At 43.0% G+C, this 282,488-nt stretch overlaps 12 protein-coding genes, 1 long non-coding RNA gene and 1 pseudogene across 22 annotated transcripts; 8 read left to right on the top strand and 6 right to left on the bottom strand.

Moving 5' to 3' along the window:
* Positions 1–20,325: 20,325 nt before the first annotated feature.
* On the top strand, positions 20,326–28,444 carry eef1e1 (eukaryotic translation elongation factor 1 epsilon 1). The gene is made up of 4 exons (XM_038997650.1): positions 20,326–20,431; positions 21,120–21,317; positions 25,850–25,945; positions 26,703–28,444. Exons 1-4 carry the CDS (start codon positions 20,348–20,350, stop codon positions 26,844–26,846), a joined length of 522 nt encoding a protein of 173 aa, XP_038853578.1. The 5' UTR covers positions 20,326–20,347; the 3' UTR covers positions 26,847–28,444.
* Positions 28,445–41,494: 13,050 nt separating this feature from the next.
* On the top strand, positions 41,495–44,816 carry bloc1s5 (biogenesis of lysosomal organelles complex-1, subunit 5, muted). Its single transcript, XM_038996949.1, has 5 exons — positions 41,495–41,747; positions 42,328–42,410; positions 42,520–42,649; positions 43,177–43,235; positions 43,478–44,816. Exons 1-5 carry the CDS (start codon positions 41,729–41,731, stop codon positions 43,649–43,651), a joined length of 465 nt encoding a protein of 154 aa, XP_038852877.1. The 5' UTR covers positions 41,495–41,728; the 3' UTR covers positions 43,652–44,816.
* A 14,035-nt stretch (positions 44,817–58,851) lies between these two features.
* txndc5 (thioredoxin domain containing 5) lies at positions 58,852–75,320 on the top strand. Of its 2 annotated transcripts, none has more exons than XM_038997652.1 (10): positions 58,852–59,110; positions 60,260–60,412; positions 64,798–64,903; positions 65,218–65,314; positions 66,963–67,078; positions 67,395–67,481; positions 67,631–67,801; positions 71,745–71,827; positions 72,198–72,327; positions 73,547–75,320. In XM_038997652.1, the coding sequence occupies exons 1-10, from the start codon at positions 58,923–58,925 to the stop codon at positions 73,667–73,669; spliced, it is 1,254 nt and encodes a 417-aa protein (XP_038853580.1). In that variant the 5' UTR covers positions 58,852–58,922; the 3' UTR covers positions 73,670–75,320. The 2 variants fall into 2 exon arrangements, with proteins under 2 accessions (XP_038853580.1, XP_038853581.1); XM_038997653.1 differs by having other exon boundaries at positions 58,853–59,110; positions 67,631–67,774.
* An 811-nt stretch (positions 75,321–76,131) lies between these two features.
* Positions 76,132–116,680, bottom strand: bmp6 (bone morphogenetic protein 6). Its single transcript, XM_038997651.1, has 7 exons — positions 115,801–116,680; positions 96,632–96,824; positions 93,391–93,539; positions 92,807–93,004; positions 78,476–78,552; positions 77,050–77,160; positions 76,132–76,809 (listed from the first exon to the last, which is right to left on the bottom strand). The coding sequence occupies exons 1-7, from the start codon at positions 116,204–116,206 to the stop codon at positions 76,660–76,662; spliced, it is 1,284 nt and encodes a 427-aa protein (XP_038853579.1). The 5' UTR covers positions 116,207–116,680; the 3' UTR covers positions 76,132–76,659.
* Positions 116,681–118,008: 1,328 nt separating this feature from the next.
* On the bottom strand, positions 118,009–140,674 carry zgc:101569 (uncharacterized protein LOC449822 homolog). The gene is made up of 7 exons (XM_038997654.1): positions 140,350–140,674; positions 139,545–139,715; positions 134,636–134,733; positions 132,712–132,856; positions 125,963–126,112; positions 121,753–122,000; positions 118,009–118,437 (listed from the first exon to the last, which is right to left on the bottom strand). Exons 1-6 carry the CDS (start codon positions 140,501–140,503, stop codon positions 121,768–121,770), a joined length of 951 nt encoding a protein of 316 aa, XP_038853582.1. The 5' UTR covers positions 140,504–140,674; the 3' UTR covers positions 118,009–118,437; positions 121,753–121,767.
* A 385-nt stretch (positions 140,675–141,059) lies between these two features.
* On the bottom strand, positions 141,060–149,629 carry LOC120051047 (programmed cell death protein 6-like). Of its 2 annotated transcripts, none has more exons than XM_038997656.1 (6): positions 149,275–149,629; positions 146,378–146,439; positions 143,591–143,635; positions 142,522–142,689; positions 142,054–142,163; positions 141,060–141,711 (listed from the first exon to the last, which is right to left on the bottom strand). In XM_038997656.1, the coding sequence occupies exons 1-6, from the start codon at positions 149,481–149,483 to the stop codon at positions 141,613–141,615; spliced, it is 693 nt and encodes a 230-aa protein (XP_038853584.1). In that variant the 5' UTR covers positions 149,484–149,629; the 3' UTR covers positions 141,060–141,612. The 2 variants fall into 2 exon arrangements, with proteins under 2 accessions (XP_038853584.1, XP_038853585.1); XM_038997657.1 differs by having other exon boundaries at positions 142,531–142,689; positions 149,275–149,571.
* A 475-nt stretch (positions 149,630–150,104) lies between these two features.
* rec8b (REC8 meiotic recombination protein b) lies at positions 150,105–162,702 on the top strand. The gene is given in 17 exon segments (XM_038997224.1): positions 150,105–150,301; positions 150,473–150,541; positions 150,979–151,121; positions 151,742–151,817; positions 153,116–153,306; positions 153,668–153,735; positions 153,944–154,022; positions 155,513–155,588; positions 155,736–155,949; positions 156,168–156,305; positions 156,572–156,644; positions 156,903–157,075; positions 158,588–158,639; positions 160,007–160,073; positions 161,591–161,707; positions 162,081–162,187; positions 162,318–162,702. Coding segments are annotated over 17 exon segments (1,794 nt in total). The 5' UTR covers positions 150,105–150,245; the 3' UTR covers positions 162,413–162,702.
* A 3,382-nt stretch (positions 162,703–166,084) lies between these two features.
* On the bottom strand, positions 166,085–178,042 carry LOC120051048 (importin-4-like). The gene is made up of 30 exons (XM_038997658.1): positions 177,930–178,042; positions 177,669–177,760; positions 177,280–177,366; positions 175,839–175,918; positions 175,657–175,698; positions 175,329–175,458; positions 174,941–175,120; positions 174,769–174,834; positions 174,532–174,633; positions 174,338–174,421; positions 174,046–174,201; positions 173,898–173,951; positions 173,564–173,673; positions 173,115–173,353; positions 172,297–172,410; positions 171,878–171,991; positions 171,590–171,713; positions 171,311–171,422; positions 171,079–171,197; positions 170,777–170,854; positions 170,458–170,515; positions 170,242–170,347; positions 169,860–170,053; positions 168,492–168,542; positions 168,264–168,389; positions 167,800–168,026; positions 167,371–167,503; positions 166,983–167,087; positions 166,720–166,789; positions 166,085–166,621 (listed from the first exon to the last, which is right to left on the bottom strand). Exons 2-30 carry the CDS (start codon positions 177,732–177,734, stop codon positions 166,491–166,493), a joined length of 3,258 nt encoding a protein of 1,085 aa, XP_038853586.1. The 5' UTR covers positions 177,735–177,760; positions 177,930–178,042; the 3' UTR covers positions 166,085–166,490.
* A 2,703-nt stretch (positions 178,043–180,745) lies between these two features.
* On the top strand, positions 180,746–182,855 carry nanog (nanog homeobox). Its single transcript, XM_038997225.1, has 4 exons — positions 180,746–181,130; positions 181,561–181,919; positions 182,020–182,136; positions 182,562–182,855. The coding sequence occupies exons 1-4, from the start codon at positions 180,746–180,748 to the stop codon at positions 182,853–182,855; spliced, it is 1,155 nt and encodes a 384-aa protein (XP_038853153.1).
* Positions 182,856–184,194: 1,339 nt separating this feature from the next.
* LOC120051049 (transmembrane 9 superfamily member 1-like) lies at positions 184,195–189,944 on the bottom strand. Of its 8 annotated transcripts, none has more exons than XM_038997666.1 (10): positions 189,707–189,944; positions 189,545–189,606; positions 188,952–189,172; positions 188,496–188,627; positions 188,264–188,386; positions 187,807–188,159; positions 186,931–187,085; positions 186,094–186,279; positions 185,459–185,732; positions 184,195–185,018 (listed from the first exon to the last, which is right to left on the bottom strand). In XM_038997666.1, exons 3-10 carry the CDS (start codon positions 189,162–189,164, stop codon positions 184,625–184,627), a joined length of 1,830 nt encoding a protein of 609 aa, XP_038853594.1. In that variant the 5' UTR covers positions 189,165–189,172; positions 189,545–189,606; positions 189,707–189,944; the 3' UTR covers positions 184,195–184,624. The 8 variants fall into 8 exon arrangements, with proteins under 8 accessions (XP_038853594.1, XP_038853591.1, XP_038853593.1 ...); XM_038997663.1 differs by having other exon boundaries at positions 189,540–189,606; XM_038997665.1 differs by having other exon boundaries at positions 189,545–189,609.
* A 1,619-nt stretch (positions 189,945–191,563) lies between these two features.
* Positions 191,564–193,549, top strand: LOC120050643 (annotated as a pseudogene).
* Positions 193,550–199,852: 6,303 nt separating this feature from the next.
* LOC120050644 (vascular cell adhesion protein 1-like) lies at positions 199,853–210,493 on the top strand. The gene is made up of 4 exons (XM_038997226.1): positions 199,853–199,985; positions 200,545–200,850; positions 200,981–201,228; positions 210,221–210,493. The coding sequence occupies exons 1-4, from the start codon at positions 199,853–199,855 to the stop codon at positions 210,491–210,493; spliced, it is 960 nt and encodes a 319-aa protein (XP_038853154.1).
* A 40,108-nt stretch (positions 210,494–250,601) lies between these two features.
* LOC120051051 lies at positions 250,602–252,507 on the top strand. Its single transcript, XR_005477222.1, has 3 exons — positions 250,602–250,867; positions 251,138–251,197; positions 251,425–252,507. It is a non-coding gene; the product is annotated as an uncharacterized LOC120051051 (long non-coding RNA).
* On the bottom strand, positions 252,443–272,239 carry LOC120051050 (phosphoenolpyruvate carboxykinase, cytosolic [GTP]-like). The gene is made up of 10 exons (XM_038997667.1): positions 271,697–272,239; positions 259,505–259,717; positions 258,951–259,135; positions 258,303–258,509; positions 256,367–256,554; positions 255,836–255,998; positions 255,324–255,539; positions 254,441–254,578; positions 254,031–254,126; positions 252,443–253,613 (listed from the first exon to the last, which is right to left on the bottom strand). The coding sequence occupies exons 1-10, from the start codon at positions 271,726–271,728 to the stop codon at positions 253,135–253,137; spliced, it is 1,917 nt and encodes a 638-aa protein (XP_038853595.1). The 5' UTR covers positions 271,729–272,239; the 3' UTR covers positions 252,443–253,134.
* Positions 272,240–282,488: the final 10,249 nt, after the last annotated feature.

Genomic DNA, 282,488 nt, shown 5'->3' on the forward strand with positions numbered 1-282,488 from the left:
TGGAGGTATGAGGATGGGGGTTTGTGGGCTAGTGTTCACGCATTGCCTCTCGGACGGTGCGTGTGTGAGTGTGGTAGACGAGGGGCGAGGGGCTGGGCAGAGAGTTCATCGAGCGAGGTGAATTAATTGCTGTGATGTGTTTGGAATGCGGGGGCAGGCATGGATGGGGAGAATGGGGGTAATGATGCATTGTCCAGGTCAAGGATGAAATCATGAGGCTCTCCCTTATGAGGTCACAATACAGCATTTTTTTGTGACCACGTTTTTATTTGTTTTGTCTTTTTTGGAGTGGGCGGGGGGGGTCACAGGTACAATATTCATAGCAATTCATAAACTCAGTTGATATCATATTCTCTATTCAATATTTTCCATATATATTATATACAGTATAATATATATACAGTCCTGTTGTACCTGTGGGCTGCCACTCAAAAGAAAAATGTAAGTAAGAAATACATACAGAAGAATGATCATATTGATCACATTACAGGATTGAATAACAATACAATTGGTATGTAAAGATAAAGAAACAAAAACTGCGTCACTCAATTACATCTCAATTTATCTTTAGAGACAAGGATTGTGTAGAAATGTCCCCCCATTTCCCAGGTGTGACTTTTAGAGCCTTTTCACCAATAACAGCAGACGCGAAGCTGATGTGATTCTTATTTGATCATGTTTAAACAATTATGTCAGGTACAGACAAGCTCCTGACGGCCCATGTCAACAACATATAAATACAATTACATTTATCATTTAAACAAGGTTGAAAAATGTTTTACATGTAATTCTATGGTGCAACAACGTTTCGAGGAGGCTGGTGGGAGGAGCTATGGGAGGATGGGTTCATTGTAATGGCTAGAATGGAATAGATAGAACTGTTTCCATATGTCTGATGTGTTTGATACCGTTCTATTAATTCCAGTCCAGCCATTACACTGAGCCTTTTCTTCTATAGCTCCTCCCACCAGCTTCCACTGGTTTCCATATTTTTATGCCTTGTCTTTTTATTGCAACCTAAAAATGCTAATTTTTTCGTATCATTACAACTTTTTCTCGCCAGGAAGCCAGCTGCACCAATGTATGCATTGGTGCAGCTTTTCTCCCCCCCCCCCCGAGATCGAACCTCAGGCTGTAGTGACGCCGGAACACTGCAACACAGTGCCTTAGACCGCTGCGCCCCTCAGGAGGCCCTCATTACAACTCTTTATTCTAGATAGAGCTGATCTCATCATATCCTTAAGCACATTGTGCCTCCCTGTGTAATAGGAGCATCAAAGTGGCGCTCAATGTATTTGTCATACATGTGTATGCCTTTGAGGCTCAACAGGCATTCAGTCACATGTGAGGCCTGACTAAGGAGGAGCAGGTAAACACTTCTTGCACCGCTCTCCCGGAACAATGTTTGGCTTCGACAGTACAGGGCCCTGGGTAAAATACAACCCTAGTGAGGTAAATTAAAGAGATGAATGTGTAGGGGCTCTGCTACAGGAGCAACTTGTCTGGCTGGCTAGCGTTCATGTGGGGTAAGGTATGCTTGTTCATGTAACAAGGTCGTCCAATTACTCCACTCTACCTCCCTATCTGAGAGAAGGACACAGACGTGGGCCCCTGGGCAGGTGATTATCAGGGCCCAGATTCCCCCAGATTTCAAACATTTATGAGAGATAACTGTGGCTATTGTTATAAGTGACTCCTTCATCTAGGGGACAAGCTAAGTGTCTGTTGGCAGGTCCTTTGCCTTTTCAAATTTGTTTGGCTAGTGACTGAATTATGTCATCTGCATTGCTGGAGGCAAGGAGAGGCGCTATTAGTCCAAGTCATACTCGGCAGACCAAGAAACAATGAGTTGTTTGTTTTTGGGAGCCATTTTCCATCCATTGTTGACCGGTTATGAAGATTCACCTGCTCAAGGCTTTTTTTCTAGACTTTGCTGTGCCTCTATAAACTCTTCTCTCTGCTTCTTTTTCTTTGTGCAGAAAAGTTAGGTGCTTTTGATGTGGAGAGATAAAAGAATCCCAACGGCAGGCTTTAAAGAGACTTGGTGGATGTTACCTGAGGAAAAAGAGGCTTGGTTCTCACACCCCAGCACAGCTTTAGCAGATACTCTGATAAGGACACCCATACACCCTGCTGGTGAGGTGGGATTGATTTGAAGAAGCCAACCCTTTCATGCTTGAACACACACACACACACACACACATACACACACACACACACACACACACACACACACACACACACACACACACACACACACACACACACACACACACACACACACACACACAGAATCATGTACACGCACACATAATCCAGTACACTCACACACACACACACACACACACACACACACACACACACACACACACACACACACACACACACACACACACACACACACACACACACACACACACACACACTCACACACACACACACACACACACACACACACACACACACACTCACTCACTCACTCACTCACTCACTCATATGCAGGTGGCTCACCAGGCAGCCAGCGAGAGTCAAAAACATCACTTAAATGAGGGAGAATGACCCCTGGCGTTGATATGACTGTGAGATTTGACAGCCGCCTCGCGTGCAGGCCACTCTGACTAATTGGGCTAATTTAGCAGCGAGGGAAGTAAGGAGTCTCAAAGGACCAAGTGGCTTCTCGTTTCATCTCTCCTCTTCATCTTAACCGTCTCTCTCTCTTTCCCTCTCCCTAACAACACCCATCTTTCAATTAAGGCAAGAGATGAGCGGTCTGAAGTTACCTGAAAGTTACCTGAAAGTCCAGCTCCGTCCTTAATGATCCTTATCTATTTGAGAGATAGAGTAGTTGCACATTTATTGGACTGTCAATAGTAAGGATACTTTGCTCCCGGTACCAGGTCTTTGTGTCTTATTTACATTTACAGTGTCTGGAAAACAAAGCCACCGTATGTCCCGCGAGCTTAGAGTTGAGTGAAAGATTAGCATGCCCAACCAACCAGCATCCTCCAAGTTTGCCCCCGCTTGGAAAGCAACACAACTCAGAGAATATGCCAAGGGAAAGATAATCTGCTTTGAGAATGGTCCGAGGCAACTGCAAAGTCGACTCTCCTCGAATACCAATAAAATATATGAGCAATACATTACGGCCGTGTTGCGTTGCACTCCGAATCTAATGCATTACTGTTCCTCTGATGGGCTTTGATAGGATGGATTTATTATTGTTCCCGTCTAGATTAATGATAGTCTATGTGACATGCATACTACTGCACAGAGCTCTCCCTCTCAGTCTCTCCAGCCTTTGGCACTCACTACTTCGCTGGTCATCTGCACTTGTGGGATAAAGCAAAAGGGATGGGTTTGAGACACAACATATGTTATTCGCTTTTCCAATAGCGCCATGCCTCCCAGGGAAATTGTGCTATCGCATTATGACATAGAAAATGAAAGAGGCTCCATTGTGCCCCCAAGATGGACTACAGCCGGCCAGAAATAATATTGAGAATGCAGACATCTCGGACTGGTGACAGCTAGACTGGGTCTGGGGACATCACAAACAATATATCTGAGTTTAACTTATAAGACGACAATGGAAGAAAATGCTCTAAGATATGGTCTTATAAAAATGAACAAAAAAGCCCCTTTGTTGATCTACGCTGTTATGCATCTGTCATTTAGAATTTTTAAATTAATAAAAAATGACATATCAATATGAGGATTGAGGTAAACAATTTTGGATGATGTAAGGTTTGGAGATAGGACTGGAAAATGCCTAGAGCAACTTGCCAGAGCTCCAGTCGCAGTTTCTGGCAGATTGTCACTGTTCACTATTTTTAGGGGTCGCCATCCAAAGGAAGGAAGATTAGCCCACTTAACAAACAGGCTTGGCCTTGTAGAACAACAAATCACTAAATCATTTAGCAAAAGGAAAAACAATGGCTATATTTTTTGTATTTTTTTATGCACTGGACCAAGTAAATATTGTCAAATGCTATTTTGTCTTCTGTCCTAGACTGACCTCAAATACTAAATAAATGTCCATCACTTAGAAGAGTCATGAAATGGCTTAAACTGTATTTCCCAAATTCTAGCATATAACAAACGTGTGAAATAGTAATGTACTGTACCTAGTGGTGTACCTAGGGGTGTACCTAGTGGTGTACCTAGCGGTGTACCTAGCGGTGTACCTAGCGGGGTACCTAGCGGTGTACCTAGCGGTGTACCTAGTGGTGTACCTAGCGGTGTACCTAGCGGTGTACCTAGGGGTGTACCTAGTGGTGTACCTAGTGGTGTACCTAGCGGTGTACCTAGCGGGGTACCTAGCGGTGTACCTAGGGGTGTACCTAGTGGTGTACCTAGTGGTGTACCTAGCGGTGTACCTAGTGGTGTACCTAGCGGGGTACCTACTGGTGTACCTAGTGGTGTACCTACTGGTGTACCTACTGGTGTACTTAGTGGTGTACCTAGCGGTGTACCTAGCGGTGTACCTAGCGGTGTACCTAGCGGGGTACCTAGTGGTGTACCTAGTGGTGTACCTAGGGGTGTACCTAGTGGTGTACCTAGCGGGGTACCTAGTGGTGTACCTAGCGGTGTACCTAGCGGTGTACCTAGCGGTGTACCTAGTGGTGTACCTAGCGGTGTACCTAGCGGGGTACCTAGCGGTGTACCTAGGGGTGTACCTAGTGGTGTACCTAGTGGTGTACCTAGTGGTGTACCTAGCAGTGTACCTAGCGGGGTACCTACTGGTGTACCTAGTGGTGTACCTAGTGGTGTACCTAGTGGTGTACCTAGGGGTGTACCTAGTGGTGTACCTAGTGGTGTACCTAGCGGTGTACCTAGTGGTGTACCTAGCGGGGTACCTACTGGTGTACCTAGTGGTGTACCTACTGGTGTACCTACTGGTGTACTTAGTGGTGTACCTAGCGGTGTACCTAGCGGTGTACCTAGCGGTGTACCTAGCGGGGTACCTAGCGGGGTACCTACTGGTGTACCTAGTGGTGTACCTAGTGGTGTACCTAGGGGTGTACCTAGTGGTGTACCTAGTGGTGTACCTAGCGGTGTACCTAGTGGTGTACCTAGCGGGGTACCTACTGGTGTACCTAGTGGTGTACCTACTGGTGTACCTACTGGTGTACTTAGTGGTGTACCTAGCGGTGTACCTAGCGGTGTACCTAGTGGTGTACCTAGCGGTGTACCTAGCGGGGTACCTAGCGGTGTACCTAGCGGTGTACCTAGTGGTGTACCTAGGGGTGTACCTAGGGGTGTACCTAGTGGTGTACCTAGCGGTGTACCTAGTGGTGTACCTAGCGGGGTACCTACTGGTGTACCTAGTGGTGTACCTACTGGTGTACTTAGTGGTGTACCTAGCGGTGTACCTAGCGGTGTACCTAGCGGTGTACCTAGCGGTGTACCTAGCGGGGTACCTAGCGGTGTACCTAGTGGTGTACCTAGTGGTGTACCTAGGGGTGTACCTAGGGGTGTACCTAGTGGTGTACCTAGCGGTGTACCTAGTGGTGTACCTAGCGGTGTACCTAGTGGTGTACCTAGTGGTGTACCTAGTGGTGTACCTAGTGGTGTACCTAGCGGTGTACCTAGTGGTGTACCTAGCGGGGTACCTAGCGGTGTACCTAGCGGTGTACCTAGCGGGGTACCTAGTGGTGTACCTAGTGGTGTACCTAGCGGTGTACCTAGCGGTGTACCTAGTGGTGTACCTAGTGGTGTACCTAGCGGTGTACCTAGTGGTGTACCTACTGGTGTACCTACTGGTGTACCTACTGGTGTACTTAGTGGTGTACCTAGTGGTGTACCTAGTGGTGTACCTAGTGGTGTACCTAGCGGTGTACCTACTGGTGTACCTAGCGGGGTACCTACTGGTGTACCTAGTGGTGTACCTACTGGTGTACCTAGTGGTGTACCTACTGGTGTACCTAGTGGTGTACCTAGTGGTGTACCTACTGGTGTACCTAGTGGTGTACCTACTGGTGTACCTAGTGGTGTACCTACTGGTGTACTTAGTGGTGTACCTAGCGGTGTACCTAGCGGTGTACCTAGTGGTGTACCTAGCGGTGTACCTAGCGGGGTACCTAGCGGTGTACCTAGGGGTGTACCTAGGGGTGTACCTAGTGGTGTACCTAGCGGTGTACCTAGTGGTGTACCTAGCGGTGTACCTAGCGGTGTACCTAGTGGTGTACCTAGTGGTGTACCTAGTGGTGTACCTAGCGGTGTACCTAGTGGTGTACCTAGCGGGGTACCTAGCGGTGTACCTAGCGGTGTACCTAGCGGGGTACCTAGCAGGGTACCTAGCGGTGTACCTAGTGGTGTACCTAGCGGTGTACCTAGCGGTGTACCTAGGGGTGTACCTAGTGGTGTACCTAGTGGTGTACCTAGCGGTGTACCTAGTGGTGTACCTAGCGGTGTACCTAGTGGTGTACCTAGTGGTGTACCTACTGGTGTACCTACTGGTGTACTTAGTGGTGTACCTAGTGGTGTACCTAGTGGTGTACCTAGTGGTGTACCTAGCGGTGTACCTACTGGTGTACCTAGCGGGGTACCTACTGGTGTACCTAGTGGTGTACCTACTGGTGTACCTAGTGGTGTACCTACTGGTGTACCTAGTGGTGTACCTAGTGGTGTACCTACTGGTGTACCTAGTGGTGTACCTACTGGTGTACCTAGTGGTGTACCTAGCAGTGTACCTACTGGTGTACCTATTGGTGTACCTAGTGGTTTACCTAGTGGTGTACCTAGTGGTTTACCTAGTGGTGTACCTAGTGGTTTACCTACTGGCGTACCTAGTGGCGTACCTAGTGGCGTACCTACTGGCGTACCTACTGGTGAACCTAGCAGTGTACCTACTGGTGTACCTAGTGGTGTACCTACTGGTTTACCTACTGGCGTACCTAGTGGCGTACCTAGTGGTGTACCTACTGGTGTACCTACTGGTGAACCTAGTGGTGTACCTAGTGGTTTACCTACTGGCGTACCTAGTGGCGTACCTAGTGGTGTACCTACTGGTGTACCTACTGGTGAACCTAGCAGTGTACCTACCGGTGTACCTAGTGGTGTACCTAGTGTTTTACCTACTGGCGTACCTACTGGCGGACCTACTGGCGTACCTACTGGTGTACCTAGTGGTGTACCTACTGGTGTACATACTATGTACCCACTGGTGTACCTACTGGTGTACCTACTGGTGTACCAAGTGGTTTACCTACTGGTGTACCTAGTGGTGTACCAAGTGGTTTACCTACTGGTGTACCTAGCAGTGTACCTACTGGTGTACCTACTGGTGTACCTATTGGTGTACCTAGTGGTTTACCTAGTGGTGTACCTAGCAGTGTACCTACTGGTGTACCTATTGGTGTACCTAGTGGTTTACCTAGTGGTGTACCTAGCAGTGTACCTACTGGTGTACCTAGTGGTGTACCAAGTGGTTTACCTACTGGTGTACCTACTGGTGTACCTAGCAGTGTACCTAGCAGTGTACCTACTGGTGTACCTACTGGTGTACCTATTGGTGTACCTAGTGGTTTACCTAGTGGTGTACCTAGCAGTGTACCTACTGGTGTACCTATTGGTGTACCTAGTGGTTTACCTAGCGGTGTACCTACTGGTGTACCTACTGGTGTACCTACCGGTGTACCTATTGGTGTACCTAGTGGTTTACCTAGTGGTGTACCTAGCAGTGTACCTACCGGTGTACCTAGTGGTGTACCTAGCAGTGTACCTACCGGTGTACCTAGTGGTGTACCTAGTGGTGTGTGGCCAAAGAGCTCTATTTTCATTGTATCCTACAAATGAAAACACCAGGAGTTTGCTGTACGGCATTAGCAATTGGATTGGAACCGGTGCTATGGCCAGATGACATGAAAATAGAGCTCTTTAGCCACACACATCAGTGAAGGTTTTGGCATCGAAATGAGAATGCATTATACAGAAAATAACACCATACCTACTGTAAAATATGGTGGTGGATCTTTGATGTTATGGGGCTATTTTGCTTCCTCTGGTCCTGGGGCCCTTGTTAAGGTCAATGGCTGCAAGTTGATGAACTTTACACAGTACCAGGACATTTTAGCCAAAAACCTGGTTACCTCTACCAGGAGGCTAAGAATTGGCTGCAAGTTGGTTTTCCATCAAGTCAATAACCCCAAGCACACATCACAATCCACAAAGAAATAGTTAATTGACCACAAAATTAACATTTTGCAATGGCCATCTCTGTCTCCGGACCTGAACCCATTAAAAACCTATGGTTTGAATTGAAAAGGGTGCGTGCAGACAAAGGATATCAAGGTTCTGGAAAGATTCTGTTTCGAGAAATGGTCTAAAATATTTTCTAATGTGTTTTCCAATCTCATACAACATTTAGCAAAAGGCTTAGTGCTGTTATCCTCGCAAGGTGAGGTATTGAAAGGTACTGAAAACAGGGGCGTCAATAATTTTGACCCCTATCTTTTTGAAAACATGTTTTATTACGTGTTCAACAAAATCTCTTTCTCTAAGCAATTGTATTAGTATAGAATAATATAATTTCCCCATTTGTTTTTAGCATACAGACATTTTTGCTCATCTTTATCAAGGGTGTCAATAATTTTGGACCCCACTTTATATAAAACACAAGAAAACCAAGTTTTTGACTGCACTGGCCCTTTAAAATAAAACATACACGCTCAAAAACACACACACACACACACACACACACACACACACACACACACACACACACACACACACACACACACACACACACACACACACACACACACACACACACACACACACACACACACACACACACACAGGAGAGGCGGATCATGGCATTTCCACTAATGTTCTGGCTGCAGCTGTAGAGAGACCCAGGATTCTCTCAGCTAGGGGTCCACTGAGCAACCTATTCCTTCAAATAATCACAGGTTGCCAAAAGCCATTACCCAGTGTCACAGCTGCATTTGGTGGTGTCAAACAGGAAAGAGGAAGACAGACAGGGAGAGAAAGAGAGAGAGCTGAGGAGAGTGTGCTCTCACCCTTGTCACTGCCATACCTCGCATCGTGGAAAATAACAACTCAACTCGAATCGCAACAAATGAGGTGGGGGAGTCGCAGGACGAAAGGAGAAAAAAGGAGAGGAAAAGAGAAAGAGAGAGAAAACGGCAGGCAGCCTGGAATCGCAGGGCAATCACTGTGATGGATATGAGGAGGCCACACACACAAACAATGGCAGGCCGTCTCCCCCAGTTCAAGGGGTCCATTCCACTGGGTTCCCCATGAACGGTGGTGGGTCTCAGTCAGATCATTAGGAGGCCTGTGAGAAACAGAGCCCAGGCTGCAGCCCAGTCTACACCCGCGTCTCAGAGAGAACAGCGTCAGGCAGGCAGCCCGGACTGGCAGGAGAAGTGAGTGTAACTTCCTCTAATGTTCCCGGCCGAGGCAGGTCTGGGTCACCCCCTCGCCTGTCGACGGGCGGGAGGAGGGACAGATTTGATTGGCCCTGACAGACCTTTGACGAGTAATTGCTCTAATCACTCAGCCGACTCTGCTTGGCAGGCAGCTAGGGCCCGGGTCGGTCGACGCGGCAACGCGAGAGGGGTGGGGCGTGAGGCCCTCAGAGATCCTACCTCCCCCTCGACATGACATCTCATGGCGGAGGAGGTATAACCCTGCTCTAATGGAGGTTCCTACTATCAGCTCCTTCTCCTTGCCCTCTTCTCCAAAACCCTCCTCCCTTCCCCCTTTCTCATGATGGCTGCAACTATGTGGTCAGGGGACCAGTGATCTGTGTTCAAAGAGGGCCAGAGAACTGTGACGCGGAGCACAGAGAGGAGAGAAGTCCTCATTACAGCAACAAGAGGCTTTGATATGCAGGTCCACTCTCAGCAAACAAAGTCCCTCAGTGACGGTGAAAGACTCGCTGGACAGAGACAGAGAGCGAGGGAGAGAGAGAGCAAGAGAAATGAATGGATGAATAACCAACCTCCGCTCCCTCTCTCCCACCCTCTCCAAAATAAGAGGGCATCAATTAGGGCCAGTAGGTCTGGAGCAGCCCATCGCTCCAGTGAGCCCCTGAACCGGTGCACCGAGTAGGGGAGAGGAAAGGAGAGGGGGGCCAAAGGTATGTATGGCTTTCTGTCAGCTCCACTCATAGGTAGCGCCGCATTCATGCCCATTAATTATGTGGGTTGTCAGCACTGGTACAGCCAGTGAGGTTTACCACTGGGAGACGCTGGGTAGAATAGTTAGCAAGATTGCAGCAGGGACGAGACAAACCTGACAGGCCGGCTCCCCACTCACTCTATTTCTGGGTTGGATTAGCTTGACGGGAAGGTGAGGGTCTGGAAATGTGGCACTGGATCGAGGGAGATCCACTGGTTCAGAGCTCGCTCAGTGGCTGTGTGAGCAATCAAAACAAAGCCCCAAAAAATGTATTGATATTATGAGATGGACATACAGTATCTCTGTTTTATGAAATTATTAATCCAGTCACTGAGAGCTAAATATTGTCAGGTTGGATAAATTATTTTAGGTACAGTATGTATGTGACTATTATGGTGTGTGTGTGTGAATATTTCTCATATGAAATAAAAAAAATAAAAAAAATAAGACACAATTTAGCGTTTCCATTTAGACTAGACTTACCCACAAGAAAACAGCTAAATGACATTAAGACCATTGCAGGAAGTATAAACTACAGTATGCAGGACAATAATTAGAACTAATACATACAATATTTTCAATGATGACTGACAACCATAATGTCCGGACCGAACAGGATGTCCTGATTCAATGTTTCCAGGAAGTGGAGTATCCGTCCGTGCGATGCACATCGCTGCAGTTCCTCAGACTAATTGGATAATGCAGATAGGAAATTAATAGAGGGAGAAAACCTAAATGCATATGGGTTTGTTTTTTAAACTCACTCGCTCTGTGCCCCCCGGGCTTAAATTGAGATAATCGTAGAGCCCCGAAGTTATTCAAAATCCATGTTGTATCTCTCTCTATGGCTTGACATGTTTACATTTTTATATAGGAGGAGATGACTTGGTATTGCATAGAGATATAGTATTTACTGTAATTGAGTTAACTGCTAAGTTGGGCCCCAGTGTGCCTGACAATAATGTACAGAACAGCTGAATGAGAGGACCAGATGCTGAACTGAGAAGAGGAACATTATCCTCATGTATTTCACCTATACCAGAATTTCAGCACACACTGTAGACACTCCACCAACAACATTTACCATCAGGATAATGTATGGATCATCCATATTCAAATTCCCAGCCGTTTCCATCACCACCCTCCATATCCACTTCAAGTGAATTGTTCCAAAACTATTGCTATGGTGTCTGAGGTTTTGTCCGAAACAAATGGCACCCTATACCTTATATCCAGAGCCTGTGCTCTAGTTAAAAGTAGGGCACTATATAGGGAACATGGTGCCATTTGGAACACAGCATGGGTTCCAGTAAACTAGCAAACAAGCCAGACTTATTTCCCCCCCAGTTCCCCAGGTAAACACGACCTGATCCTATTCAGAGTGACGACCAATTCCCCCTCAGAATAATGTGAATGTTCAGCCCCCAGCCCAAACAACTGGCCCTCATGTCCTGCAGGTGTATTGGACCTAAAACAACAACTGAGCACCAGAGACTAGACTCTATCCCCCAACAGCACAACAGTAACCCTGATAGGGAGTGATGGTGAGGGTGTAGCCAACCCAGGCCACCTTTCCACCTTTGTCAAAATGGCTGTTTATCACCATTTATTTCTTACAGTATAGGCCAAGGATAGATAACACACACAAAAACAATTACAGATGCCATATCTTCATGTGAACATCCTGTGCACAGCAGGAGTGAATTTGAGCTTTAAAAAGGCTTCTAAAGTTTGTAATTTACACTTTAAAATGTCAGACTTGATTTGCCCTAACAAAAAAATATATCAACACCTAAATTATATATATTATAATCTACATAACAATTCACATTTCCTGTTGCTGCAGGATTATCTTCCTGCTGTGTGAAACTGGCTCAAATTACGATATGGCATCTGTAGGGGTATGTATATGTGTACATGGTCGTTTGGTCACTGCAGATGACATTGAACTTGATAGAGGCAAATGAAGAGGGTATCGTTAGTGACGGGTCATTACCCTGCTCAACTGGGGTGTCACAGAGAATGGTAGGAAAAGATGACATGGCCGAGCAGCCATCTTGGAGATTGTGATGGGTCTTATGGCATTCTCTATGATTACCTGCCTGCCACTCTCCTTCATAGGGTGGTTGACATGCCATCAATACATGAGGAGACCTGGTTCGATTACTTAATTCATAATCATGTTCAACAGTGTTGTAATTGTGACAATGTATTGAATCGTCATGCTAATGTACATCAACCAGAACTCAGTAAATCTGCATGTCTAACTTGAACGAACATGGTTCTCATTATTGCTGTTGTTAGTCTCTGCTGTTTCGTAGCCTCTCCGTAAAGCCCTCAGCATATTGGACTTCAAAGGCGGCCCAGAATAAATCAAGACCACTCAAGATTAACAGTGGCAAATTATTCATGAACCCTAGGTCTCAGGCCTGGAATAGCACCGCAGCACGGCTCGGCATAGGCAGCGTGTCACAAAGCATCGCAACTAGTAAACTCACACACACACATACACGTGATAGTCGCTGCTGCTGCTGCTGATGCTGCTAAATTAACACCACCGCTCCCTGATTAAAAATGAATCTCTTTCTCCCATCCCATCCTGGTGCAGACAGAGCAGAGGGCTGGGAGGAGGAAAGGAGGGATGGAGTGATGGAGAGAGGGGGACAGCACCCAATACAATTACACATGCATTTTACAAGTGTTACATCTGGTCACGGAAAATCAATCCCCTTTATATAATCAATGAAACAAGTCTGTTTGGAGGGGAGAGGGAGGGGAAACGTGATTACCGGGTAGGCTGGCTGTGGCTGCAGAAACAGGAGCCCCAGTAATGCAGTCACGGGGATGCTCGGAGGGAGTATCGGTGAGTGGTGGCCAGCTCAGCCGGCGTTTATTCATTTTTAATAGGCGATGGGCCCAGATCCCATTGGAGAGTTTGCTTGACAATCTGACAAAGTTATCTCAAGATAATGGATTATGGGTTGGTGGAGGGAAAAAACTAGTGACTTGACTTCCCATGTCTTTGGTTTGACGGAGGACGTGCCCGGGAGCAGCGAGTGCTGATGACGCCCGGGGGTCCCTACAGGTAGATGGGTATAGCCGTATCTGCACACAGACCCACTACCAGCACATCAGATAGCTTCATGTTAGCTTGATTAAAAGGAAGGCTCCAATGACAGACACACCGCAGCCTGGCCACCTAGCCTACACCTCGATCACCGGTCCAAAATGTTGACCACACCCCCCGATAAATAACACCCACCCGCCGTGACCATTTCCCTAAGAACCGGCCCAGTCAGTCATGGGAACAGGAGAGAACCTATATCATAGGGTCTGTTTCTATCATTTAATTATTCTCCTGATAAACTCACTTTTTGTATATCTCTGTCAGTTTACGTTATCTCCACAGCCGATGCTCGCTTTTTTTTTTGTTTTTTTGCCGCTGAGCAAATTAGGCGCCTAAATGTCAAAATTGCTCTTCTTGATTACGTAAGTTAATAAGGACCTATGTGAGGAAACTGGGAGAGGATGAGTGAAGCCGGCCGCATAACAAACATTGAGGAGCGTTGTTGAGAGGCACAGACGTTTGGCACACATACTGCACACACACACACACACACACACACACACAACCACACACACAACCATATCACTACTGCACGTTGACTCACTAAGCCTAGACACCTGAGTACAGTGGTCATGATGCAGGAATATATGTTTTATCATACACTGTCTTCATCCATCAATTCCAATGTAGGCCTACAGCATTTGAAAGTTTTCACTTCAAACAGGAGGGAATTACAAGGAGTCAAGTGTATGTGTGGATAATGATATGCTCAGCTTTGTGCACATTGAAATAGGATCAAAACAGTTCCTGATCAATAGCTAGCTACACGTGTGATCTGTCCAAATCAATTTAAAGACTACATATCGGGATTGGGCTTATGGTGGTGGCCTGTCTGAACTGTAACTTACATGAAACTGATTGTTCATTACAGGGCTATTTCATGGTATTCGTCACTTTGCAAGCTTCTGTCTTTCATTCAACGAGTGTTGGAATGGCCTGAGGATATAGTTTACTTAGAGCTAGAGTGTTGTCATGCCAATTCCCAATGATTTGCCTTGTGTGTTTTAAGACTTTGAAAAATGGGAAAATATTCTGCAGATGTAACAGGGTACATTTGATATGCCACACAGTATGCAGGAAAATATATTACAGAAAAATTACAATTCTTACATTTGTGTGTGATAATACAATTAAAATAATGATTCTTATGATCAAGTAATATTTTTTATTCAAATGTGTTCTATATTAATAATTGTTACAATTATTGTATTTTATAATAAAGGTATCATATTGGTGTTGATTGTATACAATACAGAAAGTATATCGGAAGTAAATAATACACAATCCGATGTAAATGTCAGACAAATGTATAATACCACCTTGTGGGCCCAGAGAACACTGCTGTGTCTGTGGATTAGAGGGAAGAGACCGTATCCACAGATGCTACCTGTTCATTCAAACAAGCTCAATTTACATCTCTGCAATGCAATCACAGGATGTGAATAGTATTGGACTTGCACATGTTTGCAAAGGACAATAAAAGCTAATAATGAACTATTCTAGCCAAAAAGAAAATCCAAAGCACAGTATATCTGTATAGAGATTTGTCAGACAGGATCCTCCAACTCAGAATGATATTGCATCTGAATCCTTACTAAATATGCCACAAAACATATCTTTGTGTCTCTCCATACTAGAGGTAAGCAGCTGGTCATGCTGGCCTTAAATATCCACTATACACCCCACATTACTCCACTATAACCACTATGATGGAGGATGCATTATTTCTTTTTCCTTCAGTTTGTGTCACAGGTGAGGCCTGGTGGATTTTATCATGGCTGCAGCCCCATCTGTCCCTGGGCTGAAATTGCCAATAAAGATGGCCTCATATAGATCATGGTGGCTGGTGGGGGCTGGAGGCATGTCAGCCAGAGTCAGACCATCGCCTGAGAGTAGGGGACGGCCGAATAGGAATAACCCTGCTCTCTCTCTCTCTCACTCTCTCTCGCTCTCTTTCTCTCTCTCTCTCTCGCGGTGTGCTATAATGATCTCTCCTCAGTAGGGATATAGTGGACACAGCGATAGGAGAGACAGGCCATGTGTCTGTGCTTTCCCTTCTGACCTCCAGAGGTAGTGAATCAAAGTAATGGGCTAAAGACATAAAGATAGATGGAGATGATGGAGGGAGAAAGAAAGGCAGCATGCCTGGCTTCACCTCCAACACCTATGTAAGAGAGGGGGTCTGGACACTGACCGCAATAATATGTACAGTAATCTACTAAAACATAGTCATGTATAGAGTACTGTCAAGACAATGTGAATCCATTGCCAACATCAGGAAGAGAGTGATATTGAGATCAGTCACACTTGTAGAAGATCAGTACAACAATGTCTGTCCAGAAAAACACACTAACGTGAGACAAAGCTTTTCTGAACAATCCATATTTAGTCAATATAACTGAATACTAAATCAACCTATAAGAAGTTGAAATAGTGAAATATGACACTTAATGTCAAATAACCACTCATAGAATAGGAGTTGTATGGGAAAAAATAAATGATTTGCATTTACAATGATTGGTTTCTGTCAGATAACTGTGTCAGCCATATGATTAGAATGTTCCGGTGTGTTGATGCCCCATTAACAGTCACACAACAGCTTCTTCTTTGATCTGCTTGATAAAGTTTTGGCCTCTTAAAACGGCCATGTTCTGTGTTTAATCATAGAGGACCTCTCAGATGGAGATTTTTTTGAAAGAACCACAGTGCTCCCTGCTGGCTGAAAGAAACATTGCATACAACAGCAAGTGAGCCACGCCTAAGCTATACTCAACACAGGTCAGATGTGTGTGTGTGTGTGTGTGTGTGTGTGTGTGTGTGTGTGTGTGTGTGTGTGTGTGTGTGTGTGTGTGTGTGTGTGTGTGTGTGTGTGTGTGTGTGTGTGTGTGTGTGTGTGTGTGTGTGTGTGAATATGTGTGAATATGTGTGAATATGTGTGAATATGTGTGTCTTAGACGTGTAATAACCCAAGTCCATGTTGCTCACATGTCAGGTGTACACACATGTGCGTGTGTGCGTACATATGTGTCTGTATTTCAAACCCATGTTTATTGCGTGTACTTCACAACTCTACATGGGAGTCTCTATTACCATCCTCAGGGGCATAGTGAAAGCACAGCCACAATAGTTTTCACCAAGAATTTGTCTAAATCACGGAGGGAGAACCTGCATGGCCAATGGGCAACTTCAATAAAGGCAATCAGAAGCTATATGATCAAAATCCTCCACCAAGGTTAATTTTTCTGAGGGGAAATGGCTGAGGGTTAGGGAATTCAGAGCTTAATGAATAGTCTTAAGTGACTGTTGTTGGATGAGAGATGCACTCTGGAATGGTACTGTGAGCTGGTACTGTGTCCCCCAGCGCGTCCCACAGCGTCTGGCTGGCATGCAGCGAGGAAACGGAGAAACTGTATTACTGCTCTCTCCTTTCTCCAGGCTCACACTCCTCCCTGCATGTACCAATGCTAATCTCCTGTCACAAATGTTAAGGGAAAGACTTGAAATGCCACAAAAATGTCATCTTTCCACCATGTCGGCCTCTCATCTAGCCCCCCACCCCCAAACTCACATATGCAAATGTGTGTGTGTGTGTGTGTGTGTGTGTGTGTGTGTGTGTGTGTGTGTGTGTGTGTGTGTGTGTGTGTGTGTGTGTGTGTGTGTGTGTGTGTGTGTGTGTGTGTGTGTGTGTGTGTGTGTGACGAGAAGGGACCAGCTTCTTCTTGCCGTGGGTTGTTCTTGCTGCGCGAGGGAAGGTTGGTACGTCAGTCCCTTATTGGGACACCAAGGCAGGCCTGGAGCTCTGGGGTTGATACTCTCTTCAGTCCTTCCAGTGCTAGAGCCAGCAGGAGAAACAAGAAGACAGCAGTCAGCGCCGACTACCGACATTTGAACACTGAAAGAAATATTTTCTTAGAAGTTGTAAAAGGTGTTACATTTGTCACAGTCTAAGCTTATGGCCATTACGGAGGAATGAACCTACAAAGCCCAGGAAATAGAACCTCAAAATCTTTATGTTATATTACAACAAGCTTACACTGATACACAGAAAGGTTACATCCCAGGTTTGTTCATCCACAATCATTTGTGAAAGCTTGCCGTATTCTCTCTGGTGTTGGGGTAAATGTGAGACAGATAGGAAAAATAAAAACTGGATGCTGGGGTAGGATTTCAGTCTCTGTCTCTTTCCATCACAGCCTTTTCTCTAATTGTCACACAGCCGCCCTATGTCTGTGCCCATGTTCGTTCCAGCTTGGCAATCCAAGGTAGCACCAATACACAATTTCAACAATGCGTGCTGACAGTAAGCATGTCTCTTCTCACGACCGATCCTCCTCCATCTCGTGCAGCTCTAGATTTAAATATCCAGACGATAACCTTACAGGTTATGAATGGTAGCAGGGGAGACAGCTCTGCATAGGCCCTACATCCAAGCCAGACAAATCAGTGTAACGGGGGAAGAGATATCAAAATTGGGGTATGCGGATGCCCCTGGAAGCCCCACGGCAGTATGGGTGACCCCGCAATATATTCTCTTACTAATGTGACCCTGGATTATGTATCACAATCGGCATGAGAAATACTCCCATGGGCTGTAGATCGTCCTCCGCAACTGGAGATTGTTGTCCTCAGCACATCTGTGTACATACAGGATGTGGCAGCTCCAAGGCATTTGGTAGAGGAGGCATACTTTAACGCTGCAGGCATGCCTTTATGAAATCCCTACTAGGCTAAACGTGTATGACGTGCCGAAACACACAAACAAACACACAAAAAAAGGAAAAGGGGAAAAACAGTAATTATCCTTACCTTGTTCTGTGGCATCTAATCATTTGTGATAGTCTGTGTACTCATTCTTATAATTAATTTGCATTCTGGGACAGCTTTTTTCTCCAAATGAGTTCTAAAAATAACGTTTGCAATTGCAGATAAAGTGCACATGTAGTGATGAGGTCAGGATGTGTGCATGGATGTGTGTAAAGTAATAAACATCAACAAGAATGTTCCATCCAAGGCCCTATTCGTACTAGAATGATAAAGAGGTCTTATAATCATATTGCTACAACTTGGCTAGATGAGGTTTTAGGTTCAAGTCAAATAGGGGGTGCTGATATTTGTCCTGTTTCACTTGCGTACAACTGTATAACCTGTACAAGTGCGTGGCGTGGAAATTTGTTTTTAACATATCCCACTCCCCCTGAGACACTGGAGTCACAGCTATTATTGACAGCAACCATGGCGCAATGAGGGTTAAATGCCTTGCTTAAGAGCAGCGCAACATATTTTTCACCAAGTCGGCCCGGGGATTCAAACTAGCAACCTTTCAGTTACTGACCCAACGCTGTAACCGCTAGGCTACCTGCCTTCCATCTCATGTGCTCACTGCATATTGGGCTTTTGGAAAACTGTATTTATTCATTCCTTATTTTACTGTAACCTCATAAATTGACTGAGAACACATTCTAATTTACAGCAACAACCTGGCGAAGAGTTGCAGGGGTTCACCAGTGTAGGAAACTCTCGGATCAATTCTACTTCATGTTATGGTAATGCATGTAACGTGCCAAGCCGGACCATGGTAGAGTTTTTACCACAGGCAGTAGCTTTTTTTATCCTGTTTAGAGTAACTGCCCTCCACGTCACCTCAACCTGGATATTCAAATATATGTGACAACCAGGATGATGACTGACGGGAGGTAGTAGCACGCAACACCTCATCGCAGCAGTCACTTCCTATGATGTCATACACACACCTGGCCCTCATAGAGTTAATAAGCAGAGTTTGACTGACATCTGACATTTCATTATGGACGAGTCATAAGGAGACTGTACAAATCGAAACAGACATGACATACAACAGCAGAGCAAGGAGACACTGCGAGACAGACATACCAGGAGACACGGAGGCAAACTTGCTGCCGGACTTGGGGAAACTCTAGACCTTCACTGTCATTTTGATTTAAATTTCCACAAATCTCATACAACGCAGTGAGGAAACAAGCATGTTACTATGAATTGTAGGTCCCTGTATGCTTCCCATTGTTTGATAGATTGAGCTGTAGGAAGGGTTTGAATTACTGGAGTGTTCTACAGTGCCGAGCACTCCCATAAGAAATTAGGGCACCCCTATACTATTAACATGTGTATTCCCATAAGAATATTGATACATTGATTGTATTACATCACACATCTTCACCCGCTTATAAACTGGAGCTTATAAACTGGAGCCAAGCCAAAAATAACATATCTAAGCCAGTCTCCTTATGACTCGCCCATAATGAAATGTCAGATGTCAGTCAAACTCTACTTATTAACTCTATGAGGGCCAGGTGTGTGTATGACATCATAGGAAGTGACTCAGTTAGTAGAGCATGGCACTTGCAACGCCAGGGTTGTGGGTTCAATTCTCACGGGAGAAAAATGTATGCATTCACTACTGTAAGTCGCTCTGGATAAAAGCGTCTGCTAAATTACTAAAATGTACTGCTAGGGTTGGTGTGAAAAGGTTAATTGATCAGACTGAATTAAAATGAGACTAGTATTTTATGTAGGCGTACATTTACATACAAAACAAGAATTTAATTGATTAAAACCTCTCAGTTAACACTATGCCTTATATTAACCAAATACCAATATTTGTATACATGAGCTATTTATCCACCAATTGAAAACCTCTCTTTAATGTGCCTCAGTTGGTTTTTTGTGTGTGCAATTTTTACTCTGCTGAAATATTTTTGGATTAATCAAGAAAGATAGAATTTAAGATATATATGACAATGTTTAATTGTTTAATTTATACATATAAATTAAACAAATAAACATTCTTAATTTGATCATTCATGTGTAAGCACGTTTTAACTACATAATAAAAACATTATTCTGTAACGAAATATTCATGGAGATAGTATTCCTATACTATAAAGTACTTTGATCTGATGCAATGTAATGAAACGAAATAATAGCCACTTTTCATGTCACCATTGGCTGAATTTGTTGTCGATTTAAATCTAGTGGGCAGGAGTGAGTAATTTCGACCAGTCCTGTGCCATCCCCCTTGTCCCATCGTTCGCAAAGATGTCGTTGAAAGAGCTATCCTCGCTGGAAAAGGCTTTAGGATTGAAAAAGCCTAACAAATACAGTACTCAGGGCGATAGGAAGGTGAATTTGCCATCTAATGGTTTCGGTTACAGTTATCGATATGTACTAAATAAAATAGAGCTTACCACATGAACAGTAGGTTAAAAAGAGTCGTGAGCACATGCTAGCTACGAAGGTTGCTAATGTTAGCATGCCACTACTTTCCATAGAAAAGCAAGCTAACGTAACTAGTTAGCTAGCTAACAAGATAATGACAGTAGCATGTTAGCTAGCTAACAAGATAATGACAGTAGCATGTTAGCTAGCTAACAAGATAATGCCAGTAGCTTTAGCTAGTTCTATTTTAGCGAATGCAGGTCACTTAGGAACAACGAAGCTATAACTTTACCCCATATAAATTGTAGGGTAAATGTATAATCATGTTTGAGCTAAGCTGTGTTATTAGCCAGCTAGCTAAGCTAACATTGAATGAGTCTGCTGCCTGTTTATGCCATGTGATAGCAATCTTAGGTTGCCAACGATTTCTGGCTCTAACTCATTTCAGTGGAGTGCTATACTGACTCAACTGCCTTCATTACAATGTTAGAAACACATACAAGTCACAGGGTGTAGTCAACGTGACTGCATGTGTAAGCACTGAAATACTGTGTCTTGTTGACAAGTCACTACAATACAGACACTGGCATTGTGTCCATAATTCATATCAGGCTAATACTAAATGTACACATTGACATTCTCTCCCATCCAGGTCCCTGTCCTCCAGAGTATTAATGGACCAGCTCTGGTCGGCTTGGTGACCATCGCCACTCACCTGGTCCTGGAGGCCAAGCGGCCCGAGTTGCTGGGTGGGTCAGCAGAACACAAGGCTGTAGTGCAGCAGTGGCTGGAGTACAGAGTCACCAAAGTGGACGGATGCCACAAAGAAGATATCAAGACCATACTAAAGGTAGAGACCCAGAAACAATAGTAAAGATTATTCTCCAATGTTTTAGAAATTCAAATCATCCAAAATTAGAAAATCAATTTAAAATTTTAAAATACAGTACCAGTCAAACGTTTGGACACACCTACTCATTCAAGGGTTTTTGTTTATTTTTTACAATTTTCTACATTGTAGAATAATTGTGAAGACATCAAAACTATGAAATAACACATGGAATCACGTAGTAACCAAATAAGGGTTAAACAAATCAGAATATATTTTATATTTTAGATTCTGCAAAGTAGCCACACTTTGCCTTGATGACACCTTTGCACACTCTTGGAATTCTCTCAATCAGCTTCACCTGGAATGCTTTTTCAACAGTCTTGAAGGAGTTCCCACATATGCTGAGCACTTGCTGGCTGTTTTTCCTTCATTTTGCGGTCTAACTCATCCCAAACCATCTTAATTGGGTTGAGGTCAGGTGATTGTGGAGGCCAAGTAATCTGATGCAAAACTCCATCACTCTCCTTCTTGGTCAAATAGCCCTTACACAGCCTGGAGGTGTGTTGGGTCATTTTCCAAATGATCCAACAATGATAAATGATAGTCCTACTAAGCGCAAACCACATGGGATGGCGTATCGCTGCAGAATGCTGTGGAAGCCATGCTGGTAAAAGTGTGTCTTGGATTCTAAATAAATCACAAAGGCTATTTGACCAAGATGGAGAGTGATGGAGTGCTGCATCAGATGACCTGGCCTCCACAATCACCTGACCTCAACCCAACTAAGATGGTTTGAGATGAGTTGGACCGCAGAGTTAAGGAAAAGCAGCCAACAAGTGCTCAGCATATGTGGGAACTCCTTCAAGACTGTTGGAAAAGCATTCCAGGCGAAGCTGTTTGAGTGAATTCCAAGAGTGTGCAAAGCTGTCATCAAAGCAAGGGGTGGCTACTTTGAATAATCTAAAATATATTTTTATTTGTTAACAATTTTTGGGGGGTTACTACATGATTCCATATGTGTTATTTCAAAGTTTTGATGACTTCACTATTATTCTACAATGTAGAAAATAGTACAAATAAAGAAAAACCCTTGAATGAGTTGGTGTGTCCAAACTTTTCACTGGTACTGTTTATCTTAGTCAGTTTTATTGTCCAATGTAAATGTGGACCCACTGTTTTTCTACCATTGCTGTCATATGGGATAGACAGGCTTGGCGAGCTGTGTACGGAGAGGGTCTAGAATAGCAGGGCCTGGGAGAAGCCCCTGAGCCAAACTCGCCAACCCATGCTCCACCAGCCGTGGCCAGACAGTGTGTGTGACTCATTAAGGCGCGGGGACATGAATCTAGTCTGATATATGGCCCTTCAGTGACATGGCCGAGATGGACAAAGCAGTAGACGAGAGCCCAGGATGGGCACACACTTTACAGTGTAAGTCTTTAATGGGGGGGCCGCTGTGGCTGTCGACAGCGTGAAAGTGATATGAAGCCACTGGTTGGCTGGACAGGTGCCTCTCGGCACTGACTGTCAGGGTGACATGCCGCCATGATATTACTGAAAAGTTCTACTGATCCAGGATGTGAATGTGGACAGGCCTTTTAATAAATGTAATGGTGCCACTTAGAGAAGTTAGCCCTGAGCCCGGCTCTGTGCCCCCACTGGCTGCTACAGCTGTCCTGCTGATTCACCAGAACTCTAACAGCATACCAATAATCCCAGAAATGAAAGGGGTCAATGTGGGCCACAATAGTGTCCGTTTTTTTGCACTTGTAAATTCTACCATGTGAACAGTTTTCGTTGATTATGCAGAAAAACAGCCAAAATGTTCGATTTGATTTTAGTAGTTACACTTTGGAATCAATTTCATGGGCTGGCCTGAGTCATACCGTTGATATAGAAAACCTCACGCCTTGGAAAATAACAACTTTTTCCTCGGGGGCTAATGTTCTACCTTGTGCAATAACTTATTCTTCACTTGGACCAGAAAGTGCCCTTCCTTCACTATGGTAGAATTGTCATGGTGCTATAACTCACAACCTTGGTGTTCTAGTGAGGTCTAGTAGCCCCAGTGAGTGCAGGGTCCAAGAAGGCTTGGACAGACTGGTTGTGGGGGGTGGAGGCGCAGAACCCAGGTTCTGAACTCCATGTGGGGGTGGAGGGGGAGCCGTCTCCTGTCCGGCTGGGCTTCCATAGCTGTAGGGAAGGTAGGGATCTGATTGTGGCGGAGGAGTCTGCTGCCTTCATGCCTTGCTTGGCAGCACACTCCGGCTGCACAATAACTCCATTAGCCCTCAAGACGCTGTATGTGCAGTACAAGTGCTAAAGATGGTTCCGTCCCTTGGGACCTGCACAACCACGCGCGCCCCCCCGCACACACACACACACACACACAGCCCCCGTGTGCTTAGTCCATCCAGTTTGTGGAAGGTTCATTAGATTTGCAGGCGCCCAAGTCAGTCGGGAGAGGAGTGGGCCACTTGTAAGGCATCTGCACTAGCCGGAGTGGCCAGAGTTGTGGGGATGCCATGCCACGACAGGTAAAGACATATTCCCCCTCAGGTCGTGCATTATTCACTTACAGATACAGTGCTCTCCACTCATACTGCGCATCACGCACTCCCAGATAAATAGGTTAAATCGATTTCAGGCCTGTGTTGGCTCAACCAGCCACCATCTTGTTTTTCAACTCTTTTGACTGTTAAAGACTTTATTTGGATATTTGGTCTCTTTAACTGTGGATATGTCATTATCACCCCATCACTGAACGTTTGGTTATTAAAGGGATTTCAGGAAAATGTCCCGCATCTTTTTTCTCTAATAATAAATCTTCTATAGTTGATGAACTTCCTTGGTCAACTTTTATGAGACATTTCTCTGATTCAAATGTCTAATCTGGTTGTTATGATATAAACAAAAAATGCTTAGATAAAGTCAAGAATCACATTGGCGTGATTCTGTGACCCTCAAGACAATTGTTTGTGGCGTATGTCTCCACAGTGCCTCCGGAAAGTATTCAGACCCCTTGACTTTCTCCACGTTTTGTTACGTTACAGCCTTATTCTAACATTAAATCGTTTTTTCCCCTCATCCATCTACACACATACACAATGATGACAAAGCAACAACTGTTTTTTAGAGATTTTTGTACATTTATAAAAAATAAAATAAAAAGTGAAATCATAAGTATTCAGACCCTTTACTCAGTACTTTGTTGAAGCACCTTACAGCCTCGAGTCTTCTAGGGTATGACACTAGAAGCTTGGCACACCTATATTTGGGGAGTTTCACCCATTCTTCGCTGCAGATCCTCTCAAGCTCTGCCAGGTTGGATGGGGAGAGTTCGATCGGGTTCAAGTCCGGACACTGGCTGGGCCACTCAAGGACATTCAAAGACTTATCCTGAAGCCACTCCTGCGTTGTCTTGGCTGTGTGCTTAGGGTTATTGTCCTGTTGGAAGGTGAACATTCACCCCAGTCTGAGGTCATGAGCTCTCTGGAGCAGGTTTTCATCAAGGATCTCTCTGTACTTTGCTCTGTTCATCTTTCCCTCGATCCTGACTAGTCTCCCAGTCCCTGCCGCTGAAAAACATCCCCACAGCATGACGCTTCACTGTAGGGATGTTGCCAGGTTTCCTCCAGATGTGACGCCTGGCATTCAGGCCAAAGAGTTCAATCTTGTTTTCATCAGATCAGAGAATCTTGTTTCTCATGGTCTGAGAGTCCTTCAGGTGCGTTTTGGCAAACTCCAAGCAGGCTTTCATGTGCCTTTTACTGAGGAGTGGCTTCAGTCAGACCACTCTACCATAAAGGCCTGATTAGTGGAGTGCTGCGGAGATGGTTGTCCTTCTGGAAGGTTCTCCCATCTCCACAGAGGAACTCTGGAGCTCTGTCAGAGTGACCATCAGGCTCTTGGTCACCTCCCTGACCAAGGCCCATCTCCCCTGATTGCTCAGTTTGGCCGGGCAGCCAGCTCTAAGAAGAGTCTTGGTGTTTCAAAACTGCTTGTATATTAAGAATGATGGAGGCCACTGTGTTCTTGGGGACCTTCAATGCTGCAGAAATGTTTTTGTACCCTTCCCCAGATCTGTGCCTCGACACAATCCTGTCTCGGAGCTCTACGGACAATTCCTTCGACTTCATGGCTTGGTTTTTGCTCTGACATGCACTGTCAACTGTGGGACCTTATATAGACAGGTGTGTGCCTTTCCAAATCATGTCCAATCAATTGAATTTACCACAGGTGGACTCCAATCAAGTTGTAGAAACATCTCAAGGATGATCAATGGAAACAGGATGCACCTGAGGTCAATTTCAAATAGTTTTATGAATAAGGTATTTGTTTTTTAAATATTTTATACATTTGCAAAAATGTCTAAAAACCTGTTTTCACTTTGTCATTGTGTGTAGATTGATGAGGGAAAAAATTTGGAAAGAGGGAAGGGGTCTAAATATTTTCCAAATGACCTGTGAAAATCTGTAAAATATCATGCAATTCTAATTAACTTAATGATCCACCAAAAGTAATTTACTTCAATTCTTTCCCTCATGCAGGACCTCAACAGTTATCTAGAAGACAAGGTTTACCTGGCAGGAAATCAGTTCACCCTCGCCGACACACTCATGTACTACGGAATTCATCACGTCATCGTAAGTCTAGCGTCCAATAACCAAACAGAGCCGACTTCAATCAGAGATGAATTTAAAAGGCGGTTTCTCAAACGGAGCTCACAATTAAAAGAGTCATATGGTTAAAGGGCATGAGAGAGGAAACTTGTCACAAGCAGAAAAGATGAGGCGCAAATTGATGTCTTTAGCCCAGGCCAAGGAAGAAGTTTGTTGGCCCCTGGAGGCTGACAGAGAGAAACAGGGGATCATATGTTGAGAAATGTCAGCGGTTGTGGCGGAGATGGATCGTTGCCACCAGCCACAAGGGAGTCAGTTTAGTTTTTTATCACAGCGGTTAGCCTCTGTCCTGAGGTCAGTCAGCAGCCCAGTTCAGGGGGAGGACTATCATAGCTACCAAACACAACTGGTATGATTTTAGACTCTGTTTCAGGTGCAGTATAGCTATCTTAGACCAGGCTTTGGCAGCCTCACAAAGAACCTAAAACAGGATTGTCTAATATGTTCACATTATTTTGGTGTTATTCTCTTCATCTAGCAATTACACTTGTTTTGTGGGGAAAGAAATGTGAATTAAGTTACAAGCAGAGTTGCTTCATTAGTTTGGGTACTAGCTAATTATAGCCAGAAAGATGCATTTGCTAAATATAAATGGAGATTCATAACATTGCTAGACATTTCTAATGTGACGGTAGTGTCATTCTCAACTTTTAAACAATGTCAGATTTGTAACGTATGGATCATCAGTGGTAAAAATGAATGTCCCACCTCTCTGTCCCAGGTGGACCTGGCCGTCCAGGAGAAGGAGAAGTACATGAACATGACGAGGTGGTTCGATCACGTCCAGCACTACCCCGGCGTCCGGCACCACCTGCCCCCCGTGGTGGTCCTGAGGAACAGAGTCTACACCAGCGGCCACCACTGAGGTTTCCTGTCCCGTCAGGGTGCACTGCTGGCTGCCAGGATGGCCCAGGGCGGACTTGAGGGCTAAACAGGGGGGTGCTGACATCTCATCCTCCCCACCTACCCAACAGTACGGCCCCTCCCTAGCCTTCGAGACGTTCTGTGTCTTTTTATTGTTGTTGTTGTTGGGAGTCTGTCTGTTTTTTTTATGACTGCAGATGCTGTCAGTGTCAAGGTGTAGGGATATTCTAGTGATGCTATCTGAAACTGGCTCCCTGAAAGCATTCTGACTGGTGAATGGCAGTAGGGTTTGCTGATACCTGTCAGCAATTCTTGTCTTTTCACTTAAAGGGATAGTTCACCCAAATGACAAAATTACATTGGTTTCCTTACCCTGTAAGCAGTGTATGGACAAGGTATTACAGCAATCAATAGTTTAGTTTCCCATGCACTGTTAACACGTGCTAATGTTTTAGCGTTTGTGGCACAAATCCCATTCAAGTCATGGGACCGATATTAGCATTTGTTGTTCAAATCATCTATGATTTTGTTGAGCTGCACAAACAATTTGAGATACTTTGGATGATTTGGACATGATGCGCTAAATAGGCTAATATCAGTCCCTTGACTTGATTGAGATTTGTGCCCAAATGCTGAAATGTTAGCCTGTGGAAACAGTGCCAGGGAAACTAAAACAAAGCATGGATTGCTGTAATACCTTGTCCATAGTCTGCTTACAGGTTAAGGAAACCAATGTAATTTTGGTGAACTATCCCTTTAACCTAAGCCTTGATTGTGAAAAATTATTATTAAAAAGTACAAGTGAGTTAATAGTTTGCAATGTCGCTTTAAAGAAGTCCCTCTTTTGCAATTTCAATGTCTCAACATGTTACTTAAACAAAATAGTTCCAGTCTGCCCAACTGTGTTCAACTATGTAATCATCATCCACCACAGATCCCAGGTCCATTATCAACTTTCCGTCCTCATGAATTTATTCTTCAGTCTTAGTTTCTCAATCTGCTGTTCCACCAGCAGCGTGGGCAGCAGCCTCTAGTTCAGATCAGAGTCACTCGAATCAATCTGTGTGTTGATGCTGAAGGGCAGAGGGCAGACTACCAGCTGCCATAGAGGCCACAGCGTGCCTCTGTCCAATGCCAGAGCCCTGGGTGACAGCCGCGCATTGTGTGTCATTTCACCCTCTTACCCGTGGGGAGAGGGGCCCAGGGGGTGGGAAATCATTTTACGAAAACATCCGAGCGATAATACACTCGCACCACTCACACAGCAGACTGGATTTAGCCATTAGCTCTGTCAGTGGTAGGAATCACAGCTAATATATATATATTGAAATCGCTGTGTTTGCACAACAAAATAGTTGGGTAATCTTTGTCTTAATTGTGAAAACTTTATCCGGTGTGTCAAACTGTTAACTGGTTTACATTGTTACACTTTCATCCAGCCTGTGTTTTGTCAGATAAACCCTTCTTGGCCCTCCTAGTTTTTTGGGATGTTCTTCCTTATGACGGCTGCTGCTTTAATGCTATGTTTTTGTGTTATTTAAGTCTACAGAAGGTTGTCCTGTGCCAATAAAAATCAAAGGGAAACAAAGATAATCTTCATCTCATGAGTCTCATCTTGTTTAGTTTTTTATCAATCGCTTATGTAGAATTCAAGGAATTTGTTTTTAAAATTTGGTGGGTCCATCGATTAAACAACAGCAAACAAAGTGCTGTGTGTTCCAGAAAGTGTAAACTTCTGAAAGCAAACATCCTGCAGTCATTTGAGCAGGCCTTGTGACTAGATAAGAAAGAACATTGCACTACTGGACCATAATAGAACCACTGTCCTGTTGTTTATTTCAGTTCCATTTAGATATCATTGCTGCTGCTGCTGCTGAAGAGAAGCTTAACACAGCATGTCACGCTTTATCTTTGAGGTGTCCGCTAGATTGAGACTGAACTTAAGAGAGCTTTTGTTTTATGCATCTATACTGCGTAGACAAACTTGGAAGTTATACAAAGCTTTCTGAAGACGCAACTTAACTCGATGTGTATCAACGAACTTGAAACTAGTTTTTCAGATGTTTTGTGTGCTGCCGTGACTATTGCCGTAATGTCAAAATGGCAGTGTCATTAGGTCTTCCAGCTTTGCAGCTGATGATCAAACCAAAGCCAAGACAAACCCATAGATGAAGCCACAGCGGGTAACTCAAGACAGCCCAATTAGTATCAACCTCTCCCTGGTCATCTGAAGACAGAGGTTGCCTCCTCTACAGGGGTGGACTGCCACAATGAGCTCACATTGAGATCTTCCCCCACATGGCAGACGAGGCAGCCTTTATTTCCCCCACCCCCTGGTCAGCGATAGTTCAGAGGTCAATTGGCTCGGTGGATCAGCAGGGTTCACTGATGACTTCAACTCTCACCAGGAGTCATCTCTAAGTGTGTGGACCTGACCAGACGCCACCTATTGCTCACTCCTCTTCATGGCCACAAGGGGTTTCACTGTGGGAAGGGCATGGGGGCAGAGTCCAGGGCCAGGTGAGGTGAAGTCGCCCTACGGACAACTATCTGATGATTGACTGCTCTACAGGGTCTTACTGTTTAAAATGCAGTGAGGAGAGCCACAGGTTCCACAAGCAAGATCATGTGGCATGAAAGCAGTTTTGTTAATAAGTCCTGTCATGAAGTAAATGGTGCCAATCTGAACTTGTAAAAAAGGAAGTGTGTTCCCACAGATTCAGGCAGTTTCAATAACTGGTGCCTTAGTACCATCTTCATAATGAGAGGAAAATGTTGTTGGGTATTCCCGTCACGTAACACCCCACGGTGTTAGTCCGAGTCTGCAATGTCGGCAACAAAAAATAGTTTGTTATGTCTTGTTAATGAGATCGAGAGAGCGGCGCATCTGACGGGACGTTTGCCCCTGATTGATTAAATGAAACAATCAACACTGCGTGGGGGCGTGTTAACGTGTCGTAAGCGCTTGTGACAGGCATTGCCTTATCCTCCCCTTACAGATAGTGACAGTTCTACCATGTGCCCATAAAGATGGCATCTGATTGTCAATTGCAATTACGCAAGTGCAGTGGCAATGATCAGGCAGGTGGGGGTAGTTTTCTTTGCACACTTTTAAGTTCAGTCATTGGTTCAGACTTTCAGGGCTTGAGGGCAAGTTGGGAAAGTTATTTTGCTGCAGTTTCCTCTCCTCTCTAAAGGTGCAGAGGATCGTGTGAGACTGAGGTGAGCAGGGGATACATTCCAAGGTTGGGTGTATTTCTCTCTTTGTCTGTAGTGTTTCTGTTGAGTTTCTATATTAGAAGCGTGGAGTCTTAATGCAGCTTCAGTATTATAAGCAAGCTTCAGGGAGGTAAACACTGAATGGGGGGGCAAACACTAATCTTGTCACAAGTTATATATATATTTTTTGTCTTTCTTTTCTCTGGGGTGCAAGTACAGCCATGCCGTGGAGCGCAGAAGGAGCCCAGGTGTGTGGCGAGGAGTTTACGAGACGCACTCACTCACTTCATCAGTCAGAGAGGGGCGGCTGATTCAGCCTAGGTGCTGAAGTACATGTGTGCATCCCGGGGCAATGGGATCACACCTAAACTCAGGCACGGATGGCAGACTGCTCTAGAATTAGCCTGCCTCGCTCGCCCTCTCTCTCCCCCAACCTGCCTCAGCTGCACACACACTTCCTGGCTGCCGCATTCTGATTTCCTGGGTGTGTGTGTGTGTTTTCATGCGCTCGTTCAGGGGGTTGTGGATTTGGCTTGGGGGCAAGGGGTGAGAGGGACGTGGTGAGTTCGAGGGGGATGGGAGGAGTGCATACCATGCAAGAAGCAAGGAAGACAGCAAACTTCCCTGTCTGGATAAGTTCAAATAATGGGCCTCTCAGTTCTCTAGTGTGGATTTGTCCTGCGCTATGTTCTAAAGCTGCGAAAGTCTTGATCTTTTTTATATAGACCCCTGCTTTAAGGAGTCACTGGGGTAGAGGTGCAATAACATACACATTATTAGAGATTTCTTGTTTATATATTACCAATATGGAAGTGGTTCTCCATACATTTTGTCGGGGAATTGTCTCCTCCAGGACATTTTATCGGCTGCACTCTGGCCTTGTGGCATAGTCACTGGTGACAGAGAGGCCATTCTGTGCCCTCATATTCTATTCTGAAGAATGTGTCGCAAATTAGGTATACATTTTCTCTCCTACTCAATACACCCTTGCCTCTCTACCCCACAGGTCTATGCCACTTAACTTTAGAATGCCCTCCTGCCTTAATGGTTTTTGATAGGATGTCTTCGGGGGGGGAGGGGGCTCACTTCTCTGCGAGAAGTGATACCAAAAGTAATTGCGTCTGAAGCCCCCTTGACAAGGGCTGTACTTTTGAAATGGCACTGCCCAGGGAAGCGAGGGAAATAAGCGGAGAGAATGGCGATGGTAGTGAGCCTCAGATGCATTCCTGGGTGGAGAGAGGGCATGAGGGGGTCAATGCCATCAGCAATACCCTATAATGACCACCCTTGGAACAAAAACAACACCTTCATTACCATTTCTCCTCGGCTCATCTGCATATGCATCAACTGGCTGTGCATTTATAATTTCCGCCTTATTACAATGCAGGTTTTAATTCGGGGTGACTAATTTATTTAAACCTGGAGTGAAATTATCCCCCTCTTCCAGCACTGTTTCCCTCCTTATCTTGTCACATTTCCCTAATGCAAAAAAACACTCCTGATTCATATTTAGAAGAACAACTCAAGCAAGGTTTGATATGATTAACTGTAATTATGTGTTACCTAACTGACCTGCTTACCTTTGGTGCAGTAGTATAAATACATATGAATGAAGGAGGGGTTTACAGGAATAGTATGTGTTTATCTTCCATTTTATATCAAAGTTTTTATTTCCACTTTTTCCCGAAAGACACATGATACAATGACAGTACTTTGGCATATTTTAACTCTGGGTTGACTGTATCATTTAAGCCAAACCAATAGACAGTTCCCAATGTCCACCTCACTGAGCATGGCGATAATGCATAGCCTGGGCACAAAGGGAGCCAGCCGTAATGGCGCTAATGGATTAACCTTGACAGGACATGATTATGAACCAGAAGTGCACCTTTTACTCATGCCTGGTTGTTTCCCGTGTCTGTGTATATGTATGAGAGAGTGTGTGTGTGTGTGTGTGTGTGTGTGTGTGTGTATATGAGAGAGTGTGTGTGGGCTTCACCGCTCACTGGTTTGATTCTGTACTGGGGGCATGAAGCTGCAGTCTGGCATAGGGTACGCCCGCTCGCTCACCCGACCGCTCCACTCACTGCTCACTTCTCTCTCTCTCTCTCTCTCTTTCTCTCTCTCTCTCTCCTCCCCCTTCTCACACCACATGACCTTCCACAGCAGGACTGGGGGGGTGGGGGTGGGGGGGGGGGGGGGTGATGATGGGGGGGGGGTCATGGAGAGAGTGGCAGCTGGGGTCTCAGTCTTACTCCTCAGTGAGCCTGCTCTGAGTATTAGTTAAAGTACAGCTATGCAAGTCACTGATATGAAGGGTTAGTTAAAGTACAGCGATTCAAGTCACTAATATGAAAGGTTAGACCACATTTTGGGCATCCTCTCTTATAAAAATGTGTCAATGTGATATTTTGTGGATTATTGGAAAACGGTGATGTTTTGTTGGTCCAGTAAAATACTGTAGTTCCTGGGTGTACTAGTTAGTGTTAGTGGTTAGTGTGAGGGGCCGTTACATTGCATGGATATATTCTGCTGAACATGCTTAGACCATGTGGTCCCGTGTGGCTCAGTTGGTAGAGCATGGCGCTTGCAACGCCAGGGTTGTGGGTTCATTCCCCACGGGGGGACCAGGATGAATATGTATGAACTTTCCAATTTGTAAGTTGCTCTGGATAAGAGCGTCTGCTAAATGACTTAAATGTAAATGTAAATAAACAAGCATAATCTGGGTCCATACAGCCGCCCCTCAGTGTGTTAGCTAGCGTGTAGTCAACATGCAAAATGTTCTGTGTGTCAAACAGCCATGGATAAAGGAAAGACAAATGATTGCTCAAAGGTTGCAACTGACAAATTTGCCAAATTACACAGAGTGAGTCTATTTAAGTGAGCATGTGCTGTGAAATTGATTATGCTCCTCTGTGGAATAGCCTCCAGTATGGTGCATTCCTCACTTAGGACTGTCTTGAACTCTTAGCATGGAAGGGTACTGTCCCTGAGTCTCAATCATGGATTAGTTCATGTTGTCACCCCCGGCAACAACCCCAGGGGACATACAGAACAGGACCGGGGGACACCAAGAGGTACGATGTCCTGCAGATGTGTCTGTCTTGGAAAAATGACAGGACATGTTACAGCCATCCACCATCCTGGCTCAAATGGCCTGCAGTCAACCACTCATTGCCCAGCTCAGACACTGCTGAAGGAGTCACTGCTAGGGATGTTGGGGGGTAGGTTGCTGAGAAAGCTATATTTAACTGCACATGACACACAGCTGATCGCTGGCTCCTTTGAAAAACATACATGGTCGAGGCCTGCGTGAAATTGACATTTGCAACCCGGGGACGGCGCGCATGAGACAGGACAAAGCCAGAGTTTTGTTCCTCGTCCGAGGAGGGGGGGGGGGGGGGGGGGTCGAGCGTCAACAAAGCCCACGTCTTATCTCGTGTTTCCCCCACACTTACGTTAATGCTCGTTACACGCTGGCTTTTCACCACACCGACTCGTCGACACTAACCGCCCGCTTTGAACTGGGCGCCAGAGGCCCCAGAAGCCCAAAGGGCAGCAGCAGACTGGTGCGCTATCAAAGATGCTGTTGATGGGCTGAATGCATGATGGCGTTATAGGTTATACAGGCGTACAACGCTATGGAAATGATAGTATCATAATGGGCCCAATGTGCTCCTCCAGCCCCCCCCATCCACTGCCGCTCACCACCCTCCCCAGTCGTCCCTGCAGGCACGAAGACTTTGCCTTCCTTACGGCCCTTGCGGACTTCCCTTGTGACTTTCACAGCTGTCATGCTGTGCTCTGCGACTATTCATTCAAGCTTAAGATCCGTGGTGGGTGCTTTTTCTGTGAGCATGTGATGGCCCGGCTATGCACACACAAGTGAATGATTCCTGTGCCTCCCGTGTTAATGGGGTGTGTTATTTGCCATAATGTCATTTCACAGGGGGTTACGGCAGTGCAAAGGCAATTATATGGATCTTTAGCAAGGCAGGTGTACTAGGCGCCTAGTCTTGAATGGATTTGGTATCATGTGGAGAAGACTATAGACGGGTTGGTTGTTTTGCACAGAGGTATTCAACCAGGGCTCTGCAGCCCTATACTGCAGGGGGTCCGCAAAAATATATGAAAAAAAAAATGAAAAAAAGATTTTCTTTTAAATATCGCTAGCCTCGATAGAATAAACAGATGTTGGATTACATAACCTACAGTAGAAAAGAGAATAATATATTATTTCTAATGATGTCAACTTTATTTCACAACTCTTAATATTGAGCAAATTACACTCACTGGAGTGTCTGGCATAGGCTTTGAAAAAGCAACAGCGGATAGGCTATCAGTACGGCAAATGCTAATGGCTGATGGTAAGTTTTCTTGGCTTGGCCAACACATGGCTAACCAGTTAAACAACTGCACTTAGCGAAAATGTGTTTGGAATTACCTTTCTAGCTAATAGGCTATGTTAGAGTTTACACTTCCTCTTCCAATTATAATGTGGGCATGTCAAAATAATGAAAAAACGATCTACCAAATCTATTCGTTTTAAAATGTTGATTACTTCTCATTGCCATTATCATTCACCTGATTTTTTGCTAATGCATGATGGGGGTCCCTGAGTCACCGGTTTGCCTGGGTGGGGGGGCCCTGGGCAAGAAAAAGTTGAACACCCTTGGTTTTTGAACAAAACAGAAACGTGCGCAACTATGCAGCAAAACAGACAGGGTTTGCTTAGATTGTTGACAACATGTAAAACCTATTTTGTCTCAATTAGCACTTGTTGTCTCTCAAATACATTGTTTAAGTTGTAGCTAGCAATTTTTTTGCCGTATTAGCATTGACATAAATTCAGTCAAAACACCTCAAAACAAGACATGGTATCAAAAACAAGATAAAACTAGCTGAAACGAGCCACCTAGGATTCCCCACATGGCAGTTTCTTGTCATTGTTGCTAGCTATCTGACCGCTCAGAATCATTGGGCTTCCGGCCCCATCGATGCGCATGCATAATTTTCGTGATGTTGTCAGAAAAGCCACCATCAATTTCATGGTGCACAGTTGTTGCTATATACTATGTATTGTTATACTTGACAGTATAGTTAATGTGGATAATTCCAAAGCCTCATGCCGAGTGACTCATAAAAACACCCTGGGACTATGTGGGAACCCAAATGCATTCTTCCCAGTTGAAAAGTGTGGATTTGCCATCAGTTTGTTGTTGTACTTTTTTTGGTGACACAGTGTGATAGGCCCTCGAACCCTCCGTAACCCTAGTAATATCTCCCTTTCACTCCCTTCAATAAAAATTGTCAGCTGAGGATGGCTGAAGTTTAGTCAAAGACAGTTGGAGATCACCTCCAGGGACACACAGAGAGGGATGAGGGAGAGATGTTAGCGAAGCGCCTCGTGGCTCGTAGCCCCCCGATCTGCTCAGTGACACCTCTCCCCCAGCCAGCAGGATGAATGACTGGAGCTGCTACTCCCATGCCTCCCTCGGGAGAAACCTGGCCTGCGTCCATCCTCACACACATACACACCCGCATTCAAATTGATATCCACACACACATTTGTTTGCACCACATGCATAAGGATACACTCCCACCGGGGCACAAACACAAACACATACACATACATACACAAACACACACGCGTCAAAGGAGGCCTGAGCGCTATCACTGCTCTTTGTCTCCCACTGTCATTGCTGAAGGGCTACTACATGTAAGCTACAAGACAACATGTTGTAGCAGCGTAGAACTGGACAACCACAGAGCTTCTCCTGACCTGAGGGCTCCCGTCCTTCCTTCCTACCACACAGACCTCCGAATCTGAGGGAGAGAGAGGGAAGAGGGCAGGCAAGAAAGTGAAAGAGAGCAACAACTCTCGGAGATGTGGGACGCACGGACGACAGCCTTTCCCTCAAGGAGGCCGCCGTCATCTGCCTTGGCGGACACCAGCGCTAAACTCCTGTCAGGTCCCATCTTACGTCCCCCTGTCCCCCGTCTCTCTCTCTGGCAGGACGCGCCTCTCCGAAGGGGGTCACATCACACACAGGGACGGCAGTCACTTGTCCCCCTCTCAGGGGTGTACTGTACTGCCCTGTCCAAAGACGACCCGCTGCGGCCATTAGGGTGGCAATGTGCCCGCTAGGATTTGGACACAGTAGTGGAGAGCTCGCTTTCAAGCGCTGAAACTTCCATTAATAGATTTAGAGCTGGTAGAGACATTTTGCTGCCAGGTTTTGTCTTGTGCCTCCATCTATTTAAATTTTGGGTAATGTGTACCACACATTATTTATGGTCTTCTTTATTTAATGTAAAGTACATGAGTACTGTAATTTAACATTACCATTATTGTAATATTTTTTCTCATACAGTTGAAATCTGAAATGTTTCATGAAATATTCTGTACTTTAACTTGTAATTTGTTTGCTTCTGTAAAACTATCATCTCACTTCTGTTGTTAATCGAATGTAACTCATTTCAAGATGTACATTTGATTCAAATAAAATATCAAATGATCAATCCTTTGTCAAAACAAAAAATATTTTTAGATGTAAAAAATTATAAAAAAATAAACATTTTGATGAGATCTTTTTAAATGTCTGTTTTTCTGCCACTCTCTTAGAACGAGGACATGGGGGAAAAGCTTGTTGGAAATGTATTTTTCCACAAACACAGTGCATCTCTCCCAGGTGACTGCTTAACACATGCAGTAATTGTAAACTTGCCCCTGGCACTGTATATGTGAGTCTGTGTGTTTATGTGCGTGTGAATGATCGCCCTGCGCGTGAGGGTGTGTGCGCGCGCACAGTTGCATGCATATGTACTGTATGTGCGTGTGTTTTGGCATGTACGTCTGCTTGTGTTTTTGTGTGTGTGTATATGTGTGTGTGTGTTATGTGTCTATGCATGCATTGGGATTACGGTATGTTCCTCCACAGGTCCACACAGAAGGAGGCCTGACTTCTGTTTTTCCCTACACACTTCTGTTTTTTTGTTGTTTTTTTCTGTCTTCTCAGGACAGGAAGCAAAAATGAATTAATAACATTTTATAGGGGCCAAATCTTTTCAGCATTTCCAGTCCTGTGAGCTAATTTGACAGCTCATGGGGTGATGCAGATTCCACTTCAGAGAGACAGGTACCCTAGGGCTAGCCAGCTGGATTGTGGATGCTTACAGATTTGGCTCTCGCTTCCTGCTGGGTGTCATCTGTCTCCTTGGTCTCGCGGTGGATAATTTTTTGTCCTCCTGACATCATGTGCCTGAGCAGTTTGTGCCTGGCAGGGCTTGTCTGTCCAGGTTGGCCATCAAACCCAGCCAGCATGCATCTAATCTGACGAGGCACCACTCCAAACACAGCCGCCCCCGAGCGCCCCCTCTGTCCCACGTCGAAAATCACGGCCCCACAAAAAACTTCTCAACCGTCAAGACCGGCCCCCGCTCCTCCGCCAACATGGTAAAGGGATAGAAGGAGAAGTGTTTGGGGGGGTGGGGTATTCCGCCAGGGGACTTATTTCGCTCACGCAAAGAAAATGTCCCTACTTTCTCTCCTGTGGCTGTCACTTTGATTGCCGTCGTGGTGTGGGAGGGTCTGCCTCAACAGGTTTAGGCCTCTCCCTGCCTGTTGCCGGCAGTTGACTTGGACACCGCGGCACTCGGATGAGGCAATCCTTTGGTTGGATTATAGTTGCGGTGGGCGGCCCCGTGGGAGAAGTAACAGCGCAGCGGCCCGCTAATCCTGGGGACAACCCCAAACCGGGGCCCGCTGAGAACACTAATCGTAAACGACACAATCGTTCCACTCCAAGGAGGGGCAGTTTACAAATCGCAAGACGCGGCTGACAAGGTTGTTTGGCGGAAAAATAAGAATTTCCCAAAAAGCACATGATGACTACATATGTTGATTTTCAGGCTGTGAGCTACGTGGCTGCCGCTGCTTCATGTTGCTTGTTGCTGCCTTCCTCCGCTCGGCCCCTTGCTTTCTTGGCCCCGGAGAACATGACAGCAGGGCAGCGTCACGCTCCGCCATGCCTCCTGAGGTGCCACTATTACCGGGGCTCCAGTTATTTCCCGGGGCCTCTCTCGTTCTCTGACATGGTGGAGGTGGGCAGCTCAGGAGTAGCCTCCAGGATGCAGCGAGTGGCACCAGGACCACTGACCTGAGCAGTGTGAGCTGGCTGACTGGCTGAGAGAGAGAGGGGAAGAGGGGGGCAGGTGGGTGTGTGGCAGGAGGGGCCCCCGCCCAGGGGCCCAGGCAGTGAGTAATCCCACCCATCCGACCCCCTCCACCGGCACCTGTTCAGAGCCACAGTCACTGGCACTCAGCGTGCTGTGAACGCCAAGCACCATGGTCCCTCTGGCCTTCTCCAAGGGCCCAGAGATCATGACCAGAGCCAGAGAGAGGAGGAGGAGAGAGAGTGAGGGACAGAGAGCAATGTAATGCAAAATAATTATACCCATTGGGTAATGTGAGCAGCACCGTCGTTAGGGGCTGTGTGGAGAAGAAGAAAAAAAGGAGCCGTGTTTTCTAAGCCGTCACCACGCTAACAGGCCTGATGGGTATGTTTTGTAAACCACTCATCCAGACCTCCCACAGAACACTCACCGTTTGTCTAAGGACTCAATGCTCCAGGACCTCAGCCACGTTACTGCAGTCTGAGCAAGGGAAGAGCACGGCTGTGGTTTATGAGAACAAAATTATGGGCGACAAATCAACATTCTATGGAGGGAAATTACAAGCTGTAGCTAATTGAATAAATTGCACATTACAAAATGTATTGCTAAATATTTATCCACATTTAAAATGGTAGGATTGTCTCATTAAACCTGTTTCACATTGTGAAAATATTTAGCATTTTTCACAACTTATTAATGAAGATTTAACATTTTATTTATTTTAGAAATATTGCAGGAAACATTGTGTTACAACATTTTTATTTTACTATCTTTATTATTTTACTGTCTCTAACAACTATTTGAATGCACCCCACTTTGTGGTATTTACCCTTGAAAAGCCTTGCTATTTCAGAACAGAAGTGTGCAGCGAAGAGACCACCACTGTCACTGAATTCACTTAATAGACCTGTGAGAGAGATGTATGTATACGCATGATATGGCTCATACAAGGGCCAATCACTTGCAAACCTTACTGGAACACAATCCTGGCAGATAATAGTGGACAAAGACAGTGCCATTTCTTGAATTTGATGTATAGCATTTACTTTTACTTTCTACTTCTACTCATGTATGACAATTTAGTACTTTTTACACCACTCAGGGGAGATACAGTAAAATCACGTAATGAGGTGCATTCAGTTTCACAATCGTGCACTTTTTGGTGGCTTTAGTTCAGTTCACTAATTTCTTTAGTTGTGATTCAAGTGTGTTAATTCACTGTCAACTACAGAACATAAAACATTTTCATCCTTTTACATAAAGTCAATCAAAACAGAATGTACAGTTATTGGTGGAAGTACTTTTGAAATAAAAAAATATGTATAATTCAACAACTGTAAATTATGTTTGCTTTATTTCTTCTCTAATGAGCAAATTGGCAGTGACTATTCATTTTTGATTGAATATCATGGCTCTTAACATGTAATTACATTTAAATCATAACTATAATTATGTTATACTCTTAAATTCTGTTACTGTACTACATTGTATCTACATTACAATACATTCAGCATATTATGCATACTTCAAATGAAACAAGATAATTAAATAGAGGAATAAGTATTTTTAGAGTATAACAAAATATTTGATTCGTCATTTGTGAAATGCTGTGCAGTTAATCAAAATATGATTTGGCTGCACAGCTGCACATGTACATTATAAACACAACAAGGGAATAGTTTATGTCATTGTCATACTGTGTAAGTGCTGTTTTGTCCAACTTTCATGTTGTATCTGACCGTGTTTGTATGCAATCGATTTAAAAGCACCCCTACTTATTTTCACAAACGTCAAAGATTTCTAATGCACTCTGTCGATGGACCCTGGAGCACTGCGATGGAAGTTGATCAGTTGGCACAAGAACAAGCTCATGACTGCAATCTCTTTAATAGACGGCGATCAAAATCAATGATGCAGATAACAACTATTTATCTAAATCATGTGGTCAGGACGAGAATTAGCTCATGTCTGAAGACTTTCTTTTAAGTGGAAGTGACATTTCTGAGTAATAGCAGGCACTTATTTTAAAACAAATGTTTGACGTCTGAACATGCAAAACTAGCCCCAAACAACCCCCTTTATTAACACATTCTAATATGTTTATGTTCTTAATGTGCTCTTGCCAGGAGTACTTGTCTCTAAACAGGCCTACACTGAGAGGAGGTAATATATTTGCATTTCAATTGTTAAACGTCATGAACTTTCTATCCGAAAATAATTTACTAAACAGGGTCTCATTAACCAGACTGGTAATTATAAGAGTAGACATTGTTTCCACCTAGTGGCAAATTAAGGCAGCACACTTTTTGTAAAAAAAGTATTATTCTATTACCCAGAAGAAATAGCCTACTAAGTGATCTCAAACTTCTCTTTATATTATATCTGCATGACTTTTGAAGAACAAGCCCACTAAATAATCTTGGCTAATTGTACATGTGTACATATTCATCATCTTTGGTCAGTCTTGGGAGGATACAGTGGCCCATAATATTATAGCACTTAGTTTACTGGTTGAATGGACGATGCACAAAACCAAGGGGTTGTGAGGTGTAGTGGATAATCTGTCTTTTAAAGTCCACAATTTATATTCACATATCTACTATTTCCTGCTATGACCGACACTGCACACACAGCATAATGTTTAAATTCTAAATCCATGTGACAGCCACACACAATAAGGTATTACTTGATGAAATCCCTCAAAATGATGGCTAATCCCTATAATTACTACTGTCATCAGCTAGAATGGGGCGGCGTTATGTGTGTATTTTACAGATTTAAATGGATCATCTCTCTTTGCTAACATACACTTAGTTCATTGAACTGTATGCAGAGAATTCCCTTATAAAGCCACACCATAGCGCAAGACTGACATCTGCAGTCCTGACTCATATGCAAGACCTCTATCCTCCATCATTATCATTGATTGCATTGCCCTGGAATAAATTACAATTCATCAATGACAATAAAGCAATTTAAACGCCTCATCTCACACACACACAGAGGGAGGAGAGAGAGCGATCATAAACCCTTGGTGATGGAAATTTGCTGCTAAATATGTAGGCTACACCTACAGTTTATACATGTATTATAGTGACGACTGATGATGAGTTTGTACTGTACCTACTGTACAGGTACCTCAGAATTTACCTCATGTAAGTGTGGCCCCTGTTTTGGGAGGTTTGGTTTGAGCCAAGACCTCGTACCCGGAAGTAGTTCGAGAATTTGTATCAGCTGACTTTAAATCAGCTGACAACAGCTACATTTTTTTTGCTAGAATATATTTAAGCTACGTTTAACAGCCGCTGGAGCTAAATATTTGCAATTCACATATGATAAATTGCATGTAAATATCTACCTTGTCGAAAATAGGTTGAAAGCTAGTTTAGCAAGCTCATTCAATCCTAACCAACTGCTAAACAAAGCATTTCACGTGTTGTCGAGGTTTAAAGTAACTATTAGATTTTTGTGCATTAACGCGTAACTATGGACAAGATAGCCAAAGGTGAGTTCATTATCGTGTTACAGTTATTATTAATTGCAGAAAACTCGCTAGCTAGCCTGCACAACTCGAGAGAGAGAGAGAGAGAGAGAGAGAGAGTCATGTGTTGTAGTATTAACGCATACAATTTGCAGCCTCTAGCCTGGTCCCAGATCTGTTTAGGCAGCTTCACCTGGGGTGTAATCCATTACTCAGAACAGTTGCAAAACGTTCTAGTTGCAACGAAAACTAGCGTTTCTATTGGACAAATGCAGGTAAGTCCCGCCCTGTTTGCTGAACCTGGCCAATAGAAACGCTAGTTTTCTGACTAAGTATTACTTTTCCATATCTAGATTTCCTTTACCTCCCCAGTCAATTCAGGCCTAAATTGACATCAGGTTAATATGAATTCAGATTATTTTACTGTAAATTATTCATATGTGAAAATATTTCATTATTTTCTCTGGGGACACTTCATGAATTCCTTGGGATGAAATTGAATTAACCCCAGTGTTGACTGCAAGCCCTAGAATTAAGTTTCAATATATATGACATTAGCAATTGCTCAACATGACAAGATTTTATGGTTCGTGTCTCCCATTAGATGTTGGTGATATTCAGTCCAGGCTAATAGACCATAGGCCTGTCATACAAGGGGAGATCCGCTACTTTGTGAGAGAATTTGAGGTAAATATTCAGCTTGGAAAGATGCACCGTAACATAATGGGGCATACAATGTGATTTGATTAATTGTAATTTGATATTTGTTAACATATGCTTCTTTGTGATTTTGAAGGAGAAACGTGGATTCAGAGAGAGCCGTTTGCTGGACAACCTGAACAAAATGGTAGTGGAGACCAACGAGCAGATGTTGCCCAAGTGTTCAGAACACATGCATCAACACCTCTTTGAGGCGCTCACCCGACGTAAGCCTCTTCCTTACCTAGACGGCGTGTATTTCAATTGCTAGCAACTGCAGTTGTCATATGGAGTGATTTGAGTTATTATATTGTTTTATTTCATTTTATTAGGATCACCATTCGCTAACGCAAAGACGACAGCTAGTCTTCCTGGGGTCCCAAACATAACGAAAAATACGTATTACATTCATGTGTCACAGAATTTCAACTGCATTGTATTATTTCAGTGTGTCTTACTGTTAAGGCCAGAAAGTAGTTGAATGTAATGTAACAGTATAACTTTACGGCGTCCCCTCGCCCCGACCCGGGCGCGAACCAGGGATCCTCTGCACACATCAACAACGGTCGCCCACGAAGCATCGTTACCCATCGCTCCACAAAGGCCGCGGCCCTTGCAGAGCAAGGGGCAACACTACTTCTAGGTTTCAGAGCAAGTGACGTAACTGATTGAAACGCTAGCAGCGCGTACCCGCTAACTAGCTAGCCATTTCACATCCATTACACTAACATTTGTTCATTGTGTTTTCCTGCAGTGGAGGCTGCGAATCACATGTCACAGAGGATCCAGCAGAGGGCGCTAGAAGCACAGCAGGTAAAGATGCATGCTCTCCTCAAATGAATTACCAATGTTATTTAACCATTGACAGTCATTTACATTCAGGCAGTGATTGTGACAACAGACCAGAGTCGTGGTCATTTGGCACTAAACAGGAGAATTGAGTACCACCTAAATCTTTCCAACAAGTGTGTTTTCATTTTGTTTCATTGTTTTGTTTAGTTTGAAAATGTTTTGTGTCGAGCCTAACCTAGATCATTGTGTGTTGTGCACCTCAGAGCACCCAGCTGCAGGTGACCATAGACAGACGGAAGGAAGACTGGGATGAGTTTCTGAAGGAGCAGCAGCGTCTGAAGGAGGAAGTGGACGAGGAGCACGCCAAGGCTGTCGGACGTCTCAGCGTCATGTACAGCGAGATGAAGAAGGATTTGGCCAAGTTCCCCCGCTTCTGATCCTTTGTGTGTACGTCCAGGTGTGTCTGTACCACAGGAGGTTGGTGGAACCTTAACTGGTGCGGACGGGCCCGTAGTACTGGCTGGAGCGGTATAGGTGGAATGGTATCAAATACATGTTTGATGCCATTCCATTCATTCCGTTCCGGCCATTATTATGAGCTGTCCTCCCCTCAGCAGCCTCCTGTGGTCTGTATGCTTGTGTGAAATTAAGGTATTGCCTTTGGTTGATGCGGTACATAGTTATTGGCACTAACAGAGGATTTCTGAGCACTAGTGCTGCACAAAAGTCCACATTTTCCAGGTCACAAATAACAAAGTGTGATTAACAACGTGGCATTTTCACAGGCCATCAAAATCAACACTTTCAGTCCTAAGCATATGGAAACTAGCAATAACATGATGTTTCCTTGGCTGTGAAGCTTTTAACATGAGATTTTTTATGGAATCATACTTTGAGGTGTGGATAGATGTGTTTACCTTTAGCTGAATAAGAAAATAAACTGGGATTTGGCACTGAGGTGAGATATTTAAAGCTACGTGCGAATGAAAATGTTTCATGTCAGAAGCGCTACTCAAAGCTGGGTTGTCAAAGCTGGGTCAACATCTCAAACTTTACTCACTAAGCAGTTTCCCCAACTAGGCATCCCTCACCAACTCTTCAGAATAGAGTACAGTCAACCTCTGACATCAAGTACAACAATCAACCTCTCAAAAGACATGAATCAAAAATGGCTTCACTGAAGCTAGCTCAATTTGTCAATTGCTGACATTATTTAGTGGTGTTTCCCCAGGCCTGTTATGTACCCTTGTTAAATAGAGAGGTAGCGACTTCTAGCGCTTTGAAGTTTTATTTGTCTTATGTACGAAATACACATTGTATACATCGTCCAATGAATGCTTACTTGCAGGTTCCTACTCGACAATGCAAGTGTTGTGTTTAGAGAAAGTATTTTCACTGGACAATGGCAGGCTGTTTAGACTGATGGAGGGATGGACACCCTGACACATTCCTGACCTCCTGGGAATAGGATATATCTCTGTTGGAAAGTGACAGAATAAGTATTTACACAGAATGGACCCCTTACTCAAGACTCCATTGTTGTGTGGGGGGACGCTGACCTCATAAATCAGTATAAGTCAAATAAAGCGTTGCTGTACTCGGCATGGCTCAAGTGTGGAATCTTTCTCTCGACACGAATGTATACTACGTAGTTCAGCAATGTCTTTTGACACATCTGTTAGACGGCCTCAAACAGCTAGGTATCCCATTTCAGGGAAGGCACAGTCTTTTCCACTTCGCTCGCGCTGACCAGCAATGGCGCTGCTGCTGTCCGGTTGCACTGGGTCGCCCTCTGTGAGTGACTGGCGTCAGGGCGGGTGCCCTGGCCGTTGTGTCATCAGAGGTCAGAGAGAGCACGCCCGTGCCAGCAGATGTTGTGCAGCCAAGGGAGAACACTCACTCCCCTCAGGGCCCAGTTGGCCAAAGCCAGACAGCCCATCACCACTTAATGAGGAGTGACAATCCGGAAACGCAGCCCACCTCCACCAACAAGGCACCTTTCATCTGGTCCTGTTTATTTTTTCGGTTTAGATCGAGAGCTGGAGAAAAAAACTTCCCGGATATATTCCGAAAGGTCAACAAAGTCAGTGTGTTAGCTATTCAAGAGAAAGTACTCTAAGACCTTCGCCCCTATTAAGTCCTCTGCTGTTGTGAGAAGCTGGTGCACCCTTAACTTTAGTTTGGAGGATGTCTCACTGTACCAAGCAGACGTCCACTCAGGTCAATGACCTTTGAGACAGGGATCGAGGTGATGGTGAACGTTGAACTCAATGGAAAGCCCCCTGGCCTGTGGCGGTTCGTACAGGATGTGCCCCCAGAGCGTGCGCTTCCCGTCTCAGCCTTCCCCGATAGACTCGCCGTTCCGGGAAGATGAGTGTGGAGCAAGTCGGGCACCAGCTGACACCAGCGTTATCGTCCCTGCCGCGTGCCTCAGGAACCAAGGCTTGTTTTTCGTCTCTGTCTATCGGAGCCATTGTGTTCTTCCTGTTATGGAAAAAGCGTGGCGATCCCAGTCGAGGAGCTGGCTGCAGTTCCCTGCCAACATAAATCGTCAGGGAAAAAGCACCCGGAGACCAGCAGTCCTGACGGGGGGACTATGGAGAAACAGATTAGGAAATGTATGATCTTAGCCTGCCTCGGTTTCTCCAAAACAAAAGAGGGGCCACATCCATTGAAATGGCATGGATGGTGTGTGTTTCAGGATGAGTCTGGAGCGGAATGGAAAGATATTCCCTCACCTCTGAAATCACAGTCTGTGCTTTCTTATTGAATATACCTAATATAACCCATGTGTATTAGGATAGTCTCTCGGCTCACTGCTTTTATCACCTCCACTCCTCTCTGAAGTGGAGATCAAAGAGGTGAGTGCTATAGCTGTTTCAGTCTGCAGCCTGCTCTACTTGTCCCCGACTCACAGTGTTCTCACACATTCAGGACCAATAAACCCTCACTGGACTGCTGCTTCTGAAAGCCTGACAGGGGCCTTTGGCAGTACCCCGTGTGCACTTTTCAACTTAGTCAATGAGGGCTGAAAAGGGAAACAATTTTAAGTCAGCGATGGAACAATGTGAAGTGGAGGGCATTCATTTACAGAAGCATTCATTACAACAGCCCCTGAGATTTAGCCTCCATACACCTACTCCCCTGCATTGTATCACATAATAGGCCTTTCACTCAATTACTGTGGGGTCCAAATGAAAATGGCAATGAACAATTGGGTGTGCTTCCCAGTTAATAACCTAGTATTACAACACCACAGGGAGCCGGTGGATGGGTCCTGTGTGGACGCTGAAGTAGGTGGTAATATGAATTCTTTGGCAGTGGCAAATGTTCACCCTGAGAATTGCTAAGTGGGGAAAATAAGCTTATAAGAACTGCAGTATAATGAATTATGACATTTTTTTTAATCAGAGGGGAAGCATGGTTATCCTCATACACTGCCAGTTTCTAAAATGAGAACGAGGTGGCGTATAAAAGCAATTAGAAAGGGATTCAAATGGAATTCCTTCTTCAAATAAGTTCACAAAGTTTTTTTGCCATGTACTGTACCACCAAGGTCAAATCATCTCTGAGGCACGTGGGTGTTTTTGGTCTGTTTGGGCACAGCCTCGTGCTACTAGTCCCTGCCAAGTCCAAGAAACCCAGATAAGGGCCAGCAACAACAAACACCTTCCTCATTCAATCATGGCCAGAACAATGGTCAGAAAGGACGCAGAGAATGGCTTGTCATCACAGGCTGGCCTCTACAGGGAACCTGCCGCTTGTTGTCGTCTAGAAGTTGTGGAATGGTTGGATCCTTTGCCAATTACATAGCTCTACAGTTTATTTTTTAAATTTTATATACCAGGCACTATTTACAAATAATGACTATTTTAAAGGTTTCCGTCACTCCCAACGTCTAACCAATGTTGGTTCCACATATTTTTGTCTGGCAGGCTATCAGGTCATCTCCCATGGCCGGAAATGTTCCTCTTTTACACCCTACTCTGTGTCATTTGGAATGACGACAGGAAGGGGGGGAAAACTGTTATGATTCCTCTATCTCCCTGTAAGTTAATTGATAAGAGGTTATCGGTGTGCTTTCAGGGGACAGTGGAGACCTATGGTTGTTATCAGATGGTGTTTTTAGACTTCTGCTCATTGTTGGCCAACAGGTAATGGATAAGGTTTTAATGAGCACAATAACAGTGACGTCTACAAGCTACAGTCACAACACAGAGGAATGTGAAGTGTTAATTCTGAGATATTTGAGAATGCCTCTCAATCAAAGCTTTGCCAAACATTGTTAGACCACAATAGCCTTAGTCATATAAAGATAACACTGTCAATGAACACAAGTGTGGCCTGAAAAGGAACAACCTTTTTTAACAAGGGGCAAAAAAGACCACAGTATCTAACTCCTGTTTAAATCCCTCTAGAGCAGGTAGTAGCTGTGTGAACAACAATTCAGTACACCAATACATTCAATTAGGGAATGTAGGGATAAGCTGAATCTCTTTACCTTACTTTACCTAAACTCAGTGCCAGCTTGTGGTACGCTGAATTTACATCCTCCCTTGAAAATGTTTCCCATTTTGACGTTGTGAAATAAAGGAAATGATTTAATGAAATCTATCGGTAAACGATCATGGGAAAACCATTCCTCAACCCTTTTATCAGTTATTTATTGCTCGCTGTTGGCATATTGATGATTTCACAAAATAATTCAGCGAACAGAGATGTAATAGCTGGACACAATATAAAAGAATGATTCAGGAGCCACGGTCCAGTCAGCCTTTCTCAAGGTGAGTGAAGTAGCAGGGACGGCAGGAAAACTCCATGATAACCTACCCTCTCCCGGTTACTCTCTGTGGTCAAATTCGATCCCACGAATCATCTGTGGATGACAGAGTGCTGTATTGCTCTCATCTCCTCAACATGAACCTCTCCAAACGTAGGAGGCTCTCTTTTTCCCAGGCACACACCATACACTATACTGGGAATGGTTCCCAGTCGGCCTTTTCTTTTTATTCTTTGAAATCTCTTTTTATGTATGTATTTTCCTTTTGACATCAGGACTTTTCATTTTGGTTATGAATTATAAGATAATAACGGGTCAAGCTCAGGCCCATGAATAGATTTCTTTCTACCCTTATATTGGAACCACTCCCTCCAGGTGAGCCATCATTGAGTAGCCCTTTCCTTTAAACAGAAGGCTCTGGCATGAGATCTCTAAAGCACATCCAATATCCACCCTGAAACAAGCCCTGAAACCCAATAAATCAATCAATTGCATTTTATAAGATGGTGTGTTACCCATTCAGGAAATGGAGGATTCCTGCTGCTGCTTAGCTGCCGTGTATCATGTTGAGTATGCAACTGACAGCACAATGAGTGTGTGTGTGTGTGTGTTTACAATGAAAGTGTATGCGTGCAATTGTGCATGCATGTCTGTGTGTGGCACAGCTCCAGACAACAGAACCCTGTGTCTGAGTCAGTCTCCCATCCTCGCTGCTCTGGGGAGGCCAGGGCCAGTGTCTTGGCAGAGGAATGTGAGGGAGTGGGCTTTTCCAATAAAGGCAACTCTCTTTCAGGGCCCTGTGACGGCCTGCGCTTTAGTTTTCATCCTCTCCCTCTCTGAACCCAAGTGGGCCGCTTCATCTCAGGCCGATCCTCAGCCCCTAATGACTTTACCTTGAGGTACAGAGGCCTGGAGCTAAAAGCAGCATTACTCATGTCCTGCCTGGCCATGTTAACTGCGCGACGCGCTGCTATCATGTCATTCGGCCCTGCAGTCATTGGACTCAACAGAGCGCTCTGGCCTCTGTCTCTGACCAACTGGCCTCATAATGTCAGAACGTTGTTGTTGTTGTGGAGTCACTTCGGACTAGTTCATCTTGACATGAACACAATTTAAGCAAAGAAGAAGAAGAACTTTCAGTGATACATTGCTTGTTCAATTCAGCTTTTTGTATTTGTCATCCATTCTAACTATGTGTTAGCCTGCACTTTGTATGACGTAGCATTTTAAAAACACACAAAAAAGCATTACATCAATATATGTCATTTTATCCTGTCAAATATCGGACCCTGGCAGCACTTGCCTTGTTTTCCAGGGTCGATTTTCTCTATGAATCTAAACTTACACTCAATACGATATACCCTGTTGTATTGTTGAGGGCTTACAAGCCTGTCAGCAGCAGTTGTGTGGGGCTGCAGCCGGCAGCAGGGCTGAGTCCTTTAGCAGGAGCATAGAGAGGGAGGTGCAGAGACGGCTGACCCTGGACCACATCAAAGGAGCCAGTGAGTAGTAGCCCTGAGCAGAGCCTCCCTCCCAGCACCTGTTCCTGCCCTGCCGGCCAAGTCAAACACATTATCCCACCAGCCGCGCCGCTTAATGGCTTCTGTGGGGACCGCGCGAGTGGAGGGCCATCCAGGGCTGCCTGAACGCATGGTACCCAGGTACAGGACATACGCACACACAGTACACACATTCTTATAACACGCACACACAGAGACAAACAAACATACAGTACACAACACACTTACACTCTCTCACATACACTAACATGCATGGACACACGGTCACACGCATACACGCACCTGGTCTCAGCCTAAGAGCCTTTCCTATTCTGTTGCGCAGTGCTCTGGGGAGGAGAGTGTGGTTATGCTTGGACTGGGATCAATATTGAGCAGAGAACAAATCATCCTAAGAAAAACGGTAAACATCTGTTTTGAGACTTGGCCACCTCTCGTTGGCAATGTCAGGCTTACTTCAACAAGGCTGGGCCCTTTTTTCCATGAGCAAGTGACAACATCTGCAATTTCTTTTTAAAAGGAAAATAAAAACAAACCTTGACGCAATGTAAGGCTTGCTTAAATGTCTTGCAGTATGTCTAAACAGAATCGGGGGGGGCGATTTGGTCGTTTCTCTGGCTGGCAGGTGAACGTCAGTGGTCATCATGACATTTACAGCACTCTGCCTATGATATATTGGCTGTTGGAAGATGCCCTGAGACAGGACCATTTAGGTACAAGACCTTGTATCGGCTGCATGATTTGTACTCTGATAATGATATTTTGATAACCAGACCACACGCATTCAAATAAAAGTTGCTTCTTTTAAATAAAGTTGAGGACCTCCATGCCTTATGTATCTTATTATTATTATGGCCTCTGTCTAAAGGTGGACCTTATGACACAGGTGGACACTTACCCTGTTACCATGGGGTACTGGTTCAAGCCACGTCCTGACTTTTGTCTCAATGGCCACAATAACATTGAATGTTTATCTCACCAAACAGCATATGCCCCATCTGGCTGGGTTGCCATGATGGCTGGCTCCCTGCTGCGGCACCTATGGGCAGCGGTGTGGTGATAGACTTTGCAGCTTGGCCCCTCTGCTCGCTCAATCTCAGCATCCAGCCACAGGGGAGCCTGAGATCTGGCAACCACCAGAGTTCCTGCAGGTCTGTACTGGCCCCGACGCTCCTGATGGCTTTTCCAGCAGGAAGACAGGGTTTAACGTTTTTTGGGGGGGGGGGGGGACTATTGGCCGGCCAGCGTCTGTGAGATGCAGCCCCGGCAGAGGGTCCTGTCACCAGGGCTCAGAATGCGCCTCGTATGACTTGTTGAACAAGGAGCCGCGTCCATATTTCTTACAGATGTGGTGAGACATGGCAAGGCAGCAAGTGAAGGCTCATGGAATCAGCCAGGAGAGCTTGTTCTGTTCTGTTGCTTCCCCTCTGCAGTTAACAGGTGACCAAACCCTGTTACCACGGTTATAGCTGCTGAATGTTCCCACTGGGCACACACCGTTTGAATCAACGTTGTTTCCACGTAATTTCAATGAATTTACGTTGAACCAATGCGGAATAGATGTTGAATTGACGTCTGTGCCCAGTGGGTTGTGATTACGCCAGGTCATCAAGTTGTAGTTTTCACTACAACAACTACAATTGATCATATAAGATGTAAAAGCAACAGTGGCTCTCCTGAGTTGTCTGCATGTAGATTCTTCTATATTGTGATCCCCTGACTGCAGGTCCCTCAACTGTCCTGTACACAACCTGCAGATTGGCATGTCCCCCGGGGGAGTCACTGACCCGTTAACCCGACCCAACTACGAGGTTGGAAAAATGGATAATTTCAACAGATACCTCAGGAGACCTACATTTGGATTAGCCATTGAGCAGAGGTAGAACATAAAAACACTGTGATACAATGGCCATCGCCATGGAGACCGACCTCAGCCGTGTGTGTCCATCCATCCCAGATTTCCAGATGAAAGGCTCGGCTGCATGGGATTTTTCCGTAACCGTTCTGTTGGTGTGGGAGGCCTTTTCCCATGGAAGGTGGCTGGTGTAGCGGCTAGCCTGTGAATGACATCCGTTCCTCTCGATTGATCGCTTCCTGTATCCCCAAACGCCATGTGAAATAGGCGGATATGATCGCTTCCTGTATCCCCAAACGCCATGTGAAATAGGCGGATATGATCGCTTCTTCATATTCCCAGAAAACATACATAGGCTTACTATTGTATAACTTCCTCAGTGATTTGCTTTATGTTCAAGTAATCCTCAAGAAGCTGTGCTGCGGGTTGAAATATATAAAACGACTGTGCCGCTTAAGTATTGTACCTTACTAACCAATTTGTTCAATGTAGTCCTGGTGTGGATTGAAAATCAGAATTATTGCAATATAATCAGGAAACAACTGTAACTGTTGAAGATGATCCTGACCTGATTTCAGGGTTGTGTAAGGCTTAGTCCAGGGAAAAAAATGATATGCTAGTATTTCTTTTCTTCTTACATGTGTAAGGCTTAGTCCAGGGAAAAAAATGATATGCTAGTATTTCTTTTCTTCTTACATGTTTCCAAAACCCAGTTACTGATTTTGATTTAATATGGCCTGCTGTTCTCGTTGTGCATGTTGAATCTGAAACATTCTAAATATAGACTGGAACTTGAGAGTGAAACTCTAAAATGTAATCCACAGCTGTGAAGTAAGACATCTATTGGGTTATATAATGGGATCTTAAGCACTGACAAATTCATAACATATTATACGAATTGGAATTCGTAACATATCGTACGAATTGCAAAATTGCAGGATGTACTGTAACGTATCATATGAAATGGATGACGTTGTGCACAATTTTCGTAGGCCCGTTTTGGCTCGTGAGCGCTACTTTCAAAACTACTGGCTGCAATTATACCAAAATGCTGCTGCATCACTTTAACCTGGTTGTTTTGATCAAGATATAAATTCTAAGGTATGGTTTAGCAATTGTGGATGGTGGGAATATATCACAAAATAGCTAAAAGAGATGCAGATTATTCTACTTTCTTTCAACTACACTTAACAAAAATATAATAAGTCAAGGGGTCTGAATACTTTCCGAATGCACCGTATACTGAACAAAAATAGAACCCAACATGGGACCAACACTTTACATGTTTCATGAGCTGAAATAAAAGATCCTAGAAATGTTCCATATGCACAAAAAGCTTATTTCTATAAAACAAAATCACAAATTTGTTAACATCCCTGTTAGTGAGCATTTCTCCTTTGCCAAGATAATCCATCCACCTGACAGGTGTGGCATATCAAGAAGCTGATTAAATAGCATGATCATTACACAGGTGCACCTTGTGCTGGGGACAATAAGAGGCCACTCTAAAATGTGCAATTTTGTCATGCAACCCAATGCCACAGACGTCTCAAGTTTTGCAGGAATATCCACCAGAGCTGTTGACAGAGAATTCTCTACCATAAGCTGCCTCCAATGTTGTGTATGGCATCGTGTGGGCGAGCGGTGTGCTGATGTCAACGTTGTGCACAGAGTACCGCATGGTGACGGTGGGGTTATGGTATGGACAGGCATAAGCTACAATTGCATTTTATCGATGGCAATTTGAATGCACAGAGATACCATGGCAAGATCGTGAGGCCCATTGTTGTGCGATTCATCCGCCGCCATCACCTCATGTTTCAGCCACGACACGGCCCCGTGTCGCAAGGATCTGTACACAATTCCTGACAGCTGAAAATGTCCCAGTACTTCCATGGCCTGCATACTCAACATACATGTCACCCATTGAGCATGTTTGGGATGCTCTGTACAACAGCGTGTTCCAGTTCCCACCAATATCCAGCAACTTCGCACAGCCGTTGAAAAGGAGTGGAACAACATTCCACCAGCCACAATCAACAGCCTGATCAAATCTGGTCACACCAGATACTGAATGGGTTTCTGATCCACGCCCCTACATTTAATTTAAGGTATCTATCTGTATTCCTAGTCATGAAATCCATAGATTAGGGCCTAATGAATTTACTTGAATTGACTAATTTCCTTATATGAACTGTAACTCAGTAAAATCTTTGAAATTGTTGCAGTAATATTTTTGTTCGGTATAGCTGAGTAGGCCTTTTTTTGTTTGACTTATATTCTTCAACCTTGGTAGACAGAAATCTGACTGTGCCATTAATTTGGTCCTCACTCTCCTCCTCTCTTTCAGTCTCCCACTCTCTCGCTCTACCACCTGTCGACTTCTGCAGTCTCGAGCACTAACTTCAGGCAATTAAGAAAGTAAACAGCACATCCTAGGGTCCCTGTGGACCATTCATCTACTTTTGCTATTACAGCACATATAGTTGGCCTGGCAAGCTGCTGATTGTCAACAATGGGTAACCAGTAGACACTGGAACTATGTGGCCTCCGTTGTGAGAGGCATGCGTTAATGTGTGAGGTACAATTTAGTCACATTGACCCTCAGTATGGCATGTTGAGATGAAGCTGTTGGGATTAATTGTGAAATGTGGATACTGGTGACCATGGTAACAACAGAACACCCATGGTAGATCTCTAGATGTTATTTATCATGTGTGGAAGTCAAAGAAAATATATCATATTATTTTGCACCTCCTGTTAGCTGTAAAGGCAGAGGTTTCAATGAGCAGGGAGGGATTGGAGTTTGATAGGATGGCAAGAGCTCTGAGCTAGTGTGCATATCCAGACCTCTTCTGATAAAAAATATCTAATAAGCACTTCTGAGTGTAACATTTCAAAGAATACTGAAACCTGACAAATAATGATATGTAAGCACATTGGGCAGAGGTAGACTTGGTGGTGATGGTGTGTGGGTGTGTGGGTGTCACTCAGCCCTGTCATTTTGTTAGATCTTGCTCTCTGACTGCACATCAACAAAGTTGTTCAGCACCAAGCATTTTATGAAGCTGTTCTCTCTGAACGGGAGGGATGCTTGGGTTTGAGGGAGAGTCTGTTACATTGCTGCCCATAAACGGACCCAGTCCATGTGGAATGGTGGAATTTTAATGGTCGCCCTGAAAATGGCAGGTCACAGTCAATCCCTTGACACAGGTCACCTCCAACCAGTGACCCCCAGTTTAACCAAACCCAGAACACTTTCTAAACATCTCCTCCAGTAACATGTCTGAAAGCAGACCCTGGCACTGGTATAAATATTTTTTCACTGTAGACCAGTGGTTCCTAAACATTTTTGGAGCTGTGATCCATCTAAAGCTTAAGGACTTTTCTTGTGACCTTCCTCCATGAAAACAAGACCAATGTTTCTGACCAGGAACGAATTGGAATCTGCTACCAAAAAGTTGCTAGCAATGGTGATATACAGCACACCAGCGTCTTAATAGAGACAAATATAAAACATTACAAAATACAGTATCTGTAACCTGGTTACAATAGCCAACTCTTATCATTGTCATGCCATACGACATGGCTAAAGCACAAACAGCACTGAACCTCTAGGCTAGAGTATGTGCATCTGTTGTCTAGCTAAGAAACCAACCCAGGGGCCTGAACTGCTGCACTGTGAGTTGATGAAGTCTTTCTGTGACAGGGTGGAAATAGTTTGTCCAGCCAAAGACTTGTCAGTCCTGGGAGGCAGCGCACTAAATACCTTGGGAATGGAGCTCAGATTTATAGTTCTGTAACCATTGCACAGCACTACAGCCCCCAAGGGAGGGACCATATAGCCTAAGCAATAAAGTAGATTCATTAATAGGTCTAAATGTTCTCACTCTCAGGCATCATTTCCAGTGGGGATGAAGAGGTAGGCAACCTTTACTCATATCTGACCATCAGTTTGGGAGACCAACTGGCTATTACTCATCACAACCGAGTATGATCCAACACCTCCGTCTTAGATGTTTTATTTTGTGGAAAGCAAGCCGTAATGGTATATTCTCTCTGCCACAAATCCCTTTCCACAACATTAAGAATATTGTTCTTTTTTCACTGATTTCTTCAAGGATTTATGAAACTTGCACACCAAGGGGCCAAGCTTGTTCCAGGAGCAGGACAGAGCTAGGTGTGAGGGAAAGTTGTGCTGGCTGCCAAGGAGTTGCAGTCGACCGGAACATGCCAAAGACCATTTTAAAGTGACTAATTTGGTTTTTCTAAAGACCTGTTGGAGGTGAAATATGTGTTCCCTAGTCTAGGCTACTGACAGCTGTCATGCTGAGGTTTCTACACATTTAATGGGACGATTTTGGATATTGTTGGCAGGGTTATTTGAAAACTATTGTATTGTATTTCATGAGCAAAAACAATAGTTCTCACAAACAGAGTCCACTTCAAAGAGCTCTCACAATGGAAAACTATACAAAACAATAAATCTTATGGACATCCCTTTGTCTGAAAGACCTCGACTGTAATTTTGCAGGATAAAATGTAATTCTAACATTCTGAAGTTAGGTGAAAGAGAGAACCTTGAAAGAACAACCTGTTTGTTACAAGTGACCTAGTTTAACAAACCAACATGTACCTCTAGTTTGAATTATATCCATAAAACATATATGTAGAAGGCGTATACCAAGTCGCAAAAAAATTACCAATGTGACTAGGGAAACAAATGTGGTCCATTTCCTCAAAATGGTATTCCATTGTTCTATGTATTGAAATGGCTCAGGAGAGGAAGGCCTCTCATTTCATTTCCTGTTCTCACATATAAATAATCCTCCTCAGAATGATTTTCGCTTGCTTCCCATGACCGTATTAATAAATATAGCATGGCACAAACAGTGTAAAACAGTACCTGGGACAATTCTGTGAAATATTGGAATACTTGGGAGTTTGGACAAATTAGAATTTATCATTTACACTAAGTGTACAAAACATTAGGAACACCTGCTCTTTCCATGACAGACTGACCAGGTGAAAGCTATAATCCCTTATTGATGTCACCTGTTAAATACACTTCAATCAGTGTAGATGAAGGCGACACGACAGGTTAAAGAAGGATTTTTAAGCCTTGAGACATGGATTATGTATGTGTGCCATTCAGACGGTGAGTGGGCAAGACAAAATATTTAAGTGCCTTTGAACGGGGTATTGTAGTAGTAGTAGTTGCCAGGCGCACCGGTTGTGTCAAGAACTGCAACGCTGCTGGGTTTTTCACGCTTAACAGTTTTCCGTGTGTATGAAGAATGGTCCACCACCCAAAGACATCCAGCCAACTTGACACAACCGTGGGAAGCATTGGAGACAACATGGGCCAGCATCCCTGTGGAACGCTTTCGGCACCGACACCTTGTAGAATCCATGCCCCAACGAATTTAGACTGTTCCTAGTGCAAAAGGTGTTCCTAATGTTTTGTGCACTGTGTATAGTCCTTTAGGCAACTTGTTCTAAAATGTATTAATTTACATGTCTTCACTGCAGTATTTTTTTATTTATTTTAGATCATCTTATTAAAGCCCAATTGATGGTTGAAATACAGTTCCTTCAGAAAGTATTCACACCCTTGACTTCTTCCACATTTTAGTTTAAACTTGATTTAAATATATAGTTTGTATCACTGGCCTACAGCCATTACTCCATAATGTCAAAGTGGAATTGTGTTTTTATACATTTTTACAAAATAATAAAAAATGAAAATCTAAAATGTTTTGAGTCAATAAGTATCAACCCTTTTGTTATGGCAAGCCTAAATAAGTTCAGGAGTAAAAATGTGCTTAACAAATCACATGATAAGCTGCATGGACTCACACTATGTGCAATAATAGTGTTTAACATTATTTTTTTTTATGACTAACTCATATATGTACCCCACACATACAATTATCTGTAAGGTCCCTCAGTCAAGCAGTGCATTTCAAACACAAAGACCAGGGAGGTTTTCAAATGCATTGCAAAGAAGGGCACCTATTGGTAGATGGGTAAAAATAAAAGAAACAGACATTGACTATCCCTTTGAGCATGGTGAAGTTATTAATTACATTTTGGATGGTGTATCAATACACCCAGTCACTACAAAGACACAGGCGTCCTTCTTAATCTTAGTTGCCGGAGAGGAAGGAAGCCGCTCAGGGATTTCGCCATGAGGCCAGTGGTGACTTTAAAACAGTTACCTAGTTTATTGTCTGTGATAGGAGAAAGGATGGCTCAACATAATTGTAATTACTCCACAATACTAAATGACAGTGAAAAGATAGAAGCCTGTACAGAATAAAAAATATTCCAAAACATGCATCCTGTTTGCAATAAAGCAATAAAGTAAAACTGCCAAAAAATTTGCTAAGAAATTAACTTTATGTCCTGAATACAAAGGGTTAAGTTTGGGGCAAATCCAACACACATCACTGAGTACCACTCTCCATATTTTCAAGCATGGTGGTGGCTGCATCATGTTATGGGTATGCTTGTCATCGGCAAGGACTACAGAGTTTTTTAGGATAAAAAGAAACAGAATAGAGTTAAGCACAGGCAAAATCCTAGAGGACAGCATGGTTCAGTTTACTTTCCAACAGACACTGGGAGACCAATTCACCTTTCAGCAGGAGAATAACCTAAAACACAAGGCCAAATGTACACTGGACTTGCTTACCAAGATGATATTGAATGTTCCTGAGTGGCCTAGTTACCGTTTTTACTTAAATCGGCATGAAAATCTATGACAAGACTTGAAAATGGCTGTCTAGCAATGATCAACAAACAACTTGACAGAGCTTGAAGAAATGTTTTAATGTGAAAATATTGTACAATCCGGGTGTGCAACTCTCTTAAAAACGTATCCAGAAAGACTAATCGCTGCCAAATAAGTTTCTAACATGTATTGACTCATATGTGAGTACTTATGTAAATTAGATATTTCTGTCTATAATTTTCAATACATTTCCTAAGATTTCTCAAAACATATTTTCACTTTGTCATTATGGGGTATTGTGTGTAGATGGGTGAGAGAAAAAAAACTATATTTAATCTATTTTGAATTCAGGCTGTAACGCAACAAAATGTGGAATAAATTAATACTTTCTGAAGGCACTGTAGCTCATGGTAAAGCATGATGATGCAATGCACAGACTTGATTATTCAACATGACGATATCTGTCCTTACTCAAATAAACTATTTAAAATAATGTGTATACCTAGCAACTAGGCTGGCTGACAGAAAGACCTGAATGAATGAATGACGCAAATTAATGAAATGTAACCAACACTGAAAAGTTTAGCAAACTTTGATATTTTACACTAGCTGCTCTACTTGTGAAAGCATCTGGATTTAAACTTGATAAGAGCTTGTTCAGGAGTGTTTGAAGTGCACCAGTTTCGTGATGCCACAGATCTCCACCTGTAAAACGCCAGCAACCATTGTTCAGAGCGTCTCGCTATGCATTGGCTCTATCCAGATTCCCGAAAAGTCAGCAGTAGGGCTAGGGGCTGTCCAAGTATTCACAGACGGGATCATGGCCTCCTCAGCACTGAATTGCACACCTTTTATGTTGTGTGTTATTTATTGTGCGTTACTTTTTGGTAATATATTTTGCAACGCTGATTTAGAAGAAGATGAACATGCCAAGCATACGTATACGGTGGATATGTTCAATGATGCTGTCCCCACAGCTCCTCACTTTGTCATGTTCTTCGCCCCATGGTAAGCAAACGTTTTTTCAAGTTTTAACCTGAATGAATGGATTAGCCAACGTTAGCTAGTTAGTAGCTAGCAGTTTGTAAAGTTATCGACAATGTTCAGATAATGTTACCATATGTCCTTAACAATTTAGCTAGCTGTCTCATTTTCAAATTGTCATGATGGGCAAGCTCCTAACTTTGATTGCTGCTACTAGTAAACGTCACCTAGCTAATTTGCAGCTAACTAGCGTATCTTTTTGCCGGCTAGCTGGTTACCAATCGAACTATTTATATAGTCAGCCAACTTGTTTTTAGTTACACATATGATATGGCTGTTGTATATAACATGTTAATCCGTCCTTGCATTTGATGCCATATCAATGTAATCTGGCTAACGCGTTGGCTATTACTCGAGCGTTAGCTAACATTAGGTAGCATGCTACTATGGCTGCTACATTTTGGGATAGTTATTTAAACTAGCGAACTTTTTGAAGTCACGTTTCAACTTGAACTGTCCCGTACTTTACAATTTTAGTTGACAAAGTCGCTACATGCACAGCGCAGTGTTTTTTCAAGGTGTTCATTTTGCTGCTTAAATGTTTCTACTGTACTGCAGCTTTCTAGCTAACAGTACAGTGGAGGAATGGATAATTTCAGGATTCGCTCCTGCTGTGACCGTTTACGTGGCAGGACTGACTGACGTAACCTCGTAGACATGCACGCACTAAAGCTGTGCCTAAAAATGACAGTTTTTTTTAACCCAATGAATAATCTACCTGCTGTAGTTAGGCCTAAATGGGATATAAAATATGTTGGTGTCTTTGCTGACATAAAGGCTTATAGGAAAAACATGTAGTCCTTCATCATGGAAGTAAAAAATCTGTTTTTTATTCTCAGATATCTCCTCAAAAGTATTTCTGGTCTCCTCCCAATGGTTCCTTGATACTCATGTGAAGTGTCACAGCTCCCCATATACAGTTACAAGCATAGCCGTGGGAAGTAGGGGTGCTGAGGGTGCTGCAGCAACTCAAAAAAATCTAGATAAAACAAATAATATTTTTTTTACAAAAGTATTGCACAGGGCCTTTACTAGTCGTGTATTAGCGAACCGATATAGCCATCTGTAGCGCTGGCCAAGAAACAACAATTCTCTGCTGCATTGTCTTTTTAGGTGTGGTCACTGCCAGAGCCTACAAGGGACATGGAATGAGATGGCGGACAAATACAACAGCATGGAGTCGCCGCCCGCCTACGTTGTAAAGGTTGACTGCACTCAGGACGTCAAGTTCTGCTCCAACGTCCATGGAATCAGGGGGTACCCCACGTAAGTACAGGGGCGTATTCATTAGAGCAGGCGTTTTTCTTGCACAGGCATCATATGTTAGTGTAGCAAATGGGGATGTGTGAAACTTAATCTTCAGCCTGAACTGTCCCGCTTGCGTTGCCTCATAAGATAGCGTTTGAGATGGTACAATCAGCTAAGATGCTTGAGGGATGACGGTCACGTGTGTTTGTGAGGCAGAGGTCTCATGTTTGCGCCAGGTATGGGCTGAATTGGAGAAAAAGTGGTACTCGCTAAGTAAGCAGTGTGACAACCTTTACATTAGCAAAAATATATAACCACGTCTTGTCATCAGGTGAATGATAATGACAAGTAGAACTAATCAATATTTGACAATGAATAGATTTGGTGGACAGTTTCATTATTTTGACCTCCCCACAGTTCATTGGAAAATTAAGTGTAAACTCTTAAGTTGATTAGCTAGAAAGGTATCTTGGTGGTGTAGAGCAGTGGTTCTGAAACCTTTTATAGTCCCGTACACCTTCAAACATTCAACCTCCAGCTGCGTACCCCCTCTAGCACCAGGGTCAGCGCACTCTCAAATGTTGTTTTTTGCCATCATTGTAAGCCTGCCACACACACACTATACGATACATTTATTAAACTTAAGAATTAGTGAGTTTTTGTCACAAACATCCTGGCTCGTGGGAAGTGACCAAGAGCTCTTATAGGACCAGGGCACAAATAATAATAATCAATAATTTTGCTCTTTATTTAGCCATCTTACATATAAAACCTTATTTGTTCATCAAAAATTGGGAATAACTCACCACAGGTTAATGAGAAGGGTGTGCTTGAAAGGATGCACATAACTATGCAATGTTGGGTTGTATTGGAGAGAATCTGTCTTAAATAATTTTCCACACAGTCTGTGCCTGTATTTAGTTTTCATGCTAGTGAGGGCTGAGAATCCACTCTTACATAGGTACTTGGTTGCAAAGGGCATCAGTGTCTTAACAGCTCGATTTGCCAAGGCAGGATACTCTGAGCACAGCCCTGTCCAGAAATCTGGCAGTGGCTTCTGATTAAATTAAATTTTCACAGGACCGCTTGTTGCAATTTCGACGAGGTTCTCTTGCTCAGATATCGGTAAGTGGACTGGAGGCAGGGCATAAAAGGGATAACGAATCCAGTCGTTTGGTTCGGGAAAGTAATTGCACCTATGTCACTCATGTGCTTTGCTATATTACATTTGACATTGTCCGTAAATTTGAGTTAATTTACACATACAATGATGGAAAGACCTGTGTGTTGTCCAAGTTAATGCAGACAGAGAAGAGCTCCAATTTCTTAATCATAGCCTCAATTTTGTCCCGCACATTGAATATAGTTGCAGAGAGTCCCTCTAATCTTAGATTCAGATCATTCAGGCAAGAAAAAACATCACCCAGATAGGCCAGTCGTGTGAGAAACTCTTCATTATGCAAGCGGTCAGACAAGTGAAAATTATGGTCAGTAAAGAAAACTTTAAGCTCATCTCTCAATATATATATATTTTTTTTAACGTGTCAATACTTTGCCCCTTGATAACCAGCGCACTTCTGTATGTTGTAAAAGCGTTACATTGTCGCTGCCCATATCATTGAATAATGCATAAAATGCACGAGAGTTCAGGGGCCTTGCTTTAACAAAGTTAACCATTTTCACTGTAGTGTCCAAAACATCTTTCAAGCTGTCAGGCATTCCCTTGGCAGCAAGAGCCTCTCGGTGGATGCTGCAGTGTACTGTTTGCATGCGCGTTACCACTTCACTATGTCTCCCTGTCATGGCTTTTGCGCCATCAGTACAGATACAAACACATCTTGACCACCAAAGTCCATTTGATGTCACAAAGCTGTCCAGTACTTGAAAAATATCCTCTCCTGTTGTCATTGTTTCCAGTGGTTTGCAGAAGAGGATGTCTTCCTTAATTGACCCCCCATAAACGTAACAGACATATGCCAGGCCCGCCAGTTGTGCCAGCCCCACCACGTCTGTTGACTCATCCAGCTGTAACGCATAGAATTCACTGGCTTGTATGCGAAGCAGTAATTGTTTCAAAACATCTCCTGCCTTGTCACTGATGCGTCGTGAAACAGTGATGTTTGATGAAGCCGTTGTCTGTAGTTTTTTTTTGGCCTTTTCCCCAGCGTTGTCCCAGCCATATCCGCGGCAGCAGGAAGAATTAAGTCCTCCACAATAGTATGGGTCTTGCCTGTCCTAGCCACTCGGTAACATTGTGCAATAGAACAGTTTCTTCTTGGACATATAACACACTGTGGCTGAGGAAAGGCACTACTCCCAATATAAGTCATTACGCTAACGCCAGTTAGTGTTGGCTTGTGAAACTACCTCTAACTTCCTCCATACTGGACCCAGAGACATACAAATGGTATCCACAATGGACCCTCTGCAGTACCTCGGATCCCAGTTTGAAAACCTCTGCATTAGGGCACACCGTAGCAAAACATTTTAAAACCTTGTGCAATAGAACAGTTTCTTTTGCACATATAACACACTGTGGCTGAGGAAAGACACTACTCCCAATATACTAAGTGAACCCCAAATCAATGTAGTTCTCATCATATTTGCGCCTCTTCGATTGTCCAACATCCCTGTCTGTTGTTCGGCGCTTTCCCGGATAAGGGGGCAGTAGCTCTTCAGCTGCATCAGATTCACAACTGTCAGTGTCCATGCTAGCTGGGCTAGCAACAAATGTAGAATTACTGATGCTAGCATTGGATGTGCATGTGGAAGCAGAACAACTTGTGTCGTCAACAGGTGCAGGTGTAGTACTGCTGGTAGTAGCAGTACTATCAATAGAGCTGGTATGTGTCTCTATGGACGCGGGCCTTACTTTTTTAAACTATTTATCAATTTTCGTGCAAACGGAATGAGCAGCAGCTACGTTTGGCTACATACGGACCCTTGGTGACATTCCCGCGAGAAATGTAATTGGATGTTAATTATTTGACATTGTGTTGTTATTTTGCTGAACACTAGATGGTTTAATTTTGGGGGGGCAGTGAAACGAGACTACTCAGGCGAGAAAAAAACATCACCCAAATGTTTAGCCCAGTTGGAAAATCTAAGTGGACTGTTTGAAAATGTGAATCACATTTTTATTTGGCATACCCCTGACGGCATTGCGCGTACCCCAGTTTGGGAATAGTCGGTGAAGAGAACATTTAGCAGTTTTGAAGCAAATTTCCAGCTATTCTACACTTTAGCAAGGAGCTAAATGAAAATGTTGCAGTTTTGAAGCAAATTTCCTCAAATTCTATGCATTTTGCCAATGCTAATGCTGTGTACCTCTGCTCAAACATTATAACAAAATCAATGGGCACGTGCCCTCAATTCCCATATAACATAAAATTGAAATAAATCCCATTCTCAATTCTCTCTGACTGTCTAGTTTTTATTTTATTTGTATTTTTCAAAGATGGTATTATTGAAAAAAATATATAGTTCAATATCTTTTCTGCATGCTTTCTATCTGGTATTGGTCGTTTCAGTTGGCACCAAAACTGTTTTTCTATTCTGAAAATTACCACATAGATGGCACAACTAATAATTTTAGCTGAAACGCGCCGTAAAAAAATGAACTTGGTTTCTATTGAACACGCCATACAATAAAGGCATTTTAATTAATTATATGAAGAGTGCCTTGGTCCTCCTTTCTTTTTTGATGACCAATTCACCCCGTTTACCAATGAGCACCTTCTGTCTACCAACATTTACTATTGTGTATCTTAGTAGCGCTTCCTTTCCTCCTCTTTCTAATAATTTTCTATACAGAAAAAAAACATGTAAGTAGCTTGATTTTGGCAATTAAGTCATTTATCTACTTCCCCAGAGTTATGACTTCCTGTCATTATGCTAACGCTAGTTAGCGTTGGCTTGTGAAACTACCTCTAACTTCCTCCATACTGGACCCAGAGACCTACAAATGGTATCCACAATGGACCCCAGTTTGAAAACCTCTGCATTAGGGCATACCGTAGCAAAACATTTTAAAACATTGTGCAATAGAATTGGATTTCTTATTGGATAAGTTGAGATCACCATTTCGAGGCACTTCTTTATTTTGCTACCTGTATAAACCACAAAAAGCAGTGGGCTTCAATGTAGATAGCAGTGAACATTGACATGCATTTAGACCCTAACATGCTTATAAATTACTCTGTTGAAGAAAAAAAACAACTGTCACGCAGAAAAGTATTAACATTTTATTAGCCATGAACATGACATAAATGAGTTGCAATGCATGTAATGACAAAGGAATTTACCAATTTGGTGTATTTTGAGTATGTTGATACAGCAGAGCAGTATGGCCAAGCCCTAATCATTGAGTTGTATGATCTCATTGATCCCTGTCTTGTTTGCAGGTTAATGCTGTTCAAGCCCGAGCAGGAGGCAATGAAGTACCAAGGCTCCAGGGACCTGCAGTCTCTGGAGACCTGGATGCTCAACACTGTGCAGGAGGAGCCTATGGTAAGGAGAGAGGTCACCCAAGTGCAGAGACACAGGGCAGGGGTGCTTTAAACTTGAGAGCATCTAAATAAAACATACAATAGGTGATCCTGTATGGCTCAGTTGGTAGTATTGTAGGTTCGATTCCCGGGGCCACCCATATGTAAAATGTATGCACGCATGACTAGGTCGCTTTGGATAAAAGCATCTGCTAAATGGCATATTCTTATATTATTATTATTATTATTATTATTATATATTGAAATGGAAACCTTTTTGAGACTAATGTTATGTGATGGTAGTCTTTATTTGACGTGTGGCATGATGTTCTGCAGGAGCCAGAGACTGAGCTGGAGCCTCCCAAAGCTCCAGAGCCAAAGCAGGGCCTGTATGACCTCACCGCCAGCAACTTCAAGGCCCACATCTCTAAAGGTAACTTGGGGGAGGACTGGGAGCGATCAGTACCACACACGTGGTAACGGTCTCTTTATAGCTTGGTCCCAGAACTGTTTCTGCTGACTTGCAATTGTCATGCGCCATAGGAGTTGGCAAGACGGCACACACAGACCTGGGACCAGGCTTGTCTCTTTAGACCTGAATATAACCCAACGTTTTATGCAAGTTGCATATGTAAAGTTTCTACAAAGTTTAACATAATTTAGGCGCTGTCATTTCCTTGAAACCATGATGCAATCCACGCTACATTTATCTCATGCAACCAGCATGTTTCCGGTCGCTGGACAAGCACAACAAAAGTAAATGGCCATGATAATTGTCCCCATGAAATTGCAGCTCTTAAAGGGATACTTTGGGGATTTTGACAATGAGGCCCTTTATCTATACTGAATAAAAATATAAACACAACATCCAACAATTTCAAAAATAGAAATACTCCTCAGTTTCATTAGTTGTCCGGGTGGCTGGTTTCAGTTGATCCCACAGGTGAAGAAGCCGGATGTTGAGGTCCTGGGCTGGTGTTGTTACGCGTGGTCTGTGGTTGTGACACCGGTTAGTTGTACTGCCAAATTGGAAGTGGCTTATGGTAGAGAAATTAACATTAAATTCTCAGGCAACAGCTCTGGTGGACATTGCTGCAGTCAGTATGCCAATTGCGTGCTCCCTCAACTTGAGACATCTGTAGCATTGTGTTGTGTGACAAAACTGCACGTTTTAGTGACCTTTTATTGCCCCCAGCACAAGGTGCATCTGTGTAATGATCATGCTGTTTAATCAGCTTCTTGATATGCCACGTCAGGGGGATCGGTTACTTGTCAAAGAAGAAATGCTCACTAACAGGGATGTAAACAAATTTGTGCACAACTTTTGAGAGTTCAGTATTCTTCGCCCAGAGTCAGACTTCCTCATTTTGATGTATCTGTGTCCAGTATGAATGAAGTTGGAGGTAGTTTCACGAGCCAGTGCTAACTAGCATTAGCACAATGACTTGAAGTCTATGGGTGTCTGCTTGCATGCTAGCAGATACCCATAGACTTCCGGTCATTCCGGTCATTGCGCTAATGGTAGTTAGCAATTACTTCCTTCAAACCACACGCAGAGACACAAAAATGGTATCCATGAGTTCATCTGACTCTGGGAAAGTAGATAAAGGGCCTCATTGCCAAAATCCCCAAAGTATCCCTTTAAGCCTGGTTTTTAGTCGTATGTTTAAGAAAAATAAATGATTCCTGTTTTGGAGAAAAAAGACAGGATATGACAAGGTCATTTGTAAGAGGAATGTTTATGGGTCTCACCTTTAAATCTGGGCAAGATGAACTGTGACAATTGTGTAATCGGTAGCATTTAACCTCTGAGCTCAGTTTATTTTAGTCTCTAGGGCCGCATTGCAGAGGCCATTTTTATAGTTGATGTAATTTCTCATATTATTCCATCAACTCGTAACCCATCCTTAAGCTAAGACGCTCATATCCTCTAACTTAAGGTAATATGTGCCTCTGTAAAATGCTTTATAATTACAGTTTGTTCAGATTGCAGCTATTCTTGGTGTACATTTATGTATATATTATGTTTTCCAGTATTAAATATAATCTCCTTTTCTCCTTTTTTTTTCTCCTCTCCACAGGGTCCCACTTTGTCAAGTTCTTTGCCCCCTGGTGTGGTCACTGCAAGGCCATGGCCCCCACCTGGGAGCAGCTGGCCACCAGCTTCGAGCACTCAGACAACATCAAGATCGGCAAGGTTGGTGACAAGGTCCAACCCTGCCGGAGCAACAGCAGTGTACCTGAGTCACTTATCTATGTAACAAGACCAGGACACGGATCTTCTGACGAGTCATTTTGTTTGTACAATGAGATAATACAACCCACTGAACAAATGTTATTTATGGCTGTGGCCTGTTGTTTGTATTGAATTGCATGTTGATATTTCCAAGTTAAAAGCACAACTAGCTATCTTTACCAGCTACAGGAGTTAAATGTAAAGTATGACAAACTAGGTATGAGCTGGATATACTGAATGAATTCTGATTAAGCTGGTGTGTTGTGTGATTGGCCAGGTGGACTGTACCCAGCACTACGAGGTGTGCTCTGAGAACGCTGTGCGTGGCTACCCCACCCTGCTCTTCTTCAAGGACGGAGAGAAGGTACGTAGTTTGGTTGGCTAGCACACTGAAGAAGACCTTGTGTCATTGTGTTCTGTAACACATTTAAGCTTTTAAGGAGCTATTGCTTCACCATTAAAAGCGCGAGTCGGTTTGTTAACCCTTTCCATTGCTGCTGTTTGTCTGTCCAGGCGGATCAGTACAGAGGCAAGCGGGACCTGGAATCTCTGAAGGACTTTGTAGACAACCAGGTTAAGGCTGCTACTAAGGAGGATGACGTGCACCCACATGCTAACGAGATCCCAGTACCCAGCGCCGAACCTGCCAAAGAGGAGGTGTGTGTGTTTGACTGTTTCTCTCAGGTACCGTGAGGCCAAGCACATGTGCCTTCCAGACTTTAAATACTCCACATGCTATTTTAAAACTCTTAACATTGGTCACTGTTACGCCGAGATATCATTTTGGGGGCGGGTACCCTGTTGCGTGTGTGGGCAGCAAGTTTCTTCTCCAGATACTTAATGAGTGAACAAGCTCTCGGGCAGATGTTTTAGCAGTGAGATTACCATCTAGCCCGCTCAGGCCTACGCTGTAGACTACAGTCTACACCAGGCATAGGCCTCTGCTGCACAACGGTCAACTAGACCTAGCAATTATGGGCAGGCTAGCTATTTCCTTCCGCCCATGCCAAGGCATCTCGGATAGAGCGTTCACTGTGAACAGTGACATCGACCTTGAACAAAGACATGGGACGAGTCGTTTAAGGAGAGATCCAAAGCTAATTCCAATACAACACGAGCTCGATTAGTCACAGATGTTCGGTGTAGGAATTTAGGCTACTGGTCTTGTGGACATGCAGTGCCTTCAGAAAGTATTCATACCCCTTCACTTATTCCACATTTAGTTGTGTTACAGCCTAAATTAAAAATGGATTCAATATCAATTTTTTTCTGTTACCCATCTACACACAATACCAAAGTGAAAACATGTTTTTAGATATTTTTTTTGCTCAAAGAAATATAGCATTTAGATAAATATTCACACCCCTGAGTCAATACATGTTAGAATCACCTTTGGCAGCGATTACATCTGTGAGTCTTTCTGGGTAAGTCTCTAAGAGCTTTGCAAACCTGGATTGTACAATATAAAAATTGTTCAAGTTCTGTCAAGTTGGTTGCTGATTATAGCTAGATAGCCATTTTCAAGTCGATCCATAGAGTTTCAAGACAATTTACAGTACCGGTCAAAAGTTTGGACATACCTACTCATTCCAGGGTTTGTCTTTATTTTTACTGTTTTCTACATTGTAGAAAAACAGTGAAGACATCAAAACTATGAAATAACACATATGGAATCATGTAGTAACCAAAAAAGTGTTAAACAAATCAAAATATATTTTATATTTGAGATTCTTCAAAGTAGCCACCCTTTGCCTTGATGACAGCTTTGCACACTCTTGACATTCTGGCAACCAGCTTCATGAGGAATGCTTTTCCAATAGTCTTGAAGGAGTTCCCACATATGCTGAGCACTTGTTGGCTGCTTTTCCTTCACTTTGTGGTCCAACTCATCCAAAACCATCTCAATTGGGTTGAGGGTGGGTGATTGTGGAGGCCAGGTCATCTGATGCAGCACTCCATCACTCTCCTTCTTGGTCAAATAGCTCTTACACAGCCTGGAGGTGTGATTTTGGTCATTGTCCTGTTGAAAAACTAATTATAGTCCCACTAAGTGCAAACCAGATGGGATGGTGTATCGCTGCAGAATGCTGTGGTAGCCATGCTGGTTAAGTGTGCCTTGAATTCTAAATAAATCACAGACAGTGTCACCAGCAAAGCACCCCCACACCATCACACCACCACCTCCATGCTTCATGGTGGGAACCACACATGCGGAGATCATCCATTCACCTACTCTGCGTCTCACAAAGACACGGCGGTTGGAACCAAAAATCTCAACTTTGGACTCAGACCAAAGGACAGATTTCCACCGGTCTAATGTCCATTGCTCATGTTTCTATGCCCAAGCAAGATTCTTCTTATTATTGGTGTCCTTTAGTAGTAGTTTCTTTGCACCAATTTGACCATGAAGACCTGATTCACGCAGTCTCCTCTGAACAGTTGATGTGTCTGTTACTTGAACTCTGTGAAGCATTTATTTGGGCTGCAATTTCTGAGGCTGGTAACTCCAATGAACTTATCCTCTGCAGCATAGGTAACTTTGGGTCTTCCTTGTGGCGGTCCTCATGAGAGCCAGTTTCATCATAGCACTTGATGGTTTTTGCGACTGCACTTCAAGAAACTTTCAAAGTTCTTGAAATGTTCCGTATTGACTGACCTTCATGTCTTAAAGTAATGATGGACTGTCGTTTCTCTTTGCTTATTTGAGCTGTTCTTGCCATAATATGGACTTGGTCTTTTACCAAATATGGCTGTCTTCTGTATACCACCCCTACCTTGTCACAACACAACTGATTGGCTCAAGCGCATTAAGAAGGAAAGAAATTCCACAAATGAACTTTTAACAAGGCACACCTGTTAATTGAAACGCATTCCAGGTGACTACCTCATGAAGCTGGTGAGAGAATGCCAAGAGTGTGCAAAGCTGTCATCAATGCAAAGTTTGGCTGCTTTGAAGAATCTCAAATATAGAATACCTTTTTGGTTACTACATGATTCCATATGTGTTATTTCATAGTTTTGTGTCTTCACTATTATTCTACAATGTAGAAAATAGTGACAATAAAGAAAATCCCTGGAATGAGTAGGTGTACAAACTTTTGACTGGTTCTGGAAGTCAAAACTGTAGCTAGGCCACTCAAGAACATTCAATGTCGTCTTGGTAAGCAAGTCCAGTGTATATTTGGCCTTGTTTTAGGTTATTGTCCTACTGAAAGGTGAATTTGTCTCCCAGTGTCTGTTGGAAAGCACATTGAAGCAGGTTTTCTTCAAAATTTTGCCTGTGCTTAGGTATCTACCGTTTTTTATTTTTTATACTAAAATACTCCCTAGTCCTTTCCGATGACAACCATACCCATAACATGATGCAGCCACCACCATGCTTGAAAATATGAAGTGGTACTCAGTGATTTTGTTGTTGGATTTGCCCCTCAACATAATGCTTTGTATTAATTTATTTGGCACATTTTTTGCAGTATTACTTTAGTGCCTCATTGCAAACAGAAATATTTGTAATTTGGACAGGCTTCCTTCTTTTCACTCTGTCATTTTAGGTTAGTATTGGGTAGTAACTACAATTTTTTTAACCATCCTCAGTTTTCTCCTACCACAGCCATTAAACTCTGTAACTGTTTAAACTCTGTAAATGGTAAAGTCACCCATTGGATACATGGTGAAATCCCTGAGTGGTTTCCTTCCTCTCCGGCACATTACATTACATTTTAGTCATTTAGCAGACGCTCTTATCCAGAGCGACTTACCAGTGTCTGTGGGGCGACGCAAAGTGCATACATTTTATTACATTTACATACTGAGACAAGGATATCCCTACCGGCCAAACCCTCCCTAACCCGGACGACGCTATGCCAATTGTGCGTCGCCCCACGGACCTCCCGGTTGCGGCCGGCTGCGACAGAGCCTGGGCGCGAACCCAGAGACTCTGGTGGCGCAGCTAGCACTGCGATGCAGTGCCCTAGACCACTGCGCCACCCGGGAGGTAAGTGAGTTAGTAAGGACGTCTGTATATTTGTAGTGACTGGGTGTATTGATACACTATTATTGATACACTATGCAGTGTAATGAATAACTTCACCATGCTCAAAGGGATATTTAATGTCCGATTTTTTTATTCTTTACCAATCTACCGATAGGTGCCCTGGTTTGCAAAGCATTGGAAAACTTCCCTGTTCTTTGTGGTTGAATCTGTTTGAAATTTACTGCTCTACTGAGGGACCTTACAGATAATTGTATGTGTCGGGTACAGAGATGAGTTAGTCATTAAAACATTATATTAAACACTATTATTGCACAGAGTGAGTTCATGTGACTTGTTAAGCAAATTTAAACTTATTTAAACTTGCTATAACAAAGGGGTTGAATACTTATTGACCCAAGACATTTCAGACTTTCATTTTTTATTAATTTGAAAAAATTTATAAAAACATCATTCCACTTTGACATTATGGGGTATTGTGTAGGCCAGTGACACAAAATCTCAATTTTAAATTCAGGCTGTAACGCAACAAAATGTGGAAAAGTCAAGGAGTGTGAACACTTTCTGAAGGGACTGTATTAACCAATACATGACCAGGAATGATCCCATCTGATATCATCTGTTTTTTTCCTGCAGTCTGGCGTTATTACACTCACAGAGAGCAACTTTGACGAGACCGTGGCCAAGGGGCTGACGTTCATCAAGTTCTACGCTCCATGGTAAGCCCTTTTAAAAAGAGTGTTACTACTGTATATAACTATATCTCCCACCGTATGACCTTGGATATTTATTTGAGTCAGTGGTACTTGTAAGAAGTTGAGGAGGCTAGTGCATTTCCCCTCAGGTAATGGAGCGGCACCCTCGCAGACTAAAGTTCCATCTCTACACTACTATCTGCCCTGATCTAGGCTAGGTGAAAATAATATCATGGCTGCCAGTTTTGTCACAGCAGTGCACATGACTAAAAGTACACTAGATGAAAGTACCACTCGACTATTGAGATGCAGAGAAAGAGAACCTCTGTGGTCCACTGACTGGATAACCTGCGTAATTATAACTTACTTGTCTCCCCCCCCCTCCCCACTCCAGGTGTGGCCACTGTAAGAATCTGGCCCCTGCATGGGAGGACCTGTCCAAGAAGGAGTTCCCTGGCCTGACTGACGTGAAGATTGGCAAAGTGGACTGCACAGTGGAAAGGACGATCTGCAACAGGTTTTCAGTAGGTGTTCTACACTGAGTGTACAAAACATTAGGAACACCTTCCTAATATTGAGTTGCAACCTCTTTTGCGCTCAGAACAGACTCAATTCGTCGGGACATGGACTCTACAAGGTGTCAAGTGTTCCACAGGGATGCTGTCTCATGTTGACTCCAATGCTTTCCACAGTTGTGTCAAGTTGGCTGGATGTCCTTTGGGTGGTGGACCATTCTTGATACACACGGGAACTGTTGAGCGTGCAAAACCCAGCAGCGTTGCAATTCTTGACACAAACCGGTGCGACTGGCAACTACTACTACAATAGCCAGTTCAAAGACACTTAAATATTTTGTGGCACACATACAATCCATGTCTCAATTGTCTCAAGGCTTAAAAATCCTTCTTTAACCTGTCGTCTCCCATTTTTGTACACTGATTTGAAGTGGATTTAACAGGTGACATCAATAAGGGATCATAACTTTCACCCGGTCATAACGTTCACCTTTCATGGAAATGTTTTGTACACTCAGTATAAATTAGTGTAAATTGACTGTCAGTAGCTAAGATATTGCTCAGAAAGAGCACCAATGTAGTGTACTATACTCTGCGGTATAATTAGCAAGACCTTGATTGTGTAACTTGACATTCCGTTCATAAACACACACAATCAGGTGAGACCCAGCGCCACAGGAAGTATAAACGGTGGGTTAGCGGGGGTTGTGTACTATGGTTCAAAAAGCCATAAAACTGCACAGCAACCTCATCACGGGATTGGATAATCAGTGGTGCTCTGCTAACAGGAATGGTGGATCTCAAGACTCCCTCATGGCCCTGAAGACAGTCCATGTTATAACCATCACAACCTTTATTAATGGGACACTCTGGAATTTTCCACTCACCGTCTCAAGGCCATGGACTAGTAGTCTCTTCAGCTGCAGCCTGTCTGGCTCTTAGAAGCTCACTGTTAGAATTGATTAAATTAGTGTTATGTTAAACAATCTAGACGATTCATGCAGTTTATAGTAAGAGAAAAACCATTATTTGCAACCATTATTTCCTTCGGTGTTGGCCGATCTGAAGGAAAGGTGGACGTGATATGGTGAAGGCTTTGCAGTGCTAGGTGAAGTAAAGACCATATTGTTTATACCTATCCATTCCCTTCAAATCAGCAAACACTGAAGAGGTCGGGGCTAGCTAGGGGTTGTTACCTTGCTGACTTTGTCTCCTTTCTCTTCTACAGGTGCGTGGGTACCCCACCCTGCTGTTGTTCAGAGCTGGTGCTCAAGGTGAGGAGCATCACGGAGGGCGGGACTTGGAGAGCCTGCACAGTTTTGTGATGAAGCAGGCCCGAGACGAGCTGTAGCATTGTCCAAACAACATCCACCGTTACTTCTCTCCTCCACCCAACACAGAATATCTGGCCAATGGGAGGAGTCCTCTCTCCCACAACGGCCAGCTCTTATCTCCCATCGTTTTCCTTTCAGAAAGGAGTAGCGTCAACGCACTGCTTTTTAACCCCCTCTGTAATGTCTCATGAGCGAAGCCAGTCTGATTCTATAATAATCCAATAGTTTGTGTGAAATGTGACTATTTTGTTTGGGCTGCCCAAACTGTTCCTCTGGAGAACATTGGCTGGCTCTGCAAACCACTTTTTGCCAGCGGTACTTAAATCGGCCAAACCTTAAAATGCATACCGCCATAGTCATCCCAACACTTGACAACTCAAGCAGAGTCATCTTAAATAGTGCCTGCTGGTTGTATCAAACGTTGGATTAAGCTGACTGAGTTTGTCTGAAATTTTATAGATATAAAATGTGTTAATGTTCATTTGGTGATTTAAGAAAATCATGTTGACGAACAATCATGAGCCGTTGATGTAATGTTACTGTTGCACAGAGGTCAAAGCCACGTTGATTGTTAAGTTGACGGTACTTTTGATCCATGCCAGTGACGGCCTAACTAACTTAACTCTCAGGGACCCCCAGTTGGAGTTCTTGGCCTATGCCATACTGCAATCTATAAGGCTATATTTTTCTGACGAATTCCCCCAACTGCTTTTTGGCTATGACAGGAAAGGCTGCATGAAACTGTTTCATGTCAAACTGCCCTTTGTGAGTGAGTGGTCTTCTGTGACATTGCAATTGTACTACAAAAAGTCTGAATGTAAATGTATTTTTTGGTGTTCCATTTTAGTGCTGTAAGAGGTTCAGTCCCACGGTCCAATGTCAGGCGCCTCGGGATTGTTTTGGCGTTCTCACTGTTTTATGAACAATGATTGTGATCGTCTGTTTGGCGCACTCAAGTCATGCCTTATGCATGGAATGTGCTAGTTTGTCATGAAAGGAAAACCATATGTCATTAATCCATGTTTGAGGGATTGTCCAACATGGACGACTTAAAAAAATTGAACATTCAGAATGTTGCATAGAACAAACGTCTGCTGTAAATGTAATCGATTTTCCAAAGCGGATGAATATTCTGTTCCATTGACTAAGCCCCATATCAGGCCCCAGGATGTCAGTCAAAAACCCAGTGAAGCACAACAACAGTGATAAGGTCATTTTACTTTGGGGTTGTTGTTTGGTTTACCTCAGTTGCTTGGGAGGTCAAAAAAACAAATACCCCAAATATATTATCCTCCCATATAATGATCACTCATGACTTGTTTAGTCCATAAATTACAATGACAAAGTTGATTTTCTTTTCTTCTGTCCATAATGTTAGTGGATCAGAATTTTGTTGTGTGTGTTCTATTCAGGGGTGGTTGAACATTTTTAAGTGGTCTGAGAATGTGTTCGCATGGAGTTGCTGTGTGAGGCAGTTTACATTCAATGCTCAATTAAGGGAAAGAAATGCATTCAGAGGCTAACCACTTATTGTCAGTAAAATCTTTATGGATAGTACATGGTCTAGGCAGACTCCAGTGAAGGAAAGCAGTATTTTGTTTTTGAGTGGGTTGTACACTGACCATGAATTTTGTAAAAAAAAAAAAAAAGGCAAGGTGTAACATGAGATTTTGTAATAAAATGTCTTTCCAAAAATAGTATCTTTCATTTGTTTTTTTTTCTCTGTAATATGGCATGTGATTGATTAAGTGGTGCAATAAATAAGCTGAAAATGTACACGTATTTACACATAAAAGTAAGTCTAAACATGACCACAAGAAATGTAAACAGCAGCTTACCGGAGGTATATTTTGTGATTTCTGATTGGTTAGGTACAAAGGATTTTTTCAGGATTGGGCTCAATTCAGGAAGTGATTACAGATTGTGCAATAGAAATGTAAAGGTCATTTTCAATTGAACCGACATTCAGCGTTTACCGTGAATGCAGGAACGTTGCCTTTGAAATTTCAATCACACTGTAATACTGAACTTCCGCAATACGGATTGAATAGAGCCCCGATCCGTAAATGAATCGACAGTAGCAATTACTTTGAAATAAATCAAAACGTCAAACCCAAGCTAATTTCAGAAAGCTGGTCCAAAACATTTGATCAGCTGGTATGACCAACAAATAGCTTTTCCCCAGGTTTTTGGAGATATGTTAACTCAGTGAGTGGAATAACATGGAAATGACCGTTTGCAGGATGTCCAAGGGATGAGGTGAATGTCATCTTTAGAGCAGTCCATCAGTTAAGCCACAACCTGCTACCCGTTGAACCAGCTTGGTGAACACCCAGCATGAGCCTGGCAAATATTGACCCAATGAAGATATTTTGAGGAGTTCACAACTAAAATAGTATGTGGTTGTTTCCGTTCGGCCCATATTATATTTTTGGAAGCCAGGTGAATATGGCGGAAGAACTTCTGAGTACAATCCATAAAGAGGAAATATCTGGATCTTTTTACATTAACTGTAATGTATCGTGGCATACATTTCATGAATATTTCAGCAGATTGTTCATGTTAAAATCAGGCTTTGGTTAGACAATATACATACATCTCTATTAAAATGGTGTAGTTAGGCTAATGCTTTTCCCCTGTGGTCCTATAAAAGGATTTCTACATGTTTTGTGTCATTTGACTACATCTGACGTCATGTAACAGGTTGGCTGTCAGTATTGAGATAACATTGAGTCAATTCCCCGACGCCGTTGAGTTGTTTCGCTGTAATGGGCCATTAGCCGTCTGAGAACTTGAACACCACTTAGTTTTGAAAGGAGGAGGGGGGGGGGGAGCAGCACGTTGGTCTGGTCCATTTATCAGTTCCTCCCTCGCCCTGAGTATGGGAGAGGAGAGAGTAGTACACAACACACACTCACAAACAGGCAGACCCATGATGTCGTGTGCACACAGTCTCCGCTGCAGCCCATGGGCGGGTGACCATGATGACGCGGCAGTTTGGCGGTCGTCAGTGGCAGCCACAGGCCCTCACCACCATGTTCTTGTACTTCTTCAGGATGACATTGGAGTTGTCGTCGAAGTAGAGCACGGAGATGGCGTGCAGCTTGGTGGGGGCGCAGCAGGGCTTGGGCACGTTCTCTGGGTTCATGAGGTGGACCTAGGAGACAACAACAAGAGGTCAGAGGTCACTTATTTCTCTTCAAACATAGCTTGAAGTATCCATGTCACTTTCCTAACGTGAAGTGCGCACTTGAAACATTTGTTTTACAAATCAAATATACATTTACATCAATGGGAGATTTGCAAGAAAATTCAGGTTCCATGAAAATTAGGATTCATGAAATTAGGATATAGCTCTTTATTAGCAACGTATTAGCGCAATTCTTGGAGTGCTCACCAGTGTCTGCACAATGGCATGGTTGGTGGCATTCATATGGGCGTTGAGGGGGAAGGAGCACTCTCCGTCACAGTAGTTGGCTGCGTAGCCCTCAGGTGCAATGATCCAGTCCTGATACAATCACAAGAGGGATACATTTAATATGGATAAACTCTGGTCTACAATGTGTTCTGAAGACTCTGGAAACGGAATCCTGTGGCAAAAAGGTACATTTACATTACATTTAAGTCATTTAGCAGACGCTCTTATCCAGAGCGACTTACAAATTGGTGCATTCACCTTATGATATCCAGTGGAACAACCACTTTACAATAGTGCATCTAACTCTTTTAAGGGGGAGGGGGGGGTTAGAAGGATTACTTTATCCTATCCTAGGTATTCCTTAAAGAGGTGGGGTTTCGGGTGTCTCCGGAAGGTGGTGAGGAAGGTACTGTGTGTTTTAATGGGTACAATATACAGTTCAGCAAAACAGTGCCAGTTCAGCCGCAGCATTGTCAGAGGGCATTTATACTCGCATAAGGTCTAAAGCACTTTGGACTGTAGCGTCCTAATTCACAACCTTCAGTCTCAACTGGGTCTCCTAGGACAGATCAGTGCAGAAATGTACAAGTGCCTGTGGAATCACTCAGGCAGCAGGCTGGTTGCTACAGTCTCTCTCTCTGTGTGTGTGTGTGTGTGTGTGTGTATAGGCCTATGTACTGTGTGTGTGTGTGTGTGTGTGTGTGTGTGTGTGTGTGTGTGTGTGTGTGTGTGTGTGTGTGTGTGTGTGTGTATAGGCCTATGTACTGTGTGTGTGTGTGTGTGTGTGTGTGTGTGTGTGTGTGTGTGTGTGTGTGTGTGTGTGTGTGTGTGTGTGTGTGTGTGTGTGTGTGTGTGTGTGTGTGTGTGTTGGCACCTTCCCTCTAGATGTCAGTGCTGTCTTAACAGGGGGTTGATTGTTTTGCAGGACGTAGGTGGCTGCATGTTTTCCCCTCCATTAACTGTTCGCGGCCCCTGTTACCCAACACACCCAGTGACCTGACAGAGTTCACAGGCCACTTAAGCTCTTACCAAATGCCTATAAATGCTTTTTTAAAAGGTTTTTAAATCGGTACAAAAGCCTGCTTGTTGGTTTGCTTTCACCTACCAAATGTCTTCATTAGGGTTGCAACAATCTGGTAAATTTCTCCAAATTCCCAGGTTTTCCCAGAAATCATGATTGGAGGATTCCGGATTTCCAGGTTTTCTAGAAAAACCAGGGCATTTTGGGAAGTTACCATATTTTTGCAACCCTAGTCTTCAATGGCCTTCTCTTTGACCTGTGATGTTTGACTCATGTCTGTATCGTATTGAACTCTCTTTACTCTGAACAAATGGGACATTATGGGTAATGTAGTCCACCAGTGTGTCACTGCAATTACTGGGGGGGGGGGTATTTGATCCTTACCTGCCAGCCCAGCTCCCGGAAGCTGACGTAGAGCTCATGTCTCCTACAGGCTGTCTTCTGGTCACTGCTGTTGTATTCTAAATGGGAAGAAAGAAGTAGAAGTCAGGGTTGAATCATATTCCTCCGCTGTCTTATATCATATTGGGTAGTATGACACGTATATGGGTGTTACACCAGTTCACAGTAACATGGGTTCATTTGTGTAATGGATTATTTTATGTGCCTCACATTCACTTGAAGATAAATTAATTTGAAAGCTTGCCAAATTGAATTGGTCGGCTTTTGGGCGCATTGGGTCGGACGCCGATGACAAACATGTATATAACTGCCCTCCTCTCTCCGCAGTTTGTTTCAATTATCTCCCTCTCTTCCCACCCAGCCGCAGAGTCACAGAGTTAGCGACTCAGCGGGTGTCAACCACAGGTATGGTATTTCAGAGGGGAAGGTCATTGCTGGCACTGGCCGGCGTTCTGAAGTCAAAACGGGCACCTCAGACTTTCCACTGACGACGTTGAGAGTCCACCTGCTGATTTTTTGTTGTTGCGTTCGTCCCCCTCTCCTACTAAACAGAGAGAGTGTGAGGAGAGCTATGATATCAGCACAGAGTGGCATTACTTCCTGCTGTAGGAGCTCCCTTAAAGCCAACAGTGGGCAAACCATGCCAGGCTATATGCCATACAGTCTGGGGCCCAGGTGGGCATCAGGGGTGGCAGAGAGGACCATCTCTTTGTTTGTGTGTGTGTGTGTGTCAAAGTAATGGGGGACAGGGACGAGTCACTCACAGACCCCCTCCTGCCCTGTCTGTTCCCCCCTGGAGACCAGGACCCAGTCATTAAACCAGTTTATTTAGTTAGCTGGGTGTGGAGTGGTGAGTTGAACTAACTCATTGCCCTTACTGTACTGTGTTATGACCAAGTGGCTCCACTCTGCTCGCTTGCATTGATAAATCGGAATCTACACAGTGCAGGCTCCTACCAGGCCGCCAAAATGAACGCTTTTATTTGTTTTGTTTTCAGCCGACCCACTCAGCTGTTGTTATTAGAGAGCCATAATTTGGATTCATAACTGTAATGACATGATGTAATTACTAATTATATTGAATTCACATAAACATAACAAGCCCAGACAAGTGTGCCTGCTCCCAATGACGACCCAAGGTGAGCAAAGAGAGAGAGAGAGAGTTGCCCTGAAACACGGCAATTAAAAATACCCGCCGCTCGCTTCCCATTGGAACAGGAAACACTTCAACATAAGTGCAGCAGTCACCTGACTGGGGGGTTAACTCACGCCGAGGTTGGAAAACAGAAAAGGTGGCATCTGGTAATAAGGTCAGGGTTGAGAGGTCATCCTGGCTGTTACCGTCGGAGAGACTCAGGTGTTTCCCGTGTACTTTCCTGTGTGTGTGTGTGTGTGTGTGTGTGTGTGTGTGTGTGTGTGTGTGTGTGTGTGTGTGTGTGTGTGTGTGTGTGTGTGTGTGTGTGTGTGTGTGTGTGTGCATGCGTGCGTGCATGTGCGTGTTCACTGGGTGTCTACTGATGGTTTGTGTAGCTATGGGGGCGATAGAGGAGGGGTGTAGCTACAGTATCTGTCCTAACGCAGTGCAGGCGGCCATAGCCTCTGGGTCAGCCTGCCTGCCTAGCCCGTCAGCCCCCGGGCCAGTCTGGGTTCCCCGCCACCTCGGCTGTGCCTCTGCAAGGTAAATATTTACAGAGATAAATCTGCCTCTCACTGAGGTCCTGGAGACAGTTTCGAGAGGGTACTTAACCCCTGTCCCCTGGGGCTAGTGTTCCTCTCACATGGCATGGTGTGACCTAGCTACCTGCCTCCACACACACAGGCCCCGATGGCCCTGTTTTAAGGCCCAGACATTCAGCTCCCAGCCAAATCACAGGGTGGGGACCGTGTCACTGAAACCCCCCCTGCCCTGGGCAGTTGCTTTAACAAGCACCCTGGTACAGTTTGACATGTAACAGGACAATGTCTGAAAGGGCTAAGGGGACCAGAGGACTTGGGTGACCAGGTGGAAAAGTTCTTCTGAAGGTTGAATACACACACTAAAGTAAATAAATACACCATGCTCTGAAACATACTTTCTGTAAGTGTATACGTGCATGCAGGCACACACACAGATACACTCTAACAGACAGGAATACACATACACCTTGTTTCCTTGCACCTCTCTGTCTTTATAACCATCAGTATTTACAGTCAAGCAGATATATACTGTTGACTTTCATTGAGTGAGTGTAAAGGCCAGAGTTTTGGTACCCATAAACCACCTCTCCCCTTCCTGCCTGTAAAATGTAAATCCACCACAGTTACCGCTGAGCATGGATCCCAAGGGGCATTCATACGCTTCTAACCTGAAAAACCTGGCTTCCTTATTACTATAGACTACAATTCAAAAGGGCCTTAAAACAGTTGGGCTAAAGGTGCTGACAAGGGAAAAGTCGATAAATAACATTTATCCCTTGTCATTCCAAAAATATAGAAGTCAATGGAGCCAATTACAAAATGATCACTACACTGTTGCCGGGGGGGAGTGAAGCATGTACAACATTAAATGGGCTCCTTCCACCAAAAGCCTCAATCTCCGGAACTGAACACAGTAATTCCATGGTTTATTCCCGAAACTTTCTCAAGAAAAAAAAAAGGGGGCCATTTTCAAAACTGCCCCTTTTTACAGTAGCAATTACACAAGCTGTGCCTGTCGAGAGGCGGTGATGGAACGATGGGCTAATAGGCCGCGGCGTTCCCAAAAGAACAAGGTTTTCCTAAAGAGAGAGAGAACGGGCTAACTTCTTCAAACTCCCATGAAGACTTAAAAGAGAATGTGACTGTTGTCTGTGTCCATGCCGGGTTTTTTCTCCCTCCCTCCCTCTTCCACTGAAGTTTATCTTTCTTCCTGTCTTTCATCAGGGAGGTTATTAAACCCTCTGCAGAGCTCGCCAATGTCTAATTACACCAACAGTAAACAAAGGGAGACTGGAGGAGGAGAGGCAGAGATGAAAACACACAGCTGGACAGCGCCGTGTTATTAGAATTCTTTAAGCAATACTGTTAACTTGGTCAGTCTTTTAGCGAGCGGCTAATGACTGGCCTGGGTAATGACAGGTCTGGGACAGGTCTGGGGCCACGACCGGCTAGGCTGCAGTGATACTCCTCCTGGATGGTCGTTAAAGGGCCAAGCCCGGCTTCCATTACCGCCCCCAAACCCCAAATTACCTTTAAAGGTGTCGTACTGTTCTTTATTTTTCTCTCTCTCTCTTTCATTTCCAAGCGTACAGTTACTGTACAAACTTCCCCTCTCAAAGGAACTCAGTATGTAGGTGTGATTTCATTTGTCGGATAGGGTTTTCTGCTCGTGTTATTGTAGGCTAACTAACGCCAAGACACCTACATGATGAGCCCATGGCTATTTGCCAATATCCATACTAGCATACCACTTAGAATAAAGCAATATATTGGGCATGTATTTTAAGTGGCATGCTAGTGTGGATGTTGGAACAGAGCTTATGACTTGGCTGTTGTGTTCTTAAGCATTAAGCATACTATTATTCTGGTGTGTAGCTACATTGATGTGTTAATATGAATCGGAAACTGTAAAGACGGGGCGATGGTGGTCCCATCAGATGCAAAACAATGAGGCACTGTCCCTATTTGTTTCTCCCTCAGAGCAGCACAGAAGAAGGATGCTCCCTTTATCCATCCATCCTTCCTCTCTTCCTCAGAGCCTGTGAAGTGAGTGAGTGATGCGGTATTGGAACCATATGTCTCACAAGTCTGCCTGATCATCGCCACTTGCTGTCGCAAGGGACTCGCAACTTCCTGCGCGGGATCTAAATATTTACGCTTCAGACATCCCAAGTGGCGAGGCCGAGGGATTGATGTTTTGGGTTACTTAAAGTCCAATCCTTCAGGACACGTTGGTTCAACAGATTGTCCTCATTAGCTTGAGCACCAGCAGACTGGTCTGGGAGTCTGTTCTGTTCCGTTCTGGGAGCCTGTTCTGTTCCGTTCTGGAAGCCTGTTCTGTTCCGTTCTGGAAGCCTGTTCTGTTCCGTTCTGGGAGCCTGTTCTGTTCCGTTCTGGGAGCCTGTTCTGTTCCGTTCTGGGAGCCTGTTCTGTTCCGTTCTGGGAGCCTGTTCTGTTCCGTTCTGGGAGCCTGTTCTGTTCCGTTCTCCTCTGTCCTGCTCTGTTCTGAGGGTTTTTATCTGATGGACACTGCACTACTGAGAAGAGCATGGCCATAATGTAATGTCTAGAACTCTAGACTCTACAGCAAAGCAGATATGGCAGATTCTTTCCAGAATGATTGGTGTGATGAACTACAGAGATGGAACCACAAACTAATAACTTCAGACTCCCATGATAACAATGAGAATTGTTGTTGAGTGGACTATCCTGGTTAAATAAAGATGAACTATGATGTGTTCCAGAAAAGGAAAAAAACTGTAGAACTCCAATTAACATCATCCAACAACACCTCTAGCCTTTGGATGGTATCGCCATCAAAACAGATGACGTGAAACTGAGGTGGTGAGGAAAATCACTTGAGCTACTATTGTAACGTTGACGGTTACGAAGCTGAGTAGCTGACCCCGTGACCCTAGCCATAAGGGCTTAGTATTAGCCTGAGCCTCATCTGTCAAATTAGTGCTGGGATCAGGCAGATATTAGTCACAAAGCCCTCTGAACCGCAGCTCTTCCTGCTGTAAAAGCACTGGCATCCCTCCTCACAGGGCCAGCTTTATGTCCAGGAAAGGCTAACGTTATGCTAGTGTTATGACGGAGCCAGGGGATGATGGCTGATGAGTAGCCAGATTAGAGCCTGATTTAATTTGCCTGCATACCTGTTCATAACATCGGCCGCTAAGTACGAAGAGGGGGCAGAGGGCAGGTACTGTAAAGTGCACTCTCAAATGATGAGGTCATGCAGCTAGGGATAGTTTCCATCTCTCGGACTCTATTTTGTCCGATGTCCCCATCAATGACAGCACAACTCACCATATTACATTGAAATTCGGTACTTCAAGAGCTTCCCTGCTTGGCGTGCAGATGTTTGGATATTGTCTTGTGCTTTCTGTGAGTGTAAGGTGTGATGTTGTGGGGTAATTGTACGGTGCAGTTGGGTTTGATTCAAATAAAATTGAAATGTTTTGGTCGCATACACATATTTAGCCGATGTTATTGCGGGTGTAGTGAAATGCTTGTGTTCCTAGCTCCAGCAATAATATTTAACAATTCACAACAATAACAATACACACAGATCTAAAAGTAAAATAATGGAATTAAGAAATATATAAATATTAGGACGAGCAATGTCAGAGTCAGGAGTACAATTATAGTGCATTCGGGAAAGTATTCAGACCCCTTGACTTTTTCCACATATTGTTACGTTACAGCCTTATTATAAAATGTACTAAAAAGTTTTTTCCCCTCATCAATCTACACACAACACCCCAGATTGACAAAGCAAAAACATGTTCTTAGAAATGTTTGCAAATGTATAATAAAAAAATAAAAAAACGGAAATATCACATTTACATAAGTATTCAGACCCTTTACTCAGTACTTTGTTGAAGCACCATTGGCAGCAATTACAGCCTCGAGTCTTTGTGGGTATGACGCTACAAGCTTGGCTCACCTGTATTTAGGGAGTTTCTCCCATTCTTCTCTGCAGATCCTCTCAAGCTCTGTCAGGTTGGATGGACAGCGTCATTGCACAGCTATTTCAGGTCTCTCCAGAGATGTTAGATCAGGTTCAAGTCCGGTCTCTGGCTGGGCCGCTCAAGGACATTCAGAGACTTGTCCGTTGTGCTGGCTGTGTGCTTAGGGTCATTGTCCTGTTGGAAGATTAACCATCACCCCAGTCTGAGGTCCTGAGCACTCTGGCGCAGGATCTCTCTGTACTTTGCTCCGTTCATCTTTCCCTCGATCCTGACTAGTCTCCCAGTCCCTGCCGCTGAAAAACATCCACACAGCATGATGCTGCCACCACCATGCTTCACCATAGGGATGGTGCCAGGTTTCCTCCAGATATGACGCTTGGCATTCAGGCCAAAGAGTTCAATCTTGGTTTCATCAGACCAGAGAATCTTGTTTCTCATGGTCAGAGTTCTTTAGGTGCCTTTTGGCAAACTCCAAGTGGGCTGTCATATGCTTTTTACTGAGGGGCTTCGGACTGGCCACTCTACCATAAAAGCCTGATTGGTGGAGTGCTGCAGAGATGGTTGTCCTTCTAGAACAGGGGTGGGCATTTCCAGTCCTCGAAGGCCTGATTGGTGACACAGTTTTGCCACAGCACCAGCTAACACACCTGACTCCAATAATCACCTGATCATGATCTTCAGTTTAGAATGCAATTTGATTAATCATTTGTCATAAGAAACTAGCTCCCTGGTATACAGAAAATACCCGAGCTCTGAAGCAAGCTTCCAGAAAATTGGAACGGAAATGGCGCCACACCAAACTGGAAGTCTTACGACTAGCTTGGAAAGACAGTACCGTGTAGTATCGAAGAGCCCTCACTGCTGCTCGATCATCCTATTTTTCCAACTTAATTGAGGAAAATAAGAACAATCCTAAATTTATTTTTGATACTGTCGCAAAGCTAACTAAAAAGCAGTATTCCCCAAGTGAGGATGGCTTTCACTTCAGCAGTAATACATTCATGAACTTCTTTGAGGAAAAGATCATTATCATTAGAAAGCAAATTACGGACTCCTCTTTAAATCTGCGTATTCCTCCAAAGCTCAGCTATCCTGAGTCTGCACAACTCTGCCAGGACCTAGGATCAAGAGAGACCTCAAGAGAGATCTCTTGACACAATGATGAAAATAATCATGGCTAAACCTTCAAGCTGCATACTGGACCCTATTCCAACTAAACTACTGAAAGAGCTGCTTCCTGTGCTTGGCCCTCCTATGTTGAACATAATAAACGGCTCTCTATCCACCGGATGTGTACCAAACTCACTAAAAGTGGCAGTAATAAAGCCTCTCTTGAAAAAGCCAAACCTTGACCCAGAAAATATAAAAAACTATCGGCCTATATTGAATCTTCCATTCCTCTCAAAAAAAAATGAAAAAGCTGTTGCGCAGCAACTCACTGCCTTCCTGAAGACAAACAATGTATACGAAATGCTTCAGTCTGGGTTTAGACCCCATCATAGCACTGAGACTGCACTTGTGAAGGTGGTAAATTACCTTTTAAAGGCGTCAGACCGAGGCTCTGCATCTGTCCTCGTGCTCCTAGACCTTAGTGCTGCCTTTGATACCATCGATCACCACATTCTTTTGGAGAGATTGGAAACCCAAATTGGTCTACACGGACAAGTTCTGGCCTGGTTTAGATCTCATCTGTCGGAAAGATATCAGTTTGTCTCTGTGAATGGTTTGTCCTCTGACAAATCAACTGTACATTTCGGTGTTCCTCAAGGTTCCGTTTTAGGACCACTACTATTTTCACTATATATTTTACCTCTTGGGGATGTCATTCGAAAACATAATGTTAACTTTCACTGCTATGCGGATGACACACAGCTGTACATTTCAATGAAACATGGTGAAGCCCCAAAATTGCCCTCGCTAGAAGCCTGTGTTTCAGACATAAGGAAATGGATGGCTGCAAACGTTCTACTTTTAAACTCGGACAAAACAGAGATGCTTGTTCTAGGTCCCAAGAAACAAAGAGCTCTTCTGTTGAATCTGACAATTAATCTTGATGGTTGTAAAGTCATCTCAAATAAAACTGTGAAGGACCTCGGTGTTACTCTGGACGCTGATCTCTCTTTTGACGAACATATCAAGACTGTTTCAAGGACAGCTTTTTTCCATCTACATAACATTACAAAAATCAGAAACTTTCTGTCCAAAAATGATGCAGAAAAATGTATCCATGCTTTTGTTACTTCTAGGTTAGACTACTGCAATGCTCTACTTTCCCGCTACCCGGATAAAGCACTAAATAAACTTCAGTTAGTGCTAAATACGGCTGCTAGAATCCTGACTAGAACCAAAAAATGTGATCATATTACTCCAGTGCTAGCCTCCCTACACTGGTTTCCTGTTAAGGCAAGGGCTGATTTCAAGGTTTTACTGCTAACCTACAAAGCATTACATGGGCTTGCTCCTACCTATCTTTCCGATTTGGTCCTGCCGTACATACCTACACGTACGCTACGGTCACAAGACGCAGGCCTCCTAATTGTCCCTAGAATTTCTAAGCAAACAGCTGGAGGCAGGGCTTTCTCCTGTAGAGCTCCATTTTTATGGAATGGTCTGCCTACCCATGTGAGAGACGCAGACTCGGTCTCAACTTTTAAGTCTTTACTGAAGATTAATCTCTTCAGTGGGTCATATGATTGAGTGTAGTCTGAAGGTGAACGGAAAGGCTCTGGAGCAACGAACCGCTCTTGCTGTCTCTGCCTGGCCGGTTCCCCTCTCTCCACTGGGATTCTCTGCCTCTAACCCTATTACAGGGGCTGAGTCACTGGCTTACTGGTGCTCTTTCATGCCGTCCCTAGGAGGGGTGCGTCACTTGAGTGGGTTGAGTCACTGACGTGATCTTCCTGTCTGGGTTGGCGCCCCCCTTGGGTTGTGCAGTGGCGGAGATCTTTGTGGGCTATACTTGGCCTTGTCTCAGGATGGTAAGTTGGTGGTTGAAGATATCCCTCTAGTGGTGTGGGGGCTGTGCTTTGGCAAAGTGGGTGGGGTTATATCCTTCCTGTTTGGCCCTGTCCGGGGGTATCATCGGATGGGGCCACAGTGTCTCCTGACCCCTCCTCTCTCAGCCTCCAGTATTTATGCTGCAGTAGTTTATGTGTCGGGGGGCTAGGGTCAGTTTTGTTATATCTGGAGTACTTCTCCTGTCTTATCCGGTGTCCTGTGTGAATTTAAGTATGCTCTCTCTAATTCTCTCTTTCTTTCTCTCTCTCGGAGGACCTGAGCCCTAGGACCATGCCTCAGGACTACCTGGCATGATGACTCCTTGCTGTCCCCAGTCCACCTGGCCGTGCTGCTGCTCCAGTTTCAACTGTTCTGCCTGCGGCTATGGAACCCTGACCTGTTCACCGGACGTGCTACCTGTCCCAGACCTGCTGTTTTCAACTCTCTAGAGACCGCAGGAGCGGTAGAGATGCTCTTAATGATCGGCTATGAAAAGCCAACTGACATTTACTCCTGAGGTGCTGACTTGCTGCACCCTCGACAACTACTGTGATTATTATTATTTGACCATGCTGGTCATTTATGAACATTTGAACATCTTGGCCATGTTCTGTTATAATCTCCACCTGGCACAGCCAGAAGAGGACTGGCCACCCCTCATAGCCTGGTTCCTCTCTAGGTTTCTTCCTAGGTTTTGGCCTTTCTAGGGAGTTTTTCCTAGCCACCGTGCTTCTACACCTGCATTGCTTGCTGTTTGGGGTTTTAGGCTGGGTTTCTGTACAGCACTTTGAGATATCAGCTGATGTAAGAAGGGCTATATGAATACATTTTATTTTATTTGATTACTCAGATGTGTTTGCTAGGGATGGAGACAAAATGTGACACAAATCAGGCCCTCGAGGACTGGAGTTGCCCACCCCTGTTCCAGAAGGTTCTCCCATCTCCACAGAGGAACACTGGAGCTCTGTCAGAGTGACCATCGGGTTCTTGGTCACCTCCCTGACCAAGGCCCTTCTCCCCCGATCGCTCAGTTTGGCTGGGTGGCCAGCTCTAGGAAGAGTCTTGGTCGTTCCAAAATTCTTCCATTTAAGAATGATGGAGGCCACTGTGTTCATGAGAACCTTCAATGCTGCCAAAAATGTTTGGTACCCTTCCCCAGATCTGTGCATTGACACAATCCTGTCTCGGAGCTCTACGGACAATTCCTTCAACCTCATGGCTTTGTTTTTGCTCTGACATGCACTGTCAACTGTGGGAATTTATATAGACAGATGTGTGCCTTTCCAAATCATTTCCAATCAATGTAATTTACCACAGGTGGACTCCAATCAAGTTGTAGAAACATCTCAAGGATGATCATTGGAAGCAGGATGCACCTAAGCTCAATTTCGAGTCTCAAAGCAAAGGGTTTGAATACTTACAGTTTGTAAATAAGGTATTTCTGTTTTATATTTGTAATAAATTTGCCAAAAAAATCTAAAACCTTGTTTTCGCTTTGACATTATGGGGTATTGTGTGTAGATTGATGAGGAAAATCATTTATTTAATCAATTTTAGAATAAGGCTGTAAAGTAACAAAATGTGGAAAAAGGCAAGGGGTCTGAATACTTTCTGAATGCACTGTATATATGTATGATGGGATGTATAGACATTATAGACAGTACGTGGATAGAATATTTAGTATATCTGTAGAATAGAATAGTATATATACAGCAATAGTTTAATAGGATGGCCTTGACTAAAATACAGTATATACATATGAAATTAGTAAAACAGTATGTAAACATTATTAAAGTCACCAGTGTTCCATTATTAAAGTGACCAGTGATTCCATGTCTATGTACATAGGGCAGCAGTCTCTAAGGTGTAGGGTTGAGTAACGGTGTGGTAGCAGGCTAGTGACGGCTATTTAACAGTCTGATGGCCTTGAGATAGCAGCTTTGATGCACCTGTACTGACCTCACCTTCTGGATGATAGCGGGTGAACAGGCTGTAGCTCGGGTGGTCGATGTCCTTAATGATCTGTTTGGCCTTCCTGTGACATCGGGTGCCATAGGTGTCCTGGAGGGCAGGCAGTGTGCCCCCGGTGATGCGTTGGGCAGACCGAACCACCCTCTGGAGAGCCCTGCGGTTGCGGGCTGTGTAGTTTCCGTACCAGGCGGCAACACAACCCGACAGGATGCTCTCAATGGTGCATCAGTAAAAGTTTGTGAGCGTCTTAGGGGCCAAGCCAAATTTCTTCAGCCTCCTGAGGTTGAAGAGGCGCTGTTGCGACTTACTCACCAAACGGTCTGTGTGGGTGGACCATTTTAGATTGTCAGTGGTGTGTACGCCGAGGAACTTGAAGCTTTTCACCTCCTCCACTGCAGCCCCGTCAATGTGGATGGGGCCATGCTCCCTCTGCTGTATCCTGAAGTCCACAATCAGCTCCTTCATTTTGTTGACTCCGTCAGGGCCCTCACCTCCTTCCTGTAGGCTGTCTCGTCATTGTTGGTAATCAGGTCTACTACTGTTGTGTCGTCTGCAAACTTGATGATTGAGTTGGAGGCGTGCCTGGCCACGCAGTCATAGGTGAACAGGGAGTACAGGAGGGGGCTGAGTACGCACCATTGTGGGGCCCCTGTGTTGAGGATCAGCGTAGTTGAGGTGTTGTTTCCTACCATCACCACCTGGGGGCGACCCTTCAGGAAGTCCAGGACCCAGTTTCACTGTGCGGGGTTCTGACAGAGGGCCCCGAGCTTGATAATGATCTTGGAGGGTACTATGGTGTTGAATGCTGAGCTGTAGTCAATGAATAGCAATCTTATATAGGTATTCTTCTTGTCCAGATGGGAAAGGGCAGTGCGCAGTTGCGAAGGCGATTGCATCGTCTGTGGATCTATTGGAGCGGTATGCAAATTGAAGTGGGTCTAGGGTGTCAGGTAAGGTGGAGGTGATATGATCCTTAACTAGCCTCTTAAAGCACTTCATGATGACTGAAGTGAGTGCTACGGGGTGATAGTAATTTAGTTCAGTTGCCTTTCCTTTCTTGGGTACAGGAACAATGGTGGACATCTTGAAGCAAGTGGAGACAGGAGACTGGGATTGGGAGAGAGTGAATATATCCGTAAACACTCCAGCCAGCTGGTCTGCACATGTTTTGAGGACACAGCTTGGGATGCCACATTCGTCTCGTGTCTGAGCCGTTGAACTGCAACCCCACTTTGTCTCTGTGCTGACATTTTGCCTGTTTGATTGCCTTATGGAGTGCATAACTGCACTGTATTCAACCATATTCCCAGTCAACTTGCCGTGGTTAAATGCGGTGATTCGCACTTTCAGTTTTGCACGAATGCTGCCATCTATACACGTTTTTTGGTTTGGGTAGGTTTTAAAAGTCACAGTGGGAACAATATTACCTATTCACTTCCTGATGAACTCAGTCACCGTGTCAGCGTATACAGTTGATGTCGGAAGTTTACATAAACCTTAGCCAAATACATTTAAACTCAGTTTTTCACAATTCCTGACATTTAATCCAAGTAAAAATTCCCTGTCTTAGGTCAGTTAAGATCAACACTTTATTTAAGAATGTGAAATGTCAGAAAAATAATAGAGAGAATGATTTTTTTCAGCTTTTATTTACTTCATCACATTCCCAGTGGGTCAGAAGTTTACATACACTCAATTAGTATTTGGTAGCATTGCCTTTAAATTGTTTAATTAACTTGGGTCAAACATTTCGGGTAGCCTTCCACAAGCTTCCCACAATAAGTTGGGTGAATTTTGGCCCATACCTCCTGACAGAGCTGGTGTAACTGAGTCAGGTTTGTGGGCCTTGCTCGCACACGCTTTTTCAGTTCTGCCCACAAATGTTCTATGGGATTGAGGTCAGGGCTTTGTGATGGCCACTCCAATACCTTGACTTTGTTGTCCTTAAGCCATTTTGCCACAACTTGTTTGGGGTCATTGTCCACTTGGAAGACCCATTTGTGACCAAGCTTTAACTTCCTGACTGATGTCTTGAGATGTTGCTTCAATATATCCACATCATTTTCCTGCCTCATGATGCCATCTATTTTGTGAAGTGCACCAGTCCCTCTCCTGCAGCAAAGCACCCTCACAACATCATGCTGCCACCCCCGTGCTTCACGGTTGGATTGGTGTTCTTCGGCTTGCAAGCCTCACCCTTTTTACTCCAAGCATAACAATGGTCATTATGGCCAAACAGTTCTATTTTTGTTTCATCAGACTAGAGGACATTTCTCCAAAAAGTACGATCTTTGTCCCCATGTACAGTTGCAAACCGTAGTCTGGCTTTTTTATGCTGGTTTTGGAACAGTGGCTTCTTCCTTGCTGAGCGACCTCTCAGGTTATGTCGATATAGGACTCGTTTTACTGTGGATATAGATACATTTGTACCTGTTTCCTCCAGCATCTTCACAAGGTCTTTTGCTGTTGTTCTGAGACTGAGTTGCACTTTTCGCACCAAAGTACGTTGATCTCTAGGAGATAGAATGCGTCTCCTTCCGGAGCGGTATGACAGCTGCGTGGTCCCATGGTGTTTATACTTGCATACTATATTGTTTGTACAGATGAGCGTGGTACCTTCAGGCGTTTGGAGGATGAACCAGACTTGTGGAGGTCTACATTTTTTTTCTGAGGTCTTGACTGATTTCTTTTGGTTTTCACATGATATCAAGGTAGGCCTTGAAATACACCCACAGGTACACCTCCAATTGACTCAAATGATGTCAATTAGCCTATCAGAAGCTTCTAAAGCCATGACATCATTTTCTGGAATTTTCCAAGTTGTTTAAAAGCAGTCAACTTAGTGTATGTAAACTTCTGACTCACTGGAATTGTGATACAGTGAATTATAAGTGAAATAATCTGTCTGTAAACAATTGTTGGAAAAATTACTTGTGTCATGCACAAAGTAGATGTCCTAACCGACTTGCCAAAACTATAGTTTGTTAACAAGAAATTTGTGGAGTGGTTGAAAAATGAGTTTTAATGACTCCAACCTAAGTGTATGTAAACTTCCGACTTCAACTGTACGTCAATGTTATTCTCAGAGGCAACCCGGAACATATCCCTGTCCGCGTGAACAAAACAATCTTGAAGCATGGATTCCTATTGGTCAGACCATTGTTTAATAGACCTTAGCACAGGTGCCTGCTGTTTGAGTTTCTGCCTATGGGAAGGGAGGAGCAGAATGGAGTCGTGATCTGATTTGCTGAAGGGTGATGGGGGAGGGCCTTATTTCCATCCCAGAAGGGACATTAACAATGGTGTTTTTGAAGCACGAGTAATACAGGCAATGTGTTGATAGAATTTCATTAGCACTTTCCTCATATTTGATTTGTTAAAGTCCCCAGCTGAATTTATGATTGATGTTCCAATAGAGAATAATATGTACAAATCGAAAGAAACTTTCCACATACTGAATTGAGCGAACAAGTAAAACAAAGCAAAACCCCTTCCTCACACTGTTATATACTTGTCACACTACTGAGCTGTAATGAACTAGCCTGGTAACGCATCCACCATAATTGCTGGAACCACGCTGGAAAGGACAATGTAGAAAAAATAAATCCAAGCCAGCACAGTACAGTTTGTGTCGGTACTCGGCACAATAGTATGAGGGTTTAAGTGGGAGTTAGTCAAACTATGGACCCACCTGCTGGGCTTGGGCCCCTGGAGCCTCCTTCCTGGGGCTGTGTGGGGCGGTTGCGGTTCTTGTTGCGGTTCTTGTTGGTGGAGCGGGCGGTGCGGATGTGCACCTCGCTGACTTTGAAGAAGGCCACCATGAAGGGTTGCTTCTCCAGCGCTCCGTCACGCCCAACTAGCCCCGCCTCCTTGGAGCTAATGCTCCGCCCTGTTTTCCAGAGGGGCCAGCCATCAATCACTTGGACATACTGAATGGGCTACAGTTCACTGAGCGTAGTCAGTCTACCTGGAAGAGTATCATACACTCTACTGATATATTTGTGACAAATGTCTGTATTTTTCCTTTGATGGATGTTTTGTGTCAAATAAATGTATTTGATTTGCAAAGATATCAACCTTTTCATTTCAGCATTGTGACACATTCAAAAAAACACTATTATTGCCCACTACTGTTTACATTTCATGATGAAAATTCTAAAGTTTGTTAGCATGTTTCCAATGCTAGCTGTTAGCATATGTTTCTAATGTTATCCATTAGCATATGTTTCCAATGTTAGCCGTTAGCATATGTTTCTAATTTAGCATTGTGCTCACCACTGCTGGTCTCCACTCTGATCTGGAGGCCCATGTTGTTGTGGGGACTCATCACCCACAGGTTACTGGTGGCCGTGATGTCAAACTCCAGCCAGCCCTCCTCGGCCGCCCACAGCCTGCGAGACTCCAGCAGGAACAGGTCTGCTTCCCTGGGGACACGGTTCACAACAAGGAGCCATGACTGAGGGGCAGCTAGCAGCTTTCCCATCTTCAGAGAAGTATACAAATGTACATCAAAGACTGCTACACTACCATAACAGATACTGTATCATGTCAGTATGACTTTCATGTGTTCTTACAGCTTCCATTCAGGGATTTTGGCACTATACACTAAGATAGCTAATTTCTATACTGTAAACATGAGTAAAATGCCTTCTGACCTCAATGGGACTTCCTGGTTAAATAAAATATGTAAAATACATTTTTGGCATGCTTCTGATTGACATTAACTTCTGCACATCAAGAGTCTATGGGACACTTGACTTTGTAATACAATATAATATTATATTATCCAAAGCGACTTACTTGTGTGCATGTTCTACCAACTGAGCCACATAGGACATTTTTGTTTTACATTGTATAACATTCCTCTACTTCGTAACATCACCCCACCACCATCCGCTGCACCACTGTATAACTGTAGCTAGGTCTCAGGTGCAAAAGACAACAACAACCAAATGAAAGAGAGAGAGAAGAAGAAGGAGAGAAAAGAGGTCTGTCCCATCCCCATTACTGTAAAGACACAGCGCAGGTCTGCCGGGCGTTCCCCAGGCCACACATCAAAGCCCCACAAACTCCCAGGTGTTCCGGGAATGCCCCTGCAGTCATGCATCGGCAGCCCCTCGTTATTGCTCATTAATGAGAGTGTTTCTGAGGGCTTCCATATGAGGCCGTTCCCAATGCCCCCCTCAGGTAGTTCACACGTTTGGCACAGCGTGGGTCCGGAGGGTCAGTGCTGACTCATTCTGATCGAGGCAGCCATTTTAAAGCCTGTGGACTGGCAGGGGGTCCATCTGGGAGCCGCAGGGGGCGTGGCACTAAAGCCCTATTGTAAAGCCTCTTATTGACTGCTTAAATGAACTGGAATAATAAGGTCATATGTCAACGTTTTGTGTTTTTTGGTTCCAATAAATCTCCTTTACAGGCCCTGTCAAATACATGCAGTTAAAAACGCACCATATTGACCTGTTGTTTAGCCGGCTTGTACTGTTCTAACATACATTCAGCTTTAGACTGGTGACAAGACTTGTAAACAAAATAATTACGTCACAGTTCTCAAGAACACCATGCTAAATGTGCACTGACATATTGGGTGTTGTTGAGAGAGAATATGGAACTACGTAGTGATGTTATTTAGTAAGGAAACAAACACATTCCAATGCATGTTAACCTGCCATGTTTTGCACTGACTAAGGCCACATTCTTTGCAATCAACACATTATCTGCAAGACCTCGCATTCCTTGCGTACTGCCAAACAAACCACCCCAATGAAGTGAATACTGTAGTATAATTCTACAGCCTATCATTATTGCTGAGGGTCATAACAGAAGCCTTTTTAACTGTAAACAAGGGAGGAGGAACAGAAAACCCCAGAGTTTGTAGACCGCCTGCATGACTTTAAGAACAACTACCAGAGACATTACTGTTGCAAATGAATCCTTACGTAAGTATTTATATTTTTTGCTTATCTTGTGGCTTTTATGAAACTTCAGAGAATGTATTTTGGCAATGATATGCAGTTGCACCTCTGTTCAGCCCTACTTGCAAGCTTTCACTACCCCATCTGCTTTTTAAAGATTAGGAGCTATAATCAAAGCAATTATAACTTCCAAGACATTAACAACTTGCAAATTAATCTGTTTGTCAGCAAATGTGTTTTGCAAGCCACACAAGTATTTAGGATTTGCAAGCACAAAGCGAGTTTCTCGGAGAGCCCACGAACCAAACTATATAATTCGCTTCAAGGTAAAACCTTGTCCTACAATAATACAGTAATTGGAGATATTGGCCCCTTTAATCTCCGAAATATCAAAACATTTTGATAAAAATGTTGGCAGCAGAGCACAAACCGTCTATTGTAAAGATAAAGGAATGTGGCAAACAAGTACCTCATGAAAGACATAGAAACGCTTTGAGAAAAAGAAGAATCCAGCAAAAATGCAAAAAGAGCAACTGTCTTTACAACTGTAATTGAATTGAGGACTAGTAGACTTGTAGACGACCAGAAACGTATACGGCAAATGTAATAATACAACTACATCATTACACATGAGGAGGAAAACAGAGAACAGACCCCCATCTTACAAAGCCATGGGACAAGCATTTTGGGACATATTATGCAACTTTTTGTGGCTTTTGAAAAGTGCCTCAATGAACAACTGCATAATCTTACATCGTCTCCCATTGGTCACTGTTTAAAAAAGTATATAGCCTCCAGCTATCTCATTGGCCGTTGTCTCTGCGTGGGACGTCTCTCCCAGCAGCCACAATGTAAATGTTTGGCCTTGCTACTCTTTTTTTGGACTCTATTAAAGTCAGGCTATTTCGGTAAGGCGTTGTGGTCATGCCTCATTCTACAAAAAATACATGGCAGAAAACCAGAGCTGGAAGTCTGTCTCCCACAGCGACAGAGAGAGGAGCCTGGACTAAATTCACCAACACCCTATCAATTCCCAGGCCGGGAGAGGACGCTGCCTACGCTACACTAACATGTAATCAATGGCTGGAGAAGTGCATGTAGCTAAGTCCTCCCTTTGCATACAGTATACCTTCCCCCTCATCTGGACAAGCTCAGGACTGACTAGGAGGACGGCATAGCAGGAGGTTGGGAATGGGATGGTCTCACATCATATCTCAGTGTTCACTTAGTCTTAGGGTCTGGTATTGTATTGTTCATGTCATCCCAGTGTTAGACAGCTAATTGGAAGCACAACCAGATGGGGACTAGAGAGAGGATTCCATAGAGGTCTGCCCGTGTTTTATGGAGGATTTTGACTCAGCAGCCCTTACAAATACTATACCTCAAAAATATGTGATAACATCTCATCGCTGCAGCACTTTCAAACAGTACAACTGACAACAAGATAACCCTGATATAAACCCATGTATATAACACTAGCAAGCACCAAGCTATTTGACTGTGAAAAGGGATTGAATATATGCTCATATTCTCACCAGATTGACATATTCTAAAGCCTGGACTGTGAGTGAATACAGGGGTTATCGGTGTGGCTGTGTTACCTGTTGGGGTGCTCCTGTACCACTTGGTAGACGTTGAGCAGGAGGGTCTCGTTGCGGAAGGTCCGGCTCACACACTCCTTGTAGAGGCGGAACTCGGAGGCGGTGACAGCCTCTCCCTCTGGGATCTGGGACAGGTTGAACTTGAACTCCTTGTGGTGCCGTCTATGTGGCGACAGCTCTCTATCGTCCTCCACTATCAAACACACACAGGGCAGAGATACACGCACATACTGTAAATCAGATCATTGGTACAACATCATTGGTTAGACCTCGCTGAGACTTGCAACAGTCAAACCTAGGGATTCAACTGAACAGGAGAGATAGCCGAACGCAGGATGACTTTTGATGCATCTTGTATCCCTCCACACCCACTAGTATACAATGTAAAATGAATCTGAACAGTCTTCATTTACATAGACGCATAGTATTGGGTTTCATATTGCAAAGTCTGTGGATGTAAACATATCTTACTTTGAGTTGTCTAAATAATTGAGGCTAAACACAAAAAAAATGATGTACCGACAGGAAAAGCTGACCAACTATACAGTTCCAGTTTAAAAAAATATTCCCCTGACTTTATGGGGATTTACTGACTGTGGGATGTTAACATGTAACTCAGCTAGCATAACAAACAGGGCTTGACATGAAGAGGCCACAAAGGGATAGTAAAAAATGTTTTTAATAGTAAAAACGGACTTCCGCCTGCTATACTGTAATGCAGTTAGTTACTTAGGCGTTCCATGTATTCCTATGCAGTTGAGTGGTCAATACAGTATCTCATTCACAGACACAGCACTGAGGTACACCATAAAAGGGTTTCAAAGCATCACATGTGATTTATGCATATGGACTAATAGGGCTGTGGCTTACTGCTTCCTAAAATAAATTCCCTGTTATTGTTTGAAGTGAAAACCCATGATTTCAGGGCTGTAAACTCAGTCTGTGTTCCAATGACCACTTCAGAGGCTACAAATGACAAAAATCAACTATTGCCTCCCAACAGAGCTTCCCTCTTTCAACTGCAACATGCGTTGCAATAATAATGCGTTCCCCAGGGAATTGGTTCCCATTTCGCTCTGGGACTTCCCCACAGTTCAATAGCACACAGAGAGAGAGGGAGAGAGAGAGAGAGAAGCAAGAACCACAGTGAGCTCCCCTGCACATTGATGGCATTCGTGCCACTAACCATGCTCAGTCTCACACACACATAGACACACACACACACACATACATCATACACACAATCACCCCTGTAGTTCCCAGGACTGGCTCCTGTGTGTTTCCCGCCACATAAGTACAAGTCCAGTCGGGATGGAGTGTCCTGTCCCGCTCTCCCGTTCTGATTGGATTTCCATGCGGCGTTCCCTTGTGAGGTGCAGACACAGAGCCCACACTTCCGCCACGCTAGCCCTCCCCAACAAATCTGAGGAGTAAATTAAATGGTAGAGCAGGGACGTGGAGAGAGGGGGAGGGCCAAGGGAGGTACTATAAGGAGGTTCAGTACTTCAGTATGGAGGCTACATGAAGAGACTTTCTTGTGGGACAGTAGCTTCTCTCCTAGAGACATTAGGGAGTCAAGGGTACCCCCGTACCCCATAGTACATCTTGGCATATGTGTTCCCAATTAGGGAGGAGAGACACTTTGGAGGATCTCACGGAGAATAGGGGACAGTATGCTGTGGGACCCCAGTTCCCATCCAACCACTGAGGCTTCAATTGACTGACTAACCTTGGCCAGTCCGCCCCTGGTAAGACAGCAGTAAAGCTCAATGACGAGCTGCCCCCTGGAGACACACAGAGAGATACTCACTGCTTTAGGGGTTTACCAGAGCTTACCCCCTTAGAGACTAGCACACCCCTACACAATCTACCGGAGCTCAACCTCTTACTCACAGACACTCTCACACTCTCTCTCTCTCACACACACACACACACACACACACACACACACACACACACACACACACACACACACACACACACACACCACACACACACACACACACACACACACACACACACACACACACACACACACACACACGTCCCAGAGCACACCATGGAAGATGGAGGAGCGCGAGGACGTGGAGGAAGATGCGCCTCACTTCACCTCAGGTCTCATCTGCAGCCAGCCAGGACTCACAAGGCCAGGACCCCACTTAAGCCTTTCGCTGGCGCCTAGCAGAACTCATCTATGCGAACCGAAGGAGTGTGCTCGCATACACCCTTAAAAGAACGTAGCTTGAAAAACATTAAAAAAGCATCAATAGTACTGTTTGTTCAGCTTGAGCTGAGCTTCAGCATAGCCACTTCTTCAAAACAGTCAGAATTAATCTAAGATAACTCAAGAAATATGTCATTAATTGTGACGTTTTTGCTGAGGAAGGTCTTAGACGCGCAATTTTATGTCTAACTAAGATGTTTGGTTACATCTAACTAAAATGTTAAGAAAATCACAAATGTCATGGATATATTGGAGCTAGTGGATATATGAAGGCTAAAGCTCAATATATGAAGGCTAAAGCTCAAGCTAGTCGTCTTGATTACATTTTTATGTCATTCTCTCTGGTACCAAAAGTTTAAAAAGTTTTGATAGGGCTCAGAATGCGGTTGGACCATCACATAATTAGCATATATATTACTCTTACAGAATTTCCACGTGGGCGAGGATATTGGAAATTGAATCAAAGCCTATTGGATGACAATTTTTTTTTACATTTAATAAAAAAAGATTTATCCCCTTTTCTCCCCAATTTTCGTGGTATCCAATCGCTAGTAATTACTATCTTGTCTCATCGTTACAACTCCCATACGGGCTCGGGAGAGACGAAGGTCGAAAGCCACGCGTCCTCCGAAGCACAACCCAACCAAGCCGCACTGCTTCTTAACACAGCGCGCCTCCAACCCGGAAGCCAGCCGCACCAATGTGTCGGAGGAAACACCGTGCACCTGGCCCCCCTTGGTTAGCACGCACTGCGCCCGGCCCGCCACAGGAGTCGCTGGAGCGCGATGAGACAAGGATATCCCTACCGGCCAAATCCTCCCTGACCCGGACGACGCTAGGCCAATTGTGCGTCGCCCCACGGACCTCCCGGTCGCGGCCGGCTGCGACAGAGCCTGGGCGCGAACCCAGGCTCTGGACCACTGCGCCACCCGGGAGGCCCGACAACTTGTTTTTAACCAGGACAGAAGAATTTATAACTGCCTTTTCTGACATAACATAGGTACAGCAGATCCCCTTATTGTACAGGACACTTTTAAATGTGGCTTTAGAGGCCATGCAATTCAGTACTCATGTACTCAATTCAGTACTAAAACAAAAAACAATTTAAATCAAGAGTCCATATTAACAAAGGAAACTGAAGGACTAACAGAACAGACAGATAGCAATAAAACCTATACCATAGAGGCTCAGAGAAAGTTGGAGGAAAAACAAAAAGAAATGGAACTTATTCAAGAAAGATCAAGTGTAATATATTATAAAAAATAAAGCGAACTGGATGGAATATGGGGAAAATGCACCAAATTATTTTTCAATCTTCAAAATAGAAATGCTACCAAAGAGAATTTACTGAAACTTGTTACAAATGATGAAGTCACCCATGATTCACCAAACAATATTTTGAAAGAGGAAGTAAAGTACTTTAAGCATATGTTTTCTCCACTAACCGAAGCTAATTGTATGAATTTTTTTCTAATAATAATAATGTCAAATGAACAGCTGTACAGAAAGACTCATGTGAAGGCCAAATTACAGGAGGAGGAAATTAAAGCCTTTAAGTCCAGGAAAGCTCCAGGGTTGGATGGTATACCAAGCCTTTTTGATATACTCAGAGGACCGTTATTAGCATGTTTTAATCACTCCTATATAAATGGTAGATTATCAGACACTCAACAAGAAGGTCTGATTTCATTGTTACTGAAACAAGATCCAAGTGGTAAATATAAAGATCCAGTCCATTTAAAAAATTGGATGCGCCTCTTACACTTCAGTGTTGTGATGCAAAATTCCTAGCAAAATGCTTAGCTCACAGAATTAAAAAGGTTATTGTCGGATATTATTCATCCTAATCAGACAGGTTCTTTACATGGATGACACATTGGAGATAATATAAGACAAGTACTGGAAACAATAGAACACTATGAAAAATCTGGGAAACCAGGCCTGGTATTCATGGCTGACTTTAAAAGGCCTTTGATAAAGTATGACTGGAGTTTAGATATGGCTGGGATATTTCAATTTTGGAGAATCTCTTATAAAATGGGTTAAAGTTATGTATAGTAACCCTATGTGTAAAATAGTAAATAATGGCTACTTCTCAAAAAGTTTTAAACTGTCAAGAGGAGTAAAACAAGGTTCTCCACTATCGCCATATCTATTTATTATTGCCATCGAAATGTTAGCTATTAAAATCAGATCCAACAATAACATCAATGGGTTAGAAATACAGGGCTTAAAAACAAAGGTGTCATTTTAAATCCGCAATTTGAATCCCTCCACAGCCTCAGAGGATCTAGATACTTTTTCGAACCTCTTTGGATTAAAACCAAATTATGATAAGTGAACTATATTAAGTATTGGATCACACAAAAATACAACTTTTACATTACTGTGTAGTTTACCAATAAAATTGTCTGACGGGGATGTGGACAAACTCGATATACATATCCCGAAAGAAAGAAATGATCTCATTCCAATACATTTCTATAGAAAGTTAGCAAAAATAGATAAGATCTTGCTACCATGGAAAGGAAAATATCCTGTCTATTTGTGGAAAAATCACCCTGATTAATTATTTAGTCATATCCCAGTGAGCTATTTTCGTATGGTCTTGCCTACACCTAGCGACCTGTTTTTTCAATTATGAGCAAAAATATTCAATTTTATTTGGAATGGCAAACTGGACAAAATTAAATGGGCCTATTTATATAATGAATATGAATTAAAAGGGCAGAAATTAAATATTAAAGCATTAGACCTCTCACTAAAGGTGTCAGTCATCCAAAAGTTATACTTGAATCTTGTTACTCAGGCAAATTAGTAAGAATGTCTCACCCAATGTTCAAGAATGGCCCTTTTATTTTACTTTATTTGTACTTTCTTTGTGTTCCTACAATAAAAACAAAGTATAAAAAAAAAAAAAAAAAAAAGAATGGCCCTTTTTTAAATTCAGATTACAACCTCTCACTTTTAGTTATTTGAAAACAAAAGTGTCTCCAAAATATCATTATTTTTTAAAACAAGCCATAGAAAGTCGGTTGCAATTTCAGTTTAATCCACCAGAAAAGACACAAACAAATAATGCAACAAATATTGTGGTTAAACTCAAATATACTAATTGATAAAAAAATTAATTATAAAATATATATAATCTTTGTAAATTATATAATAAATAGGACTGGTGGAGTTTTCACACATGCAGCTAATAAAAATGCATGGAAATGTCTGCTCTACCCAAAATTACAAACAACTAATTTCAGCATTACCACAAAAATGGAAGAGGCAAGTGGAAGGCGAAAAAAGTAAGGAACATGTCTGTCGGCCCTGCATTAAAGTCCAAAATATACCAGTTTCATTTAAGGACCAAAAAATGTACAGCTGTGTCATGTAGATTGCAAAATAGTTGGGAAGAGATTTTCGATGTACCGATTCCATGGCACATGGTTTATGAACTGATACTCAAAACGATGCCGGATTCAAAACTTAGAATTTTTCCATTTAAATTATTATACAAAATTCTTACAACCAAAAGAATGTTATATATGTCGGTGATACAACCTTCCCAGCTTTGCAGATTTTGCTGCGAAGAGACTAGAAGTCTAAGTGTTGTTGTTCATTAGTTTACTCCAGTTGGGGGTATGTAGAAAATAGTTCAAATAAAGAAAAACCCTGGAATGGAGTAGCTGTCCAAACTTTTGACTGGTACTGTATATATTTAAAAAAAAAATTTGGGGGGGGGATTGGAAATGAGGCAGAAGCTACAATCTATCTGCAATATTAAAGCTGATCTACCCCCCCCCCCCCCCCCCCCCCAATTTTATTTTTTAAATAATAAGTTGTTTGGTGCAGTATTTCTCATGTCATTATTTGGGTTGTTGTATAAAAACAATTACTCTCTCGTTGAATGACAACAAACAGTTATTTGAAGAATATCTACCAACGGAGGGGCGTAGACTTCGGCTACCGAATTTCGCCTTGCCTTGAGAAACAAAAACGTCACAAAATGTCGTCATAATATATGCATGAACTGTTTCGGATGGGAAGTATGCGAACACCTTTACACACACAGGAAACCAACAAGATCTTATTCACATCAGCAGCCCGAATGTTGACGTGGCCTCTGACGCCTCTTGACAGTGAATGGTTCATTATCGGGCACGCACGCACGCACACACACACACACACAAGTTGTATTGAGAATTGCAGCTCAGAGGTCAGCCTGAGGTTCACACTAGTGACAGCTCTTTCAAGGGGAGAGGTCAGGGTATTCCAAATCTCACTTAGCACCCATGGGTTTAAGATGGAGGCTTGAAATGCAATTGATGGTCTGTTGAGCACTTCCATCTTGTTTAAACTGACCTGAGCTCTAGAGGGAGAAGGCATGAAGGGGACATTTGAGTTGCTTTTCCTGAGAGCATTCCAGAAGATGTAGCATTAAGAGAGCATTAGCAACATCTTGCTAACAGTAGGTGATGGAAATACAGTAACATGTGTAGGGTCAATAGGGGAGAGTTAGGGTGGACTGACCAGATGCACACCTCCAGCACAGAGACCGTGGTCACATGCTGTAGCACAGAATGTGGCCACAAAGCCAGTGCGAGTGTATGCACACACACACTCGTAACCCCCACACAAATGACTGCATTTACAAAGGACCGTTGATTTAAAAAATCGCAACTGACTATAAATGTCGATGATCCTGCTGCACTGGACACCTGAGGTCTTTAGTATCCACATACAAACACACACCGCCACGCACACACACATACAGTGGGAAAGTACACTGAGCAGCCCTAGAGACAGTGGTGACTTGTGAAAGTATGCTGCAGACGTGAGAATGGAATGTCTCTGATGATTCACCAAAATCTGGTGGGCGATACGACCGAGGGAGAAAGAGAGAGACACAGACAGAAAGGGACAGAGAAGAAGAAGGGGGGTCTTGGAAAGGTATTATTGCTGTCTGTTCTCTCGTTTCCACCTGCGCAACATGTGGCTTCAGTGTCCTGGTGCTATTGCCATTAGCCCCCACACAGTATGGACGCTCTAGTAGTAGGAAATGACTGAGGAAACTAAATGGGACATGCAACTCCAGGACAGGGAGGGAGAGAAAGAGAAGGAAACTAAGAAAAGAAACCAAAATCAGGAAGATTAACTTAAATTAATTGAGGTCTGTTTTTGAATGCAGGAAAAGTAAAGGTTAAGGAACCACAGAAAATAAGAAAAAGAGAGGGAGGGAGCTGAGAGGACAGAGGAGAGAGTGTCTGCAGTGTTAAGAAGACTAGACTGGCGTTGAGGGAGAGGTGGGCGGGTGGCTCTGTGGTCAGTGGTCAACGGCGTCTCTCCCTCTAAATGTTTTCCATCCAATCCCCTGGAGGGAGCACGGCAGTCGCCTTCCATTTAATCCCTCTGGCCGCATCCAGTCCTTTCCCTCAACCGCAAAGAAAAACAAACGCCGTCTCCCCCACAGCACTGCTCATCAGGGCACTGGCTAGCTAGTAGTTACACACCTCCACTACCCCCTCCCAAACCACGGGGGCGCTGTAGCAAAACGTGGTGGTTAACACCAAATCTGAACAGCACCTTTGTGACCCAGATAGCAGGTCTCTGAAAGCTCAAAGCAACTTTGGGGAGGTCTGTGTGTTTTTTTAATTATATTTTTATTTCACCTTTATTTAACCAAGTAGGCCAGTTGAGAACAAGTTCTCATTTACAACTGCGACCTGGCCAAGATAAAGCAAAGCAGTGCGACAAAAACAACACAGAGTTACACATGGAATAAACAAACGTACAGTCAATAACACAATAGAAAAAATAAAAATGTATATACAGTGTGTGCAAATGTAGTAAGTGTCAAAGCCAACGAGTTTCTGCAGAGTAACGGTTTGACAACATGAGGGTTAAGGGGAGAGCTATCTCAGTAGTGTTCAGTCAGGGTTGCCCAAATCGGCAGGGGAGAGGGGTTTTCTTGGGGTACCACCACTCTGATGGAGAATAAAGCGGTTTGGATCCATTTGGATAATGTTGTTTTAAAACCCAGTTTCTAATTATAGCTGCAAACTATATAGCCCACATCTCATGTTTTCGTAGAAGTAGAATGTTGATTACAAATCCATGACTTGGAGTGCAGAGAACATAGTTTGTCACATTACGACTGTGAATAAACTACACTTGACCTGAGGCATGTAATATGCATTATTGTTAGCCACAATGGAAAACAACTTGGAACTTCACACAACCCAAAACAAGAGCTTGGGTTAGAATCCAGCCAACAGTTCAGACTGTAAATCTACTCAACAATCCACTTTGTCGTTAAGTCTCTCTAATTTGCCATTCATTCAGGAATGAGCTGCCATACCCACATTGCATAGCTGTGAACTAAAGCGAGATAAAAAAAATAAAAAAAATTGCACAAGCCCTTCAATTAAATAGGACTTCTTTGCACCCTTTCAGACAGACCAGACGCAAAAAAAATATTCTAAAGACGCCTCCAATGATTAAACCAATAAAAATGAAGCACAGCCCAAGGCATGTGAAGAATTCATATCGTGTTTATGTAATTATATTCTCTCTTGCCTCCATCTCAGATTTGATGGCTCCTGAGGGGGGGCTCTCACACATCCCAATGCCTTCCCGCTTTCACTAATTGCTCCAGTGTTCATAATTAAAGGTTTGTTCGACTCCTGTTTCTTGGGAAACTCTCTGGGCTTCACATGGTGGGCCCAATTCTTCTAGAACCGCAGCACATAATGAAACAAAGCCAAAGAAAAATACATTTCTCAAAGTAAAAAAAAGAAAAAGATCTGCTCTAGTCTAAACATAAAAGCTCCTGGGCTTCCATTCAACTTCAAACTCTATTTGTTGGTATTAGGAGCCATGCAAAAACTAATCTCTTGGAAAAACATCCTTTCTTCTATAAAAGTTTAGACTTTTCGCAGTATCCTCTCAGCAGGATACTGTTTGGAGTTGGTGGTTGTATCCATCTGCCTAAGGAGCTGCCTGTGGCGCTCCCCGAGGGGCCGCCACGCTCCACTTCCCCCAGGGCTTGTTTCCACGTCCTGCTGGCCTGATGGGGTTTGTTGTAAGGCAGCTGGGAGGCAACTAGATAGGGTTCAAAGTGTGGGGTGAGAGTGGGGGTTTGGGGGGGGTCCCTGAACACTTGTCCCCGTCTCTGATCCTCTACTCTGACCGGAGCCTGCATCAAAGCCTGCCCGCCAGGAGACACCGGCCCAGGCATGGGTCACTGGCGGGATCGGGGGTTTACGACGGAGCCGTACCCGCGCGCACAGCCACATATGCACGCACACACACACTCACAGCCCCCACACACCTCTGCCCCAAAGTCAGAGTACACAAATGTGAACATGGATGGGCAGACCACTCCACCATGGCGAGGATATGAGGCAAGGAGACCATCCTTTGCAAAGAACATCCTACACCATCTGCACTAGAAGAAGAGCCTTCAAGCCAAGACTGGCCAGCTATTGGCCCATCAGCCCACCAGGTTACGTAATGACATCACTCAGGAAGGAATTCCACATTGGGGCATCAGTCCCCATTAGAATCCTATTCTGACTATAATCATAATCCTTTAAAAAGGAATACTGAGTCCGATCCAAACCCCTGACAGGCAGCGTCTAACGTCTACTGTCCGGGCCTATTTTTCCACCGGCAAGTCCGTCAGCGCTGCATTCCACACGAATGCCCAGAAAAAAATTACATCTGGACGCACATCTCAGGTTTTAAAGTCCCGGGGTCCTCAGAAGGCACGGGTAATTTGTGATAATTGCAGCTTTGCGGGGGCTCTGCTAAAAGATGTCCGGGTGCTGCCTGCCCACGGCCTTGAATGTAACCAAAAGAGACTATCAGGAGCCCCAATCGGCAGACTGCTGAATGGTAGCAGTCATCCCCCTCATACCTGTGTGTCATTGGGAGATTTCATTCCCATTTCTTCAACAGCTCTCAGGACATAACTACTGTACACTGCTGAGAGGAAATTATTCTGTGTGTGTGTGTTGTTCGTGTGTGTGTGTTCGTGTGTACGCTAAAGGCCTCAGGTGTCCACAGAGCAGGCTCATTGACATTAATGGTCAGCAGTGATTTTTTTTCAACAGGCCTTGTAAAAGCAGCCATTCTAATTCGCTACCCAATGTGAGCCAATGACCTGTCAACAAATAGGGTAACATCTTTTTTCTAATTGAGAAGGAAATTCCATAAAAATCGGGGCAATGGTCTGGAAAATAAACACTCACATTCTTTTCCACTTTTTGACTTATAGAGACATGAATGAAAGCATCAGAAGTACAGCTAAGGTATAGCTGATATAACAGTGTTAGGGCAGACTACAGTATATTCTACTGCTCTGCATTGGCAGTCTCACAGAACGGGATCTTCTCATACCATCCTGCATGTGTCTCCTCCCTGACATCCCAGGACAGGGGCCGGAAAAACCGCTGGATGCTTTCACTCACACACAAACAAGAAAATAAACCCAACCAAACATTGGTAAACAAAGTGAGAGCGATATAAGGTTCTTGGCTGGTGGTTGTACACAAACGCGAGAGCGACAATACTGAGGTCAGCATCACTATTATCCAACATATTGCAATACATATTACAGACATGCATAGTATACACATAGAAGTGTTTACATGGCTCTTATCCTGTCCTTATAGTTCACTGTCCCTTGGTAGCTATAGGATACAGGGACAAACCATCTGTGTGGGCCAGAGGGGTGTCCCAAACTGCCTTTCACTTAGCCCAATGCATATCTGCTCTCTGAAGCTACGCCAAATACATTTGAGACTCATAATAATCGTCAGCTAAAAGGATACCATCAATGTCCAACTTTATCGGAGAATCAATGGCCATCCGATTTGGAGATCTTTAAAAAGCCTCTGATCTCATTTCTTCCACTAATGTAGGATTCTCTGTCCTTGATGTTTCGGTCAATTTCCTCTGAAATTTATAGGCTACTGACGGCGAAGGCTACTTCTTTCCTATGGGCCAAACTACTGACCCTCTATAAAAAATGGCTCCCTTGCTACTTCTCAGTTTGGCTTCCATTAGTACAAACTAAATATAAACAGAGATGTACTTCGTTGTTTTTTATGTACTTCTCCCCCAAATATGTACACTTGTAATTTTCACCAGTGTTCTTTTTTCATACTCTGCCAAGTCTGTGATGATTATTGTCAAGGTTCTCTTATATTGGCCTTTCAGGCTTTGTGGAATGCCATTTGAGAGCTGGTCCCTAGGGAGTGTGTGTGCGTATACATCTGCACACATGCGTGTGTACTGTATGTGTATGCGCACACATCTCTGTGTGTGTGTGAGGGGGCAGCGGGACCGGGTGGGGAGACCTGCTATAGTGATCTGGTGTCTGCTGTAGCAGGTGTGTGTCTGAGCGCTCGGCGGGCCTCTGCACTCCGATTTAGAGGAGGAAGCTTGTGTCAGACGGACGAGATGGATTTCTCCTGAGGGATCCGATAAATAAGGAAAAAATATCTTTGAAAAAGGAAACGCAGCTGTTTCCAAAGGAGAAGTCAAAATATTGGTGGCTTGCATTCCACAGCCGCAAGTTAGAAGGCCAGGGTATCTCTCTCTCTATCCCCCCCCCCCTCTCTCTCTCTCCCTGACTGGTATGAGGGTTGAGGCTCAATGCTATTCCCATTGGAAACTCTGAGTAGACCACAATGCCATTCAGTGGCTCAAAACAAGAGCACATGATCCGCTGATAAATCAGAGCAGCTCCATTGTTCCCCCATGTTGTTTTTTTATGTAAGATACACAAATTAAACACAGCGACGTGGTCAGGGCCGGAGATCGTACTAAGGCCTGAACAGAATCTAGGATAAGTACTACGATAAGTACCTGCACAGGTCTGTCAGTAAAAATGTCAGCATGGTAGTCAACATTACAAGAAAATATTCTATGGGGTTCTCAAGAAATTCACCAGCCATCTGGACATGTAATACCAAATGAAGGTGCTGTGGCCATGTAAAAAGGCTCAACACTCCCTCTCTACTAATTGACAGAGCGAAACATGACACAGACATAACCATGGAGACCAACCGACGGGGGGAATTCCTTACCCTGCTTTAATACTGGCCATATGATTTAAAAACGCACTCCAAAATGGAGGGTCCCCCCAAAAACACTTAAGTGCTCCCATAAATCAAAAGTTCCAAGTTCCAACCCTCCAGACCTGACAAGTCAGACAGAGAGGGGACAGCAGGCGAGCCCCACTGAGAAACTCAGCTCACACGTTTTCTATTCTATTCATTAGCAGCCAGGATTTAGGATACATACCTCCCCAGGCTACAGGACAGGGGTGTGAACTTTGAACAATACAGGGTGTTTTGGGTCCGAGGGCGGGTAAACAGTCTGAAAGCAGCCTAGACAGTGACCTGACTAGTGGAATGCGCCAGTGGGAGTGTGGCTATGATCTCCATCCCTCCCCTCAGCTCAGGGAGCTCCCATCTCGCCTTGTTTTCGTGCCTGTATCGTGTTTGGAAAGCCAGCCCCTCAGCTCGTCTGGCCCTCATAAATTTGTCAGCGGCGGCCCGTTTGAAATAGAGGGGCTGCTTGTGGAGGTTGGAGGGGTTGGAGTGTTCGGAGCACGCGGAGGCCCTGATTCTCCCTGTGTTGTTGTTTCAGGCACGTCCTCTTTAAAGCTCGGACCGGGAACACTGAACACGGATGGGTAGCAATGGTCAACCCTGTCCTATCTCCACCCGCGGACGTCTTCCATTGAGTGTCCTGACCCCTCTCCTTCCTCTTGACCCTTCCAGGCCACAGAAACACTTAAATCACCCATGGCCCCAGTGGTCTGTCCCTCTCAGCTCTTTGTGTCCATGTCTCTGTCTTCGTGCCACATCTGGGTATGTCCTCCTTTGCCTTTTGTTGGCTGGAGATAAATCCTGCTCTTTTCTGTATTGGACAGAACAAAGCTCCATGTTGGAATGTGACAGGCAGCCTGTCATTAGTTAGACATGACGTTTACACACATACATCTCTTCTTTAGTGGCCGTCTCTGTTGACCGTGTTTATTGTTAAGCACATTTTATGAAGTCCTGATCATTTGGATAGCTGCCTGGAATTGCATCTCACAGAGTAACCAATATCCACCATAATTTATCATCCTAACGTCTGTGTGTGTGATTTACAGAATAACACAAATGCAATTTCGATACCTCCCTGAATCAATTTGATATCAATGATATCATTCGCATCTCTTCTGCTGTCTGCAGGATGTCAAGCTTGAAAAGCAAGCAACAAAGGAGATTGATGAGAATAAACCTAAGGCGTGTGTGCGTGCCTATGTCTGTGTGTAGGCATACGTACCTGCGTCTACGGATGTGTTTGTACGTATCTGTACGCTACTGGCCAGGATAGCAGGAGGGCTTTCATGTGTGTGTGTATATTTCACAGCTGCTACGCATCAATATATCAGTGCTGTGTTGATTCAGGAAGCGCTAACGCCACCCAGGCGTCAATAAGTCCTCAGCAGGGGAGGTAGTAAAGGCCTAAGGAGCAGGAGAGGGGGCGTTCAGAAAGAGGGGTGATGCTGTTTTCACCCTCCAATCAACAAGGAGCAGGAGAGGGGGCGTTCAGAAAGAGGGGTGATGCTGTTTTCACCCTCCAATCAACGGCCTTTGCCCCCCCCCCCCCCCCCCCCACTCCGCTTTGCTTAGAGAGCAGGTGAAAAGGGAATGTATCACTTGTTACACCAAACGTGTATCATATAGGATAATTAATCTAGAAAATAGTTGATTCAGCAAACTGGAAGCAACGTTTCTATCACCAGGGTAGACTGTAGTACTCCTATCTGTATTTCTGGCCTAGGGAATCGTCTGGTCTCTCTCTCTCTCACTCTCTCTCTCTCTCTCTCTCTCAAACACACACACACACACACACACACACACACACACACACACACACACACACACTATCTCCTTACTAAAGCCCTCTCTAAAAGAACCAGCAGGGAGTCAGCAGGTCAGAGGTCATAGCAGAAGCAGGCCGACTGTACTCCACTCTCTTCTTGGCCTCTGACACCACTGCAACAGTTGCAAGAATGAGCCGTAAGGGAGATTTGGGTCTGTCCTCGAGATATAGCAGAGCAAACATTCCTGCATGCCAGCACACGACGTGATAAATGGGAGAAGAGCGGCCCGTAATCAGATGTTCCGTCGCAGTCATCTGCGCTCCTTGACAGATGGTTAACTGCCGGAGTGTGCCATGTACCACGCTCTTATCTCCTTCCTCTCCCATCCCACACTGTCCCACCGGGAATAGGAATGTCTGTAGAATTTTCAGAGCGGGACTTTGAAAAAATAAAGTATGGAACATGGCATTCTTAACACGTATAAAGACCAATCGTGACAGCCATCTTGTCAAGTTAGAGAGTAATGGCGTGAGAGGGAGTGATACCATCAGGTTTTTTAAGAGTAGGGTGTGACAGAAACTTCTTCAAGTGTAAACAGAATGCCTTCTTAAAAAGTGTTATCTTGGGCCTCCCGGGTGGCGCAGTGGTCTAGGGCACTGCATCGCAGCGCTAGCCGTGCCACCAGAGACTCTGGGTTCGCGCCCAGGCTCTGTCGCAGCCGGCCACGACCGGGAGGTCCGTGGGGCGACGCACAATTGGCCTAGCGTCGTCCGGGTTAGGGAGGGTTTGGCCGGTAGGGATATCCTTGTCTCATCGCGCACCAGCGACTCCTGTGGCGGGGCGAGCGCAGTGCGGGGTATAAAAATAAATAAAAAATGTGAAAGTGTTATCTTTCTACCTTGGGGTCATCTCATCTCTGGTGTGTGTGTGTGTTTAAGATTCAAAGTGTTCTCTAAGGCATTTCCTGCACATAGGCCTACTGCGGGACAGAAAGTAGCCTTTTAAGGGGCTGAACTTAAAGTTTTAAAACGAGGGGATAAATGTAACCAAAAACAAACCATAAACATTATTTTGGCTTTCATAAGTTTTATTTTGGCTTTCATAAGTTTTACGTATCAAACATATGATGCTTCCACTCTTAACATGGGACCAATAAAGTTCCAATGAAGTGCCCAAGATACACAAACGATTCCACATATTGAGTTACCGCATTTAAAGAGCTTCCTTTTCCGCTGTTTGGACTGTATTGGACATGAGGCTCTTTGGCAAAACATACAGCCGCTTCATAGAAACAAACAGTTTGATAGAGGAAACGTCTCCAGAGTCTGGTTGTTATAGCTTTTCTAGACAGTATGGAATTGTATTACAGAGCTAGGTGTTAAATCATAACTCCATCCTTTTTGACGTTTATTTATTTGTATCTCTTATTTTCCCTCAACTTCATGGCCTAGATACAATATTTTATTCCACGACAGCATATCTCCAATGCGTCACTTCATTTACTCCTTAAACACTGAACACAAAGCAGGAATGACACGGTTGATTTTGTTTAAGGGGTCTACAAGAAGTTGTTTAGAGGCTTTCGCGGGTATTGGCCAAAGCCGCCCTCGTATCAAACAATTAACTCTTTGATCATTCCCAATTAATTATTTCATCATGCCGTAGCTTTGGGACATGTTCTGGTGCAAAAAGAACACAGCTTACCTGAGATTGAGCTGCTCAGAAATGCACCCAGGCATCGTAAGACAGGAAACACACATTTTAAAAGGCTGGGATTGCGAGAGTAAGCCTGGTATTGTCTAGACCCGGGTAATCTCCTGAAACCCCCCCTAGAAAACCCTCTGTCTCCCAGGTCACCTTTCAAGTGTGGGAGGCAGGCTGCTGGTGCGTTAACACCCGACGCGGGTGGCTATTGACTTAGCTAAGAGGGGCACTGACAGATCCTTCATTGCAGTGCAATGGGGTGTGGAGAGGGGGTTGAACGTAGGCCGGGTTAGGGAGGGTGAGGACCGGCTCATCCGTGAATCATGAAAACCACGGAAGGAGGGCGGCTAAAAACCAACAGCTGCCTGGTTCCGGCAGGTGGAAAATGAAGTTCCAAACAAGACAACTCCTACAAACAGGGATGGATTTTCCTGGATTTTGCTCTTACTTACTGGAAGTCCCCCTTTAGAGGATCTCATAGACAAATATAGAGAGTTATGAGGAGAAACAGGAGATGGGAGTTTTTGGTAGTTATCTCATGCCAAGCAAAGCTCGGGAAGACCTTCACCTGTCTGTGAGGCAAAGTGAATCCATCAGAAATAAGTGAAATTGACATGTTTTTAGACCATGTTTTCTCTTCTTCTGATCGGAAAATGACCCCCCCCCCCCCCCCCCCCCCCGTATGTTTTGGTTTTTTCCCTAGCACGACACAGCTGATTCAAATAATCAAAGCTTGATGATAAGTTGGTTATTTGAATCAGCTGTGTATTGCTAGGGAAAAAAACAAAACGTGCACCCAGGGAGTGCCCCAGGACCAAGTTTGGGAAACCCTGGTTTAGAAAACAGTATTTCACAGAACATGTGACTCAGTCACTTTCCTAGAAGACAGAATGACAGCTCACTCCAAGGGAAAGTCCTTTCTCACAGGACTAAAGCTATCATTTTCAAAATCATCTTCAGGCTGACTAGAGCTGCCACTGACCGGCTGACCGTTGCTACTACACAGCTGTGCATTAAGACAAGTCTGGACTTGTGGTACGACACGATAGACTATGACTCATACTGTACATAGTGTAACACTGTGTAACTGCACCATGCCAGCACCAGGGTAGGGTACCCATCAGGCAAACAGAGTGATGACGATGATCAACACACTATTTTAGGGAATGAGTGGGACGGAAAGGATGTTTCTGTTAAACTAATTTAAGTTCTTTCCTCTTACTTGTGATGAGTCAATATGGGTCGTTGGCATGAGTGGTATTCTCAACGAGCGGATGACTAAACAAGACCTAAACATGAGTCACTGACGAGGAACAGAACGTCTGCTTCACTCTGGCCACACATCAGACAGATGCTGTAGCACCGGAGTGTTAAGGGACTCCTAAATCCATGATCCCCCATGGGAATGCCCAAAATGAGGCCTCTATTAGTAGAGCTGGGTGTGCAGTGGATCAATTGAGACCTACAATGCAAACGTAAAAGGTCAATCACCATATTCTCCAACACCGATCAGATCCGACGGTTGTCCCTATACGATACACAGACTGAAGGCAGACTTGAAAGAAACGAGACCACCCAGACAATAAGCAGCATCCAGTGGTCTGTTTCTCGGCCATCCGTCAGGAAAGAGTAAAATATAGAGGAAAGCGCATTAAAAGCTAATCCGATGACACACAGTAGTCATGCAATGCTTTATTCGCAAAGCAGATGGAGCACCTTGGCCGGTCTAGCATTAATTAGAATCACATTGGAAGAGGAAGCCATCTTCTCCAAGACAGTAACTAAGTAGCAGTACTCTGTTCTATTGGGATGGCAACTTAATCCCTGGGTACAATGAATTTGAGGGAATTGTGAACTGATGTATGGGAGATTATTAATTTAAGTGCATATGCAGATGTGCAACAGCAGCAAAAACCCAAACTAACAGGGACTCGAAACCACTCACCACACTCCAACAGCGGTCAATAGAGTCACTGAGTTACTTGAGAGAAAAAAACACCCTGCAATATCTGGTTTTCATCACTACATGATGCAACTTCACCATTGAACACTCCAGAGGACGATTAAAAAAAGGAAGCTTTTGCTGCTTAGTTTGTTACACGCTCTACTTTGAATTGCATCTCATGATAATCACTTGTGGAATTGTGTGGTTAGGTTTGAGTTCAAAAAAAGTTTGAGAAGTGCCACAGACTTTTTTTTAAATCCCTCTTGGTTCGGACACTTCCGTAGTATTCTCAGACTCAATAATGACAATATGCAAAGAATGGCATCCATCAAGTTTAGCAGCGTTGACCGGAGTCTGGCAGCGCCTCTGTTTATCTTCACGCAGTCTGTTTAGACGAGCTCTGTAAACACTCGCGCGGCTAATGGAAGGAGAGACCGTGGGCTTTATGTTGAACTGTTTATGATGAAAGTATATCTTTATCGTCCAGGGTCTAATTAAAGAAATCCAACGAAGCAACACAAACAATACAACACAGTTCACATATTAAACCGCAATTTATATGGTCAATGCCAAGAATAGGTTTACACAAATACCAGCGTGCTGGTTGTTCTTTTTTGTATTTAGTTTGGTGTGGATACGTTTTTAATTTTCCTCCGTCAGATTTAAATCATTGAACCGATTGCACAGCATTGAGGAATCAGCATTTGGACTAAATTAACCAATGTATCTCTGTGCGTAAATGATCCTCCAGACAAGTCCATAGACAAACAAAGTTAGGAAGCCTAGAGATTAAAAGCGTTGGGCCAGTAACCGAAAGGTCGCTGGTTCGAATCCCCCGAGCCGACTAGATGAAACATCTGTCGGTGTGCCCTTGAGTTAGGCACTTAACCCTAATCACTCCTGCAAGTCGCTCTGGATAAGAGCGTCTCCTAAATAACTAAAATGGAAATGTTACAATTAAGAGAACTTCTGATATTTCAACACAGTATATATAACATGTTATTTTTTATCGAGCTGTCGTTTTTACCACTGATGAGGACTGAGAAGAGTTTAGAGGAGATATGTCCCTGTGGTTGGTGGGAGCACGCGCAATGTTGCAGGCATCCACGGCCCAATACAGGCTCATTGGAATATTGTTGGCACTGGATCGAACACCTGTGAACAACAATTCACACGTAGACTGCAAAGGAACACTTCTGGTCTCTATTTTTTCAGCCTCTGTAGAATTAACTTCACGATAATGCTTTTTACGCACGAGTGTAGTCTACGTCTCCAATTTGCATTTGGATTGAGATTGATATTAAGGACGTATAAACTATTACTTTATTTGACTATTTTTTAACTCCAAATTAGCTAAATGACTATAGTTGAATACATTGCATTTGTAATGATAGAATAATTTAATAACTTACCCAAATTGACAAAGCTCATCACCATGTCGGCGTCATTTAGGAAGGCATTCTCCTGATATGTTGCCAAAGGGGGACCTTGGGTGGTGTAGATGGACTGGTACTGTTCCAACATGCCCTCCACTTCGTTTTTCTCCTCGCTGGATATCGTATTGTAAAGATCCAGCATGAAGAGCGGAGCGGAGTTGTACTTTCCATGTGACAGATGCGGTCTGGGTCTGTGTGGAAGTCCAAGGATGGAGAGGATCTCCTTCTGCATCTCTCTCTTTTCGTGAGTCCGCAACCGCCGGTGAATGAAACTTGGGTGCACCTCGTTGTTCCCATCGAATAAATAATTGCTACCTGCAATAAGGAACATGCAATAAGCGCTCCACCACAAACCCACAAAGGCAAACCAACAGCTTGTCATTGTATGTCCAGTTTGTAGTCAGTGTGTCTCTGACGTACGGTTTCAATGAGTTTCAATTGTGTTTCTTCAAACTAGCTCCTTGTTTTTACTGAAAGCTAAAGTATCTCCTTTGAAATAAATCGAGAATCATTCACGCATTATGCAATATTATCCAACAAAAAATGTTCGTAAAATTGGTCTTCATAATTTCTGAAAAGTCTCCAAGTCCACAGCTCGGCTTTCTGCGTCAAAGGCAGCATGTAAAACAACTTCTGAACGCTTCGGTAAGTCCAAGTCAGACCCAGTCAAAATTAAAAGTTACACGACATGTTTTCTGGTAAAAATATAACTCTGAAAGAAACCATTGTACTCTACTGTATGTATTTAACTTTTAAATACAATATTTCCCAATGTTGCGTAGAAGAAATAACCCCTTAACTTGAAGTTTCCTCAATTCCACCGGTTGAATGTGTATCTGCAGTGTATGTGTCTGAGTTCGGAGTAACGGGCATTAGCAGGTAGTAAAGCGCGTGTAGCCACTGTACCCGCCCAGTTAGTGCGCGCAGAGGATAGGTGGGGCTGATGACATTTGATTTACATGTAGAAAGTGCCCATCAAAAGCTGTACATCTTTTCATACGCATGAGAAATTAAAAATACTTTAATTCATATTTATGACCATTTGTCAGCAATAACCTTCGCACCAAATGTAAAACTTTCTTTGCCGAAAAATAGTGATATATACTATTCGAATAACCTGGACAGGTCATAACGGTCTTATTTTTAAGTCGTTAAAAGGTTTGAGACACTTGTTTCTTAAAGGTCCTCAGGGACTTTCTTTAGGGAAAACTACTCTAGTCCGTTTGGAAATAATATTATATTGGTTATGCACGACCCCTGACGATGAAATGAAAAACAGCAACATCTCAGACACGTTACAATATTACTATAAATAATCCTTATTTTTTATATTTATGCCTTTATGCAAATTGTATCAAATTGTGATCCACGTTTGCTTAATGACTCCATTACACACTTGCTTCAAGAGACAGGGTTCAATACCACACATGGTGCTCAAAATAACTCTATTATATTCCAATAAATGTGTAATGCACCAGACAAATGTAAAAAAAAAAAAAAAAAAAAAGAGAAGCAAACTCCATTATTCATATGCACTATATAACTGAGCAACATTATGTAACTGAGTCATGAGCCTAGTTAAATAAAGGTTAAATAAATAAAAAATAAAGTACTACTTATTTAGGGTGGGGGGGGGTGGAGAGGGAACAGAAGAGAGTGCCCCCACACCCCCACCGCCCCCCTCCATGTTGTGTCTGTCTGTGGGCCCAGATCCCTCTGATAGGAAGGCAGGGTGTCCTTATCTCTCTGCAGCCTATCTTATCTGTTGGGAGCTTGAAGAGCGGAGCAGCATCAAAGCCACATCCCCTCCCCTCCCCCTTCCTCCTTCCCCACCTCCTCCACTGGCTGAGGTCCAGGCGAAAGAGAGGAAGCAGACTCCCAACAACTGCCTTCAGGACTGGGGGGAAGAGATGAGACAGACAGACAGCCAGCACAGTGGGGAAAAGTAAAAGAAGTCTGGCTGTTATATAAAAGGCTACCTGTTCACTGTTTTTGGTCATAGAGATTGAACTTGTCTGTTTGCAGCCTTGTAGAATGAACTTTTGGGAAAGTAAGAATGAAAAATAATGTATAAATTCAATACAGAACCCTTCTACCAAGAACCATTTGTCAATAATGCATTCTTTGCTAGTAATTCAGTAAAACGGAGGATGACACAAAAAATATACTATATTGGACCAACAGTTGACTGTCTTAATATTAGCTTTATTTATACATCATCACATCTAATTTAGGCATGCCTCTCTTACTGCATTAGCAAGTAAAATACATCATTGTAAAGACATGACACGATTAGTGTCTGGCTATTGATGAATATTCAACCTCAAACGTCCACTTCGAGCGGTACAGAAATTGAATAGGAAATAACGATGTGTGTGTTTGTGTGTCTGTGTGTGTTGGGAGCAGGTGATAGCTGGGTGTATTGGCCGTGGGTGAGGAGGCAGGAGGAAGCAGAGGGAGGGCACACAGGCTAAACAGGGGGTGTGTGTCCTGTCATCATGGCGTCTAGACAGAGCCTCTCCTCACCCTAATTAACACACACACGATGGGTCACACTCACAACCTGAGGAGAGAGATTGGAGTCCCTCATACACAGGCTGGTCTCATTCCAACCTGTGGATATACAGTATATATATATGTGGATATACCATACAGTTTAGACACACACACACACACACACACACACACACACACACACACACACACACACACACACACACACACACACACACACACACACACACACACACACACACACACACACACACACACACACACACACACACACACACACGCCTTAGGGTACTACTTTCTCTGCTTCCAAGCTGAATCATCTCTTACACACGTGCATGTGCGCACAAGCACCCACACACACACAGATAATTGAGGGGGAGCTGTCCACCAGAGGAATGTTCACTCATAACACCAAGTTCACTTGGACTGCTAAATCTTCCACACTAATTATACAGACATAAACATGTGGGCACACACACATTCACACAGGCATAAACACACTCACAGTCATTCTTCGCACAGTAATTATTCCTCTAAACATGGCATTTCCACACAAAAATATCCACACTACCATCTTACTACAGTATAGTCTGGTGGTAGACCCAAGACCCCACACATCACACAACCATAGTACAACTCCAACCAGAAACAATGCCAGTATAGTGCTGGTGCTTTTGATGCCATTGCTGCTTTCCAGTCTTTGTCTTTCAAAGGTTTTGCTTCTTTCGACCAGCCTCCATACCCCTACTAGCCCTCCCTCTAATTCCTCTAGATATGAGGGTGGTGTACCAACCACAATTGTCGAGCGCAGTGATTTAACTTTAAAGAACCTTTGGTATGTGGGGGATCATTATGATATAGACTGTACAGATAAGCAGCTGGTGAGGTTCTGTCATTGTTTGTATGACTTTGTCATTTGCCCCACGGAGGTTGTATCTGACACACCAGTATGACACCGTGTGGTGCAAAATGGTGGGAAAAGGGTGGACAGTCGGCTAATAATCCATTATGAATTATTTTTTTCTAACCATTACCAAACCATGTGTACGTGTTTACCATCTATAAACCATTTAGTTGACCTGGTATAATTTATAAATCATGAAGAAAAAACTACGTACATATACACTATATATACAAAAGTATGTGGACACCTCTTTAAATTAGTAGATTCGGCTATTACAGCCACACCCGTTGCTGACATGTGTATAAAATTCGAGCACACAGCCATGCAATCTCCATAGACAAACATTGGCAGTAGAATGGCCTTACTGAAGAGCTCAGTGGCTTTCAACGTGACACCGCCATTATTATATATATTTTGTAAATGTTACCTTTATTTAACCAAGATGCCACCTTTCCAACAGGTCAGGTCGTCAAATTTCTGCCCTGCTAGAGCTGCCCTGGTCAACTGTAAGTTTAAAAAATTTATTTTTTATTTAACCCTTATTTTACCAGGTAAGTTGACTGAGAACACATTCTCATTTACTGCAAAGACATGGGGAATAGTTACAGGGGAGAGGAGGGGGGATGAATGAGCCAATTGTAAACTGGGGCTGATTAGGTGGCCGTGATGGTATGAAGGCCAGATTGGGAATTTAGCCAGGACACCAGGGTTAACACCTCTACTCTTACAATAAGTGCCATGGGATCTTTAGTGACCACAGAGAGTCAGGACACCCGTTTAACATCCCATCAGAAAGACAGTGCTGGTATTGTGAGGTGGAAACATCTAGGAGCAACAACGGCTCAGCCGCGAAGTGGTAGGCCACACAAGCTCACAGAACTGGACTGCCGAGTGCTGAAGCGTGTAAAAATCGTCTGTCTTCGGTTGCAACACTCACTACCGAGTTCCAAACTGCCTCTGGAAGCAACGTCAGCACAATAACTGTTCGTCGGGAGCTTCATGAAATGGGTTTCAATGACCAAGCAGCCGCACACAAGCCTAAGATCACCATGCGCAATGCAAAGCGTCAGCTGGAGTGGGGTAAAGCTCGCCGCCATTGGACTCTGGACCAGTGAAAACTGGAGTGATGAATCACGCTTCACCTTTTGGCAGTCCGATGGCCGAATCTGTGTTTGGCAGATACCAGGAGAATGCTACCTGCCCCAATGCATAGTGCCAACTGTAAAGTTTGGTGGAAGAGGAATAATGGTCTGGGGCTGTTTTTCATGGTTAGGGCTAGACCCCTTAGTTCCAGTGAAGGGAAATCTTAACGCGATAGCATACAATGACATTGTAGACAATTCTGCTTCCAACTTTGTGGCAACAGTTTGGTAAAAGCCCTTTCCTGTTTCAGTATGACAATCCCCCTGTGCACAAAGCATGGTCCATACAGGAATGGTTTGTCGAGATCGGTGTGGAAGAACTTGACTAGCCTGCACAGAGCCCTGACCTCAACTCCATCAAACACCTTTGGGATGAATTGGAACGCCGACTGCGAGCCAGGCCTAATTGCCCAACATCAGTGCCGACCTCACTAATGCTCGTGGCTGAAGTTCCCACAGCAATGTTCCAACATCTAGTGGAAAGCCTAACCAGAAGAGTGGAAGCTGTTATAGCAGCAAAGGGGGGACCAACTCCATATTAATGCCCATGATTTCAGAATGAGATGTTCGACGAGCAGGTGTCCACATACTTTTGGTCATGTAGTGTACATAGGCATACACTATGTAGACATATTTACAACTCTCCTTCCGTGCCCTCCAACTGCTCTTAAATGCAAGTAAAACTAAATGCATGCTCTTCAACCGATCACTGCCCGCACGTCCAGCATCACTACTCTGGACGGCTCTGACTTAGAATATGTGGATAACTACAAATACCTAGGTGTCTGGTTAGACTGTAAACTCTCCTTCCAGACTCACATTAAGCATCTCCAATCCAAAATTATATCTAGAATCGGCTTCCTATTTCGCAACAAAGCATCCTTCACTCATGCTGCCAAACATACCCTCGTAAACCTGACCATCCTACCGATCCTCGACTTTGGCGATGTCATTTACAAAATAGCCTTCAACACTCGACTCAACAAATTGGATGCAGTCTATCACAGTGCCATCCGTTTTGTCACCAAAGCCCCATATACTACCCACCACTGCAACCTGTACACTCTCGTTGGCTGGCCCTCGCTTCACTCTCGTCGCCAAACACACTGGCTCCATGGCCTATTTATTGACTTAACTCCCTTATCTTACCTCATTTGCACTCACTGTATATAGACTTTTTGTTTTCTTTTTTTCTACTGTATTACTGACTGTATGTTTTTTTTTATTCCATGTGTAACTGTGTTGTTGTATATGTCGAACTGCTATGCTTTATCTTGGCCAGGTCGCAGTTGCAAATGAGAACTTGTTCTCAACTAGCCTACCTAGTTAAATAAAGGTGAAATAAATGTATTTTTTAAATAAGCATACCTAAATAAAGTGTTACTAGTGCTTTGAGGAGAATTTCCCGCCTCTTCCTGTCCCTGAGCTGAACGTGGTTGCACCGGCGACAGACTCAGTCTGGATGATTGGCGCTCCATGGTCCATCTCGTACTGCAAGGCCAAGCTGAAGGAGGGGGCATCGTAGGCACTGTAGAGGGCAGAGGAGCGGTCTGCACGCATGCACTGCTGGGGGAAGGTGCTGATCTGCTCAGCTAGCTCCAGAGCTGCCTGCAGAGCTGAGACACACACGCAAACACACGCAAAAACAGACACACAAGATATATAAGTGAGCATTGTAAAGAAACAGACTCATGCGGAGGCAAATAAGCACATACATGTACACACATACACACCACCAAGCGTACACTCATTACACACCACCAACTGTACACTAATCAAAATCAAACTTTATTTGTCACTTGAGCCGAATACAACATGTGTAGACCTTACCGTGAAATGCTTACTTACAAGCCCTTAACCAACAATGCAGTTCAACAAGTAGAGTTAAGAAAATATTTACCAAATAAAATGAAGTAAAAAATAATAACAATTAACAATAAAATAACAATAACGAGGCTTTATACAGGGGGTACCGGTACCGATTCAATCTGCGGGGTTACAGGTTAATAATAATAACAAATAGCGACTAGCAGAAGTGTACAAAACAAATGGGGGGGGGGGGGGTCAATGTAAATAATCCGGTGGACATTTGATTAATTGTTCAGCAGTCTTATGGGTTGGGGGTAGAAGCTGTTAAGGACCCTTTTGGTCCTAGACTTTGCGCTCTGGTACCGCTTGCCGTTCGGTAGCAGAGAAAACAGTCTATGACTTGGGTGACTGGAGTCTCTGAAATTTTTGGGGGCTTTCCTCTGACACCGCCTGGTATATAGGTCCTGGATGACGGGAAGATTGGCCCCAGTGATGTACTTGGCCGTACGCATTACCCTCTGTCGCGCCTTACTGTCAGATGCCAAGCAGTTGCCATACCAGGCAGTAATACATCCAGTCAGGATGCTCTCGATGGTGCAGCTGTATAACTTTTTAAGGATCTGGGGACCCATACCAAATATTTTCAGTCTCCTGGGGGGGGGGGGGGGGGGGGGGTTGTCGTGCCCTCTTCATGACATGTTTGGACCATGATAGTTCGTTGGTGATGTGGACACCAAGGAACTTGAAACTCTCGACCCGCTCCACTACAGCCTCGTCGATGTTAATGGGGGCCTGTTCGGCCCACCTTTTCCTGTAGTCTACAATCAGCTCCTTTGTCTTGCTCACATTGAGGGAGAGGTTGTTGTCCTGGCACCACACTGCCTCATCGTTGTCGGTGATAAGGCGTAGGCCTTATCCTGGTCAACTGGGAGTGCTGTACCACTGTTGTGTGGTCAGCAAACTTAATAATGTGTTGGAGTCGTGTTTGACCACGCAGTCGTGGGTGAACAGGGAGTACAGGAGGGGACTAAGTACACACCCCTGAGGGGCCCCAGTGTTTACGATCAGTGTGGCAGACGTGTTGTTGCCTACCCTTACCACCTGGGGGTGGCCCGTCAGGAAGTCCAGGATCCAGTTGCAGAGGGGGGTGTTTAGTCCCAGGGTCCTTAGCTTAGTGATGAGCTTTGTGGGCACTATGGTGTTGAACGCTGAACTGTAGTCAATGAACAGCATTCTCACATAGGTGTTCCTTTTGTCCAGTGGGAAAGGGCAGTGTGGAGTGTGATTGAGATTGCATAATCTGTGGATCTTTGGGGCGATATGCGAATTGGAGTGGGTCTAGGGTATAAGGGAGGATGTTGTTTATGTGAGCCTTAAGTGTTACGTGCCTCGAAGCGAACATAAAAAGGCATTTAGCTCGTTTGGTAGGCTCGCGTCACTGGGCACGTCTGGGTTTCCCTTTGTAGTCCATAATAGTTTTCAAGTCCTGCCACATCCGACGAGCGTCAGAGCCGGTGTAGTAGGATTCAATCTTAATCCTGTATTGAAGCTTTGGGATTTCTTATAAGCGTCCGGATTAGTGTCCCGCTCCTTGAAAGTGGCAGCTCTAGCCTTTAGCTCAGTCCAGATGTTGCCTGGCTTCTGGTTGGGATATGTACGTACAGTCACTGTGGGGACGGCGTTGTTGATGCATTTATTGATGAAGCCAATGACTGAGGTGGTATACTCCTCAATGCCATTGGATGACTCCCAGAACATATTCCAGTCTGTGCTAGCAAAACAGTCCTGTAGCGTAGCATCCGCGTCATCTGACCACTTCCGTATTGAGCGAGTCACTGGTACTTCCTGCTTTAGTTTTTGCTTGTAAGCAGGAATCAGGAGGATAGAATTATAGTCAGATTTGCCAAATGGAGGGCGGGGGAGAGCTTTGTACGCATCTCTGTGTGTGGAGTAAAGGTGGTCTAGAGTTTTTTTTCCTCTGGTTGCACATGTGACATGCTGGTAGGAATTTGGAGAAACGGATTTAAGTTTGCCTGCATTAAAGTCCCCGGCCACTAGGAGAGCAATCTCCATAGACAAACATTGGCAGTAGAATGGCCTTGCTGAAGAGCTCAGTGACTGTTAACGTGCCACCGTCATAGAATGCCACCTTTCCAACATGTCAGTTTGTCAAATTTCTGCCCTGCTAGAGCTGTCCTGGTCAACTAGGAGTGCTGTTATTGTGAAGTGGAAACATCTAGGAGCAACAACGGCTCAGCCGCGAAGTGGTAGGCCACACGAGCTCACAGAACGGGAGTGCTGAGTGCTGAAGCGTTTAAAAATCGTCTGTCCTCGGTTGCAACACTCACTACCTAGTTCCAAACTGTGTGGAGTAGAGGTGGTCTAGAGTTTTTTTCCCCTCTGGTTGCACATGTGACATGCTGGTAGAAAAGAGGTAAAACGGATTTAATTAAGTTTGCCTGCATTAAAGTCCCCGGCCACTAGAAGCACCGCTTCTGGGAGAGCGTTTTCTTGTTTGCTTGTGGCCTTATACAGTTGGTTGAGTGCAGTCTTTTTGTGGTGGTAAATAGACGGCTATGAATAATATAGATGAGAACTATCTAGGTAGATAGTGTGGTCTACAGCTTATCATAAGGTACTCTACCTAAGGCGAGCAATATCTCGAGACTTCTTTAATATTAGACATCGCACACCAGCTGTTATTGACAAATAGAAACACCCCCACTGCTCGTCTTACCAGACGTAGCTTCTCTGTCCTGCCAGTGCATTGGAAAATCCCACCAGCTCTATATTATCCGCGTCGTCATTCAGCCACGACTCAGTGAAACATTTTACAGTTTTTAATGTATATCCTTTGCGCTGGACTCGTTAAAGGAAAAAGCTCCAGTTCGAGGTGAGTAATTGCTGTTCTGATGTCCAGAAGTTATTTTCGGTCATAAGAGACGGTAGCAGCAACATTATGTACAAAATAAGTTAAAATAAATTGGTTAGGAGCATATAAAATGTCAGCCATCCCCTCGGGCACCATTCTAAACATTCACACCACCAAGCGTACTCATACACACCACCAAGCGAGTGTTATACACAAACACACAGGATATATACCCTCTGTAGTTAGTTTCAATAATTACATTAGCATAGGGCACTTGGCAGCTATTCAGTTACAGCTACTGCTGGTGCATCCTCCCTTCCTCCTGCACTTCCTGCCTCTCTGTGCTTGAGCCAAGCCACTTTGTTCCCTGGGCCACATGAAAGCACTGGATGGCATCCAAATCTCCTATGGAAGCAAAGGCCTGATGTGAGTGATGCCCAAGTGCCCCCTCTCTCTTTGAGCTATCTCTAACCAAAGTGATCAGCCTCGGAGTCCAATTAGTCGGACTTGGCTGTGGGAATGACTTCCGAAAAGACTTAACTTAATCTTCTAATGTTTTTTGAGGAATTTTAACCAGGAGAGCACATGGAAAGGCTTTTCATAGGGATGAAGGAGTTGGAGTTCACACATTCATTGCAAAAATGCAATTTTGGAAATTAGCAACTATCATTGCTCAATGAATTTTATGAAGTTATTCGTAGGGTTTATTCCAACATATGAAATGGCATACAAATCTGATAACTCTGAGCAAAATAGCTTACATAAATCTGTCTAATCTACCACAGCCATTACATTGGAACAGATAACAAAACTTCAAAATGCAGTTAAAAAAATACTTGTTCAGAGTGAGTAGAGGAACATTACCAACAAAACCTCAAGAGAGGGCATATTTCTTACCTTGGCCATCCGGTACCACTCTGTTAGCCAATCCGAAGGCTAAGGCCTCCTGTGCCCCAATGGGACGTCCAGTCAGAATCAAGTCCAGAGCCCGGGAAAGACCAATGAGACGGGGGAGCCGGACTGTACCCCCATCAATCAAGGGGACGCCTAAGGAGACAAGGGAATCATCCATGAGTGACATTCTGAGGAGGGCTGCAGGACTTTACAGAGTGGTTGACTATTCTAGTCTTACTGTTGCACCCAGACATACACATACGCTTATAAGTGGGTAGGTAGATTGTGAGGGAGTTTATCACTCATGCGTTCCACCCAGTGATGTAGTGTTAAAAAGATATGGGAGTAAACGCTGACCGCCGTTCGTGGTGAGTAAAGCAATGCTCCTTATACTTTTAATGCATTTTCCGCAAAAGGTGGGTAAACGCTCGTGCAAAATTAAAAAGATGCATAAACAGTGTTGTCATGCTTTTACCCTCCACTACACTCCTGGTTGCACCAATGTAGAGCCTTATACGACTTAAAAAATGTGTGTTTTCCCACCAACAGTGAGTGGCTCCTAAAATATCATAATTCATATACAAATGAAATCTAAGTTTATTGGTAGCGTACACATATTTGTAGGTGTTATAGCAGGTGCAGTAAAATGCTGACGTTACAAGCTCCAACAGTACAGTAGAATGTCTCGCAAATACAATACTAATACACAAATAATCAAAAATCAAAACAAGAAATCAAGATATGACAGTACGAGTCCAATTAATGATCCAGAGTAGCTCAATTAAAGTGACCATGTCCACCAGCATATCCACCAGCCTGAGAATTCTGATTGTCGGTTATTTGCGGAAGCCCTTGTGGCCGTGAGGTAGATGGAGGTAGAGTTTTACTGGCCTCCGAAGCACAGGGAGCTTGTCTCCTCTACTCCTCCCAGTCAGAGATTCTGCTTGACCACCCATTATTAAGAGCATATGAGTCCAACATATTTTCATAACCTGAAATCATCTTTCTGGGTTTTCGGGGGGAGTTCCCCAGGGGAGAGTTGTGGAAACACTAATTCTATTCATTCATACTCCCCGCTACATTCTCGGAGTCCTTCAAATAAATCACATTTGAATACCAGTGTTAATACATCTGCAACCAATCGAGAGACCTTGGGTCAAAAACTCAGCACATATGGCAACCTGACACAAGACAGGTTCTTAGGGAGGGAGCTCTTTGTCAGCAAATACATATATCCCTGTCTCTACCGGTCAGGTCGATTCCATTGAAAATTCCTATGAAAAAGTGTGCTGCCAATAGCCCGAGCTGAAGAAATCTGATTTCAATTCCATTATTTAAAAAAAAATTTTTTTACAAAGGCATCACAACAATAACATCGCATTACAGACTTTTTAAGTCCATTTGTTACATTTTCTCAAACAGGATGGCCAGTTTGAGGTTTGAGCAATTCTACCCCACATACTGATGAGTCCCTCTCCCCCTCCCCCCCACGCAAACACACACACACACACACCACAACCCCCTAGTTTCTCTCAGGGCCGGAGGCTAGATTAGATTGTGGCGCAGAGAGCCTCTTCAGTCCGTGTCCAGAACTAACAGGCCAGATTGTCAAGAGAGGAGCCAGGTTGGGCCAGATAATCTTTAGTGCTGTTGGCACCGTGCTATCAGCCGTCGGAAGGGTCCTCTCTTATCCAGCAGCCGCCTCAAAGCCTGCTGATACTCTCCCTGTCTGTCTCAAACTAGTCCTGTTTGCATTAACACACCAGCCCATCCTTTGTTCCCTATGAATGAAATCCAGTGTGTTGGGCAACGTCCCCTTGAAATCGTCTCAATTATTATTATTATATTTTTTTAAACCTTTGATTTTTTTGATTGGGAAGATCTGAGAATGAGAAAGGCCATGTTGTGGATATACCAGAACTTTTAATTCTTTTAATTAATTATACCTTTAATTCCTCATCTATTCAAGGCAGATAAATCCATCTAAAGAGTCATACCAGTTTTAACAGTTTTTATTTGCGTGTGTCAGCAGAGCCTATTGTCCAATAATAGATATAGGAGGTGGTTCTCTTCCTGACTGTCAGCCTTATCCTCTGCATTGCAGGGGTAGTGCAGGAGGCTATGCCTTTTACCACTTTTTTATCCAATGTTTTTTTCTAAAACGCTGCTATGCTGGGGAGATGACGGTTAACCATTCATATTTACATAGAATTTGTATGTACGCTGGTTGCAACAATGGCCTCACTTAGGGCTGTGGCGGTCATGACATTTTGTCAGCTGGTTATTGTCACGCAAAAGACTGCTTATAAGTCCTGTGCCATTATTTTATATTATATCATGGCATTGTTGAATACTTGTTTCTGATTGGCTTGAAGGGCATTATCGTGCATTATTAGATCGTGCATTATTTCCCTATAATGCACGGTATATCTGCACGGTAGAATTCAATGGCTATAGTTCATTCTTACATGTTCTATGTTTGAGCTGCTTTTGAAAGAAAAAGTCGAATTGAAAACATTATTGGCATTATTGAATTCGATTTTCATAATGGCAAGCTAGAACTGATGGTTTGGTTAGCTAAACTATCAAGTCTGTTTGCTTGGTTACCCCGGCAACTACTGTAGCTATCTAGTAAACTTGCTAGCTACTTCAGTGGATGTTGAACACATTTCTAGCTGCAAATGTGTTAAATTATAGCCATGGTATGAAAGGGATAATCAACTCGGGGCTCAATGCGTTCTCTGGAAAATAATGCAACTCGGTGGAAGGTCAGTTCCACCCCCCTAGCACATCCTGGAACACACCTTCCGTGTCGTTCATTATTTTCCATTGAACGCATAGCACCTCGATGATTATCCCTTACGTATATGATTGTATAGTAATACGAATATAATTGAACTTAGCTGAATAAAATATAAATTATATTTGAAGCGGCTATGTTGAGCGTAAAAAGTGATCATTTGAAACAGGTCCTATACGCTACATGTATAGTTATTTGGCAACTTTAGTTGTGAATGATACAAACCTTAGAATGTCTTTGAAATCAAAACATTATCTATAGATGATTTGAGAAAGTAGCAAAAAAAAAAGCTTGCGCTCTGTTCCTTGCCTCAGGCTGCACAGCTGTTCTCTCATCAAGTGATCATATTTTCACCCATCAGACTATTCTCAATTGAATCTCGTCTTTACTAGTAAAATGTGTTTCGATTTAGAATGGTCCATTATTGAATGGGCCCGAACAAGGGAAAAAAGACATGTCATCCGTATGGTACACTCGAATAGCGAATGGAGGCCGCTCGCTTTCCCGCTGGACCGTTTTTCAATGATGCCGGGTAGGCTACTTTGGTTTTATAGTGGAGCGTGTGCTTAATATGAGCAGCTGAAAAATAAATATAAGAAAACTTTCACTCCATGTTTGAGAAGCATGCTCTCGCTGCGCGACAGGTAATATTACGCCCAAACTCTGCAGCTACCCAGTGCTTGATTTGGGAAACCAATTGAAATCTGTTCGGGAACATCAATAGTAACATGATTTCGCAACAAAACATATTTTACTAAACTGTTGACAGCCCCTCTGCGCGCTCCAGAAAGGAATAAAGGAGAGAGAGCAGGAGATAGAAACGCACAGGGGTGAGATTCTGTATAGCTAAAGGTAATGTGTCAACCAATTAATTCTGAAGAAGAAAAAGCCCTATTCCTAGGCAATTCAAAAACAAATGCACTATAATTGTAGGCCAACTCTGTAAGTCGCCCTGCACAATCAATGAACCAACAGCATTGCCAAGGGCTATACATTCTCTCCCAGACTCATGGATATACATCTTGGAACATAGCATAAGGTAACCAGTCCATCCTGTATGAATAATAATACAGTCCACACTCAAAGGCAATAAATCAAATTTGTTTAATTTTGGAGTATAGGCTAGACCAATTATGTAGCAAAAACATCTTAAATCATTTGAGTTTTTCTGCCATTTTAATTCCGTTTTTTTTTTCCGGGCTCATGAGCCTACGCCTAAGCTCTAATATGGGTATGGGTGTTTTGAATTAATCATCACCTTAGAAAGTGCTGTCCATTTCGTTGCATTATTGAAACAACATCCACAACAACCATGTTTTACACTCTGTTTCAACCTGTTGTTGAACTTCTTTCTTCAAACTGATCATCACAGTGAGGTGAGTTTTAAAAGCACCATACTGTTTTGATGATAAGAGTTTGATTTGATTTTCAATTGCATTGATGTCAGAGTGGTTAGAGGGACAATAGAGTCCTGAATACCAGACCATTAGGACCTGAAGGTCGTTAGCAAGTTGGGTAAGAGGAGATTAACGTGACTCAACGGTCACATGGAATTTTACTGCGGTCATGACTCATGACTGCCGGTGTGGCGGTAATACAGTCACCGCAACAGCCCTAGCCTCAGTCTCATTAATTTGTTTCCTCTTGGTTCAAACACCACATCTATAGGTACAGTAAGACTGCCAGTACAACAGTGAAGTGTTGAACTCTGTGAAACAGTTTGGGCAGACGACTGATGTTTTTCGGTTTGAACTGAGCTGTGCTGGAGATACAGGCATCTGCACCACTTCAAAGCAAAGCTGTCCACAATGGACTCTCATGAGGGTTAATGTGATTAAGTTCGATGCGGATTAAAGATTTCCAGCCAAATCCGTACGGAACGGATACAGAGATGAGAACCTGAACCTTTAACGGAGGTTCACTTTGAAACACTCCATCTTGGAGAAATATTTTGGGCTTAATACACTGTCACAGGATTCCCTTTTTGTTCAGCACATCAAAGAAATATTTGGACGTTTTTTGGTGTCTGCGAGTTCATTGTTTGATGAAGGCCTCCCCATGGGCTCTGAAGAACACACAGGACATTCTGAGAACTAGAGTTTAACTCACATCCAGCAAACCACAGAAACACACAGTGCTGCAGGTGCCTCTCTAGCCACTAGCCAGATCCTCTAGTCTTAAGACCAGGGTGTGGTCTTTCTAGTCTCTCTGCAGGCTTGGGGTCAGGTCCAGTCCAGTATCACACACAGTCTCTGGCAGCTGTGTCTCACCCCACCACCCCATCCATCTCACTAATTGGATCTTTGAGCGCAGCCGGAACGTCCGGAGCCAAGGTCCAGAGGTTATCCTGCATTGGGCCAAAGACCGCCAGGAGGTTCGAAATTCAGGTTCTGCTAAGGACTCCCTGTAGTTGTTGGACTAACTGTCCACTCCTGTGCCCATGCACTGCTTAGAGGGGAAGTATTCAGCCATGCAGCTTCACGTAGCAGAGTATTTTTGAATGGTATCCCCATGTCATCAATAACAAGTCATCGGATAGTTGTTTGAATTGGCCAACATGTTGTCAGCTTTGGACCGGGCTGTGCTCTAAACATGTGGGCTATCCTATGCTCCCTCGTTTTGGCCTTCCTCGTTTTCCACACGAGACGGGGGCTCCAATGAATCATGTGACAGGAAGCTGTCACTCATTAGTGTCTTCCATTGGGCCACATCACATAGATTTGGGTTATTCATTCAAACCACAGGGGATCCCTTGGGCTGCTGTCCAAGTGTTTCTCCACCAAAAACGCTTACAGAACTCTCCCATTAAACTAAAGAGATGCAACAAACCTACCAGAGAGATAAACTCCAGAGGAGTAGCGTTACTTTTGATGAGTAGAGCCTTACTGCTATACACTCCAGGCTAACTACAGAGTGGAGGAACACAACGTCCACAGCTGATAACTGGGTATGGTCAAAATAACAATTACAGTGCTAAACTCACATCCAATTATAGAACGAGCCACAGTGGCCAAACTAAGCTGGGGAAACGACTGGGAAAAGTGTTGACAAACAACCCAGGGGTTTGTGGAATGAGGCATAGCCGAGATGGTGGGGTGGCTGAACATAAGCAGCTGGGAGGAAATGTGCCTCTGCCGCCAACCGTGTCAAAACCTCACAGAGCACACATGCTTCACTCTGGGCTTCTTAAGGAGATCTGAAGTGAACGATTAGTCATTCCCCTTTCACCAGCTCAATTCGCTACTATCAAGGAAAGGCGACAATTTGAGAATTGAGGAAGCCAATAAAGACTATTGAGATTTACCCCTGATGTCATGCACTTAGCGGCGTCAGTATGATATATGATGGGAGGTGAAGAAGACGAGACATGGTGGCCATGCCCCTGCCACAAGACAGTCTGAACGGTGGCTCTGGCCCTGGCTCTGGTCGCAAGTCAGGCAAGGGCACTGCCAGGATGCTCTGTTTAATTACAGAGCCAAAATGATAAGCCAAATTTAGAGAAAGAGACCCAGGATCTACCCACTGCCAGTAAATTATAGTACGGCCGGTCCTATTTATAAACAGAGGTCATATTTTTAACCCCGGAGGCAGACTGGTATCGAGATTGGAGATGCTACTACACGCTACATTCATTTCCTCTCCTTCTGGTTATCAGGGAGTGCAGCATGTACAGTACTGGTGTCTGTACATGCAATGCTTTCAAAGGCCATGGTCATTGCTGCTATCGCAGTTACTCAAACCCAAACAGGAGAAAGCTAAAGTGATAACGGCTTGAAATTCTATGTTGCTGTTGAAAGGAAAATGAATCAGGCACTTTGTAACAATTTTGACTTCCACTGGTGGGTTAAGGGCTGCAACCTCACACAATTACATGACATACACACACACTACTGGGGGTGGACCAGGCTCAGGGAGGTGGCTAGGGGTCATCTCGTAGGTGGGATACACATACCAAATCTGCGACAGAACACCCCCATGACAGCGCTCTCCTCCACCACTCTCAGGTCAGCCAACAGAGCCAGCTCCAGCCCTCCAGCCACTGCGTAGCCACTGACCGCTGCTATCAACGGCTTGGACAACACCAGTCGGGAGGGACCCTGGGAAGGACACAACATGACACACCCTGAGCGAGGCATTAAAAGAATACACTCCCTAAACAAGGCTGCAACTAGACTTCCTGCACAAACATACTCCCACAACAAGGAAGGACCTTGGTCTTTTACAAGAATACAAGAATACACAAGCTTCAAAGACTGGCAATAGAGATTACAGATTATATACAGTGCCTTCAGAAAGTATTCATACCCCTTGACTTATTCCACATTTTGTTGTGTTATAGCCCAAATTCAAAATGGATGTCACTACAAGTTGATTGGAGTCCACCTGTGGCCAATTCAATTGCTTGGACACGATTTAGAAAGAAACACACCTGTATATATAAGGTCCCACAGTTGACAGTGCATGTCAGAGCATAAACTATATCATGAAGTCCAAGGACCTGTCTGTAGATCTCCGAGATAGAATTGTGATGAGACATATCTGGGGAAGGGTATAAAACATTTTCTAGTGTTGAAAGTTCCCAAGAGCAGAGTGGTCACCATCATTGCTAAATTGAAAAAATATGGAACTACCCAGTCTCTGCCTAGAGCTGGTCATTCGACCAAACTGAGAAACTGGGCAAGAAGGACATTGGTCAGAGGTGACCAAGAACCCAATGCCCACTCTGACAGAGCTATAGAGTTCCTTTGCTGAGATGGAAGAACTTGCCAGAAGGACAACCATCTCTACAGCACTTCACTAATCTGGGCTTTATGGGAGAGTGGCCAGACGGAAACCACTCCTGAGAAAAAGGCACATGACAGCACGCTTGGAGTTTGTAAAAATGCACGTGAAAATCTATGAGAGCAGAAGGCAAATGTTGATGTAGTCTGATGAGACAAAAATGTTACTCTTTGGCCTGAATGCAAAGCGCTATGTATGTAGAAAACCCGGTACAGCTCATCACTTGTCTAACACCATCCCTACCGTGAAGCATGGTGGTGGCAGCATCATGCTATGGGGATGCTTTTCAGCGGCAGGAACTGGGAGACTGGTAAGGATAGAGGGAACAATGAATGGAGCCAAATACAGGCAAATCCTTGATGAGAAACTGCTTCAGAGTGCAAACGATTGACTGGGGGGGAAAGATTTACGTTCCAACATGACAATGACCCCAAACATACAGCCAAAGCAAAACTTGAATGGCTTCAGAACAAGAATGTGAAAGCCATTGCGTGGCCCAGACTTGAATACCATTGAAAATCTGTGGAAAGACTTGAAGATTGCTGTTCACCACTGCTCCCCATCTAACTTAACAGAGCTTGAGAAAATCTGGAAGGAAGAATGGGAGAAAATCCCCAAATTCAGATGTGCAAAGCTGATACAGACATACCCAAGACGACTCAAAACTGTAATCGCCGCCAAAGATGCTTCTACAAAGTACTGACTCAGGGATGTAAATACTTATGTAAATTAGGTATTTCTGTACTCCATTTTCAATAAACTTGCAAAAATTTCTAAAAACATGTTTTCACTTTGTCATTATGAGGTATTTGTGTGTAGATGGGTGAGAAAAACATACATTTAATCAAATTTGAATTCAGGCTGGAACACAACAAAATGTGGAATAAGTCAAGGGGTAAGAATACTTTCTGACGGCACTGTATGAAAGACATACCACAACTGATCCATTTACATATACATACAGAGGGGCCAATAATGACAAACAGATATATTGAAAGTTAGGTTGTGTGTTATCAGTCATCGACGGTTCTGTGCACACTGATCGCGTGTGAGGGTGATGCAAAGTCAGGGAAGGTTTTTGCAGATGCGCGCACCATAGGAGCAGGACCTTTGGTGACATCTTGCTCCAATTTGAGGGAGGCAGTGTGATGGGCCAGCTCTTTCAGATCGTAACCAGCACAGAAATTCCCTCCTGGAAGAGACCACAAAATTACAAAGTATGGCAGCTGGCAACTGAAGAGGAAGGGAAAATGACGAGGATGAAAAAAAACACAACAACTTGAAGAAGAGAGGCAGGGCTGCAATTTAGAAATGCATGAGGAAATATGGCTGGCTGGCACACAAATGGTTTTCTGCTCTTGGCGTGGGCTCAGTCTCTCTTTACTGCACAATGCTCTCATTAATGGTAGAATAACGCACCCTGACCAAAGCCCCTTCCATTGGATTCATGTGGTAATTACAACATTACCCAGGAGGCCTACAAACACTATGTCACAGGCGCTGAGGCGGAGGGCTGTAAAACGGTGTGACCGCTCTGTTTCTAACTGTAATGAGACTGAGGATGAGAAATGTGCTACAACACCCCTCCACCGAGACTGGCTTGATTACAGCAGCAGTGGATCAGAGGAGGAGAGTTCTTTAAAAGGCTGTGTCTGTGTAATTATATGCCGGTGCTTTCTGGATTTGATTGAATCTGTACGAAAACATATTGTAAAAGGACTATACCAGGAGATATTATGATATCGTTTTCTGTTTTTAAAACTGATGAGAGCATATTGTGACTTCATGGTGAGTTTAGAATCAGAGAAACAAGCTAAAACCAATATGCAAATTGTGCAGTGCACACGACTTTTTGGGAAAAGAACTTAAAAATGATTTTATTATTGATATTAATGGAAAAGTTGAAGTAACATGCCCATATCTCATGTTTGGATTTGGCCTCACGCGACAACACTTTATCGTATGTTCTCTACAATGGGGATAAAATGGCCTCATTGAAAGGTGCTACAACAGTGACCTTTGCAGCTATTTCAGCAGTTAGCAAACCTTCAGATTCCCCCACCCCTCTTACTATAAAAACATAGAAATACGATTCCAAAAAACTCAAAATGTGCCAACAGATTCAAAAAATTTATAACAGAGGTAATTACTCATAATTTAGTGAAAGTACTGAAACAATTCTCCCAAAATGGCGATGAAAATTATGTTTTGGACTAATTTGGACCAAATAGCTTCCTTATGGCTGCACTGTTAGTATTCCAGACTGGACATGTCTAGCTGTCACCTCCACAAGTAGAGGTATTAGTATTTACCAGGGCAGTACTACATTTCAACCTACAAACTGGATTTACACTCCAATTAACAACAATGGCCAGCGCAGGAATCCAAGTGCACTTTGCCAGAGTCGTCCATTACGTTGGTCAAAGTTAAGCCAAATAACACAAGGCAATTACCGACACACTGTTTTCAGTTCAGCGCCGAAGCGACCAGCATTTAGCAGCCGTCATTTCTGGGTTACAGCTTTGAGGTGTTGAAGCATTAAAATAAAGCATCTCTGCCGACGCTACACTCTAAGAGAGGAGAATTGATCCTGGTTGAGCAAATTATTTCCATTGTGGGAGTTCATTTGGATGGGGTGAGATTATTTTTTGTAGAGGTATTAAGTGTGTATAATTCTCGCTCCCTGGTTGACCCAGAGCAGGGCCCTGGAAGCTGTGAGCATACATATGTTAATACAGACACTGCGGCGGCCGTCATGGCTGGCTCTCAGGACCCCTGTGAGCCCATCTCCTGGATGCTGTTAAATCAGGGCTAATTAGGCAGTGTGAGCGGGGGATGAGGAGGAGGAGTGGAGGATGTGATTCCCACTCATGGCTTCTAGCGCCTGCAGTTAGCCGGCGAAATGATTCAAAGAGAGTTTGATCTCTCGCCCCAGCTGATTGGGCTGCATGGTTCTACATGTGTAATTAAGGATATCTAAATAGTTGGTGACTGTTTATAGCGTGTTATTGGGAGCCCGCCCAGATAATTATATTCTGCCGAAATTATAAGGAAGTCATGTTCTTAAGGAGTTATTATGAACACCTTGCTATGTTGGAATAAGATATATAGTGCCTTCAGAAAGTATTCATACCCCTTGACTTATTCCACATTTTGATGTGTTACAGCCTGAATTCAAAATGGATGATTATTTTTTACCCATCTACACACAATACCCCATAATAAAGTGAAAACATGTTTTTAGAAATCTTTGCCGAAGGCACTGTAAATATCATAAAAGCCTGAATGTAAATGTCCTTATTAGCATTCTGTTGTCAAAGACATACAAAATATACTATTTCCATCCAATAAAAGGGGTGTAATTGCATCTCTACGAGTTTGCTGTCTACTGTTCTGTATGTCTGGGGGAGAGTGGTATGTCATGTTTTGTACGTGTAACTGTTAGTAAGCTGTGGAAAGAAAATACATCAGGTGTCCGCAACAGGCCAAAACGATCCTGCGAGCAATTTTTTATAAAAAAAAGTATATTCGTTTTGGGTCAAAAAACACTAAAATCACCAGAAATTCAGCAAAAATGTGTTAAATTTACTAAATCTGTTCTGAAGTATTCCCACAAAAAGAAAAAAAAGTGCCTTCAGAAAGCATACACGTTGACTTATTTCACATATTGTTTACAGCCTGAATTCAAAATGGATTAAAGGGATAATTTTTTTCTCACACAAATTACACACAATACCCCATAATAAAAAATTGAAAACATGTTTTTAGAAAGGTTTACAAATGTATTGTAAATTAAATACAGAAATCCAATTTACATAAGTATTCACACCCATGAGTCAATACATGTTAGAATCCCCTTTAGCAGCGATTACAGCTGTAACTCTTTCTGGATTAGTCTCTAAGAGCTTTGCACACCTGGATTGTACAATATTTGCACATTATTTTTAAAATTCTTCAAGCTCTGTCAAGTTGGTTGTTGATCATCGCTAGACAGCCATTTTTCAGTCTTGCTATAGATTTTCAAGCAGATTTAAATCAAAACTGTAACTAGGCCACTCAGGAACATTGATTGCAGTCATGGTAAGCAAGTCCAGTGTATATTTGTCCTGGTCTTTTAGGTCTTTGTTCTGCTAAAAGGTGAATTTGTCTCCCAGTGTCTGGTGGAAAGACTGAACCAGGTTTTCCGCTAGGATTTTGCCTGTGCTTAGCTCTATTCCATAAATTTTTATCCTACAAAAGTCCCTTGTGATTGTCAATGACAAGCATACCCATAACATGATGACAGCCACCACCATGCTTGAAAATATGAAGTTGTACTCAGTGATGTGTTGTATTTGCCCCCATCCAACACAACAGTTTTACTTTAGTGCCTTATTGCAAACAGGATGCATGTTTTGGAATATTTGTATTCTGTACAGGCTTCCTTCTTTTCACTCTGTCATTTTGGTTAGTATTGTGGAGTAACTAAAATGTTGTTGATCCATTGTCAGTTTTCTCCTATTACATCCATTAAACCCTGTAACTGTTTTAAAGTCACCATTGGCCTCATGGTGACATCCCTGAGTGGTTTCCTTCCTCTCCGGCAACAGAGTTAGTAAGGACGCCTGCATATTTGTAGTGACTGGGTGTATTGATACACTATCCAAAGTGTATTTAATAACTTCACCATGCTCAAAGGGATATTCAATGTCTTATTTTTATTTGTATTTTTACCCATCTACCAATAGGTGCCGTTCTTTGTGAGGCATTGGAAAACCTCCCTGGTCTTTGTGGTTGAATCTGTGTTTGAAATCCACTGCTCGACTGAGGGACCTTACAGATAATTGTATGTGTGGGTGTAACAGTTTAACTTTAGTCCGTCCCCTTGCCCCGACTCGGGCGCAAACCAGGGACCCTCTGCACACATCAACAACAGTCACCCACGAAGCATCGTTACCCATCGCTTCACAAAAGCCGCGGCCCTCTGCAAGGGGAACCACTACTTCAAGGTCTCAAAGCGAGTGACGTCACCGATTGAAACGCTATTAGCACGCACCACCGCTAACTAGCTAGCCATTTCACATCAGTTACATGGGGTATAGAGATGAGGTAGCCATTCAAAAATCATGTTAAACACTATTATTGCACACAGAGTGAGTCCATGCAACTTATTGTGACTTGTTAAGCAAATATTTACTCATTAACTTATTTAGGCTTGCCATAACAAAGGGACTGAATACTTATTAACTCAAGACATTTCAGCTTTTCATTTTTAATTCATATGCATAAAAATGGAAAAAACATAATTCCACTTTGAAGTTATGGGGTATTGTGTGTAGGCCAGTATCACAAAATCTCAATTTAATCCATTTCAAATTCAGGCTGTAACGCAACAAAATGTGGAAAAAGTCAAGGGATGTGTAAACTTTCTGAAGGTACTGTATGTGATCGTGTCACAATGTATGAAATTATTGTTATTTTTAAATACAATCTCTTTTTGGGCTTAGTTGTGGTCAACTTGCAGTGTACACATTATTATAATTATGTTCCAGCCCCGACCATCCGCTACAACAACAAAAAATCGGCTAGTTGTCTACTACTGCAATACATCATCATCAGCCATGTCTCTGGTGTTGTCATAGAGACCCTCTTTGCTTGTCTCTATGTGCTAATGTCATGGGCGGGATCTGAACCGAGGTCTACTGCAGAAGAAACCAACGTCTTAACTATTAGTCCAAGAAGAAATTCCCTCTTGGGCCAAGGGCTGACAGATTTTGAAGTCCCAGGCGGGGCTACTTCATCATGTGACCATGAGCAACTGCTACATTAACCTGATGACCTAGCCTAGATTCCAGTCAGTTTCTGCTCTCTTGCCAACTCTTTATGGAATTATCATGCAAAACACGTTTGACTTGACAATGGAGTAGGCAAAAGCACAAACAGATCTGGGACCAGGCTACTGCTGACCCTCCATCAGAGGCTTTGCTGAGCTCCTGTCTGTAGTGTGCAAGGTGTCTGTCTAACCGTTGCCATGCAGCACTGCTACAGTCAGGGCGGGGTCGCTGTCGAAGGCCGTGAGCTCGTCCAGCAGCCGTCCAGCCGTCTCCTGGTTCACCGCGTTCCGCACCTCGGGCCGGTTGATCGCCACGGTGACCACTGACCCCCTCCTCTCCTTCACCACAGTCCGCCCGGCGACTGCACAACAATGGGAGAGAAGAGAAGTGAGACCGCAGCACTTAGAAAGAAATGGCCCCAAAGCTGGGACTGGAATAGATCATGGCTGAGGATGAAGCTATGTGGCAGAGAGCGTACAGTTGACTTTACATATTTACGGTAAGAAAAAGGGACCGAAATCAAGGCAGTTGCATCCAAAATAACTTCAACAAAAGAGATGAGAGATCCAACATCACCCCAGCCATCCTACAATCATACAAAGTAAACCGTGTGAGAGCCAAAACACAATTCCATATAATATAGTATATGAAATAGTGTAACTTAGCGTTATTCAATATTGACTACAATTTCATATTCCAATTTAAATGGCGTTGGAAGTCAAGATCAGTAAATTGAGTGTGCAGAACTCCACACAAATTATATCCACATATCCTAAATGTATGTTTTGTAACAAAGTGATACATAATGGCGCATGTTTTGAGAAATATATGTCTCAAATATTATATGAATATACTAGGCTCCTCAGTCAATCCATTGAATCCACATTCCACTCTGCCCCATGTCAATGGTCTGGTCTGAAAACAAGTATTTGCTGCCCTCGGCTGCCAGAGATATGCCATTGCATATGACACAACTGTGTTCTTCAACGTACTACCTTTCTCTGATTCCTTTCCGGCTGTAGTGCTGTAAGGGCTATTTTTCTCAGAATACTTTTTTCCAAGTAACCGGACTAGGGCAGTAGCAGCTCGCCAGCTCAGATTTCTAGCTAACAAAGCACGTGTCGTACTCTGACACGCTCGGAGAGCCATAGTTGTGATTGACAAGCAAAAATAGAAACTTCTGAAGCTCACGGGAACTAAAGTAGCCCTAATTCAAAAGTGAATGTTCCTTATGCACATCTACAAACAAAATCAAATAAAAATGTCTACCTATCAACAAACGTTCCAATGTTTACTAATAATGTGCAGCACCTTGCAAATTCCCCCCCGGAAACAAGGCAAACTGTAAGTAAGGTTCTGCACATGATTGGAGCATGCAGGGGTGTTAAACACAAGTGCAGACAGGAGAGGGCAAAGTTGAGCCATTTCTTGCACTGCAGTGCACATTGCCGCACAGAGGTACATTTTCTGTAGAAAATAAAGTGCTTATGCACAGATGAATAGGGGTTAGTTAGAAGTACAGTGCCTATTCCTCTCTGACTAAATCTACCTCTTCCCGGAAAAGGATTATGTTATCATCAAATCATGACAATTTTATCTATCCATCTTCAGTCAATAATTGTATACAGTAACAATTTATACTATTGTGTCTGTCTACAGCAAACTATTAGGTCTTTCCACCACACATTAAATTCAGAGCTCACAATTTTTTTTCAGGTTTCTTTTTTAATAAAAGAGGTTCCTCTTGCAATTATACAGTTTAAGGCATCATGCACACAAAAAAATAAACGATACAAAAGCGTACTCTTCTTCTACCTAAAATAATAACAGGCTAACTTTTTTATAGATTTGCTGGTTAAAAATATGTCTTTACAAATATGGCGTTAGCTGGCATGTCAGTGAATCTAAAAGCAGGCTTTGTGCCCAACCATAACCTGCTTTCACAGTATTTGTAAACATGACTTCAGCAAAATAGATCTGAGATTAAGAGTGTATGCTTTGAGCATTGGCAAAAGTCCCCCAGAAGCATGCTGTTATTTGTCCTAAATGATATGTACAATGCAGGTTTACCTTAAATACAGATATTCATTATTAAGATAAGATTCAGACATTAAACAAACATTATGAACAATGACAGACAGAACATAATGTCTTTATATCCTATCCCAGAGTCCCAGTCATCTTGATCAAGGAAGACACGTGGAGGTGGGAAGGATTTGGCTTTGGCACAGTTGTGTCCAGTTGTGCTGTTGGATCTACTATACAACGTTGAAAACCATGGATAGATACTGTTCATAGGAAACCTGGATCCAGCCGTCTTGGTCTGTGTCGTACCTCCTGAACACGTCGGTCAACCTCTGAAAGTGACAAAGAACATTTTACAGTAGATCTTGACTTAGACATACTAGCCAGTACAGATGCCATGTTGGTAAATAAACATCAATGGCCGCTTTCCCATTCACACATTAAGCCTAGTCCAGGACTAAAAAGCATTCTCAATTGAGATTCTACATTGAAAGAGTTTAGTCAAGGACTAGGCTTAATCTGTGTCTGAGAAACCAGCCCAAAATACCATACTGAGCCAACACAAAGTCCAATTTCAACATGGGCTGTATATACTGTACACACAATATTTTGACAAAACAATGTAGGCTACATAACCAGTGGTATGTGCACAGGAAGCCCGGTAAGACGGTTACCTGTAGAACGATACAACACTGGATGAAGTCATCAAAGGCCACTTGTCCCTTCCTCTGCCTGTCAAACTTCTCTATGAGAGTATTGTAGAACTGGTCAGAGAGGCGATACCCTGAGGAGGACAGAGAACAGTCAACATCACAGAAACACATCTGTTCAACAACCCTTAACCAATTTGTAACATGCATTAGGCTTTCACCTGCTTACTTCACATACAAGACTAAGAACTACTACATTTCAATGAGGATAGAAAATAACAACATGCTTGAACTCAATGTATGCGAGGCTAACAATTAATATCGTCATGCATCTACACAACTATTTTGGCACATATCTTTATCCAGGCTCATGCATGTTGACCTTACAGAAAGGCATTAGAATATCGGATCTGACCTTGTGAACCACAGAAATGAATGTAACTGGTATAGCGGTTGGCCCGCCACCAGTATGGTCAAATAGAGAAGGCATACTTTGCTCACCGAATCCAGTCAGTGCCTGCTTAAGCTCGTTCTTGTCGATGAAGCCCGAGTTGTCTCTGTCGTAGGTGCGGAAGATGTTCTGCCAGTCAGTGATGTACTTCCACACTCCGGCAAACTCGTTGAAGTTCACCCCTCCTTTGTTCTCCCTGTCAAACATGGCTGTGAGACGGAAGTCAATAGAGAAGATATGAATGAGAGCAAGAGGTCTGTTCAGAAGGGTGCAATGTTACAAAACAATGGTCAGATAGAAATGCATTTTGTAGAATATGTATGTTTTTTCTGTCTTAGTCTTATAGAATCAGGCACCATGTAAACTTTATTCATTATATTTCTCTCCGCAAAATTCTGAAATTTTACCACACTGAATAGACCACTGAGAAACACCACCTAAGAAGAAGGGACAGCTGGGAAGTGTAGTTCAATGCTAGAAGGCATAACGTCAACACACTGGACTAAGGACTACCATAGCATCTGTTATGACACAGAGTTAAAGAAATCTTGCCCGTTTGAACTTTCCCCTGCGGTTTAATCCAATTACATCCTAACAAAGTGCTTCATCACATGGAAGGCCCAGGGCTGGTCGGCCATTTGATTACAACTGATTTACTGTGTACAGTACAGTCAGAGTGGGAAGCAATGGTGGATTGAGATTCAAAATAATACCACTACATATAAAACTAGTTGTATCTTCTTAGTGTATTTTTCTATTCATATTCAGCTACACTTGGACTAAAGCAGATTCCAGCTGGTGAAAGGGTAAGTGTGTAAGCCAATCAATACGGTCAGTGGATGGTTATAGATAGATGCCTTAAGAAACAAAAAAACACCTCCTGTTTGTTAGAAAGAAATGCTACTTATTCCCCTTTTTACCGATAGCTGCATGCTTCCACTTAACTGGGGAGACGGGTTGAAATGTGTCACTGTGCACCAACGTTAATGAAAAGGGTTGCTATGGGGATAACGTATAAAACAATGGTAGTACACCAGGTCAGGACAATATAGGCTTGTCATTGTGCAAGTTTGTTTGTGTGTCAAGGGTCAAAGAGGGACAAATACTCACATATGATTGATCGGACTGTCACTGGGTTGAAAGGTGTCCATGTACCTACAGAGAGAAGATAGAGAAAAGATTGGTGAAAAACAATGACTAAGACATTCTGCCACAAAAAGTTAAATTGCACAGGACGGCTGTGCCAAGTTAATTAATACATTTGGACTTTAATGAACTAGGCTATTTATAACAGAACAAGAAGAAGAGGGAAATAGGCCAAGTAACGAGTTAGGAGGTCTTAAGCAATCATTCTGTTCTTATCTTGGGTATCCTTTTTACCAAGCCAGAATTTTGGGTAACAGAGGAGAACTGCTGGAGATTTATCAGGGTTTCTTAAACCTTGCTGACTCACCATCTCAACCTTTTCACTCTCATTGCTCTGAGGGGGGAGAGAAAGTGAGAGAGCGAGAGATAGAGGAGGCTTTGCAGTCCAGTAAAGTGAACCACTTTTCACATTAAGCCTTTCCTCTGCAACGACAAGCCAAGCCTCGGACAGATGTCTCCCACTCAGGCCGCTCTGCCTCCTTATTCCGACCTGGGCTAGTTTTACAGCTGGGTGGGACTGGCTGGGATTTGGTCTGGGCCAAGGAACAGACATGAAGCGTCTGGACTACACCCAGACCAGAGAGGAATGGTCAGGTCTCCAGCCAGACTCCCCATTCTCCAGCAGCTGTGAGGTCAACAACAGTGACCGGCCATGTCCGAGAGAGGTGCCCTGTCTGTTGGTCAAGCCCCCAGACGGACACCACAGGAGTGTGTGTGGTGAGTGTGCGTGTTTGCGTGCGTGTCGAGGCTGCCCCCGCCCGGCCTGTGAGACAAAGCTTCCTCTGTCCAGCACACACACTGGACCTTCTCACTGCGCTGCCCAGTGCCCACTCATGACGATGTTGGGGGAACAGGGAGGGGCACATGGAAGAAAAAACAGGGTGACCGCAAAACTGCGCCCCACAGGAGAGGCTTAGTGAGAGCGCTCTAACACACACACACACACACCTCAAAAGGGCCTCACACAGGTTTGAATTCACACAGTTACACACACTCATTCACTTACTACTAACTGCTCCAGTCGGGCTAAAACAGCATGTGCAAGGTTGAGCTCAACCTTGAGATAGAAAATGACCACCAGTTCCCCTCCCCTCACCCCTGTCCTACATGCAGTACAGGCAGGGTGCTGAGCAGGGAACCTCTTCTCCAGATGCCAGACAATCTGCCCCGTTCCTGTCAAAGCCATACATGATTGTTTTGTGTTATTATTCTGCCTTTTGAAAAATGTTCATGAGGCGATTCAGGGGTAGTCGATGCAGGAGTTTTTCCCATTAGTAGATGGGCCTATATTCCCTTGGCACGTAGATTTGCCATTGAAACTACTCAGCACAGTGAATGCAATGCTGCCGATTTCAGCAACTACTTGGCTGGTTGCTCCGAAAAAAAGAAAAAAAATCAAAGCACATTAATCTCAGTCGGGGAGGAGAGGCACATTTTGACAGGTGGTTGGTGCAGAGCGGGGGCTAAGAGGACTGTTAATATGGAGCGCTAGCTAAAAGACCCCGACACCTATAAAAGATTCCCTTTATTGATAGACTGGCGATGTACAACAGGGACCATCTGTTTCTCATCAGGGAGCGGCACTGTCACAGGGTCTGATGGAGAGAGGACGTCAGCCCCGAGAGGACGAGCAACAGCTTATAGTGCTTCTACACCTGCATTGCTTGCTGTTTGGGGTTTTAGGCTGGGTTTCTGTACAGCACTTCGAGATATTAGCTGATGTACGAAGGGCTATATAAAATAAACTTGATTGATAGTGGTAACACTACACAGTCTGCCTGAGGGGAGGAGAGGGATATCAAGGGAAGGGGTGAGGTGAGAGTGGGAAGACGGGAGGACAGGATCGATAAGAGAAGAGGAGAATGGAGAGGTGAAAAGAGCAGGAAAAAATAAGGAAAGAGGGAACAGAGAGGTCTGGGTGAGTGTCAGAGTGATATAGTGACAGCACCGTGGGCATGGTCAGTGAAGTGCATGGCCGAGAACGGGGCACAACTTGCATTCAGTCAGCAGCCTGCACACAGTCTCACTGGCACAGCCAAATCATGACACAGCCCCACTAATGAACACGACTGGACTGACTGTGTGAACACTGCGCCTGCCTGCCTTCCACACAGCTTGGGTCATCAGTATTCTGAACCAGGGCTACTACCAGATAACAGCTCCTTTCATCGCTCTTGGGCCTCAACACTTTTTCACAGTGTAAAAAAAACAGTTTGAGAGAAGAATGTCCATTCAAACCCTTTCAAAACCCTTTCCGCCGAGAGAGAGAGACCTTGACCAATTCAAAATGTTGAGGTACAGAATACATGTTTGTTGTAAAGATGATCCCAACATCTGCTGTGCTGTACTCTAGTAACTAGTGCCCTAAGCTACAAAACACGATGTTCACTCATAGTATTGATTCAATCATGAGCATATCTCGCCATCCAGCCCAGTGGAAAGACTAATGTCATGTTGTGCTTGTGGCGTTGGCGAAGCCACTCCTCTCTGTCATATCTCAACAACAAAAGGGTGTTGAGTTAATTATCAGGTGGCACACGTCGTCAGCCATTTCCTGTCTCATTCAGGAAGTACTTTTCCTTTGTCACCAGACAACCTTTCCATCTGTTTTTTGTAGGTAAAAACAAAACATCTGTGTCAATTTCAAGTTCAGCCCACCAACTCTCCTCAGCAAGCTTCTCTCTGTCCCTCGCCAGGTGTTGAAATGAGAGGAGGAGGTGTTGAGGTCTAGAGGAGAAGGAAGAGACGTACCGTTCGATAAGGCCTGCTGGAGCTCTGTGTCTGATATCACACAGCTCTTGTCCTTGTCCACTCTGGGGAGGAAACACACAATTAGATACAGACAGGCAGACTGTATCAAACACACAACCCAGCTGAAACCCTACCGGCGCTACGCTGTAAGCCCCTTGTCAGGATCTAAACACTCCATTCAATGGGAGTGTGTGGGCTGGGCTAGGGACAGGACGATGACATGTGGGGATGGTGGTCGTTTTACACTCGCCACCATCCCCAACATCACAGATCAGTGAAAAGTGAAACCAAAACTAACCAACATGTTTGGCATGACGAGATGTTTGGCATGACAAGCATAGGAGTTGGGTACCGTACAGCACAAACAGATCTGGGATCAGGCTAGCTAATACTGTATATTTTGAGTGCAATGCCAAAGAAAGGAGGCTTCAGATACTTTCTTCATCAAGAGAAAATAGATCAGAGATGCAATACACGTTTTTGCTTTGAATTTACAATACACATAAATATCTTATTGCATTCGATTGTACAATCTCAGAACCCACCGCCTTTCAGTATAAAGCTATGCGCTAGGCCATCTGTTATAGAAGTGTAACATCACAAACTAATTAGCCTAATTTTTAAATTGTGTTCCAATTGAATAGTATTAGAATGGTACAGTCGTTATGTTTAGACGTGGGAGATGTTTTGTGAGAGTTGAACATTAACACAAATTAGAGGCCTTGCCTTCCAGTTCTGGAATAACCTCCTCTGTGAAATGTAGCACAATCCTCCAATGACTCACATGTTCCTTAGCAACCTCCCCAGACCAACCTACCAACAACACACCAACCCAACTGCAGGCCACATAGAAATACAAAACCTGACTTTCAATGAAGGCACGCTTTGTGACTTCCTCCAGAATGAAAGAAATGGAGTGCTTGGTCAGACGGCGTCGTACCTAACCTTAACCAAACACTTTTAGAGTAGTCTGTGCTGTGCGAGTGTGTGTCTAACTGCTCAATCTCACTTACTTTGTTACCCCTCCTCAGGTTTGACTTACCTCACTGGGTTTTACATAAAATTAGGTGAATTGAAAGTGCATCATTAAAATTCCTTTCCCTGGCCTGAAGCAGAACCATCGTCCCATTTGCTGAATGGTGCTCAGAACAAATCCTAAACATTAGCTGTACACATTAGTACTACAAGCAGCACAGCAGCCATTGGAATCGTAACATTTCATCGGCCTGTCTCAGTTTTTCCTATGGAGCTATTCAAGTTATGACATGCCTGGCGGAACTTAGTTTTCCAGTCAAATGGTTTAGCAGCTTATCTCATGCTGGCTCTCATGGTAGGGGGAAGTGGAGGTAGCTCTTCTGAACACAAAGCCGATTTTCAGACAAAATTATCCTAAACATTTGTTTACTCACTGACGTCAGACAGTGTAAGCAATTGTTTGTCTTGTCACGTATCAGATGTTGATCTATGCCTAGATGGATCCTTTGCTGTTCTACTCTAGGCTATGTATTTACACAGAGCCCAATTCTGATCATTTTTTCACTAATGGGTCTTTTGACCAATCAGATCAGCTCTGAAAATGATCTGATGTGAAAAGTTCTGATGTCATTGGTCAAAAGATTAGAATTGGGAAGCCTGTGTAAACTCAAGTCTTTTTGGCCTACATTTGACATGCCAGTGTAATGCCACATGACCATGGACTAGTGAGTTTTGTTTAGGTCTAGTGACTACTTGTTTGTCATGGGATCATGTCATGGAATCTAATGATCATATAGGCGGAGTGGAAAAGGATCATTCTATGACTCATGCCTAACAAAATGCTAAGAAAAGCACCAGGTTGCTGGTGACTAATGGATTTCCACTTTGACAACTCAAGTCATATGACCCAGAGAGTTCCAGCCCCAGTGTGTTGCTTCAGCTCAGGCTAGGTACACCTCTGAAGTGTGGAGAATACTGATAGACAGATAAGACCAAGTTTTCTAGGTTTTGCCTCCTTATAAATTATTCTCCAAAGTGTTTCGTGTTTTACAAAGTGTTTTGCGTGCCTGCAGCATTTTAATGTTGTGAGAAAGCAGAGCACCATGGATCCTCTGCAGTATTACATAACTCAATACCAGGGACTAACATGAAGCGAGACATCTCACTCACTCCTTTCTTCTGGTTGATATACAGTCAATGAACTAAGAAGACCAGACCCAGCTGTTAACGCATTGGTGAATATGGGAGAACCACCCATTTAACAGACCGGTGACAATTTTTACAGAAACGGTCATGATTGGGACATCTTCATTTATCAACCATCTTCGTCAATACTACAGATAGGGGAAAGAAGATCTTCCCTCTTTTTCTACAACGTTATGCCAGCTATTGTCAGTTTTAAGTTGATGTAAATTGTCATGTCTGCTCTCTTGTCAGTCCCTGTAAAATAAAGTGTATTCAAAACTAATTTCATAGAATAACGAACCAACACAATAGAAACAGATAGATAGTAAATTATGAGAATTTTAATTAGCTAACGTTACATTACTGACATTGATCATATCTACGCCCTATACTGGTTGTAACTGTATAGAATACAATTGAAAAACAAGGCATTGTATGTGTGTGGTAGGAAAATGTCATATGCAAAAGTAAATAGAAAACTGACAGGTAAAATAAATCCTGATATTTGTAGTTTTTCTTTAAGAAATTCAAATAAGTCTGTCAAATAAATGTAATCACAGAACCACGGCTATAATACTAAGACAAAAATAATAACTTTTTATGCATACCGAACATAAATTGCTATAGTATTATAATCTCTGCCTATTATGCCCTGTGGCAGCAGTTTTCAAAATGAAGCTCAAATCAATGCGGAGTACCGTTATTTCGATAGCCACGAAAGACGTCTTTCCCCTCACCTCTGAAATATATTCCAAAGAAAACCTTGATCCGGCGCCGGCGCCGGCGCTGCATTGTTGTATTGTTGTTGTTGTTGAGGTTGTCCTCTATACGGACTACCTGTGTGATATGCCATTTTAAAAGCTTTATAATTGGTGATATGAAAAATATGTGTACCCTGTACTCGTTTCAATCTGACACTGACATTCTTCGCGCAGAGGCGTGGCATCTAACTCACCACTTCCCGTAAGAAAATGTGGAAACGTCATAGGGCTACATCCTTAGTGGGTGACTCGAAAATGACTCCACTTTCACACACTTTTTTCACGCCACTTCAATACAAAGTGATTAACGTAGCAGGTTATGAGAGTAATAAAAAGTAACTTCGGTATCGAAGTGGCGTGAAAAGAGTTTCCCACTTCCACACGTTTTGATTGGTCTTCTGCCCGGTGATTTACCAAAGCTGCCAAGTGATTTACCAAAGCTTTCTTTTGTGTGAAATTCTAAATCACGTTATTGCACGAGATGCACTAAATGTTAAACTGCATGTTCTCCCTCACAGCAGTTTCTAAAGTAGTGACCTAATTAAACGTTTGAGATTTAAATGATTTCCAACATAATATGATTTTCACTTAGCTAGAACTAAAACATTTTCAGCCTACCATCTACCGCTACTATATTATCTAAGTTACCGACTGATATGTTTATCAGATCCATGTACCGGTATTTATTTTCTATATAAATGGCTCTGCTGTTTATCTTTTTGGACTACTGCACTCTCCATGATTGGTCAAAAACCTAAACGTCATCAAGCTAGCTAAGTTTGGCGCGAATTTCGATAACGCTGCTCTCTGAGGAGAATCTGCCTGTAACGTTAGCTATCTAGCAGCTGACATCAACCCTTTTATTGATCAATCTGATCTTTTTCCGTTCTACACCAGGTTCTAGACACCAAATTGCAAAACAATATTTCTGCATGAATTGAGGAAAGATGTTTTACTATCCAAACGTTCTTCAGCGGCACACCGGTTGCTTTTCCACTATTTGGTGAGTTGCTCTCTAGCAATAGCTAGCTAGCTAATATTAGCTAGGCTAGCTAATATTAGCTAGGCTAGCATCCTCTTAGGCTGAGTTTAATATTTTGTAGCTTGTGAATCTCAGTCAATGTAATGTGAGTATGCCATCATCATCAGAGACCTTTCCGTTTCTGTGTTTTAGGTTGGCAGCCACCAAAGGGATCAGGATAACACGCAGAGAGCTTCTGAGGGTCAACGTTGGGCGGACATGGTAACCAGAATCCTTCTCCCTTTCTATGTCTGAGGGAAAATATTATGTCAAGTGATCAACCCATGGTCCCTGCTTAGCTAGTCCCTGCCCCGGTATCTCTGCGTTAGAGATGTCAACTATGAAGTGTCTCCTCCCTAACACCCATGAAGTTCCGATTCAAACTCCCACGCATTAACGTTATAATGTAAAAAAAAAGATTGTTATTCACAAAATAAGGTGTTTCGCTGAGAAACTATCTTCATTTACTCCTGTTACATCTGGAGACACCAGAGGAGACACATCGACATCTCTAACGCAGAGATACTGGGGCAGCTACTCCCTAACTAAGTTCTGTTCTGATGATACATGTCCCTATGTTGTGCCATGGCCATACACATCATTTGTGAATGTGATAGTAATCTGATATCAATCATGTAGCTATGGTGGTGTATTTGCAGTGAGGACATCATGGATTACGTGACGGTCCAGGTGGCTCCACTCTGCCCTGGTCTCCCTCGGCCTCGCTTCTCCCTCTACCTGTCCTCCCAGCTGCAGTATGGGGTGGTTATCGTCTACCACCGCCAGTGTGGTTTCCTTCTGGGTGAGAGAGAGGGGAAGGGTTAAAATGAAGGGCATACAGACTAACGCCATGTAAAGAGATGCTTGTCGAAATAGGCCGGTAATCAGAGACACTATATCAGGTCTAATGGCAAGGCAAGCTACAGGACCAAGGACACTGATTGAACTGAAATGCAGCCTAACGGATACTCTCCATCCATACACACTCATTGATACAACCTGAGACAATAAAGTATACAACCACATTGTTGCTAGAGGTCGATATGAATGATTACGCTCCGATATACTCACTTATCATAACAGGCAACTCGATAGTCTGATATAGCCTCCTAAGCAGCCAGACATAAATCATGCTAACAGATACACAGATCCACTATCATATCGTGTTCAGGGTCACCAGCTTGTACAGAACCACGTGTTCAGAACCACAGCTGTATTTGTATGTAAGTATGCATGCCATGGCAGGTAGCCTAGCGGTTAAGAGCGTTGGACTAGTAACCAAAAGGTTGCTGGTTCGAATCCCAGAGCCAACTAGGTGGAAAATCTGTTTAAGTGCCCTTGAGCAAGGCACTTAACCCTAATTGCTTCTAGATAAGAGTGTGCTAAATTACCTCACCGCAAACTTTTTCTCCTTCCTTCCAGAGGAGATCCAGCAGACCATTGAGCGCCTGGTACGCTCTGAGAGACACGCACGCATCGACCTGGCTGAGCCTGACAGGTGAAAAACCTGTTACCCGTATGTCCCATACACACATGTCCCCTTGAGTTGTCAGATATAACTGTCACACATACACTGAGTGTACAAAACATTAAGAACACCTTTTGCCATCAGAAAAGCCTCAATTCATCAGGGCGTGGACACTACAAGGTGTCGAAAGCGTTCCACGGGGATGCTGGCCCATGTTGACTCTAATGCTCCCACAGTTGTGTCTAGTTGGCTGGATGTCCTTTGGGTATTCGATCTTTCTTGATACACACGGGAAACTGTTGAGCATGAAAAAAACAGTAGCGTTGCATTTCTTGACACACCGGTGCGCCTGGTGCCTACTACCATACCCCGTTCAAAGGAACTTCAATCAGTGTAGATGAAGGAGAGGAGACACTAAAAAGAAGGAGTTTTAATCCTTGAGACAATTGAGACATGGATTAAGTGTTTGTGCCATTTAGAGGGTGAATGGGCATGACAAAAGATTTAAGTGGATTTAACAAATAACATCAATAAGGGATCATAGCTTTCAGCTGGATTCACCCAGTCAGTCTATGTAATGGAAAGAACAGGTGTTCCTAATGTTTTGTACACTCCATGTATATTGACAATGATAATGGATTGGACTTATGTACATTTTTTTTTTTTTTTTTGGTCAAAATGTACTGTACATTGTATGTGTAACAGTATAACTTTAAACCGTCCCCTCGCCCCGACACGGGCGCGAACCAGGGACCTTCTGCACACATCAACAACGGTCGCCCACGAAGCATTGTTACCCATCGCGCCACAAAGGCCGCGGCCCTTGCAGAGCAAGGGGAAACCCTACTTCAGGTCTCAGAGCAAGTGACGTAACCGATTGAAATGCTATTAGCGCGTACCCGCTAACTAGCTAGCCATTTCACATCCGTTACACTCACCCCCCTTTCAACCTCCTCCTTTTCCGCAGCAACCAGTGATCCGGGTCAACAGCATCAATGTAACAGTATAACTTTAAACCGTCCCCTCGCCCCGACACGGGCGCGAACCAGGAACCCTCTGCACACATCGACAACAGTCACCCACGAAGCGTCGTTACCCATCGCTCCACAAAAGCTGCGGCCCTTGCAGAGCAAGGGGCAACACTACTTGTAGGTTTCAGAGCAAGTGACGTAACTGATTGAAACGCTAGTAGCGCGTACCCGCTAACTAGCTAGCCATTTCACATCCGTTACATATGGCGTTCACCACCAGTGTGTCGCCTGGGTGATGCATGTCAGCCGTTTTGTAGCCATGTTGTAGTAACAACATTAGCACCCTTCCCTCCCCAGACAAGCCCCAAATGTCCCAGACTCCCTGTTCCTGCTGGAGGAGGCCGAGGGGGCACAGGACCCCTTCTTTGGGGTGATGGGCTTTGAGCACCTGCTGCCTAGTCCCTATAGGATCCCTCAGGTATACAACCATTTCTACACAATTTTTACCTAGTTAACTCATTTCCAACGGTATGTCACTACAAAAATGTGTAACCCCCATACGGCCACAGTTAATTCCTATGTACACACAGTACACAAAAAGCCTTTTCAAGACACACATTTAACTTTACCCTCATTGAGTCACCTTGTGAGTTGATAATGCATTTATTGATTGAACACCGTTCTAACAACACTCCCTCTGTGTGTCTCGTTCATTCCCAGCCATGGCAGCTGATGGAGAGCATGACTCCAGAACGCCCCATAGGGGCCAGTCCTGGAACTGCACCAGAGGACGGCGGTGAGACTGAGTGACAGTCTGATTTGGGATGGAAAATCCTCAGCAACAATTCTGCATTACTAATGTTTGTTGCTCTCTGTCTCTCTTTCTCTGTCTCTGTCTCTCACTCTCAGGTTTCAAATCCCCTCCTGATGCCATTACCCTGAAAGAGAAGGAGCAGCTTGTCATCGTTGCTGCTGAGGTGACCTGAATATAGTGTTGTAATATACTGATAAAAGGACATAGAAAGGCTATTGTGTATATTTATAAACCTTTACTCACTTTGCCTATTAAGAGACCATGTGACCATGTGAACACAACAAGGAATTTGGATCCAAAAGGATCTTTCCTGAGCTCTCAATCGTTCCTGAAGTTGAACTCGGTCTCCCTCTGCCCTTCTCTCCATAAAGTTTGAAGGAGCTGAGCTTCCTGAAGCCACTGGCAAAGAGATTGACATGCTTCTGGAGCAGCAGGACCAATTCTATGACGGTGAGAGAAGAGAGGGAGAGTAAAGAATAGAGCCCTGCACATGCCTGCGACGTTCAGGCCCAATTGCTTCTGCCAAATTTAAGGCCTTGCCTGAACCTGAAATCAGAAATAACTTCCTTCATTATTATCCATTAGCTGCTGGTCTCTGTCTGTCCTCCCCTCCCTCTGCTAGTGGTGCGTGTTTCAGCAGATTATTCACCTGCACCTGCCTGCAGTTGCTAATAACACATCCGCAACCGCCCGACTACACAATGCCTTCAGAAAGTATTCACACCCCTTGGACTTTTTCCACATTTTGTTGTGTTACAGCCTGATCATTTCAAATTGATACAATTTAGATTTTTGGTCACTGGCCTACACACAATACCCCATAATGTCAAAGTAGACTTATCATATTTGACATTTTTACAAATTAATCAAAAATGAAAAGCTGAAATGTCTTGAGTCAATAAGTATTCAACCCCTTTGTTTTGGCAAACCTAAATAAGTTCAGGAGTAAAAATGTGCTTAACAAGTCACATAAGTTGCATGGACTCACTCTGTGTGCAATGATAGTGTTTAGCCACAAAAGACCAGGGAGGTTTTTCAATGCCTCGCAAAGAAGGGCACTTATTGGTAGGGAGATATAACGTTATACCGGTCCATTAACCAGATTGGTGCACATTCAACAAATCTGATTTAACAAAGTGGATATCCGTCATGATTTATGTATTGTAACAGGCCCACAATGTGGTAACTTAAGTCCAATTTGGATATATTTGGCTGTTTTCGATGCTGGTTAGCATAGCTAGCATAGAATTGGTGGTGGTAGTCAGTTGTTTTTAACTGTAATGCAGTTAGTTGATTGGTGACGATGACATGAACAATTGTTGGGGTTGACATCCATACAAACATTATACTCAGATTTTTACCTCAATATGAAATATACATATAAACAATAGACTAAATGTAGGTACATTTTGCTGGGGGACAATGAGGATATTCAGGATCTTTCCACCACGGCCCTTTCCCCCACGTGTTTCCATGGCAATTATATTGTGTTGGTCAAGTTTGATTTACCTTTTTACCTCATCAATCACTCCCCTGCATCCGCTCTGCTGCTAGTCTGCCTGTATAATATCCGCTTTGGGCTGCTCAATGACGAGATGCAAAAGAGCAGTTAGCGAGCTACTTTTCATCACTTTAAACTCCGGAACATTCTTATTTTCTGTGAAATAATCTCTCTTGTCGACTCGGACAATGGTCACCACGTTATGGTCTTAGTAAGATATGACTAGGCTACTGTGCAAAAGAGCATGAGCAAATAGCTCAGCCCGTACCCTAGTAATTGATGAAAAAACAGGCCCTACCTGGCACTAACCCGCTGTATAGGGCTCGGGTCGGGTAGCAGAGCCTTTGTAACATATTAGGACCCGTAAGACAGATAATGAAAGGGAAATAAGTGAGTAAATATAAGTTTGCGTAAACTGGTGTGTGTGTGTGTTGTACAGAGCTAGAAGAGAGGGAAAGGGAGAGAGAGGGAGAGAGAACCAGGGACATGGAGCCAGGCATGACCTCCATTGACCAGTAAGTTATATGGAAGAATCATGTTTTCTGACAGGGCTGGTCACAGGGCAGGTCACCTTGATCTTCTATTATCTTCCCATGTCTTTTTTAAAACGTACTCTTTGTTGTATTGTTTTTCTTTCTCTGTGTGTGTGTGTGTGTCTCCAGGCTGAAGGTGTCGGTGGTGGTGGGGGACAGTGTGTGGCTGCTGGACGAGGAGACCGGCCTGCCCATGGAGGTGCCGTTAGAGGTCATTCCCATGGAGATGACCCCCCCTCAGGTGGCCATGCCCTCTGCCCCAGACACCTCCGAGAGAGAGGGGGAGTCAGCGAGTCAGTCAGAGAGGGGGACGGAGAAAGCGGCAGAAAGCTCCTGTGGCGAGGTGTGTGTGTGTGTTTGTTCACACTGTTCTGTGTGTGACTCATCATGAGGACTCAGGAATCCAAGCATCCGTATGAACAAGATATTTCTGTCCTATATTTTCTCCTGCCAAATGTGTGGGTGTGTACAGGCTCCTCTCAGTTTGATCTATCCATAACCCTCCCATCTGCTCTCTTCCTCTCTTTTCTTGCCTCTCTCATCCCTCTCTCATCATCCCAGCTCCCCCATATAGACGCTCCTCCTCCTAAGAGGCGGGGTCGCAGGCGCCAACTCATCTTTGCCGACCCTCAGGTGCAGATCTCCCAAGATACCATGCGGGTGCAGATCGAGGACACCAAGGCTGAGACTCAGCTCCTGGTAAAACTTAAGCCTTCCACTACTTAGCCTTCACTAATCTTACCAAAGTTGTGTTCATTAGGGCATGCAACGGTAACGTTTTAAAGGGTTTGCAACTGGAAACAAAAATGTACATTTCTTATTGGACAGGTCCAGGTAGTCCCTCCCTGTTTCAGTGGGATTTTTTCCATTTGGTGCCTAATGAACACCACCCACATCAGTGATTACTTCAAAGAAAATAAGGATATAATCGTATTCTCATTGCTTTGTCTGTGCCTCCTCCTCAGTCTCAGGTGCTGATAAACTTTCCTGCCCAGAAGAAGCTCCTCCCAGCAGAGCTCTACACTACCCCTTCTGGCTGTGAGTATATGACTCCTTTCCTGAGATGGTCCTATCTGACCAGAGTAGATGGTAGTAATATGGTCATTTAGTAGATGTTTTGATTCTAAGCAGCTCATAGTTCTTATATAGTAGTACAGTATGTGTCTAATGTAGGAATCAAACCCATAAACCGGGTGTTGCCAGCACCTTGCTCCAACCAACGGAGCCACCTCACAACTGCCACACCATGAGGTTATGATGATTTCACTGAGTCTTTTCTCTCTTTCCTCGACGCAGCTCTCCTGCACCCTGACCTCCTGTTGCTATGGAAACAGTGCGCCGTCCTCACTACGCTTCCTCGCACCGGGGAGAGAGGCAGAGGGGAGGAGACTGAGGAGGAGGGCAGCTCCGAGATGGAGAGAGTGAGGATAGAGGTGGAGAGGAAGAGGATGGACTCTAGCATGCGAGAGGTGAGCGGATCTACAGTACCTGTCAAAAGTTTGGAGGCACCTACTCATTCCAGGGTTTTTCTTCTTTTTTCTATTTTCTACATTGTAAAATAATAGTGAAGACATCAAAAATATGAAATAACACATATGGAATCATGTAGTAACCAAATAATTGTTCTAAATATTGAGATTCTTCAATGTAGCCACCCTTTGCCTTGATGACAGCTTTGCACACTCTTGGCATTCTCTCAACCAGCTTCATGAGGTAGTTACCTGGAATGGATTTCAATTAACAGGTGTGCCTTGTTAAACGTGGAATTTCTTTCCTCCTTAATGCATTTTAGCTATTCATTTGTGTTGTGGCAAGGTTAGGCGGTATACAGACGATAGCCCTATATGGTAAAAGACCAACTCCATATTATGTCAAGAATAGCTCAAATAAGCAAAGAGAAACGACAGTCCATCATTACTTTAAGACATCTAAAGTTTCTTCAACTGCAGTCGCAAAAACGATCAAGCTCTACGATGAAACTGGCTATGATGAAACTGGCTCTCATGAGGACCGCCACAGGAAAGGAAGACCCAGAGTTACCTCTCCTGCAGAGGATAAGTTCATTGGAGTTACCAGCCTCAGAAATTGCAGCCCAAATAAATGCTTCACCGAGTTAAAGTAACAGACACATCTCAACATCAACTTTTCAGAAGAGACTGTGAATCAGGCCTTCATGGTTCGATTTGCTGCAAAGAAAACACTACTAAAGGACACCAATAATAAGAAGAGACTTGCTTGGGCCAAGAAACACGAGCAATGGACATTAGACCGGTGGAAATCTGTCCTTTGGACTGATGAGTCCAAATTTGAGATTTTTGGTTCCAACCGCCGTGTCTTTGTGAGACGCAGAGTAAGTGAACGGATGATCTCCGCATGTGTGGTTCCCACCGTGAAGCATGGAGGAGGTGGTGTGATGGTGCTTTGCTGATGACACTGTCTGTGATTTATTTAGAATTTAAGGCACACTTAAACAGCATGGCTACCACAGCATTCTGCAGCGATACGCCATCCCATCTGGTTTGCGCTTAGTGGGACTATAATTTGTTTTTCAACAGGACAATGACCCAACACACCTCCAGGCTGTGTAAGGGCTATTTGACCAAGAAGGAGTATGATGGAGTGCTGCATCAGATGACCTGGCCTCCACAATCACCCGACCTCAACCCAATTGAGATGGTTTGGGATGAGTTGGACTGCAGAGTGAAGTTTGACACCATATTCTTCTACATTACCAATGCCGCCAGGGGACACTTGTGCAGGACATTTGTAAACAGTAATTTACATAATAAAGACTTGTGGGTGAATTCAAATGTACCCAAGAGAGAAGTTGAATAGGACAGTGAATAATGTTAATATCTCAAATGACTCAGAGAGCCTGGAATAACAGCATCTAGTCTACACTGCTTCGTTTTTCATGTATACAGACAGTTCAGAAATGTCTGAAGTCTAGATGACTCTTTTCTCTCCTCTTGTATCCCCAGATCCCACGAGAGTTGCTGAAATCAGGAGGAACAGCCCCATCTGAAGCATCAGGTCAGACATTGTTTTCCTGTCAGTTACTTGAAATGATAAAATGACGCCCACAGAACTAGAATAAGATTCTACATCTATGTAGAAGTACTCGTTACATTTTGAATGCTTAGCAGGACAGGACAATTGTCCAATTCACACACTCATCAAGAGAACATCTCTGGTCATCTCTACTGCCTCTGATCTGGCAGACTCACTAAACATAAATGCTTCTTTTGTAAATTATGTCTGACTATTGGAGTGTGCCCCTGGGTTTTCGTGTGTGTATATATATATATTTTTGGCGAACCCCCCATATATATACACTGCTCGAAAAAATAAAGGGAACACTTAAACAACACAATGTATTTGCCAATCTTGGTGTTCTCTGGCAAATGCCAAATGTCCTGCACGGTGTTGGGCTGTAAGCACAACCCCCACCTGTGGACGTTGGGCCCTCATACCACCCTCATGGAGTCTGTTTCTGACCGTTTGAGCAGACACATGCACATTTGTGGCCTGCTGGAGGTCATTTTGCAGGGCTCTGGCAGTGCTCCTCCTTGCACAAAGGCGGAGGTAGCGGTCCTGCTGCTGGGTTGTTGCCCTCCTACGGCCTCCTCCACGTCTCCTGATGTACTGGCCTGTCTCCTGGTAGCGCCTCCATGCTCTGGACACTACGCTGACAGACACAGCAAACCTTCTTGCCACAGCTCGCATTGATGTGCCATCCTGGATGAGCTGCACTACCTGAGCCACTTGTGTGGGTTGTAGACTCCGTCTCATGCTACCACTAGAGTGAAAGCACCGCCAGCATTCAAAAGTGACCAAAACATCAGCCAGGAAGCATAGGAACTGAGAAGTGGTCTGTGGTCACCACCTGCAGAACCACTCCTTTATTGGGGGTGTCTTGCTAATTGCCTATAATTTCCACCTGTTGTCTATCCCATTTGCACAACAGCATGTGAAATTTATTGTCAATCAGTGTTGCTTCCTAAGTGGACAGTTTGATTTCACAGAAGTGTGATTGACTTGGAGTTACATTGTGTTGTTTAAGTGTTCTCTTTATTTTTTTGAGCAGTGTATATATATATATATATATATATATAAATTGTGCCATCTGGTTTGCTTAATATAAAGACTTAAAAATTATTTATACTTTTACTTGTGATCCTTAAGTATACTTTAGCAATTACATTTACTTTTGATACTTAAGTATATTTAAAACCAAATACTTTTAGACTTTTACTCAAGTTGTATAGTACTGGGTGACTTTGACTTGAGTCATTTTCTATTAAGGTATCTTTACTTTTTCTCAAGTATGACCTTTGGGTACTTTTACCACCACTGCTTTACTGTTGCATTTTGATATCTGTTTGTGTTCTATGTTTCAGCCGAGGCTCTTCTAGACGTGTCCAGAGAGGACAAATCCCTCGAGCAGATCACCCCTGTCAGCAGATGGTGAGATATATATAAAAATACATATGTTTTTATATATATGTGTGTGTATATATGTGTGTGTCTGTATGTATGTATATACATATGTATATACGTATATATATGTGTGTATGTGTATATATATATATATATACGTATGTAGTATGAATGTACAGTGGGGCAAAAAAGTATTTAGTTAGCCACCAATTGTGCAAGTTCTCCCACTTAAAAAGATGAGAGAGGCCTGTAATGTTCATCATAGGTACACTTCAACTATGACAGACAAAATGAGAAAAAAAATCCAGAAAATCACATTGTAGGATTTTTTATGAATTTATTTGTAAATTATGGTGGAAAATAAGTATTTGGTCAATAACAAAAGTTTATCTCAATACTTTGTTATATACCCTTTGTTGGCAATGACAGAGGTCAAACGTTTTCTGTAAGTCTTCACAAGGTTTTCACACACTGTCGCTGGTATTTTGGCCCATTCCTCCATGCAGATCTCCTCTAGAGCAGTGATGTTTTGGGGCTGTTGCTGGGCAACACGGACTTTCAACTCCCTCCAAAGATTTTCTATGGGGTTGAGATCTGGAGACTGGCTAGGCCACTCCAGGACCTTGAAATGCTTCTTACGAAGCCACTCCTTTGTTGCCCGGGCGGTGTGTTTGGGATCATTGTCATGCTGAAAGACCCAGCTACGTTTCATCTTCAATGCCCTTGCTGATGGTAGGCTTTGTTACTTTGGTCCCAGCTCTCTGCAGGTCATTCACTAGGTCCCCCCTGTGTGGTTCTGGGATTTTTGCTCACCGTTCTTGTGATCATTTTGACCCCACGGGGTGAGATCTTGCGTGGAGCCCCAGATCGAGGGAGATTATCAGTGGTCTTGTATGTCTTCCATTTCCTAATAATTGCTCCCACAGTTGATTTCTTCAAACCAAGCTGCTTACCTATTGCAGATTCAGTCTTCCCAGCCTGGTGCAGGTCTACAATTTTGTTTCTGGTGTCCTTTGACAGCTCTTTGGTCTTGGCCATAGTGGAGTTTGGAGTGTGACTGTTTGAGGTTGTGGACAGGTGTCTTTTATACTGATAACAAGTTCAAACAGGTGCCATTAATACAGGTAACGAGTGGAGGACAGAGGAGCCTCTTAAAGAAGAAGTTACAGGTCTGTGAGAGCCAGAAATCTTGCTTGTTTGTAGGTGACCAAATACTTATTTTCCACCATAATTTGCAAATAAATTCATTAAAAATCCTACAATGTGATTTTCTGGATTTTTTTTCTCATTTTGTCTGTCATAGTTGAAGTGTACCTATGATGAAAATTACAGGCCTCTCTCATCTTTTTAAGTGGGAGAACTTGCACAATTGGTGGCTGACTAAATACCTTTTTGGCCCACTGTATGTGAGTTAGTAAGAGAGAAAAAATAAGAGGATATATAGTTGTATCATTATGTAGTTGTCTTGGTCCTGGTTGGATAGCTCAGAGTCTTTGCTCATTTCTATCCATAAGTGTCACTTTTAACTAATACTGACTGTTCAGGTCTCCTATGGAAGAAGCCCCAGTGCCTATGGAGGCTATAGAAGAGGAACATGTGGCTCTACCAGACAGAGAAGAGGAGACAGAAGGTAGAGAAGTCACTGCAGAGGGCCTGTTGAGGTATAGTATTACTAATCACCCATCTATCATCACTACCCTACTATCTATTCTATCTAGATCTCTATTCTAACATTTACATTTGAGTCATTTAGCAGACACTCTTATCCAGAGCAACCTAGCGTTAGTGCATTCATCTTAAGATAGCTAGGTGGGACAACCACATATCACAGTCATAGTATGTGGGGGGTTTGTCAAGTGCAATTGTGTTGGTTCAGGAATTTGATGGCAAAAGTGGGAAGGCCAGCCAACAGCTTCTAACTCAGTCATTACTGTACTGCACTACTATTCTATCTTCTTTATATCTATTCTCTCTAACTGTGAAACTCTGGGCAGTGTTTTTCACATGGCTATCATCTCCCTCTGCTCCTTTCAGTGTGGTGTCCTCGTACCTCCTGAGGTTTGGGAAAGTCACCTTTTACTCTCTGTTGCCCCTGGAGGTAGACCGTACTACTGCAGCCCACATTCTCTCCAAACTGCTAGGTGAGAGCTGACAGAGAACAGAGGAAAAATGGATATCACTTGTGGGGCTATATGCATGTATGCATTACAATATTGTTTTACTTAACTAACAACATGCATGTATTTTGTGTGTTGTGTTGTGATGGTCCAGAGCTGGTGTCTGCTGGGGACCTTGCTGTATGTCAGGCTGAACCCTACAGCCCCATCACCATCATCCCTGGACCACTCAGCACCGTGCAGGCCTGAGGAACCCAGAGGATGTCTCCACCAGCGTTCGACTTGGACAGGATTTCACCGCAGCTGAGTACCGGCACCTCAAATGTTCTACTGCTTGAGCTCCTGTTCCTCTTATGGAATATTAGCTTAAAAGTAGTGGAGCTCCTGCACCTAATTATAAACAGTACCCAGCACCCAAAATGAGTACCGGCACCTATTTCAGTCCAAGTTAAGCAGTGGTCTCCACACGCACGGGATGTGTGCGGCCATACTTTTATAACAGAGTAATAATGTTCATGTCCCAAATATTGTTCATACGAGATCACCACCTCAAACTGATTTGTAGGACACACCCAAAACGATGACCTCTTGGAGTTAACATTTTTATAACATTTTTTGTAACCTTTATAAGTGAAATGTTTTTTATAAGAAGTGAAATTACTGAAGGGAAAAGCTATTAATGTTACAACTTTTTATTCAAAGTTGGTATTTTTTAAATAGCATATTTATTACTGTATCTCTAGCAGATATTTTTATTCTAATTTATTTGTCAACTGTCATGCAAGTTGATATTGTTGACAGTTTTTGTTTAACCTTTGGTGGTTTTTGTATCTTATCAATTGTGGTATGATGTTGCTCTGTTCTTACGTTGAAGCATTTATGAGATGTCTTTTTTTAATAAAATGCACGTTTACTCATTAATAAGCCTCAAATGTAATTCTAGCAAGTTAAAATGGTGCCATTATCTCCCAGTCATTTGGGATCTACTCAATAGATAGTGTTGTCCAACATGGACTCAATTTAAGACCACATCTGAGATATGAAAACATCTGACTAACTTTGATTTGGAGATGAACTATCCCTTTAAATGTGTGGTCAATCAATGATATTACAGTGGGATAGCCTTGTAGTTTGCTACACTGATGTATTTTTGAGGAATAGGCTGTGAGGGGACAATAGGGGGCAGTAGAGGACCATGAACAAGTTCAGTCACCAACTCACCAGCAGAGGTCTACTCTGGACTATGACCTCATCTCTCTCTCCTGGATTGAAGTCATTGTGCCTAGCTGGCAGAATAATCATATCTGATCTCATGGCTGAATTACTCAATACAATTAACTGTTGGTTAGGAGAGGGAGTCACACAGCACAAATCTGTAGCCTCAGGCTGCAATGTGCAAAAGAGGCAGAGGTCAATGCTGTGGTACATGGGGTAATGGTGACCTCAGCCTGTTTCTCTGCTGAATCCAGACCATGGGTCATTATAGGTGTGACTGAGTGTCCATGTTTGGGGAGTGAAGGCATAGCTGCTGGGCCAGACATGTTTCATGTTCCTGCTCTGAACTAAGGAAACTGACATTACCAGTGTAAACCCTTAGCCAAGATAATTATTGGTTCCTTTATTTTACTACTTGTTTTTTAGATAATTTACCATTTACTTTCCATATTCAAAGGTGTTGGGTTAAAAGCGGAAGACACATTTCAGTTGAATGCATTCCGTTGTACAACTGACTAGATATCCCCATTTCTTCCTGCTAAGGCCAAAGGTAGATGTCACTGCACTGTGCAACATACCCACAACATCAATAATCAACTCTGCCGTTGTCACTTCAGAGGGCAGGGCACTGAAATGCGTCAGAAATTAATCTCTGAAATGTCTTGACATTGGAAAACAATATGTCCATCTGTTGGGTTGTTGGTGTGGTATCTAGGTGATAGGTTTGTTGTGAAACCCTGGTATGTCGCATGGGCCAGTCAGCATGGGTGTTAGTCCCCATCGCTGTACTGGGGACAGAACACACACTGACACAGTTATGGAACATACACATGCATATAAGAATTATCAGGGCGAACAGTTTAACTCTTTTTTTCATGCTTACAATGTGACACCACACTGCCAATGTTCCATTAATCGATCCAGGCTCACTGCCAGAGAGATGGAGGCAGTGAGACAAGCTGATCGGAACAATCAGGGTCAAAATATTTACAAGAGGTCAGCCAAAGTCACTGCATATATAACAAATGAGCTATGTTTAAAAAAGAAAAAAGGGCATTTTGATATGAAATGTGTGGTAACATGCCCTTTTGACCCTTCAGAAAGAGTTAGCTCTTAAGCTCGTCAATTTGGTATGTAAATAGGATCGCTAGGCGTTCACACACACACCAGGGGAATTATTTTGAACATTCTTTAAGTGCAGTCTTTGTATTTTGTTGCAAGTTTTGACCTACAATACATTCACCTTGAAACACTGACCGATCGACACAGGTATGATTCATAAAGTACTTTCAAGTACTACTTAAGTAGTTTTTGGGGGGTATCTGTACTTAATTCATATTTTTGACAACATACTTCACTACATTCCTATAGAAAATAAATGTACTTTTTACTCCATACATTAGCAGGACAAGAAAACAGCCCAATTCACACACTTAAAGAGAACATCTATGGGCATCCCTACTGCCTCTGACCTGGTGGACTAATTAAACACAAATGCTTAAATTTAAAAAATTGTGTTGTAGTGGGCTATCCGTAAATTTAAATATAATTTTGCGGTCTGGTTCACTTAATATAAGCAATTTGAAATTATTTACACTTTTACTGTTGATACTTAAGTAAATTTAAAGCCAAATACTTTTATACTAGTAGAATTTTACTGGGTGACATTCACTTTTGAGTAATTTCCAATTAAGGTATCTACTTTTACTCAAGTATGAAGATGAGGGAACACTTGGGATAATCGCCGGCAAAAGCGCAATTAAAAATGGATCAGTCACTTGGATGTTGAATCAGACATCCTCCAGTGATTTAACGTTTACTGTTGAAAAGTGATATCCCGATATACAGTAAAATACACACGTTTTTTTTTTTTTTTTTTAGCAAAATAGTTGTTTTTAGACAACTGCCAACTTCAAGGAGTTGGTTTGATGGGAAGTAGTTTCTTCTCCGGCCTCCCCTTTGCTTGAGCCCCCCCCCCCCCCCCCCCCACTTGTGCTATGTCATGACTTATCTGGACCACCTATTGAGATGTGCCTTTTGTTAAGTAAATCAGGTGTTAAATAAGGTGAAAACATTTACATTTAAGTCATTTAGCAGACGCTCTTATCCAGAGCGACTTACAAGTACATACATTCATACTTTTTTTGTACTTGAAAAGTAGACTGGAGTGCATCTACGTAGACTCAATAGACTTAGGTTTGTCCAGCTATTGCCGGTAATATGCACATGCCAGATGGATTTGAGTAGGTGATGTAACTAGTAGTTACTGATTGTGGGCTGAAAGAACTGTTGATAGAATGAAAGAATAATTATAAATGGGAAGATCTGTTAGAAGATTTGATTGCTGAATCCAGCAGAAGCTGTTAAGCAAGTGTGTTGAGTGAATCTGCCAGAAAGCATATGATGCCAATTGTGTCAGATGTAAATAAAATTTTAAAAATGCTGCCTTTTCATAATGAGTAAATATAAAATCCTGTAGTTTGGGAATAAAGAAAGAACTGGAGATACTATGCAACACACACCACACTGGAGTTCAGATGAGTGCATTGTGGCCGATTTGCCCCGATTCACAAAACCACCTTACTAAGCACGATGGGGAGCTCTCTGAATAAGGGACAGCTGAGAGAGAAACAATGGAACCGGAAAAGGGGGGGATCATACGATGAGTGAGGAGAAAGGCAAAGAACACTGCATGACACTGACAAGTCTGCAAAAAAAGGCATTTATCATGAGTTCAGTTCATTGCTTCATACTCAATACTAGCCCAGCCAGAAGTTAATCAAATTTGTGGCAAAAGGGGGACAGCAGCAAATAGATAAGAGGCTCTCAGGTACAACAAGGGTAACAAGTGAAGAAGAAAAAAAGACATACAGGTGGACGCACACAAAATGAAATCATAAAAATAATAAAAACAGGCAATATAAATAAAAAAGTTAATACTGGGAACAACCTCTGAAAAATTATAATACTACTAATAGTAGAATGGTTCAAGTGCCGGAGTTTGGCAAATTTGAATGACCCAACTACTGTCCCATTTGTCATCTAGTAAACAAAAAAAGTATAATTTCACTGGCTTTCACTGGAGAATGGAATAGTTGCTTGGTGTGGTGTGTTACGATTGGCTGACGGCCGCAGTCAGCTTCATCTTTTGCTCGGCAGGAAGTGACCTCACGGCACCTTCAAATTTCTGGGAGTGGCGCTGAGCGACGTCTCGGAGCAGCATGACCAGGGTGTTCTGGGTTTCTGGATGACCAACATTGTCATAACGTTTTATATCTACATATGACAACTTAGGTACACGAAGAGGAAAGGAAACCTGTCACGATTTAAGGTTCTCTTACCTGGATCAAGGTCCTTCGTTCCCAGGACGTGGCTGGAAGCAGATACTATTGGCTTAATTTGACTCACCACCTAAGGAGACAACACTTATTACTACTAAAATACAGATGAGTATTTGACATAGTTACTAGCCAACATTGTGGAATTACACATTGAGATCAATTCTAGATCTGTGCATATTTCCATGGAAATGGACTATAAAGTATCATATGATGTGATCAGTTTAAGAAAGCCAAACAGGCTAAATAAATGAGTGGGAACATACCATTGCAGGGTTCTGTGAGTAGAGCATGGCCAGGCAGCTGTACACAGTCTTATTCTCCTCCATGTCCTCCTTCAGAGGGAGGCAGGCCAGGAGGGCAGGGAACACCTAGGACAGAGAGATAAGAGTTCTCCATGTCAGCATCACTGAGGACACTCAGCTCTTCAACTTGTGCGGCTGTGTACGTCAATAAGCCTGTGGCAAACTCACATTGTAAATCTAATATACAGCATTTTGGACATTGAAGAATTGGAGACAAGGCCATAGACACAGGTCACAGATATTCTCAGAGCAACTCAAAGTTCCACACAAATCTTCCAGAGTCATGCAAACACCTTGAGTTAGGCATTGGCCCGGCATAAAATCCCATGCATGAAAATGCAGACAGTACCTGTTCCAGAGGGACACCCTCCATGTGGCTCATGATCATCCTGCAGAGGGCAGCGCACAGATTGTCAATCACCCTCCTGTCCTGTTCTTTGGACAGCAGGTTGGAGAAGAGGGACAGCATCATGGGGTAGTCTCTGGGAGGAACAGGAGTTGAGGAAAACACCCTAGGCTGCTGGACAGGCCAATACTACAGTAATAGAATCTAAATCATATGGTCAGTGCTGGTCAATGTACCTAGCTACTCATGTGAACTATAACATTGAGTTAAAAGAGATTCTCCGGTACGTTTGTATACTTTTTAGCCAGTAGTTCTTAGTCGCCAAAGTACCGGAGCATGTCTTTAACAATGCTCAAACACAATCACATACACCCACATAGAAAAACATACACACACACACACAGAGAATAGACACATTATTGAGAGGGATACTGAGCGACGAGTGGTCCAGCAGCCTGGGCCAGAGCTCCCAGTCCAAACACGCTGTTGTTGCGAACCTCACTATCGCTGTCTCTCACCCCGGCCACCAGCACAGGCAGCAGCCGATTGGACAGTTTACCAGCACAGGCCCTTCCCCCGGATACACTGACCAGGGATTGCAGGATCTCACCGAGCGTGCCCACGGAGAAGGAACGGTCAGCCACCGTGCACGACGATTTCTGAGGAACAAATCCATCCTCATTCAATACACATCGAACTAAAGGTTTATCCTTCAGTATGCCTCTGTACTTAACGCTGACATTTTTTACAAAATAAAAACAACTTTCGTTGAAAGAAATGGTAGAATTTCAACACAAAATTAATTAGGTCTATTAATTTCTATATTGATCGATTGTCAACTGGAGTAAATGACTTGGGTTATTTGAACCCAATGCTAACAGTCTAGGTTGACTCACAGCCTTGTTCATGATGAGGGGCAGCAGCTCGTTGAGATGGGGCTGGAAGGTGTCCGCTGGTACAGCGGAGGCCAGCAGAGGAATCCCCTCACCTGCAAACTCCTGGAGCATGGCATCATACTCCGCCTAGAACACACAACATGGTCATATCATTTGCACCATACACTTGGAAGTACATCCGATCCTGCCAGTGCTGGAGAGTGTGACGAAAGAGAGAGGAAACCCCACCTGCTGCTCGTCATCATCTGCCTCATCTCCTCCTCCGTCCTGACAGACAGTCTGTAGACACAGGGTAAGGGGAGGGTCAAAGGATTATCACATTCTTTTCCTATTATGCTACGATGCCCTTTAACCCCTTATATTTGTGGGAATTGGCCTATATGGATAGAGCCAAATTGAAATGTTTTTAACAGGAGAACTGTAAAAAGCATATGCATGACCATGGTAGCAATTGAAAGAGAACACTTGGTCTGATAAATTACAGGGAAATTATCATAACAAAAAGTGAGGACACAACAGTTTACCTAACACAAGTAAACATGACACGTTTTATTTTATGCGCATTTTACATTTACTGTACTTTTCACAGCATTTGTCAATAACAAAGTCAGAAAATACTCCTGATAGATTCAGTAACATAAGAATATTCATTGACATTTTGGAGTAGGTGCAAGATAAGAAAAAAAACTATTCCCAGGGTTTGAGTGAGAGGTCTAACTGGTGTCTCCAACTGTGCACAGTTCATAAGTCAGTTCAAAGCACTTATGACTGAAAAAATATTTTGGCTTGTAAAAAATCTTAGTGGCTGGTAGTTTTTTTTAAATAGTACATTTTAGGCCCTGTATGCAATCCAAAAACATTTCATTATAAATCGCTATCTGGGTCAGGTTGGCATAATTTGAAAGCTTATTCTATTGCCGACATGACTAGCTAAGTTATACAACATGATCTTACAGTGTTATGCTTACAAAAGGCACTTCAGACAAACAGATCGGACTCATGAGTGCATTTAAGTGCATGTTCCGCTGCAAATGTTCTTCACAGTACGACAAACATAGACTCATTGTGTTCAGGACAATCCAGGCTATAACGCATGTCATCCTTGTAATTGTGGATCAAACATAGCCATCGTAAATGTTAATCATGTAAATTCAATTTTCAAATATGGAAATGTGACGTGCACATTTGGACTCATAGGTGTGTGGTTTGCTGGTATGACATCGAAGCCATATTTATTATAATCCTCAACATTTCCTTTGTCAGAACACCGACTCCTCTCGATTTACAGCATTTCCCTCACCCAGACAACAAATGTGCATAAGTATCCCAATTAGCGGAAGGGATGAGGGCATCTTCTTGTCGCGTGCAGTGCTGACGTCAAGTATAGCATGTTACTGTACAGCCAGTGGGTTCCAATTTAGGCGATGATCAATGACAAAATGGGGCATTTTCAACCCGTATATGGGATGACTGGGGCTGTGAGTGGAAAGAGCTACGTCCACACTAACACATATCCTAATATCAGATATCCTAAATTAATAAATGGGGGAAATCCTATCTGTGAAGAGCACTCAGGCTTGGTTTGTGTCAGCTCACCCTCTTCTTGAGCACATCTCGGATGGCCTGACTGATCTCCTGCAGGCGCCCGGGGCTCTGCAGCGCTTCCCCCTGGCAGGCCTTCAGCACGGCGTTCATGGCCTCCAGCACACCCATCACCACCTGGCGCTCACGCTCACCGCGCACCGCCTCCAAGAAGCTGGGAAGCACCACCCCTAGCAGCTTCTGCATGGCTGAGGGACGGATGGAAGGAAGCTTAATTGTATTATTAGCCTGGCTAATTCCCAGAATGAATGTCTTAACTATTATCTCATCTGATACATTTAATAATTATCTTTGAAAAACTATAATAGCACCACATAAGATGCTTCAGAAATTCAAAGAGCCAAAGCTCTGATGAGGTAGAGGTTGAGCGAGATACCCTGGTGGTTGGCCTCAGTGGGATTCTCCTGCCACACTTTATGTTGAGCTCGGCAGAACTGGCCCATGGCCCCGAAGGCAGCCCTGCGTACGTCCTCGTGGGGGAACTGAGGGGAGGACGGAACGCATGGTCAGAGATAGTCAACGCTGACCAACATACAAACTACCCATTACACAGAGGGAGAGGAGGATGGATGAGCTGTGCTACAGTACTCACATCACGCAGCTCATAGACCTGCTGAAAGCTGGACTCCAGGAAGGGCTGGAAGGCGACACTGAAGGGGTGAAAAGGATAAGGAGACATCAGTGACTGTAGGGACAACACATTCTCATTTGCCTACTGGAAGACAGTGGAAGTTAAATGAGGAAAAGTTGCCGCGAAGTGAGATGATTGTATCAACAGATTTACAAGGACTCTAGGCACAGAGGGGCCAACCGGAGTAGTGGCTAGCTGCAGATACCATGCAACGCAGAATGAACCCAGATGGTCTGTGACATGCAACACTCAAAATAACTCTTTGCTCTTGAGTCTTTACCCGGTGTTGAAGGCAATCTCTCCCAGAGCATCACAGGCGTCCTCCTTCTCGTCAATGTAGGCGTTTTCCACACTGAACCTGGGGAATGAAGAGAGCACATAGATTAAATGGAGAAGGACAGAGGGAATCCTCTCCATCTAGTTCTTTAGGCACGAGCCTGACAAACAAAATGGCTTCCATTTGTTTCAATTGACTACTTTTATGTCAGCTGCTTTGAAGGTTGCATTGTGTCTTTACTCCTGCCCCACAAAAAAAACACATCAAAGGTCATAAAATGAAAGATAATCAGATGAGAAACGTACCCGGCTGTGTCTGGGTCCACGGTGTCGGCCCCCTCGTCATCCAAAATGGCATCTCCCTCGGCATCGTCATCATCATCGTCGTCCAGCAGGACAAAAGTCTTGTCCTCCTCAAGGTGAGCCTAAGGATGAAAAAAAAAAAAAGTTTAAACTATGTAAACTATATGTTTAGCAATTTCTCAATGGTGTAAGAGAATGTGAATAGGAGTTATAGCACAGTGTCTGTCAGACTGACCGTGACTCCCTCTGTGGACTTGAGGGACAACAGCATGATGGTGGTGATAGCTGTGAGGTGGGGGCTCAGACAGTCTGGACTCACTGTGGACACGGCCGAGAACAGGCTGTACCTGTACACAGAAAGAGACAGAGAAGGATCGAGGGGGGAGGAGAAGCACGTGGGTTCAATACAAAGTTATCAAAAAGTCAGAAAACAGTCATGCACTCTGAACGCCAAACCCAACAGGCTGGCAGGACTTCTATTAGAGTGGGAGCATCTCAGACACACACTACATACGTGCAGCGCCGCAGGTCGGGGTCGTCGATGGCATTGGTGAGGTTGAGTCCCAGCTGAACACACTCTGCAGCCAAGGGGCTGAACACATCCTTGCCTATGGTGCGGGCCAGCACTGACAGAGTATCTGACAGAACAAAGGAAACCCCATTCATCATCTAGACGTGACTTGGGTTAAAATAATCTCTATGACGCAAGACAGATCAGCTGTAAACTGTCAATAGCATGGACTACAAGCGTCTGCTGGATGACCACGTCAAACTGACTAAGGCTTAGAGATAGTTAGCCTACCCAGAGCCTGTGTTTGCAGAGCCCTCATCTCGTCCCTTGTGTCAGTGAGGAAGCCCTTCAGACTCTCAATAACAGGTGGGAAGTAAGGAACTAGCTTCTCTTTGGCTGCATTGGCTGAAAGGAAGAGAAGGGATGAAAGGTTAATACAGTTACAGTGATACACATTCCAGTCTTTTAAAATGTCTAAAATAGACACTTGATACATCTCAATGGTCTCAAGTGGCCTCCACTCCTTGTGTCCTTTCCATCTGCCCTGACCTGAAAGATTTTTTCAAAGCAACTGGGACTACTTTTGACTTTAGCAGTCCTTTCAGATAAATGTGAATGAAGGAAGACTCAAGCGGAAGCCATTCTAAATTATTGAGCTGTACCATGCTCTATTGAAAGGCTCAATCATAAATGGACTTTTGCAGTGTTACCTATAGCTCCTATGGCACTGACAGCCAGCTCTTTCAGCTTCAGGTTCTCTGCGTTGCTGAGGGCAGATAACATGGTCTCCATCAGGGTGGGCAGGTAGGGCTCAATCTCCGAACCTGATAGAGGATGGAACAGTTCATGAAAACATCAGCACAGAACAGAGGGGGTTAAAAATATTATTTCCCTCAAATGACATATTCAAATCTTATATTATCAGTACCTTAAAAGTAGTCTAGGGGCGAGACTAGAGAGCCAGAGGCTCAACATTTGTTTACCTAGCAACAGCTTAGCATTTTGGCATCCTCCAGAATAGAACCAAACAGACTTGGGTTGAATATTGGAATGCATTTGGAAATACACTGCCAAGTATTTTTTTTTAAACAAATACATTTAACCCAGGAATTTGAAAATAGTGTTTGAAATACGTATTGGAAAATACTTTAACACAATTTGAAATGCTACTTGTAAAAAAAATTTAGTAATTAAAATACTAAAATAAAGTACTTACTTTCAAAACACTCAAATACACAGAAAAAGTATTTTAAATAACAAATACACATGTTTCTGAACCAAGGTCTGGAACCATTTAAAAAAAAAGTCAGTTAAGAACAAATTCTTATTTTCAATGACGGCCTAGTGTTTGCAACTGCCTTGTTCAGGGGAAGAAAGACAGATTTTCACCTCGTCAGCTCGGGGATTCGATCTTGCAACCTTTCGGTTACTAGTCCAACGCTCTAACCACTAGGCTACGCTGCCGCCCCAAATAATAGCAAGACAGTTGGGTATGGATCAGGATAAAGGTGAATGGGAGGATCCTCACCCAGATTTTCCATGAAGTTCTCCAGGGCGTAGAAGGCCTTGGTGATGTGTCCGATTTTGGCCTGGTTCAGAGCCGACATGTAGCCCAGCAAAAGTGGCATCAGCTCGGCACAGTACTTACTGACCTCGGGCTGCAGGTGCTCTGAGAACTGTCCCAGGGCAAAGAGGCCGGCGCTGCGGACTACCTGGTTATTGTCTGACAGACTCTGGCACACCGTCTGCAGCATGGAGGACAGCAACCTGACACAGAGGAACAGATGGACAGTGGGATTAGCAGGAAAAAGACAATAGTTCCATTTGAATGAGAGAAAATAAGACAGAAAAACATTGCTCTGGATTATTTCAGCTCCAAAACACACTAAAGGACTGGACATTGACAAATGTAACAAATTAAATCAACTGTTTTTTGGACAGGGAGCCACTGAATAAGAGAAAGCAGCATTGACTCACTTGGTCCGTATGTGGTCGGCACAGCCCTCAGCCAGCACTGCCATACACATCAAGCCTGCCTTCCTCTCATAGGGGTTCTCACTGGCCAGGCACACCTGGATCAGGGGCATCTGATGGACATGCCATGGGTCAGACATACATACATAATAAAACTATTTGTACTTCTATGCATGGAAATGTGTGTACAACTCAGTATGACTACAAGTTATAAACACTGCAGCTACTAATACAATGATGGCTACATACTGCTGCAGCACAGAGATAACATCATGAAGTGTCTGACTGAAAGGCAAATTATAACATTAATATAAAGCAAATGAGGGTGTTTACTAACCAGCTGCTGGAATAGTTTCTCAGGGGGCATGTGAAGAGCCATGGTATCAATAACCTGCAGACGAAAAGAGATTATCTTTTAGGCACAAAAATAAATAAATACACCCCTTCTGTTCTTTGTATGTGGTTATTTCTCAAGGGAAGTTGACCTGAGCAGCAAAGTGTTTAGGACTCTCGTTGTCGGTGTCGCCCTCGTCGCCATTCTCCTCGTCCTCTGGGTCCTCCTCCCCAGGTGGGGGCGCTGCACTCAGCACAGGGAACACTGTCTGCAGGATGGGATTCAGCAGCTTCTGCTTTAGCACCGTCTGCAGGAGGCAGGGAGCACAGAATACATCACTGACAAGCTCCACATATTTTAACTGACAAAAAGGATAAAAGGGCACAGTGCTCGGGGTGCATCTCCATAGTCTAAAGCATCCATTTATAACTGGGTGGCTTTACCTTGCTCTTGAGTCGGATGAGAAAAGCGATGCAGGACAGAGCCTTTACACGCAGGGAGTCAGTCAGGGTGGTGTCTGCACTGACCTGAGACGAGCATACACACATTTCACTGTCAACAAGACAACCCATCAACATTCTCTTCAATGTAAGCAAAAAGTCATTACAAATATAATTAGAAGAAGCTCTGTCCTCACCTCCAAGCAGAAATGGACAATTTCAGCAATGTGTGGCACAATGATGGACACCTCACTCTCCATCAGCTCATCAAATACCTCCATGGCATCACTGGCCTGACCCTGGTCAACACATAGAAACATTCCAATCAAGGGACAATTGTGTTTGAAGCTCCATTTAATAGTAATCCCTGAAGACTCATCAGTGCAATATAGCAGTGGTGCTAGTGGGGGCTGACATATTGAACTACACCCTACCTGGTCTGCCTTGATTAGGTGTTTGAGTGCAATGATCAGTCTTGGGATGAGGGAGCGCATGAGGTTCTGAAAGACACAGGACATTTAATTTCAACACAGCAATGAAGGATGATGGTAGACTACATTTCTGTTCACTCCAAAAAGGCATAAAATAGATTGATTCTGGCCTCACCATCTCCTCTGTGCCAGTGTAGGCAGTCATAGCAGTGAGGGTGAGGATGCAGTAGTACATAGCTGTGGGGTTGTCCAGGTCTTGCAGCACGGTGCCAAACAGCTGCAGCAGTTGGCGGTAATGGGGCTTGAAGGGCTCTGGGTTGGACTCCACCACTTTGCTGAGCAAGAGTAGACCCACCTGAGAGAGACAGGGGTATTTTAGTGATTGACTGAGGGTACCTAAGATACATAGAATGTATTCAAAATATTTTGATCTATACATATTCTGACCAATCAGTGAGCAACCATCAAGAGCTCAAATCAAAGCCACATACTGCAAAACCTCTCTTTGTTCATGTACAACAAATACATCACTGTGTTTTAGTTCTGTCTATAGAAGCTGATACCTGTCTGTCCGTTGGGTTGTTGCTCTTGGTGGACTGGTTGAGGAGTGTGAATAGAGCAGGCCAGCGGTCTGGCGTCTCGTGTTTGACCATCACTGCACTGAGCTGTGAGAGGGAGTGGCGCACTGTGTGTCTGGAAACAGAGGAGGGTTATTGTCAAATTCAGATTTAACAAGTTTAATTGGTGTGTTGGATGGGTTAGTGGTTATGGTCAGATAGGTTGTAGCTATAAATCTGTATTATAACCCATTGATATTCTAGTAGGATATGCCTAGTTACCCACCTCAAAAGCTATGTGACTATTTTTATGTAAAGGACAAAAGATACTTACTCTGTCTCCTGCTGAAAAGCTTGTAGTACCACTGCTTTCAGACTAAGAAGCAAGAAAGAAAAAAGAAAAAAATACAATGGAAACGTATAACAAATAAAGCTCAATGGGAATTCATTCAACAGTCCAATACAGAAGACTTAGATATGGCTGATTGTGGGGGAATTAGACAAAGGGCAGCCAACCTCTCTCTGTGATCAAGGCTAATCTTCTTCCAATGCTTCTTTACTCTCATCCGCAACATCACTGCAGCTGACTGGCGGATCTGAAGGGAGGGTAGAAAAACAATGAATGCACTGATGAGAGCCGGCAATAAACCGTACAAATAGAACACATAGAACCGAGTAGGGCATGCAAACCCCTGGGTTACACATACCTTCGGAAAGTATTCACTACCCTTGACTTTTTCCACATTTTGTTGTGTTAGAGCATGAATTTAAAATGTATCAAATTTAAAATAAAAAAATGTCACTGGCCTACACACAATACCCCATAATGTCAAAGTAGAATACGTTTTTACATTTTTACAAATTATTTTAAAAAGAAAATAAGTATTCAACCCCTTTGTTATGGCAAGCCTAAATAGGTTCAGTAGTAAAAATGTGCTTAACAAGTCACATAATAAGTTGCATGGACTCACTGTGTGCAATGACTACCTCATCTCTGTACCCTACACATACAATTTCACACAGATTCAACCACAAAGATCGGGGAGGTTTTCCAATGCTTCGCAAAGAAGGGCACCTATTGAGCATGGTGAAGTTGTGAATCACACTTTAGAGTTATTAATTACACTTACAACCAGTCACTACAAAGACACAGGCGTCATTCCTAGCTCAGTTGCCGGAGAGGAAGGAACCCGCTCAGATTTTTCACCATGAAGCAAATGGTGACTTTAAAACAGTTACAGAGTTTAATGACTGTGATAGCAGATAACTTAGGATGGGTCAACAACATTGCAGTTACTCCACAATACTAACCTAATTGACCGAGTGAAAAGGAAGCCTCTACATAATAAAATAATCCAAAATATGCATCCTGTTTGCAACAAGGCACTAAAGTAATATATAAAAATAAAATAACATTTGTTCTAAATACAAATTTAAAGAGTACCTCGTCCCACACTAAAACTTAAGACATTGATACCACTCTCCATATTTTCAAGCATAGTGGTGGATCTGAAAATGGTTGTCTAGCAATGATCAACAACCAATTTGACAGAGCTTCAATCATTTTTTAAAGAATAATGGGCAAATGTTACACACTCCAGGTGTGGAAAGCTCTTAGAGACTTACGCAGAAAGACTCACAGCTGTATTCGCTGACAAAGGTACTTCTACAAAGTATTGACTCAGGGGTGTGAATAGTTATGTAAATTTGATATTTCTGTATTTGATTTTTCAATACATTTGCTAACATTTTTTTTTTTTAATTCACTTTGTCATTATAGGTTATTGTGTGTAGATTGGTGAGAAAAAAATATATTCACAAAATCTATTCTGTTTTGAATTCAGGCTTTAACAACAAAATGCTAAATAAGTCAAGGGGTATGAATACTTTCTCAAGACACTATCTATCACACTAATGATAGGTGTTTGTCTAACTAATATGTAACCTAGTTACATACCTGTGGGTTCTGGGACCCAGTCATGACGGCACACAACGCTGGGATTATGGCTGGGTCTTTAAAAGCCAGCTTCAACTGGGCGGTGGCCTGTAGGGTGGAGAAAAATATGTTGGATATGGTAAATACTGACTGGAATAAAGAAAGCTAGCCACGCAGGCAGCTTAAACGTCAGCGAACTGTCAAGTTTAATGAAGTGACTAAGATTGCGTTTGAATACAGTCAGTTAGCCACACTGGTTCGTGACGTGACATAATTTGGCTAGCAACAGGTGTCCATTTTGATTAACAGTTAGCTTAGTTAGTTAACTAGCTAACGTTAGTTACCGGTGCTTGTTATCAAAGCATGTCAGGGTAAATCCCACATTTATAGGTTCAGTAAGGAATCATTACCTGCTGAATAATCGCATTGTCAGGCTGCGTGAGTTGTAAGAGAATCTGTTCTAGTTCCCCAGACATCTTGGCTCTTCCGAAAATCTGTGTTTCTGAGAGTTGATGGTATTATTCAAAATTATGTGCTAAAATTTGGCCCTTGACAGGGCTAAACAGTGAAATAATTTGACTAATGTGATAAATTCTCTAGCTAGTTAGCAACTTTGCTAACTAGCGCATCAAAATATTTATGGTTAAAAATAATTACACCGGTTTACTAACCCAAATCGGCGGCGGTTGAGATTTGAGTGTCGCTCCTAGTCTGGTTCGTTCCATCAAGTCACCACGCGGGACAGAACCATAGACATTAGAACCAAGGACAGAACCCTGGGAGTTCCACGTGAACCGCGTTGTTAAAGGGACCACATTGAAATACACATAAACACATGCTTCACAAATGTACAGCGCCTGCTTTTGGACGGAGGGTAAACCATGATCAGTTATTGTTAGTGAGCGGACAGCACAAACTACTATTTGCATGACTAATTCTGAACGTTTTGAAGTTGCAAAAACGTTGTTGTAGTTGAAAATGTCTCAATTGACATGCATAGTAGTATAGGTGACAATTTGCACCTTCTTTAGGCAACAAAAGCGGGAGTACCTCGTCCCACACTGACACTAAAGACATCGATTAACGAAAAAACTACTTGCCTGACTGATCTTCCTGTTCCTATATTTTGTTTTCACAGGCATCATAAAATGTTATTTTCACAGGCATCAAGGTGGACAACTCACTTTCTTATTAAAAATTAAACAAATTCTTATGTAAAGGTTTATCTAGAATAATATTTGGTGCCACAGTCTAAACATAATTATGATGTAGACCTTAATTCAAAGAACAATTCATTGAAATTGGCTATTTATTTCCTAAGATAGTTATAAAACGTTATATACTGTACTATAATACGTATTTCTCCCTTCATTGATGAGGTAAAACAAAACGATATTTTTTTTACAAACAAATAAAGAACTGTCCACGAATATAGTCTACACACTCACGTATGCCATAACATATATATATCTTAACTTAGCCTTTCTTATTTACAATGACGGCCTACACTGGCCAAACCCGGACGACCCTTGGCCAATTGTGTGCGCCATATGGGACACCCAATCACGGCCGGTTGTGATACAGCCTGGAATTGAACCAGGGTGTTTGTGTCTGACCGCTGCGCCACTCGGGAGCCCCTACATACACGTGTCCAAGCATGTACATTTTTCTGTGCATCTACAAAAGATACAAAATGCATTTAGTGTACAAATAGGCCAAGCATTTAGAATAAAATCGCATTTAGGATACTGTCTTAGCTACAGTATCCCCCCAGGTAAAGATCAGTAGCTATGCTAATAGTCCCATAGGCACAACATTATCACATATTTTCACCACTAACTGAATAATTTAAATGTCAATGCAGCCAAGGAGGTGGACAACAAACACGCATTTGAATGGTAATAGTTGGGACAGTTTGTGCCAGTTTGTGAAAGTTTTGCTACCGGGGTTGACCATACACGGCATTTACATGTCCAGCCATTGTGCACAAATTGTATCTGAGGAGGGTAAAAGGCTCAAGTACAAAGTAATCAGTGATCACCTTTGTATTTGAGGTGTACTAACAGAATGATCAACAACATGCTGTGAGAGACATGTAGATGGGGGTTTCAATTTGCACTTTTAAACCAAACAACAAAGACACATTACAATCCCTATAGATTAAATCATGGAGTGATAATCACATCTAACCAAGATGAGTTGCCCCCTGACAGTTATCTATGTCTGGACAAAAACATAGGGAGTGTAAAGTAAAAGCATAGTCTTTAGGCTATTTACTACATTCTTGTCCATTGCAATATTTGAATTTAATTCAATTTCTGGAGGTTAAATTAATACACATATTTCTACCACTCACAGACATTTAGGCCACCATTGCTAAACACATTTTTGTAGGTAATAGGAATCTATATATTTATACCACTCACAGCCACCACCATCGCTAAAAATGTTTTGTTTCTCTCCACAATTCAAGAATAATGCAATCCTTGGTTAGACAACTGTTAACTTGGTTGAAAAACTGTTAAAATCAGTACTACCCCGAGGGTACCTGAACAACAATGGGACATATCTGAAGAGACACTTTATGGCAGAGATGTGAGGAAATGAACATTCTGATCCAAGGAGAGATAAACATGTTTGACATGTGAATAAATTAGGCCTACATAGAAGTGATAGGCTATGCCACTATGATTGATAGATATGTCAATTATAGTGATAACCCACTGGGCACAGACATTAATTCAACATATATTCCACGTTGGTTAAACGTGATTTAATTGAAATTAAGTGAAAACAATGTGGATTCAACCAGTGTGTGCCCAGTGGTTTAATTCAAGAGTTGACAATAAAAATGTCTTAAAACGTTATGGGTCTATTTAAATTAAAATATAAGATAAGCAGACTGAGCACAACACCCTAACCATTAAACTCCATTACCACATTTAATCAAATATAGTCTTTTAAAGGTGAAGAATGGATCAAACTTATCAATCAAATATGGGAACTCACAGTGGCACTGGCAATGATATTATAAATAACTAGCTATTAAGTGTGCACTCTGCAAATAGCTAGTTCAATCTTTTAAAATCTAAATGGTGATCGTTTTATGGATATCCGATAAAGAGGAATAAATTGCACCAAAATAAATCAACCATTCATTAAATTGTTTCTGTCAAATACTTTTTAGCATATTTCTGTCAAAACTATTTTGCTTGTACAAATTACTATTTAGTTCAAAATGTGTGTATAATGGAAATAATGAATGGACCCTTCCAGGGGCGCGGCCTCACTGCCAAGATATCTGAATGGAAGACTGATTGGCTTCGACCTTGACCCACACCCACACACATTCACCTATAAACAGCACACCAAGAAACTTTCGAACTTCTGGAAGGGTGGTTTCGGAGTTTTCGATCTTTAGGAAACTGTGTGACAATTTGTTTGGACGTTTCTTGTTCACATAGGCCTATTAACGTTAGTGAAAAATATGGCAGACTGGAAGGTACCAGTGAGCTTCAACCCATCCTACCACGCTTTTGCCTATGGTCTCGTGTACCAACCAGGGGCTGAGCAAAATCATCCTAACTTCTCCAGCTGGACAGAGGCCACATACAACCCTGGGGTCAGCGCCAGCTACTACTCGCAAGCGCTGCCACAGCATCAATCACCATCCTGGAGTCCCGAACAAAACAATGCTGGCACGAGCAATGGCCAATACCCGGGTTCTGTGGTATGTCTTGGTGACCCTCACTGCCATACCCAGAGTGGCCGCCTATTCATTTCCAACAACCGGGCTCCGCATGATCCGCAAACGGAGACCGAGCGGCCAAGTAGCGACACTCAGAGCGACTCAGAGACCCACACCTCACCAGGTAAATAACTATCCACGTTACTGCTACAAGTATGTAGCCAACATTAGCAAGTTCTTGTTTTGTGCTAGGTAATCGCCGAGTAAGTCTCTATCGGTGTAAATTCGTCCTACTGTACTCTAGGTAACTAGTTTGTCTATGTAACTGACGGTATCGCAGACATAGTGGTAGTTATTGCACTGGACTTGATGGGTCTCGGGCTGAAGTGACGATCTCCCTCTCAAACGAAGCCCATGTGTGTTTGTATATCCAACGCCATCTTACTGGTTATTTGTTATGAACCGCTAAAAGTGCCCACTGGCGCAAGTGTTTACTCTTGGTCAGATTGCTTAGACAATGGCACAACCACGTTTGCACGTGAGAAGTAATCCAAGCAAAAAACTGACTTCACATACCAGTAAGTGTTACATACTTTTCTCCTTTCCTCACTCAGATTCTTTGAGTTCGTCGAACGACCGAGAGGAGTACAATCCTCAAGCCAACCATACCACCTGGGTGAGAAGCGAGTTGGAGACAGCCAGTGGAAGCCCAAATAGCAGTGAGAATGTCTCCAGTTCTCATCCAGAGGAGTATAAAAGTCTACAAGTTATGGGGAGTGAGGACTGCACCCTGCAGTCATTGCCCCCTTCTTCCCCAGAGAAAGTGGACAAGAATATCCCCAAACAAAAAGCTCGAATTACTTTCTCAACAGGCCAAATGGATGCCCTTACTCATAGGTTTAACATGCAGAAGTACCTCACCCCTGCTGAGATGAAGACCCTGGCTGGACTGACTGGGCTTACTTACAAACAGGTGCGTTTAGGCTACTTACTGTGTTAAGAACAACCGGCACTTCACAAATGTATCAAATCATAGCTGGTATTTGTTTCTGTTGCCAAATGTTTTCTTCCAGGTAAAAACATGGTTCCAGAATCGCAGGATGAAACTGAAGAGGCACCAGAAAGACGATAGCTGGGCATCACTTGGGTACCCCAACCCTGGCTACCCCAACATGCCACAGCGCCCTCAGGTGAGCACAATTGTAGTGCTCTAACTTAATGTAGCAGGTGAATCAAGATGCCTGAGCAGTGTCCCCACATCTGTTTTTCAGGGGAAACAGGAGTTGGGTGAAAACCACAAACTACTTTCTGCCAACCCTGCAGGGAGTGAGTGCTCTGTAACCCTGTCCAATAGACATTTTCCTTACCCAATTAAGGCATTTGACTATGTTTTGCAATACTACATTTATCGTATATATTGCTCAACCAGTTGTCTAGCTTGTATATCCTGTTGGTCAGTAACAGAGTGGCAATAGGCTTGGACATAGTGGCTCGTCCACAATGGAGACCTGTCCCTAGTCTGGACAATGTCTTAAAGGCAGGACGATACATCACTACGCACAGCTGTGCTTTTGACCTTTATTGATATTAACCACCATCTGTTTTGTTTTTTTAGTTTCAGGGCGAACCCCAAGCACAGATCCAGGACCACACCATTGCTCAACAGTTTCGAGAGACCATGTTAAGGAAGCGTTCTCAACAGAACCTGCCTTACTATGCTGTTGGGTATCCTCAGCCATCCTCTCCCCCCCAGCCCCCTGCAAGGCCCCCGGGCATCTGGCCCCTGCCCCCAGCTGTGACCCACCATGAGTACCCCAATGGTTATAGCACGGTCAGTGCAAACCACCATACTAGCATCAACAGTGATGACTGGAAAGTCATGAGCCCCATGCACAAGTCTAGCCAATAACCAACAGAGGTAACATGTTAGTGGTCATGGTGGTAAATTCACTGGTTTGTCTACTTATTACTTTTTTTAATAAGTTTTGAATATTATTACAATTAAGATTACGACAGGCAATTCTCTATTTCGTGATGAGGTGTTGGCTAATCTTATCAAGCCATTCGCTTATCAAGCCATTCGCTGGCCCCACTTAAATAGTATCCCCTCATCTTTTAAAAATCTGGAGTTTGATGTTTTATACCTTCCAAAGTTCTTATCTGTGTATTTAATATCGTTGCTGTTTTGACATTCTGCTTTTTGATACTACTCTGACGAAGCCTTGCTGTGTCTATGCTGGAAGTGGCATGCTTTTATTCCCTCACCAGCCTATTTGATGACGTGATCTGTGCAAGGCACTACTAGATGTTACACGTTCCTACTGAATGTTTGTTGGTCCATGCCGCACCAGATTTGTATCCTATTGGATGCTCTTTTAACATTACTGCCATGTTTTATGACCTCGTTGTACAGTGTGTGGTGATGCCTTCCCCTCCATGTCAGGGTTTTGTTTAGTAGGCCCAAAATGTGGAAAATGCATTGACATGTACAATAAGTGGATGTCTTGGCTTATTTCAAATACTACCTCCGTTTCAATTTTTTTCCACTTTGTGCCTACAGAACACTGCCAATGTCTTCAAGTTTTTATTTATTTTTGAATAAATACTAGTTGTATAATTAACCCTATTGTTGCATAGTCAACCTATAATAACATTGTGGGATTTACTTGTTATCTTGGGTGATGTACTCCTGACATTTTGGGCAAATGGTTTATTGGTATATTTTAACTTAATTTGTTTTTTTCTTTTCTTTGAAGGCATACTTGTAAGATGAACCCAGCAACCTACCTGGTGTAAATATGTACATGACTGCTTTGACACTGGTTTATGGTAATAAATGTAGTCTGTTACAATGTTGTCATGCTTTCATGGGGAAAGAATGACTTGGCGCACAAATAAACCATGTCTTAACAGGGCAAATGTTCATTCAAAATACTTAGTTTATGTAGTTTCACCTCTACTTTGCACACTTAACTAATCATACAATTCTAATGTCAGATACAGGCTTTCCACGCTTGTCTATTCCCAAGCTCTCCATTTAAGTAGCCTTAAGAGCTGGAATAGCTCTGCCTCCTGTTTCTGTACAAGTACCTTCCCTAGGCAGGGCGCTAGTCCCATAATTGGGAGAACATGCACGTTATCAATTGTTGGCCATTATGAGCCATTCTCCCCTCAGCAGCCTCCTGTGAATGAAACAGTGATTTAATTCAGAGTAGGCCTGGAACTATCTTGCGCTAGCTCAGTGTGAATAGGTTGTAATAAAAAGTTGTCTTTATTGAAAAGATTGTATATTTACACCAGAACCAAAATCAGTGGATGGTGACTAGTACACAATTTCTTCCATCACTTATGCAAGAGCTGATGCCAAACTGCATCACATATTGCACAACACTCAAAGGACACATTCATCCCTTTATAGATACCCTTTCACCTAACTCCGATTCCCTTATTCAACCTCCATGGCAGTCTTTAATATTTCTAGAAGGCCCCTGGGCCCCCTCCCCCTTGAGGCATATACACAGACCCATTCCTATGTCCAAATGCATCCTTCTTCACTTGTGGCAACCACTGACCTATGTGATTGGTGGGAAAAAAGTATTTTCTTAACCAATCAAATCGACTAAATGAAAGGACAAAGACATTCAAACTGGGCTGTTATGTAATCGGCTATACATTCCCTTAGTCCATCTTGAGGCTGCGGTAGATGTAGCGAATAAAGACCAGCGAGGCCCAGAAGGAGACAGTACCCAGCATGAGGGAAAAGACCAGCGCTGTGAGGAGAGAGTAACCAAAGAACTCTGCACTCTGCACCAAGCCGCTCATACTCGAACGATTGCGGTAGTAAAAGACAGAGTAGACAAAGATGAAGAGGCCCGTGGAACCTGTGCTCAGCACACTGCGCCACCACCAGCGGTAGTCCTCGCCTGACAGCAGGAAGTAGGTGAGTGCCACCGAGATGCAGGCGCCCACCGAGAGGAGGATGGCGAACACGCAGAGGAGGATGCCGTACAGGGTGTAATGCTCGCGTCCCCACACGGTGGCGAAGATGTAGTACAGCTCCACTGATATGGCACTGAGAGATAGAGGTTAGGGTAATGAGTAGGCTAGACAATATACACACAATTTATGTCTGGGTGTTCAATGTTCAGATTACGTTGAGCTAGCTGCTTAAAACAATCACAAATAGATTGCCCTGACATGGAGGGAGAGAAATGAATCCTAAAACAAGACAGGAGTAGGATATACACACTAACGTTATAGACACACTCTATTTCTGGTTTTTGTTCTGTGACAAATGACAGCTACTAAAAGGCACGACCACAAATTAAATGTGATCGATTGGTTTTATACACAATGAGTCATTGCCACAGAAGGTTATAGACTCTAGAGCGACAGCTCTTTAACTGACAGGGGGAAAGCGCTCACTCATGACTCAGCAACGGAACTCCATTACCAAACACAGAGAGAAGCTCTCTGTTATATTGATCTTGTTACACACATACTCACACACACCTGAAAGGCAGGAAGCCCCCAATGGCCATGTGTACAGCTGTGTGCTTGTACCAGGGCTGTGTAGGGATCTGGCGGGCGATGTTGCGTGTGCGACAGGGGGCCTGGAAGTTGCCTGCACGGTTCTTGCCCACAATGCCCCCGATGACAGTGAGGGGGAATCCCACCAGGACCCAGGCCCCCAGCAGCAGCAGCACTGTTGAGGCAGGCAGGGCCTGAGTGGAGCCGCTCCACCAGTGGACTGAGTTCACCACACTCCAAGTCAGGAACAGGGGAGCTGTGGGATTGAGGGAGGATGGTTAGAGGAGGGAATCAAGGAAGTAGGAAGAGAGGGTGGGTAACAAGGTGAGATGGGTGGAGAGAGGGAAGGAAGGAGAGTGGAGGAAGGAAGAAAGGGGAAATAGAGGAGAAAGTCCGGTTCAAGCAGAGATGGAGACAAAAATGTATGGTAATTGAAACTCAACAGTTGACACACATCCTGCTGAAAAATGAATACGGTGTAAACTTGTTCACAGAGTTTTATTGTAATTGAAACTCAACCAGAATTGTGAAAAACAAATGACACGGACAATATATATGGAATATTTACCTTTACCATATGTATGACGTGATTCAAAAGACCAAATCTGTCCGCTCACCTGAGAAGAGTGAAGAGGTGAGGATGATATTCCAGACCCAGCGCTGGCCATGTATCTGTGTGTAGAAGCTACAGGAGCAGTATCCTGACACGCAGCTCGTCAACGCGTACAGCATGATGGCAGCCGAGTTGATAGCACCATGGCGATGCACATTAAACATTCCCAGCAGCGCCATGACGATGATCCCTACAGCAACCAGAGACACAGAGGTCAAATGGGAGAGCTTGGGGGAAGGAGCTTGTAGTGATAACCACAGTTCTTAATTTCTACAGACTACTTTGTCACAGGCATAGTACATGTACATTAAATCACATTTAATTTGTCACATGACCCGAATACAACAGGTGTAGACCTTACCGTGAATTGCTTACTTACAAACCCTTAAACCAACAATGCAGTTCAAAATATTTACTAAATAAACTAAAGTAAAAAAATAAAAAAGTAACAAGAAAATTACATAACAATAACGAGGCTATATACAGGGGGTACCGGTACCGAGTCAATGTGCGGGGGTACAGGTTAGTCGAGGTCATTTGTACATGCAGGTAGGTGTTCACATCCAAGTTATGCGTGTGTCCATGCTGATCAGATTTCCAGTTCTTGTCACACAGACATTCAACCCTCCTCCAATGGGGAGTAACAATGGAAAAGGAATGCGATGCATTTGATGTACGCTAGAACTAGATGTCAACCGTCACACAACCATTCACAAATGGCCAAATTCAACCCTGATCTGCTCGTAGATATTCCTGAATTGTGATTCTGTATTTTGAGCAGCAGTAATTGTAAGATTTAATTAATGTGTTCTGAGTGTTAAACCAGTGTGTTGATGGTTACCTGTGGCCAGGGTTAGAAACTGAGCCCCCACTCCCAACATGGCACACAGCAGGCTTTTATAAGGGGGGAACCTAAAGACATCTGTGTGGATGATCTTCCAGCCATTATCCCCTTGGTCCAGATCATCACAGCCACCCTCCTCCTCAACATTGTACCTACAGGAACAATCAGAAGAGAGAAAGATCTTGAGATATGGGAATGTCATTCCCACACAATTTAGCTACCATTTCCATACATAATCCCAATAAAACATGATATATAGCCACAAATAGACCTACTCTAATTATACCCAAACTCCTGCATGCCAATATCAATGTGAGCTCTCCAGTAAAACAGAACATCCTTTTTAAAAATGTATTTGTATTTTATTTTCTGTTTTCTCCCCAATTTCGTGGTATCCAATTGGTAGTTACAGTCTTGTCTCATCGCTGCAACTCCCGTACGGACTAGGGAGAGGCAAAGGTCGAGAGACGTGCGTCCTCCAAAACACAACCAAGACGCACTGCTTCTTGACACAATGCCCACTTAACCCGGAAGCCAGCCTCACCAATGTGTCGGAGGAAACACCATACACCTGGCAACCGTGTCAGCCTGCATTGCGCCCGGACCCCCACAGGAGTCGCTAGTGCGCGATGGGACAAGGACATCTCTGCCGGTCAAACCCTCCCCTAACCCGGACAACGCTGGGCCAATTGTGCGCTGCCCCATGGGTCTCCCGGTCGCGACTGGCTGCGACAGAGCCTGGACTCGAACCCAGAATCTCTAGTGGCACAGCTAGCACTTAGCTATGCCTTAGACCGCTGCGCCACTCGGGAGGCCCCAAAACAGAACATCATTAATGTCTAAACCTCCTCACTCCGTCCCCTCATTGGTCACCTGGCAAAGTCATTCTTGAGGACCCTCATGAGGATGATGATGACGAAGCCCAGCAGCAGTACCACCAGCACCAGGGAGTTGATAATAGACAGCCAGTGGATCTCTAGGGTCTTGGGGAAGAACGAGTAGTCCCTCAGCCTCTCGGCCCGCCGGGCGTGGGTCAGAGGGCTGTCGAACCAGTGCACGCTGTAGGAGAAGGACAGTGCCAGCCCGCCGCCCGTCCCCACCGCCCCGTGCCCGGCGCCACCCTCCTCCAGGGGCACTGGCTTAGAGTCCTTCACAGAGACGTTGGCGAAGATCACAGAGTTGCCGTTGTACTCAATGTTGAAGTCCAGGTGTGTCCACAGCCCCACCTATATACACACACACACACACAGACAGACACACAATGCAGGTAGACATATATTTGGGTTTTGCCATGAGGGAGAGAGAACTGAAGGCAGTCAGACTAACCCACCTTATGACTATGGGGCAGGAAGCCACTCTCCTCCATGTACCCCACAAAGCCCCAGATGGGAATGTCATCCAGGACAAACTCAAAGTAATACAGCTCCTCTATGGCCTCTCGGAGTTGGTCCACCTACATGAAAGGAGCAATAAAGGAGAAACATCCCCAACTAGGTTTAGTTACACCTTTCCATGATGCAATGTACTGTGAAGTTCTGCGTATTTTGTCCGAATGCAAATACCTCTTTCTCTGTGAGGGTTAGCTGGCAGAGTAACTTCTTCTCTGTATTCTCTCTGAATTTGATTTCATACAGGGACTCTGCCATCCGATCCCCATCAAGCACTTCTCCTAGACTAAGGGACTTGTGGTGCACCTGGGGAAAAAAGGTTCTCAGACATGGTATGCCAAGTCTTAATATAATTATTATACACACACACACTACTAACATGCATCTGTAGAGCCCTACAAGCATAATTCATTCGTCATATATTTGCATATCTACCAGTGGAGGCTGCTTAAGGGAGAACAACTCATAATGGCTGGAACGGGAACAAATGGAATGGCATCTAACACATGGAAAATATGTTTGATGTACTTGATACCATTCCACTTACTCTGCTCCAGCCATTACCACAAGCCTGTTCTCCCCAATTAAGGTCCCACCAACCTCCTATGATATTCACATGTATTCACTGACCTCTTTAGGCCTGCAAACAGGCAACGTGTAGTAATGATACGTTTCCTGAGGGTTATGGTAAGGACCAACTTTGTTGACATATAATGTTACAGGATCCCCTTGCTTGTAGCTCACTGTAGCCCATGTTATCTGTGGCACGAGACACAGGACCAAGATGCAATAACCTATCATCCGGCAGACTCCTTGGTGGTTAGGATGTTCAATTTCAGCCATTATGGGCCCTGTTGAAAATGAATAGATTCCAATAATTGAACAGGTCAATTGTCAAAAAGCCTATAAGCATATTCAGTGAGAGCAAACCATTGCATCATGTCGATATAACATCCCTTTGCTATATCAACAACAGCCATCACCTACATAGCGACTGTCCCTGGCTACCTGTGAAACAGCAACACATCGATAGTGCATTGCAAGAGTAAACTCTGCAAAGACTCTGTACGTAGTCAGTGTTGACTCTACTAGCTACGTTATTACAGTTGAATAAACATACAAAATTACTTGCTTTCATCTAAAAAAAATAGTCCTCTAGCTACATCGAGGAACTAGCTATCGTACCGTGCATATCGCTAGCTTTAGAACATATCGTACCAAACCTGTCTGCCCGCTGGATTCCTCAGATTCCAGGCCCAAGAATACTCGCCTCCTCAGCGATGTCCTGCTGGGATTGAATCTAAATATTGATACACATTTTTTATATTCCAGTTAGTTTAAATTTTGCTACTTCGATTATCTAGAAATACAGTTATGTATCGTACTTTTAAAGACACATGAATCGGGATGAAGAAGGGGACCGACTCCACGTCACCTTAAAAAATAAAAATAGCTAACGATGGCTGACTTTTCCGGAGTGGGCGGTGTGAAGAAGCAAAAACACACCTCCACGGTACCTATCTTCAAATCTCTTATATTTTACTATGTAAATAAAATATGATCAATATAATTATTTCGTTTGTGCATAGTAATTGTTGTTGTGTCTCCTCTGATTACTGTTTAAATTCATGATATTTCTCTCGACCGGATTTCCCTTAATCTCACTAACCAATCAAATATGTTTATTTACTTCCTGTCAAAGACACAGGCCTTTTAATCTATTACCGGTCAATCGATGAACGATACTCGAAGAGTCCTGGATTGTCAACCCAGTCTCTCATTAAACAGCAGATTCCGCGAAAGTGACACGAGAACAGCCAGTGAGTTGCATGTAAACAATGTTTTATTCGTATGTTAGTCATGATAAATCCTTATTTTATAAAATGTTATATTGTAGAAAATATTCACATTCAAATATCTTCAAGTTGCTAACGTTAACTAGCAAGCTAGCTGTCTAAACTCAATTATAAATGAATGCAGCCCTTAGCCGTGGTATATTGGCCATATACCACAAACAAACCCCCGAGGTGCCTTATTGCTATTATAAACTGTTTACCAAAGTAATTAGAGCAGTAAAAATACATGTTTTGTCATATCCGTGGTATACGTCTGAATTCATCATTCAGAGCTCGAACCACCCAGTTTATAACAGACCTATACCACTGGTATGACAAAAAAAATTGGAACTCGGTAGTGAGTGTTGCAACCAAGGACAGACGATTTTTATGTGTTACGCGCTTCAGCACTCCGCAGTCCCATCCTGTGAGTTTGTGTGGCTTACCGCAGTTGACCAGGGCAGCTCTAGCAGGGCCGAAATTTGACGATCTGACTTGTTGGAAAGGTGGCATCCTATGACGGTGTCACGTTGAAAGCCACTGAGCTCTTCAGTAAGGCCATTCTACTGCCAATGTTTGTCTATGGAGATTGCATGGCTGTGTGCTCAATTCTATACACCTGTCAGCAATAGGCGTGTCTGAAATAGCCAAATCCACACATTTTTTATTTATTTATGTATGTATATATTTTTTCTCCCCAATTTCCCCTTTTTCTCCCCAAGAGGCGAAGGTCGATAGCCATGTGTCACATACACAACCCAGCCAAGCCGCACTGCTTCTTGACACAATGCACACTTAAAACGGGAACGTACACTACAGTGTCAACGTGCATGTGCCCGGGCCGCCACAGGAGTCGCTAGAGCACGATGGGACAAGGACATCCCAGCCGGCCAAACCCTCCCCTAACCCGGACGATTTGGGCCAACTGTGCGTCGCCTCATGGGTCTCCCAGTCGCGACACAGCCCGGTATCAAACCAGGATCTGTAGTAACGCAGCTAGCACTGCCTTAGACCGCTGCACCACTCGGGAGGCCCAAATCCACTAATTTGAAGGGGTGTCCACATACTTTTGTATTTGTAGTGTATGTCAACATGGAGTGAATGAATATACATTGTATTTTCTTCTAACCCATTCTAATATGATATTTTCAAGTCTCTGTTAGTCATGGGGCGGCAGGGTAGCCTAGTGGTTAGAGGGTTGCCTAGTGGTTGGGCTAGTAACCGAAAGGTTGCAAGTTCAAATCCCTGAGCTGATAAGGTACAAATCTGTCATTCTGCCCCTGAACAAGGCAGTTAACCCACTGTTCCTAGGCCATCATTGAAAATAAGAATTTGTTCTTAATTAAATAAAGGTAAAATAAATAAAAAATAACAAAATGTGATTTCACTTGCATCCTCAGCCACCTCATGAGCACGTTTTACCAGATCATCCACATGCTTGGGCACGGCATCAAACCTGTCTACGCGTTTGATGGCAAGCCCCCACAGCTGAAGTCACAAGAGGTAAGGACGGGGGTCACATCAAGATCACAACTTTATTGCCCCTCCTTGGCATTATGTATTTTCTCAAATGTTGAAAACCATCTTTTTTTATTTAACCTTTATTTAACTAGGCAAGTCAATTAAGAACAACTTCTTATTTACAATGATGGCCTACACCAGCCAAACCCAAACAACGCTGGGCCAATTGTGCGCCGCCCTATGGAACTCCCAATCACGTACGGTTGTGATACAGCCAAGATTCAAACCAGGGTGTCTAATGATGCCTCAAGCACTGAGATGCATTGCTTTAGACCGCTGCGCCACTCGGGAGTCTTAATCTAACCTCTCTCTCTGTGTGGTTTTAGCTGGAGAAGGAGGGCAGAGGCTGAGAAACTGCTGGCCCAGGTGCAGGAAACAGGTACAGGATGTCACCAACGGCAAATAAACATTTACATGATACAGAAATTACACCAACACGTGTGTAGTGATGACCAATTTTTCTATTCACCACCAGGGGAGCAGGAGAACATTGACAAGTTCAGTAAGCGTCTGGTGAAAGTTACCCGGCAGCACAACGACGAGTGCAAGAAGCTGCTCACCCTAATGGGGGTGCCATACATCAAGGTTTGTCTCAAGTTTTGCCACCCATAAATTAATCAATCTTCTGTGCACATAGTTACTGTACACCTCGGTCCATTCATTAAGCTTTGAACGTATCTAAGTGATCTTCCATCTCACCCACTAGGCTCCATGTGAGGCAGAGGTGAGCTGCGCTGCTCTGGTTAAGGTGGAGAAGGTAGTCGCCACGGCAACAGAAGATACGGACAGCCTGACATTTGGAGCAGGGGTCCTACTGAGGCACCTCACCACCAGCGACGCAAAATGCTACTGTAGTTTCTATACCACCTTACCCATCTTTCATCCCAGTCATACAGTTTATCTAACAGTATTATAACAATAGAAGCTGTGTGTGTTGGATATTTGTTTTTGAGGTTACTTATAACATTTCTGTTTCTCTATCTTAGGAAGCTTCCTATCCTTCTGTGAGTTCACCTGTGTTGTGACTGTCAAACTTTGTAAGAGTTTGTAATCCCAATTCTCCATTGTTTAATTTGCTCCTCTTAAATGCACACATGCACGACAGTCCCACATAATAAGCAGTCCCTAGTTTGAGTTCCAAACCGTCACGCAGCAGTTATCCCATTCCCAGAAGTCAGTGTGAGTGTTTGTCTCCTTGGCACCTTGCAGAAGCACCCTGCCCCAGAGGATTGGCTGTATAAGGAGGCTAGTGGTCTGTTCCTGCAGCCTGACATTGTGGACTGCTCCACAGTAACCTCAAGTGGAGCGAGCCCGACAAGGACGCCCTTATCCAGTTCATGTGTTCAGAGAAACAGTTCAGGTACAGGATAGGATCGACATAATATAGCATCACTGAGGTTATATTCCAACCCTTATGGAGCCCCACTCTGATTTATTTGAGTAAAAAATGGCAGGGGTGAATCCTACTCCCATTGACGTCAATGCATGACTAATGGAAAATTTGACTTAATGGTGTAAATACGAGAATATACGCTTCAGTCACACTTTTGTATTCTAAATAAGTCAATTTTATTTGAATCATTTGATGTGGCACTGTACTTTCCGACAATGGCACTACTTTTTCACACTGTTGAAATCCTGCTCCACATCCACATGATGTTACGCCATGGTTGGTATGAGTGATAAAATGTCTCATACTGTGAAGTGTGTTTGTGCACAGTGAGGACTGCATCAAGAACGGCTGTAAGAAGATGATGAAGAGCCGACAAGGCAGCACACCGGGATGACTGGACTCTATTCACCATCGGCTCTCTGAGAGAGAAACCTGTACATATTCTATGCATTTCAGTGCCTTTAAACAGGGTATGGTAGTAGGTGCCAGGCACACCGGTTTGAGTGTGTCAAGAACTGCAACGCTTCTGGGTTTTTCACACTCAACAGTTTCCTGTGTGTATCAAGGACATCCAGCCAACTTGACACAACTGTGGGAAGCATTGGAGTCAACATGCAACTCAATATTAGGAAGGTGTCCTTAATGTTTAGTACACTCAGTATATACCATACCTCATCTATGTTTGATTAAGGAAAAACATTGTCCACACCATACTGTATCCATATTAAAATAATCCTCTCTACTTCCTCCTTTTTATTTAGGAACCTGAGATAAAGGGATCAGCCAACAAGAAATGGAAGACCGTTGCAACCCCGCCAAATAGACTTCAAAGAGGAAGTCAAGCAAGGAAAGAGGAAGTTGAGGAGTGTGTGTGATAATTAGACATCTACAATTACAGTATCTAGCCAAGTCTGTTCTTCATGTTGAAAATGTGAGAATGGGGTAGTGGTTAACGTATTCCAATTAAACTAGCAAGTTTCATTAAAATGCTTTTTTCTTGAATAAAAGTAATAGTAATGTAATGACAGTGGGGAGCAGGTCTCGAACCCTCGACCTTCTAGCCCGAGGTCCGGCGCGCTATCGACTGTGCCGCAAAAGCATGCTCGAGCGGCAGAGTCGATTTCCGCGCTTATAAACCCAGGGTCGTTAAAGTAAATTTTGTATTTTGATTTATATTTTTCCAAATCCCACATGCATTCCCATTTAAGCCCGGAGATATAGGACGGTGAGATGGTTCTATTGACAAAAGTTTTGTTTGATGCATTTTTTGTTGTTTAATTTTTTATGACGGAAACAAATTGTGGAAGGTTTAATAGAAAGGGGATTTTTCAAATATTAGCATATACACATTTGCGTGCGCTGTTTCACGTCTGATTAGGACGCTCAGCACATAGCCTTTTAAAGCATCCACTTTAAGGCCCAGTGCAGTCAAAAATGTCATTTCCCTGTGTTTTATATATACATTGAGTGTATAAACATTATTAACACCTGCCTTTTCCATGACCTAGACTGACCAGGTGGGTCCAGGTGAAAGCTATGATCCCTTATGGATGTCACTTGTTAAATCCACTTCAATCAGTGTAGTTAGAGGTGTGGAGACAGGTTAAAGAAGGATTTTTAAGCCTTGAGACAATTAAGAAATGGATTGCGTATGTGTGCCATTCAGAGGTTGAATGGGCAGGACAAGATTTAAGTGACTTTGAATGGGGTATGGGAAAGGGAAAGGGGGATACCTAGTCAGTTGTACAACAATACATTCAACTGAAATGTTCAGGGGCAGAATGACACATTTTTTACCTTGTCAGCTCGGGGGTACAATCCAGCAACCTTTTGGTTACTGGCCCAACGCTCTAATGGTAGTAGGTGCCAGGCACATCAGTTTGTGTCAAGAACTGCAACACTGCAAAAACTGGGTTTTTCACGCTCAACAGGTTCATGTGTGTATCCAGAATGGCCCATCACCCAAAAGACATCCAGCCAACTGGATACAACTGTGGGAAGCATTTGAGTCAGCATCCCTGTTAATTGCTTTCGACACCTTGTAGAGTCCATGCCCTGACAAATGTAGGCTGTTCTGACTGGGACGGGGGGATATGGCCCTTTTAATGTAAGAGCTTTTTGAAAAGACTGCCTGAAATTTCTGCCTGCTTTGGTGGAATGGAGTTTTGGCCAGCCTGGTGACATCACCAGTCGGTAAACTACTTAAAATAACAATCAGAGAGTTCTAAACCTCTCTGCCAGTAACAGCTAGTTTTCCATCTTCCACTCCCCACTCAGACCACACCTGACAGTCCTAGCAAAATTCATGCTTGAGAAATTGCTCATGCTAAGAAGCTATTTTTGTTTATTTTTGACCATTTGAATTGAAAACAATCACAGTAAGAGAAAACTCGTGTTAAATGCCTTGCTCAAGGGCACATCAACAGTTTTTTCACCTTGTCGGCTCTGCTATTCTAACCAGCAACCATTCGGTAACTGGACAAACAGTCTAAACGCTAGGCATAGTAATAGGAAGTATGTGACTGATGTGACCCAATTGAATTACAACACTTTTGTTTGTCAGAAACCACTATGGGTGTGTGATTGCTTCTCCTTTCCTGTGGATGGTTTTCATGATTGTAAGGCAAGTTTTTTACTTTTTCACAATCTTATCTTTTAATTTTAGTGGTCAAATTAAATGAAGGATATTCATTGCAAGTAATGAGATTTAAAATGTTCAAAGTACTGCTGATAGTTCATGTATTTGCTTCAAAACTGAAATACCTATTTGATATGAGCATTGGTGTAAAGTACTTAAGTAAAAATTGTTTTTTTTAGGTATCTGTACTTTACTGTGTATATTTTTGACAACTTTTACTTAACTACATTCCTAAATGAGATAATGTACTTTTTATTCCATGCATTTTCCCTGACATGCAAAAGTACAAATTCACGCATTATCAAAAGAACATCCCTGGTCTATCCTACTGCCTCTGATCTGGCGGACTCATGAAACACAAATGTTTTGTTTGTAAATTATCTCTGAGTGTTGGAGTGGGCCCCTGGCTATCTGCAAATTATGTCGGAGTGTTGGAGTGTGCCCCTGCCCATCTGTAAAGAAAAAAAGAAAAGTGTGCTGTCTGGTTTGCTTAAAATAAGCAATTTGAAATGATTTATATTTTAAGGTATCTTTACTTGTACTGAAGTATGACAATTCTGTACTTTTCCCACCACTGGATATGGGGATGGTTCAATGCAATACATCTCTAATCCTGATAATGCCATGATTAAGAATGAATCATGAATAATGATGAGAAAGGAAGTTAATGGCTACATCAAAACACCCACATGAAAAAATACTATAGTATCCACTGAAGTGTTTTTGCAGACGTTACTGTAGTATGTAATGTCTTTACAGACTAAGTCTTGAGGAAACATACCGGAGAAATTATTAAAGATAAAATGTTCCATAACCTGTTGGTCGGTAGGACTGGGATCTGAACAGATAATTCAGCGCTTCTGCTCTTTTCTATAACCTGTAGAGAACACAATATATGCTCTAGACTTGGCATGTAGGTCTTTCACTTATGGGTGGCACAAATTGGGATATGGGAGAGGGGAGTGAGCAAGGTATATGCAAATTAAATACTGTAGTATTTACTATAGTTTTAAAAAACTACAGTTTTTGCGGGCTGTAGTAATTTCTGGGACATTATTGTAATATTTACTACAGTGTTTTTTTTTTAATACCCACAAACAAAAGGTGACATTCTGTACTGTCACCTCATATGAAACATTTGATCTAAAATGGTGAAGTATTGAACTAAATGTAACATTTTTGCTTCACTGTCCAAATACATACAGAGGGAAGTGCATGTGTTTTACATACGGTGCATTGGGAAAGTATTCAGACCCCTTGACTTTTCCCACATTTTGTTAACGTTACAACCTTCTTCTAAAATTGAATAAATTGTTTTTTTCCCCTCATCGATCTACACACAATACCCTATAATGACGAAGCAAAAACAGGTTTAGACTTTTTTGAAAATGTATTAAAAATAAAAAACTGAAATATCACATTTACATAAGTATTCAGACCTTTTACTGAGTACTTTGTTGAAGCACCTTTGGCAGCGATTACAGCCTTGAGTCTTCTTGGGTATGATGCTACAAACTTTGCACAACTGTATTTAGGGAGTTTCTCCCATTCTTCTCTGTAGATCCTCTCAAGCTCTGTCAGGTTGGATGGGGAGCGTCGCTGCACAGTTATTTTCAGGTCTCTCCAGAGATGATCGATCAGGTCCAAGTCCGGGCTCTGGCTGGGCCACTCAAGGACATTCAGATACTTGTCCCGAAGCCACTCCTGCGTTGTCTTGGCTGTGTGCTTAGGGTTGTTGTCCTGTTGGAAGGTGAACCTTCGCCCCAGTCTGAGGTCCTGAGCACTCTGGAGCAGGTTTTCATCAAGGATCTCTCTGTACTTTGCTCCGTTCATCTTTCCCTCGATCCGAACTAGTCTCCCAGTCCCTGTCGCTGAAAAACATCCCCACAGCTCTAGGAAGTCTTGGTGGTTCCAAACTTCTTCCATTTAAGAATGATTGAGGCCACAGTGTTCTTGGGGACCTTCAATGCTGCAGAAATGTTTTGGTACCCTTCCCCAGATCTGTGCCTCGACACAATCCTGTCTCTGAGCTTTACGGACTATTCCTTCGACCTCATGTTATGGTTTTTGCTCTGATATGCACTGTCAACTGTGGGGCCTTATATAGATAGGTGTGTGCCTTTCCAAATCATGTCCAATTCATTGAATTTACCACAGGTGGACTCCAATCAAGTTGTAGAAACATCTCAAGGACGGTCAATGGAAACAGGATGCACCTGAGCTCAAGTTCGAGTCTCATAGCAAAGGGTCTAAATACTTACAGTACCAGTCAAAAGTTTGGACACACCTACTCATTCAAGGGTTTTTCTTTCATTTACAATTTTCTACATTGTAGAATAATAGTGAAGACATCACAACTATGAAATAACACATATGGAATCATGTAGTAACCAAAAAAGTGTTAAACAAATCCAAATCTATTTTATATTTCAGATTCTTCAAAGTAGCCACCCTTTGCCTTGATGACAGCTTTGCACACTCTTGGCATTCTCTCAACAGTATTCTGCAGCGATACGCCATCCCATCTGGTTTGCGTTTAGTGGGACTATCATTTGTTTTTCAACAGGACAATGACCCAACACACCTCCAGGCTGTGTAAGAGCTATTTGACCAATATGGAGAGTAATGGAGTGCTGCATCAGATGACCTGGCTTCCACAATCGCCCGACTTCAACCCAATTGAGATGGTTTTGGATGAGTTGGACCGCAGAGTGAAGGAAAAGCAGTCAACAAGTGCTCAGCATATGTGGGAACGGCTTCACCTGCATTCCAGGTGAAGCTGGTTGAGAGAATGCCAAGAGTGTGCAAAGCTGTCATCAAGGCAAAGGGTGGCTACTTTGAAGAATCTCAAATATGAAATATATTTGGATTTGTTTAAGCCTTTTTTGGTTATTACAGGATTCCATATGTGTTATTTCATAGTTTTGATGTCTTCACTATTATTCTACAATGTAGAAAATTGTAAAAATAAAGAAAAACCCTTGAATGAGTAGGTGTGTCCAAACTTTTGACTAGTAGCGTATGTAAATAAGGTATTTCTGTTTTTTATTTATTTTTGCTTTGTCATTATGGGGTATTGTGTGTAGATTGATGAGGAAAATGTTTTTAATCAATTTTAGAGTAAGGCTGTAATGTAACAAAATGTGGAAAAGGTCAAGCGGTCTGAATACTTTCTGAATGCATCATATGCTCTTATCCATAGCAACTTACAGGAGCAATTAGGGTTAACTGAGTCGCTGAAGGGCACAGACATATTTTTCACGTAGTTGGCTCAGGACTTCAAACCATCTACCTTTCAGTTACTGGCTTTGTCTTCCTCACTCCTTGCATCCTCTCTCCTCGACTCTTCATAATTCATTGAAGGTGTAAATCTGAAGTGATCTTCTCCTCCAATGCCATTTGAGTAGGTGCAGAGAAATTGATTTCAGAGTGTTGTGTGGGTTAGGCTACTTTACCATTAAGTGTATGTTTGTACCGTTTCAGGTGAATGTGAATTCTGACATGGCATGTAGTACTGACAACATGTTTCTCATTGGCCTCTTTATGTCAGGTGAGTTTTCCACACAGCTCCAATTATTTGTAGTTATGAACAGGACAAAGAGGAAGTCATTCCATTTTATGGTATGAGCTATATTTCCATCTTTCTCAATGTGAAAATAGAGTACAGTTGACTACGGATAATTGCAGTTTAATTGTCTCAATTCAAATACATTCTTATTATGTACTTCAGATATGTGTATGCTCCAGTCTAGGGCATGCAATCTCGACATACTGTATCATGAATCACCTGTACATTGAAATAAGTTAATCTTATTTAACTGTAATGGCATAATATTGACAGAGACTACTGAAAAGATCACATAACCTCTCTGATGTTGACCTTGATATTGCAGGTGTTTTGGTCTGTTTTGGCCAAAGACATTTGATCACCACAATGCCAGAGAAATTGGATGTACTGAGTGGCTCCTGTGTTCAAATCCCATGTGCATTTGATGTTCCTCAAGATTGCTCTACCTTTAACAGCACAGTAATTACCTCCGGAGTGTGGATTAAAGAAACACCGAACTTTAGTGGCAGGCCGAACATTGTGATATTTAACAGTAGTAAGACAGACAACACCTATCAAGGGAAGATAACTGGAAACATGTCCTGGAAGGCCTGCACCACAGTCTTCTTCAATGTAACCACCAGTTACAATAACAGCTACTTCTTCAGAATTGAGAGTAAACCATACAGCGCAACAGACCCTGACAAGTCTGTTCTTATAGTTGTCAGAGGTAAGATACAATTTAACTGTTTATCCCCCCCAAAAATCTGTTTAATGTCCTTGCATCAAATTATACAAGTAGAATAAGAACAAGTGGACAGTGTGACTGTCAGTGTAAACTGGGCTGGGGAGTAACTGTTTACATGTAATCATATATTACAAAAAACGGTAACTGCAATTACTTACGTTACCAGCAAAAAATATATTGCAATCAGATTACAGATACTTTTGAAAAAGTAGATGACTAATTTTTCGATTACATTTAAATTCAGAAAGGATGTTTGCGGAATACAAATACGTTATGACACCTTTCTGTTTTCTCAATGACATTCAATTCAGCATTGAAAAAAGGTGCAAGTTTAAATCAGAGACCACAATGAACACACCAAATGTGTTTGATGGATTCCAAAAGTAACTGGAAGTAATCAGATTATGTTACTACATTTTGGTAATCCATACATTACTGATTACAATTTTGAACAGGTAACTTTTAACTGTAACAGATTACATTTAGATAGTAACCTACCCAACCGTGAGTGTAAAATAAGTTAGCCTGCAATGTATTACAGATTTGCCTCTCAGACCCGAGATTACTGTCTCATGTGAGATGAAGGAAGAGAGGCCTGTCAGTTTGAACTGCTCTGCTGCAGCTCCCTGTCCCCAACACTCTCCTAAACTGACATGGACGCTCCCAACCCTGTTTACACCTGAGAACCAACTCCAAGAGAATTCAGATCAAACCAAATCTGTTCTCTCCACGGTGACATTCACTCCTTCACACCTTCATCATGAGAAGAACATCACTTGTACTGCAGTCTACCCAGTAGGAACAAGCAACAAGACAGCTGAACATACCATGACGCTTAACGTTTTATGTAAGATTTAGTCCCTGGATCCTGTAGATCATTCTGTCATTATGTTTTCACTGATGATTATGTCATAGACTGGTATTGATCAGACTATTCAAAATACCAGATACACTCTTAATTAACCCCTCTCCCCCAGTCTCTCCAAAAAACACCTCAGCCTCCCTCAGTCCAGCTTATCCAGTATCAGTGGGCAGTTGTGTGAATCTGACCTGCAGCAGCACAGCCAACCCTCCTGTGACAAACTTCACCTGGTTCCAGATTTGTGGGGGTAAACCAACACGGGTAGCATCTGGACAGACTTACACCCTCAATGTGACTGTTGGTGATGGAGGGATGTACTACTGTGAAGCAAGAAATGATCACGGCATTGAGAAGTCAATGAAAGTGCTTCTAGCTATTGAAGGTAACACAGGGGCACATAGGGCATAATCTTTGGTTAGAAATACACTACATGACCAAAAGTATGTGGACACCTGCTTGTTGAAAATCCCATTCCAAAATAATGGGCATAAATATGGAGTTGGTCCCCCTTTTGCTGCTATAACATCCTCCACTCTTCTGGGAAGGCTTTCCACTAGATGTTGGAACATTGTTGCGAGGACTTGCTTCCATTCAGCCACAAGAGCATTAGTGAGGTCTGATGTTGGGCAATTAGGCCTGGCTCGCAGTCGGCGTTCCAATTCATCCCAAAGGTGTTCGATCGGGTTGAGGTCAGGGCTCTGTGCAGGCCAGTCAAGTTCTTCCACACCGATCTCGATAAACCATTTCTGTATGGACCTTGCTTTGTGCACGGAGGCATTGTCATACTGAAACAGGAAAGGGCCTTCCCCAAACTGTTGCCACAAAGTTGGAAGTACAGAATAATCTAGAATGTCATTGTATGCTGTGGCGTTAAGATTTCCCTTCACTGGAACTAAGGGGCCTAGCCCAAACCATGAAAAAACAGCCCCAGACCATTATTCCTCCTCCACCAAACTTGACAGTTGACACTATGCATTGGGTCAGGTGGCATTCTCCTGGCATCCGCCAAAGCCAGATTCGTCTGTCGGACTGTCGGATGGTGAAGCATGATTCATCACTCCAGATAACGCGTTTCCACTGCTTTGTTTCCACTGACCACTATTGAGTCCAATAGTGGTCTGCTTCACACCACTCCAGCCAACGTTTGGCATTGCGCATGGTGATTTTAGGCTTGTGTGTGGCTGCTTGGTCATGGAAACCCAATTCATGAAGCTCCCGACGAACAGTTATTGTGCTGAGTTTGGAACAGTTTCGAACTCGATAGTGAGTGTTGTAACCGAGGACAGACGATTTTTATGCGCTACGTGCTTCAGCACTCGGCGGTCCCATTCTGTGAGCTTCTGTGGCCTACCACTTCGCGGCTGAGCCGTTGTTGCTCCTTGACTTTCCACTTCACAATAACAGCATTTACAGTTGAACGGGGCAGGTCTAGCAGGGTAGAAATTTGACGAAATGACTTGTTGGAAAGATGGCATCCTATGACGGTGGCACGTCGAAAGCCACTGAGCTCTTCAGTAAGGCCATTCTACTGCCAAATCACATACACATATTTAGCAGACGTTATTGCGGGTGTAGTGAAATGCTTGTGTTCCTAGCTCCAACAGTGCAGTAGTATCTAACAATTCACAACAATACACACAAATCTAAAAGTAAAAGAATGGAATTAAGAAATATATACATTTTAGGATGAGTAATGTCGGTGTGGCATTGACTAACATACAGTGAATACAGTATATACAGTACATATGAAATGATAAAAACAGTCTGTAATGATTATTAAAGTGACTAGTGTTCCATTATTAAAGTGACCAGTGATTGCTTGTCTATGTACATAGGGCAGCAGCCTCTAACGTGCAGGGTGGAGTAATCGGACGGTAGCCGGCTAGTGATGGCTATTTAACAGTCTGATGGCCTTGAGATGCTTTTACAGTCTCTCAGCCCCAGCTTTGATGCTCCTGTACTGACTTCGGTGGGTGAACAGGCCGTGGTTCAGGTGGTTGATGTCCTTGATGATCTTTTTGGCCCTCCTGTTACATCAGGTGCTGTAGGTGTCCTGGAGGGCAGGCAGTGTGCCCCCAGTGATGTGTTGGGCAGACTGCACCACCCTCTGGAGAGCCCTGCGGTTGCGGGCGGGCAGTTGCCGTACCAGGCATGGATACAGCCCGATAGGATGCTCTCAATCGTGCATCTATAACATTTTGTGAGGGTCTGAGGGGCCAAGCTGAATTTCTTCAGCCTCCTGAGGTTGAAGAGGTGCTGTTGCGCCTTCTTCACCGCACTGTCTGTGTGGGTGGACCATTTCAGATTGTCCGTGATGTGTACGCCAAGGAACTTGATGCTTTTCACCTTCTCCACTGTGGTCCTGTCGATGTGGATGGTGGAGTGCTCTCTCTGCTGTCTCCTGAAGTCCACGATCAGCTGCTTCATTTTGTTGACGTTGAGGGAGAGGTTATTTTCCTGGCACCACTCCGCCAGGGCCCTCATCTTCTCCCTGTAGGCAGTCTCGTCATTGTTGGTAATCAGGCCTACTACTGTTGTTGTCGTCTGCAAACTTGATGATTGAGTTAGAGGCTTATTAAAAAATATATATTTAACCTGGAAGGGCTCATTGAGATTTGAAATCTCTTTTTCAAGAGCGTCCTGGACAAGATAGGCAGTACCAAGTCATTACACAATTAGAGACAGACAACATGAAAAACTACAGGTAATCTAGTAAAAACCATAGAATTCACAAGAGTATAACAAAATCATAAAACAGCAAATTAAAAACATTGACAGGTCTGGGAATCAGCCTCAAAATCCTTCAAAATTATTTAAAAACACCAATCCGGACAAGTTCTTCCAGTTTAAAAGTATTTTGTAAGGCGTTCCAAGCCGATTGCGCAGAGTACATAAAAGCCCTTTTACCAAATTCAGTTCGGACATTTGGAACAGTTAGCAGGATAAAGTCCTGCGAATGAAGAGAGTACCCACCACATTCCTGAACAATAAAAATCCCCAAATATAATGGTACTAAACCCAAAATGGCTTTGTAAATAAAAGTATACCAGTGACTGAGCCTAGGATTGACTAGAGAAGGCCAACCAACCCTGGTATAAAGTTCAGTGGTGCGTTAGGGTTTTGCAGTTTAAAATACATCTCAATGCTCCATGGTAAGGGTGTCAATTGATCTCAAACACTGAGCGGAAGCATTCATATATAAAATATCCCCATAGTCTAGTAAAGGCATAAATGTAGCTGATACTAGCCTCCTGGCTTCAAAAGAAAAACAGGCCTTAATCCTAAAATAAAATCCCAATTTCAGCTTAAATGTTTTTGTTTGTTGTTGAATGTACAATTTAAAAAGAGAGGCCGTCATCAATTCAAATTCCAAGATATTTATATGAGGTTACAGTCTCAATCTCATTGCCCTGACAGGTAGTAATTGGTGAAAGGTTCAGAGGTCTATTTATTGTTTTAGAAAACACCATTAGTTTAGTCAGTATTGAGGATAAGCTTCAATTGACACAAGGTATGTTGAACAGTATTAAAAGCAGTTTGCAAGTTCTGGAAAGATTTTGTGTCACGTTCGTCGTTTGGATGAAGAGAGGAGGACCAAGGCGCAGCGTGATAAGAATACATTCTTCTATTTATTTAACGAAAACGAAGAACACTTAAACAAACTATGCAAAACAACAAACGAACGTGAAGCTATATATTAAACAAGTGCAGACACAGGCAACTTACATATAGACAATAACCCACAAAATACCCAACGGAATATGGCTGCCTAAGTATGGTTCCCAATCAGAGACAACGATAAACAGCTGCCTCTAATTGAGAACCAATCTAGGCAACCATAGACATACAAACACCTAGACTAGTAAACACCCCATAAACATACAAAACCCCTAGACAAGACAAAACACATACATCCCCCATGTCACACCCTGACCTAACCAAAATAATAAACAAAACAAAGATAACTAAGGTCAGTGTCACGTTCTGACCATAGTTCTTGTGTGTTTTACTTGTTTTAGTGTTGGTCAGGACGTGAGCTGGGTGGGCATTCTATGTTGTGTGTCTAGTTTGTCTGTTTCTATGTTTGGCCTAATATGGTTCTTAATCAGAGGCAGGTGTTTTGTGTTGTCTCTGATTGGGAATCATATTTAGGTGGCTTGTTTTGTGTTGGGGTTTGTGGGTGGTTGTTTCCTGTCTTTGTGTTCTGCACCAGATAGGACTGTCTCGGTTTTTCACGTTTGTTATTTTGTATTTTGTAAGTGTTCACGTTATCGTCTCTTTGTTATTAAACATGTTGAACACTAGCCGCGCTGCGTTTTGGTCCTCTCCTTCATCTCAGGAAGAAAGCCGTTACAGTCAGGGCGTGACATTTTGTGAGAGACGAGGCACTGAAATAAATAACAGTATCATCAGCATAAAAGTGAAGTTGCGCATTTTGCAAATTTTTGTCTAAATTATTTATATAAATAGTGAATAAGAGGGGACCAAGTACAGAGCCCTGGGGCACACCATTACAGACAGGCAATTTAACAGACATGAGCCCATCAAATTGAGTGCACTGAGTTCTATCAGACAGATAGTTAGCAAACCATGCAGCTGCATGCTCCAAAAGACCTACGCCTCTGCCTCAGTATAGCATGATCAACTGTATCAAAAGCCTTAGAGAGATCAATAAAAAGTGAGACACAGGGCTGTTTTTTGTCAAGGACTTCAGTGATATCATTTAAAACCTTCATGGCTGCTGTAATTGTGCTATGCTTCTTCCTGAAGCCCGATTGGTCCATTGATAAAATTGAGTTAGTATATAAAAACAATTTTAGCTGTTCACTAACAAGGGTTTCAAGTATTTTCACCAGGGGTGACAGCTTTGAGATTGGCCCATAATTATTTAAAAGAGTTGGATCTCCCCCTTTTAAAAGTGGTAGGACAAATGCTGATTTCCAGATCTTTGGAATTTCATTACATTTCAGGGTTAAATTGAAAAGATATGTAAGTGGTTCAGCTATGAAATCAGCTGCCAGTTTTAAAATGCAGGGATCAAGATGATCAGGACCTGCAGGCTTTCTCTGATCTAAGGATTTCAGGGCTTTATGTACCTCCTGCACTGAGAATAGCAAAAAGCTAAACGTTTGACCAGCTCTAACTGGCTCATCCACACAGGGTTGTACAGAGACAGAGGATACTGAATCAAACAGCCTACCAGATGATACAAAGTGCTCATTGCAACAATTCAGCATTTCAGTTGCCATATACAGCAACAGAGTCCTTCAATACACATGAGAGTAATTAATTAACATTACTGTTACCAGACATAGACTTAATAGCCTTCCAAAACGTTTTAGGGTCATTCAGGTTATCAGTGGTAATAGACATAAAATATTCAGACTTGGCCTTCATGAGAAGAAAATAACACTTGTTTGTAGCTGCTTAAAAAGAAGCCAATCAGCATCAGAACATGATTTCCTTGCTTTAGCCCAGGCTAGATTACGTTTGTGAATAATGCAAAACAGCTCAGAAGAAAACCATGGATTATCCTGCCTTTTAACTCAGAACCTGCAGAATGGGGCATGTTTGTTTACTATTTGGAAAAAAACATAATGAAAGAACTTCTAGGCAGTTTCCACGTCAGGAATAAGCTCAATCTTTCTCCAGTCAAAATAAAACAAATCATGAAAGAAAGCCTGCTCATTAAAACTCGTAAAATTTCTCTTACGAATAAAACATGGGTTTGTCTTAGGAACCTTAGTATTTCGAACAGCAACAACAGCACAATGGTCACTTAAATCATTAGAAAGAACACCAACCGCAGAATATTTATGTGGAACATTTGTCAATATCAAATCAAATCAGGGTAGATTTCTCTGGACATTTGAGATTTGGGCGAGTGGGTGAGTTAATCAACTGGGTAAGATTCATAGATGTCACGTGTGCTCCCTCTCCGGCCTCTAGGTCACCAGGCTGCTCGTTATGGCGCACATCTGTCACCATCGCTACGCGCTTCTTCAGACTCACCTGGATTCCATCACCTCCCTGATTAGCTTCCCTATATATGTCACTCCCTTTGGTGCCTTCCCCGGGCGATATTGTTTCTGTTTCACTGAAATGTCTGTGTGTTGTTCGTGTTTCTTGTTTTGTATTATGTTGCGTTTATTTATTAAAACACGCACTCCTTGAACTTGCTTCCTGACTCTCAGAGCACATCGTTACAGAATAATGTCTCACCTAAGGGAAGTTTGAGGGAGGGAGTTTCCAGCCTTTTGAGTTTCCAGCCTTTTGTTATGATAAACTTGGATTAGCTAACACAACGTGCCATAGGAACACAGGAGTGATGGTTGCTGATAATGGGCCTCTGTACACCTATGTAGATATTCCATTAAAAAATCAGCTGTTTCTAGCTACGATAGTCATTTACAACATTAACAATGTCTACACTGTATTTCTGATCAATTTGATGTTATTTTAATGGACAAAAAAAATTGCTTTTCTTTCAAAAACAAGTACATTTAAAAGTGACCCCAAACTTTAAAATGATAGTGTACGTCTCCTGTCTGAGCCGTTGAATTGTGACTCCACTTTGTCTCTGTACTGATGTTTGATTGCCTTACGGAGGGAATTACTACACTGTTTGTATTCAACCATATTCCCAGTCACATTGCCGTGGTTGAATACAGTGGTTCACGCTTTCAGTTTTGCGTGAATGCTGCCATCTATCCACGTTTTTTGGTTTGGGTAGGTTTTAATAGTCACAGTGGAAACAACATCCCCTATATACTTCCTGATGAACACAGTCACCATGTCCATGGCTGCGTTTCAAACACATAAAAGACACACCCTCCTCCACTTACCCTCGCCTTATGCCCTTGGGGGAATCACCGTGGCCAATCCCCGTGGCCATCATTCCAAATAATTAGAAAAGCGAGGTAAGTTGGCAACGTAAGCCCATCAGCCCTCATTTGTGATCAAGTTTGCGAGTGTACAATTCTGTTCACTCCTGAAACGCCCTATAATTCAATTTGCGATGATTGTATCTAAAAAGTCCACCAAAACTTAAAACCATCATCAATGGCCTCCCGAGTGGCACAGTGGTCTAAGGCGTCACTACAAAGGATCCAATTCGAGTACGTCGTATTTCTGATCGTAATGCTGGTTGAGTTACCGCCGCTCTGATATCCAAAAGTTATTTCCGGCTGTACGTAATAACACAAACTAAGTTCTGTGCTAATAATGTAAGAAACACACAAAAAAACAAAATACTACAAAGTTGCTTAGGAGCTAGAAGCAGAACTGCCATGTCTGTCAGCGCTATCTAATAAATGTTTGTCTATGGAGATTGCATGTCTGTGTGCTTGATTTTATGCCCCTGTCAGCAACAGTCGTGGCTGAAATAGCCGAATCCACTAATTTGAAGGGGTGTTCACATACTTTTGTATATACAGTGCATTCGGACCATTCAGACACCTTCCCTTTTCCACATTTTGTTACGTTGCAGCCTTATTCTAAAATTGATTAAATTAATTGTTTTCCTCATCAATCTACACACCATACTCCATAATGACAAAGCAAAAACAGTTCTTTAGAATTTTTTGCAAAATGTATAAAAAATTTAAAACAGAAATATCACATTTACATAAGTATTCAGACCATTTACTCAGTACTTTGTTGAAGCACCTTTGGCAGCGATAACAGCCTTGAGTCTTCTTGAGTATGACGCTACAAGCTTGACACACCTGTATTTGGAGAGTTTCTCCCATTCTTCTCTGCAGATCCTCTCAAGCTCTCAGGTTGGATGGGGAGCGTCGCTGCACAGCTATTTTCAGGTCTCTCCTGAAAATGTTAGATCGGTTTCAAGTCCGGGCTCTGGCTGGGCCACTCAAGGACATTCAGATACTTGTCCTGAAGCCACTCCTGCGTTGTCTTGGCTGTGTGCTTAGGGTTAGTGGCCTGTTGGAAGGTGAACCTTCTCCTCAGTCTGAGGTCCTGAGCACTCTGGAGCAGGTTTTCCTCAAGGAGCTCTCTGTACTTTGCTCCGTTCATCTTTCCCTCAAGCCTGACTAGTCTCCCAGTCCCTGCCGCTGAAAAACATGATGCTGCCACCACCATGCGTCACCGTAGATATGGTGCCAGGTTTCCTCCAGACATTGACGCTTGGCATTCAGGCCAAAGAGTTCAATCTTGGTTTCATCACACCAAAGAATCTTGTTTCTCATGGTCTGAGAGTTCTTTAGGTGCCTTTTGGCAAACTCTAAGTGGGCTGTCATGTGGCTTTTACTGAGGAGTAGCCACCTCCCTGACCAAGGTCCCCTATTGCTCAGTTTGGCCGGGCCGCCAGCTCTAGGAAGAGTCTTGTAGGTTCCAAACTTCTTCCATTTAAGAATGATGGAGGCCACTGTGTTCTTGGGGACTTTCAATGCTGCAGACATTTTTTTGGTACCTTTCCCCAGATCTGTGCCTCGACACAATCCTGTATCGGAGCTCTACGGACAATTCCTTCGACCTTATGGCTTGGTTTTTGCTTTGACATGCACTGTCAACTTCGAGTCTCATTGCAAAGAGTCTGAATACTTATGCAAAGTGTTTTTTGTTTTTTTTATACATTTGCTAAAATGTCTAAAAACTTGTTTTGCGTCATCATTATGGGGTCTTGTGTGTAGATTGATAAGAATAATTTATTTAATCAATTTTAGAATAAGGTAACAAAATGTGGAAACAGTCAAGGGGTCTGAATACTTTCTGAATGCACTGTATATTGTACTTTAGAGCTGTTTTTGAAAGAAATGACCATAATATATGCTGTATTTTCAGGGCAAGAAGTGCCTCTTAACCCAAGGGGTTTGGGAATTGCAGGAGCAGGAGGAACATTGGGAGTCATTTTGCTAATCATCCTGATCACTTTCTTTGGATGGTAAAACTTTTCCTGGCCTCTGCAAAACGGTGTATTTATCTTGTGTTTGTGCTTTTGTATATGAAATCCTTCTCAGTGCATTCAGAAAGTCTTCCTAAATGTCTTCCAGGAAGAGAAAATCTAGGCTCCCTGATGGACTTGAAAGGACAGACAATCCACTGGGACAGGTGGGAATAAGGCTAAACTTTTAAAACCCTTCTACAAAATGCAATGAAAGAAGTACAACAAAAATTATCTAAGAGGAAATTTAGGGTGATAAGACCACACCGATAGCAATGATGCCACATCCTGTGAGAACAACGAATAATAACAGCATAGTTGTTGAACTTTGTACTTCTGTCAGTTTATAGCAATTGATATCAGTATGTTACACATCCTATGTGTAATGATCAGTTCTTTATTCTTACAAAGTATGGTTCCTGACACCTTTTCCTTCCTGTGTTCTCTCCACAGAACTCCACAGTTGGGATGATGTATACTAATCAGGCCATGACCAGAGAGGAACCAGAGGAACCAGCAGAAGACCAGCCTGAGGAGATCCACTACGGTGAGATAGACTTCTCCAAACTTCGGCCCAAAGAGACCCCAGCTGCAGCCCTGGACAGGGAACAGGGGCAGGAGAGTGAATACGCTGAAGTCAGTGTGACCGGGAGAGGGGCCCAGGAACCTCCAGTTAACAACCTAGATGGGGTTTATGCACAAGTGAATAAGAAAAGTGCATTTTAAGCATTTTGCCAATGGATATTAATTGTTTTTATGGACAGTATGTATTTTGTAATTGTTTTCTATTGGTATTTAGTTGTTATATTTACCATTTTGGGCTCTTTGATTATTTGCATATTTGTAGAATTTTCTGGGATGAAAAGTGTTTAACTGTAACTACAGTGGTGGTTGGATGATACTCTCTATTTTAGCCAATTTATTTTGAGTACTGATTTCACAGAGCATCTGTTTAATGAGTTCAACTACTGAAGGCAGTTTAAGGCCATATAAAGTCAATGATGACTGAGGAAAGAAGAAACACAATTAGTTGGAAAGACAATGGCCTGATGCAAGACAGGAAGTTGGTGAAGTAAGTGTACATTTCCAGACTGATGATAAAATCTACTGGTCACTATTTTTCTTTTACTTTTATGCAGTTGCCGGAATAACAATATTATCTATTTTTTATGTCTATATCAATGTTGGACTTTTCGTGTCAGTTTTTATGTTGAGCAAGAGAAGACATTGAGGCTGAATTTGAAGTTTACATTTACATTTAAGTCATTTAGCAGACGCTCTTATCCAGAGCGACTTACAAGTACATACATTCATACTTTTTTGTACTGGCCCCCTGTGGGAATCGAACCCACAACCCTGGCGTTGCAAGCGCCATGCTCTACCAACTGAGCCACACGGGAAGTTGTTTATTAATTGCATTGTAATAAAAACCTTTACATTTAATGTCCATAATCTCTTGCTCTTATTGGTCCAACATTTTACATACAGTATCTCATGCCTAAAAATGATATAATTAAGCCATCATGATTAGTCATGATTAGAGATGATTCTTTGGGCGATAGCTTGAAAACATCCAATGCCTTTATACTTCATTACAATACGTCAGTAAGACATAGGAATCTCTAGAGCATGATGGGACAAGAACATCCCTGCCGGCTAAACCCTCCTCTAACCTGGACGACGCTGGACCAATTGTCCTCGCTTTCTCTCTTCAAACATCCCTGTCTTATTAAATGATTCTCCATTCCTGACCCTGTCCTTCAAAGCCTTCAGCACTCCCTCCACCTAAACATTCAGCTCTCCTTCACCTAAAATTGTGGCTCTATGTTCATAAAGTGCTGTAATATCTAAACGGTTTACCCAATATGGATGAGTACACTCAAATTAAAGCTGACATTCTGCTCTAACCTCATATTCTGTTACACCTTGATCTGTTTCACCGGTCTTTGCGCTTGACTCCACCCCCCTCCAGGTGTCGCCCATCTTCCTCACTATCCCCAGTGTATTTATACCTGTGTTCTCTGTTTGTCTGTTGCCAGTTTGTCTTGTCAGGTCTTACCAGTGTGGTTTCCTGTCTCACTGCTTTCGCAAGTTCTGTTTCCCTGGTTCTGACCATTCTGCCTGTCCCAAGCATGCCTGCTTGCCGTTCTGTACCTGTGACTCTGCCCTGGATTACGGACCTCTGCCTGCCTTTGACCTGTCTTTTGCCTGCCCCCTGCTTGGGTCAATGAACATCTGTGACTAGCTGTCTGCATCTGAGTCTTATCCTGAGTTCTGATATATTCATTGTTTGATTTAAAATCCAAAGTTTTGAAGTATAGAGCCAAAAGAAGAAAAAATGCTTCACTGTCCCAATAATTATGGAGGGCACTGTATTGTAACATTCAACCTTATAATGAAACATCCATGGCCACATGGAGGTTACTGTAACTATACATTTCTTATGAGATCATACAAAGCGGGCACTTTCAAGATAGCATGCGTAGGTCATCGCATGTCTATGGAGAGCTTCACAATTGCTGTTTTAATCTGTGCAGAATTTTGAACGGCATTGATCAATTGTACCATATACTTTTAATGTAATCTCAACTGCAATCCAGATTATTGGGTTCCGCTATTAGATGAAGAACAGTGATAACACAATCTGTATAACTACAGTAAATAAAATATGACATTGTATTTTAATTTGTTAGACATTTGGGTGACAGTGATAATAGACATTAGGGTGCCAACTAAACCCCAAATCAGACATTGTTTTTCCATTGAAATGTTGTGCATTTAGATCTTTGAAATCATTGTGATAACACATTGGAATTTCTATTTACTTTTTGGCTGTCTTTTTGAGTGGGTGAATATAGGTTGTAATCTCATTGATCAACATCTCAACCAAATATTACTCAATTATCCACATTGAAATGATGTGGTGTGCCCAGTGGGTAGACTTAAAATAGGAAGTAAAGCAAGGAAAGAGGATGTGAATGCAGGAGCAGTTGAGGGATATGTATTAATCAGCCACAATGACAGTTACTCTGTATTTTTTTGTATAAGTGTTTTATTTCTGGCAGTAATGAAATGTATAGGCCCTATAAAGCTGTTGATTCAGTGGCTAACACACATTTTGCGTAAAATAATCAATCAGGGGGCAGCTGGGGCCCATTTCATTTGAAACTGATGAAACATAGCTAGCCAAGGCCTCCTCTACAACGAATCAAGTGACTGAAAGAAATTGTGGAAGATTCATTAGAAAAGGGAAAGTGTTTAGCACATACATTTGCATACATTGTTTGCACAACTGAATGGGGCACCCCTCTTAAGGATCTGCCCCTTTTTTTCAATTTTCGCCTAAAATGACACCCAAATCTAACTGCCTGTAGCTCAGGCCCTAAAGCAAGGATATGCATATTCTTGGTACCATTTGAAAGGAAACACTGAATTTTGTGGAAATGTGAAAGGAATGTAGGAGAATATAACACAATAGATCTGGTAAAAGATACTACAAAGAAAAAAAAAAACATTATTTTGTATTTTGTTTGTACCATCATCTTTTAAATGCAAGAGAAAGGCCATAATGTATTCTTCCAGCCCAGGTGCAATATAGAGTTTGGCCACGAGATGGCAGCAGTGTATGTACAACGTTTCAGACTGATCCAACGAACCATTGCATTTCTGTTCAAAATGTTGTATCAAGACTTCCCAAATGTGCCTAATTTGCTTATTAATAGCTTTTCATGTTCAAAATTGAGCACTCTCCTAAAACAAAAGCATGGTATTATTTCACTGTAATAGCTACTGTAAATTGGACAGTGCAGTTAGATTAACAAGAATTTAAGCTTTCTGCCAATATCAGATATGCCTATGTCCTGGGAAATTTTCTTGTTACTTACAACCTCATGCTAATCGCATTAGCCTACGTTAGCGCAACCGTCCCGTGGACGGGACACTGATCCCAAAGGGCCACCTCTACAATGAATCAAGTGACTGAAAGAAATTGTGTAAGCTTCATTAGAAAAGGGAATGTTTTTAGCACATACATTTGAATGGGGCACCCAGCTCATGGGTTTTCTAGTGTTGGTCAATTTCTTCAACAGATGATCAGGTCTATATAATTATCAAACATACATTAGTAATGGAAACGAAACAGACTCTTTGTTTAAGTATTAAAATTCTAAAATACAATTGTAGGCAGAAGTTGGTACATAGTACAGTATATGATAGCTCTCCACAGGTTCTGCAAAGTGTCTAAGACATCCTGTAAATCATATAGCCTCCCCAGTCCTCCTTGCATGACTTTCCCTGGCAACAACATTTTAATAAATCTAACCTCCCCCTGACAGCAGCAACCATCTTGTCAGCAATTAAAAGCTCAGAAGTGGGTTTGACTGAAACTTGACCTTTCATCACAAGTATAGAGTCATAACAAGGTGAACGAGTCTAAGCATCTTCTGACAGGTGGCTGTTTTCATCAGGCCTGCGGCAGCCTTGTGTTCTCAGAAACCCAGTCGTATTCTCAGAACCTCAGATAGCCACGGTTGGGCCCCAGACAGGAGGAGTCTGAGCGTAGGCGGTTTCCGCCTTCTGATAGTGTCTGAAGGGCACAACACTCAAAACAGATGTTAACTCACACACAAACACACACACACACACACACACACACACACACACACACACACACACACACACACACACACACACACACACACACACACACTCCTAAAGAGGAGACCTTACAGTTTATCATAACACAATTTATTAACCCTTTAAAAGGTATGAGGCCTTGGTTTAAAACCCCTTCACTAGCATCCTGTTAAATTAGTACTGTAGTATTATTTAACTAATTTGTCATTCACATGTTGGGAAGTACATCACTGATGAGATGTGAGATGTGCCACATGAATTTCAGAACTTTAGTTTGTCAGAACACACTATGGGTGTGACAGTCTCTTCTGTGGACCGTTTACATGATTGTAAGGCAAGTGTCTACTTCTTCACTATACAGTATTTGAATTTATCTTCAGACTAAATTCAAAAATTGATCAATCCCAATCAGACATGCACACAATGATTTTAACCTAAAAGGCCACAGTGACTTTTTTTATGTAACAAAAGACATTAAATCACACACATGTAATTTCAATAGGTGCAATAACTGGGCTATGTACAACATGTGGATTATACTATATGTTTTACAACTAAAATATTATCAGGTCCAATGTGTGCCATGAGTATCATGTGCAATGTTTTGACTTTTGTATTGAAACGTGTCTGTATGTCCTGACTGCTTTTTTTTAACGTCTGATGTACACTGACTGTACAAAACATTAGGAACACCTGCTCTTTCCATGTGAAACCGTTTCGACACCTTGTAGAGTCCATACCCTGACAGATTGAGGCTGTTCTGAGGGCAAAAGGGGTGGGTGGGGTGCAACTCAATATTAGGAAGGTGTCTGTTTGTATGTGTTCATATTTTCATCTGCCCGGGGACTGCAAATAGAAATGAGCTGTTAGCTACAGTAAATCTGTTAGCTACTGTAAATCTGTTAGTTACTGTAAAAATCTGGTGCAACACACCTCCTCTCTCTGTTCAGAGAAGTATGTTTTTGTTATAGAGTACATTGTCCCTGTACAAATAAACTTAATACAAAAATAAATGAAATTCATAAGTAATGAGATTCAACATTTTCAAAGTTCTGCTATAGTTCATGTCTTAGTTTCACAGCTGAAATACCTATGTAATTTCTACAGCTGAAATACCTATGTGATTTCTACAGCTGAAATACCTATGTGATTTCTTTAGTTTATCATACATCTGTCATCACACATCATTTAAAAGCCCACTTCATAGAGAATGTTACAAACTGGGACTATATGTAGTAAGTTACTTTGAAGAGATGGTGATTGGGTCTAAATACTGTAGGTGTTTGGTGATTGGTAGACTAAATTCAGTGTACTTCTCATTAACTGCCATTTCCCAAAGGTTAGAGGTTGTGTTCCCCTGCTCAGACTTTGCATGCATCAACCAATGGTTGAGTACCACATAATCGACTGCTTTCGAGCACCAGATTGCTATAACATATGATGTGGTTAGCTGATACGTAAAATACCTATCCATGCGGTGTAAGATCTGGCATGCATCAGTAACACCTGGGCAAAGGAACTCTCTTCCCACACGCCAACAAATAATTTCTCAGCTTCAGATCATCTAAATTCACCAAAGTTTGGGTGGTTATCCTTAGATATATTGTCCAGGCTTACTGAGGGAATTGCTGATATGTTGTCAATAAAAAATTTCTAGATAACATTTTATTTGGAAAAATGTGGCCAAAAATGTTTTTACGTACATGTCTTTAGTATTTTAGAGATAGAAAGATGAAAAAGTATTTATCCATAATCTGCTCTGTAAAAGTCAGATCCTAAAGTGTCTTAACAAAATGAAACCAAACTATTTAGGTTGACTTCTTCCAGTGTCCAGAAAGATGGACTTGTGGTATATGCAAATATGCACATAGTTAATGAGTTCACCTCATTTGCATATTTTAATATAATATTTCAACAACAAAAATCCTACAAAAAAGTATTACATTTGTGTTTACATTCAACTGGTAAAAGTTTATTGTGATGTTAAAGGGGAAAAAATGACCCTATTAAGGAGTTGTGCCTGACCTTAGTCTGAATTCAAATACATTCTTATTATTTGCTCCATATATGTGCATGCTCCAATCTAGGGCATGCTGTCACGTATCAGGAATCACTCATACATTGAAATAAATTCATATTTTTTGCTGTAGAGGAAGATTATTGGGAGAGATCGTACTGAAAAGATCACCACTTCCCTGACCTTGATATTGCAGGTGTTTTGGCCTGTTTTGACCAAAGACATTTGATCACCTTAATGCCAGAGAAATTGGATGTACTGAGTGGCTCCTGTGTGCAAATCCCATGTGCATTTGATGTTCCTCAAGATCGCTATACATTTAACAGCACAATACTTACCTCCGGAGTGTGGATTAAATAATCACAGTACTTTGGTGGCAGTCTGGACAATGTAATATTTAACAGTAGTAAGACAGACAACAGCTATCAAGGGAAGATAACTGGAAACATGTCCCAGAATAACGTCACCACGGTCTTCTTCGATGTAACCACCAGTTACAATAATAGCTACTTCCTACTTGAGAGTAAACCATTCAACACAACAGACCATGAAAAGTCTGTTCGTAAAGCTGTCAGATGTAAGAGACAATTTAAAAGTAAGTAAACTATTATGACCATTTGAGATTCCAGTCCTTGCACTAAATTATACAAGTAGAATAAGCACAACTGGACAGTTTGGCTGTCAGTTTAAAATATGTTTACAGTAGCTGCAATGTATTACAGATTTGCCTCCCAGTCCCATCATTACTGTCTCAGGTGAGGTGAAGGACGGGACCCTAGTAATTTTGAACTGCTCTGCTGTCGCATCTTGTCTCGAACACCACCCTGAGCTGACTTGGACTCCCTGAACCCTGTTTACACCTGAGCACGAACTGCAGGAGAATCCAGACCAAACCAAATCCGTTTTATCCATGGTGACCTTCACACCTTCATCAAGAGAATAAAATCACTTGTACTGCAGTCAGTCCAGTAGGGGCAAGCTACAAGACATCTGAACATACCGTGACACTTAACGTTTTATGTAAGATTTAGTCATCGGATCCTGTAGATCATTCTGTTTTCACTGATGATTATGTCATAGTTTAGTTCATTAGGATTCCCATTAGCTACAGCACATGCAGCAGCTACTCTTCCTGGGAACCACATCAAGCGTACAAATACATGACAAAGTACAGAACAGTAATAGACAAGAACAACATAAGATATTACATACAAAAATAAATGTATATATAAAAAAAATAAGAGTTTTATATATATATATAGGAAATACAGAGACAACAAAAATACTATATACAGTACAGTTAAATTAGATTTTTAGAAAGAGGAGAGGCGCTGTGATACAAGATGTTTCTTCTGTTTTTTAAAGCAAAACTTGCTTTTTTCCTGAGTAACCTCTTGTGGCAGAGCATTCCACGGTGACATGGCTCTATACATAACTGAGCTATGCATTAAATCTGTTTTTGGTTTGGGTGTCTGGTGGGGTCTGTTTGAAATGTATGCAAATAGATTATACAAGTGGTTAGGCATTTTCAACACCCAAATGTTTCTTAAAAAGACTAGACGAGAAGTAGTCCATTTCTCCTCAACCTTCAACCATGAAAGACTATCATGCATGCTGTTGATGTTAGTTCTGTGTGTACAGTTAAGGGCAATGTGTGCTGCTTTGTTTTGAGCCAGCTGCAACTTTGCTAGGTCTTTCTTTGCTGCACCTGACCATATTACCAGACAGTAATCAAGATGAGATAAGATCAAAGCCTGAACTAGTCAGCTGATCTTTGTGTCAAAATGCAGAACATCTTTTTATAACAGGCATACTGTACCTCTTCCCATCTTCACAACAACTTTGTCAATATGACTCGACCACTATAACTGACCATCCAATGTTACTTCTAGGAGTTCGGCTTCTTCAACATGTTCAATGGTCACACCCTTTGTGCCCATGGTTTAGGTCTAAGAGAATGCTTTTTAGATGTATTTAAGACCAGTTTATTATTAATTACCCATTCTGACACTGACTGTAACTCCTTTTTAAGCGTCTCAGTGAGCTCACTGGCTGTAGGTGCTGATGTGTAGAGTGTGCAATCATCAGCATACATAGTCATTTTAGCTTATTGTAAGACAAGTCGCAAATCATTTGTGAAAATAGAGAATAGTAACGGCCCAAGCTAACTACCCTGAGGGATACCGCACTGTACATATCGGATGTTAGAGAAGCTTCCATTTAAGAATACTCTCTGAGTTATATTGGATAAGTAACTCCTTAACCATGTGATGGTAAGTGGTAAGTGAGTTTTTTCAATTAACAAATTGTAATCAATAACATCAAAGGCTGCACTGAAATCTAATAATATAGCTTAAATTATTATCTTATTATCCATTTATTTTATCCAATCAACAGTCATCTGAGTCAGTGCAGTACAAGTTGAGTGCCCTTTCCTATATGCATGCTGAAAGTCAGTAGTTAACTTATCCTTTAAAAAATAGCATTGTATTTGTTCAAACACAATTCTCTTCCATTAATTTACTAAGAAAAGGCAGCTAACTGATTTGGTGGCTATTAGAGCCAGCAAAGGCTGCTTTACTATTTTTAGGTATTGTAATTACTTTAGCTTCCTTCCACGCCTGTGGACACACACACACTCCTTTAGGCTTTGGTTAAAGACATGGCAAATAGGGGTGGCATTACAGTCTGCTACCATTCTCAATAGTTTTCCATCTAGGTTGTCTATACCTGGTGGCTTATCATTATTGATTAACACACTAGGTGAATCACATTATTCAGGCACCATTCCGTCTAGTTGTTTTGTCTCGTGCCATCTTTTTCACATTCTGATTCAATCAGCACGACTGTTCTTCATCACAACACAAGTTTTAACCTCAACCCTAAGCTACTTACTACTTCTTCTTTTCCAGCATATGCTCACAGCCCCAGACAAGGCAGTTTCCCACATTTTTGACATCTCCGCAAGGCTGTCTTCTTACTGGTTTTCCATGGTTCCATCAATGGCGAGTTCACAACTTCTTTCACCCTTATTACTTCACATTATTTAGGGTTTCTGATCTTGTCTTTTCACCTTAATCACTAGCCATACTCTTCAGCATTCTAGATCAGGTTCCTAGGGTACTATCATGATAGCTTGCACTTATCCTTTCTCATGCTTTACGCTTATAGACACTGAGTGTACAAAACATTAAGAATGCCTTCCTATTATTGAGTTACACCCCCCCACCCCCCCAGAACAACCTAAATTCGTTGGGGCATGGACTCTACAAGGTGACGAAATCGTTCCACAGGGATGATTGCCCATGTTGACTCCAATGCTTCCCGCAGTGTCAAGTTGGCAAAATGTACTTTGGGTGGTGAACCATTCTTGATAAATACGGGAAACAGTTGATCGTGAAAAACCCATCAGTGTTGCAGTTCTTGATACAAACCTGTGCGACTGGCACCTTCTACCATACCCCATTCAAAGGCACTTAAATATTTTGTTTTATTCTTTGCATGCATCTCTTATACTGTACATCTACTTATCTTGTCTTCGATCTTTAGATCTAATCATTGCTTTGCTGTGTCCTGTCACAAGTGTAGAGAGGAGTAGGCAGGAGGCAGTCACAGGTTTAGAACTACTGAATTTATTAAAGCACCATATATAAAAGCGAGACGAAACCCAAAGTGCAAAATAACAAAGTAGTCAGGAAATAGTAGGAGAGATTCCTCTCAGGAAAGCAAGCAACATTTACAATGACCGACAAAGACAAATGACAGAGGGAGTATATATACAGTGATAGAGTTGGGATTGGAACCAGGTGTGTGTAATGATGACGAGACAAGTCCGGGGTTGATGAGTGAAGGGCGTTTTCCAGCAGCAGGTTCGGCAGCAGCTAGAAGGCCGGCGATGCCGAACACCTGAGCTGGACAGGAGGGGGAGCCAAAGTGAAGGCTGGTGTGACATGTCCCTTCTCCCTGGTGAGTAACATATTTCATTTGGGGGGTTTCGATGATAGCTGCCCAGCGTAGGGCAACCTGTCATTAGCATCTTGCTCTGCGGAGCATTCCTCTGAGACGAGGCCTACCCCAAACTATTCAAAAAATTCCATGAGGCATTCTGTCTCTGTTGTCATTCAGTTAAGCCTGTACTCGATTGAAATGTACTTTACGAAAGTTCAAGGCTGGTTTGCAAGTGTTCCCGGAAGTCTCGCAATGTTGCGCTTCTGGGTTTAGAAACTCTGTGATGTGGCTGTGGATAAACCAGGTGGGAGGCGAAGGAGTGAATTCGTTTTTTGGTGGCGAGAGAGATGAAGTGAATTAATACCATATTTTGTGACATTCAGCTTTGAAATCATAACATGTTGCATTATGGTTAGCATATTATCACAAAGTACTAAGGTAGTGAATTCAGCTTTAAGCTAGCAAGGACAGTTAGCCTGCAATTAAAGCTGGAGGCTACCAGTTTTGTCTTGCATTGTAAAGTGTTCAAAACAATGCTTGTATGGACATTGTTTTGCGAACAGTAATGAACATTTTCAACATTTACACATGCCATGTTGCATTATTCAAGTGTGTTAACTTCAGTGCAGCGGCGGCCGCTGATTGGCTGAATACAGTGGCGCGAGATGGTTAGAGTTGTCAACAAAGCAGCATGACAGAAATATGATTCTATGTTTTCTAACTACCGGTGGTTACTTGATGATATATAAAGCAATCTGTGCATTTGAACAACAGCATAAATACACCTGTTTCCCTTTTGCATGTAAAAAAACCGGATGCACATGCGACCACTATTATAGTATATTATTTAGAACAAGCAGCCAGCTCACGAACGAACGAGTGCACCGGATAACGCAAGCATCACGCAGATGCAATAAGTGAAAACACTTTATCTAACTGAGGTTATACAACGGGTGGTTCTAATCCTGAATGCTGATTGGTTTAAACCGCATTCCAGCCGGTGTCTATTCCAGAAGTTACCACCAGCTAAATCTATGACGTTAAAATGCCTATTTACTCAGTGCCATCTGACTGCACAACTGCCTCATCAGCCCAGCCAGGCAATTTAGAAACGTGATCTCCACTATAAGAAGCATCTAGACAGAATCTCACATTTCTTTTAGACTAACATTTAGTTTTCAGCAGCGAAGATTTGTAAAAACCGACATTTGCAATATTGTTTCAATTTTCAAATTCGATCTCCAGCTGTCACATATTAATGAATGTGTTGGAAGTCGGTATGAGACAGACAGGCATACAGCTTTTCTCAGCCAGTCAAAACATGAAACAGCATAATTTTTATGGATATACAGCACATTGCATTTGGAAAGTATTCAGACCCCTTGACTTTTTCAACATTTGTTACGTTACAGCCTTGTTCTAAAATGGATTACATCGTTTTTTCCCCTCATCAATCAACACACAATACTCCATAATGACAAAGCAAAAACGGGTTTAGACATTTGTGCAAATGTATAAAAAAACACAAACTGAAATATGACATTTACAAAAGTATTCAGACCTTTTACTCAGTACTTTGTTGAAGCCCTTTTGGCAGCGGTTAGAGCCTCAAGTCTTTTTGGGTATGACCCTACAAGCTTGGCACACCTGTATTTGGGGAGTTTCTCCCATTCTTCTCTGCAGATCCTCTCAAGCTCTGTCAGCTTGGTTGGGGAAGGTCGCTGCACAGCTATTTACAGGTCTCTCTAGAGATGTTTCATCGGGTTCAAGTCTGGGCTCTGGCTGGGCCACTCAAGGACATTCAGAGACTTGTCCCGAATCCACTCCTGCGTTGTCTTGGCTGTGTGCTTAGGGTCATTGTCCTGTTGGAAGGTGAACCTTCGCCCCAGTCTGAGGTCCTGAGGGCTCTGGAGCAGGTTTTCATCAAGGATCTCTCTGTACTTTGTTCTGTTCATCTTTGCCTCGATCCTGACTAGTCTCCCAGTCCCCGCCGCTGAAAAACATTCCCACACCATGATGCTGCCACCAATGCTTCACCGTATGTATGGATGGTGCCAGGTTTCCTGTAGACGGGACGCTTGGCATTCAGGCCAAAGAGTTCAATCTTGGTTTCATCAGACCAGAGAATCTTGTTTCTCATGGTCTGAGAGTCCTTTAGGTGCCTTTTGGCCAACTCCAAGCGGGCTGTCATGTGCCTTTTACTGAGGAGTGGCTTCTGTCTGCCCACTCTACCATAAAGGCCTGATTGGTGGAGTGCTCCAGAAATGGTTGTTCTTCTGGAAAGTTCTCTGATCTCCACAGAGGAACTCTGGAGCTCTGTCAGAGTGACCACAGGGTTCTTGGTCACCTCCCCGACCAAGGCCCTTCTCCCCTGATTGCTCCGTTTGTCCGGGTGGCCAGTTCTAGGAAGAGTCTTGGTGGTTCCAAACTTCTTCCACTTAAGAATGATGGAGGCCACTGTTTTCTTGTGGACCTTCAATGCTGCAGACATTTGTTGGTACCCTTCCCCAGATCTGTGCCTCGACACAATCCTGTCTCGGAGCTCGACGTACAATTCCTTCGACCTCATGGCTTGGTTTTTGCTCTGACATGCACCGTCAACTGTGGTACCTTATATAGACAGGTGTGTGCCTTGCCAAATCATGTCCAATCAATTGAATTTACCACAGGTGGACTCGAAACAAGTTGTAGTAATATCGCAAGGATAATCAATGGAAACAGAATGCAACTGAGCTAAAAACAAATCATAATTTTTTATAAATTGGCAAACATTTCTCAACCTGTTTTTGCTTTGTCATTATGCGGTATTGTGTGTAGATTGATGAGGGAAACATTTGATTTTGGTCATTTTAGAATAAGGCTGTAATGTAACAAAATGTCAAGGGGTCTGAATACTTTCCGAATGCGCTGTATATAGTGAGCACTCAGATGCTGCGTAGGCAACACAATATCAAACAGAGACAAGCTGGCCCGGTGAAAAAAATGTGTGGGCCGCCTCCGCGTTGGCTACTACGTTGCATTATTAATATTCCCGAGGCAGTCTTGTTGACACAACATTCTTCAATATTCTCAGAGCCACCGCGTTTGTTGATACAATGTTTCAATATTCTCAGAAACCCCTTGTTGATGCTGTGCTTCAATATTCGCAGAATATTCCCTAGCAAATAATGCAGACAGGCAAATACAAAAATGTGCTGGGCGTACACATTATAAAGAACGTCTATGAATGCAGAACACATTTGGGACACGAGACAGTAACACTGTCATAGTACACTGTAGCCTATGTGCATTCCACAAGGGGGGCTTCATATAGCCTATAGCAGGGGTCTGCAACTTTTTTCATAAGAGTGACAATTTACAATTGATTCTACAATTTCTAAAGATCTGCATGCCAGTTAGGATTTTCATATAAGCCTTGTCGGCTACTCAACTGTGCCCAAAACATATCTAACTGCCCACAAACTGAATAGCCTAATTCTAGCTGGCTACAAGATGACACAGACGTTGTCCCCCAAACTACTTCGATGGCGCGCAAGTGTAATATTATTTTTTGGACTCAACCTACTTGTGGACTAGTTGAATGCCAATGCCATCCTCCTCTCTTTCATGTTTGCAAAACGGTATATGACTGTCATACAGTACGCTTTTAGTTTCCGTTTTCATAGGCTACCTAGCTAAAATTCTTGCTATAGCCAAACTTCCTCGCATGGGCAAAAATTAACCAGCCAAGTTAGCTAGCTAGTTAACTTGAGCCTACTAGGCTACATTTTGAACTTCAATAGTCTCAGGCCAGTGGCACAATATACAGTATGAATATATGGTTAGATCAGAATCGCCATCATAATCATTGCAGCATCTACTCTTCCTGGGGTCCAAACACATTAAGGCGCTTATGTCATGTCTACTCCCGCTCCCCCTCTCCAGCGCTCGATGTCGCCAGTTTATTAATTATTACGCACACCTGTCACCATCGTTACGCGCACCTGAGTCTCATGAGACTCACCTGGACTCCATCACCTTCCTGATTGCCTCCCCTATATCTGTCACACCCTTTAGTTATTTCCCCAGGCGTTATTGACTCTGTTTCTGTGTTTCATGTCTGTTCGCTACTCATGTTTCTTGTTTTGGTCTATGTTCCGTTATTTATTGAATTCACTCCCTGTACTTGCGTCCCGATTCTTAGCGTACACGTTACAACTTACATCACACATAAAACAAAAGATAAAACAGTACATCATATAACATTATTACACCACTACATATCTACCATACAAAATGCTTCATACCATCATACAACAATATGTGGAATAGAGTTCCATGAGTCATGGCTCTATCTAGTACTGTGCGCCTCCCATAGTCTGTTCTGGACTTGGGGATTGTGAAGAGACCTCTGGTGGCATGTTTTGTGGGGTATGTGTGAGAGCGAAATTACAAGATTATGTTATAATACTGTTATTGCATCAAATGGGTATTTTATGCAACAGAATAGGGGGTTCTTAGAACTCTATTGTGTCTATGTGAACTGAGAGTGGGCCTCTGAGGCTTAATGCTGACAGTGGATTTACGATGCTTATTGTGATAAAACCTAAAAGACCAAATTCCATAGCATGAGTTGGTGTTTGTGAGCTGGGATCGTATGCTCGTATGCTATCCATTCATGTTTTTAGTATGTTATTTTTATATCTGAGAATTAACCAATGATATCAGGCTACACCCGGCCATGATTACAGACAACTGTGTGTGTCCTTTGACACTATATAAACTAGTGTTTGTCATTATACCCTGATTAAGACAGCTTGTCTGTCGAAACGTTGGTTATTAGGTTATTAAATTATTGCATCTGAGCTCCTAGAGTGTGCGGCTCTTTAATTTTATGTGTGCTGGGAGGTACCAGGGTGGAGATGGCTCGAGTATGGATAATTATGAGAGGAACCTTGTTTTGGGGGCCAGACCCTGGTTTCTACACAATGAGAACAGTCTTTACAGCAGATACTGTCTGCTGTGAATTATTAGTATCTTTTATACGAATCCTAACCTTGTGACCCATTCCACACATCTGTTGTTTGTCATGTAGACTAAGGGGGTGTATCTTCGCTATAAAAGGTCTTAGTATCCTTTGTCTCGGGACTTTCAACGAATCATCTAAGAGTGGTTCGTCAACCAGCCATCATTATTGCAGAACACTCACATCATTCACTTGGGTGTGGTGTGACATGCTCTCCTTATTAATAAGCGAATAAAGATTTAGTTTAAGTATAACTCTGACTTTTGTGATAAGTTTGTCTCTCCTCATTTGATAATACATATCTTTTTAAACTTATTTTACCTTTATTTAACTAAGCTAACAACAAATGTGTATTTTCAATGACAGCATAGGAACAGTGGGTTAACTGCCTTGTTCAGGGGCACAATGACAGATTTTCACCTTGTCAGCTCAGGGATTTGATCTTGCAACCTTTCGGTTACTAGTCCAAAGCTCTAACCACTAGGCTACCTGCCGCATGGGTGTCCAAGCTGTGAACTAGTAGTTTAAACAGGAAGCTCGTGCATTCAGCTTGTCAACACTTCTTACAAAACAAGTAGTGATGAAGTCAATCTCTCCTCCACTTTGAGCCATTAGAGATTGACATGCATATTATTAATGTTAGCTCTCAGTGTACATTTATGGGCCAGCTGTGCTTCCCTGTTCTGAACAAGCCTTATTTATAGTATTTTTTAAGAAGGAAGAGCAGCGCTTAATTATGGACAGACTTCTCCCCATATTAGCTAATGTTGTATCAACATGTTTTGACGATGACTGTTTACAATCCAGAGTTACTCCAAGCAGTTTAGTCATCTCAAGTTTCTCAATTTCCACATTATTCATTACAAGATTTAGTTTAGGTTTAGGGTTTATTGAAGGATTTGTCCCAAATAGAATGCTTTTAGTTTTTGAAATATTTAGGACAAACCTATTCCTTGCCACCCATACTGAAACTAACTCCAGATCTTTGTTAAGTGTTGCAGTCATTTTATTCGCTGTAGCAGCTGAAGTGTATAGTGTTGAGTTATCCGCATACATAGACACACTGGCTTCACTCACAGCCAGTGGCATGTCATTAGTAAAGAGTTACAAAAGTGGCCTCGACAGCTTCCCTTTGGGAATTCCTGATTCTACCTGGATTATGTTGGAGAGGCTTCCATTAAATAAGACCCTCTGTGTTCTATTAGACAGGTATCTCTTTATCCACAGTATAGCAGGGGGTGTAAAGCCATAACACATACGTTTTTCTAGCAGCAGACTATGATCGATAATGTGAAAAGCCACACTGAAGTCTAACAAGACAGCTCCCACAATCTTTTTATTATAAATTTCTCTCAGCCAATCATCAGTCATTTGTGTAAGTGCTGTGCTTGTTGAATGTCCTTCCCTACAAGCATGCTAAACATCTGTCAATTTGTTTACTGTAATATAGCATTGTATCTGGTTACAAAAGTTTACTAAGGATCGTTAACAGGCTGATTGGTCTGCTATTTGAGCCAGTAAAGGTGGCTTTACTATTCTTAATTAGCGGAATGTCTTTGCTTCCCTCCAGGCCTGAGGGCAAACACTTTTTAGTAGGCTTAGATTGAAGAGTGGCAATATTGACCGTTATTATCCTCAGTAATTTTCCATCCAAGTTGTCAGACCCCTGTGGCTTGTCATTTTTGATAGACAACAATATTTTTTTCACCTCTTCCCCCCTCACTTTACAGAATTCAAAATTACAATGCTTGTCTTTCATTTTTATAATTTTTTAAACCTTTATTTAACTAGGCAAGTGAGTTCATAATTTGGTCAGTTATACTTGGATGTGTAGTGTCGGCATTTGTTGTGGAAATTTGCTCATTTTGCCAATGAAAAAAACATTAAAGTAGTTGGCAATATCAGTGAGTTTTCTGATGAATGAGCCTTCCAGCATAAGGCGCTCGTCGATTCAGGCGCGGATGGAAATTTAATTAATAGTGCGTTAGCCCATAGTTTAGGGATCCCCATTGTTCCCATGGATGTGCCCTTCCCTGTTCACGCCTTAGATAGTCGACCATTAGGGTCAGGGTTGATTAGGGAGGTCACCGCTCCTTTGGGCATGGTGACGCAGGGGGGTCACACAGAGAGAATTAGTCTTACGCTTCGAACACACCGACTGCGTCATTGCATCACTGCTGCATAACATTTTGCGCAGCTAGGCAACTATACTGATGCAGGTACCTTTTGCAAATGGTCGCATGCGGTTGGACACAGGGAGGAGAGAATCATTTTCGCAGTATCCTCAAAACCGTGTCTTTTTGACACAACTGCTGACAGCTACAGGGACATAAACACAAAAAATGCTGCTTGGAGACAAGTGTCCACGATAGTAGGATTGCCAGGTCAGTTTAGTAGTGAGCTTGTGCTAGATGTGGCTAGTTAGCGTTAGCTAGCTTTCGGCGGGGCTGGTCCCGGCCCAACAGCGCGATCAAGACCACCTTCCTCAACGTTGGTCTCATTGTTGAAAGAGCCTACTCTGCCTATCTTGACTATTTATTATTGCATTTCGCTCCAAAACTGCATTTGAGGGAAATTATATTATAGGCTCTCACAATTAATTTGAGGATGTCATCGAATAAATAATATACTTGGCAAATAAATAAATAAAAAATGTAAAGAAATTATGCAATCAAACTGTTTTTATGTAATCCCAAATTTTTACTGAATGTGTGCAAAAAAAAAATCTACATTCATATTTTGCTACTTTCTGTCAAGTCCACTCATACAATTTGATGCATACGTTCGATTTATCGAACGTATGCACCACACAGAACGCACTGCAACTGCCTCTGCAACGCAATGCTGCAAGGCAAATGCAGCGTTCCATTGGAAATGAATGTACTTCTGGTGTATCGAAACGCAATGACGCAGTCGGTGTGTTCGAAGCGTTATCCTTATTGACTCTCCTGCGTTTCCCGTGGTGCTGGGCCTACCCTGGTTAGCTTGTCATAACCCCACTGTTTCTTGGCCACAAAGGGCTCTCACGGGGTGGTCGCGAGAGTGCTCAGGTAGGTGTTTAGGGGTTTCCGTTGGTGCTACTACAGTGGAGAGTCCAGACCAGGTCTCCACCGTGCGCATTCCCACTGAATATGCCGATTTGACTCAATTACCACCTCATCGACGAGGTGATTGTGCGATAAATCTCCTGGTAGACGCTGCACTTCCCAGGAGTCATGTGTATCCCCTCTCACAGGCGGAGACGGAGGCTATGGAAACATATGTCTCCGAATCCCTGCGTCAGGGGTACATTCGGTCCTCCACTTCACCAGCCTCCTCGACTTTCTTTTTTGTGAAGAAGAAGGAGGGAGGTCTGCGCCCGTGAATTGACTATCAGGGTCTGATTCAGATCACTGTGAGGTATAGTTACCCGCTACCGCTCATAGGCACAGCGATTGAGTCAATGCACGGGGCACGCTTCTTCACTAAACTAGATCTCAGGAGCGCTTACAACCTGGTGCGTATCCGAGAGGGAGACGAGTGGAAGGCGGCTTTCAGTACCACCTCAGGGCATTATGAGTACCTTGTCATGCCGTACAGGTTGATGAATGCGTCATCAGTCTTCCAAGCCTTTGTAGAGATTTTCAGGGACCTGCACGGGCAGGGTGTGGTGGTGTATATTGATGACATTTTGATATACTCTGGTACACGCGCCGAGCATGTGTCCCCGGTGCGCAGGGTGCTTGGTTGCCTGTTGGAGCATGACCTGGACGTCAAGGCTGAGAAGTGCTTGTTCTTTCAACTGTCTGTCTCCTTCCTAGGGTATCGCATTTCCACCTCAGGGGTGGAGTTGGAGAGTGACCGCATTTCAGCTGTGCGTAATTGGCCGACTCCCACCACAGTAAAGGATGTGCAGCGATTCTTAGCCAACTACTACCGGAGGTTTATCTGGGGTTTTGGTCAGGTAGAGGCTCCCATTACCTCACTGCTGAAGGGGGCACGGTGCGCTTGCAGTGGTCAGCTGAGGCGGACAGGGCTTTTAGTCACTGTCGTGGAAAATCATCTCAGAAATATAACACTCATAAGAACTTGTGAAATCAAATAGACTTTTTAATACAAAGTATATCAAAGCCGGAATGTCCCGCAGAACACACACCGCTTCCCAGCCCCGGCTCCAACATTTATACACAAATAGCATATGGGTCCACCCCATATGCAAATAAGCATACTTCCCCTAATTAGGTGTAAAAATTAGAAAGATTAATATATTACATTTTTGAAAAAACATGAGCATGTAGGTACCTAGCCTTGCCTGAGGTTATCTCAGTTATGTGAAAATAAAAATAAAAGATAATACAATGAGTATAATAATAAATTGAATATGAGAAAATCAAAGACCTACATGCAGTTATAAAAGAAAATTGACACAACATCATTCTAAATTTAAGCATTTCAACATGATCCTCCCTCGCAGACACCTCTCTAATAAAGTGATATCAATGATACCAACCTTTGTTAAGAAGATTTAAGGACATGGTCCGGAGACACTTGTAACCAGAATACCCTCTGTCATCTAACATGTTCTTGAAATTAACCTAGTTTTTTTAGAAGGCATAACTAGCTTTAATTAAAGAAAACCATATATATTCATCAATATATATATCTAAAAATTCAAATAAACATACAAAGAACACAAAGCTTTAGGCAAAATAAAAATGCTAAAACCCCATTATCTAGGAGCACAGCCCTCATCCTTACAAATAAGACAATCTCCTCTTTAACACTTGGCACAGGAAAAAAGGTTCTGGGTGATGGTTATGACCATCCTCATGAATTTTTGTACACCACTTGCAATTGTGACGCTAATGACACTTTTTGTGGACATGTATAAGTAAACATTCATCTGAACTGGGTAATTGAACATATACATGGAAACCATCCTTATGAAAATCGTGACACGCATGACCACCCTCCCCCAATCACTTCATAGAGACAGTTAGGGTTACCAAAGGGGCAGTCAAGAGATCCTCCAACCGCATTATAAGGCTTTCCATACTTATTAGTATACTTGCCTGGGCTACCCGGTACAGGATCAATCACCACAGGAGGGTCATCTCTCCTTACAGACATCTATTTAACTGTTGTCTGAACCACAAGTGATTTTATCAAGGGTAAAACACAACAAAATACTATACCCAGAGCCAATAACCCTCCTCCCAACATAATAGCCATCCTAGCAAACATAGCTCCCCACTTTCCTAATGCTAAATCCAACCAATCCCAAACATGAAAGTCAAACCCAGCATTTGCCTTAACCTCTGCTCGTAAACCTTTAAGTTTAGCCATAGCGATTGCAAAGGATCCATTAGCCGCAGTGTTATTGGAAATAAAGGTGCAACCATATTTTCCTTTGACCACAGTACTTCTGTCTAATTGAGGTCCATTTGATTCAGTTCTAATGTTATAGGCAGCACAATCGTTGTCTCCCAGCATGGTCTCATTAAACATAGTTTTACCCCTAGTGCTTACCCAGAGCAATCCTACATTCTATCTCACACAAGGGAATAGAATACTTTCTATTGGTACAATGGTCATTTTTCCAACTTACACAGTTTTTAAATGATGCTGGTTCAGAGACTATTAAAAGATCAGACAAAGTTGATTTTCTACACAAAATACAATTGTCCATTTTGTGTTTGTTTGCCATATACTTAGCTCATTCGTATCACTCCTTCTTCACTACTTCTTCTCATGTGGTGACCCTGAGTGGTTCTGATTCTGATATATCTAATTCTGTCGCTTTTTCAATGTTCTTATCTTGAGGTAGATCATTAGAGTTTATCAGAAAGTTCCAAATGTCAGTAAAAAATTCTCCTGACTCTGATGTCTCAGATTGCTTTGTGGATACGGTGGTCTGCTTGGTAAGGGCAGTCGATGTCATCTTAGTGGTAGCTACTGTGGTCATCACAGCAACCGCCACTCTTGTTGTTGTCACAGGTTCTTCCTGTTCAGGTGCAGGGGTAGGATCAATCTTAATGACCGTGGTGCTACTCCCTTCGGTCACTGTTGTTCTTGTTATTTCAACTATTAATTCTTCACCTTCAACTGGTTCAATCTGATTCATGATGAGCACCCTCTCGTCTTTTTCTTTGATTAATGTCAGGTCACATCCTTTCGGATCCCAAACGACTTGTCCCTTTGTTTGGTGATGTGTCCATCCACAGAGTGCCATCTCCGGTAAGGGTTTGATCCTTATGATTGAGATAAACTTCAGTTCTCCTGCTTCTGTTATAAGTTGAGGTGGAACAGAGATTCTAACCTTGTCAGTCTTTTTGGATTGTTCGGCTGATTCCTTTCTTCTCTTCCTGCTTCCACCATACATCTTGATTGTGCGTGAGTCTGTTGTTTCTGTACTAGTGTTCACTGTTACTTTTGTTTATGTCAATGTCATTATTCTTTTGTTGTTCTACCTTCAATTGTCTGTAAAGGAGACCATTCAAGAGTTGAAAAGTCAATTGTGAGGAAATCCCCATTTTCTTCAGCTTGCGGGACTTTTCCTTCTCTTTCTTCACCTGAGGCTCCCTCCTCAGGCCGGACTTAGCTTCCATCTGGAAGGGTTTCAATTTTAGGGAAGAAATGTTCTCATTCTGTTCCTTGTGAGGCCTCTCCTCCTTTTCTGGGTGCATTAGTCGGTGCACCTGTCACATTTTGGCTTTCACTTGATTTGCTGTTTTCTTGGCTCCTCCCTGGTGAATCAGCATCCTCTGTGTCTTCATCTCTATATGGTTGTGTCCTTCTCTCTGTTGAGCCTCAGGTGCAGTGGTTCAGATGGTACCACGTCTGGCTTCTTTTCATTTGGACGGCCGTTCTTGTTGCTTTGGCCACCTCATAGGGTCCTTCTCTCCTCGGTGGATCCCACTTCCTCCGGAACACTCGAACGTGGACTAGATCTCCTGGTATCACTGGGAGAGGTCCTTCTGGTCCCCTTGGATCATCAGACGCAGAACCTCTCGTCCTGGTTCAGGTTTCTGCCTACTTTCTGTGAGGCATTCATACTTAGAGACTTATGGCCTCTGTTCTATGATTGCACCATACATCCTCTTACTTCCATCACTCATCACACAACAAACTGACATTCCAGCTGAAGCTGGCGAACCCCTCTCCTTCTGGTTTCCTAAACATAAGACTTGGAAAACAACAGACAAAACATAACAGCATTGACAATGTTATGTGTTATGCATAAACATATTCATGAAAACTGAAATCTGAGACCATGACAATTCCCACTCTCTCTTCACCTGACTCTATGCCTCCAGGATACTTTTCTGCTGGACTCCACAAAAATAAAAGCCCTAAAAAGCTTCCTCATGCTTCCACCCAGTCTTCCCCTTTTGGCCCCAGGTTCTGAGAGGTGTTCCCAAATCATGTCATTTTTTACTTAGTTTCCCATCTGCTCCATTTTAACTGATAATCATGTGCATAACCTTAATCAACATGATCTCTTCTTGACGTAATTCAACACTATATATGCTTTCACATCAATTCCTTTAACATGTTTGTTTAGAGTATAATATCCTATCATCTATTCTTTTTCACATGATGCATTAAAAAATGAAACAAGTAGCCCCCAAACTCAACCCAGTATGTCTATAGTGGAATCTAGTCTCTCTCTCTCTCTCTCTCTGATTCCACGTCCTCTGTCATGGTGTTTTCAAGCTCACCCCTTATTCAGCTGGACCTCACTTCTCGTGAGACTTATGTACCCACCAAAGAGAGACATGAAGAACTTTACCACTGCAGTGTTGTAAGAAGTATACCACCAGCCTGGTGTATCTTGATGTACACTCAGTCTCCAGAATGCAGCCCAAGCCCTTCCATTTCTGGCTGTTTTTTCCTGAGGACATACACACTAACACATGGGTTATTTCCTGACAACATTAGCAAGATCACTAAATCTTAATTTTTAATAACAGCCCTATGTAACCATTCTGCCTCAAATACCTGGCCTCCTGCCACAGAAATATTCATAATGATAGTCAAATGATGGTCCCTACAGCAACTGCTGTAAAATAACATATAATCAGTCAAGTGTCTTCCAGTTGGATTAATATCCAATCCTAACAAAACTAAGTCATAAGTTTCTTAAACTTTTGCTCTAATGTTCAAAATGCCACCACTTATTCTTTTTACCATATCTTTAGATATGTGAATTGTTCTATTTACTTTAGAATTGTCCCTATATTTTACACAGCCAGCTGTCTTTCCTTTTCTGTGAATTATCTCTATTTTTATACATAGTTTCTAGAAATAACACCCCTTCACTACCATTACCTTCATTTATGAGTCCCCTAACCCATAACAGCCATTGTTTGATACATACTTAAAACATCCTTAAGTCAATTTATATATCATTTATATCAGTATCAGTCCCTCCTCAGGAACATATACACAACCTTATGTTCCTCAAAACAAAAATAAATTGACCAAACGAGAAAAAGAGAGAAAAAAAAAAAAAAAAAAAAATTATAATAATTACTCATTTGCAAGAAATTACCACTATTTGTAATGTAATTAAACCTGGAGAAAACGTCCATCTGTTTCATTCTATGCCCATGTTACTATAGGTCTCTTTCTTCTTCATTCTTGGGTATCATCGCATAACAGACTACCTTTTTATTCAATTAAACATTACATTTTATCATTACAATTCCAATGACATTATAAAACAAAAGAAACAAAAAACCTTTAATCTAATATTCTGTAAGTTTTGTCAACCACCTTGTCTCAGGATTAGATTCCAGAGCGGCCCTAGGCCTATTAAATTTAAACAGTTCTATATCTAAATAACTAAACAGTTATTTTTTTTTATACATTTTCCAACCCAATATTCAGGATAACAATCCTTAGTGTTTACTTTAATTCAAATTTGACCTTATCTATTCAATACACATCATCCCTTTAATAATTAACATTTATACTAAACACTTTTATTACCAGTACTATCTATTTTCCCAATAGCCCTTTTGTCTCAGTTTCTCTCATGAGTGGCCTGATAATAAAAAGGTCAGTACCCCAATTCCTTTAAGTCATTATTCTCCCAACAAATATAATGTCATTTCAGCATGTCTTTTTTTAGATACAGTTCACAGGTCATCAGACACAGTTGTCCCTCACTATTCAGTCGGTTAGGGTGAGTTTGAGCTCCACACCCACTTGTAGTGATATTCTCTCCCATGCCTTAAAGCATTCTGACCTCACCTTTTATGATAACTCCCTTATTCTACTGGTGATCTCTCAGATGAATTACAGATGAGGTATTTATCAACAAAACCCTCACAGAGACCCACACTCCAATAAACCCTTTGGAGTAACTTTCATCACTTTTTATATGCAGAATGAACAAAACACATTTGTATTTACCCAAAGACCATAACCCCAAGGAACTGATAGTTTTACCTATGAACTCATGTTATATCAAAATTAAAATTAAAATTCAACCTATTTGAATAAGTAATTCAATTTAAGGGTACAACTCTTCATAATTTTCCCAGGGACATAATAGATTTTCAAAGTAATTATACAGTTTGAATAGAGTCTGGTGTCTTTTAATCATTTTATAAGTAAATCCCACCTGTTCCAACAATTTCTAGTAAAAGGTGATCAGTCTTTCACAGGAAATTCTTAGGATTCAGGGCATTTTGACACCATTATTATGTTTCCACTCCCCCTTTCTTTAGGAACAACTTAAATACATTTTTCAAAAACATTTCCATCCTTTTGCATACCCAATTTGAAACTGAATTGGAAAAAACCCTTCCAATAAATCTACTAATGCATATTCATTCCCAGTACATGGTGTACTTACTAGTGAACCATAAGCCAATATCGCAAAGGGACTGGACTCACTCATCCAGAACTCCATTTTTTAGCGTTATCCAGATATTTTTATTTTTAAAGCAACTGACTTTAAGAACTGCTTTCCACAGTAATGCAGTCTCCAATGACATTTTGACCAGAGAAGATTAAACCCTTTTTTTCTGGAAAAGAAAGTATACATATCGTTAATATTCACAATGTTACCTTTTAATCAGCAAATAGTTTTTATTCCATAAACGTCTTAACAGTTTTCAGAGAATGACGGTATAGAATGCCTAACAATTAAAATTCCATCTGTACTCTACTAGATGTCAAGTCAAACGTGATCTAATACTTCTTCTTGACCACATATAAACTGTAATCTCTATGAAACACTCATTGTTCGCTCAGAGACTACACACCGCCAAGTAAAAAATTCCATTCTCACTAACCTCAAACCAATTAGTTGTTTGTTATTTTGACAAGGATATAAACTCTTGTATAGCGGCATTTCCTGCTACCGCACTAAGTTCTAGTGTCACATTACACTAATTTTCCCCATACCCGCTATACCCATATTCAAAACAGAGAGCTATTTTCTTATTCGTTCTTAAATATTGTCAATAGTTCTGCTAATCACCCGCACGTCTGCGAGGACTAGAGGAACCACATTTGTACCTCATCGCAATGTATTTTCTGATGATAGAATGTTGACATCAGAACGCCTGCAAATCGAGCTTCACATTTTGGTCCCATGCGACTGTGCCTCCCTTATTCTATTCATCCTGTTTTTATCAGGTAATAGTGTCCTTCTCTCTCTATTCTATGGAAACAGTCATTTTGTTGTCATGCCACTATTTATTTATTTATTTTTCCTAAATACTCCCATGTATTATACACCTTCTATTTACTATTTTTCCGAGGTAGAGCTAATCTCCTTTCCAATTAATAATTCATTTGTCACATCACTTAATTTCTTTTATCGAAGCCTACTCTATATAGTACAGACATTATTTCTGAATACTACAGATGACTTAATGTCTTTTTCTAGTACAGTACTTCAAATATCACTGTGTTTTTCCCTTTACAGATATCATTATTTATTCATTTTATCCGTTTGGTTTATTCTATTTTTATAGTTCTAATCAATTTTATGATTACATTTATATTACATTTAAGTCATTTAGCAGACTCTCTTATCCAGAGCGACTTACAAATTGGAAAGTTCATACATATTCATCCTGGTCCCCCCGTGGGAATTGAACCCTCAACCCTGGCGTTGCAAGCACCATGCTCTACCAACTGAGCCACACAGGTCCACCGCCCGCTCCGTTAAGATCTCTATCTAACGTCTTACTTTTACCTTTATTTATTTATTTTGTCTATACTTTCTTACCTCTTCTCTATATTCTTATTGTTTGATCCTATGGTCAATTTACTAGTGAGTCAAGCTTCCCCTGTTCTCCTGTTTCTGGCCACTCCATTTTGCACCCCACTCTGCCCTTCAGGCTATTTTTAGAACGTAGCTTCTGTAGACACAGAGTGACTGACGGCCTGTTTTTCCTCTTGGTTCGTTACACTGTTCGTAAATTCTTAATGTGTCCTGGATTTCACTATTTATGTTAACTAACCTAGATTCGTTTTTAACTTTATAGTATAATTTCAATTTATCGGCGCTTCTGTTTTCTCTTTTGTTACCCACTGTTCTATCCGTATTTATACTATTCGGTTAACGCCTTTTTAAGTATTTTTATTTATTATTTGTTTTGACACCTTTTTTAGTATTCTACTATGGTCGCTTATTACTTTGTCACATCTGTGTTTTTATCCTTGATTTACAACTTATTTTACTTCGACGTTTCTTAATTCAGTTCCCTCTATCTAAGTAGTTAGAGGCACCCTTCCTCATCCTTCTACTCTGTCACAGGAAGGCTGCGCGCTCCCTCTTCTGGACGTTCTGCCTACACACACACAACCTGTCCTTTTTTTCTTCCTAATGTTCTATCTCTACACAGATCTACTCATTTCTTACAACATTTTCATTCATCCTTTTATGTTTCATCCATTCATTCAATCCCTTTGTTTTTACCTCAAAACAACTTAGTCTTTCTTTATTGACTTAATTCACTTCCTCCTACATAAGCCTAGACTTTTAGGATTTCTACAATATGACGAGACTACTGTCTAATCGGATCAGCTTGTCTTCATATCCTATTCACCCCCCCCAATACTGATCTTTTCTTCTATTATTAGAGTAGTATTGTGGCGTGACCTACTGAATTACAAAACCCTGTTAGCTAGACAGAGCGGTTTTTTATTCGCAGGATTTCTTTTGCATTTGAACGCCGCACAATCGGGCTAACGTTCTTTCTGCCTTCTAAATATTCATCCGTTCAGTCCCCCATTCTGGGGCGGTAGCTATGAATATTTATTTAACTACTGATTTATGTTTTGACCGTATAAGTTACTTTTGCAGTTGAACGCCGCACAATCGGGCCAACGTTTTCCTACAACCTAATATTTCACCCGTACAGTCCTCCTTTCAGAGCGTTAACCATGAAATATTTATTTAACTACTGATTTATGCTTTGACCGTATAAGCTACTTTTGCAGTTTGAACGCCGCACAATCGGGCAAATGTTTTTCCTGCGTCCTAAATATTCATCCGTTCAGTCCCCCGTTCTGGGGCGGTAGCCATGAAATATTTATTTAACTACTAAATATTCACCAACAGACCCTTCTGCCGTGAATATCCCACCCAAGCAGACCTCTTTAAAAATGTTCCTTTTTTAAAGAGCGGTATCGTGGCTTCCTAACTACTTATTTATGCAGTTCTCTGTTATCTTTAGAGCCGTTTTCCATAAGTAACCTGTCCAAGCATTCCTTCTACTAATTTTATTGAAGAGGTATCACAGGATTTTCTACCTACATTATCTGTCCCTTATTATAGCCAGCCATCTCAGCCAGATTCGCAAACAACTGCATCATTTAAGCTACACATTCGAACGGTCTGATCAGAACGAGCGCATGCATACCCACTCCGCTAAACACCTAACACAAGCAAAGTTCACAGCGCCTATTCACTCAGTCTCTATACTACATGCGCATACATTTCTATTTAATACAATTCCCCAAATTACACATACATGCAAATTCATTGAATTCAAAAGTTCTTTAGTATTTACTGGTTTCTTTTTAGGAAATTTGAAAGAGAGACTTACATGGCGCCCCTCTCGCTGAGACAGGATCTCTGAAGCAATCCATACAAACATTTCAACTATGTAAGAACAAGCTTACCTTTTTCATAGTTGTGGCCATAGTGTTTGCAAGATTGTCCAAAGAAACTATCTCCAGCCCTGAACGCCATTCCGCAGTCCCTGTCCCTCCTGGCAAGCTCGCCAAATTCTGTCGTGGAAAATCATCTCAGAAATATAACACTCATAAGAACTTGTGAAATCAAATAGACTTTTTAATACAAAGTATATCAAAGCCGGAATGTCCCGCAGAACACACACCGCTTCCCAGCCCCGGCTCCAACATTTATACACAAATAGCATATGGGTCCACCCCATATGCAAATAAGCATACTTCCCCTAATTCTTCCTGCCATCATTATCTTTTTAGTTCAGGCTTCCTGCTTGTTCACGCCTACTAACGCCCATTATCTGCTTTCAGTTCAATTATAATAGTGGCCAGACCCGTGCTTGTCTTAAAAATAATATATGTCCATCTATCCTATAGGCCTATGACTCAACCCTGTATTTAACTCAGTGCCCCAGCATGTTCTCTGGTATGTGTCCTTATTGGAATTGGCAGACTATGTGTCTCTTCTATCATTAGTGTCCAGTTGCCTTAGGCATATTTCTCTGGTATGTGTGCTTTTAGTGGAATGGGTAGACTATAAGTCTAGTGTGTCCAATTGTTTTAGGCGCCTATTTGTCTGGTATGTGTGCTTTTAGTGGAATCAGCAGACTATGTGTCTCTTCTATCATTAGTGTCCAGTTGCCTTAGGCATATTTCTCTGGTATGTGTGCTTTTAGTGGAATCAGCAGACTATGTGTCTCTTCTCTTCATGTGGTCTGCCACTTCAATGTTCAGCTGTCCTATGCCTCCACATGCCATCCATGTGTCTCATTTTACTCCTACATCACCTGAGGGCTCTGTTACCTCGGCTCCCGTGTTGGCCCATCCGGATCCCTCTTTGGCGTTCATAGTGGAGGTGGACGCGTCCGAGGCTGGGATAGGAGCTGTGCTCTCTCAGCGCTCGGGTACGCCACTGAAGCTCCGCCCCTGTGCCTTCTTCTCGAAGAAGCTCAGCCCGGCGGCGCGAAATTATGATGTGGGGGACCGGGAGCTGTTGGCTGTCGTCAAGGCCTTGAAGGTGTGGAGACATTGGCTTGAGGGGGCTAGACACCCTTTTCTCATCTGGACTGACCACCGCAATCTGGAGTACATCCGGGCGGCGAGGAGACTGACCCTCGCCAGGCAAGGTGGGCCATATTTTTCACCCGTTTTGTTTTTTTCCTTTCCTACAGACCACTCCCAGAATATGGTAGTGAGAGGAAGCCGAGTGTCCGGCAACGGGAAAAGCTGTAACAATTTTGGCCGACATTCTGCAAATTTTCTCATCGATAAAATACAACTGCATTCAGTTGTGCAACTGACTAGGTCTCCCCTTTCCCTAAATAAAATATACATTTACATAACGTTTTGACATTTTTATGTTTACATTTACATAACGTTTTTTTTACATTTTTATGTTTACATATTAAAGGACCAAAATACCAAAACACCTCGAAATTGATAAGTAGATGCAAAAATGTTATTTCACCCTGTGGTGCCTGGCTTTACACTGCACAGTACTGTACTGTATTTTCACATTGATAAAGATGGAAATATATAGCTCATACCAAAATATATAATCACTTGTGCTTATTCCTCTTTGTCTTATTCATTACTATAAATAATTGGAGCTGTGTTGAAAACTCACCTGACATAAAGAGGCCAATGTGTAACATGTTCTCAGTTCTTCAAGTCATGTCAGAATTCACACGCAACTGACCTGGAACAGTACAAACATACACATTTATTATAGTAACTCACACAATCACATACAGTTGAAGTCGGAAGTTTACATACACCTTAGCCAAATACATTTAAACTCAGTTTTTCACAATTCCTGACATTTAATCCTAGTAAAAATTCCCTGTCTTAGGTCAGATAGGATCACCACTTTATTTTAAGAATGTGAAATGTCAGAATAATAGTAGAGAGAATGATTTATTTCAGCTTTTATTTCTTTCATCACATTCCCAGTTAGTCAGAAGTTTACATACACTCAATCAGTATTTGGTAGCATTGCCATTAAATTGTTTAACTTGGGTCAAACGTTTCGGGTAGCCTTCCACAAGCTTCCCACAATAAGTTGGGTGAATTTTGGCCTACCCCGTGCATCACAGTTGGGATGGTGTTCTTCGGCTTGCAAGCCTCCCCCTTTTTCCTCCAAACATAACGATGGTCATTATGGCCAAACAGTTCTATTTTTGTTTCATCAGACCAGAGGACATTTCTCCAAAAAGTATGATCTTTGTCCCCATGTGCAGTTGCAAACCGTAGTCTGGCTTTTTTATGGCGGTTTTGGAGCAGTGGCTTCTTCCGTGCTGAGCGGCCTTTCAGGTTATGTAGGACTCGTTTTACTATGGATATAGATACTTTGTACCTGTTTCCTCCAGTATCTTCACAAGGTCCTTTGCCGTTGTTCTGGGATTGATTTGCACTTCTCGCACCAAAGTACGTTCATCTTTAGGAGACAGAACGCGTCTCCTTCCTGAGTGGTAAGACGGCTGCGTGGTCCCATGGTGTTTATACTTGCGTACTATTGTTTGTACAGATGAACGTGGTACTTTCAGGCGTTTGGAAATTACTCCCAAGGATGAACCAGACTTGTGGAGGTCTACAATTGTTTTTCTGAGGTCTTGGCTGATTTCTTTTGATTTTCCCATTATGTCAAGCAAAGAGGAATTGAGTTTGAAGGTAGGCCTTGAAATACATCCACAAGTACACCTCCAATTGACTCAAATTATGTCAATTAGCCTATCAGAAGCTTCTAAAGCCATGACGTCATTTTCTGGAATTTTCAGTCAACTTAGTGTATGTAAACTTCTGACCCACTGGAATTGTGATACAGTGAATTATAAGTGAAATAATCTGTCTGGAAAATATTGTTGGAAAAATTACTTGTGTCATGCACAAAGTAGATGTCCTAACCCACTTGCCAAAACTATAGTTTGTTAACAAGAAATTTGTGGAGTGGTTGAAAAAAAGAGTTTTAATGACTCCAACCTAAGTGTATGTAAACTTCCTTTTTCAACTGTAAGACCCATAGTAGGAAAGAACATTTCTTGAGTGCATAGGGAAGAACATTTCTTGAGTGCAATTCGATCTGAATTTATAATACATTTAAAAGGATGTGCAACGTTGCATTATCAGTATTTTCAGCTTAAATTTCCCGGGAACCATGGCATGGTGTCATTTCCTGATTTCGGTGCTAGGCTTTGTCTAATTTATTTGGCTGCATCTCCTGTACAGTATCTTTCTTAAATCTCCATATTTTCCCCGAAGTGTGCAATAGTACACTTTCTCGCATGGATTTAGGCTCTCTCTTGCCAATGCTTACACCTTTCATATAACCAGTGGCGATTTTAGCATGTAAATCTTGTGGTGGCAAACACCAAAAAATGAGGGATGCATGTCAGCAAAGCCACAACACAACACTAAACAATACATTAATGCACTACAACAGTGACACGGTGCCCACAAACTGTTAGGGCCTACATAAAGCTGTCCAAACAGCAGAGACCCAACAGCAGACCCAACACCTTACTGCACCTGGCTATCAGCGGAGCCTTGTCTGGCAGCGAAACAGTTCATTCAGCCTCATTTACTGCCTTTTGAAAAACATAGCTGATATGACTTGCTTAAACAAATGTGGTTTCTACTGACAATTGAGATGTACAAACTATGGCATAAGGGGACTCCAAGCGGATAAGAGGCAATCCATCATTTCGATTAAGACAGTAATGAGCGAGCGATGACGGACGTAGTCAATATAACTATTTGTTCAGCACTTTTGAAATGTACAGCGACAGAATTCAGAACATGGGCCGTTCTTACGGTGTACTCCCTGTACAACAAGTCAGAACTGTAGGATAAATAAAGGGGGCATATAAACAGACAATGAAAGCTCTTACAATATTCAATGATTACATTTCTCTAAAACAGGTAATAGGCTACATGTACACTACCAAGTTAGAACAGTACGTGAAATTAAGAGGTGAAAATAGACCACATTATTAGGGTGAGGCACATTGAACGCCATTTGTGTCTTTCCGTGTCTAAAAAGATACATGTCATATAACACTATTTGAGTATTTAAATAAGGTATTAATTTGACACGTCAAATAACACAATTCTATTATAGAATGTTGTGTGTGCTGAATTTGCATGTGCAAGCCAAGCGCCACTACTACTATCAGTAGCACTGTCAAAAAAAAGTTTGCAAACAAGCACACACCGGCCACGAACAATGTGTTTACAATACCGTGCTGGTGAAAATAGACCAGATTGTTAGGGTGAGGCACATGGGCTACTAACAGTTTACTACACAACATAGACTTAGTATTACTTTCTTAGCTACAGTATACACATCTCCCTTGCATATTACATAATGTATGCAGCAACATACAAGCCATCCCAGCTAGCAATGATGAATCGGCCCAGAAGCGACACTCTTCCGGGGGGGCCGGAACTGATTGAATCGAGACGAAATCGGGTGTCGGACTCGGCCCAGAATCAAAATGAACGACTTCCCAGAATCGGCCCAAGTACATCGGGCCGTTTCCGTCTACCAAAATTCAGCCGACTTGCCGGCATCTTACCAGAATCTCCCCAGAAGCGGCCCGATGCAAATTTAAATAAATGTATACAAAATTACCCGATTTAGTAATTTTAAATATTATTATTATACATTTTATGCATACAAATTATACCCATCCACCCCCAGAAAATTATGGTGGAGAAAACACAGCTACAGCGCAATGGGACAAGGACATCCCGGCCGGCCAAACCCTCCCCTAACTTGGACAACGCTACGCTGGGACAATTGTGCGTCGCCTCATGGGTCTCCCGGCGCGGCTGGCACTGGTATTGAACTAGCATCTGTAGCAATGCATTTCAGCCACTCCGGAGACTCCATCCACAAAGTTTTGAATGATTATCAATTGCCTTGCACAAAGTATCCAAATACTAAAATATAACTTAAACAGGACTCTTTAAGAATTTAATTTAAATGTAGTTGTATTTTTTGATCACAGAAACAATGAGAAAATATGGAAAAATAGATAAATAATGAAATGTTAATTATATAAAGCAGTCCGTGTTATCATCTGCCAGAGAGTAGCCCCAATCGGCCCGAGACCCAAGTAATACATTTGGACCAGATAACTCACACCGGAATCGGCCCTAACTCAATCCCTGCATCCTAGCCATAAGTAATACTGCCTCAGGCCACATGACGTCGGCTGAGTCTGACTCTCAGCCGAGGGCCCCGACTCTCAGCCGAGGGCCCCGACTCTCAGCCGGAATCGGCCCAGATCCACTGTGCTAACTGGGATTTTTGGACTCACCTTGTGAAGGTGGCGTGGCGGTCCTTTGTGGACAAATTTTGTCATCAAGCTTTGTAATCAAAGTCTGGCATTCTCTGGATTTATGGTGGGAACTCGGGGAAAAAACACACAGCCACTCAATTGAATAGCAGACTAACATTAGTGGTTGCTTCACAATGCTTGCAGTTAGCCACTGATTCCTTACAAACCACTCATTGTTGAATTTGCGATTTCCAACTTGTTGTGTAAGCACCGATACATTTTATCTAGAATTTCTCTTCATTATTTCTATTCATATGTCAAGGATTAAAAATGATTTGCCAGTAAATTGTCGACTTGATTCATGATGACTGCTAGGTAAGACTTTGAAAGTAAGTTGTTGACATGATAAGTCCAATGAAAACTACTGTACATAACGTGATTTGACTCATTTTATCTGTGGCCAATGACCTTGAGCATTCTTGGAAGGGCACTTGTAATTTAACTATGGGGGTTGTAATTTAACTCCCAAAGGGCTGGAATTTTGGATTTCTACCTTTACTAAGGATTTAAACTTGGCGATGACGTAGTGTCCCCATGAGTGACAGAACACTGAGCCAATCACGGCACAATGCTCCTATTTTCTGCTGGCAAAATCTGTCGTGCCAAGCACAGAATTGATAAGGAATTTTCTAACAAGTTGTGCAATGAAATCTTTCTGGAATGGTTTGCCAATGTGAGAGAATCAGACTCAGTCTCAACCTTTAAGTCTAGACTGAAGACTTCTCTCTTCTATCAGTCCTATGATTGAATGTAGTCTGGCCCATGGGTGGGAAGGTAAACGGAAAGGTACTAGCCCCCACAACCCACCCCACCCATTAACCTTGACTTTCTTAAACAGGAAAGCCATCTGATCCTAGAGTCTTGAAATGTTTGCACCCTTTATAGCCATTATGGTTTTTACCTGACCCTGCTGGTCATCTATGAACATTAGAATGTTTTTGTGTGCTCTATTCTCTTCTGATTATACATCAGTCTGACAAGTATGCACCCCATGAACCACTTGTATTGTGCTTCTGCCTCTGCATTGTTTGGGTATCTGTAAAGCACTTTGTGATGCTGTTTTACAACTAACTGCTGATGTAAAGAGGGCTTTATAAAATACATTTGATTGATTTGTGAGCATTGCACATGTAGAACTCAGCACAACTGCCAGTGTGGTTTATTTTGTTCGGCAATAGATTTAATTAGGCCCTTGATTATGTCGTAGGCAGCACACAGTGGAACGTGGAAGTTTGGACCCGTCAGATAAAGGAGACCCTCACAGACAAGAGGACGTTGTTCCTTACCTGGCAGGAGAGAGACGTGGAAACTCTGGCAGAGAAACAACGAGTCGCGTAAGTAGCTGCTACATCTCTAGACACCCCTTTCTGTCTGGCTTAGCCCTACCAGTCATGACTGCAACGTTCCTATACCCTACTGTGTACTGTGTCCTGGTCCCACCATCTCTTGGATCTGCTTAGCTACTTCCTGTTACTCTTTATACTCTTATCACCACCTCCTGCTGTCACCTGCCTCTTTAAACTACATATCCCAGAAACATGAGTTCCCTCTCCTCTGCTTAATCTATTCTACATGCAGTCTTCTGACCTGTGTGACAACACTTCACGCTGCATAATCCACTCTACACTCAAATGGATTTTGCCTTCCTAACTGGTTAGTTTTATGTTGAGATGCTTTCATGCTGTTATATTTGCGCTTATATATTTGTATAATATTTTCTAGGTCTGACATGATGTCCCCGTCAATCACCCATGATAGGAATGCTCAGTTGACTACTCAGCTTGAAAAGTAAATTGTTTTTTAGGATGTTGTCTCCATCATATTTGTCCCACTGTAATGGGGCTAGTCAATATAGGTTTCAAACCTTTTAACATAAATGTTCACGTTTCAACCTGGAGAAAAGGTTGAAGGCCATGGAGAAACCAGATTGTACGCTGGTCTCGTCAACACTGTGCAGCAATTTTGGAAAGTCTGCAGACTAAGAAGACTCACTGTCTGCTGGCCACAATCCACAGGCGTGTCCTGGAGCACTCTTTCTATTATGGCCTGGTCAGAAAGTATGCAGGTACTGCAGCCAATTCAGTGTTGTTGAACTTTACATCACACCCTGACATATCACTGCTGCTGTTATCTAAGTTTAATTCACCCAGGTGCTTTGAACTATATGAAAGATTTCTATCAAACTTCTAGATTTTCATGACCATTTCTTAAAATAGTTTTTCAGATGGACAAACCATTGCTGTGTGGCTCTCCAAATCAAATCAAATGTTATTTGTCACATACACATGGTTAGGAGATGTTAACGCGAGTGTAGCGAAATGCTTGTGCATCTAGTTCCGACCATGCAGTAATATCTAACAAGTAATCTGACCTAACAATTTCACAACAATTAACTTATACACACAAGTGTAAAGGAATGAATAAGAATATGTACATAAAAATATATGAATGAGCGATGGCCGTACGGCATAGGCAAGATGCAGTAGATGGTATAGAGTACAGTATATACATATGAGATGAGTAATGTAGGGTATGTAAACATTATATAAAGTGGCATTGTTTAAAGTGGATAGTGATACATTTATTACATAAATTTTTCATTATTAAAGTGACTAGAGATGAGTCAGTATGTTGGCAGCAGCCACTCAATGTTAGTGATGGCTGTTTAACAGTCTGATGGCCTTGAGATAGAAGCTGTTTTTCAGTCTCTCGGTCCCCACTTTGATGCACCTGTACTGACCTCGCCTTCTGGATGATAGTGGGTTGAACAGGCAGTGGCTCGGGTGGTTGGAGGCGTGCATGGCCACGCAGTCATGGGTGAACAGGGAGTACAGGAGAGGGCTGAGAACGCAGCCTTGTGGGGCCCCAGTGTTGAGGATCAGCGCGGTGGAGATGTTGTTACCTACCCTCACCACCTGGGGGCGGCCCGTCAGGAAGTCCAGGACCCAGTTGCACAGGGCGGGGTCGAGACCCAGGGTCTCGAGCTTGATGACGAGTTTGGAGGGTACTATGGTGTTAAATGCTGAGCTGTAGTCGATGAACAGCATTCTCACATAGGTATCCCTCTTGTCCAGATGGGTTAGGGCAGTGTGCAGTGTGATTGCGATTGCGTCGTCTGTGGATCTATTGGGGCGGTAAGCAAATTGGAGTGGGTCTAGGGTGTCAGGTAAGGTGGAGGTGATATGGTCCTTTACTAGTCTCTCAAAGCACTTCATGATGACGGAAGTGAGTGCTACGGGGCGATAGTCATTTAGCTCAGTTACCTTAACTTTCTTGGGAACAAGAACAATGGTGGCCCTCTTGAAGCATGTGGGAACAGCAGCCTGGGATAAGGATTGATTGAATATGTCCGTAAACACACCAGCCAGCTGGTCTGCGCATGCCCTGAGGACGCGGCTGGGGATGCTGTCTGGGCCGGCAGCCTTGCGAGGGTTAACACGTTTAAATGTTTTACTCACGTTGGCTGCAGTGAAGGAGAGCCTGCAGGTTTTGGTAGCGGGCCGTGTCAGTGGCACTGTATTGTCCTTAAAGCGAGCAAAGAAGTTGTTTAGTTTGTCTGGGAGCAAGACATCGTGGTCCGCGACGGGGCTGGTTTTCCTTTTGTAGTCCGTGATTGACTGTAGACCCTGCCACATACCTCTCATGTCTGAGCCGTTGAATTGCGACTCTACTTTGTCTCTATTCTGACGCTTAGCTTGTTTGATTGCCTTGCGGCGGGAATAGCTACACTGTTTGTATTCGGTCATGTTTCCAGTCACCTTGCCCTGATTAAAAGCAGTGGTTTGCGCTTTCAGTGTTGCGCGAATGCTGCCATCAATCCACGGTTTCTAGTTGGGGAATGTTTTAATAGACGCTGTGGGTACAACATCACCGATGCACTTGCTAATAAACTCGCTCACCGAATAAGCATATTCATCAATGTTATTGTCCGACGCTATGCGGAACATATCCCAGTCCACGTGATCGAAGCAATCTTGAAGCGTGGAATCCGATTGGTCGGACCAGCGTTGAACAGACCTGAGCACGGGCGCTTCCTGTTTAAGTTTCTGTCTATAGGCTGGGAGCAACAAAAGTCGTGGTCAGATTTTCCCGAAAGGAGGGCGGGGGAGGGCTTTATATGCGTCGTGGAAGTTAGAATAACAATGATCAAGGGTTTTGCCAGCCCGAGTCGCGCATTCGATATGCTGATAAAATTTAGGGAGCCTTGTTTTCAGATTAACCTTGTTAAAATCCCCAGCTACAATAAATGCAGCCTCATGATATGTGGTTTCCAGTTTACATAGAGTCAAATTAAGTTCTTTCAGGGCCGTCGATGTGTCTGTTTGGGGGGGATATACACGACTGTGATTATGATCGAAAAGAATTCTCTTTGTAGATAATGCGGTCGGCATTTGATTGTAAGGAATTCTAGGTCAGGTGAACAAAAGGACTTGAGTTCCTGTATGTTGTTATGATCACACCACGTCTCGTTAATCATAAGGCATACCCCCGCCCTTCTTCTTACCAGAGAGATGTTTGTTTCTGTCGGCGCGATGCGTGAAGAAACCAGGTGGCTGTTCCAACTCTGACAACGTATCCTGAGTGAGTCATGTTTCAGTGAAACAAAGAACGTTACGATCTCTGATGTCTCTGGAAGGCAACCCTTGCTCGGATTTCGTCTACCTTGTTGTCAAGAGACTGGACATTGGCGAGTAGTATGCTCGGGAGCGGTGTGCGATGTGCCCGTCTATGGAGCCTGACCAGAAGACCGCTCCGTCTACCCCTTCTGTGGCGCCGTTGTTTTGGGTCGCCGGCTGGGATCCGATGCATTGTCCTGGGTGGTGAACCAAACAGAGAATCTGCTTCGGGAAAGTCGTATTCCTGGTCGTCATCTGTTCCTAAATTATGCTCTCTGGTGTATTTTGAACATTGAGAGCGGACTCCTGCGGTTGGATAATAAAATGTAATAAAAGTGTTTTCTGCCTCTCGGGCTGCATACGGGTTTAGGTCCAACCCCTGTAAGGCCCTGCGTTAATCTGGCCTTGCACGCAGTCCTGCTCTGTCCTAACACAATCAGTCCTACTCCTTCCTTAGCACAATCTTTTTTTTGCTACACAGAGGCAGGATATTGGGAGAGTCAGTAAAGAAAAGATCACACGACCTCATTGACGTTGACCATTATCATGGGGATTCATGTTGCAGGTGCTTTGGCTGCTGATTTCTACACCACGCACCTGAAAGCATGTATGCACTGAGTGGCTCATGTGTGAAAATCCCTTGTTCATTTAATATTTCTGAGGAAAAGAGGAATGAATATTACAGTACACAACCTACCTTTGGAGTGTGGTTGAAAAATGCAGACCAATTTGATCAGTATCCAAACAAGGTGATCTTCAATGGTGGTAAGACAAGCAACATTTATTAAGTGGATATTATTGGAAACCTGTCCCAGATCAACTGCATCACGGTCTTCTTCAATGTAACCACCAGTTACACTGATAAATACTTCTTCTGTAACGTCCTGACCAGAGTTCTTATGTGTTTTGCTTGTTTAGTGTTGGTCAGGACGTGAGCTGGGTGGGAATTCTATGTTGTGTGTCTAGTTAGTCTGTTTCTGTGTCCAGCCTAATATGGTTCTCAATCAGAGACAGCTGTCAATCGTTGTCCCTGATTGAGAATCATATATAGGTGGCTTGTTTTGTGTTGGGGATTGTGGGTGGTTGTTTCCTGTCTCTGTGTTTGTGTTCTGCACCAGATAGGACTGTCTCGGCTTTCACATTTTGTTATTTGTTAATGTTCACCGTTTATCGTCTGATTAAACATGTTGAACACTAACTGCGCTGCATTTTGGTCCTCTCCTTCATCCCAGGAAGAAAGCCGTTACATCTTCAGGATTGAGAATAGACCATTCCTTCTAACATTCATATGGAGGCATACTCAAATATAAGTTAAGTAAGAAATCTGTTTAGTTGTTTATAAAGTATTTTCTCCCACTTCGATTACTTGTATCAAATTATATACAAATGTAAACAAGTGGCCAAATGGGGAGGTCAGATTCACACAGCTGCCCACTGATAATGGATCAGCTGGACTGATGGAGGCTGACAAAAGTGCTTTATGTTTGTGTTTGCAAGTATTACAGATTTGCCTCTCAGACCCAACATTACTGTCTCAGGTGAGGTAAAAGGAGGACACACCTGTCAGTTTGAACTGCTCTGCTGTCGCACCTTGTCCTGAACACCCCGCTGAGCTGAAATGGACTCTCCCAACAAAGTCCACACCTAAGAAACAACAAGAGAATCCAGACCAAACCAAATCAGTTCTATTCACGGTGACCTTCACACCTTCATCAGGAGAAAAACATAACTTTTACTGCAGTCTATCCAGTAAGCTACAAGACATCTGACCATATCACAACGCTTAATGTTTTAGAGCGGCAGGTAGCCTAGTGGTTAGTGTTGGGCCAGTAACTGAAAGGTTGCTAGATCAAATCCCCGAGCTGACAAGGTAAAAATCTGTCGTTCTGCCCCTGAACAAGGCAGTTAACCTACTGTTCCTAGGCTGTCATTGTAAATAAGAATTATTTCTTAACTGACTTGCCTAGTTAAATAAAAATCTAATATTTGGGGCCTGTAAATCTATCATTATGATTTCACTGATTATGGTATTGATCAGACAATTCACTATAGCAGATGCACTCTTCATTAACCCCTCTCCCTCAGTCTCACTTAAGGACACCTCAGTCTCCCTCAGTACAGCTGATCCAGTATCAGTGGGCAGTTGTGTGAATCTGAACTACAGCCAAACATCCTGTGACAAACTTTACCTGGTTCCAGATCAGTGGGGGTAAACCAGCCCGGGTAGCATCTGGACAGACGCCCTCAATGTGACTGTTGGTGATGGAGGGCTGTACTACTGTGAAGCAAGAGATGATCACAGCATTGAGAATTCAATGAAAGTGCAGCTAGCTATTGAAGGTAAAAAAGAGGCCCATAGGGCACAATCTTTGGTTAGATATACTTTAGAGATCTTTTTGTAAGAAATGTGTGCTGTATTTTCAGGGCAAGAAGAGTCTGTTTACCTTATGGTTTTTGGGATTGTAGCAGAAACTCTTGGGTTCTTTTTGCTTGGCAGCCTGGGTGGTACACGCTATCCCTGGCCTCAATGCAAAATATTTATGTGTGTTTGTGCTTTGTATGTTAAAACCTTCTCAGTGCATTCAGAAGACCTTTCTAAATGTCTTCCAGGAGGAGAAAATCCAGGACTTTTAGGGTGATGTGACCACACCGATGGCAATACCACATCCTGTAAGAACATCGAATGATAACAACATAGCTATGCTGTATCTTCTTTGATTACTAAGCATTTAGATTGTAGATCATTTATTGACAAAATGCCAGTCAATAATGTAATTCTCTGCTTCTCCTGAACCTACAGAAGACAGTTTTATTAACGTATCCTCAGCATGTGTTGTTTAACCTGCTGTAAGGACCTTAGAGCTTTACACCTGTTCCTCTCTGTGTTCTCTCCACAGAACTCCCTGTTTGGGACGGTGCACACTAACCAGCCGACGGCCGAAGAGGAAGCAGAGGAACCAGCAGAAGACCAGCCTGAGTAGATCCACTACGGCGAGGAACCAGAGGAACCTGCAGAAGACCAGCCTGAGTAGATCCACTACGGCAAGGAACCAGAGGAACCTGCAGAAGACCAGCCTGAGTAGATCCACTACGGCGAGGAACCAGAGGAACCTGCAGAAGACCAGCCTGAGTAGATCCACTACGGCGAGGAACCAGAGGAACCTGCAGAAGACCAGCCTGAGGAGATCCACTACGGTGAGAGACTTCTCCAAACTTCGGCTCAAAGAGACCCCAGCTGCAGCCCTGGACAGGGAACAGGGGCAGGAGAGTGAATACGCTGAAGTCAGTGTGACCGGGAGAGGGGCCCAGGAACCTCCAGTTAACGACCTAGATTTGGTTTACTCACAAGTGGATAAGAAAAGTGCATTTGAAGTATTTTTGGTATGTACAGTATGTATTGAGTATTTGTTTTCTAATTGGCAGATTTTTTTATTTCTAACTTTGTGCAACTCAATTATTTGCATATTTGTTGAATTTTCTGATGTGAAAAGTGCTTAACTGATTAAGTGTGGGTTCCACAAGCTATAGCGAATTCACATGATTGTGCAACTGAAGGCAGTTTAAAGCCATATAAAGTCAACTATGACTGCATTGCTCGCTCTCTGGGGTTTTACGCTCGGTTTCTGTATAAGCACTTTGTGACAACTGCTGTTGTAAAAAGGGCTCTATAAATACATTAAATGGTTGATTGCTTGAGGAGAGACACAAAATTAGCTGGAGACAGTGGTTTGAAACAAGACAGGAAGTTGGTGAAGTAAGTGTAAATAGCCTGACTGATGATCAAATCTATTGGTCACAGTTTCCCTTTTCTTTAATACAGTTATCTTTATAATATTATATACAGTCCATGTATCTTTTTAGGAGTTATCATGTTATCATTTTATGTTGAGTGTTGATCAAAAGACACAATTGAGGCAGATTTTGAGGATGTTTATTAATTGCATCGTAATAAAAACGTTTAAATGAAATTTCCATTGAATGTATTATTGGTCCAACATTGAACAAAGTAAACATATCATTATCATGCATTTTTATTGAAGACGATACAAGTTGCCAAAAATTGCAAATTAATCTTTCACCCAATGGAATTTAGTTCAAATGTTTTGGTTTCCCTGAGCCAATCAGATGTATTTCCTCCACATGTTCAAGCCAATGGCCATTCAGTAATCTCAGTGACTAGTAAGAGGCCAGCAGTGCATTTCAAAAGATGTTAATATTCTGCAAAATGGATATTAAACCTTATGATAAGCGATGTTTATTTGGGCTAATAGCTTGTAAACAAACATCCAATGCCTTTGTACTTCATTGCAAGATGTAAGGCATTACTACACATTGATTCTACTCAAATATCCATTGACAGTGAGTGGCGACTGAACTGCATTCGTTAGTGATGCAGTCACATCATATCATTGTATTCTCTTACAATTTAGAACCTTTCGTTTACATCTTCCCACATATACTCAATGCAGTTTCCCCCAAACTGCAATCAGTTTGTCAGTCACTTTTTCTTACCCCCCACCCTACCCATCCCCACCATATTGCAACATCAGTGTAGTGTAATGTCCAATAGTCTAAACTTTCTCTCTTCAACTCTGACTCATCTGGGTCTATGCCTCTCCATTCCTGATCCTGTCCTCCAGAGCCTTCAGCTCTCCCTCCACCTGTTGGGGGAGGTCGGCTCCCACCTGCTGGGTAAAGTACGCCCGCAGCTCCTGGGTCTCCTTCTCCCAGAAGGCCTTGGGCAGATCGAAGAGGGCCACCATGTCCACCTTGCTGCCCAGGCCCTGCAGGTTGATGGCTCCCTCCTGTGGCACCCAGCCCACCAAGCTCTTCTTTGCTGCCTCGTCCTCCCTCTCGCGGCCGCAACGCTTGAAGATCCACTCCAGCACGCGGGCATTGTCCCCGAAGCCTGGCCAGAGGAAGGAGCCCGACGTGGGGTCCTTACGGAACCAGTTGACGTGGAAGATCTTGGGCAGGTGGGTGGGAGCCTTGCGGGTCTCCATGCTGAGCCAGTGGGCCAGGTAGTCGCCGAAGTTGTAGCCGAAGAAGGGACGCATGGCGAAGGGGTCATGCATGATAACCTTGCCTAGGGATGAAAAAAAACATTTTAATCAAAAGGTCATTGCTTTATACATTGACACTGCTGGAGAGGAATCAGGGAATACAGTATACTACCTAATCAGGGAATACAGTATACCACCTAATCAGGGGATACAGTATACCACCTAATCAGGGGATACAGTATACCACCTAATCAGGGGATACAGTATACCACCTAATCAGGGGATACAGTATACCACCTAATCAGGGAATACAGTATACCACCTAATCAGGGAATACAGTATACCACCTAATCAGGGGATATTAGCCCTAGATATGTTTTTCCTGTTCTATTGTCTAATTTTCCGTTGTACTCTATAGACAGCTCATATCCACTTAAATGACGTACTAACAAATGTAGTTCTATGACAAGCTCTTTAATGAGGTTTATGAGGTACTGTACCTTTGTACTCAGCAGCTGCTGTGGCCTCAGACCTCATAGAGGCTCCCACAAACACACCGTGACGCCAGCTAAACGACTCATACACCAGTGGGACACCTGGGAAACAGAGAGGTCAGGGGTCAGGACATGGCCAACAATGTGACAGAGTGTCCCACAGCTCCCACAACACTGGGAGCAAGAATTTTAGAACATACCATTTCAAAACAGTTATAATACAGAATAATCTATTTTCCAGTTACATTAACCAAACGGTATAATTTGTAACACTGGATATAGCACCAGAGGTTTGCTGTATAGGAGTGTCTGCTACATGAATACAATGACAATATAATATTATTCTTGTTGTATACGAGTTCCTAAAGTTCCAGAGTTCCAGTGTTTTAGTCATTGGATCATTAAAGGCCACTCACCCTCTGGCCTTCTGCCACCGAAGATGATGGCATCGATGGGCACTCCCTCGTCACTCTCCCACTGGGGGTCGATAATGGGACACTGGGCCGCCGGGGTACAGAACCTGGAGTTGGGGTGGGCACACGGGGCAGAGTCTCCTGTGGAAGAAGAGAAAGAGGGTGAATACTATTAACAGAATAAAACATGACTGTATAGAAATTAGTAGTACTAGTACATGAACATTTCTACAACATTTGATTTGATGATAAGCATATAAATAACTTAGAAACATGATTACATTGTTCTTAATGCTACTAGATTCATGGATAAATGCTATGTAGGGATTTACAAAGAGTTTACTAATGGTTAACTATAAGTAGTTAATGAGCAGACATTCTAATGAAGTGTCACTGTGTACTTTCTCTACCCAATGACAACACAAGGACAGTGTCACACCATGTATCCAGGAGGCACTGTTAACACTACAGTGAGTCAACTCTACCTGTCCACTGTTAACACTACAGTGAGTCAACTCTACCTGTCCACTGTTAACACTACAGGGAGTCAACTCTACCTGCCCACTGTGAACACTACAGTGAGTCAACTCTACCTGTCCACTGTTAACACTACAGTGAGTCAACTCTACCTGTCCACTGTTATTTTTTATTTTAATTTTACCTTTGTTTAACTAGGCAAGTCAGTTATGAACAAATTCTTATTTTCAATGACGGCCTAGGAACAGTGGGATAACTGCCTTGTTCAGGGGCAGAACAACAGATTTTCATCTTGTCAGCGCGGGGATTCGATCTTGCAACCTTTTGGTTACTAGTCCAACGCTCCAACCACTAGGCTACCTGATACCCCACTACAGTGAGTCATTACACTACAGTGAGTCAACTCTACCTGCTTTCCAGGATTTGCCGTGCCAGTCGGTCAGGGAGACCCCTGCAGCAGGGGGGTCCAGTCCCTCCCACCATACCCCTCCGTCGCTGGTCTCGCCCACGTTGGTGAACACTGTGTTTTTGGCGATGGTCGCCATAGCGTGAGGGTTGGTCTTCAGGGACGTGCCAGGAGCCACGCCGAAGAAGCCGTTCTCTGGGTTGATGGCCCTGAGTTTACCTGAGGAGAAAGTGACAAGGTGAGTCACAGACATACATTAAAGGATTTATTCCTTGAAGGAAGTGATGTCGTCAATTTAATAATTTCCTCTCTAAGAAAAGGAGGGGAAAGGACTTGACAAGTGGGAGTTGCTGGTTATAGTTGCAATGGGTTGTACAACTTGTCTGGCCATGAAATGAATAACATGAGTGTGAATGCTCTAGTATGTTACTGTTTGAGCCTTTACTAGTCTGTCATTGTCTCTACAGAAGCTCAGAGTCTCAGAGTGTGTGTTGAGTGTGCATCCCTCCCCTCACCCTGGCTGTCAAACTTCATCCAGGCGATGTCGTCTCCCACACACTCCACAGTCCAGCCAGGCAGCGCAGGCTTCATCATGGCCAGGTTGGTTTTCCCACAAGCACTTGGGAACGCCGCCGCCACGTAACGCTTCACTCCCAGAGGATTGGTGATGCCCAGGATCTAGTGGGGGAGGAGTGACAGAAAAGAGAGAACGAGAGAGAGGGAGATATTTTCAGAGAGGGTAGGTGTTGCATTGACTGGGCAGTTTCACCGGTAATGTAGGAACATCAGAAGGGACTAACTAACTACTCACTGCTACTGCATGAGGCACTGACTCTGTCACATACAGTATGCTCAGATCTGAATCTGGTAATCCATCTCCTGATATTGCAGGTCAGCACAGAATTCCCTCTTTTACTCATTACTATGTTCCCTGTCTTTGAGCCCTGTCTGCTCTTCATGTCTAAGATACAGTATTCCTGTTGGAACCCCTTCAAAAAAGGGAATACATTCCTGTCTGTGCACCCTTATCAGGTCCCTGTTCTCACCAGCATGTGTTCGGCCAGCCAGCCCTCATCCTTGGCGATGCGCGAGGCGATCCGCAGAGCGAAGCACTTCTTGCCCAGCAGGGAGTTGCCTCCGTAGCCGCTGCCGAAAGACAGGATCTGCCTGGTGTCTGGCAGGTGGGAGATCAGCACCTTCTCTGGGTTACACGGCCACGAGTTGACCAGGGGAGCTGGGAGGAGCGGAGGAGGAGGTGGGGAGCATGGGAGGAAGATGGTGATGGAGGGGTGAATTTGAAAGCAAGGGATGGAATAGATGGAGAAAGACAAAATGAGGTGAGGCAAATGGTGCTTGAACGGCATACTGCTGAACATGTATAATTATGTAGGATACAGTTGAAGTCGGAAGTTTACATACACGTTAGCCAAATACTTTTATAATCAGTTTTTTTTCATCCTAGTAAAAATTCCCTGTCTTAGGTCAATTAGGATCACCACTTTATTTTAAGAATATGAAATGTCAGAATAATAGTAGAGAGAATGATTTATTTCAGCTTTTATTTCTTTCATCACATTCCCAGTGGGTCAGAAGTTTACATACACTCAATTAGTATTTGGTAGCATTGCCTTTAAATTGCTTAACTTGGCTCAAACGTTTCGGGTAGCCTTCCACAAGCTTCCCACAAGCTTGGGTGAATTTTGTTATGGCCACTCCAATACCTTGACTTTGTTGTCCCTAAGCCATTTTGCCACAACTTTGGAAGTATGCTTGGGGTCATTGTCCATTTGGAAGACCCATTTGCGACCAAGCTTTAACTTCCTGACTGATGTCTTGAGATGTTGCTTCAATATATCCACATCATTTTCCATCCTCATGATGCAATCTATTTTGTGAAGTGCACCAGTCCCTCCTGTAGCAAAGCACCTCCACAACATGATGCTGCCACCCCTGTGTTTCACGGTTGGGATGATGTTCTTCGGCTTGCAAGCCTCCCCCTTTTTCCTCCAAACATAACGATGGTCATTCTGGCCAAGCATTTCTATTTTTGTTTCATCAGACCAGAGGACATTTCTCCAAAAAGTACGATCTTTGTCCCCATGTGCAGTTGCAAATCGCTTTTTTATGGCGGTTTTGGAGCAGTGGCTTCTTCCTTGCTGAGCAGCCTTTCAGGTTATGTCGACATAGGACTCATTTTACTGTGGATATAGATACTTTTGTACCTGTTTCCTCCAGCATCTTCACAAGGTCCTTTGCTGTTGTTCTGGGATTGTTTTGCACTTCTCGCACCAAAGTACATTAATCTCTAGGAGACAGAACGCGTCTCCTTCCTGAGTGGTATGACGGCTGCATGGTCCCATGGTGTATATACTTGCGTACTATTGTTTGTACAGATGAACATGGTACCTTCAGGCATTTGGAAATTGCTCCCAAGGATGAGCCAGACTTGTGGAGGTCTACAATTGTTTTTCTGAGGTCTTGGCTGATTTCTTTTGATTTTCCCATGATGTCAAGCAAAGAGGCACTGAGTTTGAAGGTAGGCCTTGAAATACATCCACAGGTACACCTCCAATTGACTCAAATTATGTCAATAAGCCTATCAGAAGCTTCTAAAGCCAAGACATAATTTTATGGAATTTTCCAAGCTGTTTAAAAGCACAGTCAACTTAGTGTATGTAAACTTCTGACCCACTGGAATTGTGGTATAGTGAATTATATGTGAAATAATCTGTCTGTAAACAATTGTTGGAAAAATGACTTGTGTCATGCACAAAGTAGGTGTCCTAACCAACTTTCCAAAACTATAGTTTGTTAACAAGAAATTTGTGGAGTGGTTGAAAAACACATTTTAATGACTCCAACCTAAGTGTATGTAAACTTCCGACTTCAACTGTATGTGATATGCAACAATGTTGTTGTTTTCCAAGTTTATGATATAACTTACAAGATGGCGATAGAGAGAGAGTCTCTGGGCAGTGGTACCTTTCAGTGGGAGAGGTTGCCCGAGGGAGTGCTGGCAGCGCACAAACTCTGCCCCCTGTGACAGCTTGTCCATGACTGGGGTGCCCATGCGTGTCATTATGCCCATGCTGGCCACCACGTAGGGCGAGTCCGTCACCTGCACGCCAAACTTAGACAGCGGAGAGCCCACCGGGCCCATACTGAAAGGGATCACATACATGGTTCGACCTGAGGAAGAATGAGGAAATTAAGTAATTAAAATTTTAATTGAGTGTTAGACATTTTTTCTCATTACAGACAAGTCTCAGTTGGCTAGTTGAAAGCCCTGGTGTCTCAATAAAATTTGACTGTTTCAGAGAATCATTTAACCCCACACTTTATTCCTAAACTCTACCATTTGATATTTAATTACTCTTGACCCTCTTACTGTCTAAATAGTCTAATTAGTCCAAATTGTACTTCAGTAGTGTAACATTATAACACAACGCTGATAGTCAACTATAACATTTGCCACTGACGCCTTAGCTAGTTATTTTAGACAAACCCAATTTGAATGAAGACTGACAGTCCATTACAGACAACTGATACAGGCAGCTGAAACTATAGAGAGGTTGTGTTAAACCTCTTGTCTGAAAGCTCCAGAGTAGAACGGTGTGTACAGTACAGTACCTGCCATGCAGCCTGGGAAGCGGTCCTTCCTGGCCTTCTGGAAGTCACCCTCACTCATCCAGCTGCCCAGCTGGCTCTTAGCCCCCCCACCGGGGGTGGGGATGGTGTCCCTCTGGTTCTTGGTGACGATCACTGTCTTACTCTCCACGCGAGCCACATCCTTGGGGTCTGTGCGTGCCAGCCAGCTGCCCAGAGAGAAAAGCCATAAACAGACTATTAATTATCTTATAATTCTTTATGGCAATGAGTATAACAGGCCTGGAGTCTTTTGTTGAACTCAAGGGCCACAGTGGAAAAAGTGACCCAAGAGATTCTTTGATGTATGACTGAAATTGTTTCAGATTAATATTACAGAGTCAGACAGATAACTTTGTTTGACAGACTTAGTACTCTAAATAACGTACATTCAATTTAAGAATTCTTCACTAACCAGAATATTTTTTATGTATTCTGCTCTACATTAGCTTAGATCACTAGTGAACTTAACCTACTTTGTGACATAAAGAGCCAAATTCCTACTAAACCTGTGTAGCAGTGATCACAGCAGCACTCACCAGTTCTCATACTTCGGTAGCTTCTTCACCATGCCCTCCTTCTCCAGGCCAGCTAGGATATGGGCCGACTCTTCTGCACTCCCCGTCACCACATGCACATTGGCAGGCTTGCACTCATCCACCGCCCCCTTCACAAAGTCAGCCACCGCTGGGGGCAGAGAGGGGATCGAGGCCAGGGAGCGGACCCCCACAGATGCCCCCACACCACCCCGTCTGTACCAAGACACAGGGAGGTAGAAGTGGGTGTGTTACAGAGGTTTACAGGGGAGGAACTGTATTCAAACATACTGTACCATACAGACATGATTTTAGGTTGCTGGCTGATAGCAGCTGTAAGAGGAGCAATACTATGATAATTTAGCAACTCGCAGTTATCAAATAAGATGTGCCCCCAATGGATATCAAATTTACATCTGGTGTTAAAATAGGCAACAACATTTAAATACTGGGTAGCAAGATGCACAATAGTAGCAAGATACACAATCAACCCCTTCAGTATGGTTTCAGGGATGCAATTCTATTGAGAGTAGATTACAGGAAAATGTGTCACTACATTCTTACTATTAGTGCTAGTATTAGAGCAATCCACAGGTAAATAATGCAATGGGGTAATCGACTAATGTAGTGTCACTGAGGAGTAGACTTGGGTTCTTCTCCAAACCCATTCTTGGGAATTTTGTTTTACCTAAACCACGGCAAGCACTGTGAATGTGTTACTTCTGAACATATTCTAGAATAACATTTCATTATCAGGTGTATGGTTAGAAACAAATAATACCCATACATGTTCACTATTATTTAATCATCTGCACGAGACAGACATCACTATGACAGGCCATCGACAGACCTGACATATCCCTAACCAGCTTGGTTTTCCTGCTCTTCCTTGGGCTCCTTAATTATATAACTGAGTAGCATGAAGTTGCCATTGGGATGCAAACTACAGCCTAGGGCAGTGCAACCTGAGACTTCAGCTCAGAGCTCTTTATAATGGTGGGGGCACGTGGGGGGGCTTTCTTTTGTTTGTTAACAGCACAGTGTCCACAAGCAAGGGCAAAACACAATCAATTACAACATGTGTGAGAGCTCTGGCTAGCTGACTAGAAACACCAGGCGCGATGGGTTGATGGTTTGACAACAAAAAAAAGTCTGAGGAGGATTCTATGTGTGCTCAGATGCACTATTCAATTGAAACTTTGTTTTTAAAAAAAGTTAAATAACTCTTTATACTGACGTGTCTAGGAACCTCTGGAGCTGGTTTGGCTATCTCTTTGCCTCTAGGAGCTGCCTCATAATTTGACTTGCAATCCAACTCATGGCTAGGTCTATTGACTAATTTGGCTAAGAATTTAAATCACACTATTCTACCTTGGTAGCTAGGTGAAAGACAGGTTCCGGTAAAAGGGCTGACAAAGTCTGTCCCAATTGGCTGCATTGTGGGTGTCATTAAACTTCCTGTGTAAACAACGGCCATTTCTAAAGGAAGGGTTGAAGGCTGCCCAGTGTCCTAGGTGCAAACTGAGAATATAGATTGTTGTTGATGGGAAAATGCCCAATGTCACAGGGAACAAGTATTGTTTAAACACTGTTTAACCATGTATGTGATGAGAAGTCATCTTAGATCTTCTCCAGTTTATGAAGTCTATTATAAGTGATTCATTTCTGCATGCAGTCGACCAGTGTTATGTCCGTCGTTAAATGAAGACCAAGGTGCAGCGTGGTAGGCGTACATTTCCTTTCATTTTAAAAGTTCCACCAAAAAACACAAAGACAAGATCCCACAACTGAAGGTGGGAAAAAGGGCTGCCTAAGTATGATCCCCAATCAGTGACAACGATAGACAGCTGCCTCTGATTGGGAACCATACTCGGCCAACAAAGAAATATAAACATAGATTTCCCACCCTGGTCACACCCTGACCTACCAAATAGAGAATTAAAAGGATCTCTAAGGTCAGGGCGTGACATCCAGATGTGTGTATTGAGAAACTTCAGACTGGGAGGGAAGGAGAGAGAGACCTTTTGCCCACAAAGTACTGAGTAGGAAAAGAGAGAGCAAGCAAGAATACAAAAAATGAACCAGAAGAGGAGAACGGTTAGGCTTTCCACCCTTTCCTCTGTGTAGATTGCCATTCTCAGGAACAGGTCACTGCAAGCAGACTTTACTGAAAATATATATAGAGCACATACTGTAGGAGCTTTTGTCCTGTCATGTTGAGCCCAATTGTTAGAGTAATCACTTGAGCGTCTGTCTATAACTTAACTCACAGTAAATAAGAATTAGGGAGCCAAGAGTGAGTGGAGGTTGGTTTCTCTTTTTCTTTTAAACCAGGGATCATCAACTAGATTCAGCCAAGGGGTAATTTTTCTATTGAGCAGATGGTCGGGGGGCCGGAACATAATTACAAATAATTTGTTGACTGCAAATCGACCGCAAGAAGCCCAAACAGATATAATATTTGACTAAAACATCATCATTTCAGACCTTGCTTACATTTCTATACAATCTCGCTATAATGCTTGGGAATTCTTGAGAACAGATTTCCAAAATGTAAATAACTTGGAGCTGATTTCCTGGTGTTTACAGTGTTTTATGTATGTCCAACAATTAAAATAAAAATGAATAAAATAATATATATTTTGCTCAGAAAACTTGGGGGCCAAATAAAACCACCAGTGGGCCAAATTCGGCCCACGTGTCGTCAGTTGGGCAACCCTGGTTTAAACTTTCTTCCTATTTTCTTACTTTTCAAAGGTCCCCCTCTCCTCCGTTTCACCTTTGACCTTTGATAGCTTATTTCATCCTCCTGCCCTCTCTCTCTCTGCCGCCCATCAGTCCTCTTTACCCATCACCCACTTTTGACAGATTGTCATGGTAGATGTATAAGGTAATGGGAGGACTGTGCTCAACATATAACATGTGCTCGTATGTATTGTATAAGCGCAACATGTTTCCATTTAAGGGTATGACAAAAGTCCCAGCTTCCACTACAAGTACCATAGCAGCACTTCTGTACAAATCTGCTTGTGTCATTTTTCAATGTAGCTCACCATACCTATGTATGATATGTTACGAAGTGCATTTTATAAAAAACATTTGGGTGGCGGTATGGGCTTCAATATAAAACACCTCTTTGGGTGAATTCACTTATACCCACATTTTCAGTCACAATTTGCTTATACCACATAAAATGACTTGCATGATATTAATAAAAATGAAGCGTCGTTTGTTGAAATGTTGTAAGATAGGCCTAATGCACTTTTATATTCGTATGAAAGGGTTAATAGTTCCTTTTTGATATGCTAACGTTACTTGATGAAGCCATCCTGTTATAGCAACTGTGCTTTTGTCTTGAAACTAAAATGTAATGAGTATAGCCTACAGACCAGAAAATAAACAATTTTAATTGTCTGCACAGGCTTGTGAATTGTTGCATTATTCAAGAGTGGAATATGGTTTGGTTGCATTATTCAATAGTGTATACGTTTTAGAGGAAAAGCATCTGTCATTGTTGAATAGTTTATGCTTCCTGGCTTGTGACCAATGTTCCCTCTAAACTGCGCGCAGCTCCCTCAGGGACTGCCTTGCGGAAGAAATATCAGCCCGCGCAGAGATTGAACTTCACTCAACTTTCTAGAGTTTTCCCCGTTAGTTAACACTATTGTGGGGTTTTATAAGGTTTTTTGACATGCTTAACTAACTATAAGCTAGTAGGGCTTCTTATGCATTAAAGTTTGAATTACTGACTCATGTGAACCTGCATTTTCCATTGTTCTCACTCTTACCAGTGCTCAGGGCCTAACCATGAGGCCACAGCCTATGCAACAAATGTATCTGAGCATAAGATATGAACAGCAGTGTGAAATGTGTGTGTGTTAAGCTGTACTGTGTGACCGAGACTGTGCTAATCTTAGAGAGGCACAGGAGGGGTGTAGAGGGAGGGGGGTGAATCAGGAGACTGCTGACTGTGGTGTACAATAGACAATAACAGATAAACTATACACACGAAGAACATATGTGAGGTTCTGAGTTATGCACTATAACCCAATACTATAACACACGTGATTGAATATTAGCAACTGTATTATATGTGATTGAATACTATAACAAACGTGATTGAATATTAGCTAACTGTTGGTCTGGGCGCCTGGATGTCTGTGTGTGTGTGCTGGAAGTAACAGTTAGCCTCAGATAAGAGTGCTGGGAAGCTGTAGTTAGCCTTGAGCGAGAACAGTGGACATTGTATACAGGTGCAAATATCTCAGACAATGTTACAAAACTGTCTGACCCCAGTCTCTGGGGTGAGGGAGCGTAATCTACACAGCAACAGCGACAGGACACCAGAGAGCGCAAAGGGGCTGGGACCAGCTTATGTGCCAACACCAACGATAGGCTGGGTGAGTCTAAACCACGCCCAGTCTCTACTCTGACAGGCCGGCTCGGAAGTGGGAACTAATCTCTGTCACGAGTATAATATACTATCTTTGTCAGGAACAAATCAGTTCTCTGTCTTATCCTGCGTGATGAAACATTGAACCCGTATATACGGAAATTGTATTTGCCATTTATTAAACTTTTGAATTAAACAATTATTTTAACCAAGTTCAGGTGTGATATTGTTCCTATCTCAGTTGAACCTTCGCAACCTTAACACTATCAACGTTTCCCTTTACCGTGGGAATTGTTATCGAATCAACGCAATATTAGCCACTTTCAATGCAACATACCGAAACAAAATAAACTATGCAAAACTTAGTATGCAAAACTAACTATGCAAGAGGTTTTGTTGTAGTCAAAACTCATCGGAGTAGGATTCTATTGCATTGACAGGCACGACTCAGGCCCTACTCTACACAGACCAGTGTGTCATAGCCAATCAGAGCTGCAGTAGGCCTATATGCAAACAGACCATTGCCATATATGGATTTGTTCCATTCACCAGTGGTGTAAAGTACTTAAGTACAAATACTTTAAAGTACTACTTAAGTAGTTTTTTGGGGTATCTGTACTTTACTTTACTATTCATATTTTTGCCAACTTTTGCTCCACAACATTCCTTAAGAAAATAATGTACTTTACACTTCATACATTTTTCCTGAGACCCAAAAGTACATGTTACATTTTGAATGCTTAGCAGAACAGGAAAATGGTCAAATTCACACACTTATCAAGAGAACATCCCTGGTCACCCCTACTGCCTTTGATCTGGCAGACTCACTAAACATAAATGCTTTGTTTGTAAATGATGTCTGAGTGTTGGAGAGTGCCACTGGCTATCTGTACATTTTTAAACAAGATAACTGTGCTGTCTGGTTTGCTTAATTTAAGGAATGTGAAATTAGTTATACTTTTACATTTCATACTTAAGTATTATTTAGCAAGTACATTTACTTTCGATACTTAAGTATATTTAAAACCAAATACTTTCAGACTTTTACTCAAGTAGTATTTTACTGGGTGACTTTCACTTAAGTCATTTTCTATTAAGGTATCTTAACTTTTACTCAAGTATGATAATTGGATACTTTTTACACCACTGCCATTCACTTTGAACTGGACTGTGTTTACAGCATGAGCGGTCGTGAGTAGATGAGCTTGTTTTAAGATCAAAGCGAGAGCTACACTACCGTTCAAAAGTTTGGGGTCACTTAGAAATGTGCTTGTTTTTGAAAAGCAAATTTTTTGTCCATTAAAATAACATCAAATTGATCAGAAATCCAGTATTGTCACGTTCGTCGTATGAATCGGACCAAGGCGCAGCGTGGTATGCGTACATTCTTTATTATAATAAGAATGAACACTGAACAAACTAACCAAAATAACAAAACGACACGTGAAGCTATACAAAACGAGTGCTGACAGGCAACTACACATTGACAAGAACCCACGAACACCAAAGGGAAAATGGCTACCTAAATATGATCCCCAAACAGAGACAACAATTAACAGCTGCCTCTGATTGGGAACCATATCAGGCCACCATAGACACACAAATCACCTAGTCCTACAAAAACCCTAGACATACAAAAAACCCTAGACAATACAAAAACTAACGTACCCACCCTAGTCACACCCTGACCTAACCAAAAGATAAAGAAAACAGAGATATCTCAGGTCAGGGCGTGACAAGTATAGACATTGTTAATGTTGTAAATGACTATGCTTTTCTTTCAAAAACAAGGACATTTCTAAGTGACCCCAAACTTTTGAACGGTAGTGTACATGTAGCGACTTGTGCACATTTGTACATTTTCTTTGCTATTTAGTGAGTTATTAGCCCAGTTATAGCTAATTTGTAGTCAGCAATGGCACAAAACATGAGCACAAAACATGTGCATTTCTTGACATCTTTGAAAAGCGAGTCAGGTAAAGAGCTTTTTTGTCATAAAGGGGCAGTGTTGTATTTTGAGACAGGCTAAAATAAGCTAAGTAGCCAATAGGCAGAGGGTAGCAGAATTTGGCTGATTCTCTGTAATAACGGTATGAGAATATTTATGCATTTTATTTTGAAATAATATTTTCAGTCACATCCTTGTTTGAATGACAAGTGGATAAACAAGTTAATGTCAAGCCCTGCATGTTTTTTTCAAAATTCTCATGGAATGTGGGCCTACATTGAACACCACGCATTGGCCGCCTCTGTAGGCTGAACGATAGAACAACTATTTCTATGTTAAAATGTTATGGGACGCATTTTCTCCATAGTTTTTTATGGTAGTCCACTCTGGTAGGCCTACATTATGATCAAATAGCCACAGTAGCCTACTTGAACACTGTTAAAAATTACTTAAAGCGGGTACAGCCTCAGTGTTCACAGTAAATGTGCGCCGGAAGTTGCACAGAATTCTCACAACGTTCAAGTTTGAACTCAGCAGACCTGAAATTTGCTCAGTGACCCCAAAAAAATTTGTGAACATTGCTTGTGACTACTGTGATATTTACGGTCAATTTGAGCTGTGGACCAAGAATGTTGCTTTGCCAGGGAAAACTGAATTGAAAAGTAGAATTATCTTTAGCCACCACGCTCCTCAGACTCTCCTTTAGATCTCATAGTGGGAATAGGGCCTAGTCAGGGAGAAATGCGAGAACAAAGATAGCCATGAAAATGTATAATTTCTTAACCCCTGTGGCCCTCTCTTTGGGTTCCAGCTGGGCTTTGCTTAGTCTCATTTCCACAAGGACAATGCAACACACCTCCAAAAATGTAGACCAATCACTGTGCACCACACACAATCACACCCACCCTCCCCCCAAATTGAATGTTAATAGCTTGGTCCATAGTGCATTTTCAGGAACTGAGCAGAAATGCACATATCACATGCAACCTACATACAGAAAAAAATCATTCATAACACATAGACATGCAGAAGTAAGGCATTGAAACTTCTATGTCAATTAGGCGGCTACACAAATCCTGACAATCTCCAATTCACTATGATGCCGTTTCAACACACACATATACACCCACACACCAATAACAAATGCATAGTAGACACACAAACACAGTTTGTAAGACTGACAGTGTCATGCAGTTCACTCTGAAAAGTAAGGCAAGATGCACTCAAGACTGCTCACATACTTGTTAGTCTCTGTGTGACGTCACCAAACAGCCTAGAGAAAGAGTGGTGAAGAGAAAGTGGAATGACAGAGATTCAAAGCAATAGGATCTTGAAATTCTGTCCGAATTTCTCAGAGGCGAACAGCTTTTGAAATCTGGTCCGTCAGGTTTGTTCACCTCCAAATCAGTCAGACACAAAACAAGACACACAAAGTTGTGTGAGCTGTGCTATATGTCTGTGGCATTTTCTATTAAGATCTTTCTTTATAGTTCAGTGACAATGGGGTCATTCCATGTCATTTCAGCAAGCCATTACACCCACCATCTCAGATTGTTTTGAAATCATTTCTGCAGTTAGAAACAGTTAAGATTAGCATTCCTGAACCATTATTTTGTTGAAATTTAATTTGATTTATGAGAAATAATAAACTAATTGATGGCACTCAAATTGTACATTTGAATTTATAGGATTCACATAATATTCAACAAATTATTGTAACGGTCATTCTCCTCCGTAGGGATTGGACCAAAGCGCAGCGTTGTTATATGTAGACATAATGATATTTATTAAAGTAAAAACGAAACACGAAAATACTTCAACAAACTACAAAACAAATAAACGATGTAGACAGACCTGAACTAGAGAACTTACATAAACACGAAGAACGCATGAACAGGTACAGACTACACATACGAACGAACGAACGAACGAACAAACGAAACAGTCCCGTGTGGTGCACAGACACAAACACGGAAGACAACCACCCACAAACAAACAGTGTGAACAACCTACCTTAATATGGTTCTCAATCAGAGGAAACGTAAAACACCTGTCCCTGATTGAGAACCATATCAGGCTAAATGACAATGAACCTAAACATAGAAACACATAACATAGAATGCCCACCCCAACTCACGCCCTGACCAACTAAACACATACAAAAACAAGAGAAAACAGGTCAGGAACGTGACATAACCCCCCCCTCAAGGTGCGAACTCCGGACGCACCACCAAAAGTCTAGGGGAGGGTCTGGGTGGGCATCTGTCCACGGTGGCGGCTCAGGCTCTGGGCGTGGGCGTGGTCCCCATCCCACCATAGTCAATCCCCGCTTTTGTAGCCTCCTCCCAATGACCACCCTCCAAATTAACCCCACTGGATTAAGGGGCAGCACCGGACTAAGGGGCAGCTCCGGACTGAGGGACGGCAGCTCCGGACTGAGGGACGGCAGCTCCGGACTGAGGGACGGCAGCTCCGGACTGAGGGACGGCAGCTCCGGACTGAGGGACGGCAGCTCCGGACTGGCTGACAGCTCTGGCTGGTCATGGCTGGCTGACGGCTCTGGCTGGTCATGGCTGGCTGACGGCTCTGGCTGGTCATGGCTGGCTGACGGCTCTGGCTGGTCATGGCTGGCTGACGGCTCTGGCTGGTCATGGCTGGCTGACGGCTCTGGCTGGTCATGGCTGGCTGACGGCTCTGGCTGGTCATGGCTGGCTGACGGCTCTGGCTGGTCATGGCTGGCTGACGGCTCTGGCTGATCATGGCTCGCTGACGGCTCTGGCTGATCCTGTCTGGCGGAAGGCTCTGGCTGATCCTGTCTGGCGGAAGGCTCTCGCTGATCCTGTCTGGCGGAAGGCTCTGGCTGATCCTGTCTGGCGGAAGGCTTTGGCTGCTCCTGTCTGGCGGAAGGCTCTAGCGGCTCCTGTCTGGCGGAAGGCTCTAGCGGCTCCTGTCTGGCGGACGGCTCTGAAGGCTCATGGCAGACGGGCGGCTTTGCAGGCTCAGTACAGACGGGCAGTTCATGCGGCGCTTGGCAGACGGACAGTTCAGACGGCGTTGGGCAGACGGGCAGTTCAGGCGCCGTTGGGCAGACGGGCAGTTCAGACGCCGTTGGGCAGACGGGCAGTTCAGACGGCGTTGGGCAGACGGGCAGTTCAGGCGCCGCTGGGCAGACGGCAGACTCTGGCCGGCTGAGACGCACTGTAGGCCTGGTGCGTGGTGCCGGAACTGGAGGTACCGGGCTAAGGACACGCACCTTCAGGCTAGTGCGGGGAACAACAACAGGGCACACTGGACTCTCAAGGCGTACTATAGGCCTGGTGCGTGGTACCGGCACTGGTGGTACCGGGCTGAGGGCACGCACATCAGGGCGAGTACGGGGAGAAGGAACAGTGCGTACAGGGCTCTGGAGACGCACAGGAGGCTTAATGCGTGGTGCCGGAACTGGAGGCACTGAGCTGGAGACACGCACCATAGGGAGAGTGCGTGGAGGAGGAACAGGGCTCTGGAGACGCACTGGAAGCCTGGTGCGTGGTGTAGGCACTGGTGGTACTGGGCTGGGGCGAGGACGTGGCGCCGGGTATACCGGACCGTGCAGGCGTACTGGCTCCCTTGAGCACTGAGCCTGCCCAACCTTACCTGGTTGTATGCTCCCCGTCGCCCGACCAGTGCGGGGAGGTGGAATAACCCGCACCGGGCTATGTAGGCGAACCGGGGACACCATGCGTAAGGCTGGCGCCATGTAAGCCGGCCCGAGGAGACGCACTGGAGACCAGACGCGTTGAGCCGGCTTCATGGCACCTGGCTCAATACTCAATCTAGCCCGGCCGATACGAGGAGCTGGTATGTACCGCACCGGGCTATGCACACGTACAGGAGACACCATGCGCTCTACTGCGTAACACGGTGTCTGCCCGTACTCTCGCTCTCCACGGTAAGTACAGGGAGTAGGCGCAGGTCTCCTACCTGACTTCGCCACACTCCCTTTTAGCCCCCCCCCCCCCAAGACATTTTTGGGGTTTATTTTCGGGTTACCAGCCACGTCTCCTTGCTGCCTCCTCATACCACCGATCCTGGGCTTTCGCTGACTCCATCGCCTCCCGAGAGCGGTGATTCTCTCCCACCTTAGCCCAGGGTCCTTCTCCGTTCAATATTTCCTCCCAAGTCCACGAGTCCTGGTTTTTTGGCCGCTGCTGCTTGTTCCTCTCACGCTGCTTGATCCTTGTGAGGTGGGTGGTTCTGTAACGGTCATTCTCCTCCTCTTCGTACGAAGAGGAGGAGTAGGGATTGGACCAAAGCGCAGCGTTGTTATATGTAGACATAATGATATTTATTAAAGTAAAAACGAAACACGAAAATACTTCAACAAACTACAAAACAAATAAACGATGTAGACAGACCTGAACTAGAGAACTTACATAAACACGAAGAACGCATGAACAGGTACAGACTACACAAACGAACGAACGAACAAACGAAACAGTCCCGTGTGGTGCACAGACACAAACACGGAAGACAACCACCCACAAACAAACAGTGTGAACAACCTACCTTAATATGGTTCTCAATCAGAGGAAACGTAAAACACCTGTCCCTGATTGAGAACCATATCAGGCTAAATGACAATGAACCTAAACATAGAAACACATAACATAGAATGCCCACCCCAACTCACGCCCTGACCAACTAAACACATACAAAAACAAGAGAAAACTGGTCAGGAACGTGACAATTATAGTACCCAACATCTGATTTGGACCAAACTTAATCCTACACCTAGCGACCAGTAAGACATGAGGAATCCAATAAAATGGTCAAAAGCCTGAGATCTGAGATGGTGTGTGTCGAAATCCTCTTTCTTGTGCTTTTTTTCTCCCCAATTTCATGGTATCCAATTGTTAGTAGTTACTGTCTTGTCTCATCGCAACAACTCCCGTACGGGCTCGGGAGAGACGAAGGTCGAGAGCCATGCGTCCTCCGAAACACAACCCAACCGCACTGTTTCTTAACACAACGCGCATCCAACCCGGAAGCCAGCCACACCAACGTGTTGTAGGAAACACCATACACCTAGCGACCTGGTCAGCGTGCACTGCGCCCGGCCCGCCACAGGAGTCGCTGGAGTACAATGAGACAAGGATATCCCTAACGGCCAAACCCTCCCTAACCCGGACGATGCTAGGCCAATTGTGCGTCGCCCCATGGACCTCCCGGTCACGGTCGGCTGCGACAGAGCCTGGGCTTGAACCCAGAGTCTCTGGTAGCACAGCTAGCACTGCGCCACCCGGGAGACCTTTTCTTGTGCTTTTTGAGGTGGAATGACTACTCATTGGCTAGCTTGGAGTTATTCTTTCCTCTCATCATTTTAAAACAAGACTGTCAATTTAACAACAATTGACAATCAAGTTGGAGATGATGAATGTCTTCAATATGACTTTCCATTTAACAATGAGGATATTTAATCCTAACTTTATGGACATGTAATCTCAAGTTTATGTGTCCTTAACATTTGGTTACAATGCATCTCTGATATTCCCTGAGTTTTCCATCATAAATGTATACCCTATCATCATAAGGATGTTTGCATAGGATTGCTGCCAACAGCCATATCATGAGCGAAATTGCGATAACTGGTAAAAGTATCCTATCCACTATAGTGATATTACTCATTCATGACAACTCATTTTATTCCATCATCACCATACCATGATTTGCATACTGCAGTTGCAATAATTTAAATGTAGCAAGGATGGGAACAGTTCAAATAGACATCGAATACACTATGTACAGCATACTGTGCCATGGTTAGTCAATAAGGAAATAATATGTTTCAAATTGCAATATGCTAGATACTCACCTTCTGATAACTCCAAGAAAAAGACACGACATCTTGTAAAATATAAAATAAAATAGATATCTTTACAAAAAGAAGAGAGACGTGTGCGCTTTAGGACCAACCACAACTCATATCGGATTGGCCTATGAAAAAGAACTCCAATGTTGAGGTAACCTGGTGTAGGCTAATGAGAGAACCTTGTACTTTGCAACACGTGTAACTTATCGGAGGCATACGCCTTGATCCAGGTTTTGCGCTTCGTTCTCCAAACCGCAGCCTATTGACGATGCCTGATAACTTCAATGCAAACAAATAGCCAACCGATTTCATATATACACCAAGCTAAATGTATATTTCTTTCGTCAAGTAATCCAGCAGTAGTCTTGGCTATTGATAACGCTGTCCGTTCAGCAAAGGTTAGGCTATTAAACAGGACTGTCTGAAAACAAATAAAAGGTCTGAGAGGTGTCTCTCATGTTAAACTTGTTTGTTTTCTATAACACTGCAAAGAGGATAAACAAAGTAGAGCATTTCATACAACTATCATATTCTGTCCCTGCTCCTACTGTACATATCCACTGTTTACAGCCCATGCAACAAAAACGCCTCTACCGGCTGATGCAAGTTCTGACGTTTCTGTATCAGCCAAGACAGAACAGCCACGGTGGTGATTGGCACGTACGGCATATGGATGGAGAATCAAATGTTTAGGAAGAAAGTTGTCCACTTTTGGGTTGTGCTCGAAAGGGACATGAAGAGTCAGCTGAATAAATGCAAAGTCGTTGAAAAAGTAGTACAACGGAAGGATGTCTCATAATGACAACTGGCTATTGAAAATTCTCTTGACCCAGTTGGTCTAGATCCAAAAGTGATATTTATAATGGGCATAGAATAGTAGGCCTACCTGCGTTATTACACCCACGACATACATATCCAGTGCTTAGGTTTAGCAGGATCCTGTCGGAACAGGATCATGTTTTGGCCTGTTTCGTTCCGGAACCTATTTGTCCGGATCCGGTACCTCTCGTGGCATGAAAAATTATTGTTACTTTCTGCAATGTAAAATAAATTATAATAAACGCGATCAAAGTTCATTCGAGTTGCCTCTTCGTTAACCCCCCACCATGAGAAAGCCTAACATTTAGCCTCTGAGGATAAAGAATGTATTTAAAAAATTGCCTAGCTGTGGAGCGTAGCCCAATAACACCGTATGGCCTGCAGTCATAAACGCGCGAAAATATCTCAGTGAACAAACAGCATGCAAACGAAACTGGCCTATCGCAATATTTCAAATTGTCTACAATCGTGGGAAACTCTGGTTGGAAAGCAAATGGCTCCTGCTGAAAAGAGAAGACTCTCAGTCTAATCTGTCAATTTTAGGCTACCAAAACAGTTGATCAACTTCCAAATATTGTTTTACAAAGTAAAACAAAAGAGAGAGTAAGAGGCGTGCGGCACAGAACGGAGCACATATGCCATCACTAGGGAGTGAGCTGTGCATCATTGGGTGAGTCAGGGAAACTAGAAAGCATTTTTAGGATTATAATTTCCTCCTCATATTGTAGCATATAATATGTCTCCACACACCTAGGCGATTGATGGATTCAAGACAAGGTCGTTTTCATTGAGCTCAGATTCTCAGTTTGTCAATGTCAAAGTAGCCTGTCATTTACGATCATGCAGTATTATGGTGCTTTCAAGACAACTGGTCGGAAAGCCGGAGCTCTAGAAAGAGGCCAGAGTTCCCCACTTGGAATTCCGAGTTGGATGACCGTTCAAAATCAATTTTCCCAGTCGGAGCTAGTTATTTCCCAGTCGTCTTGAACGCAGTAAAATCAGAAGTTGGAGATTTCACAGCTCCGCGTTCCCAGTTGTTTTGACAGTTTTGCCAGCATTAAAACAAGATTATGCCGAAGTCTCCAGTCATGTAAAATGACGTAGAATTGCATGAAATGCGTTTATAAAAGGCCTAACATTTTCGGACCCTAGGTCACAGAAAAGGTTTCCACTACGCAAATGTGATGATATGCATGCAATGCTTTAGTATAACGGTTCCGGTACTTCAGAGCTCCCAATGTCACCCCTCTCTCACGCTCACTTTTTGTTCCGGCACCAAACCGATTTACAAATGAAGCACTGCATTTGCCTACCTGTAGGATAAATAGGCCTAACAAATTACCTAGGCTATGCCATCATGATTGACACCTGAGTTATGGACAGATAACGGCATAACCAATCTTTTTTGTTATTGTTAACCTTTAATTTCAGCAGGGGGTCATGCGGAGGCCACGTTCTCTTTCGCAGATGAGCCCTGCATGAACACATCAATAAACAACAATTACACTATACATGAAAAACAAACAAAACACGAAAAGCAAAACACAATCACATGAAACAAACATATTCATCAGTAAAAAGGCCCTCTAACATCCACGGGAATTACCCTAGAGGCACCAACTTTAAGGACTTTAGGAGATCGTTCCCCATGAGGCGCAAAAAAACTTCAAGCAGATTTACCTAACTCGGTGGAGATTGAAGGGATCTCCAGGGTTAGCGATCCCTGAGTCCGGGTCTGGTAATTTATACATCTGAAGGTTAACAATGAGGTACTGTAAGGTATGGTGGAAGTTTATGCAAGAGGGCTTTATAGACAAAAAGAGCGCAGTGCATCGATCTACGAGACTTCAATGAGGGCCAGCCTACTTTCTGTTACAAAATGCAATGATGTGTACTAAGCCTTATTGCCCATAATAAAGAGCAATGCGCTATGATAAACTCCGTCCAATGGTTTCAATACAGTGGCAGCTGCATTCATATAGACCAGGGGTCCCAAATTACATTCAGCTGTCGGACGATTTTTCCTTGAGTGGATAGTTAAAAGGCCGGAACAGACACTACCGTTCAAAAGTTTGGGGTCACTTAGAAATGTCCTTGTTTTTTAAAGAAAAGCAATTTTTTTGTCCATTAAAATAACATCAAATTGATCAGAAATACAGTGTAGACATTGTTAATGTTGTAAATTACTATTGTAGCTGGAAACAGCAGTTTTTTTATGGAATATCTACATAGGCGTACAGATTCCCATTATCAGCAACCATCACTCCTGTGTTCCAATGGCACCTTATGTTAACTAATCCAAGTTTATCATTTTAAAAGGCTAATTGATCATTAGAAAACCCATTTGCAATTCTGAGCACTGATGGAGGGATTTGTGCTTTCCTGGTGTAACTTGGGCAGTTGCTGTTGCCATCCTGTACCTGTCCCGCAGGTGTGATGTTCGGATGTACCGATCCTGTGCAGGTGTTGTTACACATGGTCTGCCACTGCGAGGACGATCAGCTGTCTGTCCTGTCTCCCTGTAGCGCTGTCTTAGGCATCTCACAGTACGGACATTGCAATTTATTACCCTGGCCACATCTGCAGTCCTCATGCCTACTTGCAGCATGCCTAAGGCACGTTCACACAGATAAGCAGGGACCCTGGGCATCTTTCTTTTGGTGTTTTTCAGTCAGTAGAAAGGCCTCTTTAGTGTCCTAAGTTTTCATAACTGTGACCTTAATTGCCTACCGTCATGTTCATTAATTGTTTATGGTTCATTGAACAAGCATGGGAAACAGTGTTTAAACCCTTTACAATGAAGATCTGTGAAGTTATTTGGATTTTTATGAATTATCTTTGAAAGACAGGGTTTTGAAAAAGGGACGTTTCTTTTATTTCTGAGTTTAGTATTTGACATAACAGAATAATTTCAAACTTTGATTAACCTTTATTTAACTAGGCAAGTCAGTTAAGAACAAATTCTTATTTTCAATGACGGCCTAGGAACAGTGGGTTAACTGCCTTGTTCAGGGGAAGAACGACAGCTTTTCACCTTGTCAGCTCGGGGATTCGATCTTGCAACCTTTCGGTTACTAGATCAACGCTCTAAGCACTAGGCTACCTTCCGCCCCAAATTGGGATAAGATGTCAGGTAGGGATATCCTTGTCTCAGTATGTAAAAATGTAATAAAATGTATGCACTCTACTGTAAGTCGCTCTGGATAAGAGCGTCTGCTAAATGACTAAAATGTAAAAATGTAAATGTCACATGTGCCCCTATTTATGCATGGGAATACTTGGGAAAATCACTTTGAGCTGTATTCCTGGTGATTTTAGTCTTTATGTCCAACAATGAAAACTATTTGAAATAGTTTTTGAACAAAATTATCTCAAACCCTATTTTTATTCTTAATTTCTTAACTCATCTGCATGCTTTTTGAAAGATAGCTTTTCATCAATCCAGATCAGTGGAGGCTGGTGGGAGGTGCTATAGGAGGATGGGCTCATTGTAATGGCTGGAATGGAATTAATGGAATGGATTCAAACATGTAGTTCGCATATGTTTGATGTGTTTGATACTGTTCCATTTATTCCATTCCAGCCATTACAATGAGCCCGTCCTCCCACCAGCCTCCACTGATCCAGATGCCCAGATATTTCTAATCAGGAACACGATCAATGAGGGCACCATCCAAAGTATTTATACATAAATCATCAGATACATTTTTACATGATTTGGAAAATAACATACACTTGATTTTACCTGCATTAAATACCAATTTCAGTTCGACAAATGCTTTCTGCAGGGCAATAAAGGCAGATTGAAGCTCTGACAGAACCTGGCAGCTGTGGGGGCAATAGCATATTTGTATTTTATTTGTATTTATTTTTTACAGATAAACCAATATTGTTAATGTAAATAGTGAAAAGAACCGGACCAAGAATCGATCCCTGTGGGACACCCTTTGTTATGTCTTGATTTAACACCATCAGTAAATACACAGTGTGTTCTGTCCTTTAAATAAGTTTCAAACCAGCTAAATGCAGCCTGGTCCAGGCTGATTGAAGAAAGACTCTGAATAAGTAATTAGTGGTCCACAGTGTCGAAGGCTTTAGACAGGTCAATAAAAAGGGCCATACAAAGGGATGCACAGTGTTTCTTCTTATCCAAACAATTAAGAACATGATTTAAAATCAAAGAAGAAGCAGAGATGGTGCCTTCTGTGCATCTGTGGTTTGATTTTGATATGGGAAAATATGAGCATTATGTAGCCTACATGGATGCAAGTACAGTGCCTTCGGAAAGTATTCAGACCCCTTGACTTTTTCCACATTTTCTTACATTACAGCCTTATTATAAAATGGATAAAAATAAAAAACATTCCTCAGCAATCTACACACAATACCCCATAATGACAAAGCGAAAACAGGTTTTTTGATTTTTTTGCAAATTTCAAAAAATTTAAAAACAGAAGTATCTTATTTACATAGGTATTCAGACCCTTTGCTATGAGACTCGAAATTGAGCTCAGGTGCATCCGGTTTCCATTGATCATCCTTGAGATGTTTCTTCAACTTGATTGGAGTCCACCTGTGGTCAATTCAATTAATTGGACATGATTTGGAAAGGCACACACCAGTCTATATCAGGTCCAGCAGTTGACAGTGCATGTCAGAGCAAAATACAAGCCATGAGGTTGGATGAATTGTCCGTAGAGCTCCGAGACAGGATTGTGTCGATGCACAGATCTGGGGAAGGGTACCAAAACATTTCTGCAGCATTGAAGATCCCCAAGAACACAGTGGACTCCATCATTCTTAAATGGAAGAAGTTTGGAACCACCAAGACTCTTCCTAGAGCTGGCCACCCGGCCAAACTGATAAATCGGGGGAGAAGGGCCTTGGTCAGGGAGGTGACCGAGAACCCGATGGTCACTCTGAAAGAGCTCTCGAGTTCCTTTGTGGAGATGAGAGAACCTTTCAGGACGACAACCATCTCTGCAGCACTCCACCAATCAGGCCTTTATGGTAGAGTGGCCAGACAGAAGCCACTTCACAGGAAAATGCACATGACAGCCCGCTTGGAGTTTGCCTAAAGGCACCTAAAGACTCTCAGACCTTGAGAAACAAGATTCTCTGGTCTGATGAAACCAAGATTGAATGCCAAGCGTCACTTTTAGAGGAAACCTGTCACCATCCCTACGGTGAAGCATGGTGGTGGCAGCATCATGTTGTGGGGATGTTTTTCAGTGGCAGGGACTGGGAGACTAGTCAGGATCTAGGCAAAGATGAACGGAGCAAAGTACAAAGTTTCAACTTCAAACAGAAGCACACAGCCAAGACAACACAGGAGTGGCTTCTGGACAAGTCTCTGAACATCCTTGAGAGGCCCAGCCAGAGCCAGGACTTGGACCCAATCGAACATCTCTGGAGAGACCTGAAAATAGCTGTGCAGCAACGCTCCCCATCCAACCTGACAGAGCTTGAGAGGATCTACAGAGAAGAATGGGGAAACTCCCCAAATACAGGTGTGCCAAGCTTGTAGCGTCATACCCAAGAAGACTTGAGGCTGTAATCTCACTCAAAGGTGCTTCAACAAAGTACTGAGTAAAGGGTCTGAATACTTATGTAAATGTGATATTTCAGTTTCTTATTAAATTAGCAAACATTTCTAAAATCCTGTTTTTGCATACCTTGTCATCATGGGGTATTGTGTGTAGATTGATGAGGGGGAAAAAACATTGAATCAATTTTAAAATAAGGCTGTAATCTAACAAAATGTGGGAAAAGTCAAGGGGTCTGAATGCTTTCCGAAGGCTCTGTATATGAGATTCATCTTCAGGTAATTGCTATCCGTTATACCATTATGTTTTTTTTATTTTTCAAAGTGTAGTAGGCCTGAACTGCAAACAGTTCTGTCCACAAAAGTATTGTCTCCTTTTTCAGAATCTGCAATGCATTGTCTGAGAATGATGCAAATTGCACATTTCCTGTTAATGTTTCAGAGTTAGAGAGAGAAGGAGATAGGAAAACATGAAGGGGGAGGGGACATTGTATGGACAAAGAGAGAGAGACTGACAGGTGGGTAGACAGGGGTCAAAGTAAGATAAGTCCACAGTGCCTCTGGTTAAACTTCAGCCTGTAAACAGTGACATGGCCTGCAGAATCAGCAGCCATATTCTTTTCAGGCACGTGGAGAACACCACGCACATTTTGAATTAATGCACTCACTCAACCGTCCACAGATGCAGTCCTCAGTTATCAAAGAGAACATTCAGAAATGCTGCTGCTGGCAAAACAAGGCATTTGAAGCTCAAGTAATGGTTGCAGTATGGGCTAATACACTCCTCTTATCTTACATTGAGAGTCCATGAGCGAGGCCTAAAGAGGCCAATCATAGGAGGTTACATGTAGGCTGATATGGGATCAACAACTGCAAAAAGTAAAGTCTCAACCAGACCCTGGTCAGGCCAAGGAATATCTGTTGTTCATTTGTTTGCATACTCAAATCAGGTCACAGAACCAGGAAAGAAACTCAAATGTCATCTTCAAATACACATTCAAAGAGAGAAGGCAGAGAATGCTATTATGAATCTGGTTTGGTTTAAATATTTTTTAAATGTTTGCCCTTTGTTTTGAACCAAAAGGAAAAGTATTGGGCTGAGGATCAAACAATAATTATTGATGCTTGTACTTCCATAACGTGACTAATGTGTCAATAATTAAACTTGATTCAGAATTGCATTTTTTGTTTGAACGTATACTATTTCATTGAACACGTTTATGGTACAGAACACAACTTCTATTAACATGTCAGTCAACCTTTGCCACTCTCCTTTGTTTCTCTCCTAAATGCTCCCCTCCCCTTTCTCATCTGTCATCCATTGAGGAAAGACCTTTGGTCAGTATATTTCGTAATTAGGCAGAAGTGAAAAACAACTCAAGTTTGAATCACTCACTCAATCACATCAATCAATAATTAATGGTTTCGCAAACACTTCAAGATGACTTTTGCCCTTTGGATTAAATGCATCACAAAGTCTAACAACATTTTCTGGCCCATTTTGTGTAAGTCTCCATTGACTGTAAAGGATATACACTGAGTGTACAGAACATTAGGAGCACCTGCTCTTTCAATGACAGAATAACCAGGTGAAAGCTATGATCCCTTATTGATGTCACTTGTTAAATCCACTTCAATCAGTGTAGATGAAGGGGAGGAGACAGGTTAAAAAAGTATTTTTAAGCCTTGAGACAATTGAGACATGGATTGTATATGTGTGGCATTCAGAGGGTGAATGGGCAAGACAAAAGACTTAAGTGTCTTTGAACGGGGTATGGTAGTAGGTGCCAGGTGCACCGGTTTGACTGTATCAAGAACTGCAACGCTGCTGGGTTTTTCACACTCAACAGTTTCGCGTGTGTATTAAGAATGGGCCACCACCCAAAGGACATCCAGCCAACTTGACACAGTTGTTGTTATTTATTTTTTTATTTAACCTTTATTTAACTAGGCAAGAACAAATTCTTATTTTACAATGACGGCCAACCCCGACCAAACCCTCCCCTAACCCGGGCGACACTGGGCCAATTGTGCGCCGCCCTATGGGACTCCCGATCATGGCCAGTTGTGATACAGCACGGGATCAAACCAGGGTCTGTAGTGACGCCTCTAGCACTGAGATGCAGTGCCTTAGACCGCTGCGCCACTCGGAGCCTCGAAATGTGGGAAGCATTGGAGTCAACATGGACCAGCATGATTTCGACACCTTGTAGAGTCCATGCTCCAACGAATTGAGGCTGTTCTGAGGTCAAAAGGGGGTGCAACTCAATATTAGGAAGGTGTTCCTAATGTTTTGTACACTCAGCGTACACGTTAAGTACATAACCAAGAGAAAATTCAAGACATTTTCAAGCAATTTCCTTGTGTGCTTGTAATGGTTTGCATCTTTCTCCTTTAACTGAAATTGATTATGAATGTCAGCCAAATTAGATAATTCCATCATTGCAACACACCATAGCAAAACAAGGACCCTCAGACAATACAGTCCTATATGATAAGTAACTAAGCTGCTGATGCTTTATTGGAGGTCTGGAGATGAGAGGGGGTCGTAATCACTGTTGCCTGGTATACATTTCTGGTCTTGTCTCATCGTTCTGTAGGGTAAATACTGGATGTCTGCAAAACTGATATGCTCCCACAAACATGTTTGAATACACTCTTAGAAAAAATGGTTCCGAAAGGGTTCTTCAGCTGTCCCCATAGGAGAACCCTTTTGGGTTCAATGTAGAAACCTCAGTGAAAAGGGTTGTACATGGAACCCAAAAGGGTTCTACCTGAAAACAAAAAGGGTTCTCCAAGGTGTTCTCCTATGTGAACAGCCTCATAACCCTTGTAGGTTCTAGATAGCACTTTTTTTTCAATAACAATTGTAGGCTACACTCTTAGAACCACTTTTCCAGAACCTTTTTTTCTATGTTGCTTCATATATGATACCCTTGGGTTCCATAACGGGTTCTATATGGAACCAATTTCAGTTCTAGAACCGTAAGGGGTGCCATATATGAAGCAAACATAGAACCCTTTTTTATAACCATCTCAAAGATGTTCCTAGAGCACAACTACTGAGCAAGCCCAGAAGCCCTAGAGCTAGACCCTCCATTCAACTGATCACTACCTACACCCTGCAAAGTCCAGAACTACTAGGCATCATCAAAAACATTGGGATATTCTATGCTTAGACCCAGCTCTAGGGAATACATTTCAGCAGCCTCCTGCAGTGCTTACTGTAGAGCTAAAAACATTAAAGACAGTGCAGCCTGGTTTCAGAGCATTTCTTATTATTCTGTACATAAATCCAAGACACTCCATTTAAGATTTTAGCTAATTAGCAACTTTTCAGCTACTTACTACTTTTTAGGTATTTTGCCACTACTTAGCATGTTAGCTAACCCTTCCACTAACCCTTTTAGCTAAACTTTCCCCTAACCCTAACCTTAACCCTAACCCTAACCTTAACCCCTAACCCCTAGCCACCTAGCTAGAATTCGTAACATATCCTACGTTTTGAAAATTCGTAACACATACTGAACAAAAATATAAACGCAACATTTAAAGTGTTGGTCCCATGTTTCATGAGCTGAAATTAAAGGTCTCAGACATTTTCCATATGCACAAAAAGCATTTTTCTCTCTCAAATGTTGTGTACACATTTGTTTACATCCCTGTTAGTGAGCATTTATCCTTTGCCAAGATAATCCATTCACCTGACGAGTGTGACGTATCAAGAAGCTGATTAAACACAGGTGCACCTTGTGTTGGGGACGATAAAAAGCCACTCTAAAATGTGATGTTTGTGTCGTGGTAATTTCCTGTATTACTCAATAAAGAGAGAGAGAGAGAGCCAACCACACACACAAGTCAGAGTTATATTATAAAATCCATCTTTAATAATATATAAGCTTCACCAAAGCCCTTTTTTGACTCTCAGATCAATTCAGTGTCTATAAATGAATTCTCTGAGTCCTTACAAAACAATTCTTAGTTTCATTTATAGCCAAGATACACCCCTCTCAACTTACAAAGAATCCTTTACCCGAAAGAGGAGTATCCCATAGCTAGACAGCATCAGCTATAAATCATTGTTCAGTTTGGTCTCCTAAGACGAGGTTTCAATCTCATGCTTGGTACTTCACTGTCTACCAAAACATTACCTCATCCAATGGCATATATCAATTGTCAATCCTAGATACTCCCAAACCTGGACAACCTCACTAAAGACAGTGAGCCTCTTAGGTCATATACCAGATCAAGATAAGGGCAACCTCAGAGGGGACATACAATGGTTCCAAACACTGCCATACTCCTTCCCCCAATGAGAAAAGTAGGGAGTGACTGGCGTACAGACATTGTATGAGATAACTAACTGGTTCCCCATTAATAACGCCATCCCTTCACATGGTTTAGGAATAGTTACATACACATTCCCATAAG

Source organism: Salvelinus namaycush, chromosome 7 (genome assembly GCF_016432855.1).
Source record: "Salvelinus namaycush isolate Seneca chromosome 7, SaNama_1.0, whole genome shotgun sequence".
NCBI classification, from domain to species: domain Eukaryota; kingdom Metazoa; phylum Chordata; class Actinopteri; order Salmoniformes; family Salmonidae; genus Salvelinus; species Salvelinus namaycush.

What these genes read in the sequence shown, in the direction of transcription:
- eef1e1 (XM_038997650.1), top strand. Translation starts at nt 20,348, where the DNA reads ATGTCGTTGAAAGAGCTATCCTCGCTGGAAAAGGCTTTAGGATTGAAA. An exon ending in ATATCAAGACCATACTAAAG is followed by an intron (nt 21,318 to 25,849) that starts GTAGAGACCCAG and finishes TCCCTCATGCAG; the next exon opens with GACCTCAACAGTTATCTAGA. An exon ending in ACGGAATTCATCACGTCATC is followed by an intron (nt 25,946 to 26,702) that starts GTAAGTCTAGCG and finishes TCTCTGTCCCAG; the next exon opens with GTGGACCTGGCCGTCCAGGA.
- bloc1s5 (XM_038996949.1), top strand. An exon ending in CTTTGAGGCGCTCACCCGAC is followed by an intron (nt 42,650 to 43,176) that starts GTAAGCCTCTTC and finishes GTTTTCCTGCAG; the next exon opens with TGGAGGCTGCGAATCACATG. An exon ending in GGGCGCTAGAAGCACAGCAG is followed by an intron (nt 43,236 to 43,477) that starts GTAAAGATGCAT and finishes TGTGCACCTCAG; the next exon opens with AGCACCCAGCTGCAGGTGAC.
- txndc5 (XM_038997652.1), top strand. Translation starts at nt 58,923, where the DNA reads ATGGCCTCCTCAGCACTGAATTGCACACCTTTTATGTTGTGTGTTATT. An exon ending in TGTTTGACTGTTTCTCTCAG is followed by an intron (nt 67,802 to 71,744) that starts GTACCGTGAGGC and finishes TTTTTCCTGCAG; the next exon opens with TCTGGCGTTATTACACTCAC. An exon ending in ATCAAGTTCTACGCTCCATG is followed by an intron (nt 71,828 to 72,197) that starts GTAAGCCCTTTT and finishes TCCCCACTCCAG; the next exon opens with GTGTGGCCACTGTAAGAATC.
- bmp6 (XM_038997651.1), bottom strand. Translation starts at nt 116,206, where the DNA reads ATGACAAGCTGTTGGTTTGCCTTTGTGGGTTTGTGGTGGAGCGCTTAT. An exon ending in TCCGGGAGCTGGGCTGGCAG is followed by an intron (nt 77,161 to 78,475) that starts GTAAGGATCAAA and finishes TGATTGTATCAG; the next exon opens with GACTGGATCATTGCACCTGA. An exon ending in ATGCCATTGTGCAGACACTG is followed by an intron (nt 76,810 to 77,049) that starts GTGAGCACTCCA and finishes GTTGTCTCCTAG; the next exon opens with GTCCACCTCATGAACCCAGA.
- zgc:101569 (XM_038997654.1), bottom strand. Translation starts at nt 140,503, where the DNA reads ATGGCTCTCCGAGCGTGTCAGAGTACGACACGTGCTTTGTTAGCTAGA. An exon ending in AGCAGTGCTGCATGGCAACG is followed by an intron (nt 134,734 to 139,544) that starts GTTAGACAGACA and finishes GGTCTCTTCCAG; the next exon opens with GAGGGAATTTCTGTGCTGGT. An exon ending in CCAAAGGTCCTGCTCCTATG is followed by an intron (nt 132,857 to 134,635) that starts GTGCGCGCATCT and finishes TGTCCTTCCCAG; the next exon opens with GGTCCCTCCCGACTGGTGTT.
- LOC120051047 (XM_038997656.1), bottom strand. Translation starts at nt 149,483, where the DNA reads ATGCCACGCCTCTGCGCGAAGAATGTCAGTGTCAGATTGAAACGAGTA. An exon ending in CTTTGGAATATATTTCAGAG is followed by an intron (nt 146,440 to 149,274) that starts GTGAGGGGAAAG and finishes TTTCCTCCCCAG; the next exon opens with AGTGGACAAGGACAAGAGCT. An exon ending in GACTGGATTCGGTGAGCAAA is followed by an intron (nt 142,164 to 142,521) that starts GTATGCCTTCTC and finishes TGTCCTCCTCAG; the next exon opens with GGTATCGCCTCTCTGACCAG.
- LOC120051048 (XM_038997658.1), bottom strand. Translation starts at nt 177,734, where the DNA reads ATGTCTGGGGAACTAGAACAGATTCTCTTACAACTCACGCAGCCTGAC. An exon ending in CAGATGATGACGAGCAGCAG is followed by an intron (nt 168,390 to 168,491) that starts GTGGGGTTTCCT and finishes TGTGTGTTCTAG; the next exon opens with GCGGAGTATGATGCCATGCT. An exon ending in AGGGTGTCCCTCTGGAACAG is followed by an intron (nt 167,088 to 167,370) that starts GTACTGTCTGCA and finishes TCTCTGTCCTAG; the next exon opens with GTGTTCCCTGCCCTCCTGGC.
- nanog (XM_038997225.1), top strand. Translation starts at nt 180,746, where the DNA reads ATGGCAGACTGGAAGGTACCAGTGAGCTTCAACCCATCCTACCACGCT. An exon ending in AGAGACCCACACCTCACCAG is followed by an intron (nt 181,131 to 181,560) that starts GTAAATAACTAT and finishes TTCCTCACTCAG; the next exon opens with ATTCTTTGAGTTCGTCGAAC. An exon ending in CTGGGCTTACTTACAAACAG is followed by an intron (nt 181,920 to 182,019) that starts GTGCGTTTAGGC and finishes GTTTTCTTCCAG; the next exon opens with GTAAAAACATGGTTCCAGAA.
- LOC120051049 (XM_038997666.1), bottom strand. Translation starts at nt 189,164, where the DNA reads ATGGCTGAAATTGAACATCCTAACCACCAAGGAGTCTGCCGGATGATA. An exon ending in TAACCCTCACAGAGAAAGAG is followed by an intron (nt 188,387 to 188,495) that starts GTATTTGCATTC and finishes CCTTTCATGTAG; the next exon opens with GTGGACCAACTCCGAGAGGC. An exon ending in GGGGGCTTCCTGCCTTTCAG is followed by an intron (nt 185,019 to 185,458) that starts GTGTGTGTGAGT and finishes TCTATCTCTCAG; the next exon opens with TGCCATATCAGTGGAGCTGT.
- LOC120050644 (XM_038997226.1), top strand. Translation starts at nt 199,853, where the DNA reads ATGTCCTGGAAGGCCTGCACCACAGTCTTCTTCAATGTAACCACCAGT. An exon ending in CATGACGCTTAACGTTTTAT is followed by an intron (nt 200,851 to 200,980) that starts GTAAGATTTAGT and finishes CCTCTCCCCCAG; the next exon opens with TCTCTCCAAAAAACACCTCA. An exon ending in GCATTGAGAAGTCAATGAAA is followed by an intron (nt 201,229 to 210,220) that starts GTGCTTCTAGCT and finishes TTCTCTCCACAG; the next exon opens with AACTCCACAGTTGGGATGAT.
- LOC120051050 (XM_038997667.1), bottom strand. Translation starts at nt 271,728, where the DNA reads ATGTCGTGTCTTTTTCTTGGAGTTATCAGAAG. An exon ending in CGGCAAATCCTGGAAAGCAG is followed by an intron (nt 254,579 to 255,323) that starts GTAGAGTTGACT and finishes CTTCTTCCACAG; the next exon opens with GAGACTCTGCCCCGTGTGCC. An exon ending in CGGTGGCAGAAGGCCAGAGG is followed by an intron (nt 254,127 to 254,440) that starts GTGAGTGGCCTT and finishes TCTGTTTCCCAG; the next exon opens with GTGTCCCACTGGTGTATGAG.